Here is a 288,358-nt window from a genome sequence, read left to right as displayed (position 1 = left end):
AGAGGATTCAAAAAGATATAAATAAACTGGAGCAGTGGGCAGCAACTAACAGAGTGGTTTTTAACAGGGAAAAATGCGAAGTACTACATCTGGGCAATAAAAATGAAAAATGCATATACAGAATATGAGGAATAGGGCTAAGCAACAGCACATGTGAAAAAGACTTGGGTATACAAATAGATCACAGACTGAATATGAGTCAACAGTGTGATGCAGCAGCAAAAAAGGCAAATGCAATTCTAGGATGTATTAACAGAAGCATACAGTCTAGATCACGTGAAGTCATTATTGCCCTCTACTCCTCTTTGGTCAGACCTCATCTGGAATACTGTGTCCAGTTTTGGGCGCCACATTTTAAGAAAGACATCAACCAACTGGAGCAAGTTCAGAAGAGAGCGACCAGAATGGTGACCGCTCTGCAAACCCTGTCTTAAGAGGAAAGGTTGCAGGATTTTGGAATGTTTAGCTTACAAAAGAGAAGACTGAGAGGAGACTTAATAGCTGTCTACAAATATCTCAAGGGCGGTCACATTATAGAAGGATCATCTTTATTCTCATTTGCACAAGGAAAGACTAGAAGCAATGGGATGAAACTGAATGGGAGGAGACACAGATTAGATATTAGAAAAAAACTTTTTGACAGTTAGAGTGATCAATGAGTGGAACAGACTGCCAAGAGAGGTGGTGAGTTCTCCTTCAATAGAAGTCTTCAAACAGAGGCTGGACAGACATCTGTCTGGGATGATTTAGCGAATCCTGCTTTGAGCAGGGGGTTGGACCAGATGGCCCAGGAGGTCCGTTCCAACTCTACGATTCTATGATTCACACATGCGGCTCCTCTCCATACACCTCGTACACATGCGGTTAAGCTCCGCACACCCCGTGCACACACGGCTATGCTCCGTACACTTTTGTACACACAGGGCTCCATTCTGTACACCTCGTACACACACGGCTCTGCTCCATACACCTTGTACACACACGGCTCCGCTCCGTACACATCGCACACACATGGCTCTGCTCCGTACACCTTGTACACCTCTCCGCTCCATAAACCTCGCACACACAAGGCTCCACCTTGCACACCTCATACACATCTCTGCTCTGTACACCTCGTACACACGCGGCTCTGCTCTGTACACATCGTACACACGCTCCTCTGCTCCATACACCTTGTACAAACGCGGCTCCACTTTGCACATCTCGTACACACGGCTCCACTCCGCACACCCCGTACACACACGGCTCCGCTCTGTACACCTTGTACATACACGGCTCTGCTCCATGCACACACGGCTCTGCTCCATACACACACAGCTCTGCTACATCCACCCTGTGAACCCCTCCTGACCCCTCACATAAACTTCCCTCATCCAGCACCATGACGACCAGCACAGCAGAGTCCTGCATACACCGAGGCTCCTGATCATGTGACCCCTGACTCCTCCCCTCCTGTGACCTCATCACAGGTCCTCTACGCACAGAAGAGAACAGCCTAGCAACGTCATTGCAGGCTGTGTGGGGCTGCGGTGGGTCTCTGGGAGGGTGAGGATGGAGTGCATGGGGGCATGCGGTTTATCTCCTTGTAATGCGGGAAAAAGAGTCCCGGGCGGGACAGCAGGTGGGAGGGGCAAAAGCGGGACTGTCCCGCTGATTCCGGGATGGTTGGGAGCTATGAATTAAGGCTGCTCAAACCATTGGCAGCATGAATCAGAGACAGTTGCATGACTGCAGCCATGATGTGTTTTTCTGGTGTCTAGCGTTTCAGATAAACCTAGATTTTGAGATCTGGCTGGGGACAATAGGCAGAGGCGAGTCTAGACTAGCGTTGTCTCAGCTGGCTTTTTACAGTGGCATTCCAGATGACTGACAGGTCTCTCACACTGTGCACACATAGCTCAAACGTGTCAATCAACTAGGGTGATTCGGGGAGAAGCGGAGCAGTGGCAGTGCCAAACCAATCTTGCCTTTGCCTATAGTCCCTGTCCAGATTTATAAACTATATTTTCTCTGAATCATGGGAGAGCTACAGACAAAAACATACCTGGCTGCAGTCGTACAGCCATTCTCTGATTCATGCTGCCCATAATCTAAGTAGCACGAATCAGCTAAGAGGTTCTCTTTAATAATAATACATTTCTACAACACATGTGCTACTGTGAATTTTCACATTACTAAATTGATTAAAGAATGTTTCCATGTTTTAATATGGCAATTATGTTTCCTGATTACATTTCTGATAGAATCTACAGCCAGCAAATTTACCAAATATAATTTAAACATTTTTCTGTTCCAAGAACTCTAGTACTACATTAGTTGGCAGTATCACCAAGCATCCATTTGTTCCCTCATAGGATTTCATTTTTATTGATCGTCATTCAGTTGCATTTTTTGGAAAATAATTATTGAAATATAATCAGTAATTTGAAACACTTCCTCATAAAAAGATAAGATGTGAAACATATAACAGTTTCCATGTGATGTCTCCTTTCTATCTTTACTTTAACCCCATAACGACCGCCGATACGCCTTTTAACGGAGGTAGTTAAGGGTACTTAAACCACAGCGCCGTGAATTCACGGTGCTGTGGAAAAAGTGTATAGCACCCCCAGAGTCAGATTTTCCCCAGAGAACATGATTCGGGTCGGTTTTTACCGACCCTGTTTTTGCGATCGCTGTTATTAACCGTATAACGGCTACCGCAAATAAAAATGTCTGATGTGCAATTTGATTTCTCTGCTGATGTTATCGCACATCAAAGGAGAGAGAAATAGGGTCCCCAATCCCCCCAGTTCCTCCCGGTGCTCCTCAGCCCTCGTGCTTCCCCTCCATGGGCGCTGCCATCTTGTTCCAGGAAGAAAATGGTGGGCGCATGCGCAGTGCGCCCTCCAAGATCTGCCAGCCAGCACCCAGAAACAATAGGAAGATTTTTCCTATTGGTTCATTTTGGTCACTGTGATAACCCCCTTTATCACCCCCATGGTTAGGGAAAAATAATGACATAAAGAAAATATATTTATTTTCATTTTTCCATTAGGGTTAAAGTTAGGCTAAAGTTAAGGTTAGGGTTAGGGTTGGAACTAGGGTTAGGGTTGGAATAAGGATTAGAGGGGAGCGCCACTGATCACGGCTGGGTGTCAGCTGATTATCACAGCTGACACCCTGCACTATGTGTCAGGGGCGGTCACGGACTGCCCCTGGCACGTTATCCCCTGGCACACTGCGATCAAACATGATCGCAGTGTATCGGGGGATTAGAGAAGCATCGGCAAGGAGGGGGCTCCTTCTGTGCTTCCCTGAAACCACGGGAGCAGCGCGATGTGCTGCGCTGCTCTGATGGTCTCCTTCCCTGCAGGCCCCCGAATCCAAGGTGGCCGCAGCGGCTATCGCCTGTCGCTGAGCTGACAAAAAAATGTAAAAATAATTTATAAAAAATCGCTAAATAAAAAAAAAAAATCCCTAATAAATTAATTTTTTGGAAATAAAAAAAAGAATAAAAGTACACATATTTAGTATCGCCGCATCCGTAACGACCCACCCTATAAAACTGTCCCACTAGTTAACCCCTTTAGTGAGCCCCTTAATAAATAAAAATAAAAAACAAAGCAAAAAATAATGCTTTATCATCATACCGCCGAACAAACAGTGCAATAATATAAAAAAGACGGATATAAATAACCATGGAACCGCTGAAAACGTCATCTTGTCCCGCAAAAAAACGAGCCACCACACAACGTCATCAGCGAAAAAGTAAAAAAGCTATAGCTCGCTGAATGCAAAAATTATTTTTTTTTATATAAAATTGTTTTCATTGCATAAAAGCACCAAAACATAAAAAAACAAAAAAAAGACATAAATGAGGTATCGCTGTAATCGTACTGACCCGAAGAATAAAACTGCTTTATCAATTTTACCACAGGCGGAACTGTGTAAATGCACCACCCAAAAGAATTTCATGAAATGCTGGATTTTGTTCATTCTGCATCCCAAAAATCGGAATAAAACGCGATCAAAAAAGTCATGTGCCCAAAAATGGTACCAATAAAAACGTCAACTTGTCCGGCCAAAAATAAGACCTCACATGACTCGGTGGGTCAAAATATGAAAAAATTATAACTTTCAAAATGTGGAGACGCAAAAACTATTTTTACAATAAAAAGCGTCTTTTAGTGTGTGACAGCTGCCAAACATCAAAACCCGCTATAAATAGTAAATCAAACCCACTTTATCTCCCCTTTAGTTATGGAAAAATAATAAAATTAATAAAAAATGTATTTATTTCCATTTTCCCATTAGGGTTAGGGTTAGGGCTAGGGTTAGAGCTAGGGCTAGGGTTAGGGCTAGGGTTAGGGCTAGGGTTAGGGCTAGGGTTAGGGCTAGGGTTAGGGTTAGGGCTAGGGTTAGAGTTAGGGCTAGGGTTAGGGCTAGGATTAGGGCTAGGGTTAGGGCTAGCATTAGTGCTGAGATTAGGGTTAGGGGTTTGTTGGGGTTAGGGTTGTAGTTAGACTTGGGAAGTTTCCACTGTTTAGGCACATTAGGTGCTTTCCAAATGCAACATGGCTTCTGATCTCATGCTCTGCAATGCGCCCAAACAGTGGTTTACCCTCACATATGGGGTATCAGCCTACTCAGGACAAATTGCACAACTTTTGGGGTTCAATTTCTCTTGTTGCCCTTGGGAAAATAAAAAATTGTGGCAAAAATATCATTTTTGTGGAAAACAATGATTTTTTTATTTTTATGGCTCTACGTTATAAACTTCTGTGAAGCACTTGGGGGTTCAAAGTGCTCACCACACATCTAAAGGTCCTTGGGGGTACTAGTTTCCAAAATGGGGTCACATGTGGGGGTTTAAACACATCAGAGGCTCTCCAAACGTGACATGACACCTGCAGACCATACCATCAACGTCTGCATTCCAAAACGTCACTACTTCCCTTCCGAGCCCCGACATGTGTCCATACAGTATTTTTCTCCCACATATGGGATATCATCGTACTCGGGAAAAATTAGACTACAACTTTTATGGTCCAATGTCTCCTCTTACCCTTGGGAAAATAAAAAAATTGGGGACTAAAAGATCATGTTTGTGGAAAAAATATGATTTTTTTTGCTATTTTCACGCCCAGGCGTTGTAAACTTTTGTGAAGCACTTGGGGGTTCAAAGTGCTCACCACACATCTACATAAGTTCCTTGGGGTGTCTATTTTCCAAAATGGGGTCACTTGTGGGGGGTTTCCACAGTTTAGGCACATCAGAGGCTCTCCAAAGGCAACATGACACCCGCAAACCATTCCATCAAAGTCTGCATTCCAAAATGTCACTACTTCCCTTCTGAGCCCCGACGTGTGCCCATACAGTAGTTTTCTCGCACAAATGGGATATCAGCGTACTCAGGACAAATTGTGCAAAAACATTTGGGGTCCTGTTACCCTTGGAAAAATAAAAATTGGGGGTGAAAAGATTATTTTTGTGGAAAAAATATGATTTTTTAATTTTATGGCTGTATGTTATAAACTTCTGTGAAGCCCTTGGGGGTTCTAGTTTCCCATATGGTGTCATTTGTGGGGAGTTTACACTGATTTGGCACATCAGGGGCTTTCCTGACGCGATCTCAATTCCAGCCAAAAATGTCAAATGGGGCTGCTTCCCTTCCAAGCTCTGCCATGCTCCCAAAGAGTGGTTTGTCCCCACATGTGGGGTATCAGCGTACTCAGGACAAATTGCACAATAACTTTTGGGGTCCTATTACCCTTAGGAAAATAAAAATTGGCGGTGAAAAGATCATTTTTGTGAAAAAAAATATGATTTTTTAATTCTATGGCTGTACGTTATAAACTTCTGTGAAGCCCTTGGGGGTTCAAAGTGCTCACCACATATCTAGATAAGTTCCTTGGGGGAGTCTAGTTTACAAAATGGGGTCACTTCTGGGGGGTTTCCACTGTTTAGGCACAACAGGAGCTCTCCAAACATGACATGGCGTCCGATCTGAATTCCAGCCAATTTTGCAGTGAAAAAGTCAAACGGCGCTCCTTCCCTTCTGAGCTCTGCCATGCACCGAAACAGTGGTGCCCCCCACATTTCAGGTATCAGCATACTCAGGACAAATTTCACAATAACTTTGCAGTCCAATTTCTCCTGTTACCCTTGGTAAAATAAAAAAATTGGACTTGAAGTAATTTTTTTTGTGAAAAAAAAGTTAAATGTTCATTTTTTTAAACATTCAAAAAATTCCTGTGAAGCACCTGAAGGGTATGAATATGGTTTTGAGCAGGGGTACGGTTTTTAGAATGGTGTCATTTTTGGGCATTTTCTATCATATAGACCCCTCAAAGTGACTTCAAATGTGATGTGGTCCCTAAAAATAAAATGGTGTTGCAAAAATGAGAAATCACTGGTCAACTTTTAACCCTTATAACTTCCTAACAAAAAAAATTTTGGTTCCCAAATTCTGCTGATGTATAGTAAACGTGGGGGAAATGTTACTTATTACGTTTTTTGTGTGCCGTATCTGTGATTTAAGGGCATAAAAATTCAAAGTTGGAAAATTTTCACCAAATTTCCATTTTTTTCACAAATAAACGCAAGTTATATCAATGAAATTTTACCACTAACATGAAGTACAATATGTCACAAGAAAACCATGTCAAGACTCACCGGGATCCATGGAAGCGTTCCAGAGTTATTACCTCATAAAGGGACAGTGGTCAGAATTGTGAAAATTGGCCCGGTCATTAACGTGCAAACCACCCTTGGGGGTTAAGAGGTTAACCTGTGTTTTCCCCAATTCTAACTTCAACGGAATCTGAGAAGTGGATTCCTACACAGCCGGGGCAGCCCGATTCTCCGTGTTTGGTTTTGAATGAATGCCAGCGACAAGCTGGATAAGTTGATACTATGTGCGTTGCTACTCTAGGTACCCTCTGCAAGATATGACTGATATAAATTTTCAGAACCAAGTCTGTACTCTGAGAGAAGGAGAGGGCAGCATGACTCAGCCCATTTAGTGATGTCACAAGCCCAGATTTATAAGTCTGCAACTGAACCCCCCCAGATAGTTACTGCCTGGACACTGTTGTCTCAAGGCCCCTCAATGCATTGGGATATCTGGCTCCTCCCCTCAGCATAGTTCTGCCTAAGATGATCTAAGTAACATGTGAGTGCCTCTTTTCTTCTGTTAATCCTTTCTTTTATTTGTAATTGCATTGTACATACTTTTAATTGTCTCATTTTTGTTAAATCCTTTTTATAACTTCTGTAAACACTGCCTACCTTTTTTTGGAGTAAATATAAAATTTATTAGTTCCGTCTCCTTGCTCTGTGACGAATTCATACATGCCTGAAGATAATTACGCTACTAGTTTGGGTTGCCTTCGTACCCCTTTATTAATTTTAAATATTAATAGAGAGAACGGAAGCTGGTGGCAGCGAAGTGTGTTTTGGCTAGGTGGGTAGAGCTGGCAGTGACTGAGCGGGTTTTATAAGCTGGTTGTTTGGTTGCGGCCAAAGCATTTATAACTCCCTCACTGCAAGCGGGACAAATAGCCATTGCACAATGAGTAGCCCGTCCGGCGAAAAATTATGCTAGGTGCAGTTCTCTGACTGACCTGAGGGTAAGGGGGGGCGCCGGTGAACTGCGAGTTCAAAAGTGGAACTGGAAAGTGGGATATACATAAATCCCAGCAGATCGTGACATATTGTGGCAGCAGTGGGATATCTACAATAAAACCCTGCGATAAATTGTAGGGCAAGACTAGCTTGCTGTTTTCGTCACATTGTTGGAAGCGGTGGGACAACTAAGATAAGCCCCCCTGCACATGTGATAGCCGTGTGCGACCAAAGGTCATACAAAACCCCAATCTGTGACAGTTACCCTTTTGAAAATTAAAAATTGGGGGCTAAAAAATCATTTTTGTGGGAAAAAAAATATTTTTTATTTTCACGGCTCTGCGTCATAAACTTCTGTGAAGCACTTAGGGGTTCAAAATGCTCACCACACATCTAGATAAGCTCCATGGGGGGTCTAGTTTCCAAAATGGGGTCACATGTAGGGGTTTCTACTATTTAGGCACATCAAAGGCTCTGGAAATGCAACATGACGCCCGCAGACCATTCCATCAAAGTCTGCATTCCAAAACATCACTACTTCCCTTTCAAGCCCCGACGTCTGCCCAAACAGTGGTTCCCCCACATATGGGGTACCAGGGTATTTAGGACAAATTAGACAACAACTTTTGGGGTCTAATTTTTCCTGTTACCCTAGTGAAAATAAAAAATTGCGGTTAAAAAATCATTTTTGAGGAAAAAAATGAATTTTATTTTCACGACTCTGCGTTATAAACTTCTGTGAAGCACTTGGGGGTTCAAAGCGCTCACCACACATCTAGATAAGCTCCATGGGGGTCTACTTTCCAAAATAGGGTCACTTGGGGTTTCTACTGTTTAGGCATATCAGGGGCTCTCCAAATGCAACATGACGCCTGCAGACCATTCCCTCAAAGTCTGCATTCCAAAACGGTGTTCCTTCCCTTCCGAGCTCTGCCATGTGCCCAAACAGTGGTTTCCCCCACATATGGGGTATCAGCGTACTCAGGACAAATTGGACAACAACTTTTGTGGTCTAATTTCTCCTGTTACCCTTGTGAAAATAAAAAATAGTGGGCTATAAAATAATTTTTGAGGAAAAAAAAATATTTTTTATTTTCATGGCTCTGCGTTATAAACTTTTGTGAAGCACTTGGGGGTTCAAGTGCTCACCACACATCTAGATAAGTTCCCTAAGGGGTCTAGTTTCCAAAATCTTTTCATTTGTGGGGGGTTTTGCACTGTTTAGGCACATCATGGGCTCTCCAAATGCGACATAGTGTCCAATCTCAATTCCAGCTATTTCTGCATTGAAAAAGTCAAATGGCGCTCCTTCCCTTCCGAGCTCTGCCATGTGCCCAAACAGTGGTTTACACCCACATATTTGGTATCTGCCTACTCAGGACAAATTGCATAACATCTGTGGTAGTCTAATTTCTCCTGTTACTCTTGTGAAAATAAAAATTTGGAGGCATTTTTGTGGAAAAAATATGTTTTTTTTTTTATTTTTTTATTTTCACGGCTCTATGTAGTAAATTTCTGTGAAGCACTTGGAAGTTCAAAGTTCTCACCACAAATCTAGATAAGTTCCTTAAGGGGTCTAGTTTCCAAAATGGTTTCACTTGTTGAGGGTTTCCACTGTTTAGGCACATCAGGGGCTCTCCAAACTCGACGTGGCGTCCGATCTCAATTCCAGCCAATTCTGCATTAAAAAAGTCAAACGGCGCTCCTGTTCCAAGCCCTGCCGTTCACCCAAACAGTGGTTTACCCCACAAAATTTTGTGGTTCATTTTCTTTTTTTGCACTTGTGAACATAAAAAAAATTGGTTGTGAGTTAAAATGTTTGTTAAAAAAGTTAAATGTTAATTATTTCCTTCCACATTGTTTCAGTTCCTGTGAAGCACGTAAAGGGTTAATAAACTTCTTGAATGTGATTTTGAGCACCTTGAGGGGTGCAGTTTTTAGAATGGTGTCACTTTTGGGTATTTTCTGTCATATTGACCCTTCAAAGTGACTTCAAATGTGAGATGGTCCCTAAAAAAAATGGTTTTGTAAATTTTGTTGTAAAAATGATATCTCGCTGGTCAACTTTTAACCCTTATAAGTTCCTAACAAAAAAAATTTGTTTCCAAAATTGTGCTGATGTAAAGTAGACATGTGTGAAATGTTATTTATTAAGTATTTTGTGTGACATATCTCTCTGACTTAATGGCATAAAAATTAAAAGTTTGAAAATTGCAAAATGTAAAAAATTTTCGCCATATTTCCATTTTTTCATAAATAAACGCAAGTCATCTCGAAGAAATGTTACCACTTACATGAAGTAAAATATGTCACGAAAAAGCAATCTCAGAATCAGCGAGATCCGTTAATGCATTCCAGAGTTATAGCCTCTTTTTTCATTTTATTATTTTTCACTAACTAAGGCGGTGATAAAGAAAGAAAACATGGAATAATTTGTAATTTTCTCACAGCCCAATGGTAAGGAAATTGGTGTAATACTTATGGGGTAAAAATACTCATTACACCCTCTAGGTGAATTTACTGAGTGTTGTACATTCCAATGAGGTCGCTTTTTTGGATTTTCAGCTGTTCTGGCACTACAGGAGCTCTAAACATGGCATCCTAGCTGAATCAAATTTAAACTTAACAATGGAGATGAGTACTGGAAAATTTGTAATTTCTCGTGAGATAGAGGAGATAGACAACTCTGCTGATCATGGAAGCTTACACTTTATAGGAGAGAAAGAGGACCTGCTGATCATAAGAGCTTCCAATCTATGAGAGAGAGAAAACCCTGATGACCCTAAGTGCTTATAATCTACAAGAGAGTGAGAGGACCCCAAAGGTCATAATAGATTACACTCTACAGGAGAGAAAGAGACACTTGTATAGTAACTCTGAAGATGTAAAATGACTCTGCAGTACAAACTGTGTTCTACTGGGAACCGCTGATCAGTGATGGCCTAGGTACTGACCACCACTCTACCAGGTATGGTAATCCACTAGATATGACACCTGCAGGACATTATAGGGAGGTCCACGTGGCCATATAAAAAGATATTAGCCAACTCTCTGATGCTTCAGCAATATGGGAAATGGTGACTGGAAAAATTTGTTTCTTTTTAGCAAACATCAAAACTCAAAGCATTTGAAATCGTGAGAAACTGCAAATTTCAAGAAATTCTATTCAAACTTAATCCTTTGCAGACCAATACTCTTATCTCTATTCAATAAACCAAATAACACTTCTTCCTTTACAAGCACTGCCATGAGCCAAACAGTAGTTTTCTGTCACTCTATGAAGTATTACCTCACTTAGTATAAATTGTGTAACAAATTGCAGAGACTATTTTTGTCTTATACTCATTGTAAAAATAAAACAAAATTGTGCCAAACAAGTTTTAGGGGAAAATATGAATTTATTTATTTTTTTTATCTGCATTGCCCAATTTCATAAATTCTGTAAATAACCTCATCTATTAGGTAAAAATGCTCACTATACACAAAGATAAATTCCATGAGGGGTGTTATTTTCAGAATGAGCATGCAAAACACAAGCTGCAGAGACACCATCACATGTTTCTCAACGCAAGCAATGACTAGCCAGGTCTTTCCCCGGGAAGGAACAACCATGGGAAGGGCAGTCTCCATCCATCCACAGACAGCTGTTTCGGGGTATTGCCCCTCATCAGTGTGGAGTAGGAAACTGGCCAGTAGGAGCAATGCCTAGTAGAAGACTGTGAAAAATGAGGATGAATGAACTCATGGAGCTCAACATCCAACACTGCGGAGACACCATCACATGTTTCTCAACGCCGCGATTCTAGAGCAATGCCCCCATCCCTTATGGGAAATATGTGAAAACATGCAAAACACAAGCCGCGGAGACACCATCACATGTTTCTCAACTCAAGCAATGACTAGCCAGGTCTTTCCCCAGAAAGGAACAACCATGGGAAGGGCAGTCTCCAATAAAGGAAACCACCTATGCCAAAACATGGTATCCATCCACAGACAGCTGTTTTGGGGTATTGCCCCTCATCAGTGTGGAGTAGGAAACTGGCCAGTAGGAGCAATGCCTAGTAGAAGACTGTGAAAAATGAGGATGAATGAACTCATGGAGATCAACATCCAACACTTCGGAGACACCATCACATGTTTCTCAACGCAGTGATTCTAGAGCAATGCCCCCATCCCTTGTGTTTTGCATGTTTTTACATATTTCCCAAAAGGGATGGGGGCATTGCTCTAGAATCACTGCATTGAGAAACATGTGATGGTGTCTCCGCAGTGTTGGATGTTGATCTCCATGAGTTCATTCATCCTCATTTTTCACAATTTTCAGAATAAGGTCACTTTTGGAGGAGCTTTTACCATTCTGTGACTCTAAAGTAAAATATCTCTATTTCCATTCTGAGTCGCTGTGTCCAAACAGTAGTTTCTGGCCACATAGACATTCTCAGGGGAAATCGTGTTATACAGTTTTGGATCCTTTTTTCCTGTTGCCCATTGTGGAAAAGAAAAATTTGGAGGTAAAGCAACATTTTGAATACAAAAAAATGTAATTTTTCCTTGTTACAGTCCTAGATTAATTTCTTGAAAATGAAGCTTGCAAATTTGGGTTACTTTTGGGGGGTTTCTGCTGCTTCTGCGTCTCAAGGTCTCTGGCAATATAATCTCAAATGGTGCTCCTTATCTTCCTTGCCCTGCGGTATGGCCAAAGAATAGTTTCTTTAACCACATAAGGTATATTGTCATGTTTGGAGAAATTGTGCAACAGATTATTATGAGGTCAATTTTCTCCTACTATCAATAGTGAAACTGAAACTGAAACATTTGGTGATACTTAAACATTTTTGAATTTTTCATTTTTACAGGCCAATGTTTTAAAATTCAGTGAAGCACTTTTAGGATTAAAATGCTCATTACACTATTGAGTCATATAATTTACAAAATGTGGTAACTGTTGTGGGTTGTCTACTTTTTTGACAATTCAGATTCACCTAATGCAACATGATGTCAGTGACCTATTCCAGCCAAACTTGGGCTCCAGATATAAAATAACACTCCCTTCCTTCCCTGCTAATAAACAATTAGGCCTTTTTACATGCTAACATGATGGATAAAAATGATACCAAAGTAAACTGACATACTATTACGAGAATCTGTATAAGAAATCCAGAGGTATTATCACATAAAGTGACGTACTTGAGATTTGAGACATGAAAGGTCAAAACTGGCTTTAGTGATAAAAGGTTAAAAAACCTGCAACCATATATGTATGTGCACATGATAACTTTTTCAGGAAGGTCCGCTCTGAAATTCACATGGGAAAGTCCCCTAAAAATGCTCAAAAGAATGAACATACACTGCTCAAAAAATTAAAGGGAACACTTAAACAACAGAATATAACAGCAAGTAAATCAAACTTCTGTGAAATCAAACTGTCCACTTAGGAAGCAACACTGATTGACAATTTCACATGCTGTTGTGCAAATGGAATAGACAACAGATGGAAATTAATGGCAATTATCAAGTCTGTGAGCACAACCCCCATCTGTGGACATCGGGCCCTCAGGCCATCCTCATGGAGTCGGTTTCTAACTGTTTGTGCAGACACATGCACATTTGTGGCCTGCTGGAGGTCATTTTGCAGGGCTCTGGCAGTGCTCCTCCTGTTCCTTCTTGCACAAAGGTGGAGGTAGCGGTCCTGCTGCTGGTTTGCTTCCTTCCTACGGCCCCTTCCACGTCTCCTGGTGTACTGGCCTGTCTCCTGGTAGCGCCTCCAGCCTCTGGACACTACGCTTACAGACACAGCAAACCTTCTTGCCACAGCTCGCATTGATGTGTCATCCGGAATGAGCTACACTACCTGAGCCACTTGTGTGGGTTGTAGAGTCCGTCTCATGCTACCACGAAAGTGACCAAAACATCAGCCAGAAAGCATTGGTACTGAGATGTGGTCTGTGGTCCCCACCTGCAGAACCACTCCTTTATTGAGGGTGTCTTGGTAATTGCTAATAATTTCCATCTGTTGTCTATTCCATTTGCACAACAGCATGTGAAATTGATTGTCAATCAGTGTTGCTTCCTAAGTGGACAGTTTGATTTCACAGAAGTTTGATTTACTTGTTGTTATATTCTGTTGTTTAAGTGGTCCCTTTATTTTTTTTTGAGCAGTGTAGAATGGCATGTAAACATCTGGGCACCCCTGGTCAAACTTAACACTAATGTGAACACTTAACCCCTTCACCCCGAAGCCTGTTTTCACCTTCCTGACAGCCCAATTTTTACAATTCTGAACACTGTCACTTTATGAGGTCATAACTATGGAACGCTTCAATGGATCCCATTGATCCTGAGACTGTTTCCTCATGACATATTGTACTTTATGATAGTGGTAACATTTCTTTGATATGACTTGATTTTAATTGTGAAAAAGCAAGTTTGGTAAAATAATTTAAAATTTTGCAATTTTCAAACTTTACATTTTTATGCCCTTAAATCAGAGAGTCATATTGTGCAAAATAGTTAATAAATAATATTTCTCACAGGTATACTTTACATCAGAACAATTTCTGAAACATGATTTTTTTGTCTGGAAGTTATAAGGGTTATAATTTGACCAGCGATTTCCCCATGCTTGACCCCATTTTACCAATTAAACCTCTCAATGAATTCGTCTAGGGGTGAGTTAGGCATCAAGTTCCCGCCACTGCACAGGGGGAATCTCAAGCCATGTCTTCTGTGGTCTCACATTCTTCTTCAGCCGCAGAGGTTACAGCTCAGTAGAGACGTAGGTCCCAGCGTCTTGCTCAGGCTAATTCTATGCGTTTGGTTGCTGCTGCCACCCCAGGTTCAGCTATAGCACCCAGCATTAGTCAGCAGCGAGCAGATGCTCCTGGGACTAAGTCCTGCTTTTCGCCATCTGAGCATGCCCATGAGACGACCGCTCATTGGTGGTGGGAGGTCACATGCTCAGGTCCTCAAGCAGCTTGGATTGGGCCATCAGCAAGGTCTTGGAAGGCTGCGGTTATAAAAGGATTGCACGGCCGTGCGCTAGTATAGACCATGAAGAGTGAGAGTTGCATGCATGTATGAATGTCTCTGGTGAATGACTCATTATGAAACCCCTACCATTGGCACGCATGTGTTGTTCAGCCTTGCCAGTTAGTGCCTAGGCTGTTTGTTCAGGTAGGGGGCAGAGTCAGGGACTAGCTTCACTGCCAAGTAGTGGCTTTTCCTGTAGGCCACTGTGTACTTGGTCTGCACTCCACAGTAGCCAGCATCTATTAGTGGCATTTGCAAGTGTGACCCATTAGTGGGTCTAGAGAGGCTCTTACCCCGCATCCTTGGGGCAGAGTCTTGTGAACGTACACTAGCACTGACTCAGCTGTGCCCTGTGACAGTCAACAGGATACGGCATCTGTGTTCTGTGGTTCCGTGGCTCTATAAAGCAACAGAGCCCATTGCTACTACACACTTGGTGGCATTTAACCCATGTGTGTCCAGTGCGATACCGCCATTTTGTGTCCGCCATTACCGAGCAGCAGTTGACATCTCTGCACGGTGGACCCTGGGCTAAGAACGCACCATATTACCATCTTCTTATTATTTGGTGCGTTCTGCCAGCCCATAACAGGGTGCACTGAAGAAAAAACAATTTAAATTTTTTCCACCAAGATTGTGTGTTAGCCCCAAATTTTACATTTTCATACTGGCAAATGGTTAAAAATAGCACCAGAATTTGTCCCACAATTTCTGCTGAATGTAGAAATACCCCATATGTGGCTGTATAGTACTACTTAGCAGGGCTGTGGAGTCGGAGTCGGAGTCGTGGAGTCGGAGTCGGAGTCGGTGCTCATTTTGGTGGAGTCGGAGTCGGAGTTGGAGTCGGTATAAAATGGACCGACTCCGACTCCTAAAATATATAATAAATTGGGTACAGTAATTCAATGCAGGATGTGCTGAATATTTTTTCATAGGAGTTTGGGAAAGTTATGAAATGTCCTATAAATGGCTGTTATATTCCTGATCTAAGGCTATATTCACACACAGCATTTTTCCTGTGTTTTTTGAGGATACGTTTTTCAGCTGCAAAAGTTGATCATCTTTTTAAAAAACTGCATCACCTGAAAGGTTTTTGAGCTCATAGATAATGTTACTCAATAGCAAAAGCAGACTAGAAATCTGCTCTATCTATCCATTTATCCATATCTGTCTATCCATATCGTATCTGTACCAAAAAGAATGAAAACCGGGTAGTACACCAATATATATTCTGTTCTATCTAAATATCTTGATTATTGGATCATAAAAATGATTAAATGTCTGAGGTTCACATTGTACTACAATACATTTTTCACTTAAATATAAGCAATATGTGTGGGAGTCGGAGTCGTGGAGTCGGAGTTGGAGTCGGAGTCGGTGTAAGGGAAATTGAGGAGTCGGAGTCGGAGTCGCAGGTTTGGCTTACCGACTCCACAGCCCTGCTACTTAGCCATATGGAGAGACTCGTGAGGCAACGGTGTGCTATTTGCCTCCTGGAAAGAAGATTTTCCTTGATTAATTTGCGGATTTCATATGGAGCCAATAAGTGCTAGAAAAACAGATTCCCCCTCAATTGATCCCATTTTGGAAATTATAACCCTTTGGGAATTTATCTATAGATGTAGTAATGATTTTGACTCCATGGGTGTTTTCCAGAAACAATTAGCAGTGGATGCTGCTGAGTGAAAATTGCAAACTGCCATTGTAGTGACCAGTACATTGCAGTCACCAGTACATTATGCCCAGATCATGTTTATGGAGACATGCACCTGTAAATTAGGAGGCTCTCATCACTACAAAGATGCCAAACATGTGGGCGCTAACTTTAGTTTAGGCACACAGGTGCTCAGAAGGGAGGGGGGAATTTGGATTTGGGAAAAGAAAACTTGCTGAATTTCTATTGGAGGCGAGTAGCCATTTAGCTTTTCCAGAGCCTTGGTGCTACCAGTTACGTGGAAGCCTACAATATTTCCATTAACAGATGACAGACCTGAGTTGGGACTTGTTTTTTTGTGGATTGAGTTGAAGCTTTTATTGGGAACATTTCACATAATGTTTGGGATCACATTTATCCAGCTCTCTACGCTGAGTACTTTGGGGTTTCTATCTAAAACTCTGAATACCAAGACAGATGAAACCTCCGAGGGATCCATTCACTACAATGAGGAAGTAGAGTTACTCTGGACTCCATCTTGCCTCGGTTCATCTGTGTTTTTTTCAGAAGTTAAGAAACTGTGGCCAACGGCACTTTTATGTAATCCGTAAAAGATGGACACAGCCGGAAAACAAGTCCTATGGCATCCACAGGGGCTCCATCTGCCTCATTATAGGGAATCTAGCCAGATCACAGGTCCAATGGCATCCACAGGGCCTCCATCTGCCTCATTATAGGGAATCTTCCACCGAGGGTTTTGTCTGAATCACGTATTTCAGAGGTTTACACGAAAACCCCAGTGTAAGCACTCAGCTTAGAGCGCAGGATAAATGTGCACCAAGCCTTACTGCAATCTTTGGGAGGCAGAATGAATAAATCAACAGCATGTGAAGAATTTGTTTTATTTATTTTTTACACCATTCATAGCGCAGGAGTGGCTAATGAATACCCCCATCTGCCGCTCCTGCCCTCACTGTAATTAGCGTTTGTAGGTGTCGAATGATGAGATCAGTAGTCCCATCAGCTGACACTAGTGACCGGAGGTAAAGTTTATACCTCCAATCACAGCTGAGTGCTCCCGCTGCCTTTTGACAGTGTGGGAACTGCGGCTCTCTGACTGGCAGGAAGGATTTCCCCGCCAATTAGGAGCGGTGTCTGTGATGCACATGACAGTGCTGCAAACACTGGATGTTCGGGCTCCCCTTTCAAGTGAATGGGGTCTGGGTTTGGGTTCGGGTCCAGGTACTGTTCTGGTATCCGAACCCGAACTTTTGTAACTGTTCGGCCGAACCTTAACATCCAGGTGTCCTCCCAGCTCTAAAAATTAATCATCAAAACTATAAATTGCCTAATACTTGTGCACAGCTTAGTACATACCATGATACCAAACAGCACAATGCCTACATTTTACCTTTCAAATAGGCAGACTGACTAATTATAAGTTTGTAGACACCTGTGATGCTAATTACAGGACACACTTTAGTTTAACATGTACGTATAGTCAAACTATTTTCCATCTTTTTAGGGGTACCATCATTTTTTTATCACGGCCATTTTCATTAGTTTTTTGTGTTTTTTCTGCTGAGCCATAATTTAAAATAAGCGTTTGATTTTCTTTAGTTTATATTAAGTAAATTTTAATAGAAAATTACCTTAGTCAGTTTCAAGATATTTCACTGACCATTGTGGGTTTTTCTTACTTGAATAGAAGAGTAAAAATAATGTGTACCATATACTGCAATAAGATGGTATTGGGGCATATAAGAAAATCAGCATTACTTACCTACTGCTGCTCCAGTATCACCTCTCCGTTGCTTACCTGCTCTTTTTTGCTGACAGGCCTGAAGCAGCAAAGTCATGACTAGAGCATGTGCCGCTGCAGCCAATCATTGGGCTGAGTGATGATGCCAAGGTACGACAGCTCTTATTCCATCATGTCAACAAAGACAAGTCGGGAGCAGCAGTTGGGAAAAATTTACAAATATTTCAAGCTTACTGTAATCCTAAGTTGCTTGTGTTTTTATCCAGATGTGTCTTTACACTGGCGAGAATACAGTATGTAATTCTTCTATGTGGACCTTTGGATTGACAAAACTTAGGGGTGCTATTCTGTGGGCCCATTCCATAGGTGCTTTGTGGCCACTTGGTCAAATTTTTCAAGCACTTCCGAGACAAGAAAGTGAGCATCACATAGCAGTAATTCTGCACACAAGTCACGGTGCTGATTTTTACAGCAAATTGCAAACATCCGCGTTATATTCCTCCAGTCCTAAGTATACCTTTACTGCTCTATTTCCAGGAGGCCTCTTTGATGTTATTATTATCTGTCTAATATATAATTGTTATTAGTTTCAGTAATGCATAGTTAAAAGTTTTATTGCTCTTGAACATGAGCAGAAAAATTCAGATAGATAAAATCCAAACAATATAACACTAGCAAATGCAATTACATAGTGGGAAGTGCGATGTGTTAAGACAGGAGTAGAAATGGGTAAGAACATTAACAGTGTGACTTTAGAATTGATCCATTACTTATGAAAGACACATAAAGGCTGGAGACGACATGATGTTGATGCATGTATCTGATGGTTCATTATCATTACACTACATCGATCTCAGTTTGCTGTCTGTGCAAATTTGCCCGAAGCTGAAAAGAATACAACTGTCCTGTGTCAGTCATGTGCGCGATATCAGAAGACCTCTATCAATAAAAGATCAAGAAAAATAAACGTTCACATTAACATACAACACCGAAATGTAACTAGAACACCTACCATCAAAAACAGACCTAAAATATAACATTTGTCTATATACTATATCTACAGCAGGCTCTATACTTGGATTAAGCACTTTATGGGTGACGGTGATGGCTTGGCGATGGTCTTCCTTTAGGGTCAGATAGGGTTAGCAGACGTTTTGAGCGGGGGCACCTAACGCTTCCCCCTAGGGTGCCAACCTCCGCTGCCAGGTAGGGAGACAGAGTATTGTGGACCTGTTTCCCTAGATTATCTTACATTTGTGATATTATAACCTGGTCGTGTAATTTATCAGGCACTTGTATCTGACCTACTCACCATTTTATGTTTCAAATTTTCTTTTTTATGATATTATTAATAAAAGTTATATTTTAGGTCTGTTCTTGATGGTCGGTGTTTTAGTTGGTATATCATACCTTTATATTTACGGTAATTGGTTCGTCTTCAACACAGAAATGTAACCCTCCCCCAGACCAAAAATTGTTGCATTTTTGTCTTACGTTAGGAATTATTCATGGATTTTGATTAAATATTCATGATTCCACGGAAAGAAGTAAACTTATTAAAGGATAGGGCGCACGGTGGCTCAGTGGTTAGCCTTGCAGCGCTGGAGTCCTGGGTTCAAATCCCATCAAGGACAACATCTGCAAAGAGTTTGTATGTTCTCCCCGTGTTTGCGTGGGTTTCCTCCGGGTACTCCGGTTTCATCCCACACTCCAAAGACATACTGATAGGGAATTTAGATTGTGAGCTCCATCGGGGACAGCGATGATGTGTGTAAAGTGCTGCAGAATATGTTAGCGCTATATAAAAATAAAGATTATTATTAAAAATGCATTAACCCCTTCATGGCCTTTCTCCATTTTTTTTCTTTCTTTTTTTTTCCCCTTTTTTCCTCCCCTTCTTCCAAGAGCCATACACTTTTTTTTACTTTTTCCATCAATATAGCCATATGAGGGCTTGTTTTTTGCGAGAAGAGTTGTGCTTTTGAGAGACACCATTAATTTTACCACATAGTGGACTGAAAAATGGGTAAAAAAATTCAAAGTGCAAAAAGTTCAATTTCACAATTGTTTTTTTTTCTATTATTTACCATGTTCAATATATGGTAAGACTAACCTGACAATATGATTCTCCAGGTCAGTATGAGTACGCAGATACCAAACATGGATATTTTTTTTTATTTCAGTGGGGAAGAAAATTTGGAAGTTTGTAAGAAAAAAAACATTTTGCTTTTGCTACCATTTTCCAAGACCCATAACGTATATATTTTTCTCGATATGCTGATGTGGAAGGGCTTATTTTTTGCACCCTGAGGTGATGTTTTTACTGATACCATTTTGAGGTACACACAATGTTTTGATCGCCTCTTCTTGCATTTTATTACAATGTTGTGGTGGCAAAAGAACCCTAATTCTGGCATGTTGATTTATTTTTCATTGCACCATTTACCAGTCTGATTAATTTATTTTATATTTTGATAGATCAGACTTTTATTAATGCAGTGGTAGCAAATATGTGTATTTTTAATTTTCTTTCAGCACTGTGTAGCTAAAAAGTATACAGTGATGGCCAAAAGTGTTTTCGCACACTTGAAATTGCCCCAGAAAATGAAGTGTTTCTCCTGGAAAATTATTGCAATTACACATGTTTTGCTATTCATTTACTTTGTGTGTATTATAACAACACAAAAGAAACAGAGAAAGGCAAATTGGACATAATTTTCATTAAAAAAAAAGCAAAAATGGGCCAGACAAAATTGTTGGCAACCTCAACCTAATACTTGGTTGCACACACTTTGGAATAAAGAACTTCAATCAATTGATTCCTATAACAATCAATCAGCTTCTTGCACCTCTCAAATCGAATTTTGGACTACTCTTCTTTTGCAAATTGTTCCAGGTCTCTCATATTTGAAGGCACCTTCTCTCAACAGCAATTCTAAGATCTCTCCACAGGTGTTCAATGGGATTTAGATTCAGAATCATTGTTGGCCACTTCAGAACTGTGCTGATTAGTGGACCTCCAAGGGTGGACCCGCTGGACCGTGACAACGAACCTCCCCTGGACGCGTGGACCAGGTGGACCACCCCTTATACAGGGAGCATTAGGGGCAGGCCCGAGGGAGACTATAGCCACAGCAGCTGGTACCCGAGGAAGCACAAGACCTCAGCGAAGAACTAGGCGGACTGGCAGCAGACAGACAGGGCTACGACACTGGCACATGCAGGGAACGCAGACAGTGGCAGCTGGCAAGGGTGAAACACGGGAACCAGGCGACAGGAGGGCACGGCTGAGAGACAGGAAGACAAACAGGTGGACGTCACTGGCGGGAGGACACGGCTGGAACTCCAGGTACACAGACGGAGAGACTGTCAGGTAGACACGGGAACACGGGCTGGACACGGAGACACTAGGAGAAAGCACAAGGAGGAGTAAGAACAGAGGCAAGGCAGCAGGGATAGCAACAGGGAAGATCAGGTGCAAAAGTGGACGAGGGGCCAGAATCACTTGTAAAAACACAAATGACGGTCAGGCACAGCCCGGAGGAAGGGGCGGCCTGATAAGCAGAGTGCGCAGAGGACTTCCGGGTCAGGGACCTCCCGGCCATAGAGCAGGCTGGAGAGGGGCCGGGTTTGTTAGGAGGGGTTGCCTAGCAACGTAGTGCACGCGCGCGCGTCCCCGATGGAAGGCAGGAGTAGGAGCCAGAGCGGACCTGCGCCGGGACGCCGAGGCCCGGTAACTGTAGCGGGGTTCTGGGAGGAGCGGTGCGCCTTGCGGCAGGAAGGCAGGAGCAGGAGGCGGCGGCGTGACAGGAGGCAGCTGCAGCGGCTGCGTTACAGTACCCCCCTCCTTACGCGCCCCCCTCCGACGGCCGGAGAGAAATTTAGCCAGGATATGAGGAGCCTGGATGTTCTCTCGGGGCTCCCAAGATCTCTCTTCAGGGCCAAAACCCTTTTAATCAACCAGGAAAAAGGTTTTGCCTCTTCATTTTTTCATGGCGAGGATGTCTCTAACCTCAAAGACATCATCAGTGGAGACTGGCTGAGGCGAAAGGCGAAAGAGTGGTAGAAGCATGAAACTGATTGAGGATGACTGGTTTCAAAAGAGAAACATTAAATGAATTGGGGATGCGAGGCGGGTAGCCTTAACTTGTAAGAGACATCATTGATGCGAGCCAGGACCTCGAAGGGTCGATGTACCGGAGACCCAGCTTATGCGAAGGGATCTTTAGGCGGATGAATTTAGAAGACAGCCAGACCTTATCTCCCGGGTGATATAGTGGAGGGTCTAGGCGCCTCTTGTCTGCGTGTTTCTTCATTCTGTCCCGAGCTTGTTCGAGGGTGGTCCTGGTCTCCTGCCAGATCCTGGAGAACTCCCCGGACAGTAGATCAGCCGCAGGCACACCAGAGACAGGGGGCACTGGCAGGGGTACACCAGGATGTTGCCTGTGGATGACAAAGAAGGGTGACTTGGATGAAGATTCGCTGGCGTGATTGCTATATGCGAATTCAGCCCATGGGAGTAAGTCGGTCCAGTCGTTCTGATGGGCGTTAGAAAAATGTCGGAGATAGGTTACCAAAGTCTGGTTAGTGCACTCTACTTGCCCGTTGGTTTGTGGGTGGTAGGCCGAAGAGAAGTCAAGGGTGACGTTCATACTCTTGCAGAGAGCTCTCCAGAACCGTGAGGTAAACTGGACTCCCCTGTCTGAAACAATATGTTGTGGGAGGCTATGAGCACAAAAAACATGATGGACCAAGATCTTCACCAGCTCGGGTGCAGAGGGTAAACCTGGAAGCGAGATTAAATGAGCCATCTTGGAAAACCTGTCCACCACCACAAGGATGACTGTGCAGCCTGAAGAGTGAGGCAGATCCGTAATAAGGTCCATTGCAATGTGCTGCCAAGGAGCCGAAGGAACTGGGAGCGGGTGCAAAAGACCGGAGGGAAGCTGTCTAGGAACCTTGTTTTTGGCATACAATGGACAGAAGGCTATGAAGTCACGGACATCTTGGGGAAGGGTTGGCCACCAGTAGTAGCTGAACACGAGGCCGAGAGTTTTTCTGAGGCCTACATGGCCAGCCAGTTTGGAGGCATGGCCCCAGCGCAGGACTCGCCTTCTGTTGTTCACGGGAACAAAGGTCTTACCCGGCGGCAGCCTGATGAGAGCAAGCGTGATGACCTTGGAAGGGTCCAAGATGTGCGTGGGCTCCTCTTCTGTATCTACCAACATAAAGGACCTGGACAGTGCTTCAGCTTTGAGGTTTTTGTTGCCAGGGCGAAAGTGGAACTCAAAATCAAAGCGAGCGAAGAATAAGGCCCATCTTGCATGCCGGGGATTCAACCTCTGAGCCGACTGGATATATGCCAAGTTCTTATGGTCCGTAAAGATCTTAAAAGGATGTACGGACTCCTCCAGTAAGTACCTCCATTCTTGCAGTGCCAGCTTGATGGCCAGCAGCTCCCTGTCACCAGTGAAGTAGTTCCGATCCAAGGAGGAAAAGGATTTGGAGAAAAAACCACAGATGAGAAGCCGGCCGGTGGTAGACCTCTGGGAAAGAACCGCTCCGGCCCCAGTGGCTGAGGCATCTACCTCCAGGATGAAAGGTTTGTTGGCCTCAGGACGGTGGAGGACGGGTGCTGTGACGACGGCTTCCTTCAGAGATAAAAAGGCATTTTCGGCCTCTGATGGCCAGATGTGAGGATTGACCCCCTTGCGGATTAGGGCGGAGATGGAACCGGTCAGATAAGAAAAGTGAGGGATGAACTGTCGATAGTAATTCGTGAAGCCGAGAAATCGCTGAATCACATTAACACCATGAGGACGCGGCCAATTGAGCACGGCGGACACTTTATCCGGGTCCATGCGCAAGCTGGAGTCAGAAATGATGTACCCCAGGAACGGGAGAGAGGATTGCTCAAAGGTGAACTTTTCAAGCTTGGCATAGAGGCGATTTTCCCTCAGGTGCAGCAGTACCAGACGAACGTTCCTTCAATGGGTAAACAGGTCTGGGGAGAAGACTAAAATATTGTCCAGGTACACCACCACACAAGAGTACAACAGGTCTTGAAAGATATCGTTCACAAATTCCTGGAAGACTGCGGGGGCATTGCACAAGCCAAAGGGAATCACCAGATACTCGTAGTGGCCGTCCCGGGTGTTGAACGCGGTCTTCCATTCATCACCGGAATGGATACGGATGAGATTGTAGGCTCCACGGAGATCTAGTTTGGTAAAGATTCGTGCCCCCCGCAGCCGGTCGAACAACTCAGGAATGAGAGGGAGCAGCTACTTGTTCTTCACCGTAATAGCATTGAGACCCCGGTAGTCGATGCAGGGGCGAAGAGACCCATCTTTCTTCTTAACAAAAAAGAACCCCGCACGTGCGGGGGACGAGGACTTCCGAATAAAACCCTTGCCCAGATTATCCTGGATGTACTCGGACATGGCTTGGGATTCGAGAGGATTTAACGGGTAAATACGGCCTCTGGGCGGAGTGGAGCCTGGAAGCAGATCGATCGGGCAATCATATGGACGATGTGGGGGCAAAGTCTCCGCTTCCTTTTTATTGAAGACGTCAGCGAAGGACCAGTAAGGCAGAGTTAAATCTGTAGGTACCTTGGCGGATGGAGGAGACTTTAACGCCCGAACAGGAAGCAGGCACTTGGTTTGGCAAGATTGACCACAGCGTAGGATGTCACCAGATCGCCAATCAAGGATGGGTTCGTGAACTCTCAACCAAGGAACACCTAATAGTAACGTATGGGACAAGGGAAGCACGTACAAGGCTATGTCCTCGCAATGCAAGGCTCCGATCTGTAGCTCCACCTCCTCGGTGACCAGGGTGACCATCTCCCGCAAAGGCTTGCCGTCGACTGAAGCTATCTGCCAAGGAGTCTCCAAGGACCTAACAGGAATCCGGAGTCTTTGGACCGCCTCAAGCTGAATGAAGTTCCCTGCGGCCCTTGAATCAACATAGGCAACCTCGGAGAAATGACAAGAGCCCACATTCAATAGGACAGAGGATCAAGGGTAGAGAGGTATCCGTGACGCCTAGGGAGGCCTCTCTTACCTGGCCTAGGCGGAGGCATTTCCCGGCCTCTCAGGACAGGAACGGAGCAGGTGGGCAGCACTGCCACAGTAGAAGCAGAGACCCTGGAGGACTCTCTCTCTGCATCGCTGCTCTGCCGGCTTGAGGCGGTCCACCTGCTTGGGCTCGGGTGCCGAGGCGGGTGCGAGTCGCGAACGGGGAGGACTGCATGTGGCCAAGGATAGACGGGGAGGTCTCCTTTCCCTGGTGGCTTCACTACAAAAGAAAAACAAGGGAGGGGACGCAGACAACTCTGTACTGTAACCTGAAGAAGAGGTGCGGTTTTTCTCCTCAAAACAAGTAGTTTTTGTAGTACATTTAATAAAGAACTTGAAATATTTATATGGATTTCTGAAGAATTCGTGTCACTATACCAGCGCGGTAGCCCAGAAGTGCTTTTCTTGATCCTCAACTTGTGGTGGCTTCACGGGAGCGTTCCTGGAAACGCAAGTCAATGCGAGTTGCCAGGGAAATTAGGTCCTCCAAAGATGTTGGAATGTCCCGACCTGCCAGCTCATCCTTGATCTGGCCAGACAACCTGCACCAAAAAGCTCCCACCAGGCCTCGTTGTTCCATCCCAGCTCAGAGGAAAGGGTACGGAAGCGAATGGCATACTGGCCAACGGAGAGAGTGCCCTGGTGGAGATTAAAAAGGGACTCGGTGGTAGAGGCCATACGTCCAGGTTCGTCAAAGACTTTGCGAAAAGTCTCCAGAAATGTGGCGAGCTGGGAGACCAGAGGGTTGTCTCATTCCCAGAGGGGATTAACCCAAGCCAGAGCCTTGCCCTCCAGGAGGGACACTACGAAGGCCACCTTAGCGCAATCAGTGGGGTATTGTAGTGGCAGTAATTCAAAGTGCAACTGGCACTGATTGAGGAACCCCCGACATAACTTGGGATCTCCGCTATACCGCGGCGGTCTGGCCAGGCGGGGCGGTGGGTGTGACACAGGAGCCAGGGCAGGAATTGAGGTGGCGGACTGCAGGGATAGAAGGCAGTTATCCACGGACGCCATATAATTTAGGATGTGGGCCTGAGTGTCGCGTTGTTGGGCAAGTTCCTGCTGGAGTCTAGCCAGCTGGGACACGTTCCTTGGATCAGTGGGTTGTAAAGCTGAAATGCGGGACTCCATGGACTTCAAAAAAGCCATGATCTGAGCTTGGTTCTCCCATAGGAACAGCAGTTCCTTTTGGGTGGGAGTAGAGGTACCAGCGGAGTCCATGGCTTGACCGTACTGTGCTGATTAGTGGACCTCCAAGGGTGAACCTGCTGGACCGTGACAACGAACCTCCCCCGGACGAGCGGACCAGGTGGACCACCCCCTATACAGGGAGCGTTAGGGGCAGGCCCGAGGGAGACTATAGCTACGGCAGATGGTACCCGGGGAAGCACAAGACCTCAGCGAAGAACTAGGCGGACTGGCAGCAGACAGACAGGGCTGCGACAGTGGCACACGGAGGGAACGCAGACAGTGGCAGCTGGCAAGGGTGAGACACGGGAACCAGGCAGACAGGAGACACCGGTTATCAAGATCCAAGGTCATGCAACGAAAGAGCAACATACAGAACTTTAAGGCATAGAAGAAGCAAGCCACACTAGCTAAATGCACGTCAGGGAGAAACAGCTCAGTTAAGTAGCATGGCAACCACCTGGGATAATGAACACTTGGAGACAGCCAGTGCCTCCTAGTCTCAGATTGGATAGTGAAGCTGTCAATCAACACACTGACGGCCCTCAAGCTGCCGAATACACTGTAAGAGTTGCTGCTGCTCTGCCATCACTAGTCAGACCCTGGCGCTAGTATAATGCTAGGAACGGCGGAACGCACTAAATAAAAATAATAATAAAGTGCTTCGCCGCTTGGGGTCCACCGTGCAGTAGGTGATTTAACCGCTGCTAAGTGGTGGCAGGAGCAATATGGCGATTATGTGCACAGGGTTAAACGTCACCCGGGTGCGCAGAGCAATCTCTGTTAAGTCACAGAGATGCCAAATAAATAAAAATACACAGACTGAGCCTGTTGAGGTCACAGTACTCAGTATAAATACACGTGCGTTTTCAGGTCACAGGAGTAGCCCAAGAAGGCAGCACTACGTCTGTCTAGACCTACCGTGTGTGCGGCGTCGCAGCTGCGGACGCTAAAGAGAGCTGCTACTGCAGCGCGGTGTAGACACTGCCGCTAAACGACAAAGCTATGACACAAGCGCAATGCTGGCGCTGATTCTAACTCAGTCCCTAACCACATACGTAATATCAGAGGGAAGGGGTTTTATAATGAGCCATTCACCAGAATCATACATCTGTCCTCATACACACAGCAGCAAGTAAGTCTATACTAGCGCATGGTGGAACAGCCATGCGCGCCTTTTATAGCAGCCGGGACCTTCTGCAAGCCTCCAGATCTCTGGGATGGACCAATGAGATCTGGAGCAGGGCCTGAGCACATGACTCCCGATCTCCAATGGGAGATCGTCCCATGAGCATGCTCAGTAGGAGGGAAGAAGGACTTAGCCTCAGGAGAGATTTGCTGCAAGGCAATCTCCTCTGCAATCTCTTCTGCAGTAGATAAACAGCAGGAGACTGCAGAATGTGAAGGTCTGGATCCCTGCAGAGTAAACGCAGAAATCCGATGCCTAACACAAGTTTAAGACTGCTTAAGGACAATTAGTGACATACCAGTCATGTGACCATGATGTCACCAAAGGTTTTTTAACTGAGGGAGTCTAGAGGAACTGAAGAGGGGACTTGCTTTTATGCAAGACTGGTGTTAGTGAGTATGGAGATTAAACTGGGCAATTGCTCAGGTCCTCAGCATTTGTAATCTGAGGTTAATGTCGCTAATGAATCTTTCATGACATCAAATTCACATGAGCATGATGTCATCAAAGGTTCTTTAGCTGCTGGGTCTAGAGAAAGTGAAGAGTAGACAAGCTGGTATGCACCTTATGTGCAGTGTGTGTATACATGGGTATATGTGCAGTGTGTGAATATACAGTACATCCTCAAAAATCCCTCCCTTGATCCATCCAATGTGTCTAGATATCGCCCCCAAATCACTTCTTCACTATGCCGCAAAACTACTGGAACAACAGATCCATCTTGAACTGTCCTCCCATCTCTCTTCCTGCTCCCTCTTTGAACAAATACAATCTGACCTCCGATCGCATCAATCCACTGAAACTGCCATGACTAAATTCACCTAAGACTTACTAACTGCCAAATCCAAGCGACACTACTTTGTCCTCTTCCTCCTTGACCTGTACTCTGCCTTTGACACAGTGGACCATTCCCTCTTACTACAGAATATCTCATTTCTTTGCATCACAGACTTGGCCCTACCTTGGATCTCTTCATATCTAACAGACCGGACATTCAGTGTCTCCCACTCACACATCACCTTCTTATCTTGCCCCTTATCTGCTGGTGACATCCAAGGTAAATGTTTTAGTACCCCTGCTCTTCTCCATCTACACCTTTGGCCTGGTACAGCTAATAGCATCCCACAGCTTTCAGTATCATCTCTATGCTGATGACACAGATCTATTTCTCTGGACAGGGTATCACCTCCTTACTAATCAGAATCCCAGTATATCTGTCTGCTATTTTACCTTTCTTCTCTGCCAGATTTTTAAAACTTAAGATAGATAAAACAAAATTTATCATCTTTCACCCATCTCACTCAACCCCCCCAACAGACGTATCCATCAAAGTCAATGGCTGCTCACTCTCCTCAGTCCTGCAAGCTCGCTGCCTTGAGGTAACCATTGACTCTGATCTCTCCTTCAAACCACATATCCAAGTCCTTTCCACTTCTTGCTGACTCCAGCTCAATAATATTTCCTGGATACACACATTCCTTAACCAAGAATCTGCAAAAACACTAGTGCATGCCCTCATCATCTCCCGCTTTAACTACTACAACATCCTGCTTTGCGGCCTCCCCTCTAACACTCTCGCACCTCTCCAAATTATCCTAAATTCTGCTGCCCGACTAATGCACCTATTCCCCTGCTATTTCCAAGCCACTCCTCTTTGCTAATCCCTTCACTGGCTCCCCATTACCCAGAGACTCCAGTTCAAAACCCTCACCATGACATACAAAGCCATCCACAACTTGTCTCCTCCATACATCTGTAACCTAGTTTCCCGGTACTCACTGGCCCGCAACCTCCGATCCTCACAATATCTCCTTCTCTACTTCCCTCTTATCTCCTCTTCCTAAAATCACATACAAGATTTCTCCTGTGCATCCTCCATACTCTGGAACTCTCGACCCCAACATATCAGACTCTGGCCTAGCATGGAAACTTTAAAAAAGGAACCTGAAGACCCACCTCTTCTGACAAGCAAACAACCTGCAGTAACCCTTGTTCCACCATGACCAGCTTTCCACTATCCTACTGCATCCTCACCCATCCCTTGTAGATTGTGAGCCTGTGTGGGAAGAGTTCTCTCTCCTCCTTTACCAGTTGGTGACTCGTTTTGTTCAAGATTATTGTACTTTTTTGTATATATATATATATATACAGTGGGGAAAAAAAGTATTTAGTCAGTCAGCAATAGTGCAAGTTCCACCACTTAAAAAGATGAGAGGCGTCTGTAATTTACATCATAGGTAGACCTCAACTATGGGAGACAAACTGAGAAAAAAAAATCCAGAAAATCACATTGTCTGTTTTTTTTTCATTTTATTTGCATATTATGGTGGAAAATAAGTATTTGGTCAGAAACAAAATTTCATCTCAATACTTTGTGATATATCCTTTGTTGGCAATGACAGAGGTCAAACGTTTTCTGTAAGTCTTCACAAGGTTGCCACACACTGTTGTTGGTATGTTGGCTCATTCCTCCATGCAGATCTCCTCTAGAGCAGTGATGTTTTTGGCTTTTCGCTTGGCAACACGGACTTTCAACTCCCTCCAAAGGTTTTCTATAGGGTTGAGATCTGGAGACTGGCTAGGCCACTCCAGGACCTTGAAATGCTTCTTACGAAGCCACTCCTTCGTTGCCCTGGCGGTGTGCTTTGGATCATTGTCATGTTGAAAGACCCAGCCACGTTTCATCTTCAATGCCCTTGCTGATGGAAGGAGGTTTGCACTCAAAATCTCACGATACATGGCCCCATTCATTCTTTCATGTACCCGGATCAGTCGTCCTGGCCCCTTTGCAGAGAAACAGCCCCAAAGCATGATGTTTCCACCACCATGCTTTACAGTAGGTATGGTGTTTGATGGATGCAACTCAATATTCTTTTTCCTCCAAACACGACAAGTTGTGTTTCTACCAAACAGTTCCAGTTTGGTTTCATCAGACCATAGGACATTCTCCCAAAACTCCTCTGGATCATCCAAATGCTCTCTAGCAAACTTCAGACGGGCCCGGACATGTACAGGCTTAAGCAGTGGGACACGTCTGGCACTGCAGGATCTGAGTCCATGGTGGCGTAGTGTGTTACTTATGGTAGGCCTTGTTACATTGGTCCCAGCTCTCTGCAGTTCATTCACTAGGTCCCCCCGCATGGTTCTGGGATTTTTGCTCACCGTTCTTGTGATCATTCTGACCCCACGGGGTGGGATTTTGCATGGAGCACCAGATCGAGGGAGATTATCAGTGGTCTTGTATGTCTTCCATTTTCTAATTATTGCTCCCACAGTTGATTTCTTCACTCCAAGCTGGTTGGCTATTGCAGATTCAGTCTTCCCAGCCTGGTGCAGGGCTACAATTTTGTTTCTGGTGTCCTTTGACAGCTCTTTGGTCTTCACCATAGTGGAGTTTGGAGTCAGACTGTTTGAGGGTGTGCACAGGTGTCTTTTTATACTGATAACAAGTTTAAACAGGTGCCATTACTACAGGTAATGAGTGGAGGAAAGAGGAGACTCTTAAAGAAGAAGTTACAGGTCTGTGAGAGCCAGAAATCTTGATTGCTTGTTTCTGACCAAATACTTATTTTCCACCATAATATGCAAATAAAATGAAAAAAAAACAGACAATGTGATTTTCTGGATTTTTTTTTCTCAGTTTGTCTCCCATAGTTGAGGTCTACCTATGATGTAAATTACAGACGCCTCTCATCTTTTTAAGTGGTGGAACTTGCACTATTGCTGACTGACTAAATACTTTTTTTCCCCACTGTATATATACACTCACTGGCCACTTTATTAGGTACACCTGTCCAACTGTGTGTTAAGACTTAATTTCTAATCAGCCAATCACATGGCGGCAACTCAGTGCATTTAGGCATGTAGACATGGTCAAGACAATCTCCTGCAGTTCAAACCGAGCATCAGTATGGGGGAAGAAAGGTGATTTGAGTGCCTTTGAACGTGGCATGATTGTTGGTGCCAGAAGGGCTGGTCTGAGTATTTCAGAAACTGCTGATCTACTGGGATTTTCACGCACAACCATCTCTAGGGTTTACAGAGAATGGTCCGAAAAAGAAAAAAAATCCAGTGAGCGGCAGTTCTGTGGCCGGAAATGCCATGTTGATGCCAGAGGTCAGAGGAGAATGGGCAGACTGGTTTGAGCTGATAGAAAGGCAACAGTGACTCAAATTGCCACCCGTTACAACCAAGGTAGGCAGAAGAGCATCTCTGAACGCACAGTGCGTCGAACTTTGAGGCAGATGGGCTACAGCAGCAGAAGACCACACTGGGTACCACTCCTCTCAGCTAAGAACAGGAAACTGAGGCTACAATTTGCACAAGCTCATCGAAATTGGACAGTAGAAGATTGGAAAAACGTTGCCTGGTCTGATGAGTCTCGATTTCTGCTGCAACATTCGGATGGTAGGGTCAGAATTTGGCGTAAACAACATGAAAGCATGGATCCATCCTGCCTTGTATCAACGGTTCAGGCTGGTGGTGGTGGTGTCATGGTGTGGGGAATTTTTTCTGGGCACTCTTTGGGCCCCTTGGTACCAATTGAGCATCGTTGCAACGCCACAGCCTACCTGAGTATTGTTGCTGACCATGTCCATCCCTTTATGACCACAATGTACCCAACATCTGATGGCTACTTTCAGCAGGATAATGCGCCATGTCATAAAGCTCGAATCATCTCAGATTGGTTTCTTGAACATGACAATGAGTTTACTGTACTCAAATGGCCTCCTCAGTCACCAGATCTCAATCCAATAGAGCATCTTTGGGATGTGGTGGAACGGGAGATTCGCATCAGGGATGTGCAGCCGACAAATCTGCGCCAACTGTGTGATGCCATCATGTCAATATGGTCCAAAATCTCTGAGGAATGCTTCCAGCACCTTGTTGAATCTCTGCCACGAAGAATTGAGGCAGTTCTGAAGGCAAAAGGGGGTCCAACCCCTTACTAGCATGGTGTACCTAATAAAGTGGCCAGTGAGTGTATATATATATATATATATATATATCCCTTTTCACATGTAAAGTGCCATGGAATAAATGGTACTATAATAATAAATACAGTATTAATAATGTGTAGTGTGTATGTTCATGTGTGTGAATATTTGATTATATTTGAATAAATGTTGATTTTTTTTTGTTCAAAAATAAATGTAGATTATTGTTCATGAAAATAAATAAGACAACCCCTAAAAATAAGCCCTAACCCATCTTTCAAAGCAAAAAAGAATATAAGACCCTGTCTTATTTTTAGGGAAACACAGTAGCATGAAACTCCCTTCATTTTGGACAACCCCATTAAATTCAACTGTTTTATAAGCAAAGGACAATGAGAAGAGGAGAGGAAAATGTCTAATCTTCCAGTACCCACAGATATTTTTTGCAACTCAAAACTGAGAAATGGATTAAATATTTTATTTTATTATGTTTTTTTGCACAGAGGAGAGCTATCTGACAGTACTAAACAGGTAAGTGTAACAAACTGCATAGACATTATGGGGGTACTATAATGGTGACACTAATGCTAATACTATATTTAGAGTGTGACTGTCAGTTCTGTATAGATATTATTGTTAATTTTATATTGGGGGTACTATAGCTGGTTAAACTCAGACCTGTAAATTTCCTGAAGGAACCTTCTTATCCTGCTCCCTTCACCTAATCAACTTTTATCATATCCATATGTTTCTTTCTTAGAACCTCCATTCTTATAAGTATGTATGTCTTTAAAATACACTTATTAAATTATAATCTATCATATATTCAGCCCACATACTAATCTCTTCATTTTATTAAGTGTTTTATCTGTCCCTTCACTGGTAACTAACATGTTTCAAAATTCAAGAACTATTGAGATGGACATGTACTTTTAACAAACTTTGTAAAAAACAATAGTACAACTGAATATTAGAAACTTTGTAATATATCTTATTGGCAGGGGACAAAGAGGAGCAGCTGGGTCAGAAGTTGAAGAGGGGAATGATAAATGCAGGTAAAAGAGACTTTCTGTTTCGGCGTAGAGCAGTTTCTACTGGGTAGAAAGGCAAAATGAGCAATTGTAAGTACACAGTGCTTTAAAATATGATAAATGCAATATATTAAGAGGATAAAAACTTTGGTTGTAGGAGGGCTTCTATAAGCATTAATATGCCCATCGATTTTGTGACAGCTTCCCCATCCCCTTCATCTCCATCTATCGGCATATGGAAATATCACGGCAGTTCTGGCATTTCTGTAGATCTGAAACTCTATTTATAAACCAGTAGTTGGGAATGAACCCAGCTATGTGTCTTTTCAAGAAAATGAATCTCTGTAGACTCGTTAAAGATAAATAAAATGCGCTGCCCGTGTGAATGCCGTCTTCAAACCTTTCTACTGACTTTATAACTTTTTTGGTTTAAATTGATTTGCATACTACACTTTGTTTTCCATTTTGTTTAGAATTGGAAATGTCACTCGTTGCTAGATTCAGCTAAACACATATGTGGTGTTCAACAACAAGCCATCTGCTCATCAGCTCACATAATGTGGACTATCAAGCACAGAATCACGAAAACATCTTGATTTGTGCCAGATTTGTTCTGCAATACTCTGTAGTGCAGTAGTTGCTGGATACATATTTTAATTAAAATTCATCTATCATTAATATTTTTGGAATTATATATGCTATTTGATAAGTGAACTTCATTTCTTTAGCAGTTTTGCATACCGGCCATTCAAAATAACTAAGTTAGGTATTATTGTATGATCTAATTTTATAGGTTTTCTCATTGACATAATATTTATCCCAAAAACAAAAAAAGCCCAGCACACCTGTTAATATGCAGGTTCACATGTGCGCTGTTGCGTTAACCTTATGTGTTGAATGACAGAGGGTGGGTTTGTGCTCCAGGCCGTCTCTAATCTGCGTCACAGCAGCCAAGATTACTGTCACGATAAGACTCGTCCTCATTTTAAATGACACACAAAGTTCCCCAATAAAAATATAGAAAAAAAGTAAGTGTGGGAGTAGCTTGCGAAGTGCATATCGGACATTTGGAAATGAGCCTCTGAACGCAGGGCTGATAACGAATCCCAAATCTGCACACATCAGAGAGGGTAAGGTGATGAATGATGATTTGCACAGGACAGTAGCTGCCTCTTTAAGTAGTGTATGATGGTGGTGGTGGTTGTTCGTGCAGCTAATCTCCAATCATGAAGAAACAGTGTTAACTTGTAAAGAACAGTCTCTTTACTAATGATAGGGTAAATAACTATATACAAATAGTGGGTAATTGGTGGTCAAATTTACACATTTTTTGTTTCTAAATTAACTATAACCCACATTGTTAAGTAACATAGTTATTAAGGTTGAAGGAAGACTTTAAGTCCATCTAGTTCAACCCATACAGTATCCTATCCTAACCTGCACTAACATGTTGATCCAGAGGAAGGCAAAAAAAAACCATGTGGCAATCAGTAAGCTTCACATTGGGGAAAAAAATTCCTTCCCGACTCCACATACGGCAATCAGACTAGCTCCCTGGATCAACGCAATATCATGGAAACTAGTGTATATACCCTGTAATATACTTTTCAAGAAAGACATCCAGGCCGTTCTTAAATTTTAGTAAGGAATCTCTCATTACAGCATCATATGGCAGAGGGTTCCATAGTCTCACTGCTCTTACAGTAAAGAATCCGCGTCTGTGAGTATGCTTAAACCTTCTTTCCTCCAGACGTAGAGGTATGCCCCCTTGTCCCCGTCACAGGTCTAAGAGTAAATAGATTATTAGAAAGGTCTTTGTACTGTCCCCTCATATATTTATACATTGTAATACGATCACCCCTAAGCCTTTGATTCTCCAAACTAAATAACCTCAAGTGTAATAACCTCTCTTGGCATTGCAGAACCCCCAGTTCCCTAATAACCTTGGTCACTCTTCTCTGCACCCGCTCCAGTTCAGCTATGTCTTTCTTATACATCAGAGACCAGAACTGTACACAGCATTCTAAGTGTGGTCGCACTAGTGACTTGTATAGAGGTAAAATTATGTTCTCCTCATGAGCATCTATGCCTCTTTTAATGCATCCCATTATTTTATTTGCCTTTGCAGCAGCTGCTTGACACTGGCCACTAAATGTGAGTTTGTCATCCACCCATACACCCAGGTCTTTTTCAGTGACAGTTTTGCCCAGTGTTTTACAATTAAGGACATAATTATATATCTTGTTTGTTCTACCCAAGTGCATGACCTTACATTTATCCCCATTAAAGCTCATTTGCCATTTATCAGCCCAAGCTTCTAGTTTACATAAATCCTGCTGTAATATAAAATTGTCGTCCTCTGTATTGATTACCCTGCAGAGTTTAGTGTCATCTGCAAATATTGAAATTCTACTCCCTATGCCCCCTACAATGTCATTAATAAATATGTTAAAAAGAATCGGGCCCAATACTGACCCCTGTGGTACCCTGTTATGATTGGGTCACCGAGGAGGAAAACAAGACCAAGCTAAGCTACAGAAAACCAGAGAGGTTGGTAACTAAGCGGATTGCAGACCCCTGATCCTATCCACACAACTAGCAGTAGCCGTGGAGCGTGCCTTCGATGATTCTAGATGCCTCGACACAGCCAGAGAACTAAATAAGCCTAAAGCAAGAAAAGGGGAAATCTAAACTTCCCCAGAGCAGACCCCAAAGGAATAGACAGCCCCCAAACATATATTGTCAGTGAGAAAAGATGAAAACACAAACACAGGTAGGAAAATAGGCTGAGCAAACGATGGGGCCCACACTAACTAGAAAGGACAGGAAAGGAAAGACACTGTCTGCAATCACTCAAAAAACCCTGCAAAAATGTTCAACACTTCTGATAGCAAAAACTCTGAAGTCACTAGACTTCTCATACTATATCAGCACTCTGGCATATTCTGAAAGCAGAGCAAAAAGAGGCCAATCTAATAAGGGACAAAAAACAAACTGACAAAAACAGTAACATATGGATGGAAATTCAGCACAGCCCCAGCCGGGGCTGGCTGACCACACAAAACTGAATAGACAAAACCAAATCACATGCGAACAATAGCAAAGAACGCTTAGCTTGAGCATGCAGGGACTGAACTGGAAACTAAGACCTCAGGAGGCAGGAAAAATCACCAGCAGGGATAGAGGGAGTCAGCTGTCTTAAATCCAGTCAGAGACTCCAGATGTCCAATCGCCATCCTCATTATCAGGTGGCAGGCCTCTGTCAATTAGATCAGCTCCATTACCACCTGTACCCACTAGAGGGAGCCCGGAAAGAGAACTCGCATCTCCTCTGTCAATACAACCAGCTCCACTACCTTCACTAGCAACCAGAGGCAGGCCAGAAAGTGAATTCACAACAGTACCCCACTGCTAACCGTGACCCAGTCCGAGTGTGCTCCATTAATCCTTTGTTTCCTATCCCTGAGCCAGCTCTTAACCCACTTACACATATTTTCCCCTATCCCCATTGTTCTCATTTTATGTATCAACCTTTTGTGTGGCACCATATCAAAAGCTTTTGAAAAGTCCATGTACACCCTGTCAACTGCATTCCCTTTGTCCAGTTTGGAACTTACCTCTTCATAGAAGCTTATCAGATTAGTCTGACAGGAACGGTCCCTCGTAAATCCATGTTGATATTGGGTCATTAGGTTATTCTTCTTCAGATACTCCAGTATAGTATCTCTTAGAAAACCCACCAGGATTTTATCCACAGTAGAGGTTAAGCTCACTGGCCTATAATTTCCAAGTTCAGTTTTTGTCCCCTTTTTGAATATTGGCACCACATTTGCTATACGCCAGTCCTGTGGTACAGACCCTGTTATTATGGAATCTTTAAAGATTAAAAATAATGGTCTATCAATGACTGTACTTAATTCCTGCAGTACTCGGAGGTGTATCCCATCCGGGGCCGGGGATTTGTCAACTTTAGTGCTTTTTGGACGCCGCCGTACTTCCTGCTGAGTTAAGCAGGTGACATTTAATGGAGAATTTTTATCACTGATCATGTTATCCGTCATGGGATTTTCTTGTGTAAATACTGTTGAAAAAAAGTCATATTACACATTGGCTTTTTCCTAATCCACCATTTCACCCAGACTATTTTTAAGGTGACCAACACTATCATTTTTTAGTTTCTTACTATTTATGTAGTTAAAGAATATTTTGGGATTATTTTTACTTTCTCTGGCAACGAGTCTCTCTGTCTCAATCTTTGCTGCCTTGATTTGCTATTTACAGAATATATTTAATTTTCTGTATCTATTTAATGCCTCATCACTACCTACTTGCTTTAATTCTCTAAATGCCTTATTTTTGTCACTTATTGCTCCCCTTACAGCTCTATTTAGCCATAGTGGTTTCCTCCTGTTTCTAGTATGTTTATTCCCATACGGTATATTTTGTGCACAGGTCCTATTCAGGATGCTAATAAACGTCTCCCATTTTCTTTGTGTATTTTTATGTCTCAGGATATCATCTCAGTTAATTGCACCAAGATCATCTCTCATCCGTTGGAAATTTGACTTTCTGAAGTTTAGTGTCCTTGTAACCCCTCTACTACACATCTTATTAAAGGATACATGAAAACGTATTATTTTGTGATCACTATTACCCAAGTGACCCTCAACCCTTATATTTGATATGCAGTCTGGCCTGTTGGTTAATATTGTGAAAGGTAATTGTCTTTCATAGTTGTCAAAAACCTATTACCTTTGCTGGAACTGCAGGTTTCGGTTCCCCATTTAAGGGTAGTCCTCCATAATAATGACTTCTCCTTGAGTTGCAGCTTCATCTATTTGCTTTACGAGGATCTTCTCTGCTGCTTCCATTATTTTTGAAGACTTATAACAAACCCCTATCAGTAATATATTATTTTTTCCCCCTCCCCTTATCTGCACCCACAGAGACTCTACATTTTCATTAGATTCACATATATTATCACGCAGGATGGGTTTCAAGGATGATTTTACATATAAACACAGACTATAGCCCTGTAAATTAACCGCCCAGTCATGGCTCTCGTCCAGCCATGTCTCAGATATCCCCACCATGCTATAATTTTGTTCCAATAAAGTTAATTCCAATTCCTTCATTTTGTTGGCGAAGCTTCTGGCATTAGTATACATGCACTTTATGTATCTCTCTGTACCTCTATTCTTTCTTAAATTATTAACTATTCTAGCCCCACCCCCAATTTCATTATTTGTGCCCAGTAGTTCTGAAGCCACTCCTTTGTTATTTTAGCTGTGTGCCTAGGGTCATTGTCTTGTTAGAAGATGAACCTTCAGCCAAGTCTGAGGTCCAGAGCACTATGGAAGAGGTTTTCATCCAGGATATCTCTGTCCTTGGCCACATTCATGTTCCCTTCAATTGCAACCAGTCGTCCTGTCCCTGCAGCTGAAAAACACCCCCATAACATGATGCTGCCACCAGCATGTTTCACTGTTGGGATTGTATTGGGCAGGTGATGAGCAGTGCCTGGTTTTCTCCATACATACTGCTTAGAATTATCACCAAAAAGTTCTATCTTCGTCTCATCAGACCAGAGAATATTATTTCTCATAGTGTGGGAGTCCTTCATGTGTTTTTTAGCAAACTATATGCGGGCTTTTATATGTCTTTCACTGAGGAGAGGCTTCTGTTGGGCAACTCTTCCATAAAGGCCTGACTGGTGGAGGGCTGCAGTGATAGTAGACTTTGTGGAACTTTCTCCCATCGCCCTACTGTACTGCATTTGTGGAGCTCAGCCACAGTGATATTGGGGTTCTTCTTTACCTCTCTCACCAAGGCTCTTCTCCCACGATTGCTCAATTTGGCTGGACGGCCCGGTCTAGGAAGACTTGTGGTGTTCCCAAACTTCTTCCATTTATAGATTATGGAGGCCACTGTGCTCTTAGGAATCTTGAGTACTACAGAAATTCTTTGGCCAGATCTGTGCCTTGCCACAATTCTGTCTCTGAGCTCCTTGACCAGTTCCTTTGACCTCATGATTCTCATTTAGTCTGATATGCACTGTGAGCTGTGAGATCTTATATAGACAGGTGTGTGCTTTTCCAAATCAAGTCCTATCAGTTTAATTAAACACAGCTGGACTCCAATGAAGGAGTAGAACCATCTCACTGAGGATCACAAGGAAATGGACAGCATGTGACTTAAATATGAGTGTCTGAGCAGAGGATCTGAAAACTTATGTCCATGTGATATTTCAGTTTTTCTTTATTAATAAATTTGCAAAAAGTTCTACATTTCTGTTTTTTTTCAGTCAAGATGGGGTGCAGAGTGTACACTAATGAGAAAGAAATGAACTTTTTTGAATTTCCCAAATGGCTGCAATCAAACAAAGAGTGAAAAATTTAAATGGGTCTAAATACTTTCCGTACCCACTGTAACTGCTGTTTTAAATACCATCAAATGAATACTTCACAAATGGAGCAGTTATCATCTGGTATTATATGGTATTCAAAAAAATAGAAATTCAAGTACCTAGCAATGGGATAAATGCACTCAAAAGCAATTGATCTGCATTTATTATGTATTAAGTTTACAGAGACTCTCCTCGTTTTGTGTATGTGCCAAGTTTCTGACACGTCTGCTGAGCAAGATTTATTTCTAGTCTCCAGAAAAATAACTCAAGTGTTCTAATGGCTGAATTGAAGTTGACAAACATATTTATTTATTCACAACCTGATTTATTATAGGCCTGCTTTCAGATCATTGCGATATATTATTTACTGTTTCTGAATGTGTCAGTCACAAAATAATGTTAGAATCTGAGATGTCAGCCTTTTCTTCATACATAATAAGCTTACCAAAATGCTGGTTTTCCAAAACTAGCGAAAAACTAATACAGTATATTAATTTAAAGAGAATCTGTCAGCAGCTTTTTGGCACTTCATCTGAAAGCAGCATAAAATAGGGGCAGAGACCTTGAATCCAACAATGTATAACTTAACTTTACTGAGTGCAGCAGTTGTGTCACAATCAGAGTTTTAGATGTAGCAGAGCTCAGAAAGCTAACCCCACCCACTCCACAGCTTTCTATGTACATTATCTATTGACAGTGAGCTGCTTATTGGAGAAGGGGGTGAGGTCAGTATAGCAGACACAGGAAACCTACTCCAGCAGTAAAAATGGTGGAAAAACCTTCATTGTAAGCAAAAAACTGCACAGAGCCTTATAAGTGACACATCCCTGAATTGAGAATTTAACCCCTACATCATGCCACCCTCAGATTGCATAGCAAAAACCTGTCTACAGATTCCCTTTAAAGTTCATGTGTCAGCAGAAAATGACAATTTGTTTAAAGGCAACCTGTTTGAAACTGCCTGATGTATGAAGTGGGATCAGATGCTGATTCTGTTTCATATATCACCTGTGTTACATGACAAGCATCTGCCTGTAACAGGAGCATTTGGAACTAGCTCTGACCACTGCTGTTAATCATTTAAATGCGTTCATCAATTACTGACAGTGGCATTAACACGGCGGAGTCACAGGTGGGCTCCCAATGGCCCCCCGACAATGTGATCTCAAAATATAGCGACAAAACAAAAACATTTTTGTGCAGAATTCAGAATTTTTTTAACCAATAATATCATAAAAAAGAAACATTAATTTGGAATCTCAATAATTGTATGGATTTAAGAAAATTATATCGCTATGTCATGTTTACAACATAATGAATGCAGTAAAAAAAAAATGACAATATTGCATTTTTTTTTCCACCATTTCACCTTCCTTGGTATTTTTTTCCTGTTTTCTAATATATTATATAATAAAATGAATACTTCAGTTCAAAACTACAACTCGTTCTGGAAAAAACAAGCCCTCATATGGTTATGTTAATGGAAAAAATAAAATAAAATAAAAGGAGAGGAACAAAATAAAAGTGCAAAAATAAAAAATGTACGTGTCCTTAAAGGGGTTTCCCACAAGAAAAACAACATTTTAATTAATAGGTCTTGGAATTAAAAAAAAGTTCCACAGTTGAATGTAAAAAAAAGTTCCTGTGCTGAGATAATCTTATAAATGTGCCCCTGCTGAGTACTGTGTAATGGTTGTGTCTGACTGTGAAGAAAAATGGTCTGATCATAAACAGATCACAGCATACGATCACAAATTATTCCTTTTGTAAGGCAAAACATTTCACTGCCTGTTTTTAAGCAATGTTTTACCTCAAAGAAATAATCAACTGCGATTTAATAATGTGCCCTCTAGATGGTAAATCAAACCTGTAGAATATAATAATGCCATATGTAAGTGCCCTAGAAAACAGGGACCACAATTTGACCCCTAGAAATTTATAATGCCCTCTATGTACCCATTTGACAGACACAATAACCAGACTGCCCCTAAGCATCTAATAATGTTGTGAGTCTCCCACCTCTATATCTCTCCTCTACACAGTATAATGCATCCTGCCGATACAGTTGAACTTCTGATGACGGGTAGGGGGACCGATGCTGGCACCTGCTCAAGGGCCCCATAGTGGCCGGGTAGCAATGCAGGGAGATCAAGTCTCCCTGCTCTGCCACAGAAAATAAGTGTATGGACGTGCTGCACAAGGCGATACAGTTATGGTAGAGTAACTCCGGGGGGGCCCCTTAGAGCTCACCTGGAGAGTCCGCCCCCTCAGCCACGGCCATTACACAACACATGTACAAAATTATCTCAGGAACTTTTTTTTTAAACACATCCAATCATGGAACTTATTATTCAAAGATCCATTGATTAAAATGTTGATTGTAATTAAATTTGTGGGAAAACTCCTTTAAAGGGTGAAAGTGGTACTCAGTCTTTAAATAGATTGGAGGGGAAAAGAGGTAAAATTATTTGAAACTTTCCCTGCAAAACCAGGCTTTTATGTTAAATGTGTACATATTCTGTATGTTTTTATATATTATACATGTATATATATATACAGCATATATATATATATATATATATATATATATATATATATATACATATATATATATATAATATTGAATGTATGTGTGTATCACCAACCAATCACGAAGCATCTTTCATTTCACCAGAGCTGTTTAAAAGATGCTGAGCTGTGATTGGTTGCTATGAGCAACAGTTTTCCTTGTAACCAATCACTAAGCATCTTTCATTTCACCAGAGCTGTTTAAAAGAAGCTGAGCTGTGATTGGTTGCTATGAGCAACAGTTTTCCCACTCCACAACACCTCAGCAGACACTGACCAGGTGGGAGAAATCTAGCATCCCCGGGAACATAAGCTCCCAGCCATTGTCTGCCCCCCAGAAAGGAGCAGAGAGCACATGACAGAAATGAATCACCCCCTCCCATGCCCATATGACACACATCCTCCATCCCATAGGCAGATCTTCCCTATTAAATGGATCTCAGGTATGGAAGTAGGGCAAATCCCTCAGCGCTCTGATTCTGACCCCAGGCTTCTATTAAAGGGATCATTGGTATGGAAGTCAGGGCAAATCCATCCAGCGCTTTGGTTCTGACCCCAGGCCTCTCTTAAAGGGATCCCCGATATGGAAGTTAGGGCAATTCCGCTCAGCGCTCTAGTTCTGACCCCAGGCTCTCTTAAAGGGATCCCTGGTATGGAAGTCAGGGTAATTGCCTTCAACTGCTCTGGTACTGACCCCAGGCTCTCTTAAAGGGATCTCCTGCATGGAAGTGAGGGCAAATCCACTCTGCGCATTGGTACTGACCCCAGGCCTCTCTTAAAGGGATCTCTGGTATGGAAGTTAGGGTAAATCCCTCAGCACTCTGATTCTCACCCCAGGCTTCTATTAAAGGGATCATTGGTTTGGAAGTCAGGGCAAATCTACTCAGCGCTCTGATTCTGATGCCAGGCCTCTCTTAAAGGGATCCCCAGTAAGGAAGTTAGGACCGGTCCACTCAGCGCTCTGGTTCTGACCCCAGGCTGACGGGATGATATGGGATATTAGTGGTAGTAGTCCGGTGGCTCTGGCTGACGGGATGATGTGGGATATTATAGTGAATGTGGCTATGATGAGTGGCCGGGGCTCTTCACTCAGCTTTATATATAACGATATAATCATTATAATTTGTTATAACTAACCGTTGCTCTTCAGGTAGTATACAGTGGGGCAAAAAAGTATTTAGTCAGTCAGCAATAGTGCAAGTTCCACCACTTAAAAAGATGAGAGGCGTCTGTAATTTACATCATAGGTAGACCTCAACTATGGGAGACAAACTGAGAAAAAAAAATCCAGAAAATCACATTGTCTGTTTTTTTTTCCTTTTATTTGCATATTATGGTGGAAAATAAGTATTTGGTCAGAAACAAAATTTCATCTCAATACTTTGTGATATATCCTTTGTTGGCAATGACAGAGGTCAAACGTTTTCTGTAAGTCTTCACAAGGTTGCCACACACTGTTGTTGGTATGTTGGCCCATTCCTCCATGCAGATCTCCTCTAGAGCAGTGATGTTTTTGGCTTTTCGCTTGGCAACACGGACTTTCAACTCCCTCCAAAGGTTTTCTATAGGGTTGAGATCTGGAGACTGGCTAGGCCACTCCAGGACCTTGAAATGCTTCTTACGAAGCCACTCCTTCGTTGCCCTGGCGGTGTGCTTTGGATCATTGTCATGTTGAAAGACCCAGCCAAGTTTCATCTTCAATGCCCTTGCTGATGGAAGGAGGTTTGCACTCAAAATCTCACGATACATGGCCCCATTCATTCTTTCATGTACCCGGATCAGTCGTCCTGGCCCCTTTGCAGAGAAACAGCCCCAAAGCATGATGTTTCCACCACCATGCTTTACAGTAGGTATGGTGTTTGATGGATGCAACTCAGTATTCTTTTTCCTCCAAACACGACAAGTTGTGTTTCTACCAAACAGTTCCAGTTTGGTTTCATCAGACCATAGGACATTCTCCCAAAACTCCTCTGGATCATCCAAATGCTCTCTAGCAAACTTCAGATGGGCCTGGACATGTACAGGCTTAAGCATTGGGACACGTCTGGCACTGCAGGATCTGAGTCCATGGTGGTGTAGTGTGTTACTTATGGTAGGCCTTGTTACATTGGTCCCAGCTCTCTGCAGTTCATTCACTAGGCCCCCCGCGTGGTTCTGGGATTTTTGCTCACCGTTCTTGTGATCATTCTGACCCCACGGGGTGGGATTTTGCGTGGAGCACCAGATCGAGGGAGATTATCAGTGGTCTTGTATGTCTTCCATTTTCTAATTATTGCTCCCACAGTTGATTTCTTCACTCCAAGCTGGTTGGCTATTGCAGATTCAGTCTTCCCAGCCTGGTGCAGGGCTACAATTTTGTTTCTGGTGTCCTTTGACAGCTCTTTGGTCTTCACCATAGTGGAGTTTGGAGTCAGACTGTTTGAGGGTGTGCACAGGTGTCTTTTTATACTGATAACAAGTTTAAACAGGTGCCATTACTACAGGTAATGAGTGGAGGAAAGAGGAGACTCTTAAAGAAGAAGTTACAGGTCTGTGAGAGCCAGAAATCTTGATTGCTTGTTTCTGACCAAATACTTATTTTCCACCATAATATGCAAATAAAATGAAAAAAAAACAGACAATGTGATTTTCTGGATTTTTTTTTCTCAGTTTGTCTCCCATAGTTGAGGTCTACCTATGATATAAATTACAGACGCCTCTCATCTTTTTAAGTGGTGGAACTTGCACTATTGCTGACTGACTAAATACTTTTTTGCCCCACTGTATATATATATATATATATACTACATACAGCTCTGGCAGAAATGAAGAGACCACTGCAAAATTTTCAGTTTGTCTGATTTTTTATTAAAGGGATTCTATTAAAAGGATCACTGGTATGCAAGTCAGGGCAAATCCACTCAGCGCTCTGGTTCTGACACCAGTCTCTCTTAAAGGGATCATTGGTATGGAAGTTAGGGCAATTCCACTCAGCGCTCTGGTTCTGACCCCAGGCCCCTCTTAAAGGGATCCCCAGTATGGAAGTGAGGGCAAATCCACTCTGCGCTTTGGTACTGACCCCAGGCCTCTTTTAAAGGGATCTCCAGTATGGAAGTTAGGGTAAATCCCTCAGTGCTTTGACTCTCACCCCAGGCTTCTATTAAAGGGATCATTGGTATGGAAGTCAAGGCAAATCCACTCAGCGCTTTAGTTCTGATGCCAGGCCTCTCTTAAAGGGATCCCCAGCATGGAAGTTAGGACCGTTCCACTCAGCGCCCTGGTTCTGACCCCAATGTGGCTATGCGGAGTGGCCGGGGCTCTACACTCGGCTTTATATATATATAGATATAATCATTATAATTTGTTATAATTAACCCCATTTAGTTACTATGCCTGGGCAATGCCGACCTCGTCAGCCAGTATATATATATATATATATATATATATATATATATTACATACAGCTCTGGCAGAAATTAAGAGACCACTGCAAAATTTTCAGTTTGTCTGATTTTTCTCCTTATAGGTATATTTTTGAGTAAAATGTAAATTGCTCTTTTAGTCTATAAAATACTGACAACATGTCTTCAAATTTCCAAGCACTAAATTTTGCATTTATTTTCAGAAAATGAAAACAGTCCTCAGAGTTGGGGAACATTGCCAGAGCAGAAGGAATCAACTGTTTTTCCAGGATAACCTTGTATGTGTCTTGATTCATACGTCCTTCGTAAAGAATAACCTGCCCAATTCCGGCCTTGCTGAAGATCATCACCGATCCTCCACCAAATTTCACAGTGGGTGCAAGACACTGTGGCTTGTACACCTCTCCAGGTCTCTGTCTAACCATTAGATGACCAGGTGTTGTGCAAAGCTGAAAAATAGACACATCGGAGAAGATTGCCTTACTACAGTCCTCTATGGTCCAATCCTTATGGTCTTTGGCAAACGTCAGCCTGGCTCTCCTTTGCTTCTAATTGATGATAGGCTTTTTTCTAGCTTTACATGACTTGAGCCCTGCCTCTAGGAGCCTGTTACGAACTGTTCTTGCCGTGAACTTCACCCCAGCTGCCATTTGCCATTCATTTTGTAAGTCACTTGATGTCATCCTGCGGTTTCTGAGAGACATTCGAATAAGATGACGGTCATCCTGGTCAGTGGAGAGTCATTTTCATCCTCTGTCAGTCTGTAGCTTTGTTGTCCCTAACGTCTGCTGCTTGACCTTGTAGTAATGGACTGCTGTCTTAGAAATTTTAAGGATAGAGGCAACATGATGCTCACTGTATCCCTCTGCTATTAAAGCCAGAATTGAGCCCTCCTTTTCCTCACTCAAGATTTTTTTTCAACTCTTTTGGCATGGATAAAAGTTATTTTTTCATTCCTATTACTTTTGGGATATTACTAGCACTTGTTTTGCCATCCACGTTGTCCTATTGCAAGAGCATTGTGAACACCACAGCAAGGTTTTTTATACTTTCCTTAGTTAAATAAGATTTGGCTCAGGTGATCACCTAATCAGAAGCACATTAAGTAGAATGAGGTGTACTCTGGTTGGAATTCAACTGACACTGGAATGGAATAGCTGTCAGACATGTAGAAAAGAAAGTACACCGTATGTAAATTTCTACTGTCAACTGTATATGTGTGTATGTGTGTATATAAACATATACACATATATATATATATATACTGTGTATATATATATATATATATATACACACAGATCTGGGAAAAATTAAGCGACCACCACGTCAAAAGCCTGTCATGGCCAGCCCTTTCTCCAAACTTGAACCCTATTGCAAACATCTGGAACGTAATCAAGAGGAAGGATGATGGATTCTCACAAGCCATCAAACAAAGATGAACTGCTCAAATTTTTGCACCAGAAGCAGTGTGAAAGACTTGGTGGCAAGCAAGGCAAAGCAAAGACGCATGAAAGCTGTTTTTAAAAATCATGGTTATTCCACAAAATATTGATTTCTGAACTCTTCCTGAGTTAAAACATTAGTATTGTTGTTTCTAAGTGATTATGAACTTGTTTTCTTTGCATTATTTGAAGTCTGAAAGCACTGCGTTTTTTTTTATTTTGACCATTTCTCTTTTTCATTAAAAAAAATAAACAAAATGTATTGCTTGGAAAATAGGAGACATGTTTTCAGAAGTTTATAGACTAAAAGAACAATTTACATTTTACTCAAAAATCTAATATATAAAGCTCAATGTGTGTGTGTATGTATGTGTGTATGTCCGGGATTGGCATCTGCACCATCGCAGCTACAGCCACAACATTTTGCACAGTCACACGTCTGGACCCCGAGAGCGTCATAGGCTATGTTGTGAGGCAAAATTTTAACCCTGCGCGTTCCAATTCACCAAACAATTTTGCCCCTATGTACATAATGGGGAGAAAGTGTATGTACCGTATGTATGTGTGTATGTCCGGGATTGTCATCTGCACCGTTGCAGCTACAGCCACAAAATTTTGCACAGTCACACGTCTGGACCCCGAGAGCATCATAGGCAATGTTGTGAGGCGAAATTTTAACCCCGCACGTTCCAATTCACCAAACAATTTTGCCTATTATTCTTATCATTTCTATGGTGTTATCATCCTTCTGTAAAGCTGAAAATAACACAATTTATTACCGTGCCAACACAGACCACTCTCTGACACAGACTGCAGGGGGAGCCCAGTATCACACAGGATAGGATTAGATACACAGCTCAGCAGTCAGTATCACAGAGGATAGGATTAGATACACAGCTCAGCAGTCAGTATCACACAGGATAGGATTAGATACACAGCTCAGCAGTCAGTATCAGACACATGGCTCAGCAGTCAGTATCACAGAGGATAGGATTAGATACACAGCTCAGCAGTCAGTATCACACAGGATAGGAATAGATACACGGCTCAGCAGGCAGTATCACACAGGATAGGATTAGATACACAGCTGAGCAGTCAGTAACACACATGATAGGATTAGGTACACGGCTCAGCAGTCAGTATCACACAGGATAGGATTAGATACACGGCTGAGAAGTCAGTAACACACATGATAGGATTAGGTATACAGCTCAGTAGTCAGTATCACACAGGATAGGGTTAGATACACGGCTCAGCAGACGGTATCACACAGGATAGGATTAGATACACTGCTCAGCAGTCAGTAACACACAGGATAGAATTAGATACACTGCTCAGCAGTCAGTTTCACACAGGAGAGGATTAGACACATGGCTCAGCAGTCAGTATCACACAGGATAGGATTAGATACACAGCTCAGCAGTCAGTATCACACAGGATAGGATTGGATAAACAGCACAGCAGTCAGTATCACACAGGATAGGAATAGATAACGGCTCAGCAGACAGTATCACACAGGATAGGATTAGATACACAGCTCAGTACACAGTATCACACAGAATAGTATTAGATACACGGCTCAGCAGACAGAATCACACAGAATAGGATTAGATACATGTCTCAGCAGGCAGTATCACACAGGATTAGATACACGGCTGAGCAGTCAGTAACACACATGATAGGATTAGATACACAACTCAGCAGTCAGTAACACACGATAGGATTAGGTACACGGCTCAGCAGTCAGTATCACACAGGATAGGGTTAGATACACAGCTCAGCAGACGGTATGACACAGGATAGGATTAGATACACTCCTCAGCAATCAGTATCACATCGGATATAATTAGATACACAGCTGGGCAGTCAGTAACACACGATAGGATTAGATACACAGCTCAGCAGTCAGTAACACACAATAGGATTAGGTACACGGCTCAGCAGTCAGTATCACACAGGAAAGGGGTAGATACATGGCTCAGCAATCAGTATCACACCGGATATAATTAGATACACAGCTGAGCAGTCAGTTCACACTATAGGATTAGATACACAGCTCAGCAGTCAGTTCACACTATAGGATTAGATACACAGCTCAGCAGAAAGTATCACACAGGAGAGGATTAGGTACACAGCTCAGCAGACATTATCACACAGGATAGGGTTAGATACACAGATACACATGTTGTTTATCAAAAGGCTCTTGAATGAGTTGAAAATAAAATTCTATCAATACTTGGGTAGTGTTGAGCATTCCGATACCGCAAGTATCAAGTATCGGCTGATACTTGCTGTATCGAAATTCCGATACCGACTTCCGATATTTTTTCAATATCGGAAGTCGGCATCGGAATCGGAAGTTCAAAGTTGATTGACAGCCTGACGTCATCATGATGCGCGGTGTGTGCGCATCATGATGCGCCGTCATTTCGGGCCTTCCGGGGGTCTCTGCCGGCCTGCCGGGGGGCTGTGCCGGCCTGCCGGGGGGCTGTGTGGACTGCCCGGGGTCTGTACCGGCCTGCCGGGGGGCTGTGCCGGCCTGCCGGTGGTCTGTGCACCCTGTGGGGGTCTGTACCGGCCTGCCGGGGGGCTGTGCCGGCCTGCCGGTGGTCTGTGCACCCTGTGGGGGTCTGTGCCGGCCTGCCGGGGGGCTGTGCCGGCCTGCCGGGGGGCTGTGCTGATGTCCGGGGGTCTGTGCAAGCATCGTCCGATGGGACTACAAGTCCCATCTGGCGATGCCTGCTACCATGACAGTGATTGACACATTAGCCAATGATGGGACAGTAGTAGTCCCATCATCCGGCTAATGTGTTAAATGTTAAAAAATAAAAAATAAAAAAAAATACTACATACATACTACATACATACTACATGCATGCTACATACATACTACATGCTACATACATACTACATACATACTACATACATACCACATACATACCACATACATACCACATACATACTACATACATACTACATACATACTACATACATAACACATATATACTACATACATACTACATGCTACATACATACTACATACATACTACATACATACTACATGCTACATACATACTACATATATACTACATATATACTACATGCATGCTACATACATACTACATGCTACATACATACTACATATATACTACATACATACTACATACATACTACATGCATGCTACATACATACTACATGCTACATACATACTACATATATACTACATGCATGCTACATACATACTACATGCTACATACATACTACATATATACTACATACATACTACATACATGCTACATACATACTGCATGCTACATACATACTACATACATACTACATACATACTACATGCATGCTACATACATACCACATACATACTACATACATACTACATACATACTACATGCATGCTACATACATAACACATATATACTACATGCATGCTACATACATACTACATGCTACATACATACTACATACATACTACATACATACTACATGCATGCTACATACATACTACATGCTACATACATACTACATACATACTACATGCATGCTACATACATACTACATACATACCACACATATACTACATACATACTACATACAATACATTCATACAATACATACATAGACATACAGTACATATAACATAGAGTAACATACTTACCAATACTTGTCACATTGTTCCCCGAAGCCATTGTCTTTTACGGAATAAATATTAACATAACAAACCACAAAAATACTCACCCACGATCCGAAGCAGTCCACGAGTGTGTCCCACGACGATCTTGGGTAGAGAACTGCAGCATCAGCTGTTGCTGCCGTTCTCTACGGGCTGCAGGAATCCAATGACGGAAGGTAGGTATCCTTCCGCACTGTATTCCTCCACCACTTAAAAAAAAAAAAAGTCCCTAGTCTCACTTTATGCCATTGCTGCGTGGGAATTTCCCACACAGCAATGGCATAAAGTGAGACTAGGGACTTTATTTTTTTTTAAGTGGCGGAGGAATACAGTGCGGAAGGATACCTACCTTCCATCATTGGATTCCTGCAGCCCGTAGAGAACGGCAGCAACAGCTGATGCTGCAGTTCTCTACCCAAGATCGTCGTGGGACACACTCGTGGACTGCTTCGGATCGTGGGTGAGTATTTTTGTGGTTTGTTATGTTAATATTTATTCCGTAAAAGACAATGGCTTCGGGGAACAATGTGACAAGTATTGGTAAGTATGTTACTCTATGTTATATGTACTGTATGTCTATGTATGTATTGTATGAATGTATTGTATGTAGTATGTATGTAGTATATATGTGGTATGTATGTAGCATGTAGTATGTATGTAGTATGTATGTAGCATGCATGTAGCATGCAGTATGTATGTAGCATGCATGTAGTATATATGTAGTATGTATGTAGCATGTAGTATGTATGTAGTATATATGTGGTATGTATGTAGCATGTAGTATGTATGTAGCATGCATGTAGTATGTATGTAGCATGCATGTAGTATATATGTAGTATGTATGTAGCATGTAGTATGTATGTAGCATGCATGTAGTATATATGTAGTATGTATGTAGCATGTAGTATGTATGTAGTATGTATGTAGTATGTATGTGGTATGTATGTAGCATGTAGCATGCATGTAGTATGTATGTAGTATATATGTGGTATGTATGTAGCATGTAGTATGTATGTAGCATGCAATATGTATGTTGCATGTAGTATATATGAAGTATGTATGTAGCATATATGTAGTATGTATGTAGTATGTATGTAGCATGCAGTATGTATGTAGCATGCATGTAGTATATATGTAGTATGTATGTAGCATATATGTAGTATGTATGTAGCATATAGTATATATGTAGTATGCAAGTTGCATGCATGTAGTATATATGTAGTATGTATGTTGCATGTAGTATATATGTAGTATATATGTAGTATGTATGTAGCATATATGTAGTATGCATGTAGTATGTATGTTGCATGTAGTATATATGTAGTATGTATGTAGCATATATGTAGTATGTATGTAGCATGTAGTATATATGTAGTATGCATGTTGCATGTAGTATATATGTAGTATGTATGTTGCATGTAGTATATATGTAGTATGTATGTTGCATGTAGTATATATGTAGTATGAATGTAGCATGTAGTATGAATGTAGCATGTATGTAGTATGCATGTTGTATGTATGTAGCATGTAATTTTTTTTTTTTTTTTTTACATTCAACACATTAGCCGGATGATGGGACTACTACTGTCCCATCATTGGCTAATGTGTCAATCACTGTCATGGTAGCAGGCATCGCCCGATGGGACTTGTAGTCCCATCGGACGATGCCTGCACAGACCCCCGAAGCCTACACAGCCCCCCGGCAGGCCGGCACAGCCCCCCGGCAGGCCGGCACAGCCCACCGGAGCCTGCACAGCCCCCCGGCAGGCCGGCACAGACCACCGGAGCCTGCACAGCCCCCCGGCAGGTCGGCACAGCCCCCTGGCAGGCCGGCACAGCCCCCCGGCAGGACGGCACAGCCCACCGGAGCCTGCACAGACCCCCTGGCAGGCCGGCACAGCCCCCCGAAAGGCCCGTACAGACCCCAGAGAGGCTGTACAAGGGAAAAACAGGATTTTTCTTATTCCGATACCGGAAGTCCCATAGACTTGAATGGGACTTCCGGTATCGGAATCGGCGATACCGATACTTTTTTTTAAGATCGGCCGATCCATTCCGATCCGATACTTTGAAGTATCGGACGGTATCGCTCAACTCTATACTTGGGTAATCGTTAAGTTAATTTGTGTTGCAAATCTGTAGCGTTGAATATATGATGTGAAATGCTTTTATGTGCAATATAATCATTATTATAATTTGTTATAATCAACCACAGTTGGTTACTATGCCCAGGCAACGCCGGGCTCTTCAGCTAGTATACCTATAAAGAGAAGAACCAGACAAACTGAAAATTTGGACGTGGTCTCTTAATTTTGGCCAGAGTAGTATATGTATATGTGTGTGTATATATATATATATATATATATATATATATATATATATATATATATATATACACATTTATATATATACAGTACAGACCAAACGTTTGGACACACCTTCTTATTCAAAGAGTTTCCTTTATTTTCAAGACTATGAAAATTGTAGATTCACTCTGAAGGCATCAATGCTATGAATTAACACATGTGGAATTATATAATTAACAAAACAGTGTGAAACAACTGAAAATATGTCTTATATTCTAGGTTCTTCAAAGTAGCCACCTTTTGCTTTGATTACTGCTTTGCACACTCTTGGCATTCTCTTGATGAGCTTCAAGAGGTAGTCACCGGAAATGGTTTTCACTTCACAGGTGTGCCCTGTCAGGTTTAATAAGTGGGATTTCTTGCCTTATAAATGGGGTTGGGACCATCAGTTGTGTTGTGCAGAAGTCTGGTGGATACACAGCTGATAATCCGACTGAATAGAATTTGTATTATGACAAGAAAAAAGCAGCTAAGGCCTCTTTCACACATCCGATTTTAGTAATCCGGCACGATGCGGCAAAATTTTTCATAACCGGATCCAGCACCGGATCCGGTTTTGTCCCATAAGCTTTCATGGTCTCCGCATCGTGCCGGATGGTTATGCGTCGTGTCCGGTTGTTGCCGGACACGGCATAAATTAGCCGTCCGGCATCTGCAAAAAACATTCCCTGCAACGTTTTTTCTCAGCGCCGGACCGGCTTTTTCCACAGCGCATGCCCGGACTCTGTGAATGTTAACCCCACAAGTGCCCGGCGAGAGAGAGAGAGATCTCTCTCTGTCACCCGGACACTTGTGAGAGATCTCTCTCGCTGGGCACTTGTGGGGTTAACACTCACAGTGTCAGGGTGAGAGAGAGAGATCTGTCTGTGGGGTTAACCCCACAAGTGCCCGGCAAGAGAGAAATTCTCTCGCCTGGACACTAAGTGTTAACCCCCCATGTCTCTCTCTCTCCACCCCCCTCCCCTCCCCTCTCCTATCCTCTCCTCTCCTCCCTTCCCCTCACCTCCCTTTCAGCAGCTGTCTCTCATCGGCTGCCTCTGTCCACCTCGTCCTGCGGCTCATTTAAGTAATGTCTGAGCCGTATCTCTCGCCGCACACACATCCGGTGTCACGGCTGCAGGCCGGATCCGGCGGCCCGGCTTTTCGCCGCACACCGCCGGACCCCACACACCGGATGTGTGAAAGTAGCCTAAGTAAAGAAAAACGAGTGGCCATCATTACTTTAAGAAATGAAGGTCAGTCAGTCAGAAAAATTGGGAAAACTTTGAAAGTGTCCCCAAGTGCAGTGGCAAAAACCATCTAGCACTACAAAGAAACTGGCTCACATGAGGACCGCCCCAGGAAAGGAAGACCAAGAGTCACCTCTGCTGCGGAGGACAAGTTCATCCGAGTCACCAGCCTCAGAAATAGCAGGTTAACAGCAGCTCAGATTAGAGAACAGGTCAATGCCACACAGAGTTCTAGCAGCAGACACATCTCTACAACAACTGTTAAGAGGAGACTTTGTGCAGCAGGCCTTCATGGTAAAATAGCTGCTAGGAAACCACTGCTAAGGACAGGCAACAAGCAGAAGAGACTTGTTTGGGCTAAACAGCACAAGTAATGGACATTAGACCAGTGGAAATCTGTGCTTTGGTCTGATGAGTCCAAATTTGAGATCTTTGGTTCCAACCACTGTGTCTTTGTGCGATGCAGAAAAGGTGAACGGATGGACTCTACATGCCTGGTTCCCACCGTGAAGCATGGAGGAGGAGGTGTGATGGTGTGGGGTGCTTTGCTGGTGACACTGTTGGGGATTTATTCAAAATTGAAGGAATACTGAACCATCATGGCTACCACAGCATCTTGCATCGGCATGCTATTCCATCCGGTTTGTGTTTAGTTGGACTATCATTTATTTTTCAACAGGACAATGACCCCAAACACACCTCCAGGCTGTGTAAGGGCTATTTGACCAAGAAGGAGAGTGATAGGGTGCTACACCAGATGACCTGGCCTCCACAGTCACCAAACCTGAACCCAATTGAGATGGTTTGGGGTGAGGCTGGACCGCAGAGTGAAGGCAAAAGGGCCAACAAGTGCTAAGCATCTCTGGGAACTCCTTCAAGACTGTTGGAAGATCATTTCCAGTGACTACCTCTTGAAGCTCACCAAGAGAATGCCAAGAGTGTGCAAAGCAGTAATCAAAGCAAAAGGTGGCTACTTTGAAGAACCTAGAATATAAGACATATTTTCAGTTGTTTCACACTGTTTTGTTAATGATATAATTCCACATCTCAGAGTGAATCTACAATTTTCATAGTCATGAAAATAAAGAAAACTCTTTGAATAAGAAGGTGTGTCCAAACATTTGGTCTGTACTGTATATATATATATATATATATATATACTGCTCAAAAAATAAAGGGAACACTATTCCAGTTGCAACAGGTTGTTTGTGTTCCCTTTATTTCTTTGAGCAGTATATACATACTGTGATATCCGTATGTTTATATTTTATGTGTGTGATGTCCATGTACCATCCTTGTGTTTGTATTTTATGTTTGTGTGATATCCACATGTCCATATTTTATTTACGTGACATCCTGATTTATTCATCAACATGGATGTTTAAATAAAGTTTCCAAGGCAAATATTGACAATGTATCCATAAAAATCGAATGCTCTAACAAGCTTATTTAAGCAAGATTTTTCCAATAGTGATAAGAGAATAGCTCATGCATCAACTTTTATAAGCACAGACACCTGGTCCGGGAAAAAAAAAAACTTTCTTCTGATCAGCCCTATTGATTAACATTGGTAGCTGTGCTCTCCGATTTTTACTTGAACAGCAAACATCCAGATAATATGATCATCTGAACAAACTGTTACTTGATTTTTTTTTAATTAATTTAAACAGTGAAGAAAATTACTGGAGTAGAAAAATATGGAAATGTTAATCTGAAAGATTAATGTTTATCTGTCGTCAGATTTACAATATAAATTGCGTACATTAATAAATACTGTAGCTCTTAGACATGACAAAGCTGTTGTTTATCAGGGAGAGCCGTTCCAGCACCAAGCGTAATAAAATATTTTATTAATTTAAACATAATTTAAAAATATGGACCAGTGATCCTTGAGATCTTCGGCTTTTCAAGCAGGTACCGCTGTTAATTATAGCTTTTCTACAGATGACCAAGTACTCAAGTTTAATTTTGAAACAAGAATAAGGATCCTCCTGATGTATGCAGGGCCGGACTAGGACAAAGAAAAGCAGTCCTGCCACACAAACCCCACCAACCCACTTACTATAAGACGTTCCACACCCCCGATCAGTGGATTTTGCAATACTGTCTAGTTCCCCCTCAACACTGCTCTTAAAGAAGTTATTTGAAGAGCCATGTGTGAATGGCAACGTAGAGTGCATGATCGACCACAGGTCCATTTACATGGCTCTCTTTAGAGTGCCGCTTCTCGGGATCATGGGGTTCCCAGCCAGCAGTTGGACCCCAAGCAATTGGAAATAGGAGAATACTTGGGATAATTCAATTAAATGGATTTTTCTATACTGTATTTTTTCCCAAAGGAATACTGAAAATAATAAACCAATTTTGACCCTTCCAAAGTTCAATGTCGCCGCTCCGACAATAAGACAGGAGAAGTGGTACTGTTCAGTGTATATATATACAGGACAGGAGGAGTGGCAATATGCAGTATGTATAAGTTTTTCTCACTAAATTAGGACACCATCAAAAAGTTAATTTATTTCAGTTCTTCAAAACAAAAAGTGAAACTCATATATTATATAGAGTCATTACAAGTGGGTCCACTCTCCTGTTTGAGGTGCTGAGGAGCGGATCACTATGATTGATTAAGAGAGCATAATGTTCTCTGACGCTGGTACTGGCTAGCGTCAGACAAAGAGATGCATCCTGTGTGCGCTACGGCGGGCTTTTCAAACTTCTGACTGGGCCCGGTGTGTGTGCGCTCTTTTGCTTGCCCGCACTGACAAGGACCGCAACCACTCCCGCACGCACGAACGAGGGCCACAGCCGTGCTCCCACACTGATGCGGGCCGCCGCCGCGTTACATCCGAGTTACCAGAGCAGAGAAACTTCCTGTCATGCGCAGTGCATGTCAGGAAGTCTCTCAGGTTAGTGCATAGAAGCAGAAGTGCTGACAGCTTCTATAGCATGCACAATGTGTGCATGCTATGGAAGCGATCAGCCTGCACAAAATGAGTGTCCCATAGTGGGACAAGGTGTAAAAGTAAGAATGAAATAGAAAAAAATAAAATAATTGTAAAAATATTTTGGGAGACAGTGGAGAAGCGAGGCTGCAGAGACCGCGGCAGGACAGGTAAGTACAGCGATATTCACCTGTCCCCCGGTCCATTGCTGCTCACCGCTGTCTCTGCTGCATCCTGTGTCAGTGATGTTTAGGCAGCAGGGGGCGCGGTGACGTGGTTAGTGCACGCCGCCCCTCTGCTGGCTGAACAGTCACTGACACAAGAAGCGGCAGACAGCGGCGATGGACCCAGGAGAGGCGAGTATGGCCTTTTTTTTTTGCAGCATATGGGGGCATAATCTATGGGGCAGCATATGGGGGCATAGTCTATGGGGCAGCATATGGGGGCATATTCTATGGGGCAGCATATGGGGGCATTTTCTATGGGGCAGCATATGGGGGCATATTCTATGGAGCATCATATGGGGGCATAGTCTATGGAGCAGTATATGGGGGCATAGTCTATGGGGCAGCATATGGGGGGCATATTCTAAGGAGCAGTATATGGGGGCATATTCTATGGAGCAGCATATGGGGAATAGTCTATGGAGCAGTATATGGGGGCATAGTCTATGGGGCAGCATATGGGGGGCATATTCTAAGGAGCAGTATATGGGGGCATATTCTATGGAGCAGCATATGGGGGCATATTCTATGGAGCAACATATGGGGCATATTCTATAGGGCAGCATATGGGGGCATAGTCTATGGAGCAGTATATGGGGGCATAGTCTATGGGGCAGCATATGGGGGCATAAACTATGGAGCAGCAGATGGGGCATATTCTATGGGGCAGCATATGGGGGTATAGTCTATGGAGCAGCATATGGGGGCATATTCTATGAGGCAGCATATGAGGGCATAGTCTATGGGGCAGCATATGGGGGCATAGTCTATGGGGCAGCATATGGGCCATAGTCTATGGGGCAGCATATGGGGGCATATTCTATGGGGCAGCATATGGGGGCATATTCTATGGAGCAGTATATGGGGGCATATTCTATGGAGCAGCATATGGGGCATATTCTATGGGGCAGCATATGGGGGCATATTCTATGGGGCAGCATATGGGGCATAGGCTATGGAGCAGTATATGGGGGCATAGGCTATGGAGCAGTATATGGGGGCATCGTCTATGGAGCAGTATATGGGGGCATATTCTATGGAGCAGCATATGGGGCATATTCTATGGGGCAGTATATGGGGGCAAATTGTATGGGGCAGCATATGGGGGCATAGTCTATGGAGCAGTATATGGGGGCATAGTCTATGGGGCAGCATATGGGGGACATAAACTATGGAGAAGCATATGGGGGTATAATCTATGGAGCAGCATATGGGGGCATATTCTATGGAGCAGCATATTTCGGTGCATAAACTATGGAGAAGCATATGGGGGCAAAAAACTATGGAGCAGCATATGGGGGCATAGTCTATGGAGCAGCATATTTCAGTGCATAAACTATGGAGCAGCATATGGGGGCATAAACTATGGAGCAGCATATGGGGGCATAGTCTATGGATTCCACCCTCGGCTTATACACGAGTCAATACGTTTTCCCAGTTTTTTGTAGCAAAATTAGGGGGGTCGGCTTATACACGGGTTGGCTTATACACGAGTATATACGGTATGTTGATTTGTCATCTAGAATATGTTAATACTCAAGAAAAAAGAAGTGTGAACAAAAAATGGCCAGGATCAGCATGAATAAATTTCAAATATTAGAAACAATACATTTTATTAATGCATGATTACACAGGATCACATAAACGAGGAACAGACCACCTATTAAAAACAATTAAAAAAAAAACATTGAAGGTATAAACCATAACACCTGAAGGACCGGTTAGGTACCTTGCAGCTATCTCCACTGTGTGCACCAGACGTATCAAAAATAACGCAACATTGATCAAATGACAATCAGCCAATAGTCTAAATGAAGTAAATTACCCCAAAAACAGACAAAATATTCAAGTCTAGTGGCAAAAGCTGCACTGAGAGAACACCCAATAGAGCAAATGCAAAAGACCCTAAACAATGGGGTCAGTTGAGCTATAGGTTTAAATATAAGGACTATAGCACATGGTAAAAGCCATTTAGGAGTAAAAGAAGAAGGCAGCAACAAAGCCTGTAGGTGGATGCGGAGATACAAATACCCGGTCAGAGCATGGTGTGTGGAGAGAGGAACCCCACGTGTATCGCCTCTAAGCGTGGCTTCCTCGGGAAAGAGTCATTTAGAATATCCTACACATGCATACAGTAGACTGTCCATAACCACTATGGCTCACCCCTTATCAGCTTTAGAGATCATGATGTTTATAAAAAAAAATGCATATTCTGTTTTGGAATATAAGGAAATGGGAGACAGACAAGCGCACATAGTATGACACAGGGATAAAATGAGGGTGGGGAAGGAGATGTTGCTTCCCTGCTGGAGCTGTGAGTGTCAGAACCCTAATAAAAGCCAATAGGTAGAAGTTTCCTTTCTTCTGTATACAAATGGATAAAAGTCGACAATAGGTGTATAGAGATGGCCGTGCTGCTTGCAGAAGATGGAAGAATCCACACATTGTTATTGTCTTATTCTGAATTTTAAAAATATATTTATATTCATATACCATATTTTTCGGATTATAAGATTCTCCGGATTATAAGACGCACCCCAAATTTTGAGAAGAAAAATAGGAAAACATTTTTTTAATAAAATGGTGGTGCTTCTTATAATCCATGAGTCTTATTGCTTACCAGAGGTGGTGGCTATGGTGAGACAGAGTCCTAGGGTCATTGATGGAGGAGGCAGGAGTGGGGTGATGCTGCAGGCTGGGATGAGGGGGTGTCCCAATGTGCGGCGCGCTGCTGCGGGTGTCTGGTGCTGCTGCGGTGTCCAGTGCTGCTGCAAGTGTCCAGCGCTGTTGTAGTTGTCTGCCACTGCTGCAGTTGTCTACATTGCTGCGAATGCCCGGCGATGCTACAGGGGTATTCGGCGGTGCAACGGGGGTGTCTGGTCGGTGCTACTTGGTCCTGCAGCGGGTGTCTCTGGTGCTGCTGCGGGTGCCTGGTGGTGCTACGGGGGTGCCCGATGCTGCAGGGGTGTCGGGCGGTGCTGCCAGTGCTGCTTCAGTATCTCCATTGGTGCTGAGGCTCTCCCGATATTTTATGAAAGGCAAGAGCCCCAGCAGTTCCAAGGTTTCCTGTGAGGTGGACTGCAGGAAAATGGCCGCCGGGGGTGGTGCATGCGCAGATGGAGATCTCAGCACCAAGATCTCGGGAGATGAGATTTCAGTGCTGAGATCTAATCTCCCGAGATCTTGTTGCCGAGATCTCCATCTGCACATGCGCCGCCCCTGGTGGCCATTTTCCTGGAGTCCACCGCACAGGAAACTATGGAACTGCCAGGGCTCTGACCTTTCACAAAATGTCGGCAGAGCCCTGGCAGCACCGGAGACACCGCAGCAGCACCGGACAGCACTGCCTAACACCCCCCACAGCACCAGACACCCCCAAACCACTGCCAGACACCCACAGCATTGTTGGACACCCCATTATCCCATCCTTTGGGCTGCAGCAATGGTACCAGTAAGGTATATACGGATTATAAGACGCACCCCCATTTTCCCCCCAAATTTGCAGTGAGTACAAATTCATGATGACCTTTGACACTCTCAATGCAGGAATGAATGTGTCGCATGGATTTATGTCTTTTTACATCAATTAAGGAATTTGCTCCTAAGAGCAAGAACCAGACCCCAATCAGAGGACAATAAAACATCCAGACTCCTTATCTATGAACTGTTCCAATATTTATGTCTATCCCTCTCTACCATAATGATAATTCTGCTTCACTTCACTTGTCTTATCTATTGCATTATTTCTGTGCTGTGTATAAAAATGTGACTCTTCAGATGTTGTATTAGTCAATGCCTGATGAAGAGACCTGAGTAGTCTCGAAAGCTTGCAATGTGTTACCATCTTTTCAGTTAGCCATTGAAAAGTATCAACCACTGAGGACTCTCAATTCTGGAATTTAAATTAATGTTTCCAGTAACATTTCATCAAAATTCTGCGAATTTCCTAGATATACAGTACATCTAAAGGGAGCTACACAGCCAAATTTCTACAGCTATTTATAGAAAGCCTCAGGCAGGAAACACCGTACTGAAGGCAAACAGCTTCACACCCAAAACACATTATAAAATCCATACCAGCAGGTGAAGACACTCGCATCAGAAGAGCATTATCAGATAACGAATCTGTAACATATAACACACAGTGCAAAGAAAAGATCATACATTACAATGAAGAGTTTATAGAAATTGGATTCTCCGCAATGCTCACAGATTTTAATTTTCAAAATTGGTAGAACTCAAAATACAGCTAGAAATAAATAATTACAACAATATAATATTCACTATAATGTATAGTAATATAGTGAACAAATACTTATCAGTCCTCAATCAAGTTATAATACTGGAAAACTTAATAAAAATGTTTAACCAAAAGAGGGAAAGCAATTGGAATATTTTATCACCTAGTGTATATAGAGAAGATGCAGCTCAAAAACATGACTCAAGTTTTTGTTGTTGTTTTTTTTTAAAAAAAAAAGAGGTACTGCACGCACATCAAATTAATTTTTGAATTATGACGCATCACATATCAAATATATTAAAGAGTGTTCCTCCTGCAATCTGAAATATGTTGGTAGCATGACAGGAAAAATAAAAAAAAATATTGCAGAACACATATATAATAGCCTAAATAGAAAAACGTGAGTATCAGGAGATGCCAGACAGTAGTTTGAATTGTTTTTTATAGCACTGAACATGCAAATAATGCTTATAGAAGTGGCCTAAAGAACTACGACTTACAGAAGGACATTGTTTTCTTGTTTTAAATACAAGATGACCAAATGGTTTGAATTGGAGGAATGACCTATTGTATGATTGACTGATAAGAATGATATTGAGTCTATTAAAAGGGATGCTCCTGGAATGTAACAAAATTGCCTCCATTACATATTTCACACGGCAGCCTGTTCTAGCCACATGTCAGCTTTTGAGACCTGTGTCTCAACTGACAGGGGAGCTCTATTATGAGCACATGCTGGTGCTGCTGCTGAAAGAGAAATATATTTTCTCAGCTGACTAAGAATGGGGAACTGAGGAAGAAGACAAATTCCTTTAAGCTCATCAATCCAAGAATAAGATGCATTTCTTGTCCTGTCATACACTTATAGTGGTAAAACTACGTAGACAGCTGGGAGCTGTTATTAATAAGCTGGGAAGATCCATGGACAGTGGCCCCTTCCCAGAATGATAACACCAACCCCCAACTTTCTGCTTTCTCTCAGCTAAGTACATGTACATTAAACTGCACATGCACTGTACTAATTAAATATGTCACGGACATCTTTCTATCTATTCTATTTTATGTATCTATTCTATCTGTTCACTCTGTGAATTTACTGTACTTGGCTAATGAAATGTCAGGTTTCCTATGAGACAGGTGCATAAAAATTGGACGGCACACGCGTGGTCCGTGTCCTGTGTGATTTTTTTTTTTCTCACACTCATGGCGACTTGCAGAATGCTGAGATTTTTTTTCTCAGTCCGATCCAAGCTAAGAAAAAAAATCAAAGATGAACACGTAGCCATTCAATAATATTAGTCAGAGTGCAATCTCATTTTTTATCGGATTGCACTTGCCCAATTTTAAAGCAGATGAGTATAAGCTTTTATATTTGTCCTGTAGACAGAGTCTCCAACTTGAGCTGGGCATCTTTGCCAGATTTTTCTTTCATAATGCACCAATTTTTTTTTGATGGTGAAAGGTCTGGACTCCGGGCGACAAGTTCATCACCAAAGCTCTTCTTCAGTGAAGCCATTCTACTATGCTGGATACATTGCGTGGTTTAACGTTGTCTTACTGAAATATTCAACACCTTCACGGAAATAGAGGTTGTCTGAATTGGAGCATATGTTGTTCTAAAACCTCTGTATTAAGCCCCCGTTAAACACTGCGATATCGCTAGCAATATCGCTGTAAAATCACCGATTTTGTGACGTAGCAGCGATATTGCTAGCGATATCGCTACATGTGATACTTACCTGTGACCAGTTCCCCCGCTGGTTATCGCTGGTCGCGCGAGAAGGTCCTGGACCATTTCTTGTCGTCAGCTTCCTGCGGCGCTTCCTGCTGTGATGACGAGCGACATGTGGACGCAGGCGGGAGGACGTCAGGATCGCCGCGTCTGACAGGTAAGTAGCGACCCCCGACCCCTGCGATGTTGCTGGTGAGATCTGCCTGTGTGGCAGCTCACTAGTGACCACTTAGCGATGCACCAGCGATCCATTACTGTTACAGTTTCTGCCTCCACCTGACCTGTAGTCAGCGTGGAGAAGGGACCCATGGGGAGTATGCTCCAGCCGTGTCCCAGAAGAACCCTCTTTCTTTTTGGGAGCTTTCCTATAATCCAATCTGTCCAGCAGCCTCTAATCAGTAGAGCTGCAGCAGCCCCGTCCTCCTTCCCTCCCTCAGAGTAAATCTAACCTTGCTTTCTATCCTTCTCCCGCTCTCAAGCTACGCTCCACCCACCTCCCAGCACTCTTCGTGTTCCAAGCAGGGCTTATAAAGGGTGCTCTGCTACATTACTGGTGTGTGTGGGATGTGAGTGTTGGAGTCTGGTCGGGTGTCTCCTCCTTACCTGGTTGTGGGATACCACACCTCTGGGTGAGGTGCAGTACTCCAGAAAAAAAGAAAAAATTCCAGCTACTATAAGATCCATTTATTGAGTGAAAAGTAAGACAGAGTTCACATGATAGTCTCTATTACGCGTTTCGAACACCCAAACTGTGTTCTTTATCAAAAAGCTTTTTGATAAAGAACACAGTGTGGGTGTTCGAAACGCGTAATAGAGACTATCATGTGAACTCTGTCTTACTTTTCACTCAATAAATGGATCTTATAGTAGCTGGAATTTTTTCTTTTTTTCTGGAGTAACTACACGCTGGACGACGTGATTCCTTGCTCCCACACACCACAGGCTGTTTTCAAGTGAGCTGGTAAGCCCCTTTTTTTCTGAGGTGCAGTACCTCTGTGGCGACTGGACACTCAGGGGCACCACATTAGCAGCGCAGTTCTGGTGCTCACTCTTAATTCGGCAGATATTGAAGAAAACGAAGTCCACCAGAGCACAAAGTGACTCCATTGGGAAACACACTCCAATCCTATTTTTCAGGGTTTAGATGTAATCCCTGACAGAGCCACTGAAATGGGGCTAAAAGGTCGTGAACATAACCTAAGAGTGATCAGCAGACTCTGAGGTCCTAAAAGAGTTCACCCATAACTCAGTTTTTTCTATACATATTTATTTGTTCCTTTAGTTACAGTACTTTATCATCACTTTCATGCATCATTTACTTACATGAATATGCTTCAGTATAAGGAATGAGAAAAATGACTTAATATTCCAATATGCCGTGATAAATGATGTTCTTATCTAAACCTTATTTCCCTTTCAAAATTCAATTACTGTAACAAATTTTAACTTTGAGCTGCTCCCCAGCGATCGTAACCAGTCAGAACTAAAGCGAGCCCTGTAGCACTTCTTCCTAATATTTAGCTTGTCCCTATAATTTTTAACAGTCTTGATGTGTTGATAACTTGAAGTTAAAAACCTGTTTAACATGCAGATTTTCGCCCACAAGAGCAATTAAGAGTTTCCTTCATAAATATCAGTAAATGGCAGAGCAGCACAAACACCCACTGTCTTGCAGCTTCAGAATCTTCAGCGTGAGCACGGAAGGAAGATTGGATGCGATACTCTGCACAGTGGAATACGATGACTCATAGAACAGGTGTCCGGCTGTACTGCTCATGAAAGCCGCAAACATCCAAGGCACAAGCAGGCCAAGCAATTTGGGATCCATATACAGTATAGGTTATTCCTAAATTGTGCAATGCAATCAAAACAAATTTGTGAATTTCCATAAAGTTGTTTCTATATTCGGTGTAAAGTGCACATATAAGCCATGGATTTGTGACTTCATTTTCAAGTGCAATTAACTCATTAAAAAGTCCTTTATCAAAGAACAAACAATGTGCGGGTGACAAATGGTAGATTGTTCTTCTCTAATGTAAAGTTAGTATCGACTCCAGGGCACAACACCAACACTTTACATTAATTCACTGATCTTGTTTGGTTCCACAGTAGCAAACCATATACACTCCATATTGGGCCGTATGTTCCTAGGGTGTGCAAAATTAAATGCAAGGGGGTGTAATGCTGATGTTAAGGAGTATATTTGGAACTTCACTAGAAACAAAAAATGTACCTAAGCATTAACAGGCACATAATTACAGCTTACCTGCCTGTTGTGATTGGCATCTTTCTTCCCCGGCACAAATCAGTCTCAGACCACTCCTGCCAGGGATTCAGAAGCATATGCTGTCGACGTAGCCGGACTTCCGAGGTTATTCTGATTGATAGCCAGATCTCCACTGCCTAACTGGAGGAGCCGACTGTCAGTCAGAATGACGCCGAAAGTCCCACCCCGTCACGTCAGCAGAGGCAGCTGAATCCCTTGGAGAAGTGCTCTGTCATTGTTCTGTGCCAGGAAAGAATGGCAGAACATGCAGGTAAGTTACAATTGCCTGCCTATAGTGCTTAGATACATTTTTTTGTTTAGGATACCCCCTTTAAGAGTAAAAATGGGTGCCAAGGGGGAGAAATGCTGCTATAAAAGTAAAAGGGAAGTAACCTAAGGTTTAACCTCTTTTTGACATCAGACGTAATAATCCATCCCTGTGCCCTGGGCCTATTTGACCAGGGACGGATCGCCCATGTACACCGGGGCTGATTCTGTCAGCTGACACCCGTAACTTTAACCCCCAAAATGCTGTGATTGAATGAGATTGCAGCATTCTGGGAGCCGGCAGAGGACTGACAGCCCCTCTGTCTTTGAATCGGAGACCCTGCAGCGTGACACGGGGTCCCGATTGTTGCTGTGGTGACAAGATGTCGTCCGGGTCACCAGACCTAGAAAACTTGCTGATCATGCCCAGTGCATGATGAGCAAGTTTGTCTGTCAGTGCAGAACTGACAGTTTCCACAGCATGGAGATGTTGCTGTATCCCCATGCTGTAGAAGCGATCAGCCTGCAAAAAATGATTGTCCCATAGTGGGACAAAGTAAAAACGTTAGAAAAAAGTAAAAAAAAAATTAAATAAATTGTACAAATATTTATTTAAAAAAATCAAAAATAATAATAAAACAATCAAAATATATTGTATCTTATCTCTAAATAAATAAAATAAAATAAAAAATATAAACAATAAAAGTACACATATTTGGTATCTCTGCATCCGCAAACCCCCACTCCTAAAAATCGGAATAAAAAGTGATCACATGCCCGAAAATGGTACCAATAAAAATGTCAACCCATCCTGCAAAAAACAAGACCTCACATGACTCTGTGGGCCAAAATATGGAAAAATTATAGCTCTCAAAATATGGTGATGCAAAAACTATTTTTTGCAATAAAAAGCGTCTTTTAGTGTGTGACAGCAACAAAACATAAAAACACAATATAAATCTGGTATCCCTGTAATCACGCGAACCCGAAGAATAAAGTTGCCTAATCACTTATACCACATGAAGAACGGCGTAAAAATAAATAAAACCAATTCTTCACCTCCTGTTGAATTTTTCATTTTTCCATTCTGCCTCCCAAAGATCGGGAGACGATATCTATGCACCCAAGATCTCATTGCCGAGATCTCAACCTGAGCATGTGCCACTCCAGGCGGCAATTTTCCCAGAGGCCACCGCATCACATTAATGGATGTGATGTCCAGGGGGAGGGGCTTCAGGCTTTCACAAAATGCCGGTGGAGCCCCCAGCACCACAGAGCACTGCAGCCATTTTCAACCACAGCGGAACACCCCATCATCCCAGCTTGCGACCTGCAGCAACGTGCCACTCTTGCCTCCTCCAGCAGCGACCCTGGGACCCCACTTTACCGCTGCCACCACCCCTAGCAAGCAATAAGACGCATGGATTATAAGAGGCACCAGCATTTTATTAAAAAAAGTTTTTTTCCTATTTTTTCCTTAAAATTTGGGGTGCGTCTTATAATCCACAAAATACGGTATATCACCAAATATGATAATTACACGGATATTATAGATGCGATCATGCTACAGCACAGCACAGGCACTGCCGCCTGCCGAATGTGACTTTTTTTTTAAACATATTATATTCAGTATGTAGAATAGGGGGCAGGTCACTGAAGGATCAGTGACCTGTCATTAGCCATACAGATGCATATGTAATCAGAGCACCACATGAGGCCGCCCCGGAGCAAAAGAATCACATTAACTGAAAACTACACAAAAAGATTAACCCCTTACCTACATTGGACGTAACATTCCGTCCATGTGACCCTGGACCTAATTCCCATGGACGGAATATTACGTCACAGCGATCAGCAGCGCTCACGTGGTGAGCGCCGCTGATTGCGGCCGGGTGTCAGCTGATTATCACAGCTGACACCTGGCACAATGTGTCAGGGGCGGTCACGGACCACCCCTGACACGTTAACCCCTTGCACACCGCGATCAAACACGATCGCGGTTTACCGGGGGTTAAAGGGAAGCATCGGCAGGGAGGGGGCTCCCTCCGTGCTTCCCTGAGCCCCCCACAGCAGCGCAATGTGCAGCGCTGCTGCGGGGGTCTCTTTCCCTACAGGTCCCCGGATCCAAGATGGTGACGGGGACCTTCGGGGGCCTGTAGGGAGCTGACTTCCTCAGTGCCTGCAAAGCGCAGGCATGAGGAAGTCTGCGTCTATGCCTGTGACAGATTGCTGATCTGTCACAGTGATCTGTGATGTGACAACCTAATAAAGTTAAAAAAAAAGTGTAAAAATAATTTTAAAAAAATCGCTAAATAAATTAGAAAAAAAAAATATTCCCAAATAAATTCATTTTTTGGAAATAAAAAAAAAACAATAAAAGTACACATATTTGGTATCGCTGAGTCCATAACGACCTGCCCTATAAAACCATCCCATTAACCCCTTTAGCAAACCCCTTAAAAATTAAAAATAAAAAACGAAGCAAAAAATAATGATTTATTATCATACCGCCGAACAAAAAGTGCAATAACACGCGATCAAAAAGACGCATATAAATATCCATGGTACCGCTGAAAACGTAACATGTCCCGCAAAAAATGAGCCGCCATACAGCATCATCAGCGAAAAAATAAAAAAGTTATAGCTCGCAGAATAAAGCGATGCAAAAATAATTATTTTTTATATAAAATAGTTTTCATTGCATAAAACTGCCAAAACATAAAAAAACGACATAAATGAGGTATCGCTGTAACTGTACTGACCCGAAGAATAAAACCGATTTATCAATTTTACCGCACGCAGAACGGTGTAAACGCACCCCCCAAAAGAAATTCATGAAACGCTGGCTTTTGATCATTCTGCATCCCAAAAATCGGAATAAAAAGCGATCAAAATATGTCACGTGCCTGAAAATGATACCTAGAAAAATGTCAACTCGTCCCGCAAAAAATAAGACCTTACATGACTCAGTGGGTCAAAATACGGAAAAATTATAGCTCTCAATATGTGGTGATGCAAAAACTATGTTTACAATAAAAAGTGTCTTTTAGCGTGCGACAGCTGCCAAAAATAAAAACCTTAATAAATAGTAAATCAAACCCCCCGTTATCACCCCCTTAGTTAGGGAAAAATAATAACATTAAAAGAAAATGTATTTATTTCCATTTTCCCATTAGGGCTAGGGTTAGGGCTGAGATTAGGGTTAGGGGTGTGTTGGGGTTAGGGTTGGAGTTAGAATTGGGGGTTTACACTGTTTGGGCACATCAGGTGCTCTCCAAATGCAACATGGCGTCGGATCTCAATTCCAGCCAATTCTGCGTTGAAAAAGTCAAATAGTGCTCCTTCCCTTCCAAGCTCTGCCATGCGCCCAAACAGTGTTTTACCCCCACATATAGGGTATCAGCCTACTCAGGACAAATTGCAAAGCAACTTTTGAGGTCCAATTTCTCCTGTTACCCTTAGGAAAATAAAAAATTGGGGGCAAAAATATCATTTTTGTGGAAAAAAATGATTTTTTTATTTTCATGCCCGGGCATTATAAACTTCTGTGAAGCCCTTGGGAGTTAAAAGTGCTCTCCACACAACTAGATAAGTTCCTTAGGGGGTCCAGTTTCCAAAATGGGGTCACTTGTGGGGGATTTCCACTGTTTAGGTACATGAGGGGCCCTCCAAAAGCAACATGACACCCACAAACCATTCCATCAAAGTCTGCATTCCAAAACGTCACTACTTCCCTTCCGAGCCCCGACGTGTGCCCATACAGTAGTTTCCTCCCACATCTGAGGTATCAGCGTACTCAGGACAAATTGGACAACGACTTTTGGGGTCCAATTTCTCCTGGTACCATTGGGAAAATAAAAAAATTGGTGACTAAAAGATCATGTTTGTGGAAAAAATACGATTTTTTTATTTTCACGCCCAGGCATTATAAACTTCTGTGAAGCCCTTGGGGGTTCAAAGTTCTCACCACACATCTAGATAAGTTCCTTGGGGGGTTTAGTTTCCAAAATGGTGTCATTTGTGGGGGGTTTCCACTGTTTAGGTACATCAGGGGTTTTCCTATCGCGTAATGGTGTCCGATCTCAATTCCAGCCAAAAACGTCAAATAGCGCTGCTTCCCTTCCGAGCTCTGCCTTGCACCCAAATAGTGGTTTACCCCCACATGTAGGGTATCAGCGTACTCAGGACAAATTGCACAATAACTTTTAGGGTCCTGTTACCCTTGGGAAAATAAAAATTGGGGGTGAAAATAAGAATTGAGGGTGAAAAGATCATTTTTGTGGAAAAAATATGATTTTTTAATTGTACCGCTGTACGTTATAAACTTCTGTGAAGCCCTTGTGGGTTCAAAGTTCTCACAACATATTTAGATAAGGTCCTTGGGGGGTCTAGTTTCCAAAATGGGGTCACTTGTGGGGGGTTTCCACTGTTTAGGTACATCAGGGGCTCTCCAAACGCGACATGGCGTCCGATCTGAATTCCAGCCAATTTTGCATTGAAAAAGTCAAACGGCGCTCCTTCCCTTCTGAGCTCTGCCATGCGCCGAAACAGTGGTTCCCCCCACATATCAGGTATCAACGTACTCAAGACAAATTGCACAATAACTTTTGCAGTCCAATTTCTCCTGTTACCCTTGGTAAAATAAAAAAAATTTAACCTGTATTATTTTTTTTGTGAAAAAAAGTTAAATGTTCATTTATTTTTAAATATTCAAAAAATTCGCACCTAAAGGGTTAATAAACTTCTTGAATGTGGTTTTGAGCACCTTAAGGGGTGCAGTCTTTAGAATGGTGTCACTTTTGGGTATTTTCTATCATATTAACCCCTCAAAGTGGTTTCAAATGTGATGTGGTCCGTAAAAATAAAATGGTGTTGCAAAAATGAGAAATCGCTGGTCAATTTATAACTTCTTAACAAAAAAAAAATTTTGGTTCCAAAATTTTGCTGATGTAAACATATGGGAAATGTTACTTATCAAGTTTTTTGTGTGCCGTATCTCTGTGATTTAAGGGCATAAAAATTCAAAGTTGGAAAATTGCGAAATTTTAAAAATTTTCGCCAAATTTCCATTTTTTTCACAAATAAACGCAAGTTATTTGAATGAAATTTTACCACTAACATGAAGTACAATATGTTCCAAGAAAACAATGTCAGAATCACCGGGATCCATGGAAGCGCTTCAGAGTTATTACCTCATAAAGGGACAGTGTTCAGAATTGTAAAAATTGGCCTGGGAGTTAACGTGCAAACCACCCTTGGTAGTGAAGGGGTTAAACAACAACCACAATACGAATTTCATCAACCAAGGTATTATTTTAATCAGTGTAACAGGCCAATCTGACAGTGTCTGTAGGTTACTCAGCACAATCCTGCTGACAGGTTCCCTTTAACAAATACAGTATTTTGATTAGTTTAGAATGTGTATATTTACTCCTTGTTTCCATATGTGGCATTTTGCTGTTTTGCTGCCTCCAGTATGAATTTACAAAGTGCACGTTCTGATAAGTAGAAGAAAAACCAGTGCATGAACTTTTGAATTCATATAAATTTAGCAACCAGTAAATAAAATAAAAAAACAAATTTGTAGTATGGAAATAGTGAAAAAAACAATAGAACCATGGCCATTTGATTTTTAATTCTCAATTTTCTCTCCCAATACACATGAATATATACTAATTTAGATGAACCAAAAAACTACCATATTTTTCTGACATTTATAAGCACATTTTAGCAAGAAAAAATCTTGTGTGTCTTAAAGCCTGAAGGCAGCTGTCTCTGTGACAAGAGGGGCACTAATGTAACAATTTTTCTGAGAACTGGGAAAACTGTACAGTTGGCATAGTTCTCTCTCTACTCCTGCCTGACACTGATAAATCTGATCAGTGAAGGGCAGAAAAGGAAGATGAATCTACACATCACTGAACCTGAAAATCATAGAATCACAGAATGTTAATGTTGTAAGGGACCTCCTGGGCCATCTAGTCCAACCCCACACTCAATACAGGATTCATTAAACCATCTCAGACACATGTCTGTCCAGCCTCTGTTTGAAAACTTCCATTGAAGGAGAACTAACCACCTCTCGTGGCAGCCTGTTCCACTCATTAATCACCCTCACTGTCAAAACATTTTTTCTACTTTTTCTACTAATAACCTGTACAGTTCTCACTAAGCTACAGATCTGGAAACAGCACACCACTGAACATTGGAGCTGAAAGGCCTCCCAGGATATCACAGCCATGTAATCAGTCACATACCTTCAGAAAACTGGAATATATGAGGAATAGTGAAAAGATGCAGAAAACCAGTCTGGTGGCAGCGCTCCCGAAAATTATATCCTGTGATATATTGGTTTATTAGAAAAAGATTTTTATTCTAAATATACAAACTGAAAAGCTTTTTACCTTGTATATTTAGAATAGAAAACTTTTTTAATAAACCAGTATAGTACAGGATATAATTTTTGGGAGCGCCGGCACTAGACTGGTTTTCTGCATCATTTCACTTTCACCTGCGGACGATTGAGGATTGTCTCGTGGTCCAGAATTCGTGCAGCAGACTGAGTAACTAGGCCCTTGGTTGGGATTCTCCCTCAGGGCCAATAAGCTGTTTCTTCAACCTAAGTCTGGTGAGTGCATCAGCTCTGCACTTTTATTTGTGATATTCTTAATATCGCGCTTAGATCCTGCGCTGTGCTGTCTCTTTTATATTCCCTATCTTCAGGGTATTTTATGAAAATATGAGGAATAGTGTAATACAATGGCAACCGGGAGGTTAGTGACAGCCGACTCCATATGGAGTCTACTGGGCACACAGTCAGCGAGCACCCCCCCGGTGCCTTGTACATGTGACAGGGGATGGAATAGGCTTTTCCCCCAAACAAAGGTATCTTCTCTCCCTGGGTTAAGGCAGTCCAAAAATTACGGGAAGCATCCAGCAGTCCAGGAAATAAAGGATCCAGGAATGCACCAGCTTTCCAACTGGAAAAATAACTTTTATTGGATGGTGGTAAAATAGGAAGAAGACTCGAGTACAATACTGGTTTTCCTGCTCGGTCCCTGTCACACTCTCCAGCCGTACATATGCAGACCAGGTGTTAATGGTGGTTATCCTGCCATCCCAATGCACATTTCATATTGTAACTTTCTCAGCAGATGTGTGTGTTGGTGAGGGGGATCGAAGTTAAATAGACCCATGTGGCTTATCATGTGATTCAAAAGTGGAAGTGCGTATGCTTTTGCCCTGTGTGATTTTCCGAATGCTGCAATGTCAGAGTGACAATAATACACACAACTGACAGCACAATGGGCTGGAAAACAGTAACATCATATATAAATACTCATAAATACAAGTAGTAAAATAGGTAAGTGTTCCAGCTCATTGTAAACCAGTGCAGGACACACTGTAAATATACAATAACTCCAGAGAAAAAAACAGTGCATAGACGTCCAGAATATAATAAAAAAAAAACACAAATCTTTATTAAGGTCCCAAGTTAAAATGGCATTGTGGCGAAAAAGTGACACATGAAAGAACAAGGCAAGTAGTGAACAGCGCTCATCCAAAAAAAAATCATCAAAATACTTTAGCATAAAGCCTGGTAGTGCAATTAGTTATATATACCATATGGGCACAGGAAACAAGCCACCAAGGGCTAATAATAAGTAGATGGCCAGCATAAATAAATGAAGGGAAAAGTCCCCAGCTGATCAACTAGATGGACTGAGTAGTGAAACCATGCAACCACAGGAATAATCAAACACATACCAAGAGGAGAGACACTGGACACCATGCTCTGCAAAACCCCAATTTCTCCTGAGTGCACAGATACCTCATATGTGGTCATAAACCACTGTTTGGGCGCACGGCAGGGTCCGGAAGGGAAGGAGCGCTATTTGACTTTTTGAATGGAAAATTAGCTCCAATCGTTATCGGACACCATGTCGCATTTGGAGAGCCCCTGTGTGCCTAAACAGTGAAAAACCCCCACAAGTGACATCATTTTGGAAGCTAGACCACTTAAGGAACTTATCTAAATGTGTGGTGAGCACTTTGAACCTCCAAGTGCTTCAGAGAAGTTTAGAACGTAGAGCCGTGAAAATAAAAAATCATATTTTTTCCACAAAAATGATGTTTTCACCCCAAAATTTTTATTTTCACAAGGGTAACAAGAGAAATTAGATGATCAGAGTTGTTGTGCAATTTGTCCTGAGTACGTTGATACCCCATATGTGGGGGTAAACCACTGTTTGGGCGCACAGCAGAGCTCAGAAGGAAAGGAGCGCCGTTTGACTTTTTCAATGCAGAATTGGCTGGAATTGAGACCGGACACAATGTCGCACTTGGAGAGCCCCTGATGTGCCTAAACAGTAAAAAAACCCCACAAGTGACCCCATTTTGGAAACTAGACCCCCCAAGGAGCTTATCTAGATTTGTCGTGGGCACTTTGAAAGCCTAAGTGCTTCACAGAAGTTTATAATGCAGAGTCGTGAAAATAAAATCATTTTTTTCCAACAAAATGATAATTTAGCCCCCAATTTTTTATTTTCCCAAGAGTAATAGGAGAAATTAGACCCCCAAAGTTGGTGTGCAATTTGTCCTGAGTACGCTGATGCCCCACATGTTGGGCATGTTGGTCCTGAGTACGCTGATGCCCCACATGTTTGGGCACACGTCGGGGCTCAGAAGGGAGGGAGCACCGTTTGACTTTTTGAACGCAAAATTGGCTGGAATCAATGGTGGCGCCATGTCGCGTTTGGAGACCCCCTGATGTGCCTAAATAGTGGAAACCCCTCCATTCTAACTCAACCCTATCCCCAACACACCCACAACCCTAATCCCTGCCCTTACTCTAACCGCAAACCTAACCCCAACACACCCATAACACTAACACACCCCTAACCCTAATCCAAACCCTAACCATAACCCTAACCACAACCCTAACCCCACCTAATTCCAACCCTCACCCTAATTCCAACCCTAACCCTAATTCTAAACCTAACCCTAATTCCAACCCAAACTCTAATTCCAACCCTAATCCTAATTCCAACCCTTACCCTAACCCTAACGCCAACCCTAACCCTAGTGGAAAAATGAAAATAAATATATTTTCTTTATTTCATTATTTTTCACTAACTAAGGGGGTGATAAAGGGGGGTGTTGTGAGTTCATTTTCCCCTTCACCGTCGATGTCTGATGAACTCCCTCTTCTGGTGAAGGAAGGTAGTGAGGCTGATTACCAAACACCTGATCTTGTAGATGATGACTGGGTAACAGGAACTTCTGACTGGATATAAGGCAGCCGACGCCTTTCTGAGTCGCTGGTGATTTCTCTGCTGGATTCTTGAAGACGTCTGACTCCTGCTTCCCAAAGATAAGTTTTTGCTCTGCTTTTGAACTTATTAGTTTTGTTTTGTTTACCTTGTTTTTTGGAGTTCAGCCATCCCCGGTCGGGGGTGTGTTGAGTTCCATTTTTGTCTCTGATCAGTTTGTCTTTTTGCTCTGTCTTCAGAACTTACCTGAGTGCTGATATAGTCTTTTTGAAGTCTTAGCGACTTCAGGGCCTGTTTTTCCTATCAGACGGTTGGGACACTTTTTGGTAGGGTTTTTTACGGATTGCAGACAGCAGCTTTTCTATCCTGTCCTTTTTAGTTAGCTTGGGCCCCATCGTTTGCTCAACCTATCTTTCTATCTGTGTTAGTGTTTTCATCTTGCTTCACCGTCATTATATGTTGGGGGCTGCCTATTGCTTTGGGGTCTGCTCTGGGGCAGTTTAGATTTCCCCTTTCTTTCTTTAGGCCTATTTAGTTCTCCGGCTGTGATCGAGGGGTTTTCTGGACTTAGCTTGTATTTTTGTTTTTTCCTCCTTCGGTGACTCATTCATAACAGAATCACCAGCCATACCGCAGATCCTAGGGTACTCAATAGCAGGAAAGAATTGTAAAAAAAAAAAAGAGTTTGTCAGAATTTTTTTTTTTGTGTATATTTTTTCCTCTATGTCTCTGAGGCCGTAGGGGGAATTATTTTTTCTTTCTCAATGGAGATGAAGCAATTGTCTGATCGTGTGGAGCAGCTCACTGCTGAAGTGCGGGGAATTTCCGCCTATCTTGCTCATTCACATGCTGCTGAACCAAAGATCCCTACTCCTGATGTGTTTTTTGGGGATCGGTCTAAATTTTTGAATTTTAAGAATAATTGTAAATTATTTTTTGCCTTGAAGCCTAACTCATCGGGGAGCTCCGCGCAGCAGGTTAAAATTGTCATCTCTTTGCTGCGCGGCGATCCCCAGGATTGGGCGTTTTCTTTGAAACCTGATGATCCTATTCTTACTAATGTGGATGCATTTTTTCAATCCTTGGGGTTATTGTATGATGAACCTAATGCTATTGATCAGGCTGAAAAGGCCCTGTTGGCATTGAGCCAGGGTCGGGATTCTGCAGAGTTGTACTGTCAAAAATTCCAAAAGTGGGCGGTCCTTACCACCTGGAATGATGGTGCCTTGGCAGCTCTCTTTCGGAAGGGTTTGTCAGAAACCGTAAAAGATACTATGGTGGGATTTCCTGTTCCCTCTGGTCTTGACGATTCTATGTCATTAGCCATTCAGGTTGATTGGCGTTTGCGTGAACGCAAAACCGCACGAGAGGTGTTGCCACCTGTTGAACAAATGTCTGAACCTATGCAATGTGATAGACTTTTGTCTAGGGCGCAACGTCAGGAGATCAGAAGGCGTAATAAGCTGTGTTTCTTCTCTGGTGATGCCTCGCATATTATTTCTGTCTGCCCTAAACGAGAGAAACGTTTTGCACACACATTTCCTGTGGGTGGTGTTCAACCTAAGTTTCTTCTGGCAATTACTCTGATCTGCTCCCTGTCCACATTTTCTGCTAAGGCTTTTGTGGATTCGGGAGCAGCTCTGAACCTGATGGACTTGGATTTTGCTAAAAGTTGTGGATTTCCTATGACACCTCTGCGGACGCCTATCCCTTTGAGAGGTATTGATGCTACCCCTTTGGCAAAGAATAAACCTCAGTTTTGGACCCAGGTGGTAATGCGGGTCGCCCCAGACCATCAAGAGAATTGCAGATTTTTGGTGTTGCATAATTTGCATGATACCATTGTTCAGGGGTTTCCCTGGTTGCAATTCCATAATCCAGTTTTGGATTGGAAGTCTGTGTCTGTGGTGAGTTGGGGTTGTCGGTGTGCCCTTAGTGATGCTCCTGTTTTCTCCACCTCTCCCCAGTCGCATGATGCTCCTGACTATTTGGCTGATTTTTATGATGTATTTAGTGAGAATGAGTCTGCGTCTTTGCCTCCTCATAGGAGTTATGACTGTGCAATTGAGCTGAGCCCTGGGTGTAAATTTCCCAAGGGTCGACTTTTCAATCTATCTGTACCTGAGCACGAAGCTATGCGATCCTATATTAAGGAGTCATTGGAGAAGAGTCATATTAGACCATCCTCTTCACCCTTAGGTGCTGGGTTTTTTTTCGTGGCTAAGAAAGATGGGTCATTAAGGCCTTGCATTGACTATCGTTCCCTCAACAAAATTACTGTTAAATATCAGTATCCGATACCCCTGATTTCTGATCTATTCTCCAGAGTTAAAGGTGCTTGCTGGTTTACAAAGCTTGACCTCAGGGGGGGCGTATAATCTTATTCGCATTAAGCATGGGGATGAATGGAAGACGGCGTTTAATACTCCGGAGGGACATTTTGAGTACCTGGTGATGCCTTTTGGGCTCACTAATGCCCCTTCTGTTTTCCAGTGCTTCATGAATGATATTTTCCGAGACTTGGTGGATAAATTTTTGATCATCTATCTGGATGATATTTTGCTCTTTTCCAAGGATTGGGACTCTCATGTGGAACATGTTCGGACTGTGTTCCGGATTTTGAGGGAGAATTCCCTGTATGTCAAGGGATCGAAATATCTTTTTGGTGTACAGAGGATTTCATTTTTGGGATTTATTTTGTCTCCGTGAACTATTGAAATGGACCCGACCAAGGTACAAGCCATTTATGATTGGGTTCAGCCCACTTCTTTGAAGGTCCTCCAGAAGTTTTGGGTTTTGCTAATTTTTATCGTAAATTTATAGCTAATTTTTCTGGTATTGCCAAACCATTGACTGATTTGACTAAGAAGGGTGCTGATGTGCTGAATTGGTCTCCGGAGGCTTTTTCTTCCTTTCAGGAGCTGAAGCGAAGGTTCACTTCTGCTCCGGTTTTGCGGCAACCTGATGTCTCACTCCCGTTTCAGGTAGAGGTGGACGCTTCTGAGATTGGTGCAGGAGCTGTTTTGTCCCAAAAAGATCCTGTAACATCTAAAATGAATCCCTGTGCTTTCTTTTCCCGAAAGTTCCCCCATCCGAACGAAACTATGATGTGGGGAATCGGGAACTGTTAGCCATGAAATGGGCATTTGAGGAGTGGAGACATTGGTTGGAGGGAGCTAAACATCAAGTCGTGGTCCTTACTGACCACAAGAATTTGATTTACCTGGAGTCGGCCAAACGCTTGAACCCTAGACAGGCTAGGTGGGCCTTGTTTTTCACACGTTTTGATTTTGTGGTCTCTTTTCTTCCTGGCACTAAGAATGTCAAGGCAGACGCCCTCTCTAGGAGTTTCTTTGCTGATTCTCCTGTTGTGACCAAGCCTGCTACCATCTTAGGTGAGGGGGTAGTTCTTTCTGCCATCTCGCCCGATTTGAGACGTGCTCTGGAAGAGTTTCAGGAGGACAAACCTGAGCGTTGTCCTATTGGAAAATTGTATGTTCCTGACCAGTGGAGGCAGAGAGTGATGTCTGAAGTTCATTGCTCTGCATTGGCTGGTCATCCAGGTATTTTTGGTACTAGAGATTTGGTGAGTTGGTCTTTTTGGTGGCCTGCCTTGTCTCATGATGTCAGGAATTTTGTGCAGTCCTGTGGGACTTGCTCTCGGTCTAAACCTTGTTCTCGCTCTAGTGGGTTGTTGATGCCTTTGCCGGTGCCCAGGAGGCCATGGACCCATATTTCAATGGATTTTATCTCTGATATGCCTGTCTCTCAGAGAATGACTGTTATTTGGGTGATTTGTGATAGATTCTCTAAGATGGTCCATCTTGTACCACTCCCTAAGTTGCCATCTTCCTCTGAGTTGGTGCCCTTGTTTTTGCAACAGGTGGTTCGCTTGCACGGGATTCCTGAGAACATTGTATCTGACAGAGGAGTTCAGTTTGTGTCTAGATTTTGGAGGACTTTCTGTTCCAAGCTGGGAATTCAGTTGTCCTTCTCCTCTGCGTTTCACCCTCAGACCAATGGGCAGACGGAGAGAACAAACCAGACCTTGGAGTCGTATTTTAGATGTTTTATTTCTGCTGATCAGGATGATTGGGTTTCATTTTTGCCCTTGGTTGAATTTGCTTTAAATAATAGAGCTAGTTCTGCCACTTTGATGTCACCTTTTTTTTGCAACTTTGGGTTTCATCCCCTTTAAATTTATTTTTCTTCTCTTGCAGGTCGGACTGACATTACAGAATGCTGTAGAGAAGCCCCGAAAGGCAGTGGCCGCATCTTATAGCGGCAAAACGAGGTGACAGGTTCCCTCTACTGTGAATAGTGTTGTTGTAGTACCATACACAGCCTGTGGTCCAGGAGAAGCGCCCTCTAGCAGCCAGCCGTGTGCTCTGGAGTCCACATACTCGGTTCCATGGTGCACACATACACAGTAACTCCATGACAGGCATGTGCGCAGCATTCTCTGACACATCATATAGACACTGTAGCCGCGCCCCTTCTATAATAGACCTCGCCCCCTATACATTAAGGCCACGCCCCCGGCACGGAAACTTGTATGAAGGCTTCAAACCACGATAATATGGCGTCTGACAGTTCACTGCCTGCACCAAAACTCCCAGCAGCCACGTCCTGCACCCCACAGTCCCCCCGCTTGTGCCGCTCTCCCAGGGGCTTCTTTCCTGAGATGAAGAGACCACCTAGCTGGGCGTGTCGGCAGGGCTGGGTGTGGAGGAGCAGCCCCGCCCATGCCGCGGATTGGTTAGGCCGTTCCCCGCCCACTACTTCCTGCACCAGGTTGTGGGCGAACACAAACAAAGCGCAGGCGGCAGAAAGTGGGCGTTGCCTGCCGTGTATGACTGGACGTGGGCGTGTCACATGACCTAAGTGTGAGAAAGCGGTGTGAAATAGCGGCACTTGTGGGCGGGGCATGATGTGGGTGTGGCTTGAGGTGAAATGTCGAGAAAGGGCGTGGTCATTATTGGCTGTGTTTCACGTTGGGCGTGTCCTGCAGAAGAGTGACAGGTGCTGTGCGGGTCATTGTAGTTGTGTGGGCGGGCCTTACACGTATGATACAGCGCATTGCTAACCAATGGGAGGGTCAGGCAGAAGACTGGCTGAGCAGACACGTCCCGCGGCTTTCCTATACCGGGCGGGGCTAGCTACAAGCCCCGCCCTCCATGGGTGAATAAGCTGCAGTTTGAATCTGCAGGGAAGGGGAGGAGCCAGCAGCAATGTGCTGAAACGGACGTAGAAAGTGGCACAACCGCACTGCTACTACTGCCCGCACTACAAAGAGGAGCCGGGACCCGGGAGACAGCGGAGGGTGCGGAGCATTGTCTGCTGCACCGACTAGAGGCTGCCACCTGCAGACATCCGTGCTCCAGACACAATGACGGCGGCTGACAGGTCCGGGCTGATGACTGCCGGCAGCGCCACCTGCCCGCACCCGCGGCTCTAGTGCCGGTCCCAGCCCCGGGTCGGCTCCTGCCATCAGATGGTGCCGGCTGCCTGCACGCCTCTCCTGCACTGATCGCACACTCCTCGCATATCGCCCGACGAATCGCATCCGATGGAGGCAGCGGCCGCCGGCTCGGTGAAAGCCAGAAGTGCCAGCAAAGGGAGCAGTGACGGGGGAGTCTCCGGGACCGTCTGCGGGCACAGCTCGCCCCCCTGCCCCGAGCCCCAGCAGCAGTACAAGTTGGAGGACTTCGACACTGTGGCTACTGTGGGTGAGTGGTCAGGCTGCGATCCTGTCACTGGAGGTCCCGACCCCTCCGAGGTCGTGTCTGATAGACTGGGATCGCTCGCCATTGTGTCCTGTCCCTGTGCAGTGACCGGGGGAGGGTGGGAGAACCAGGTGCCACACACGGCGCCAGAAGTTCCTGCACTGCCTGGCATCAGTGTGGCATCTGGCAGAGGTGGGCAGGCCCTGGCAGACCAATCAGCTCCTCATCTGGGATTTATTTTTGGCTGCCAGGCAATTAGAAATCCATCTGCCCCCTGGGATTGTGCCGTTCATGTGAGCGCTCGATCAGTCTGTGGGCCCTGCCGACCATACACAGGCGCGTTACAGCCAGTGCACTGACCGGTGGCCACGCTGACTGGTGGTCTCAGGGCAGGGGGTTGATGGGGTACATGACCAGGAGCTGCTGCAGGTGGGATGTGGCCTACTTGTACAGCGTCACACCTGCAGTGTCCAGATGTTACAGCATGGTGGACGGGATGTGTGCAGAGACGGACATGTGGTGCAGACCGCAGCATGTCAACTTCTCTTGTGGAGACGCGAGTCTACGCAACGGAAACTACACCCATAGACTGGACGCCGTGAATCCACACGGGTCAGGGATCAGAGGATTCAATAGCTGGCAGCGCTAAGGACACCGCGAACATACACCGCATCCAAAGAGCTTCTAGTTGTGGCCCTCCTGGGCTGTCCCAGTATTTGGTGACTTTTTACCTCCGTATCTGTAAGGCTGGGCTCACATTGCGTTAGGGGAGTGCGTTTAATGCATCTGTTACATAGCGGCATTAACGCACCCATAGACAGCAATAATGTAGCGCATCATTAACGCGTGTCGTAATCGGCATGTGTTAGCGATGTGCCGTCATGCTGTGACAGACCCTCGGAGGCGGTCTTCAGTGTTCGAGGGTCAGTCACTGGAGCATCTGCGCTACCGCGATCATGGCAGGGAGTAGCGTTAACGCTATGCGTTGAACAGACTGCATTAACGCTATGTGAACCTGGCCAAAGCCAGGAGTGGGTGAGAAATACAGAAATGGTGACGTTCTATTATACTTTTCCTCTGATTGTTCCTCTCCTGGTTTCAACTTAAAAATACTGAGGTCAAATACTGACCGTAGCCTAAAGGCAGCTCCTGCAGCCATCGACAAACACATCCGCTATTTGTAGTCGTGAATGGCCCTATTTTCAGGGTGGCTGTGTGCACACGCTGCGGATTATGCTGCGGTTTTTGCTGCGGTGTACAGTACCATGATTCCCTATAGGAATCAAAAACTGCAATGCAGACGGTACGGAATTTTCCGTGCCGATTATCTGTGGTTTTCAATCCGCAGAAAGAATTGACATGTCAATTCTTTCTGCGGATTCCTCTGAGGTTTGCCATCTTCTCCATTGAGGAGATGAAAAACCTCAGGGCAAAACCGCAGAGCAATCCGCAGGTAAAACTGCAGGTCTTTTGACCTGCGGATTTTACAAACTCCGCTCTGATGAATCTGCACCTAATTCCACAGGGTGTGCACACAGCCTTAACCTCTACTTTGTCGATCTTCCATGACACACATTGTTCTGGGCATACCTCCTACCTGTCCCCTACTGTGGGAGGTCTATAGGGCATACCTCCTACCTGTCCCCTACTGTGGGAGGTCTATAGGGCATACCGCCTTAGGCCTCTTTCACACTTCATTTTTTTGCATCAGTTCAAATCCGCCAAAAAGTCAGAGAAGCGGGTCCGTTCTCAACTGATGTGAACGGATGGCACAGGAGCCGTTTTCAGACGGATCCTGAAAATGAGGAAATAAAGGAACTAGAGAGAGAGAGAGAGAGAGATATTGATTCTTGTTTTGTCCGGCACCCAGAAAGAAACTCGGGTTAAATTAGTGTCTGGAGGATCCGCCAGAAAAAAAAAAAACGTTGCAAGCTCCGTTGTGAAATCTTTGAGGATGTTGACGACAGCAACTTTTGGCGGATCCTCAAAAAAAAGGATGCAACGGACAGCAATCCGTCACAATCCGCCATTAATGCAAGTCAATGGGGAAAAAAAACGGATCCTCAAAAGAAAATTGAGGATCCGTTTTTTTCAAAACCTGGCGGATTGTGACTGATTGTAAAAAACTGAAGTGTGAAAGAGGCCTTACCTGTCCCCTACTGTGGGAGGTCCATAGGGCATACCGCCTTACCTGTCCCCTACTGTGGGAGGTCTATAGGGCATACCGCCTTACCTGTCCCCTACTGTGGGAGGTCTATAGGGCATACCGCCTTACCTGTCCCCTACTGTGGGAGGTCTATAGGGCATACCGCCTTACCTGTCCCCTACTGTGGGAGGTCTATAGGGCATACCGCCTTACCTGTCCCCTACTGTGGGAGGTCTATAGGGCATACCGCCTTACCTGTCCCCTACTGTGGGAGGTCTATAGGGCATACCGCCTTACCTGTCCCCTACTGTGGGAGGTCTATAGGGCATACCGCCTTACCTGTCCCCTACTGTGGGAGGTCTATAGGGCATACCGCCTTACCTGTCCCCTACTGTGGGAGGTCTATAGGGCATACCGCCTTACCTGTCCCCTACTGTGCGAGGTCTATAGGGTATACCTCCCTATGTACATCTCACATAAGATGACCGTCCACAAGCGGCTCCGAAAAGCTCTTTCTAAAATAGCCAGTTAGTTCAACCATGTGCATATCAATAGGAAGAAAAAGGGTCTCCAGGTGGATGGTTGTCCTTCCCTCGTGTACATTAGGTGGACTTACTGTGTGTGGTAGGTTGCGGTTCAGTATCTCATGGTTGTGGCTTCCCCTGGTGTAGGGGTTGTGTCTCCATAAACTATTTGTGCATTATTGTCTTTGTTGTGCGTCTCCCCAGGGCATGTAATGGGGTCAGTCTCCCATACACTTCATATTTAGTATTACTGCTTCGATCAGCATCGATCTTCTACATGCTGGTACTCGATTGTTCTTGCATCTCTGCCCGGGACGACTGAGCAGCCTGAACTGTCCAGTCCGGGTAGATTATACACAGCGTCCTACCCATGAGATGCTAAAGTCTCGTCTTTATTTCATTACTTCTTGATACCCAGTAAAGCTGCTAAGTTTTTGCTACAGTTTAGCTGAAATTATAGAAACTGCACATTTTTTGTCACCATTCCTGCAGTGTGAATTACAACCTAAGGCTTTATTCATATGTATATGTTGTATCTGTGGTTTTCACAGATAATTGTGGGCAGTGTCCTTTTTTACATAGTTACGTCCATATATATTTGGACAGACATTTTTCTAATTTTGGTTCTAGACATTACCACAATGAATTTTAAACAAAACAATTCAGATGCAGTTGAAGTTCAGACTTTCAGCTTTCATTTGAGGGTATCCACATTAAAACTGGATGAAGGGTTTAGGAGTTTCAGCTCCTTAACATGTGCCACCCTGTTTTTAAAGGGAACAAAAGTAATTGGACAGATTAAATAATTGTAAATTAAAATGTCCATTTCTAGTACTTGGTTGAAAACCCTTTTTTGGCAATGACTGCCTGAAGTCTTGAACTCATGGACACCACCAGACTGAGTTTCCTCCTTTTTGATGCTCTGCCAGGCCTTCACTGCGGTGGTTTTCAGTTGCTGTTTGTTTGTGGGCCTTTCTGTCTGAAGTTTAGTCTTTAACAAGTGAAATACAGTGGGGCAAAAAAGTCAGTCAGCAATAGTGCAAGTTCCACCACTTAAAAAGATGAGAGGCGTCTGTAATTTACATCATAGGTAGACCTCAACTATGGGAGACAAACTGAGAAAAAAAAATCCAGAAAATCACATTGTCTGTTTTTTTTTTTTTCCTTTTATTTGCATATTATGGTGGAAAATAAGTATTTGGTCAGAAACAAAATTTCATCTCAATACTTTGTGATATATCCTTTGTTGGCAATGACAGAGGTCAAACGTTTTCTGTAAGTCTTCACAAGGTTGCCACACACTGTTGTTGGTATGTTGGCCCATTCCTCCATGCAGATCTCCTCTAGAGCAGTGATGTTTTTGGCTTTTCGCTTGGCAACACGGACTTTCAACTCCCTCCAAAGGTTTTCTATAGGGTTGAGATCTGGAGACTGGCTAGGCCACTCCAGGACCTTGAAATGCTTCTTACGAAGCCACTCCTTCGTTGCCCTGGCGGTGTGCTTTGGATCATTGTCATGTTGAAAGACCCAGCCACGTTTCATCTTCAATGCCCTTGCTGATGGAAGAAGGTTTGCACTCTAAATCTCACGATACATGGCCCCATTCATTCTTTCATGTACCCGGATCAGTCGTCCTGGCCCCTTTGCAGAGAAACAGCCCCAAAGCATGATGTTTCCACCACCATGCTTTACAGTAGGTATGGTGTTTGATGGATGCAACTCAGTATTCTTTTTCCTCCAAACACGACAAGTTGTGTTTCTACCAAACAGTTCCAGTTTTGGTTTCATCAGACCATAGGACATTCTCCCAAAACTCCTCTGGATCATCCAAATGCTCTCTAGCAAACTTCAGACGGGCCCGGACATGTACAGGCTTAAGAAGTGGGACACGTCTGGCACTGCAGGATCTGAGTCCATGGTGGCGTAGTGTGTTACTTATGGTAGGCCTTGTTACATTGGTCCCAGCTCTCTGCAGTTCATTCACTAGGTCCCCCCGCGTGGTTCTGGGATTTTTGCTCACCGTTCTTGTGATCATTCTGACCCCACGGGGTGGGATTTTGCGTGGAGCACCAGATCGAGGGAGATTATCAGTGGTCTTGTATGTCTTCCACTTTCTAATTATTGCTCCCACAGTTGATTTCTTCACTCCAAGCTGGTTGGCTATTGCAGATTCAGTTTTCCCAGCCTGGTGCAGGGCTACAATTTTGTTTCTGGTGTCCTTTGACAGCTCTTTGGTCTTCACCATAGTGGAGTTTGGAGTCAGACTGTTTGAGGGTGTGCACAGGTGTCTTTTTATACTGATAACAAGTTTAAACAGGTGCCATTACTACAGGTAATGAGTGGAGGAAAGAGGAGACTCTTAAAGAAGAAGTTACAGGTCTGTGAGAGCCAGAAATCTTGATTGCTTGTTTCTGACCAAATACTTATTTTCCACCATAATATGCAAATAAAATGAAAAAAAAACAATGTGATTTTCTGGATTTTTTTTTCTCAGTTTGTCTCCCATAGTTGAGGTCTACCTATGATGTAAATTACAGACGCCTCTCATCTTTTTAAGTGGTGGAACTTGCACTATTGCTGACTGACTAAATACTTTTTTGCCCCACTGTACATGCTCAATTGGGTTGAGATCAGGTGACTGACTAGGCCATTCAAGAATATTCCACTTGTTTGCTTTAATAAACTCCTGGGTTGCTTTATGCTTTGAGTGATTGGTCGTCGTTTCATACTACAGATGGACAATCAGTTTGGCTGCATTTGGCTGGATCTGAGCACACAGTATGGCTCTGAATACCTCAGAATTCATTCGGGTGCTTCTGTCCTGTGTCACATCATCAATAAACACTAGTGACCCAGTGCAACTGGCAGCCATGCATGCCCAAGCCATCACACTGCCTCCGCCGTGTTTTACAGATGATGTGGTATGCTTTGGATCATGAGCTGTACCACGCCTTCACCATACTTTTCTCTTTCCATCATTCTAGTAGAGGTTGATCTTGGTTTCATCTGTCCAAAGAATGTTCTTCCAGAACTGTGCTGGCTTTTTTAGATGTTTTTTAGCAAACTCCAGTCTAGCCTTCTTATTCTTGATGCTTATGAGTGGCTTGCAGCGTGCAGTGAACCCTCTGTATTTTCTTTCATGCAGTCTTCTCTTTATGGTAGATTTGGATATTGATACGCCTACCTCCTGGAGAGTGTTGTTCACTTGGTTGGCTGTTGTGAAGGGGTTTCTCTTCACCATGGAGATTATTCTGCGATCATCCACCACTGTTGTCTTCCGTGGGTGCCCAGGTCTTTTTGCATTGATGAGTTCACCAGTGCTTTCTTTCTTTCTCAGGATGTACCAAACTGTAGATTTTGCCACTCCTAATGTTGTAGCAATTTCTCGGATGGGTTTTTTCTGTTTTTGCAGCTTAAAGGGAAGGTGCCATTTTTTTTTTTTCTTTTTTTTCATAATTCAATGTAAAAAAGAAAATAGTATAAAAAAAAATACTGTCCCCTAAGCTTGACTCAGTGGTGTGTATGGGTTTTTTTTTTTTTTTTTTTACTGTATTTATGCAGCCACTGGGGGCTGCCATCTTACCTTTCTGGCTGCTGAACGACACTTTCCATGCTCATTTACGGCAGTCTCTGGGTGGCACGGTGGCTCAGTGGTTAGCACTGCAGCCTTGCAGCGATGGAGTCCTGTGTTCGAATCCCACCAAGGACAACATCTGCAAGGAGTTTGTATGTTTGCATGTTTGTGTGGGTTTCCTCTCGGTACTCCGGTTTCCTCACACATTCCAAAGACATACTGATAGGGAATTTAAATTGTGAGCTCCATCGGGGTCAGTGACGATAATGTGTGCAAACTGTAAAGCGCTGTGGAATGTTAGCGCTATATAAAAATAAAGATTATTTATTATTATAAGAGACTAGTCGGCTCCCGACCCCTATCTGTATCATAGCAGCTGCATCAGCTATGAACTGGGCACGCCTCTGTGGGCAGCTCAATTCACAGCTGTAGGTGTGGCCCGGCGCCATTGTGCACACGCTGCGGTTTTTGCTGTGGATCCGCAGCAGTTCTGCAGTAGCATGTAAATCTGTGATTTACATTCTGCTGTGCACATACTGCGGAAAAGCTGCGGTTTTGAATCCGCAGAAAGAAATGACATGTCACTTCTTTTCTCCGGATTCTGCTGCGGTTTACCATCTGCTCCACTGTAAAGGTGATAAACTGCACAGAAAACCGCTGGTTTCGCAGATACAAATCCACAGCATGTGCACATAGCCTTAGGCTGAGTGCATACGTACTATTTGGCCCTGCGGATTTTTCCGCGCAGAATGGAAGAAATCCGCAGGTCAAATTCTTCCAGTTTTTGTGCGGTTTTCCACTGCGGTTTTCCCCCTGCGGATTTGGTGACAGGGGAGATTGAAAACTGCACAAAAGTGCTGCGGATTTTGTACCGCGAAAAATCTGCAGCGTCTGCACAGCGGTTTTTTATTTTCATTGATTTTAAGGCTACTGTACATCACAATGCGGATATGCAACGTTTCTGCGCGGTAAAATCCACTGCGGATCCGCTGCAAATCTGCATTGTGTGCACACAGCCTTAGAGCCCAGTGCTTTCCTTTTCGCTCCCTTTACACTCTATTGCAAGCCCTGGATGCTGTACTGTTCCAGCATAACAGGGCTTGGATGTTCACTCTGCACATACCAGCTGCAGGAGAGGATACAGGACGAGCTCCTGGAGACCGAGCTGCTCTTTCCAAAACACCCGACCAGCTGCAGCCCCTGCTCTTGCAAAACACAGGAGGAGCTGCTCCCTGCTCTTTCAAAACACTTGGCCATCTGCTGGACATCTAATCCTATCCTGTATGATACTGACTGCTGAGCCGTGTATCTAATCCTATCCTGTGTGATACTGACTGCTGAGCTGTGTATCTAATCCTATCCTGTGTGATACTGACTGCGGAGCCGTGTATCTAATCCTCTCCTGTGTGATACTGACTGCTGAGCTGTGTATCTAATCCTATCCTGTGTGATACTGCTCTCCTGAAATACTCTGTGCTGCTGGCACCCTGCTGGTTTTGTGTGTGGTCTACATGGTGGTATTGTGTGTGAATTATATGGCGGTATTATGTGAGAACCCTATGACAGTATTTGCTAAAAGGGGACCCATTCTAGGGTGGTTCTGGCTGAGCACCTGCAAACGGGTCAGGGGTAATAGTTAGGTGCAGTCAGGGGAGGGCTGGTGAGGCAGCTGAAGGTCTCATTTTTATCGTTACTGTATGGCTACATTTCTTCCCCCCCCCCCCCCCCCCCCCAATCTTGCTTCCCAGCGTCACCCCGGACTGTGCCTGTCGCCTCGCTTTCACACATTGCCAGGACAGGATCTGAGGAGGGGAATGGGGTGTTTGCATGCAAAGTCTGGATCAGAACAGGCCACGAATCAGCAGAAATGTTTCCTGGATTTCTGTGGTGCTGTCACCCTGCTCCTCCCCCATATATCTCCCTCTTTGCCCCCCATAGACCAGCACACTACTCTCCTGAAATACTCTGTGCTGCTGTCAGCCTGCTCCCAGAATCCTTGCTGCCTGCCATCCTCGGTGACCGAAGACCCCATTCCTCTCCTCAGATCCTGTCCTGGTGATGTGTGAAAGCGAGGTGACAGGGTCCTGATATATGGTGGAAGGAGCAGGGTGACAGCAGCACAGAGTATTTCAGGAGAGCAGTGTGCTGGTCTATGGGGGGCACCCTGTTCGGTGCCAGGGACTGTACATAGAGCGCTGTGTTTTATATACATGGATGGACCGTCTGCTTGTCTGCTCCACAGAAATCCAGGAAACATTTCTGCTGATTGATGACCTGTTCTGATCCAGACTTTGCATGCAAAGACAGTCAGTAACTTTGCAGGCCCCATCAAAATGGCTGCTCACTGTGTTCCTAAATGTCATCCTCTCTTTTCCCTTAGCAAACACCCAGAAGGGGAGGGTAGGAGTGACATCACACCCATGTCAGCAGATTCCGCCCATAATTACTGCAGGGCAGTAATGTGAGCTAGTTGTACACTAGGTTATTGTGCCAAATTTCAGTAGCTGCTCCCCCTAGTGTCAACAAGTGGAAATGCCAAACTTTTTAATATTTTTCATATTTTACACAATTAAAAACAAATGATAATATATTTTAAGAAAATGTAAACATTAATTCTTTATATTTTTTCAATTGCTGAAAAATTTTTTTTTGGGTGGCACTTTCCCTTTAAAGATGGCTTGTTTCACCTGCATGGAGAGCTCCTTTGACTGCATGTTTCCTTCACAGCAAAACCTTCCAAATGCAAGCACCACACCTCAAATCAACTCCAGGACTTTTATCTGCTTAATTGAGAATGACATAATGGAGGGATTGCCCACACCTGTCCATGAAATAGCCTTGGAGTCAATTGTCCAATTACTTTTGGTCCCTTTAAAAACAGGGTGACAGATGTTAAGGAGCTGAAACTCCTAAACCCTTCATCCAATTTTAATGTGGATACCCTCAAATGAAAGCTGAAAGTCTGAACTTCAACTGCATCTGAATTGTTTTGTTTAAAATTCATTGTGGTAATGTCTAGAACCAAAATTAGAAAAATGTTGTCTCTGTCCAAATGTATATGGACCTAACTGTATAAAAGTCTATGAATATTGTTAATATTGCTATGGATAGGTAAAATTGCAAACTTTTATTGCATAAAAAGAAATCTGTGCTGGAATTCTGAGTCCGTAGTCAGACCACCCGAGTATAATGGCTCGAGTAGAGGCTGTAGCAAGCGGACTAGTCCCTATTCTGCTAAACGTCACAGCCTCCTAGGCGGATATGAAGCTGTCAAGTTCAAGTCAGGAGTCCTGCAGCCGCTCAGTGCATCGTGGTCCATACTCTGTAACACATGGATATCTGAACGAGGTCTGATGGTAAAAACTGAGGCACTGATGACAAATCAGTCGGAGTGAGACCCTAGGCAGACTGGTGCAGATCATTGCAGAGGTCATTGGCTCCAGGTGGTCCTCCACACGGCAGATAGATATTTACATGCAGTAGTGTGAGCCGTAGCTCAGTTTACATGCAGTCTTTCACACACGGACGGAAAATACTCTTGTGTGAACTAAGTCTTAATTAACTTATTCAACTCAGTTTTTCGCTTTCCTTTTTTTGTTAACAAAACCTATTTTTGGATTAAAGTCTAGACCAGGAATGCACATCTTGTGGCCCATCCGCCATGTGGTTCCATGGCACACCAATTGTCAGGCCACAGACATCATTATCTGTGTCCAGATAGCTGTAGAAAGCAGCTACATGCGTCTACAGTCCTCATTAAACTGGTTGTCCCACAGTAAAATAGATATATATTTCTTTTATTGAAAATTAATGGAGGCATACCCGTCATGCACAGGTCATTCCAGGGGTCTTTGCCCAGTTCGGTAGTTGCGATTGTCTGCCACGTTGGAAAGTTGCAGCTCCTGAACTGACTGCTGCAGTCCATCACATGCTGCAGCTGTGCAGCGACTACCGAGCATGGTAGACATGCGGAGCGGACTGGGCTGGATCCACGAGGGTGCTGGAAGGTGACTATGCCTCCAATCGCTATTATTTAGTCAATCCATACCTACAAAAAGTTATATTGTCGGACAACCTCTTTAGGCCGTGGCTCCATTCACTGCACTGAATATAGAGCTCATTGTAGGTATTATAAGATACATGTGAGAAGCTATAATGTCTGATCATGTGTTCATATCAGGATAGAGGAATGGCGCCCACTATGGTGTCTGATCACGTGCTCTTCATATCAGAATACAGAGGAGTGGCGCTCATTATGGTGGCAGATCATGTATTCTGATATGAAGAACACAGGAGTGGTACTCTCTATGGTGGCTGATCATCTGTTCTTCATGTGCTGTCCCATCTAAAGTTATGACTATATGCTTTATATAGATTTGTGTTATTTTTCATGTTGTGTAGTCTTGCATTTGGTCTGCTGCCACCTGCTGTCCTTTTTCTGTATAGCAGACTGCAGCTAATTATTTCTTGTACATGCCTTCCACTTCCTGGTTAAGGTCACTGCTTCTCTTCCTGTTGGCTGCCATTATTAGTTTCATTTTCTCTTGGGAGAGACTTGCCTGTACGGGCTGTGAAAGGCATCAATTTTTTGACCACTTAATTGCTCACACAACTTGCTGAATCATCTTGCTGTACCACCTGGATTGTTACATATGCAGTACCAATCATACGCTGTCGCTGTATGTCCAGATTTCCAATAAACAAGTCTGGACTTCACAATATCTGGTGTGTATCATCTCTCCGGATGCATGAACAGCAAAACAGTAACAATTGTCCTGTCTGCTCTGTATTGAGGAAACGGAATGTAGGAATCTCTCCCAGCCCCAATCAGCTACACCTCCATTCGCCTCATGTGGGGACAGAACACTTCATATCAGAATACAGAGGAGTGGCGCCCACTATGGTGTCTGATCACGTTCTCCATATCAGAATACCGAGGAGTGGCGCTCATTATGGTGTCTGATCATGTGTTCTTCATATCAGAATACAGAGGAGTGGCGCTCTCTATGGTGGCTGATCATCTGTTCATATCCGAATACTGAGGAGTGGCGCCCACTATGGTGTCTGATCATGTGCTCTTCATAGCAGTGTACAGAGGAGTGGCGCTCACTGTTATCTGGTAACATGTTCTCCATATCAAAATACAGAGGAGTGGCGCCCACTATGGTGTCTGATCACGTTCTCCATATCAGAATACAGAGGAGTGGCGCTCATTATGGTGTCTGATCATGTGTTCATATCAGAATACAGAGGAGTTGTGCTCTCTATGGTGGCTGATCATCTGTTCTTCATATCAGAATACTGAGGAGTGGCGCCCACTATGGTGTCTGATCATGTGCTCTTCATAGCAGTGTACAGAGGAGTGGCGCTCACTGTTATCTGGTCACATGTTCTCCATATCAGAATACAGAGGAGTGGCGCCCATTATGGTGTCTGATCACGTGCTCTTCATAGCAGTATACAGAGGAGTGGGGCTCACTGGTGTCTCACATGCTCTTCATATCAGGGCTGTGGAGTCGGAGTCGTGGAGTCGGAGTCGGTGCTCATTTTGGTGGAGTTGGAGTCGGTATAAAATGGACCGACTCCGACTCCTAAAATATATAATAAATTGGGTACAGTAGTTCAATGCAGAATATGCTGAATATTTTTTCATAGGAGTTTGGGAAAGTTATGAAATGTCCTATAAATGGCTGTTATATTCCTGATCTAAGGCTACATTCACACACAGCGTTTTTCCTGTGTTTTTTGAGGATACGTTTTTCAGTTGCAAAAGCAGATCAGCTTTTTAAAAGACTGCATCACCTGAAAGGTTTTTGAGCTCATAGATAATGTTTTCAATAGCAAAAGCAGATTAGAAATCTGCTCTATCTATCCATTTATCCATATCTGTCTATCCATATCGTATCTGTACCAAAAAGAATGAAAACCGGGTAGTACACCAATATATATTCTGTTCTATATAAATATCTTGATTATTGGATCTTAAAAATGATTAAATGTCTGAGGTTCACATTGTACTACAATAAATTTTTCAATTAAATATAAGCAATATGTGTGGGAGTCGTGGAGTCGGTGTAAGGGAAATTGAGGAGTCGGAGTCGCAGGTTTGGCTTACCGACTCCACAGCCCTGCTTCATATCAGTATACAGAGGAAAGGCGCAGCCTGCGATCAGGCGCATAACCGGTAATGGTGCGCTGTGTGGCTGGCAGTAATGGCAATCACTGTGTGGTCGGTACCTGCAATGAACACTTGTTTGGAGCAGTGTAAGACTGTCCTTACGGGAGGTGCTGTGTAATGTCAGTGTTTGAGTTTCAGTGCGTAGATGGTTACCCTGCCATTTTTATGCAGCCTCACACTTTCATCAATGCGGACATGGTGTCATTACTGCGTTGGTTTCGTCACCATGTGTAATGATCAGGATGATATTGTTATGGCGCTGTTTGTTTCTTGTCAAATTTAAAGTCCACAGCTCAAAAAAAAAAAGTCTACTACAACAGGAGAGCGCAAGAGGCAGAACTCCAGCTTTTGTGCAACTACAACTCCCACCATGCCATCATAAGCCATGTCGGGGTATGCTGGGACTTGTAGTCTTACAACTGCTGGTACTCCCTAGTCTGCACCCCTGGCCTACAGTATATGGCCGTGAGGCTCGTCGGAGGATATGAGAATAATCATGTCCACATTCCTCACTTTAGGTTGTAGTAGTTTAGTTGGCATTGGTATGGCAAAGATATTCAACTCCCATCGTGAGAGCCTTGGCGGTGATTGAAGTAGGATGGCTGCGTATCTGTGCTGGAAATATACTCCAACAGTTGTCACTTCCCTTCACGCACTTCTAGTAGCGGGTCATACAGAGTGATCTGGGGTCACGACCAGGAAAATATTCACTACAGGTTATTGAATCGCTTCTTTTCAAACATATGGGGACTCATTAATGAAAACCATCTAAAAGAAGACCTGTCTTTGTTTCCCCTATTAGATCTCTGCTTTCTTTTTTTAAATGACTCTGAAAAAATAGAAGCTACACTGTGGTTGGTAAAAGCCCTTTTTAGACACGCCGATTATTGGGGCTACTGATTGTTGACTCGTGTAAACATGACGGCAATCACGAAGAAAGTTGATGTTGATCAGGTGAATGGATCATTTATGCCTTCATAACACTTTATGATCGGCAGCACATTGCCTCTTGTAAACAGGGGATGTGCTGTCGATAACATGCACTGTATGTGGGGGTAGAACGATCATCTCTTTGACAGTTCTGTCCTCTTCGTTGCTCGGTGGTCTGGCTGAACAGGCTGGTAATTATGCGCCCAAGATCCTGAATATAGTCGATCAGCGCTCGTTGCTGGCCTGACGTTGGCCTACGTAGATGACACAAATGACCGTTCTCCTAATACAGTTTTGCTAAATTTGCTCCTGTGACAGTGGTGGTCTTAATTTTCCAGTACCAAGCAGTCAGTGTTTATAAACCATCCCTAGGGCATTTCTTGTTGGCGTGCCATCTCACTGTGTGAACTGAGGTGTATAGAGAAGACACAGTGCTACATGTGTGGCATGAAGATTGCCTGGGGTGATATTAGGTAAGAACGTGTCCAAGACATTAGATCCAGTCAATGAGACTTGCAGGTAATGTAATCTTTATTGCCCTCTACTCAATACAAATTTTCCCAATCTAAAGCCGAAATCAGGCTTGTTGGGTTGTAATATGCATATTTGTCTTTTTGGAGATGAGTGCTTCTAGAGGTGTCTTGCTGTGGCTTGGTCCCCATTTTTATGGGTAATCCCCGTCAAAATGGTCTCCGGATGTGATCTACACTGTATGGCTAGAAAATATTGGTGAGGATTGTGACTTCTGCAATGGATCTGCTTTAAAATGCGTTCACACTTTTGATAGAATATCGTCAGCTTTTCAGGAACACTATGTAAACGTCCATTGACTTGAATGTCCCTTTGAAGTAACAGGAGTTTGAGCAATGCCTAAGGGGTTTAGCTGCCATTGTGGAAATGACATTGGTGAAGTTTGACCTCAAATCACCACTTGTCTTCTCCCAATGTCATGAACCATTTTGACTTGGTGTCCCTTTTCAAAACACATGATCATTTGAAGAATTGTTTTTCTGGCTTGACCGCATTGTGTTCTGTCACACACTTTGGTATGTCATAAAAAAAGATGCTAGTTCTAAGAAATAGGTTTTTGCTGTCTTCTGTTGTGTTGTCATTCCTACAAAGGACCTGTTGTAGGCCATTCACTAATATTTTTAAAGGTATTGTTCTGCTCCCTATATCTTCCCGCTGGTCTTTCTTCCTTTTCCAGTGATTAGCATCATGTTTACACTGCAGTCATTCTTTGGCCACCCGACCCAGAAGAGATGCCCTCTCTTCTGACTTTGATATAAGGTGACCAATGCGGTCACTGATATGGTGGCTTCTTCTATCAGAACTGAAACCAAAGACACTGGCGGGGAACACAGTCAGCATTGCTAAAGAGTGACAGCTACTAGTACGTTCGTATATCCTCTTTAACGTTTTATTTTTCGGACAACCATGGGCCTATTTTTAAAATAAGTGGTCAAAAACCACTTAACGCTCACCAGTGTTGCCAAACTTGGCGAGACCAACCTGAACATGCGGTGTGGAGGGATGTCCCTGCTCGTTCACAAAGCAAGTTGAGCAACCATGTGTATCGGGGTCAAAGGGAAAAGCTGATATCCAAATAAGTGTTCAGCTGACGGCTAAGTGTAGGGTATGGCGTTCTCATCAATGAGTCTACAGTCTCCATCAGATGTGTAAGGAGTGATACCATTCAAAGGCATATGTCCAATTCGGCATGTGATGGATCACTTTCATATGTTATTGATGTTAAATATGTTGCTTATAATATATTGCTATTTAGTGTGTAAGTTATACCCTCACTTTATACTTTTTACACTGTCAGTTGCCACTGTATATCACTGTGTACAGTAGCATACGTTATAGACTTCTGTTGAGAAATATGGTGCAGGCAAAATAAAAATTTTTTTAAGGGTATTGCAGTTTCTGCCATTCCTAGCTGAGAGGGAAATCAAGGCAGGAGGTGGCTGAGATTATGGGAATCCCAAAATACAACCACATACAGTAGCATAATTTCCCCCTCCACCAAACTATACAGTTGGCTCATTGCAGTCATGTAAGGAACATTCTATGATTCTTCAAACCTAGTCTCGCCCATCAGATACCAGATAGATGAGGGTGATTCATCACTCCACAGAACAGGTTTCCACTGCTGTAGAGTTTAGCTGTGGTGTTTATTTCTTAACGGCTTTCAGCTCTATCTTGAGCCATGGCGACTTGACGGATGAACGCGCTCTGTAGGTGGGTCGATCTTGTGCAAGCCTAGGTAGATCCACCAGGGTCTTCTCTGCTGTTATCGTGATGGTATCAAGCCATTGGGTTGCTGGTATTCCTCTTCGCCTTGTTTGTTCTGTTCTTCCGACCATCACGCCCATCTCCAGTGATTGCTCTTCTCGTATCATGTGTCTCAAATTAGGCATGTCGTACCTCGGTGATCCTTGCGTCGAATGACATGGCTGGCTTGATATGTTCCAAAATTTCTTTGTTTTTTTTCTTGCCATCCATGGTATTAATAACCACTCCATCTGACACTTCATATTGTGCTTCAGTGATATAAGGCCTGCCTGCAGCTGCTCGCCAATGAAAACCCATGCAATGAAGCTCGCGTTGCACAGTTGGTATGACTAAGACTTTAAGTCGAAACGTGTCAACACCGGAACATTGTCCTGTTTGTAACCTGATTTTAATGAAAGTATAATAAAGCTGCTAAGACTTTATCGGACACGCCGGGATTTTTGTTTTTATATTGGATTTTCGTGCCTTGGCTGAGGATCTCCGAAACCTATGTGCTGGTGGATACCTACAGTGTTGAGCTCATCTAGTTTCATAGGTTTTATGATCTCTCATGTGTGCTAGTAAGATTGTCTGGGGCATATCTTTAGGTTATTACACTATGGACAACCCCCCTTTGCTAAATACCAAAAAATTATCTAAAATGAACCTATCTGCAGGATTTTGCTCAGTAACCTACAGACAATATCAGGATGGCGCCATTATACTGATTAAAATGATGCTTTGGTTGATGAAATCTGTCTTGTGGTTGTTTATTCTTTATTTTTAGTTTTGCGTTAATGAGATTCTTGTGCTCCGGGGCAGCCTTTGGAGGGGGGGGGGGGGGTCTTTATGTGGTGCTCTGATTAGTTATTCATCTGTATGGCTTATCCCCACCAAACTATATGACTAAGTGATAATAAATGCATTTAGCCACATTAGCCATTGTATCATTCTACAGCGCAGGCGCCGCTTGCTTGATGAATATTTTTATTTTTATTTTAATTTTTTTCACTTTTTTTTCTTTTCACACAATATCAGTCACCTGTCGTAAGCCATACAGATGAATATATAAGCAGACCACCACATGAAGCCCCCCCCCATTAACTGAAAACTACAAACTAAAGAACAACCACAAGACGAATTTCATCATTTTAATCAGTATAACGGCGCTGACCTGACACTGTCTGTAAATTACTGTGCACAATCCTGCTGACAGGTTTGCTTTAAAGATAATTGCCAGATCTGTGGCAAAAAAATGGTAGATTTAATAAAGAAAAAAGAAGGGAAACAGATTGGAGCAGTAGAAATAAGAGCACTATCTGGCCAGGTGACAAGTCCTCGTTACGGTTTATCACCACAAACCTTTATGACATCTTGTTAGAATAGGCTATAAACATTTGATCTGTGATTGTTTAACCACTAGAAACCCCACAGATGCAAAGAACTTAAGGGCCTGTCACACTAAGCGATATCGCTATAACGTCACTGGTTTTGTGACGTTATAGCGATAATGCTAGCGATATCGCTGTGTCTGATACTTACCTCCGACCGCTCCCCCCTGGTTATCGCTGATCGCGTGAGAACGTCCTGGGCCGTTTCTCGTCGTCAGCTTCCTGCTGTGGACGTGGGCGGGCGGACGTCAGGATCGCCTGGTCTGACAGTTAAGTAGCGACCCCCGACCCCCTGCGATGTCGCTGGTGAGATCTGCCTGTGTGGCAGCTCACTAGCGACCACTTAGTGATGCACCAGCGATCCTGACCGCGTCATATCGCTGGTCTGGATCGCTGGTGCATCGCTAAGTGTGACAGTACCTTTACAGTGCGGAAAATACTGTACGTATTTGGTGCATTGCCGACTTCGCAAGTTTTCCCACCTACAGAGAATGGAGGGGTCTGTAATTTTTATCATAGGTACACTTCAACTATGGGAGACATAATCTTTATGTAAAAATCTCACAATGTGAGGTTTTTTTTTATTTCATGTAATAGAAATTGTTTTTCTATTGTATCAAATACTTAACTTAATATTTTTAGTACAGAAAGCTTTGTTTGCAATTATAGGAGTCAGATATTTCATCACCAAGTTTGCGCACACAGCAGCAGGTATTTTGGCCCACTTCTTCGTACAGATCTCCAGATCTTTCAGGTTTTGGGGCTGCTGCTGGGCAACAATGATTTTCATCTCCCTCCAAAGATTTTCTATTGGGTTCAGGTCTGGAGATTGGCTAGGACACTCCAGGACCTTGAAGTGCTGCTTAGAGCCACTCCTTAGTTGCACTGGCTGTGTATTTTGGGTCATTGTCATGCTGGAAGACCCAGCCACAATCCATCTTCAATATTCTTACTGAGGGAAGGAAGTTGTTGGCCAGAATCTTGCAATATATGACCCCATTCATCCTCCCTTCAATACGGAGAAGTAGTCCTGTCCCCTTTGCAGAAGAGCACCCCCAAAGTATGATGTTTCCCCCACCATGCTTCACGGTTGGGACTGTGTCCTTGGGGTTGTACTTGTCCTTCTTCCTCTAAACACAGTGAGTGGAGTTGATACTGAAATGTTCTATTTTGGTCTCTTATGACCACATGACCTTCTCGCATGCCTCCTCTGGTTCATCTAGCCGGTCATTGGTGAGCTTCAAATGGGCCTGGGCATGTGCTGACATGTGCAGGGTGACCTTGCGTGCCCTGCAGGATTTTAATCCATGACATTGTAGTCTGTTACTACTGGTAATGTTTGAAACTGTGGTTCCTGCTCTCTTCAGGTCATTAACCACGTCTTCCAATGTAGTTCTGGGCTGATACTTGACCTTTTTCAGAATCCTCCTCACCCCACAAGGCGAGACTTTGCATGGAGCCCCAGACTTGGGAACATTGAAAGTTATCTTGTGTTTCTTCCGTTTTCTAATTGTGCAACAGTTGTTGACTTCTCACCAAGCTGTGTGTCTAATGTTCTGTAGCACATCCCAGCCTCGTTTAAGGTCTAAAATTTTGTCACTGGTGTCCCTTGACAGCTCTTTGGCTTTGGTCATTGTGGAGGGGTTGGATTGTGATTGATTGAATGAACAAGTGTCTTTGATACAGGTGATCAGATCAAACAGGTGCAATTAATACAGGTAATGAGTGCACAGTAGGAGGGCTTCTTAAAGAAAAACAAATAGGTCTGTGAGAGCCACTACTTAATTTGACACAGCAACCAAGAATAGTACGGTGTGTTGTATGAGCCGGTGTAAATGATTGAGACCTGCTTACAGGAGTGATGTTTTTTTCTAGCAACTGAACAGTGGGGTTGGCAAGAGTTTGATCTTTACCAATTTAATATTTATGGCCTTTCCTAAGAAAAGGTTGTCAAATGTTAATAAAATGATCACCCCTTTGAGGCCAAAATACCTAAATCTTGAGTAAATAGCGGGAAGCTTGGGCTAAAGTTGCTAAATAATCCTGTGTTTCCATCTAGCTGATGAGTTTGAGCTTTTTAAAACTGACGGCACAGTCCAACAGCCCTCAGTGGCCAGGAAAGTGCCAACATTTTCACATTACAATAATTATCATTGCTCTGTATCACAAAGCAATATGCTTAAATATCTCTTGCCCTCAAAACTTGGCCTGCGAATGACTCATGAGGACTGGATTTGGAGAACAGACATGTAACACATCATCTAGTGTTTAAACAGCAGATGCTGATCCTTATCTTTGTGTGCCATGTACCAGAACGTTGAACCTTGCATAGTGCTGGATATTGTCAGCCAGTATGCAAATTGCCTCTTCAGAAAGAAAGAGGACTTTTACTCTACAGCGCCACCTATTGGTAGTAGCGATCCTACAAGTCACAATCAACCCTTTAACGAGTCTTGTAATATGACTTGGGATACAAGCCAAATCAGAATCTCAGCCAGTATTCACTTCCCATACAGTTCTACACAATGTTAATATTTGTATGATACCAGTACCTACAATGTGGAGTACATTATTTGTAAATTTCCTAAAAATTATGTTCAAAATTATAGGATATTACTATCTTTTTTAAAGTTGCAGTTATACAAAGAGAGGATTTAATCGAAAGCCAAAGTCTTCTAGACTAGAAACCTTAGACGACGCTCTTGGTTGTCTAGCGTTTCTCAACTCCAGGCCTCAAATCTGCCCCTCCCACACATCTCCAACAGGTCATAGTTTTCAGATATTCCATAGAGAGAACCTATGGCAATTTCTGATGCCTTGCCAATAATTTCATCACTTGTACAATACCAAGGAAATCCTGAAAACATGACCTCTTGGGTGACGTGAAGAAGCACTTGTAGAACATGAAACTGCACCAATATATCAACATGGTTTTTAGGGAAGGTCTCATGAAGTCAGCTGCTAGGCAAATTGCCCTGTTAAATCATGTGGTTCCCCTGTGAGCCGGAAGTTCTTGTTAGATGGGCCTTGACTGTCCATTTTTACACAGGCCATATATCTGGCTTGTAGAACACTGGAGGTGACTGTTTTATGCACACCACCTATTGTTTCGGGACATGAAAGGGATTGTCCACTAGGAATCTCCATAAATAGAAAAACAATCTATACTAATTATTTCCTGGACCAATTCCAGTGTCTTGATTGATGTAACCTTCCTTGATGCCTTGCCTTCACAACTATACATGTGATTGTGTGTCATGAGACATAAGACTGAGAGAGGGTGGATAGGTGTGTATGTATGTGTAATATATTATATTTTATGTATTATATTTTGTATTCATCCAGCTCCCTGGAGCCATTAATTGGGGGTTGTCCAATAGTGGAAACTAGTTTCACCACCTTTTTATAATTGTTCTAAAAGGCTTTTCCTCCATCTTCACAGATGAATATTGAGGAAGTGTCCTGACAATCTGACAATATGGGAATAACCTTTTTAAAGGGGTTTTCCATTTTTAACAAACTGAACTGTAAACCTTGCTTGTGATGTAAAATGGCAATATCAGACAGTACTCTCCCGCCCTGTGTGCGATGTTTTCCCTCTGCTCCAGTCTCAGTGTTTTAGCTGCAACAATGACGTCCCCTAAATAGCTCACATCACCGCTGCAGCCGATCACTGAGCTCGGCTCAGGCAAGGTAGACTGTATTTATAACAGCGATGTCATTGTGAACTTGTGACTGAAAGTTCCAAAAGATAATGAAGAAATGTGTTTGTGTCCAATTCGTAGACCACAGCCATACATGACAGTGGTAACAAAGTAACCATGAAATGTACTTGCTGTACTGGAATGACTTTTATCCACAAAATATCGTTTTGCTCGGGTTTTTGCTTTCCATTTTATGCCGCGCTGAATTCTGTCAATTACATTTCTTGGCTTGAAGATTATACTGTATATAGATTGATTAATGGACGGATGCAAATTTCTGCCCAACTAGGAGTTCATTTACCTGAAGTTTCGGCATCAAAGGAATCTGTTTTTACTTCAGGATATTATACATTCATTCTTCCCATAATCTGCATCTTTAAAGCGGCATTAACCCTCCTAAGGGTCTATAAGAGCATGCAAGAATAGAGGGTTGAACACTGGTAATGCCCCCTTTCATTTAGAAAAATCTCTGGAGGCAGATGCTTCTTAACTCATTTGCATGAAAGAAAAACCTGAATATCTCTGGAATAATAAATCAGATCACTTGATGTCGGTGATGATTTTATTCATCTATGACCTGTGTGCCCATATTGACTTGCCCTATAGATATTTTATACTAGAACACTATTCTGACTCTTTCAGAGTAAAAATAAAGGTAGACCTCTCTAAGAATTTCCAATTGTGTAGCTTTTTGTGCAGATACAGTGGGGCAAAAAAGTATTTAGTCAGTCAGCAATAGTGCAAGTTCCACCACTTAAAAAGATGAGAGGCGTCTGTAATTTACATCATAGGTAGACCTCAACTATGGGAGACAAACTGAGAAAAAAAAATCCAGAAAATCACATTGTCTGTTTTTTTTTCATTTTATTTGCATATTATGGTGGAAAATAAGTATTTGGTCAGAAACAAGCAATCAAGATTTCTGGCTCTCACAGACCTGTAACTTCTTCTTTAAGAGTCTCCTCTTTCCTCCACTCATTACCTGTAGTAATGGCACCTGTTTAAACTTGTTATCAGTATAAAAAGACACCTGTGCACACCCTCAAACAGTCTGACTCCAAACTCCACTATGGTGAAGACCAAAGAGCTGTCAAAGGACACCAGAAACAAACTTGTAGCCCTGCACCAGGCTGGGAAGACTGAATCTGCAATAGCCAACCAGCTTGGAGTGAAGAAATCAACTGTGGGAGCAATAATTAGAAAATGGAAGACATACAAGACCACTGATAATCTCCCTCGATCTGGTGCTCCACGCAAAATCCCACCCCGTGGGGTCAGAATGATCACAAGAACGGTGAACAAAAATCCCAGAACCACGCGGGGGGACCTAGTGAATGAACTGCAGAGAGCTGGGACCAATGTAACAAGGCCTACCATAAGTAACACACTACGCCACCATGGACTCAGATCCTGCAGTGCCAGACGTGTCCCACTGCTTAAGCCTGTACATGTCCGGGCCTGTCTGAAGTTTGCTAGAGAGCATTTGGATGATCCAGAGGAGTTTTGGGAGAATGTCCTATGGTCTGATGAAACCAAACTGGAACTGTTTGGTAGAAACACAACTTGTCGTGTTTGGAGGAAAAAGAATACTGAGTTGCATCCATCAAACACCATACCTACTGTAAAGCATGGTGGTGGAAACATCATGCTTTGGGGCTGTTTCTCTGCAAAGGGGCCAGGACGACTGATCCGGGTACATGACAGAATGAATGGGGCCATGTATCGTGAGATTTTGAGTGCAAACCTCCTTCCATCAGCAAGGGCATTGAAGATGAAACGTGGCTGGGTCTTTCAACATGACAATGATCCAAAGCACACCGCCAGGGCAACGAAGGAGTGGCTTCGTAAGAAGCATTTCAAGGTCCTGGAGTGGCCTAGCCAGTCTCCAGATCTCAACCCTATAGAAAACCTTTGGAGGGAGTTGAAAGTCCGTGTTGCCAAGCGAAAAGCCAAAAACTTCACTGCTCTAGAGGAGATCTGCATGGAGGAATGGGCCAACATACCAACAACAGTGTGTGGCAACCTTGTGAAGACTTACAGAAAACGTTTGACCTCTGTCATTGCCAACAAAGGATATATCACAAAGTATTGAGATGAAATTTTGTTTTTGACCAAATACTTATTTTCCACCATAATATGCAAATAAAATGAAAAAAAAAAAAACAGACAATGTGATTTTTCTGGATTTTTTTTCTCAGTTTGTCTCCCATAGTTGAGGTCTACCTATGATGTAAATTACAGACGCCTCTCATCTTTTTAAGTGGTGGAACTTGCACTATTGCTGACTGACTAAATACTTTTTTTCCCCACTGTATAGTACTCGAAGTGGTCGGATATTCTTATCTGCCATATGAGACAGCTGGTGCATCAGAAACTAGAAGCAACAACTGTGCCATTCAAGCTGGCACATGAGCATACCCTTCTACTCCAGCCAAGTGCAATGTTTGGCTGACCCCAATCCACCCATGAGACTTGCACACGGTCAGGATTTGCAGCGGAAGATTCTGATGCAAGTCCTGATGTATTGGCAGGAGAAATACTGCTTAAAACACTTTTTTGTGTTTTTTACATGCGTTTTTGTGGCAGTTTTTCCCCACTCATCAGTGTGGGTGAGATCTGCAGCAAAAATGCTGGAAGGATTGACCTCCTGCACTAAATCCGCAAGTCATAAAGTGACATGTGCACTAGACTTCAGGAATCTTTCACTTTGCTGGCATCATGAAACCCTTTCAGGTTTTGTCACAAAACTGTGCAGGAAGAAAAGCGACACATGCAGCATGTTCATGCCCTTGTAAGGGTATGTGCTCACACTGCGGATTTGTGAGCAGATTCGCTAGTGATGTACAGTACTATGTTATCCTATGGAGAGGAAAAAAAGCCCGCTGTGCACATTCTGCGGAAAAATCCACTCGGAAATGCAGAGGCTTATTTTCCGCAGCGTGTCAATTTTGTGCTGTTTCCGCAGCGTTTATACACCCGTTCCATTATAGGAATCCGCAGGTGTAAAAACATATGCCAAATCCGCAGTAAAAATGCGGGCATTCTGACCTGCAGATTCCGTGCGGAAAAATCCGCACACGAATCCGCAACGTGTGCACATACCCTTAAAAGGGTTTTTAATTTATCTCCTAAGGCCGGGGTCACACTTGGAAGAAACTCGCACGAGTCCCTCATCTTAATATCTGGCACTGCTGCCGACTCTCGGGAGTGGAGAGCTCCGCTGCGTAGAAATACATGCAGCCGCACGCTCCGGCGACAGTGCAGGATATTAAGATGAGGGACTCGTGCGAGTTTCTCGCAAGTCTGATCCCGGCTTAAAGATAAATTACTGATCACTGGAACCATAATTACTCCCTGCGAGCCCAGAATGGGGCTGTGTAGAGTGCTGCCAGAGAGGAGCAGGGGTCCGGCATATGCACCTCTTTATTCAGTACATCAAGTATTCCCTGCTTGGAATACTTGGGGTGTCCCAGCGCTCAGAGACCCCCTATCACACATCTCTAAGTTATGCCTTATCTTATTAATAAGTGATAACTTAAATATTTGGTATAATCTCTTGAAATACAGGGGTTGCACGTATGCTCTTCGGTGAGAGGCGATCATACATTTATCAAAAGACTCTTCAAAACTGCCCTATTGCCTTTTACTTTACTAGTGAGTCTAGCTTTAGATTTCTCAGAGCACAAATGCCAGTAACTGCGCCTTTACTTGCTATTCTTCATTCCCAGATTTATATGTTCTATAAACAAGAAGCGTCAGCGGTGCCGGACCCTCATTGTCTGCCAATGTTATCAGGATCCCTGGGAATCAGACCCCCTGAGGCCATGTTTACCTGTAAATAACCCAGTCTTGCAGAGGCACATCTAAGGGAGCGGTCAAAATCATTTCACTTCTTTTTTAGGCTGGGATCACACATGAAAGAATCTCAGACGAGTCACGCACGTTAATACCCGGCACTGCCGCCTGCACTCGGGAACGGAGCGTGCGGCTGCATAGAAATACCTGCAGCTGAACGCTCCCGCTACCAAGTGCCGGCGGCAGTTCGGGTATTGACGTGCGTGACTCGTCTGAGATTCTTTCATGTGTGATCCCAGCCTTAAGGAGAAACTTGGCATTTAAAAGCCATTGTTCTGAATGCATGACTGTTGCAGTATTGTCAAGGCCCCCCCCATATTACGTATTATGGCTCTTTACATTGTTTTTGCACTAATCCTGTGTTCACACAAAAATTCATCATTGTTTCACAAGGAACAAAATGCCAGTTTTTCCGTGTGATTGGATTCTATTTTTCACTGAACAATTGTTTTGAATGGGACAGATTTATCCGAGAATAGAGCCACAGTATTGAATGCTGCGCTCCTCTCTGCACGTACCGATGACGCACCAATGGGGAAGATCACAAATCTGAATTGACTTTAAAGGGGTTGTCCCCTTTTCTGAAAACGGTCTGCTATAAGCTGCATTAGTTTTTAAAAACAAATAAAAAAAATCCCATCTGGCCCTTCCTGGGGCCGGTGCCTGTTCTTCGCTGCAGCACTGACATCACATTGACGGCGCTGCAGCCAACTACTAAACTGCACCAGCTGCGGAGCTCACTGCAAACAGTCGAAGCTGCTGAGAGCCAGTGTTAGACCGGGGGAAAGTAAGGTGGTTTTTTTTTTTTTTTTTTTTTTTTTTTACATCTGTATAGCAGGAAGTTTTCTGAAAGGGCATTAATTGTTTAGCACTTGTATGTGACCTTTGTCCCTTGTGATTATTTTACTACTTACAATTGTGGAAGACAAATTCTACACTTCGATATCAGTGGTTGATAAGGTAAAGTGCTGCTCTTTGTGTGAATTTTTTTATTTTATTATTCTACATACTGTCCGGTCGATTATACCTTGTCAGTTTCCATCTTTGCTGTCCGACCTGGTTATCAAAGCTCAAGGCTAAGACGCCTGTCAAGTCCTGAATCTGGTGGCATTACGAGATTTTCCAGTTTACTGAAGCAGATCAGCCAGCAAATAAATAATTCTCCTCGCTGTTCATCATTGTACATAGAAGAAAGTTGTTCTCCATTATCAGAGTGAAAGCTCTTTAAAAAATGTGTTTAGCATCCTGAAGAAAGCTGCTTAAACTCCTTGAATAATCGGAAATGGTAGTGGAAATCGGGCCAAACACATTAACAACTGTCAGGTTGGCGTACAGCCCCTGCTGTCTCCTTGTGTTGCCATTGAGAAAACAAGAATTTGTCATTCTCCTATTATCCAATAGATAAGATTTAGGATAGAGTAAAAGGACCCTTCTCCAGCAGCCATGGTGTGTTTCCTTGACTGCCAGGCCAGAGCCCTGCCAACCTCCTATCTCCTGGCATCAATTGGCCTTTTCCATTAGTAGGCTACTGCAATGTCATTACTTTGTGGAGTGATGTACCCATCCTATCTCGCCATGCCTTCTAATCTACTAAGAGGAGCTAGGGATGCCGGCAGGTAGGAAGAGGTTCGTAGACCTTTGGTCCATCCGCTTTGGGCTACCATCAAGGTCACTGGACTAGAACCCTGTGGATAATTGTGCACAACTCTAAGTGGCCGTCATGTGTCTGCTTGCGTTTGACTGCCCCAACAACATAAATGAGTGTTCATGTTTCCAGTAGGGATTATGGTGATAACCGCTGGCAGAAATCTCTGGCAGTGGCCCTTTCCCGTTTGAAAACAAATGGGTATGACGTTGAAATTTTACAGCCCCATCCCTATTTACACAGCTTCTGAGAATGAAGCTAGAGCTACTTGTAAAAGGGTCGACTTCTCCTGCCAAGAGTAAATGAGGCCTCAATCCTGTAATAAATATGTGCCTAAGGGCTTGCTCACCTGAGTGTATAACACGGCCGATGTTTTACCGGATAGCACTGGGCCCAATGTTGTAATATGGCGCAGTGCAGATCTACAATTTTCTCATTCCAAATCGGCATAGGAAAACAATTGCAGCATGCCGTGATTGCATCCAATAACCAGATCACACTTACCCATTCAAGTCTATGGGTACGTGGGAAACATTGTACTGCAGTCTTTCATCTGAGTGCAGGCCGATGTATGCGCACAGAGACGGTGGAGGAATTAAGTTCTCAATGTTCTCAGCACCTGTGATAGGAGTCTCTCTCTCATGCAAGAGAAGCGCAGCACAGTAAGATTACACTCAGCTCAAACTTTGACAGTTTGAACCATTTGTCATTCTCATGATCAGCCCTATTATCTCGTATGAGAGAATCGATGGCTGTGACCCCGGCCTAAGGCTAGCCATACACACTAGATATACTGAACTTGTCTGTTAGGACTAGAAGTTCATCTAATGTGTATGGAAGCTGCTGGAATGGAAGATGCCAGTGGAGTTGAAGGGGTTGTCACTTTTGTGAATGCAGACTTGTACATTCTCACATCACGCACACTGCGCGCTGTGAGAATTGTCCTGTGCCGTATGCAATATGCATACTCCCGGCCACATTCCGACTAGGTGCCTCAGCCTAGCCCAGTGCAGGTGAATTGAGGAAGGCTGGAAACAGTCTAGTTGGAATATGGCTGGAGTATGCGTATCGTGTACTTGCGATCTCGTGACTGCCGTTCCCAACTCCGTAGAATCCTCAAAGCACGCAGTGCATGCAATGTGAGAAGCTACAAATCTGCAGTCACTGTATGTGAATCAAGACCGCACAACTCTTTTAACCTTCAGTCAAAATCCTGACACTACTATTAGCGCGCACCTCAGTGTGGCACATGTAGTCAATGCCACTTCTCGCAGTGGGGTGCCTGACTTTTAAAGCTACCGAAATGGATGGTTACCTACCTTCTGTACTGGTGAAATAAAACAAACTCTCTTTGTGTCCAATGGACACCACGCAACTAATTAAAGGTTCAGGATCATGCAGTTGAATGTCTACAGCCCAAACCTTTTGCGTAATCTGGTGCCAAAGGAATCTTTTAGCAGCTTACACCCCTCTTCCTTTTTAGAACACATGCAAGCTTGGCTTGAGGGGGAGATGGGGGAGAGCGCTTTAGACCAAAGCCCCCGTTACACACTGCGATATCGCTAGCAATATCGCTGTAAAGTCACCGATTTTGTGACGTAGCAGCGATATTGCTAGCCATATCGCTGTGTGTGATACTTACCTCCGACCGGCTCCCCCGCTGGTTATCGCTGATCGCGCGAGAAGCTGCTGGATCATTTCTCGTCGCTCACTTCCTGCGGCGCTTCCTGCTGTGACGATGAGCGACGTGTGGAGCCGGGCGGGAGGACGCAGGATCACCGCGTCTGACAGGTAAGTAGTGATCCCTCCCCAGCGATGTCGCTGGTGAGATCTGCCTGTGTGGCAGCTCACTAGCGACCACCTAGCGATGTACCAGCGATCCTGACCGCGTCATATCGCTGGTCGGGATCGCTGGTGCATCGCTAGGTGTAACGGTACCCCAACAGTTGTGTATAACAAGCTTCAGCTGATCTTCCACAAGATATTTGGGGGGAGATTGCTTTGCGCTAAGGGAAAGTTGAAGGCAAGCTTGATTGGGTTGCATTATCTTGACAACCCTTTTGAAAAAATGTGGATGATATCCCTCCATAAGGGTATGTTCCCATGGTCAGTAAACGCTGCGGGTTGGACACTCCTTACCTCTACTGCATCAAACCCGCAGCGGCCAGATGTTATAGCATAGTAGATGGGATTTCAAGATATCCCATGCCCACTATGTGTGCACAACATGCAAAACAGCTGTATGTGGATGGATACCATGTTTTGGCATGGGTGGTTTCCTTCATTGGAGACTGCCCTTCCCGTGGTTGTTCCTTCCCGGACAAAGACCTGGCTGGTCATTGCTTGCGTTGAGAAACATGTGATGGTGTCTCCGCGGCTTCTGTTTTGCATGTTTTGCATATTTCCCATAAGGGATGGGGGCAGTGCTCTAGAATCACTGCGTTGAGAAACACGTGATGGTGTCTCCGCAGTGTCGGATGTTGATCTCCATGAGTTCATTCATCCTCCTCTTCATAGTCTTTTTACTAGGCATTGCTCCTACCAGCCAGTTTCCTACTCCACACTGATGAGGGGCAATACCCCGAAACAGCTGTATGTGGATGGATACCATGTTTTGGCATAGGTGGTTTCCTTCATTGGAGACTGCCCTTCCCGTGGTTGTTCCTTCCCGGACAAAGACCTGGCTGGTCATTGCTTGCGTTGAGAAACATGTGATGGTGTCTCCGCGGCTTCTGTTTTGCATATTTCCCATAAGGGATGGGGGCAGTGCTCTAGAATCACTGCGTTGAGAAACACGTGATGGTGTCTCCGCAGTGTCGGATGTTGATCTCCATGAGTTCATTCATCCTCCTCTTCACTATGTGTGCACAGACCCCCGCGGTGATGCACATGCGGCGTGTCTTCACAGACCGCAGCATGTCGCGTCTCCGCAAGATAAATATCACCAGTGCAATGTATAGGACGCAGTGATTCCGCACGGTTCAATGAACACATGCGGAATCGCATCGTCCAAAGCGCTGCTGGCTTTTGAACGCGAGTGGACATTGCTGTGTTCAAAGCGCTGCCGGTTACTGACCGTGGGGACGTAGCCTTAGTTATCTCCAGCACGCAATGTGACCATTTGTAAGTGTGTGCTGTGAAGTCCTACACTGTAAAAACACAGAGCCATGTTATTCTTGTGTATCCAAGTCAACAATACTGTCCTCCCTCAATGGGTTCAATAGCTGAGGACATGTATTTGGGATCCGCGGAATGTACTGACAGTGCATGAATCACCGGGAATGACAGATGGAAACTTTAGTGAAGAGAGATTTCTATTATTGTATTTAGTCATATTCAACTTTAGGAAAACAAGGAAAACCTAGAGCTTTACAATGTGTGACAGCAGCTTTGATGTTGCAATGGTTTGCATGTTTTCACAACTGTTGCATCTGTACATCTGATTCATGAAGGAAGTGTGACAGGTTGTGATGAAAGCCCATGATAAGGGGTTTGAGCAGCTGCGCTACTTCCTCACTCTGTTTTAGTGAAGCAGATCCTGTATTTTCTAACAGGTTTGCCATGTTTCCGTGGGTTAATGCACAGGTATCACACTTGTTATATGGTTTAGGAAACTATTAACTTAATTATAACGTTGTCAGTTGTTTTTTTGCAACGTGAGAGAAGTTTCCTCCCGTAATTTAATGTACCAAGAAATCTGCAGTAGGTGTGCGCTTACGTAGGAACGTTTCAGAGCAGAGTTCAATGGCACTTGTAATGCTTAAAGAACACTACCAACACTAGCAGGTGCTTCATGGTAAATAAAAATAAATGCGTGGTCTTTTGGGGTCCAGTCACTGGTTCTCCTACTGATAACTGGAACAGGGGTTGTGTTGGCCTATTGCTGATTTAAAGCCAGAGAGCATGTGCCAAAGACGCTCCAAACCTCTCTTGTCCAAGGTAATCTGGGTTCACAAGATCGACCGACATTCTTGAGATGGAAGTTCCAGCGGTCAAGCCACCACAGATTAGTGGACGTTCTACAGTATCAATTTATTTCACTGAAATGAAGGTGAACTATATTTTCAAATAACTTTTTAGAATAAGCTGTTCTCTGTGCATGAGGAATAACTATTTCTGGTCACTATATAACTTGGAGCTTGCAGAGAGAAAAATTGCAGGATACATTTCTAATATGCAGTTGACTCTGACCTAGTGGATATATGCAGTTGACTCTGACCTAGTGGATATATGCAGTTGACTCTGTCCTAGTGGATGGAGACTAGATGTTATGCTGTCTTCCATACACTAAACATGTAACAAGAAGGAATATAGAGCACACATCGGGTCTTATCCGAGATAAAGGGAATATTTGTGAGAGATAATACAAATTCACTCACCTATTATGATTGTGTGAGACACAACCAGTGCACTTAGGGTAAGTGCACACGTAGTTTTTTAGTTGTGCGGATTTTGTTGGAAAATCTGCAGGTAAATCCGCAGGACAAAAGTCCTGTGGTTTTGCCCTTCGGTTTCACACCTGATATTAAGGTGTGAAACCACACAAAGAATTGACATTCTGCGGATTGTAAACCGTGTGGAAAAATCCGCAGCATGTGCACTGCGTTTCTTTTTTTCAGAGGAAATAAAGGTACTGTACAACACAGCAGAATCTGCTGCGGACCCGCAGAGCCAAAACCGCTGCGGATCCGCAGCAGAATCCGCAGCGTGTGCACATACCCTTAGCATTGGGGGCTGCTGCAAGCCCCTGATGTGATGATCCTTTGCTAGATGAAGAGAATGGGACATCAGACTGCGCTGCTGTACCAGAGAAGTCCAAGTAGATGTAATAAAGAATAGACTTTATTTCTACGAGTTTCGTGGTGATCACACCACTTCCTCAGGACAGTCTATATATTGTCTTTTGCTATGTTAAAGAGAACCTGTAACCAGAAAAAACGCTGTTAACCTGCATTGCCCCCAGCAGCATTACCAGTTTCAGTCACAGTTCCTGACTGACAGCTGGTCCCAGTGCAGAGTCGGAGTGCCCATAGAAGGGAGGAAGACATACGGATTATGGAGGGGAGTGCAGGGCGCAGGCGCGGGATTCCAGATCAGACGTGCATGGGAGGGGGCTAGTGTTATAGTGAAGATGGGAGGCAGGAATTTCTTGCAGGCATCGTAGGCCCCAGAGCCTGGACGAAATCATTATCATATGGAATGAATATAAGATTTCTCAACAATAATACCACTAGTATGAAGCATACAGTATGACTAGTTTAACAATTCTATCACCTGTATGCCCATATTAATAGATCATATATGTCCCAGGGGGTTACAGATTCCCTTTCATAACTGTTACCCTGCAAATTAACTCCATAAGTGCAGGTTAATAGGGTTTTGTTTGGTGATCGGTTCCCTTTAAACCCATACACCACATGGATGCCATCAGTGTGCTGTACATGTTTTTCACGGACCCATAGATTCGTACTGGCCCTTATTATCCGTGACATTTCCATGTGTTTTGCACAGGCACACCATCCGTGCAAAAAAAATGGACCTAATGGGTACATGTGGTATTCATTAAATAAATGGATACCACACATACTGGAAAAAACGGACGTTTGACGGAGGCCTAAGGGTACGTGCACACGCTGCGGATTCCGCTGGGTTTCCGCAGCGGTTTTGGCCGCTGCGGACCCGCAGCAGCTTTAGCTGCGGTGTACAGTACCATTCAAATGAATGGGAAAAAAAAACCACTGTGCCGACGCTGCGGAAAAATCCGCGCGGATTTGCTGCGGTTTTGAATCCACAGAAAGAATTGCATGTCAATTCTTTCTGTGGAAACCGCTGCGGGTTCCTATCTCCACCATTGTGGAGATAGTGAATCCGCAGGACCAAACTGCACGCAAAACCGCAGATAATCCGCAGGTCTTTGGACCTGCGGATTATCTGCGGTTTTTGCAAAATCCGTGCGGATTAATCCGCAGCGGAATCCGCAGCGTGTGCACATACCCTTAGGGACATCATGGTCCTTTTTTGCTCCTAAGTTTATTGAAAGATTTGATATCCTTCAAGAATCCTGCTTTGTAGGAAGCTATGAGTGACTAATTACATGCTAAATAGATAATTTATCATGAATTTATGATGTCCTCACTATATCTGAGACTGAACCTGTCAAAGACTGAACTCCTTGTGTTTCCTCCCTCTACTAATTTACCTATACCCGACATTGCCATTTCCGTATGTGGTTCCACCATTACTCCCCAGCAACATGCCCGCTGTCTTGGGGTCATACTTAACTCCGAGCTTCCCTTTGCCCCCCTCGCTCTTGTTATCTGCACCTCAAAAACATTTCTAGAATTCGACCTTTTCTTACTTTTGACTCCGCAAAAACGCTTACTGTTTCTCTGTATTCATTCTCGTCTGGACTATTGTAACTCTTCTGATCGGTCTCCCTCTTACCAAACTCTCCCCCCTCCAATCTGTCTTGAATGCTGCAGCCAGGATCATATTCCTTGCCAATCGTTACACCGACGCCTCTACCTTGTGCCAGTCCTTACACTGGCTACCCATCCACTCCAGAATCCAGTATTAACTTATTACCCTCACCCACAAAGCTCTCCATGGCTCAGCACCACCCTACATCTCCTCCCTCGTTTCAGTCTACCACACTACCCGCGCCCTCCATTCTGCTGATGACCTGAGGTTAGCATCCTCAATAATCAGAACCTCCCACTCCCGTCTCCAAGACCATACACCTGCTGCGCCAATTCTTTGGAATGCACTTCCCAGGTCAATACGATTAGTCCCCAATCCCCACAATTTTAAGCCTGCCCTGAAAACGCATCTATTCAGACTGGCCTACCGCCTCAGCACATTAACCTAATCTATCCCTGGGTGGCACAGCCAAAAGTTTTTACCATAACCAGGTTCCCCGCATCATGTTCCCAAATGCTTTATGTATCCATTAGCCCTCTGTGTCTGTATTGTTACACACTTAACATTATGGTTGGTCCATACAATCAGGGCAATTGTTACCACCCACCTTTCGTGTCTCCCCTTTTTTTTTTTTTTTCCTCCTAGATTGTAAGCTTGCGAGCAGGGCCCTCAGTCCTCTTGGTATCTGTTATGATCTATGTGATTACTGTTATGCTGTAATGTCTATTGTCTGTACAAGTCCCCTCTGAAATGTAAAGTGCTGCGGAATGTCAGCGCTATAGAAATAAAATGTATTATTAATTGTCTAAAGTACTCTGTCACTGTGCTAAGGTCAGTCAGTTGTCTCATAAATGCAATGTAGAGCGAGGGGAGACTTGTTCTGAGCTATGAGGACTTGGGATGACTGTATCTATATATCCTTTATAGAGTTAGTCATTTTATAACCGATGTTGTTTTTAAGGTAAAACTATAAGTGTTAATTGTCTATGCATGTCTATCTCTCTACTGCACCAGATCACTAATATGTGGCCAGACAATTTTGTTTAACTCCATCATACTAGCTTAGTGTCTAGTGCACAGACCACACTAAAGACCCGATATTACACCAGGAAGTAATTTATATTTTACCTCCGATCCCATTAGAATTATAAATGTAGTTCTGGACTGAACTATAGACTTTAAAGCACCACTCTAGTGTTTTTTTTTTTTTTTTGCCTCTGCTGGAGTGGTGCTTAAAATCCAAGTCCCCTGCCTCCTATCTGATTCTCGCCTTTCGGGGTTTTCTCCGTTGCTCCAGTTTGTGATCTCTAGGCTGTCCCAGTGTTTCACGGAGAGAGTTGGAGGTCACTCATCAATGTAAGTCTGAGAGCCTTGATTAGGCTCTCATAGACTTGCATTGAGAGCTTGCGATGTAGCTTTTGAGTTCCGGCCAGTCAGAAGCTGCGCTCACAAGATGGCACCGTGGGACTGGAGCTGCACCAAAAAAAGTTAAAACACCGGAGGGTGATTATATGGCAGGGGGCAGAGGACTTGCGTTTAAAGCCGTGAAAAAAAAAATGCTGGAGTGATGCTTTGGCTTAAAGTGAACCTGTCATCATGGCCTGATTGTTAGGAACCTAATCTGTCGTTCTCTCTCGCTGTATTCTATAAGCCCCTGTACACATTTGACTTCTATTGGCCAAACCCAACATAATTGTTGTGTTTGGCCCAAGTCTAATGTTATGGACGCCTGCCGAATGATGGTAGGGGGAGATGCCAGTGGCGATATCTGCCTGACAATTGCATTGTTCTCCCTGAGATAAGCTACCAGCCAACTTACACTAACAAGCACAAGGGTAACCATGTTTTGAACTTTTTGACTATGAAGCTCACCATCCACTGCTGCTTCAAACGAGACTACCATCATTTTATAGATTATCATCTTGGCTATCTCCTACATAAATTTGACTTGCAACTATTTAGCATATTAGTTATGCAGATTCTTGTCATGTCACTGCATGGTTACTGTTTTGCTCCTAAAAATCTAAATATTAATAGTATGTTGTAAATCCATATTTTTGGCTTTCAGCACTGCCTGAATCCTTCTGGGCATGCTCTCAATCAGATTCATGGTTGTCTCGACCAAGATCTAAACCCAGGTCTCTTCTGCACATTTCCAAAGTTGGTGCACACTGGTCAACTCATTTCGGGATGTATCCAGTTTTCTTCTTCGACTCTACCCACAAGTGTGTGTTTTTGGTTGAGGTTTGGGGACTGTGGGAGACAATCCAGCATCTCTGCTTCATTGTCATTGAACCATTTCTTCATCAACCTTGACATATACTTCAGATTATTGTCCTGCTGGAACACTGTCGTCCTTTTCCTACCCATAGTACTGTAGTGTACGATACTCGTATAGCTCAGCATTGAGACCACCATCAATCATTGTCAAGTATCCAATGGCTTTGGCTGTGAAACAACCCCATATCATCAGGCTTCCTCCACCGAACATGACAATTCCTTCAATTTATCTATCCGTTAGGCTCTTTTCCCTTGTTTCTTCCAGCCATTTGCACCCATCAGAGCCTAGTCTATTGACTTTCATCTCATAACTCCAAATCACCCATCGCCAATCTACTGTCCACAGTTTTGCAAGCTCGACTCTTTATGACGATATTGAAGCAGAGGCTTCTTCATCTTTTTTTTTCAGGCTACCATTCGAGACTTTTGTAATATGCGTTGCACGGTGATTGTATGGAGATCTGTGATTGTATGGAGATCTGTGATCTCACTATTGCGAAGCATGAGTCACCTCCACTGCAGTGTTTGAAAGAGAAACTGGGTCTGAGCAGAAAAAGTAAATCCATCCTGTCTGGCCTATACTATTACTGGTGGTTCAGTCCCTCTGTCCTTGTTCACATTTAAGTCACTTGACAAGTGGAAAGGTTTTAAATACAAGAGTTAGGACTGTCCCACAAGGGTTGCCGTGACGTGGCGGGATGGCTTCTACATTATTTTGATCAAAATTATGTTAACTAAATACCCTTATTATTACTATTATTACTACCTTCATGCAATTTTTGCAATATTTTTTTACTTTTTTATTCCAGGATATTTGTCTTGTGTTTTGCTTTTGGTTTTCTCTGTGTAAAGGTCATGTGTTCATATGCAATTACATTTTGCATGCACATTAATTTACTTTTTCTGCTCAGACCCAGTTTCTCATTTGTTTCATTGTGCATTCTGTGCATATAAGGGTGTGACCGCCCTGTTTCTGAGTTGGAAAATCCATCCTGTCTGGCCTATACTATTACTGGTGGTTCAGTCCCTCTGTCCTTGTTCACATTTAAGTCACTTGACAAGTGGAAAGGTTTTAAATACAAGAGTTAGGACTGTCCCACAAGGGTTGCCGTGACGTGGCGGGATGGCTTCTACATTATTTTGATCAAAATTATGTTAACTAAATACCCTTATTATTACTATTATTACTACCTTCATGCAATTTTTGCAATATTTTTTTACTTTTTTATTCCAGGATATTTGTCTTGTGTTTTGCTTTTGGTTTTCTCTGTGTAAAGGTCATGTGTTCATATGCAATTACATTTTGCATGCACATTAATTTACTTTTTCTGCTCAGACCCAGTTTCTCATTTGTTTCATTGTGCATTCTGTGCATATAAGGGTGTGACCGCCCTGTTTCTGAGTTGGAAAATCCATCCTGTCTGGCCTATACTATTACTGGTGGTTCAGTCCCTCTGTCCTTGTTCACATTTAAGTCACTTGACAAGTGGAAAGGTTTTAAATACAAGAGTTAGGACTGTCCCACAAGGGTTGCCGTGACGTGGCGGGATGGCTTCTACATTATTTTGATCAAAATTATGTTAACTAAATACCCTTATTATTACTATTATTACTACCTTCATGCAATTTTTGCAATATTTTTTTACTTTTTTATTCCAGGATATTTGTCTTGTGTTTTGCTTTTGGTTTTCTCTGTGTAAAGGTCATGTGTTCATATGCAATTACATTTTGCATGCACATTAATTTACTTTTTCTGCTCAGACCCAGTTTCTCATTTGTTTCATTGTGCATTCTGTGCATATAAGGGTGTGACCGCCCTGTTTCTGAGTTGGAAAATCCATCCTGTCTGGCCTATACTATTACTGGTGGTTCAGTCCCTCTGTCCTTGTTCACATTTAAGTCACTTGACAAGTGGAAAGGTTTTAAATACAAGAGTTAGGACTGTCCCACAAGGGTTGCCGTGACGTGGCGGGATGGCTTCTACATTATTTTGATCAAAATTATGTTAACTAAATACCCTTATTATTACTATTATTACTACCTTCATGCAATTTTTGCAATATTTTTTTACTTTTTTATTCCAGGATATTTGTCTTGTGTTTTGCTTTTGGTTTTCTCTGTGTAAAGGTCATGTGTTCATATGCAATTACATTTTGCATGCACATTAATTTACTTTTTCTGCTCAGACCCAGTTTCTCATTTGTTTCATTGTGCATTCTGTGCATATAAGGGTGTGACCGCCCTGTTTCTGAGTTGGAAAATCCATCCTGTCTGGCCTATACTATTACTGGTGGTTCAGTCCCTCTGTCCTTGTTCACATTTAAGTCACTTGACAAGTGGAAAGGTTTTAAATACAAGAGTTAGGACTGTCCCACAAGGGTTGCCGTGACGTGGCGGGATGGCTTCTACATTATTTTGATCAAAATTATGTTAACTAAATACCCTTATTATTACTATTATTACTACCTTCATGCAATTTTTGCAATATTTTTTTACTTTTTTATTCCAGGATATTTGTCTTGTGTTTTGCTTTTGGTTTTCTCTGTGTAAAGGTCATGTGTTCATATGCAATTACATTTTGCATGCACATTAATTTACTTTTTCTGCTCAGACCCAGTTTCTCATTTGTTTCATTGTGCATTCTGTGCATATAAGGGTGTGACCGCCCTGTTTCTGAGTTGGAAAATCCATCCTGTCTGGCCTATACTATTACTGGTGGTTCAGTCCCTCTGTCCTTGTTCACATTTAAGTCACTTGACAAGTGGAAAGGTTTTAAATACAAGAGTTAGGACTGTCCCACAAGGGTTGCCGTGACGTGGCGGGATGGCTTCTACATTATTTTGATCAAAATTATGTTAACTAAATACCCTTATTATTACTATTATTACTACCTTCATGCAATTTTTGCAATATTTTTTTACTTTTTTATTCCAGGATATTTGTCTTGTGTTTTGCTTTTGGTTTTCTCTGTGTAAAGGTCATGTGTTCATATGCAATTACATTTTGCATGCACATTAATTTACTTTTTCTGCTCAGACCCAGTTTCTCATTTGTTTCATTGTGCATTCTGTGCATATAAGGGTGTGACCGCCCTGTTTCTGAGTTGGAAAATCCATCCTGTCTGGCCTATACTATTACTGGTGGTTCAGTCCCTCTGTCCTTGTTCACATTTAAGTCACTTGACAAGTGGAAAGGTTTTAAATACAAGAGTTAGGACTGTCCCACAAGGGTTGCCGTGACGTGGCGGGATGGCTTCTACATTATTTTGATCAAAATTATGTTAACTAAATACCCTTATTATTACTATTATTACTACCTTCATGCAATTTTTGCAATATTTTTTTACTTTTTTATTCCAGGATATTTGTCTTGTGTTTTGCTTTTGGTTTTCTCTGTGTAAAGGTCATGTGTTCATATGCAATTACATTTTGCATGCACATTAATTTACTTTTTCTGCTCAGACCCAGTTTCTCATTTGTTTCATTGTGCATTCTGTGCATATAAGGGTGTGACCGCCCTGTTTCTGAGTTGGAAAATCCATCCTGTCTGGCCTATACTATTACTGGTGGTTCAGTCCCTCTGTCCTTGTTCACATTTAAGTCACTTGACAAGTGGAAAGGTTTTAAATACAAGAGTTAGGACTGTCCCACAAGGGTTGCCGTGACGTGGCGGGATGGCTTCTACATTATTTTGATCAAAATTATGTTAACTAAATACCCTTATTACTATTATTACTACCTTCATGCAATTTTTGCAATATTTTTTTACTTTTTTATTCCAGGATATTTGTCTTGTGTTTTGCTTTTGGTTTTCTCTGTGTAAAGGTCATGTGTTCATATGCAATTACATTTTGCATGCACATTAATTTACTTTTTCTGCTCAGACCCAGTTTCTCATTTGTTTCATTGTGCATTCTGTGCATATAAGGGTGTGACCGCCCTGTTTCTGAGTTGGAAAATCCATCCTGTCTGGCCTATACTATTACTGGTGGTTCAGTCCCTCTGTCCTTGTTCACATTTAAGTCACTTGACAAGTGGAAAGGTTTTAAATACAAGAGTTAGGACTGTCCCACAAGGGTTGCCGTGACGTGGCGGGATGGCTTCTACATTATTTTGATCAAAATTATGTTAACTAAATACCCTTATTATTACTATTATTACTACCTTCATGCAATTTTTGCAATATTTTTTTACTTTTTTATTCCAGGATATTTGTCTTGTGTTTTGCTTTTGGTTTTCTCAGTGTTTGAAAGAGAACTGATAGACCTTGTGATGATCAACTTGTTGACTTCGATATTTTGCCTAGACGTCCACCTCTTGGCTTTTGGATGGACAAACTTCATTTCATATTCTTCCAACTGTCATGGCACTCACATGGTACAATTTTGTCAATTTTCTTGGCCAAGAGACAGCTATCGAGCTGTATAATGCGGTTTGTCTTTCCTTAAGAAGTATTTTTCATGGCTGCACTTCACTTTGTATCAGTGACCCATTCGCTTGGGAAGAAACCTAATAACACGCTAAGCTACTATGGAATGTGAGAACAGATTGTAACTTGTAGTTGTCACGGGTTTACCGCAATGGAGAGGTGCCAGAAGACCGCAGCGTCTGATTTCTCCTACTCCTGCACTGATTAGAAGCACTTCACCTTCATGTTTAATGTTGCAGGTTTCTTTTAACTGCAGGGGTTAATATGCTCGGTTGAGAGCTGTTTGAAGCTCTCCTGCATTAAGGCTATCAGCTCCTCCTGTTAGCCTCTCCCCTCTCCTATATATTCTGAGCCCTGGCAAGCACTTGTTGCTAGAGTTGGCTTCATGCTGCATGGTTTAGGGGATGGTGGTTTGTTATTAAGACTGGGAGGTTTTGGTGGTGTGCTAATCCCTTTCTTCTCCTACTTTTTGGCTTTTCCTCATCCTCCACTCCTGGGTGTTTACCTTTATTTGTGGGAGTATATTTGTATGATTGGTATTTTTTCCTTTCATCCCTGTTTGTATTACCTTGTTGTTCTGGTTGGTGTACTATGGTACACTACTACACCCCTCTTCCATGACTGGGGGAAGGGTACAGACTTAGGGCAGTTTCAGGAGCTAAGGCCAGGTATGTGGCCCCAGCCTTTTCACCATCAGAAGTAATCTGGGGCACAGGGCAAGCTAGGACGCCCCTAGTGGTAGGGACAGGGAAGGGGTCCCTGGACACTTGTCAACAGTCATGACAGTAGCATACTGGAAGAAAAATATTTTTTTCTCTACCAGGAGCAAAATGGTGACAATTCAGTGACCTGACAATCTGCATAACTAATATCTTAAATGGTTGCAAGTCAAATTTATATATGAGATGACCAAGATGATGTCTAAAAAATCATGGTAGTCTCACAATCAAATCAGTAGTAGATGTTGAGCTGTGAAGCCTGAAAATCAAAATTTCAAAACATTGTTACCCTTTTATTTATCAGCAGTGTATGTGCCATACTGTGTGATGAGCAGTATTTTTTTTTTTTTTTTTTTTTTTTTTTTTTCGCTCAGGTTCTGGACAATATACTGGACAAAGCTGGTGATAGAAAGAAGGGATTTCCTTGTTTGTCCATCCCAGTATATAAAAGGTCCCTTTGGAGAAGTTACAGCTAGATATGACCTACCAGGGACCAAGAGAAATGGGAGTACAAACGAGGAAAAAACAGATGATTCATGTTTGGGGGTTCCCCTTCAGAGTCAATTTCCCAGTTAGTAGGAAGGCCTTCCATCTCTGTCTACCTGCTATATTTATGTTGGGAGGCATTATCCATGGCCCTTACCAGCCTGAGAATAAAAGCCCTCAGTTGTCTGCTTTAGCTTGGCTGGTTGTCAAAAATGGGGGGGATCCTCATACCATTTTTAAATTTATTTAACTTAAAAAAAAATGGCATGGGGACCCCTATATTCTTGATAACCAGCCATGATAAAGCTGATGGCTAAGGGTTGAGGCCCACAGCTGTCAGTTTTGCCATGCTAGTTATCAAAAATAGAGTGGAACCAATGTCTTTTTTTTTTTTTTTTTTTTTTTTTTTTTTTTTTTTAAATTTTTAACTATATTGAAGGAGACTGTCTGATTTAGTCCCATCAGCAGGCGTCTGCCCCCTGCTTTTATTAGCGACAACAGGTGTAGGCTGGTGGGAGTTGTAGTCACATCATCCGACGCCTGTGACCGGAGGTAAACAATTTACCTCTGGTCACAGCTGTTGGCTCACACTGTCATCTTAACAGCGTGGGAGCCGCAATGCTCTGACCGGCGATAATGATCAGAGCAGATGACAGCATGGCAAACAATGGATGTTTGTGTCCCACATTCATGTGAATGTGGTCTGGGTTCAGGTACTGTTCTGGGACGCAAACAAAACTTTTTATTTATTTATTTTTGTTTTTTCCTTTCTATAAGGAGGACTTCCCTACACTCACTTTAATGGTAGAGCCAGACCAGAAATCCCTTTTAACCATTTGAGATTTGACAGCAATTTATCTTTTTTTTTTTTTTCATGAAATTTGTAAATGTATCTTTTAAATGTAACTTGGGAAATAATCTTCAGTAACTCAGTCTTATAAATCCTTTTCACGTTATGCTATGTGGAATATAACAGACCATGGTTCAAGGTAGCGTTTTCTTTACATCTTATTCAAAGGGGATATCCCCTATCACCTAGTCTGTGCAGACAACTATTATGTGAACTCATCCAGTATTTATGAGATTCTACATTATCAGGTCTTGAAGAACCAGTATCTTCGGAAAAGGAATCAGACGTAATGAGTATTAGATGGTGCATTAGCAATATCACTGTCAGGAGATGGACTACAGCTGGCGATATGGTTGGCTGAAGGCAGATGGGATGCCTCATCTTAATTAAATGTCTATGCAGGCTTTTTTAGTTTGAATTTACGGTGTCCACCTACAAATACATTTCTCTGATGTTTATTGATCTGAATGTAAAAAGGCCTGGGATTGCCTAGAAGCCCGATCTGGATGGCGTGGATAATAGCCTGCTGATGAGATCATGGGGTCACTGTATACACAGCCCAGTAAGTACCATTAGTGGTCATGTAGGGAGGAGGACCCCCATAGGTTGTCTGGGCCGGAACCAAGGGAACCGCCATCTGGGTTCCTAGGGAAACAGTACCCGGGGAACAAAGGAGGAGAGCAGATGACTGGGCAGCAAGGGGAGCGGCGAGTATAAAAGGAGCAGGGGGCGCGCAGGGGAGACAGTTGGTGGCATGCCAGACACTGAATCAGAGGAGGTACCGAACTTATTGACCAGAGACTGTCTCCCCCCTCCCCGCCAAGTCGGGGACACGACCTGCCCACGATCGTCCGCAGCCGGTACCGCTGTACTCCAGCCCGTTGCGGCCTGTCCGCTGTCTCCCGCGGCCGCTGCTGCTTCAATCCTGCCCGCAGTGGCGGCCCGCCCGCTGCCGCCCCACTACAGTCCGCAGTTGCGGCCTGTGCATCACTGCCCAGGGCTGCCATTACCCCGCTACAGTTGGCAGTTGGAGACTGCTCCTCGCCTACGGAGAGACTCTTTGCACAGGCCCAGTCTGTGCGTGTGGCCTACTAACCCCCACTCTTCCAGACTACGTCACTACCCTGCTTGGGGGGACTGGAGTCCCCGTGGGTGGACTCGCTAATGAGCGGGACCATGCTGTGGCTACAGGGGGTTACCACAACGAAAGACTCCCTTAGGGCCTGTTGTGCCCCAACTTCTCCTGGGTGCTGGACACCTGAAGACTACGACCGTTCCTCAACAGCTGGGCCCAGCGGCTGCAACATCAAAGCGGCCAAACCAGCGACACCGAGGGACGTCAGGAAGGATAAGTTGACTTTAGGAAATAAGAACCCGTAGTTGGCCGTTTCGTGGCCCCATAATAGCTGGCTTTGCTGGGCCAGTCACATTCTCGTTAACGAAAAGTGTTGTTATTGTTAAATCCCTGCGAGGACAATTAGTGTTACCCCTTTTTGGTTGCTCAGTATAGCCCTAGCGGCTCCAGTTCATAAACGTTATTTTCACTGCATCCTGCGAACCTGCTGTTACCTACAGTCACTTTTGGAAAAAATTGAAAAAGTCATGCAATATAATCTCATGTAGACGTTCTCCAGTATTCAAAAGCTGTCACACTTTTTTATTGGTTACTAATAGTCAATACTTAAATACCCTATTTATCTAATGGGTTAAGTCTATTATGGTATTCATATGATTGAAACAACTTCCATTATTTTTAGAAAAAAATGCAAGCAGATTCCAAGATCCACCTACATCCCCTTGGAGAAACGGCCTCTAATTTTCCTCATTCCTACCTTGGAGGTCATAGAATTAGGACTACTTGCGCACACAAGGATGTTTTAGTAGTTTGCATGTGTCCTTAACTACAGCTTTTTCTCATTCTTTCCCTAAAGGAAAAGAACAGTTCACTACTGGGAATATCGCTTTGGCTTTGATGCCAGAGTATCCTCATTAGGGAGTAATGCAATGATGCCAGTACTGTTCGCTGAAGCAGCGGAGGCATTGGGAGCAATTATCCCAGCGCTGTAGAATATTTGCAGTGGTGACCTCTTAGTTTGTTTAGATTTTAAACATCATGTGAAACCAGCAGCTGCTCTCAACAACAAGGGCTGATCCAAGGAAGCTCTAAATGGCTTGCGTGATTGGAGACCCCTTCAAGGTGACATCTTACCAGTCACAAAGAGCCTTGCCTCACACTCCTGTGTAAAGGTACTGTCACACTTAGCGATGTACCAGCGATCCCGACCAGCGATATGACGCTGTCAGGATCTCTGGTACATCGCTAAGTGGTCGCTAGTGAGCTGCCACACAGGCAGATCTCACCAGTGACATCGCTGGGGACAGGGGTTGCTACTTGCCTATCACACTAGGCGATCCTGCGTCCTCCCGCCCGGCTCTACGCTCGTCTCTCCACAGGAAGCGCCGCAGGAAGCTGACGACAAGAAACGGTCCTGTACGTTCTCGCGCAATCAGAGATAACCAGCGGGGGAGCAGGTCGTAGGTAAGTATCAGACACAGCGATATCGCTAGCAATATCGCTATAACGTCACAAGTTATAGCGATATTGCTAGCGATATCGCTAAGTGTGACAGTACCTTAAGGCTGTCGTGTGCCTGAAACATATAGAATTGTTTCTTCTCCTTCCAAATTGTTGGAGACTGTGTTGCATGGCTTAAATATGGTGTGTATATATAATATTTCTCCATCCAAAACTCTGCTTTTTACATCATGAGCTGTAGTTTTGAATTGGAAAATGTTGGTGAAGCACAGTGGTCATTCACTAATTAGACACCCTCCTCGCGATCACTATATTTCCCACATATAAAATGAAGACCGCTATACTCGCCTTTCACCTGAACAAGTGAAAGCTGTTACTGCTCTCTGACGTTCTCCGGCCGTCTGCTTTGTCTGAAAGAAGTGCGAGTGACTGCTGCCACTGGCTGCAGGGCTTTCATGACATAGCAAAGTCATGCGAGCCCTGGGAGACTAGTCACTGATGTCGCTGGAACGATGCCTGCATCTGAGGGGAGTGTAGGCTGTTATTTTACATGGGAGAAATATAGCTATTGGGAAGTAGAAAATGTTTTTAACATTTTCCCTTTATTTTTGTAGCCTTGAATCCACAATCAGTATTGCTGTATATAGTAAAATTGATAATCTCCTAATTGGCCATCGTAGGTGGATCAAGGTGGCAGAACCGGGGCCCTGTGATTGTTACCTTTTGTACATCAACTGAACTAAATGCTGCTGTAAGTGATTGTCAGTGGCAACTAAATTGTTAAAAGGATTATGTCAGCAGATAAACTTACAATTGTTGCTTCTCATGAAGATCAGATCTTTTTTTTATTTTATTCTGTTGAATTTATATCTTCCTATAATCAAGTTCTAATTATGGTGATGTGCATAAGTATTTCAAGAGCACCTAACAGATCTAATGTCTGTTTTAGATCGTGCTTATTTTCCCATCTAATTCTGAAACCTCTTTCAAGTCTTTCTTGTAAGATTCTCCTGTTACTTCTCATTGTAATTTTATGATTCTAGTTGACAACTGGGTGTCATAGGAGTGTGCTGTCACACAATATGACACTGGCAGTACTGATGGACCATGGGGATGAGTATAGACACTCCCACCCCATCCAGCCAATTGGCAGCACTGATGGACCATGGGGATCAGTGTGGAGACACTCATCACCACCACCCTCAGCCAGCTGACAGCACTGATGGACTATGGGTACCAGTGTAGAGACACACCCTCCCCACCCAGCCAACTACAGCAATGATGGGCCATGGGGACCAGTGTGGACACTATCCCTCCCCCCTCAGTCAGCTGTCAGCACTTGCTTAACAATTTATTTATAATTTTTTTAGAAGAATACAAGAGGACCACATGGGGGCACTGTTGCTTCGCAGCGCTGGGGTCCTGTATTCAAATCCCACCAAGAGGCACCATCTGTTAGGCGTTTGCATAGGTTTCCTCCCACTCCAAAGAGATTCTGATGAGGAATTTAGATGGTACTGAAATCCAAATTTGCTGCTGATCTGTCCAATTTGGGTTGTGTAGAGAAAGAGAAGAGGGCCCAGGCCTGAACCCTGAGGGACCCCAATAATGGGGTACAGTGATGATGGCACTATATAAGTGAGTAAAATGATAATGAAAATGTTAGCAGAACACTTTAAACAAAAATGTTGCTTATTTTATTGTACCTTTTTTCTACCCTTTTACAAGTCTGCGTTATGGGAATTCATGTTGAAGCGCCCTGCACCCAGAAGAATAAAATCCTCAGAATGGAGTTAATCACTGACATATCTGAGCTGCTGGGAGGATTTTTAGATATAAAGTTTTACTGTGAGAATTGGATTTGTGACTAATTTCTAAAAGTGTTGTGTGTTGAGTGAAGGCTGTGGTGTTATGGCAGCTATTTGGAATGGGTTTTCCAACGTGGCCTCCTACTGGCCAAATCCACTCCATCACATGTTCAATGATTACAAGCTAAAATTAGTCACTTTCTGGTGAAGGCAAGTTTTGAAGTGTCCACTTCTGTCAGTTAAATATGCAATGACTATTCGTAGCATCAGGTATGTGAAGAATGCATTTTGGCCACACTCCCATGAATTCTCAAAAAAAAAAAAAAAAATTGAAACTGCCTCATGAGCTGTACAGCTGCTCTGATCCTGCAGAGTATATCTGGTGGGGGAGTACAAATGTCCTAAAATGTGATGAGACCTGGCGCATTAGCTTGTAAACAGAAATTTGTTCATATATGTCACCAGAGAAATTTATTGTGGGTCATTATTCCAAATGCTAAACTGTGCTCATACCAGACAATGTCTACCAATGTGTGAGAATATTGCACACATGAAGAACATTCCACTCTATCCAGAAATTATATACAGGGGGTATAAGAAGTCTGCACATCTGTTTAAAATGCCAGTTTCAAAGCCAAACTTTTGTGGTTTGGAGCTATGTTAGGGTCTCTGGCATGCTGAAAAGTGAAATCCTTCTGCTTTTTAGCAGATGCCTGAAAATTTTGCTCCACAGTTGATGTATGAAACTGTTTATAATTCCCCAACCCCTCAGTTACAGCTGCTGAAGAACCGCAAAGCATAATGCTGCCTTCACCATGCTTCACTGTGGGTATGGTCTTTTGGTGATGTGCAGTGTTGGCTTTGTGCCAAATGTTTCTTTGGAATAATGGCTAGAAAGCTCAACCTTGGTCTCCTCAGACCATGACACATTTTCTCACTTTCAAGCTTTAAGTATGCCAAAAGAATGTCTATTTCTTTGTAAGAAAAGGCTTCTGTCTTTTACCCCTACCCCATGAGCCAGATGTGAAGAATGCAGGAGATTGTTGTCACGTGCAGTCCACAACCAGTTCCTGATATAAATTCCTGCAGCTCTCTTAATATTTATTTAGTGCTCTTGGCAGCCTCCTGGGCCAATTTTCTTGTCATTTCATCAATTTTTGAGGGACGTTTTGTTCTAGGCAACTTCCCTGTTATGCCAAATTTAAGTCCGTTCTTGATGACTGACTCCAGTGTTCCAAGGTATATCTAATGCCTTGGAAAACTTTTTGTACCCTTTTAATCACTAATGACTTTTAAAGAACACTGCGCAACAAATTTCGGGGAATTTCTTGTCCCCTAAAAAAATGTTATTGTATCTCTTTCTGAACATGAATATGTGCTCCAAAAATCTGTTTCACGTAAGATTTTTAAGAAACCGTTTATAGTCTACATTATGACTTCTGAGACACGACATACATGTGTATCGATGTCCGTTCCAAAAGCAATTGTTCAAAAGTGTTTTGCAGACTTTCATTTATAATCCGTGTCAGATGCTTCTCGAGTAAGATTCCAACAATAGTCAGTCAGCATTGACGTATTCCACTTTCCCTGCCTGGTACTTATTCTTGAATTTCTGTCGCAAGTAAGAAAAGACTTCCAATTCTTTCTTCACTGCTTTGACAAAATTCTTCATAAGCCCAAGTTTAATATGTAAAGAAGGGAGAAATATCTTTGCTAGATCAACGAGAGGATTATGTTTAACGTTCTTCTGTCCAGCAACCAGGTTTTCACGGAGTGGCCAGTCCTTTCTGAAATAGTGCATTTCTCGTGCACAACTGTCCCACTCACAAATAAAACAACAATACTTGGTATATCCAAGCTACAGTCCAAGAAGAAGTGCAACAACTTATAGATCACCACATATGTTCCAGTTATAATGTCTATAATTAATGTGGGTCAACAGTAACTCCATATTGTCATACGTTTCTTTCATGTGTACGGCATGTCTAATAGGTATAGAAGGATAGATATTTCCGTTGTGTAGTAAAACAGCCTTCAGACTTAAAACTGACGAGTCCATGAACAGTCGCCATTCTTCGTGTCATGTTTGCATCCAAGAGCACCAAACAACCCCAAGACGTTGCAAAAGGTTAAACTGTCGACATGGTTGAAAAATTGATTAAGGTCGTCTTCATGACTGCGAAAAACAAACTATTGTTCCTGGTAATAAGAGATTCTGTTCTTGTAGCTTTGATCCCAATAATTCTGCCTGCCTCTTTGACAATTTCAAATCTCTGACCAAGTCACTCAGATCAGCTTGACTTGACAGATGTGGATTAGATGTAGAAGGCTGAAAGTCTTGGTCTGCAGCAGTTTCATTTTCCACTGACCTTGTTAGTTCATCTTCGTCGTCCTCCATTGTCCATACTTTGGGCGGCTTTGGAACGCGAAGACTTTCATCGTGTGGCACTGGTCTTATGGCGGAAGGAAGATTAGGATATTCTATTGACTTCTTGTTCTTTGCTGAATATCCTGTTGAATTTGTAAGGCAGAAGTAGCATTTTATGAGGTAAATAATGTTTAAAAACAGTCAGTGAGATATTTTAACTCACAAAATGAATCCACTGTGAACTCCTGCTGTAATGTTAATATTGTCTTTTGATTCCTCCCCTGCCCAGGAGATGTGGTATGCTCCGTACACGGTCAGCTGAATGATTCACTGCGCCTGTGCAGAATTCGCGTAATAGGTGCTTGCATGTGTGTAGATGAGTGACTTATGTTATTTCAGTGGAAAATTCAGAATATACTGTTTCAGAAAAAGCTCATGAGTTTTTAGAATTATAGCAGAATATTATAATGTTTTGTATCCTTTCTCAAAAACTTTACGTGAGAAGAACAGTCTGAAGTCATTTCTGAAATCGGGATGAAAAAATCTATCAGGAACACTCAAAATTGTCCGAGGGAGAAAACCTTGGTAACAGTGTAATGAGATCCCTTTGCTGTATTGTAAGCTTGTTATGGACAAGGCATTTGTTGGAAAATGTCAAGAACATCTACAGGGTGGGCCATTTATATGGATACACCTAAAGAAAATGGGAATGGTGACCGTTTTCTTACTTTTGAGGTGTCTTGCTTTGAAATCTACAATGACCCGGATACTGCATTCACCAGATATCAACACACTTTCTATCCACTCCTCACGTGTTCATCGTTGCGACATGTCAATGGCTGTAAACCAAGAGAAACTTGTAAATAACTCATGAAAGAATAAAGGTACATTAAAACCAAGCGCACCATTGTTTTTCTTGTGAAATTGTCAATAAGTTTGTGTCACATGACCCTCTTCCCATTGGAAAAAATAGTTGGATCCAAAATGGCCGACTTCAAAATGGCCACCATGGTCACCACCCATCTTGCAAAGTTTCCCCCCCTCCCCATATACTAATGTGTCACAAACAGGAAGTTGATATCACAATCATTCCCATTTTATTTAGGTGTATCCATATACATGGCCCACCCTGTACTGTAAACTTTATATGGGGTCAATCATCTGCTATAAATGATGGCGGCTGTGTACTGACTACTACGTAACATTTGTTTATATGTGATTGGCTAATTATGAACACAAGCACCTCTATATTTACGAAAGGGTGTCCACAGTAATGCAACCACATGATTTTTGTTCTGTAATTTTTAGCATTCCTATCAAAATTATTTCAGTTTCCCAATAGATTTGTAAAGCTTTTTGGGTGACAATCCACGGATAGCACGTATCACACTGCATGATTTTAGTCATGTATTTTTGACTCTGAAATCTACGGAGTTTCAGAGAAGGACACACTTTAAAATTGTCCGGCTACCAAGCCTCACTAGAGACTAGTCACAGGCGGATCCCTGCACAGAGTTCCAAATGTTTTCAACTTTTGTTGGTTTTTCTCTGGCAGAAATTGCGACTTGTCTACCAATTGAGATCTACATATATTATTTTACAGCACAATCGCAGCTCTACAATAGGCGGGCAAACAAGTTGCATAAATGTTCTTGGGTGCTGGACTGTTGGGGGGGAATTGCTGCGGCTCTGCACATGTTGCTATGTAGTTCCACCTTTAGGCTGTGTGCCCACGTAGCGTTTTACGCTTTTTTGATGCGTTTTTCGGGGTCAAACCGTATCAAAAACGCTTAAAAGAAGCATCCCATTCATTTATATGCATTTTGGACTTTTTGTGCCAATGGATGCTTTTTTTTACCGCTAAGGAAACGCTTAGCAGTAAAAAACGCAGCATGTTCATTAATTTCCGCTTTGGTCCGCGTTTTTGGCTATTTCCTATAGTCCAAAAGACGCGCGGAAAAAACGCATCAAAATGCACGTTTTTGCGCAAAAAACTCGTGGAAAAAACTTGCGTTTTCTTGGAAGGAGAACCCGTCTCCTGAGCGTTTAAAAAAAAAACGCTACGTAGGCACATAGCCTTAAAGTGGACCTTTCACTACTCCAAAATTGATGTGAATGGGTAAAATGACCTTTTAACCCCCAGTCGAATATATATTTACAAAAAAAGACAGCATCTCTACTAGGTATCCATATGTTATTTACATGTATTGATACTGTCTACTTACTACAGGGTATTGGCTTATTTTGCTTTTATCTTGACTGCGGGGGGGGGGGGGTTGTGGAGCCAAGAACATTTAACATTGGGGAACGCTGAGAAAGGGTTGGAGGAAACATTATGCACTGGATTGATGGCTGCCTAGAATGGCATCAAAGATTTTATTCAGCAGGAAAGCTACATATTGTTGGGCTAGAGGCTTGAGTTTTACAAAATTTCTCTCAAGCATTTTTTGAAATTATTATACAGGGTTATAATTCTCGATTCTTTAATCTCTGAAATACAAAGAGCCGTAATAGTACGGTATTATCTAGAATTTATGACGAAAGAGAGCGTAGTGTGGGGAATGGGTTAAATAAACAGGAGGCAAGTACAGATTCATATAGTGTGTGTGTGTGTATGTATGTATGTATGTACATTTATAAACCCATAGAATCACCTTTTGACTTTAATTGGAAAAAAAGCCCTACAGAATGCTTTATACCATTTCCTGAGACGGGCTCGTTATACTGATAACATATGGAGTTGTACAAAGTTCTGCGCTTACGAAGTACTCCAGATTCTCTTCCCCCTCCTCCGCATCAGTGTATGAAGCAGACGAGGTCTAATAGACTTGGCTTTCACAATAAAGGGGAAAGTGATAAGTCTTGGTGGGAGTAAGATATTTTCTTAATTCTGAAAAGGTCAACAGCTGTCCTTATATTTCACAACAATAATTACAATGTAATCTGTCATACTAAATGCACTGAAAGTGGCGTGGGGGTAAAAGGGAATATGTAATGCATTTTAGACTAGGCAGAAATGGGAAAGTATTATCCAAAGTCATATAGTGCATGTATAACCATATACTCTATATTGTAGAACTGGTGGCACATTTTAGCTCTCTTACCATTAGATACTGGATAGACAAATTAGTATTTGTATGCCGGCCAGTTAGGAGTCTACGATGCCTAATACATTGGGTGGATCCTGAAATTGCATTTAGCCTTTCAGAAAATCGCTTCAGTCTGCTTTGATCTGGATTGCTTTGATGCATTTTACAACAGTCTTGTCATTTAATTTTACTTGGCATCATTTAAAGTGGCCCTTTAACCACTCCTGACACATCTATTTTTTTTTTTTTTAAGTGAATACTTTTATTCCTCATCAAGAAAAGATGCTCCACCATTTTAACTATAAGGCTGGGTACAGTCTTGTGTATGCACCGTGATGCTTGCGCTGGCCGCGAGTCATCGAACACGAACTTGACAGTCTTGTATATTCACCTTTTTATTTTTTTTTTCTTAATTAAAAGTTAAAATGTTATTTAAATTTTTAATAAAAAAAAAATATATATCTGATAAATAAAATGCCTAATCCTCCTCTAGACACTGACCTCTTTGTGCCGTTCAGTCCTCTTTTTGTCCAGTCTTGCGCTGCCTCTTCACTATAGGCCAGGGTTTCTGGGCGCACCATCATTCAAACTTTAAGACATGCAAGCATGAATGGAGAGCAGTGCAGTGGCCAAATAGTTGAGTATTGGTTAAAAAGAGAAAAAAACAAACAAAAAAAGCCTAAGGCTGTGTGCACACGCTGCGGATTCCGCTGCAGATTAATCCGCACGGATTTTGCAAAAACCGCAGATAATCCGCAGGTCCATAGACCTGCGGATTATCTGCGGTTTTGCCTGCGGTTTGGTCCTGCGGATTCACTATCTCCACAATGGTGGAGATAGGAACCCGCAGCGGTTTCCGCAGAAAGAATTGACATGCAATTCTTTCTGCGGATTCAAAACCGCAGCAAATCCGCGCGGTTTTTTCCGCAGCGTCGGCACAGCGTTTTTTGTTTTTCCATTCAAATGAATGGTACTGTACACCGCAGCTAAAACTGCTGCGTGTCCGCAGCGGCCAAAACCGCTGCGGAAACGCAGCGGAATCCGCAGCGTGTGCACACAGCCTAAGGGCTGGTTCACATTGCGTTATGGCAGTCTGCTTAATGGATTGCGTTACAAAGCGGCATTAACGCCCTGTGAGCACCGTGAGAATAAGAGCACAGCAAAAACTGGACATATCTCACCTGGTGACACGTCCTCTTTAAAAGGGTTTTACAGGATTGGAAAGTCATGGCTGCCAACATCGTCGGCACTCTTGGCTGCCAGTTGTGTTCGGTCTTGTAGCGCTATAATTCAGGACTGTGACTAGGACTGAGCAGTAAAACCATGCAAAACGTGGGGAAAAGCAGGGTGTTTTTCCTAATGTCGACGGGTCTATGTGGGACAACATTTAAAGTCATCCTTGTTGGTGATGGGAAGATCTGAATATAATTTGGTTATTTAAGCGACTATCTTTGCACAGCAGGGGTTAACAGAATAGACTTGTGAATTATGTCACTGAAATAATTGCAATCCTCCTGTAATTCCCCTGAGAATTGAATCTAAAATTGGAATACCCAGTCTAGAGCACCGTATCCAGGGCCTACTCGTTTTATCACTTTCTAATTTGCCCGTAGGAAATTTATACTGGTGTGCCGGTGCTCCCTCCCAACATGTAGGCGACAGGAGTAAAAAAGGAAAGCAATACAATATACGGTAGGTAATACTATACAGGGACATAAGAAGTTCGGGGTAAGAATGGAATGTCATAAAGATCACAAAGCAGGAGAGCAGGTTTAGTTTTGTCTTTTTTAGAACTTGTACTAACATTTATTTTTTTTTTTTTCGCTAGAACAAAAACTTAAATATACTAATAGTACAAGTGATATACTGAATAATGATGACACCAGGTATAGTGAAGAGCTGGATAGGATGAGCGCAGCTGACTTTCCATACGCAGTGCCAGTGGAACAAGTGAGAAAATGACCATCCCTGTTGCATATCCGCATTTTAGTTCTGTTATACACAAGTGTGAATGAGGCCAAATAACATGGGGAACCCTATACAATTCTCCCTCAGCAGGTCCATGTGACTAGGGAGCCAGGTGGCAACCAGAGCACAATCTTAAGTGCTATTCCCCAGGGCGCTGAGGTGTTGAGGTGCCAAGTGTCAACAATGTTCACATAGTAGTGAGACAATGGCTGTCAATCATGGAAACCGAGGCCCTGCACCGCCTAAATAGTGAACCACAGCCACGGTTGCGCTCATCTGAGTATAGTCAACCTGTCGCCACAGCAGAACAGTAGCAAGTTTAACCCCTTCACCCCAAGGGTGGTTTGCACGTTAACTCCCGGGCCAATTTTTACAATTCTGACCACTGTCCCTTTATGAGGTAATAACTCTGAAACGCTTCCATGGATCTCGGTGATTCTGACATTGTTTTCTCATGACATATTGTACTTCATGTTAGTGGTAAAATTTCATTCAAATAACTTGTTTATTTGTGAAAAAAACAGAAATTTGGCGAAAATTTTGAAAATTTTGCAATTTTCCAACTTTGAATTTTTATGCCCTTAAATCACAGAGATACGGCACACAAAAAACTTGATAAGTAACATTTCCCATATGTTTACTTTTACATCAGCACAATTTTGGAACCAAAATTTTTTTTTTGTTAGGAAGTTATAAGGGTTAAAAGTTGACAAGCGATTTCTCATTTTTGCAACACCATTTTATTTTTACGGACTACATCACATTTGAAGCCACTTTGAGGGGTCTATATGATAGAGAATACCCAAAAGTGACACCATTCTAAAAACTGCACCCCTTAAGGTGCTCAAAACCACATTCAAGAAGTTTATTAACCATTCAGGTGCTTCACAGGAATTTTTTAATATTTAGAAAAAATGAACATTTAACTTTTTTTCACAAAAAAATACTTCAGGTTCAATTTTTTTTTTTTATTTTACCAAGGGTAACAGGAGATATCGGACTGTAAAAGTTATTGTGCAATTTGTCCTGAGTACGCTGATACCTGATATGTGGGGGGGGGGGGGGGGGACCACTGTTTCGGTGCATGGCAGAGCTTAGAAGGGAAGGAGCGCCGTTTGACTTTTTCAATGCAAAATTGGCTGGAATTCAGATCGGACGCCATGTCACGTTTGGAGAGCCCCTGATGTACCTAAACAGTGGAAATCCCCCACACGTGACCCCATTTTGGAAACTAGACCCCCAAGGAACTTATCTAGATATGTGGTGAGAACTTTGAACCCACAAGGGCTTCACAGAAGTTTATAACGTACAGCAGTACAATTAAAAAATCATATTTTTTTCCACAAAAATGATCTTTTTACCCCCAATTTTTATTTTCCCAAAGGTAACAGGACCCTAAAAGTTATTGCGCAATTTGTCCAAATTTTGTTTAAATGCAGATTGCACATTTTCTATTAGCACAATAAACCTCATTTGAATCCAGAAATATAACTTAGTCCATCAGTTATTAGATATATGAAACTGAAATAGCTGTTGCAAAAACCTAAATTGTTATAAAGAAAAAAGGTTAACATTAATAGGGGTGCCCAGACTTTAACATATGACTGTATTTTTGCCCCCAATTTTTTATTTTCCTAAGGGTAGCAGGAGAAATTGGACCCCTAAAGTTGTTTTGCAATTTGTTCTGAGTAGGCTGATACCCCATATGTAGGGGTAAAACACTGTCTGGGCGCATGGCAGAGTTTGGAAGGGAAGGAGCACCATTTGACTTTTTCAACGCAGAATTGGCTGGAATTGAGATCAGATGCCATGTTGCGTTTGGAGAGCACCTGATGTGCTCGAACAGTGGAAACCCCCCAACACACCCCTAACCCTAATCTCAGCCCTAACCCTAGCCCTAACCCTAATGGGAAAATGGAAATAAATACATTTTTTTAATTAATATTTTTCCCTAACTAAGGGGGTGATAACGGGGGGTTTGATTTACTATTTATAGCGTTTTTTTTCTATTTGGCGGCTGTCGCATGCTAAAAGACGCTTTTTATTGTAAAAATAGTTTCTGCATCACCACATATTGAGAGCTATAATTTTTCCATATTTTGACCCACCGAGTCATGTGAGGTCTTTTTTTTTTATTTTTTATTTTTTTTTTTTTTGCGGGACGAGTTGACGTTTTTATTGGTATCATTTTCGGGCACGTGACATCTTTTGATCGCTTTTTATTCCGATTTTTGGGACGCTGAATGAACAAAAACCAGCGTTTCATGAATTTCTTTTGGGGGGTGCGTTTACACCGTTCCGCCTGCGGTAAAATTGATAAAGCGGTATTATTCTTCGGGTCAGTACGGTTACAGCGATACCTCATTTAGGTCTTTTTTTTTTTTTTTTTTTTTTTTATGCAATGAAAACCATTTTATATAAAAAATTATTTTTCCATCGCTTTATTCTGCGAGCTATAACTTTTATTTTTTCGCTGATGACTCTGTATGACGGCTCATTTTTTGCGGGACAAGATGACGTTTTCAGCGGTACCATGGATATTTGAGAGTCTTCTTGATCGTGCGTTATTGCAATTTTTGTTCGGCGGTATGATAATAAATCATTATTTTTTGCTTCTTTTTTTTTATTTTTTAAGAGGTTCGCTAAAGGGGTTAACTAATGGGACAGTTTTATAGGGCGGGTCGTTACGAACGCGGCGATACCAAATATGTGTAAAATATGTGTACTTTTGTTGTGTGTTAATTATTTTTTTTTTTTTTTTTTTTTTTCCAAAAAATGATTAGGGAATATATATATTGCTTTAATTAGCGATTTTTTTTTTTTTTTTTTTTTTTTTTTTTTTTTTTTTTTTTACATTGTCCCCGGTTGGTCATTGCTGATCTGTCACATCACAGATCACTGTGACAGATCAGCAATCTGTCACCCGCTGACACCCGGCCGCGATCAGCGGCACTCGCCACGTGGGTGCCGCTGATCGCCATGATGTAATAATCCATCCATGGGACTTAGGTCCCAGGTCACATGGACGGAATATTACGTCCATTGTAGGAAAGGGGTTAATAACAATTGGAGATAGATCAAATGTGTCTTGTGCAGAGATGGCGCTACCTTTTATACAGCAGGGTAAAAATATTCCTCTTTGCATTCATGAGGATTAAGTTTAGCCAAACAGAAATACCCAATTTTCAGTACCTTATATTTTGGAATACACGGGTATACCTAGTGGCAATCAAAATGAGAGAACACCATTATAAACGCATCCCCGATATGTGAGACATCTAATGGAAGTGTGTGCCCGCTGTGAGACTGCCAGAAAGAAGACATTTTTCACCTATCCAGTTTTTGGGCAATATGTCATTAGTGGCACAAGTTATACATTTCAAAGCTTTGTACACTACTAGACAACCTCTGTAGAACGTCCCAAACTCGCTTCATAAAATAGAAAAGCATACGCATCTCCCAGACCAGCGCTGCTCCTCTGCTGTGGTTGCCGATTCCGCTGACGATGTCGTGATAATGTTAATGTCACTTGAGCGCGGCAGCTTTCAGTTTCACCAGAGAAGTCTGCTTTCTGTGGGTACGGGAGCTTTATTACAGTCTCTCGCACAATCGCTACTCAACAGGGGTTAATAAGTAATAAAAAGTCGTTTGGTACCGTGTTAGCCAGTAGAAAAAAAAAATATAAAGTGCTCTCAATGAGAGAAACAAAATAGGAATCTTGTTGGTATGATACCTTTTAATGGCTAACAAATAATAGTGAATGTTGTTACAAAGCAAGCTTTCCGGACTGCTTATGTCCCTTCATCAGGCTGATATGACAAAATATTTGAAGAAACCTTATATACATTTTAAAGCACATCATTTCAATAAACAATGAGCTTGGAGAGAGAATCTTTAATTAGGTAAGATTAGATAGGTAGTGTGAAAAGTTCTATGAGATCAAAGGGCTACTTGGAGGACATAGCTCAGATATGGTAATGGATCCTTCTGACAAATTGAGTCCTGTGTGAATAGAATCAAAGATTGTAATGAATTTATGCTCCCACACTCTCCGATGTGTCTGATTTCAAATTGCCTTTTAAAATGACAACTTTCATATTGCCTATGTTGTGTCCTGGACCACAGAAATGTTTAGCCACAGGTAAAGTTTTTTTTTTTTTGTCTGTAATTGTAGGACGATGAGACCTCATCCTTGCTCTGTCTCTGTCCTGTTTCTCCAATATAGAGGCCACCCACAGGACATATATTGCATAGAATTAAATACACCACATTGGAAGAGGAACATGTTAATGTCCCTGGGATCTTATAGTCCTGCTGTGTGTTGGGAATTTGGATTTTGTCTTTGGTCTCTATATGAATGCAGGTTTTGCATCTTCTCCCAATGCAAGGATATGTTCTCCCTTGCATTGGGAGAAGATGCAAAACCTGCATTCATATAGAGACCAAAGACAAAATCCAAATTCCCAACACACAGCAGGACTATAAGATCCCAGGGACATTAACATGCTCCTCTTCCAATGTGGTGTATTTAATTCTATGCAATATATGTCCTGTGGGTGGCCTCTATGTTGGAGAAACAGGACAGAGACTGAGAGCAAGGATGAGGTCTCATCATCCTACAATTACAGACAAAAAAAAAAACCTTTTCCTGTGGCTAAACATTTCTGTGGTCCAGGACACAACATAGGCAATATGAAAGTTGTCATTTTAAAAGGCAATTTGAAATCAGACACAACGGAGAGTGTGGGAGCTCAAATTCATTACAATCTTTGATTCTATTCACACAGGACTCAATTTGTCAGAAGGACCCATTACCATATCTGAGCTATCTCCTCCAAGTAGCCCTTTGATCTCACAGAACTTTTCACACTACCTATCTAATCTTACCTAATTAAAGATTCTCTCTCCAAGCTCATTGTTTATTGAAATGTTGTGCTTTAAAATGTATATAAATAAGGTTTCTTCAAATATTTTGTCATATTGGCCTGATGAAGGGACGTAAGCAGTCCGGAAAGCTTGCTTTGTAACAACATTCACTATTTGTCAGCCATTAAAAGGCATCATACCAACAAGACTCCTATTTTGTTTCTCTCACTGAGAGCACTTTAAATTTTTTTTAAGTAATAAAAGGCATGGACGTTAGTGTAATATCAGATCATCAACCTCCCCCATCGTATCCAACATATTATCCACCTGTATCATCCAGTATATTATGTCCCCTCACTTGTACCCTCTGAAATATCATCCCCTCTCCAACTTAGCTTTCAGTATAACAGCATCGACATCCCTCCTGTACATTACAACAACTGCATTCTCCTTTAGGCCAGGGCAAGATGGCAACTTTGGCAGCAACGTTGGTCACACAACCAAACATTGGCATGTGAAACTGACATCACATCGTAATGCAGATGAAGGTGATCACATATCAACCCCATAGAAGACTGCAACAAACAAGAGGCAGAAAGTAGGAACCAATTGGATGTTTTTTTTAACCTGCTTTTTGGGGTACTCTAGGGGTTGCAATCTGACCACATTCACTTTTAAATATGCTGAAAAGTTTCATCTAGGCACTGTGATTTTTGGATACACACATCCATTTTATAGTGACTCAAAATAATCAGGCAGCACATATAGAATTCATAAAGGAAAAAAAAAAATGAAATAATAAAATTACTCACCTCACCACTATGCTGCTTGCATCTGATCCTTTTATTTCCATTGACCCGAGCCGCATCGCTCGCCTCTTCACTACAGACCAGGACTTCTAGTCCCATCCAGGTCTCGGAGGTTCCTGTGCTTCATGCGGACGTGATGTCAAAACCATGACCTTATGACTCGTATTGATCTCTGGAAGTCTTGGAGATGCAGCACACAGCGGCCAAAAGAAGAGGACCAGATGACAAGCAGCAAGGTGGAGCATTAGGCTAGGTTCACATTGCGTTAGAGCGGTCCGTTCAACGCATGCGTTAAACAGACTACCCTAACATTTAATAAAGGCCATATTTTTCAGACTGTATGGATTTCCAAAAAAAAAATCATAACCTGGAAATGAAGTATTCCTTGAGTACTTCATTTCCAGGTTTTTCCAGGAAGCATGTGGGGGGAAAATGAGAGCAAAAATTTGACCCAGACACAGGTTCTGCTAAGTTCTGTAATTAAAGAAGTGCGCCTCCCATCAAAGTTTGTATCTTAATATATTGCAGTCATCATATTACATAGCACTGTGCACTTACAATTGCTCATTTTGCCTTTCTACCCAGTAAATTCTTCTTTTTTTCTATTAGGTCTATGACATCACTAGATTAAAAATGGACTAGCTGAATCTTTCTACGTTCTATGTAGAAACAGAAGGTTAATTGTCTCTGCACCAGTCATGAGTCGCTGCAAAAGTGTATGGCAGCGGGAGGGAGCAGCTAGGTCAGGAGCTGAAGAGGGGGATAATGAATGCAAGGGCAAGAGACGTCCTGTTTCTACATAGAATTAGAAATGCAAAATGAGCAAATGTAAGTACACAGGGCCTTATAATATGGTTGCTATATACGGTATACTAGGAGAGTTAACATTTTTGATGCGAGTGCTTCTATAACAAGCACGTTTTCAGCTGATGGAGTATTTCTGGTGCTGATTCCTAAAAGGCTCATGACAAGACTGATTCTTCTTTACAGAGCCATGGTTGTAAAGTTCAAAGCAATGGTGCCTCCCATACTCTGTGGGGTTGAATACATGGCAGTACTATGCACTTTGTGTTCTCCTGAAGGGCTTGTGTGGCAGGAGAATTTCTCCCGCCAGTTTTCTACATGTCTGAGGTAACTTGCGGTTAGACAGTAGTGGGTAGGTTATATAGCCAATCCGATGACTGTCGCAGGGGAAGATTAGAACCTCTTCCTTGGTGACAGTCTGTGATTGGTAGGGTAATATTTGTAAACACAGCTGGCCCCAGGTTAAATGGTGGCAGCGCTGAGGGTCTGTCAGACCTTCGTCATGCCTACCTGAGAACTGCCCTGCTCTCCTTCAGCGTCATTTTGTCACGGTCTTTGGGATTAGTCATTCGGATAATTGCGTGGTCAGCGCTTTCTGGTTAACAGGCTTTTGCCAGCTGTGACTGTTGCTGTATGTGTATAGATGTGGACGGATCTTGCGTTATGTTGGTGCGTTTGTGTTAAAATTTTAATAAAGGCCATGGCCAATTTTTATCCACCAGTCAGTGTCATTTTACCTCAATTTGATTAGTCTAATCGTTCCTTATGTCAGCACAAAATGACTGTTCAAACCAAGCACGTGCCTGGTGCACCTGTGGTGTGGCCACAACCGTTCATGGCACCTTCCCACCAACTTGTTTTCCAACTATCTCTGCCCTCTTAGGCTGGTTTCACACTAGCGTTTTTTAGCGCAGCGCATCGTGTGCGTCCATGCGCATGTCATGCTCCCCTATGTTTAACACGGGGGGCGCATGGTCTAGCGTTTGCACGCGTTTGTATGCGTTTTCATGCGCATGCGTTTTTTTGTAGTGTGCGCCTAGGCGCGCTGAACGCAACCTATTGCATTTTTGGACCGTCCAACCTGTGTCAAAAAAACGCATGCGCACGGAATGCGCCAAAAAAAAAAATCACATTACAGTCTATGGGAACGCAGGCGTGTGCATGGACTTGCGCATGCCTGCGTTTAAAATTGCATGTGTTTTAAGAGTTAACGTGGCTAGAAACTGGTTAAAACGCATGCGCCTAAAAAAGCAAACACATGATGCGTTTCTATTGCACGTGAAGCGCATCGCTAAAAAAAACGCTAATGTGAAACTAGCCTTAACCTGGTAAAGTCAGAGCTGTCAGTGAAGGAAGGGAAGAGCTGAGATAGATGCAAAACAGCAGGTTGGATGGTGCCCAGGGTTGTTTGCCATTGCAAGGGAATATGCACACTGAGCTTTTTGAGGACCTTTTTGGGGAGGAACTCTCCAAATCTTCCTGACATCTGTTGATAGCCGGGTTGGTGCGACATTGTGTGTGCATCACATCGCACTGAAGACGTCGCTGCAGCCAAGGTCATCAGGAGGAAAGCAGCGGCTCAGATTACTGTCCTGGCCGATGGCATGGCGTCATGCTTGTCTAGTGGTCACACATGCTCAGTCACATCACCTAGACCACCTTGTGCTGTGCAGCAGAATTATTCTTACTGTTGTGCAGGCCAGACAGTAAGGGTATGTGCAGACAATAGGTAAACGTCGCGGGTTGGACACTGCCTACTTGTGCAGCGTCCAACCAGCAGCATCCAAATGTTACAGCATTGTTTCAGCCATTGGGTGGTGTGAGCAGTGTCTTACCGACTTGTTCACACTTGTGCATGTCACATGTTTTTAATCCGTTTTTTTCCGTGCTCAGCATGGTTTGGGAGACCGCACCCCTCTCCTGTGTGACATGCACATAAATGAGCTGTCTTGCACCACAAGCCCATATGCTAGGAGGCGCCTGTCTGTATCCTGTTCATTTAGACACTGTTCACATGATCAGGTTTTAAATACATTAGATAGGGACTGCTTCGTGAAGGGTTACCGTGAAGTGGCTTGGTATACATTTTTTTGCAAAAAAAGTATCGACTAAATACCCTGTATTCGTTATACAGCACTTGCTGATTACTGTCATGTTTTATTACAGAGTATTTTTGCAAATTTGTCATTTTCTGTTCTCTTGTTGTGTTTCAGCATAGTGGATGGGATTTCAAGAAATCCCATGTCCACAATGCGTCCAGACACCAGCGGCTCACCTGCGGAGACGGACACGCTGCGCGTCTCTCCAGGCTTCAGCATGTCCATTCCTCTTGCTGTTACGCCAGTCTCCGCAAGAGAAATTTCACCAATAGAATGTATTGGATGCGGTGAATCTACACGGTTCTGTGAACACATGTGGAATTGCCTTCGTTCAGTAGACGGCAGCGCTTTGGACGCAGCGAACATACACTGTGTCCATGGCGCTGCCACTTCCAGATGGTGTGCACCTGGCCTAACACAAGCAGTGGACACCTTGGCGCTCTCTGCAGAAAACAGCAGGGGAAGCCTAAAAATACCTGTAATCCCTATATAGATAAGGATAACTTTTATTTCCCCTTCAACATAGATGAAGGGCTTGTTTTTTGCAGTACGGCACCATTTATTTGCGACACATAATATATTGAAAAAGCATGAAAAAGAAATTCCAAGTTTGATGAAATGGTAAACTGCACTTCCTCCCTTTTTGGGGGTGTTTTTTTTTTTTTTTTTTTTTTTTTTTTTTTGTGTTTTTGCATTGTGCAGTAAAATTGATCTTGGAAACCTCGACTGTCCATGTCGGTCAGATTACATCAATGCCAAATATGTCTAGATTTTTTTTTTTCTACTGAAGTGGTAAAAAAAGTGCTGTGTCTCATTTTCTGAGACCGTATGATTTTTATTAGTCTGATAGGGATTCCTGAGGGCTTGTTTTTTTTTTTTTTTTCACATTGAGCTGATGTTTTTAATGAGACCAAATTCAATTAATAATGATATCCATTCAATAATGCATGATGTGAATTTCACCGTTGGCGTTCATATCTATGATATTTTATGGGGTTATGGACCGAGCGGTCCTAAGCTCAAAATCAGACATGTCTCGGATATTTTCCAAGGGTCGGATAAAAACCGGAAATTCAAGTCAATCGGTCTTTTTTTCCTAATGTCTCCACGTACGGAAAAAAATGGGTGAGACTCGGACCACGCTCTGTTGAAGCTCTGATCAGAATAATCAGTCCGTTTTTCTGGAAAAATGAGAGATGTGTATGAGACCTTAGACTTGCCCTTCTAGTAGAGGCATTGACTGTGTAAAATTATTAGGACTTTTCCGGAAGGATTTTTTTTTTAGCAGTGTAGCTTTCTTACCTGCTTACTTCTGTTCTTTGTCGCGGCTGGTGGGCTTGACGTAATCTCACGCCTGTTAGGGTATGTGCACACGTAAGTGTTTTCGCATTTTTTTTAAGCGTTTTTACCAAAACAAACTCTTAAAAGAAGCATCCCATTCATTTTAATGAATTCCGCACTTTTTGTGCATATTGATGCGTTTTTTTTCCGAGAAAAAAACGCATCGTGGTAAAAAAACGCAGCATGCGCATTAATTTCGCAGAAAAATCCGCATTGCTAGCTATGTCCTATGAGACTGGGGCCGCTTCGGAAAAAAAAACGCATAACACGCGTTTTTGCGCAAAAAACTCGCAGAAAACGCACAGGAAAAATGCGTATTTTCTGGGAAGGAGTCTGGTTTTCAGTCACTACTACTACTATCTATTGTACACGAAGTCCGAAATACCTGAATGAGCTATACTGGATTTTTCCAATCGTCTAGCGTGAGTGAGACCTTATCCTTACACTCCCTTAGTGCTTAAGGCTACTTTCACACATCAGGTTTTTTCTGACGGGCAGGATCCGGCTATTTTTAGAAAAACCGGATCCAGCGTAAATTTTGGAGAACTGAAGAAACGGATCAGTTTTTCTGCTGGATCCGTCTAGCAGGTTTATATCTGTTTCCTGGGAGCTGGCCAATTGGATCTGAGCATGCGCAGACTTGAAAAACCGGATCCGGAAAAAGACTGATCCGGCGCATTGTGGTGCCCATAGGCTTCCATTATAGCAAAAAAAAAAAAAACGGAAGCACTGGATCCGACGCTGTCCGGTTTTTCGCCGCAGGCAAAAAAATGTTACTAGAGACGTTTTTCCCAGACGCCGGAATGAAACATTTAGCCGGATCCGGCGAAAACCGGAAGAAATGGAATGCCATGCGGCACGATCCGGCGCTAATACAATTCAATGAGAGAAAACTGGATCCGGCGGCAGCTTTCGCCGGATCCGTTTTTTTAACAAATAGCTATAGTCATTATTTCCTATAGAATATACAAAGATTGAAACCCAGTTGGTGACGGTATTAACCTGGGGAAAGACGAAACTCCTATTGCACTTGTTTGTCACATTGAGCTGCTCTTTTTTTGCTTTCTTTAGTATTTACAGCCGTGAAATCTTCATTCACCTATTTTAGAAATTTCCTGAACTGTCATGGCGGCTTTTATTATGACACATGAGTGCGGGACCTGTCTGCTTTATGGCTTGTGTTTGCTGATACTAGCGGGAATATCGTCCCGTTTTTGAAGCAGAGACTTGAAGGCTCATATTACTTTGTCGTCACCGGCTTGCTAATGTACGTCATAGTGTGATTTACTAGGTCTAAAATTGTCAATCTCTTGATTGGACGCTTAAATTATTATGGATTTTATCAGATAACCGAGGCCTTTGACAAAACGTCACTGAAGAGCGGTACACAGAGAATCTCTCCCCTTTTGACAGATTACTGCCTGTAATAAGGGGCGTTTAGTACTAAAAATTCCAGGTGTCCTATGGTCCTATATCATTGGTGCCAACATGTTAAAGTAGTTAAGAATACACATTCCTTTCAAATAAAAACATTGTTGTAGATTTATTACCATTTTAGTAGGATACTCTTATTTATTTGCTTCATTTTAAAATGTGTGCTACCGATAATCGAGCTCAATAAGTTCAGGCTCGCTCACAATGTCATGTAACACGGGCGAGTGCTGTCCGATAGCACTTGGCCCAATGTTGTACTATGGGGCGGTGCTGATCAGTCATTATTTTCTCCGTGCCGTTTTGGCATAAGAAAACAATTGCAACATACTGCGAGCGCATCCGAGACTTGGATCGCACACACCCATACAAGGCTAATGGGTTTGTGTGAAACTTCGGACTGCAGTCGGATGTCATCCTAGTGCAGTGCAATTACCATGGACGCTGGAGGAGATAGAGAAATGTAATTTCTCTGTCTCCTCCGCACCTGTGTTGCAGTTCTCTCATGAGCGGGAATCGATGTGTAGTGCACTGACGCTCGGCTCAAACGCTGACAGTGTTTGAGACAAGTGTCATTTGTACAATCTGCCCGATTCTCTTAAGTGAATCGACGGCTGTGTGAGTGAGCCCTCAGGGAGACAAAAAACCAGCACTGCATACACCCAGAATATAAAGGAGCTATAACCCACTGTGAGAACGCTTACAAGATTCTTGAACACCTGTGTATAAAACATTCACAGACGATGCCCAAATGGTTTCGCCTTCTGGCTTTCTCAAGGGTGCAAGGTCTGTGACTACAACTTACTAGAAAAAGGGTCCATTTTAGCAATATATTCTAAATGAAGAACAATTTCTTTCCTGTTCTCTTTTCTACAATATATTGCTCTGTACTGGCATGTACTTATCTGTCTGCGTTCTATGGCTGATTCTCTCTAAGTGTTAGTGATGCCTTGTTACAGGGTAATGCATGTTCAAAGTTTCTGTCCACCTAAGGCCGGGGTCACACTTGTGAGTGCAATGCGAGAAATTCGCGCCTCAATACCCGCCACTGCCGCTGGCACTCGGGACCGGAGTGTGAGGCTGCATGTCTTTCTATGCAGCTGAACGCTCTGGTCCAAACCGCCGGCGACAGTGCCGGGTATTGAGGCGAGATACTCGCACGTGCGACCCCGGCCTGACAAAGATCAGTGTTACTGTCCAGCCAATTGGGGGTTGGGGGGGTTATTGGACCAAAAACAGAGTAAGTTTTGCAAGCTCCAAGCTTGCTTCCCTGGTTTGCTTATTGGATTTTTTTTAATTAGATGTGTTTGACCCTATCCTTCCTTAAGTATTCTAAGGACTATCCCCAAGATGCCCACTCTCAATTTTTCCTATCCTGCATGCTCTTTTGGACTCAGGCTCTGCTATCCCTGACTGCATATTTGGACTTGAAGAGCGGTTTCACTTGACAGATTGTTACACATGGCTTTTAAAGTAATATCTAGATCAGGGCTTCGGAGACTTTTTTTTTTAATTATTTTTTATTTTTTTATTTTTTTTTTTGCTTTGGCCTCACAAATAGTAAAACAGTATGACATTACTATAAGCACTAAGTTAAATCTGAGAGACTAGTTTCTGATTGGTTCTATCAAAACTGCTTCTACAGCTGTGCCAACAATGTGCGGGTGCCTTACGGTTGGAAGAGCAGTGATCTAGTGCAACTATAAGAGCGCTCAATGGCCGACAGCTGTTGCTCTCCAGGTCTCAGCCTGGGATTGATCAATATACAGAAGATGGCCTTTTCTGAAAGAAGAATAAGAAAGGGTTACAAAAGTAACCTACGTTCTTGGCATGTCAGTGCATAATGTCCTCAATACAGAGCAGATACTTAAAGCTGTGTGCACACGTTGCATTTTTTTGCTTTTTTTTTTTTGCTTTTTTTTTTTTCAGTGTAGATTTGTTACAAAAGCTGAAGGGTTTATTGATGCCAGAAAAGTGAATGTTAATTCTCAAGTCTCCAGCATATATGGATACTAATAGATTATGCAGACATTTAATTATAGTTTATTGTAGCATTTGGAGAATTCAAGATGGTCATTATGCAAAGTTATTTCTATTAGTACGTTGTTGGAGCAGGGTTTTATTTAAAGGGAACCTGACAGCGGTTAGTTTGTGCCCGCTCCACAGCCACACGTCAGACACGGGCTGTATTTCAGTAGGGATTTCAAAGAAAAAACGCTCTATAAAACTTGGCTACAGACCAAAACCGCACGTGTGGGTAGTTGGAGAGGCCGGTCACGCAGGCTTCTCTCTGCCAGTGACGGACAGGTCTGTTGTGAATTTGCTTTCTGGCCTACCTCTGGTTGCTGGTGGTGCTGGTTGTATTGACGGGGGGGGGGGGGGTCGCGGGTTCTTTTTCTGGGCTCCCTTTGGTGGATACTGGAGGTAATGGAGCTGATCTGATTCACAGAGGCTTGCCACCTGATAATGAGAACGATTGGAGATCTGGAGTTTCTGACTGGATTTAAGACAGCCGACTCCCTCTATCCCTGCTGGTGATTTTTTACTGCCTCCTGAGGTCTTAGCTGAGCATGCAGAGACTGAGCTGGAAACTAAGTGTTCTTTTGCTATTGTTCTCATTTGATCTGGTTTTGTCTATTCAGTTTTGTGTGGTCAGCCAGCCCCGGCAGGGACTGTGCTGAATCTCCATCCATATGTTACTGCTTGTGCCAGTTTGTTTTTGTCCCTTATTAGATTGGCCTCTTTTTGCTCTGCTTTCAGAATATACCAAAGTGCTGATATAGTGGGCGAAGTCGTGCGACTTCACTATTTTTCTATCAGACGTTTTGGACATTTTTTGCAGGTTTTTTTTGCGTGATTGCAGACAGTGTCTTTCCTTTCCTGTCCTGCCTAGTTAGTGTGGGCCCCATCGTTTGCTAAGTCTATTTTCCTACCTGCGTTTGTGTTTTTATCCTGTCTCACCGACAATATATGTTTGGGGGCTATCTATTCCTTTGGGGTCTGCTCTGGGGCAGTTTAGATTTCCTCTTTCTTGCTTTAGGCTTATTTAGCTCTCCGGCTGTGTCGAGGCATCTAGGATCATTGTAGGTACGCTCCACGGCTACTGCTAGTTGTGTGGATAGGATCAGGGGTCTGCAATCCGCTTAGTTACCAGCCTCCCTGGTTTTCTGTGGCTTAGCTTGGTCTTGCTCTCCTCCTCGGTGACCCAATCATAACACAGGTACGCATGCTGGAGCCTTCTGTGATTCAAGGACCGACCTTTTTTATTAAGCCGTGTACCTTGGTCCCTGTTTGGATCTTAAAGTGTTTTTTTTTTTTTTTTTTTTTTTTTTTTTCTCTGAAACGCTGTGCTGCTGCCTTGGACGAATCCCTGGACAAAGTAGTAATAAGTCATTGTTATTCTGATATATAACACGTTTCAGCTCCTCTACTATGCTGAACGCGTCCTGTGCATGCCCAATAAATAAAAAAATAAAACCTACTGTTAACTGCCCATGTAACGGATGCATTCAACCATTGTTAAAGTGGAGGATGACTCAAGACCACTGTCATTGTTTGTTGTATGGATGAGGAGAATGTCTGTCTCCAAAGTTTACAGGAAGTGGACAGAAAGCCGCAAACTATTTTTTTTTTTTAAATTTATATCTTTGAAACTCATGAATTTAATGTCGTTTCAGAACCTTAATGGCATGATAACAAAAATGTCAATAGGAGACTAAGGTCCTTCGTTGAGTATGCATGCTGCGCTTTTTACCCTTTATTGTGATACATCACGCTTTAATAGTTTAGAAATAACTGTTTTTAACACCTCTGAACTAAGGTGAAAAAAAGGAAGCATCGAACAGCCCAGGGAAAGCTCCGCGCAAAGCAAATGCTGCTGGAGAATTCACGCTCATCCCCTGATTTCCAATTTAAATTCGACAGGTGTCCACTCATTCGAGCAGCTGCAAAGACTCCCCGTCGACTGCCGCCAGTGTATCCCTTCCCTTTAAGCTACCGCTTGGCAAGTTCAGGTGAAAGTGAGACTTTGCATTGAAGAAAGCTGTCTGCATTTTACACGAACATCACCACCTTGGCAATGGCAGCTTCTAAATCTACATGGAAGAAGCTACTTGTTCAGCTGTAGTTAAATGAAAAATGATTAAAAACCATGTTTAGTTATTGCTTGGAGCATTTCTATCCTACAGGCTTAATAAGTGACAGAAAACGACACCAGTACTGGAATTAAAATGTAGGTGGAAAACGCCAACTACCAGCATAAAAAAAACCCCATCTTCCTGGAGAAAGCAGCTGGCTCTTTCTCAGCAAGAAATCCCAGCATAATCTTGAGAATTAGCAGTTTATTTACTTCTAATCAGCTGCTTGCTCACATTAGTAGGGAAACTGCATTTTCATAAAAATGACTTTTTCATTGAGTAACTTTTTTTTCTAATTATTGATCAGCATTTGCAAAGTTTAATATACCTTATTTTGCTTCCTTCTCTCTAAAACCACATTCTGAAAGTGCAGTTTTACTACTTCAGGCTCTTTTAGATTCTGCTTTGAACTGCTGCCCTAGCAAGAATCTGTACTCGCACACGTTTACAAACCCCTCTTTCTAGAACAGACATTCAGGCAGCTTTTAGAAAGCGCATGAACCGGACAAGTAAAACGTCACAATCAGCATGCATGATTTTTGAGAGCGAAGGAATCAAAATAAAGTAATGAAGTATATCACAAAGAGGCTTTTTAAGCTGCACTGTTCACAGCCTACCCCATACCATTGCAGAATTGTATTATATTCAGTGTTTGCAATGCAGAAATTTTCCTTATTCTGAGATTTATTTTTCAGGAGGGCTGGTCATCGGAATAGCTGTTTGTCATAGACCTATCGCGTAAGAGCTAGAAATTAAAGCTTTTGCTTGTTTAAAGTGTAATTTATGAGGGCAAGTCAAAGAGGAAGGAATTTAATGTGATTGTATGTGAAACTTTACTCGTATGCCAGCCTACTTCCCTTAAATAAAGAAAATGACTCCATACATTAACATTTTTACTTTAATCACCTGGAAGCAAGAGGTTTGTTGTATTTTTTTTTTTTTTTTACTGTATTAAAGCAAAAATTCTCTTCTGTGGCTTAAAAGTAGGGACTGCAGTAGGCAAAACTCTTTGGTTGTAAGCGAATCTATGAAAATATGGAAGATCTCTCGTGGTAATGACCGAACAGGGAAGTGTTGCACATAGGCTGCTGACAGGCACACCTAGGGGAACTTCTCGAATATTTCTTAATCTCTATCCCATTATATTTAAAAGGGTATTTACTTTTTATAGAGTGGTGGAAAATAACGTGGCTCCTCTTGACAATGATTAATGGGGGTCCAACCTTTGGACCTTCCACCAATCCTGAGACTCAAGCGGCTGCAGCGCTGATCTAGCTTTGTGCTCTTTACTGATTTTCCCTGCAAAGGAAGTGGTCTGGGTGGAGCAGCACAATAAAATCAGAATTGTTGGAGTCTCCATTTCTGAAGAAGCAAATGGTTCCAACTGCGTGTAAAATTCTTCCTCCTTTATTCAAAAAAGTGTTAAAATACACATGTGCTCCCCAAGAAAGTGCTAATGCAGACAGAGGCTACGCGTTTTGACCTAGATCGGTCTTTAACCTGGCTTGGTTAAAGACCGATCTAGGTCGAAACGCGTAGCCTCTGTATTAGCACTTTCTTGGAGAGCACATATGTGTATTTTAACACTTTTTTTGAATAAAGAAGGAAGAATTTTACACGCAGCTGGAACCATTTGCTTCAGTATTGCTAGCCCCACGTTTGTCCATACGGGGTTCCGAGGACCTGCGCAGGTGGCTGGTGAGCTGGCATACTTTTGAGTCTCCATTTCTGCCATATTCTAGGAATAAGCGATAGAACTCCTTTAGTAGGAGCGTTTTAAATATGCATGCAGTTAGCTCTTCCTAGGGGTTGCTACGGGAGGGGGAAGTAGAAGAGTAAAGAAAGTATTGTGGTGTCCTATTATGTTTGCTTGCTCTTATGGTATTCAAAATGGCTTCCTTGCCTAGATTGGTTCAGAAAGCTGATCTCTACAGTAACAAGTTCTATATTTCTCAAAGGTAAAAATATACCTAACAGGCGATGGATGATGTATCATTGCGTGAAGTTATGCCTAATGGGGAGATGTACCATTGGGTAAAGGTTACATAGACTGCATTCTTGTGTAGGTGGATGAGGTGACTAAGTAGAGTTCCAACCCGTGTGTTTAGTAGTAGAAGTAAAACTTGGCAATCAAAGGGGTATGTGGCGAAAAGCTGTGTCTATTGCTACAGTCCTTCAGTGCAGACATACATGCAATTATCACTGGCCACAGTGAGTCCTACATACTCGCGCTCCATTACAACAAGGAACAGCATTGATCTGGTGAAGGTCCATAAGTGACCGAAACGTCATCTCCACCGGCTGCTTCCTACAGACTAACTTATTGTAAATAAGTTCAAAACTTTTTGCCATGTACCCCCGTGAGTGCCGAGTTTTACCTCTACCAGTACCGTTGGGTAAAGGTATACCGGGTGAGCGATGTACCATCGTGGGGCAGAATTTATAATTCCTCCAGGCGACCCAATAATATAGAAGAAATTGAAATATTGCACACAAAGTTTAACTGCAGTGTCCTCTGAATCAAACTTCTAATGTTTAGATACAAAATATTATGATTTCTTGGAAAAAAAGTCAAGAATAAAGAATTGCTTATTCCTGAGGTTCCTCATCCTAGTACCCTCCCTTCTGAATGAGACAAAGCCCGTGTCCTCCAGAAATCAGGCTGCGGAGCTAGTAAAATTTTAATAGCGTCATGGCGTTCACCTCTGTACAGTGAAAACAATGTTGTTTACAGGCTTAGTCTTGTTGGGCTTCGCCGCTCAGGGATTTTATCACATGATTCTTTTCTCCAGGGATCTCACTAGTTTTAAATACCAAAGGAATGAAAAAAATCTCCTCTATCCCAACTTTCCAAAACCAACACTATTATTCTGAAGTCACCATTTATTTCTGTCCTTTTGCCATTTATAGAAATAATGATCTTAAACTTGGAAGTTATATATAAAAAGGGTTAAGGTCTTGGGTTGTCCCCTGAGCTTGTTTGTAGGAATTTTGTATGGTCAGGCAGCATGATTTTTGGCCTTCTATGTAATTACCTACTGTATAATGTGTCATTCTTCTATTCCCATGGCCATTGTTACTAGGCTGTGCCACCTTCTGTGAGCAGGTTGGTTACACATGGAAAATATAGATGTGGGTAACACTTTGAACACATTTCCTTTTTAATAAAAAAAAAAAAAACAAACCTCGTTTTTCCTTTCATTTGCAAATATATGTGCTGTGTTGCCACCAGTAGGGAGCAGATGCGTATGCGTCTTCTCCATATACAATCTGCCGGCTGTGGATGATGCACCTTGGGTTACTAGTCCAAGGCCAATTTCTGCCACCTTCTCCCCGCTTCGCTCACCAGGACTGTCTTCTCTCCAGGTGTGTGTATTTAGGAAAAGACCAGTGAGTTGAGGAAAGAAAGGAGGGGGGAAGACAGCTATTAGCAGCATGTTTTCGCTGAATTGCCAAGTACAACATGCCTCACTGCAATAATGAAGCCGGTCAGTGATACGGGCTGCTCTAACCACGGACGGCATCAATCAGGTGTTGACTTCCCCGGTTTCGTCACTACAATGTGGGCATGTAATTGGTGATGGGGAAAACGCGGTTGTTGGGAATTTTTCTTGCTGTGAAAGGAACATGTAGTCTTTTTGTGGGTTTTTTTTCCTGATAGTTCCTCAACCGAGTTGTATGCTTTTTTTTTTTTTTTTAAGATCTATGTTTCCCTAGCATTTTTAGGGTGATTTGTGAGCATAGTCGAGTGCTAATAACTTGGCGTAAAACACAAGCATTTATTTGGGTGCTAACGCTGTTTAGTTGTTTTTTGTCCTCATTCACTTCTGTTGTTAATTGTGATTCCTCTTTCCAGTGTAAAACTCCCGCTAAATGGTCCACACACTTATTTTAACTACTTGGCCTTTTTGGAAAGCTATAGTGGTTGAAACACACACTCATACGGCTAAACGATTCATCCAGGTTTTTATGGGAAAAAAGCGTAAATGTATTGAAAAGTCGCAAAATTTTGGCACAACTCCACTTTGCTTTTTGGTATTTTCACACAAGTTTCGAATTCATGACAAACTGTGGCCAAGAATCTAACTCCAGTCCCTGAGAAGAGTACCATTTCTGTGTAGCTCGTGGAGGTACACGTCAGTCGTCAGACGCTCCAGATTTAGGAAGAGGCGTGCTCCCTTTCATGAATCCGAAACTTCTGACTTCACTGTTCCCCCTCATCAAGCTTTCCATCCATCTACTAGCCCACTTGTACTTTTGCTCAGTTGTGTCTCCTCTCATATCTTCTTGCTCTTGTCTGCAGGCCTTCTTCCATGCGACATGTAGCCTGTGGAACTTTTTGGCAAAGAGGCCTGTAAGCATATTCCGAGGCCTGCACACAATCTAACGTAGACCTATCTCCATCCTTCCTCAATTAGTATCCATTGTCCATCACTTTGTACTATATATCCATACAGACTGAGTGACAACTGCAGAGATATTCCCATTGCTAGAAAATGAGACTGGTGACATGGACAAAAATTATCACCTTGTATGTATTGTCCCTGCTCCCATTCCCACTTATGGGCAGAGAGGCTTCTATTCTTGTCCCTTGTTGATTACTCACTTTGCTTGTTTAGTCGATTGTTTCCCAGTTGTAAACTGCTGTGGAATATGCTTGCTCCGTATAAATATTTGTTCGAGGACAATACTCCTTCATACCACATGGGATAAGTTCTGCCAAAATTCTTATTTCTTACACATTTTCTTATGAGCTGTGATGGGGGAGGGGGGGGGAAGCTATGCAACAAAATTGGAGACCCGTTAGGTATAACCTCAAATTTAATTGCGTTCATATTTAGAATTCGTGTCAAACAGATTATGGATAGGGCCATGTACTTAGGTCTTTATTGGCCAAATCAAACTCTGTACCGGTCTTCTGTGCGGGCACTGGTGACCGCAAGGTAAATATTCTTAGCAACCCTTAATTCATCAAATTAACATTTTTAAACATCATTTTTGGACTCGTTTTCTATTGGATGCTCCTTTAAGGGTCACTTCATTGACCCTTCTTTGTGCCACTGTTTATCTAAAAAATCAGTGTGGGACAGCAAGGCTGAGTGGAGTACTAGAAATAAGTGAAGGTGGTCCCTTCTGGAGGCTGGGGGAGCTACGGATGGGAAGTTGCCAAACTTAGCCTAAGGCTATATTCACACGTTCAGTATTTGGTCAATGTTTTACCTCCGTGTTTGTAAGCCCAAAACCAGGAGTGGGTGAAAAATGCAGAAGTGGTGATGTGTTTCTATGATACTTTGATTGTTCTACTTCTGATTTTGGCTTACAAATACTGGTGTAAAATACTGACTGAGTAGTGAATATGTGAACTATGGCCTAAGTGCTATGCTTCACCACAGCCTGCCACTACCTGAGGACAAAGGAGCCATTGTTTGGTGGACTACTAGTTAGCTGTTTGGCTGCTATATCATTTAACCAATGTTAGGAGCGCCTAAGGATCATGTGATTCATGATGGAGAATGAGGTATTATAATAGATAAGTACAAGAACACAGGAGTTATTCTGAAGACTGGGAAGGAGACCAGAGCCATGTTGGGACCTGAGACGGAGATGAAAACTATGCAAGGAGATGAGCAGCAGAGCGAGGCTATGCCGAGGACTGGAATTGATTGAGACCATGCCAGGAGCTGGTCATATTGGAAGCTTGGAATCAGAGCGAGACCCAGTGGCGTAATTAGTCGAATGGGCCCTGGTGCAAGATTTGGACCGGACCCAACCTGCATCCTGAATAAAATTATACCCTCATACTGGTTTAAATATCACCCATTCTCGTATATATCCCCTGTTCTGCTGCCATTCTTTAATGTATAGAAGAAAATAAGCCATTACACTCACATAGAAGTCATACTTTGTAGCAAAGTATAATGTATCCCCCCCCGAGTCTTCCATATATTGTAATACAGCCCATCTTCCGCCATATAATTTACTGCACAGGCCATAAGTCATGTATGTAGTAAAAAGCACAGCCCATAGTCATCCATAAAGTATAATGAACCCCATAGTCCTCTATAAAATATAATACACCACCGTAGACCTCTATAAAGTATAATGCACAGCCCATAGTCATCCATAAATACTCGTATGGCCACTGATTTAAAAAAAATGAATAATAACCTTCTCTTAGACCCCGTGCATGTGCGTCCTCTGCTGAAGCCGGCAGCTGACTTTGGTGAGCGATGGGAGCGCATGACGTCACCATCATGCGTTTTATCACGTCCTCGCCGAGATCAGCTGCTTGGTCGACAGTGCGTATTGTCACGCACAGACCCAATGGGTCTGTATACCGCAATACATAAGGACACATATCCAATTGAAGCTTTTGCTGGTGTCGGCGAGGCCATGCCGCGGGGGCTTGGAATGAGAGCAAGGCCATGCCAGGGGGAGGGGGAAGTCTGGGTATTAGATCGAGCCCACATAGCGGGGTAGCGGGGAATGAGAATGAGGTCATGCCAGGGGGACTGGGAATGAAAGCGAGGCCATGCTGGGGGGGGGGACTGGGAATGAGTGGAGCCATGTCGGGGGGGGACTGGGAATGAGTGGAGCCATGTCGGGGGGGGGACTGGGAATGAGTGGAGCCATGTCGGGGGGGGGGGAGGGACTGGGAATGAGTGGAGCCATGTCGGGGGGGGGGACTGGGAATGAGTGGAGCCATGTCGGGGGGGGGGGGGGGACTGGGAATGAGTGGAGCCATGTCGGGGGGGGGGGACTGGGAATGAGTGGAGCCATGTCGGGGGGGGGGGGGGGGGGACTGGGAATGAGTGGAGCCATGTCGGGGGGGGGGGGGACTGGGAATGAGTGGAGCCATGTCGGGGGGGGGGGGGGACTGGGAATGAGTGGAGCCATGTCGGGGCGGGGGGACTGGGAATGAGTGGAGCCATGGTGGGGGGGGGGGGGGCTGGGAAAGAGAGTGAAGCCATGTCAGCGAGGGGGGGCTGGGAATGAGAGCTATTTCATGATGGGGAGCTGGGAGTGAGAGCGAGGCCAATCGGGAGGGTGGAGGTGCTTGGAGGGAGAGCGAGGCCATGCCAGGGGGTGATTGCTCTTGGAGTGAAAACATGCCGGGAGCAGAGAGGTAGAAGGGATCCATGTTGGGCCTGCAGGTTATGTCCCTGATAAAATGCTTATTGAACTGTTTCATCATTTAACCAGTTTTATTCCTGTATCCTGCATGTTTGCCAACTACAATAAACAATAGGTATTCCTATCTTTGGAAGTGATGGTGCCTTGCTAAGAGCTGTTCTTCCTCTGAAGGATAAAGGGCCACTTTGCTGCTTCCTCTTTGCAGGGTCTCTGGACACCTTGAAAATATATAAATAAACTGAGGGCACAGCAAAAATGTAAGAATAAGGGGTTTACGAATGATATACTCATTATGTCATATCATTAATGTCTGATTGTGACATGATTGCATCGATTTGTATCATTTAAATGTTTTTAATGTTTTGCTGTGTTGTATATGTGTCATTTACTTTGTAAGCAATAAAGAGCAACCTTTTTTATATATATTGTGGCGTTCCCAAACTTAGATATACTGCTTTACTTCTCTTTGTTCCAAGTGTCTGGACACCCACTGCAACTTAGCTGCAAGCGGGGCGTCTATTCCCTGCGCGACGGTGTGACCACATACTGTATGTCCACAAACTGCAACTACTGGCTTTACTAACATTGTATTATTATTATTATTATTATTATTATTATTATTATAGCGCCGGGCCAGATATAGATCACTTCTAACCATCCCGCTTTCTGTCTACATGACATTATTGTAACCATTTTGCACTTTAGGGTACCGTTACACTTAGCGATGCACCAGCGATCCCGACGACGATATGGTTCGCCGGTGCATCGCTAAGTGGTCGCTAGTGAGCTGCAACACAGGCAGATCTCACCAGCGACATTGCGGGGGTCGCTACTTACCTGTCAGACGCGGCGATCCAGACGTCCTCCCACCCGCGTCCACTCGTCGGCGCCGCAGGAAGCGCCCGACGAGAAATGATCCAGGACGTTGTCGCACGACCAGCGATGAGCAGCAGGGGAGCCGGTCGGAGGTAAGTATCAGACATAGCGATATCGCTAGCAATATCGCTGCTACGTCACAAAATTGGTGATGTTACAGCGATGTTGCTAGCGATATCGCGATGTGTAATGGGGGCTTTAGGATGAGCAGCACTTTCTCAATGTTGTTAATTTGCTTTTCTTCCACTGTCCAGCTGAGTTTCTTTCTGCTTAAAAGGCTTACATGTCTCCACCCAGAGACTGAGCCTTGCGTATAAAGGACTTTATTATTCCAGGCTGTAATTAGGCAACAAATATTTGCACAAAGCATTTAGTGATACAATGGGAGATGGGAAAACTACCTTAATTCATCATACGCCTGCCTTTCATTTTACACTGTGCGGCCATATGATTCATAATTGTAGACTTTTCTGTCAAGTACATCGTTTCTGTCATGATGGACCTTTTCTCATGAAAGTGTGGGTGTATCTTAGACCTACACAAGGGCTAGATTTACACTTGCTGTTACATTTTTTTAAAGCATTATACAGTATACACTGCTCAAAAAATAAAGGGAACACTTAAACAACAGAATATAACTCTAAGTAAATCAAACTTCTGTGAAATCAAACTGTCCACTGAGCAAGCAACACTGAATGACAATCATTTTCACATGCTGTTGTGCAAATGGAATACACAACAGATGGAAATTATTGGCAATTATCAAGACCCCCTCAATAAAGGAGTGGTTCTGCAGGTGGGGACCACAGACCACATCTCAGTACCAATACTTTCTGGCTGATGTTTTAGTCACTTTTGAGTGTTGGTTGTGCTTTCACACTCGTGGTAGCATGAGACGGACTCTACAACCCACACAAGTGCCTCAGGTTGTGTAGCTCATCCAGGATGGCACATCAATGTGTACTGTGGCAAGAAGGTTTGCTGTGTCTGTCAGCGTAGTGCCCAGATGCTGGAGACCCTACCAGGAGACAGGCCAGTACACCAGAAGATGTGGAGGGGGCGGTAGAAGGGCAACAACTCAGCAGCAGGACCGCTACCTCAGCCTTTGTGCAAGAAGGAACAGGAGGAGCACTGCCAGAGCCCTGCAAAATGACCTCCAGCAGGCCACAAATGTGCATGTGTCTGCACAAAAGGTTAGAAACCAACTCCATGAGGATGGTTTGAGTGCCCGACGTCCACAGATGGGGGTTGTGCTCACAGCCCAACACTGTGCAGGATGATTGGCATTTGCCACAGAACAGTGTTTGGCAGATTTGACATTGACTCCCTGTGCTCTTCACAGATGAGAGCAGGTTCACAATGAGCACTTGAGATAGACATGACAGAGTCTGGAGACACCACAGAGAATGTTCTGCCTGCAATATCCTCCCGCATGACTGGTTTGACAGTGGGTCAGTAATGGTGTGAGGAGGCATTTCTTTGAAGGGCACCACACCCCTCCATGTGCTAGCCAGAGGTACCCTGGCTGCATTAGGTAGCAGGATGAGATCTTCAGACCCATTTTGAAGCCACATGCAGGTGCACTGGGCTCTGGGTTCCTTCTGATGCATGACAATGCTAAACCTCATGTGGCTGAAGTGTGTCAGCAGTTCCTGCATGATGAAGGCATTGATGCAATGGACAGGCCTGCCCTTTCCCCAGACCTGAATCCAATCGAGCACATCTGGGACATCATGACTCGTTCCATCCACCAACGCCACTGTGCACCACAGACTGTCCAGGAGTTGTCTGTAGCTTTAATCCAGGTCTGGGAGAAGATCCATAAGGAGAACATCCGCTGCCTCATCAGGACCATGCCCAGGCATTGAAAGGAGGTCGTACACAGGCATGTGGAGGCCACACACACTAGTGAGCATCGTTTCCTTGTCTTGAGGCATTTCCACTGAAGTTGGATCAGCCTGAAATTTTATTTTCCACTTTGATTTTGAGTATCATTCCAAATCCAGACCTCCATGGAATTTTAATTTTGATTTACATTGATCATTTTTATGTTTTATAGGTCTCAATGCATTCCACTATGTAATGAATAAAGATTTATAACTGGAATATTTCATTCAGTGACATCTAGGATGTGGTATTTTAGTGTTCCCTTTATTTTTTTGAGCAGTGTGTATAATATATATCTATCAGTGTGTGTGTGTGTATGTGTATGTATGTGTGTAATATATATAATCTGAACCAATCCCAGTATTTCCCAAATCCGTCCTCACGGCCCCCAACACATCATGATTTCAGGATTCCCTTATAATGACACAGGTGAGATGACCTATAACAGTTTCTGCTGCCTTAATAATAGCCCCACTATACTAAGGAAATCCTAAAAACGTGACGTTTTGGGGGCTGTGAAAACAGCATAAATGGTTATTCCATAATTTACTGATCACACAGAATGATACAATGTCCTAAAGCATAGGTAGCCATCTTGCATAGAAATATTCTGCTGGCCAATTACTTAGAGTTGTTTTTTACGGAAAACAAGGGAAGTTTTATTGTCTAATGATTGAGTCTAGCATGTCCCTCCTAAAGTCCACGCCAGCTGCAGAAGTCTTCAAGAGGAACAAGAAAACCCATTAATATGTTGCAAGTCACCTATATTAGTTTTTAGATGGAAGCTATCATAAGAAATTGATCAACGATTTAAATCGGGTTTTTATGTCACTTTTTTATTACAATCTTTTTTTTTTTTTTTTTTTTTTTTTTTTTTTTTTTTTTAGTATTAGTAATACATATTTGTTAATTATTAATACCCTAATTATTAATACTCTAATATTATATTAGTAATCTTGAAATCTCCACATTGACCATTGGGGCTTTATTAGTGTCATTCTCCCTGTCCTTTTGGGAAGAGTTTTCAGAAGTTTTATCATCAGAGGCAGGATTATACTGCTGATAACACAGGCTCCAACAAGCACAATAGACAATGTCACAGTTGACCCTCCTCCTGCTTCGTTCACAATGACTTTTGTATATGCTCATTAGATACTTCAGTGTAAAAGTTAGGGTCGGGATCTGACCATTGGGGTTAAAAGTGTTGTCCCGTCCAAACCGATAAGTTTGCAGTCACTCTGTGTGACTGCAGACTTTTGCCCCCCCCCCCCCCCCCCCATCGCAAGCACTTGGCTGTAACTGCCAATCCGTTGGGATCAGTCAACCATCTGAGTACGGGGCCTCCTGACTCTCCTCCAATGGATAATGTCTGGGGAGTGAACAATCAGGCAACTGGAATTTTAATGGCGGATCCTTCGACTTTCAGGGGCGATTAGCTGCGGGGATGAGTCAATCAGCGGCGTTCTTCTCTCCCAGTTGACCACACATGAATGCTCAATTGAGTTGAGCACTTGTGGTGGAGTCGGGAGAGATGGCTGTCTGCCCGCACAAACACTGTCCCTTGTGAATGTCCTCCTTTTAGCCTATAGACTCCATTCAATTTAGACTAAAGTTTATGAAAATTATCGACTACATCCAAAACTGATCAATCATCTGGTAAAAAGTAAAGAATGAGCAAGTATGAGATTGTAATGCTAGTTTACGCTGCAGATAAGAGCTGCGTTCAACCAATTCATGCAGAGAGTGGACAGTGTGGCTGTCCCACTTTTCAATGACAGCGGAAGCGGTAATTGCGTGCATGATATTGTTCCATCATCTGTACCATCCTCCTTCAGACTCTTTGATCTGTTACTATTGTGTTCTCCAACCGGGAGCAGTAATGAAGAAAGTCCTGAAAAATGTCTGCCTCGTGATCACTTCTTGAGGATTTCCTAAAAGATGAACTTAAATTCCTCAAAATTCCTATAATCCTGTATCAATCCATAAAGTTTTATAATTCGGTATCTGTTTTCACCATGAAACAACCAATATGCAGAGGACCATATGGCTGCAAAAGTCCCGTGATTGAAAAGTAAATGTCAGGTAGCCGACTGTGCTGACGTTTTTTACGATATTTTAGGATTTCTTCCTGAGAAGTGAGTTTTATCCACTTTCCAGTATTTTTAATGACCTTCAGATCACATTTTCCACAAATATGTCCATGATGCTTCATCCTGCTGCAATATATCCAAATGGTGCAACTCCATACTTCTGCTTGCTGTCTGTCTTCTGCTGCTTTACCATTTTGCTGCATATTTTAATGTGCTTGCTAAAGCTTTGGTATAATTCATTTGTTGCACTGTATGTAATACTTACTGCTTTAAGGGCCCGTTACAGATAGTGATATCGCTAGAAATATCGCTAGCAATATCGCTGTAACGTCACTGGTTTTGTGACGTAGCAGCGATATTGCTAGCGATATCGCTACATGTGATACTTACCTCCGACCGGCTCCCCCGCTGTCTGTAGCTGATCGCGCGAGAACGTCCTGGACCATTTCTCGTCTGACACTTCCTGCTGGGCTTCCTTTGGCGCCGACGAGCGACGCGTGCGGAGGACGTCAGGATCGCCGCGTCTGACGGGTAAGTAGCGACCCCCGACCGCTGCTATGTCGCTGGTGAGATTTGCCTGTGTTGCAGCTCACTAGCGACCACTTAGCGATGCACCAGCAATCCATATAGTTGTCGAGATCGCTGGTGCATCGCTAAGTGTAACGGCACCTGTTATGAATGGGTCACCGAGGAGGAAAAAACCTAAACATGCTAAGCCCAGAAAAACCAGAGAGGTTGGTAACTATGCAGATTGCAGATCCCTGATCCTAACCACACAACTAGCAGCAGCCGTAGAGCGTACCTACGATGAACCTAGACGCCTCGTCACGGCCGGAGGACTAAATAAGCCTAAAGCAAGAAAAGGGGGGAAAACTAACTGCCCCAGAGCAGACCCCAAAGGAATAGACAGCCCCCACTGTTATGAATGAGTCACCGAGGAGGAAAAAACAAAAAGCAAGCTAAGCCCAGAAAACCGGAGAGGTTGGTAACTAGCGGATTGCAGACCCGTGATCCTATCCACAACAACTAGCAGTAGCTGTGGAGCGTGCCTACGGTGGTCCTAGACGCCTCGTCACGGCCGGAGAACTAAATAAGCCTAAAGAAAGAAAGGGAAAATCTAAACTGCCCCAGAGCAGACCCCAAACATGTATTGTCGGTGAAACAAGATGAAAACACAGACACAGAAAGATAGGCTGAGCAAACGATGGGGCCCTCGCTAACTAGAAAGGACAGGAAAGAAAAGCTGCTGTCTGCAATCACGCAAAAAACCCTGCTAAAAAAATGTACAACATGTCTGACAGCACTATATCAGCACTTGGGTATATTCTGAAGACAGAGCAAAAGAGATCAACTGATCAGAGACAAAATGGGGATTCAGCCCAGTCCCAGCCAGTAAACCAGACAAAAACTCATATGAACAATAGCAGAGAAAACTTAGCTTTAGGAAGGCAGGAACCAAACTGAAAACCAGGAGCCACAGTCAGGAAAAATCACCAGCAAGAAACTAGGGAGTCAGCTGCCTTAAATCCAATCAGAAACTCCTGATGTCCAATCGCAGTCCTCTTCCTCAGGTGGCCGGTCTCTGCCTTTTTTAGATCAGCTTCATTACCCCCCTTCACCAACAGAGGGAGTTCAGATAGAGAACTCACTACTCCTCTGTCAGCACAGCCAGCTCCATAACCCTCACCAGAAGCCAGAGGCAAACCCGAAAATGAGCTCACAACATGCCACACATGTATTGACGGTGAAACAAGATGAAAACACAGGCAGGAAAATAGGCTGAGCAAACGATGGGGCCCAAACTAGAAAGGAGAGGAAAGGAAAGACACTGTCTGCAATCTGCCAAAAACCCTACAAAATAATGTCCAACACTTCTGATAACAAAATTGACCCTGAAGTCACTAGACTTCTCCCACTATATCAGCACTGAAATATTCTGAGACAGAGCAAAAAGAGGCCAATCTAATAAAGGACAAACAGCAAATTGGCAAATACAGATAAATAAGAGTGGAAATTCAGCACAGGCCCAGCCGGGGCTGGCTGACCACACAAAAAAAATCAAGTGTGAACATTAGCAGAGAAACTTAGCTTGAGCTGACTGGAACAGAGCTGAGAACCAAGACCTGACAAGCAGAAGGAATCACCAGCACCAGAGTAGGGCGTCGGCTTTCTTAAATCCAATCTGAGATTCCTGAGATACAATCGTTATCCTCATTATCAGGTGGCAGATTAAATCAGCCTCACTACCTCCTGTTACCACCAAAGGGAGCCTGGAAGGAGAACTCAATGAACTCACAACAGGTACCCTTAGATCCGTGACTGGGGCCTCTCTAGATCTTATCAGGTGGAAGGTGCTATAACATATTGACACAGCCTGGTCTAGTGCCTTTGATCATCTAACCATCCCCTGGTGTGCTGGCCCCAGCTGCCAAATTATACCCAACCAGCTCCCACAATCCCTCTCTCCTGACCCTGTAGTGTGGCCTATATATGTAGTAGTTCCTAAGGGGAAGCACGAGGGTGTGGGGTGCAGCACGCAAGCATCTCATAAGCAAAGCATCACAGAAGCTAAGCATCAGGAAAACAGCAGTTATACATGGCAGTTAGTCAGGGCAGGAGTCAGGTAACCCACACTTTGCTCTCCCTTTTAACCATGTGCTTTATTTTTATCCTCCTGTGTTCCCTTGCCATCCACATTCACCACCCTATCCCCCCACCATCACGACTCATACACATCAGCCCCTTTATACTTCCCTTTCCCATGTACAGCTCCCATGCACTCCTCACCTTCCTGAGAAACCTCAGCCCATCTTGCCCAAACACATCACAGAAAAAAACTACTTACAATTCCAATAACTATTTGCTCTTTATCTTCCTACCCCTAGTGATATCAGGGGACATCTCCCCCAACCCTGGTCCACTATCCTCCAACCTCAACCCCTACCTCACCTCATGTCGAAACCATAATAATCTTATTAATATTACTTGCACTCCCTCTTCTCCATCTTTTAATTGTGCCCTCTGGAATCCACGGTCTGCTTGTAACAAGCTTCCTTTCCTACACAACTACTTTCTGAACAACGCTCTTAATCTGTTGGCCCTCACTGAAACCTGGATTCAGGATTCTGACACTGTCTCTCCTGCTGCCATTTCTTACGGTGGCTTACAATTCTCACTCCCCGAGACCCACAAACAGACATGGTGGTGGAGTCGGCATACTCCTGTCCCCACAATGCACGTTCCAGGTCATCCCCCTAGTTTCATCACTCTCATTTCCTTCTTTTGAGGTTCACACCATCAGGCTCTTCCGTCCCCTCTCCCTCAGAGTAGCGGTCATATACTGGCCCCCAAGCTCACCCACCCACTTCCTTGACCACTTTTCAGCCTGGCTGCTGCATTTCATGTCCTCAGAACGTCCAACCCTTATCCTGGGAGACTTCATCATCCCCATTAACAGCCCTACTTCCACATCTGCATCCCAGCTTCTACCACTAACCACCTCTCTAGGCCTCTCGCAGCTTTCAACCTCTGAGACACACAAGGACGGTAACACCCTTGATCTGGTCTTCGGCCGGTTCTGTTCAATCTCCCACCTAAATAACTCACCGCTTCCACTCTGACCACAACATTCTCTCCTTCACGCTCACAAATCCACTCCCACCCCAGCTCACTCCTACCTACCACACAGTCAGAAATCTACAAGCCATTAACCCTCAGACACTTTCAGATTCCCTACACTCATCACTGTCCCCATTCTCTTTTTCCTGTCCTAATCTGGCTGTTCATCACTACAATGACACTCTTAGAAGCACCCTTGACCAAGTAGCTCCCCTCACCCTCAGAACCTCCAAGCACAGAGTAAAACAGCCCTGGCTCACATCGCAAACTCAACTTCTCCAGCGATGCTCTAGGAGTGCTGAACGCCTATGGAGAAAAGCCCGCACACCAGAAGACTTCATCCACTTCAAATTTATGTTAAGAACCTATAACGCTGCCCTTCACCTCGCCAAACAGACCTACTTCACCACCTTGATCTCACTAGCCAACATCCCCAAGAAACTTTTTGACACTTTTCACTCCCTCCTCAGGCCAAAAGCACAAGCCCCTATCACAGACATTTGTGCTGATGACATGGCCTCCCCCTTTACAGGAAAAATAGATAATATCCGTCAGGAAATCTGCTTCCAACCGCCAAGTGCTGTGACTCCCATCCCTTCCTGCATCTCCCCTGGCTCATTTTCCACATTTGATCCCATCACAGAAGAAGAAGTCTCCAGACTCCTCTCTTCTTCTCGTCCGACTACATGCACTACCGACCCCATTCCCTCACATCTCCTCCAGTCTCTCTCTCCAGTCTTCACAACCCACCTAACTACAATCTTTAATCTCTCCCTCTCCTCTGGCATTTTCCCATCCTCCTTCAAACACGCCATCGTTACTCCATTACTAAAGAAACCCGCTCTCGACCCATCCTGCACAAACAACTACAGACCAGTCTCCAATCTCCCCTTCATCTCTAAACTTTTGGAGTGCCTAGTTTACTCCCACCTTACTCGTTACTTCTCCACTCGCTCCCTTCTAGACCCTTCACAGTCCGGCTTCCGCCCCCTACATTCGACTGAAACTGCACTCATCAAAGTGACCAATGACCTTCTGACAGCAAAACGTAACGGTGACCACTCTCTGCTCATTCTTCTTGACCTATCTGCAGCTTTCGATACTGTTGACCACCATCTCCTACACTCTAGACTCCAGTCACTAGGCATTAAGGACACTGCTCTCTCCTGGTTCTCTTCCTATCTCTCTGACCGCTCCTTCAGTGTTTTGTTCTCTGGCTGCACGTCATCTCCTCTTCCTCTTGCTGTCGGGGTACCTCAGGGCTCAGTCCTTGGTCCCCTTCTTTTCTCTCTCTACACGGCCCCAATTGGACATTCCATCAGCAGATTTGGCTTTCGGTACCATCTTTATGCTGATGACGCACAACTATATACGTCTTCCCCCGACCTTACCCCCGCTGTACTACAGAACGCCAGTGACTGTCTGTCCGCAGACTCCAATATCATGTCCACTCTCTATCTGAAACTCAACCTCTCCAAAACTGAACAACATCTGCTCCCGCCATCTTCTAACCTCCCTAAATATGCCATTTCCCTCTCCGTAGGTGGTACCACAATAACACCCCGGCAGCAGGTGTGCTGTCTGGGTGTTATGTCTGACACCAATCTCTCCTTCACATCCCATATACAATCTCTTGCCCGCTCTTGCTGCTTACACCTAAAGAACATCTCTAGAATCTGCCCTTTTCTCACCATGGAAATAACAAAAGCCCTCACTGTAGCATTGATCCACTCCTGCCTGGATTACTGCAGCGCTCTATTAATTGGCCTCCCCATCACTCGACTATCCCATCTCCAGTCCAGTCCATACTTAATGCAGCAGCCAGGGTCGTCCATCTGGCTAATCCTTACTCGGACACGTTCTCTCTTCGTCAGTCATTACACTGGCTGCACATTCATTATAGGATCCAATTCAAAGTACTTGTTCTCACCCACAAAGCTCTCCACAGTGCAGCACCCCCCTACATCTCCTCCCTCATTTCTGTCTATCGGCCTAGCCGATCACTGCGCTCTGCAAATGACTTTCGACTAACCTCTGCACTAATCCGTACCGCCCACTCCCGACTCCAAGACTTCTCCCGTGCTGTTCCTATCCTCTGGAATGCTCTACCCCAAGAAATTAAGACTAACCACAATTTGCATAGTTTTAGGCGCTCCCTCAAAACACATTTGTTCAGAGCGGCCTATCATGTTCACTAAACAAAGTCATTCTATGTGTAAGTGTGCGTGTGTAGCCCATTCACTATCTCCATCCATCCTTCACTCCCTCAATATGGCTGGACCTTCATTGTAAATACATCATTGTAAATACACACCTGTACTTTGTATCTCCCCCATCTCATTGTAGATTGTAAGCGCTCATGAGCAGGGTCATCTTATTTCGTCTTATTTTGTTTTAATTATTGTATTGTTAACGATGTTACTTATGACTTATGTTTGAAACTGTTAAACTGTAAAGCGCTGCGGAATATGTTGGCGCTGTATAAAGATTATTATTATTATCCTTTTAGCAAAACTAAAGTAGGTCATGCTGAGGTCTGCTGACTCTGTGTACAAGCGTGCTCGCAGGCAAGATACTATTCCAAGATAATGTTATACAATAGAGGCTGTGGAAGGTGCCAGGCATAGTGGGAATCTGGTCCGCAGGTCTCCATTTGTACAAACATAATCTCTGTTATCCAAGCTAGGCCAAGTGCCAGGGCTATGAGACATCTAAGGACTAGCTACTATTACAGAAAAAAATGGCCACACAGTGAATTTCAACTCAAGCATTAATATTTTAAATGTGATATTTTATTTTGGAGCAGAATCATAATGAGGACACAATGTTATGATTGTATTTCCTTAAAGGGCAACCTGTCACTAAATTCACACTACCCAAAGCACAGGTAGCACGAATCAAATCCTGAGTGCACGACTGCTGCCAGGCATGCCTTATCCTGAAATGCCACAATATTTCTAAGGCTAGTTTCACACTAGCGTATGGAGGAGTTGTGGAGGGATGCGGACTTCCTCCTTGAAGCTCTGCCCACGACCGCACCTCCTCCTGTCATCTCCCCCTCCGTCGGCATGTGGCCTGCGTACCCTATCTTTAGCATTAGGTACGCAGGCCGTGCTGATGTATGCGGATGCCTCTGCAAGCGTCGTTTTGACGATGCGGCGACCTGCGCCCAATGCAACATGTTGAATTTTGGTGCGGTCGCCGCACCGTCAGAACGACGCATGCGGAGGCATCCGCATACATCAGCACGGCCTGCGTACCTAATGCTAAAGATAGGGTACGCATGCCGACGGAGGAAGAGATGACCGGAGGAGGTGCGGCAGTGGGGGGAACTTCATGGGGGAAGTCCGCAGCTCCTCCATATGCTAGTGTGAAACTAGGCGAAGAAAACAAAAGTTTTGGGGCCATAGGAGAGAGCCATGACACGTCAAGCCTTCTCGCTCTGCTGCAGTTGATTGACAGGTCTATCCTATGTATATACATGTGCTTCTCACAAAACTAGAATATCATCAAAAAGTTAATTTATTTCAGTTCTTCAATACAAAAAGTGAAACTTATACATTATATGAAGTCATTACAAACAGAGTGATCTATTTCAAGTGTTTATTTCTGTTAATGTTGATGATTATGGCTTACAGCCAATGAAAACCCAAAAGTCATTATCTCAGTAAATTAGAATTAACAAAAAACACCTGCAAAGGCTTCCTAAGCGTTTAAAAACGTCCCTTTAGTCTGTTTCAGTAGCTCAACAATCATGAGGAAGATTGCTGACTTGACAGCTGTCCAGAAGGCAGTCATTGAACACATTCCACAAGGAGGGTAAGCCACAAAAGGTCATTGCTAAAGAAGCTGGCAGTTCACAGAGTGCTGTATCCAAGCATATTAATGGAAAGTTGAGTGGAAGGAAAAAGTGTGGTAGAAAAAGGCGCACAAGTAACCAGGATAACCGCAGCCTTGAAAGGATTGTTAAGAAAAGGCCATTCAAAAATATGGGGGAGATTCACAAGGAGTGGACTGCTGCTGGAGTCATTGCTTCAAGAGCCACCACACAGACGTATCCAGGACATGGGCTACAAGTGTCGCATTCCTTGTGTCAAGCCTCTCATGACCAATAGACGCCAGAAAAGTCTTACCTGGACCAAGGTGAAAAAGAACTGGACTGTTGCATAGTGGTCCAAGGTGTTGTTTTCAGATGAAAGTAAATTTTGCATTTAATTTGGAAATCAAAGTCCCTGAGTCTGGAGGAAGAGTGAAGACGCACACAATCCAAGCTGCTTGAGGTCTAGTGTGAAGTTTCTACAATCAGAGATGGTTTGGGGAGCCATGTCATCTGCTGGTGTAGGTCCACTGTGACCAAGACCAAAGTCAGCGCAGCCATCTACCAGGAAATTTTAGAGCACTTCATGCTTCTCTCTGCCGACAAGCTTTTTGGAGATGGTAATTTCATTCTCCAGCAGGACTTGGCACCTGTCCACACTGCCAAAAGTACCAATACCTGGTTTAAAAACAACAGCAGCAGCACTGTGCTTGATTGGCCAGCAAACTCGCCTGACCTTATCCCCCTAGACTATGGGGTATTTTCAAGAAGAAGATGAGAGACACCAGACCCCATAATGCAGACGAGCTGAACACTGCTATCAAAGCAACCTGGGCTTCTATAACACCTCAGCAGTGCCACAAGCTGATCACCTCCATGACACGCCGCATTGATGCATTAATTGATGCAAAAGAAGCCCCAACCAGCATACATTTACTGAACATACATTTCAGTAGGCCAACATTTCGGATTTTAAAATCATTTGTCAAGCTGATGTAATAAAGTATTCTAATTTACTGAAATAATGACTTTTGGGTTTTCATTTGCTGTAAGCCATAATCATCAACATAAACAGAAATAAACACTTGAAATAGATCCCTCTGTCTGTAATGACTCTATATAATATACGAGTTTCACTTTTCGTATTGAATATCTGAAATAAATGAACTTTTTGATGATTTTCTAATTGTGTGGAGATGCACCTGTATATATGACGCTCGTGTCTGCTGTTGGGTTAATAAACTTATTTTTGTTGATCCCCTTTTATGACCATTAGGAATTACTGTATATCCAGTTAATGTACACACAAATGTAGGTTTCTCAAAGATTCGCCTGCGAGATTGTTATAGACTTATGTGCCCGCGTTTCCCCTGGACTGGTAAAGGGCTCCTGTTGGCAGTACTGTGTGCCAATTCCATAGATTTGTGTTTGCTAATCACTGCTTTATCTTCTTAGGCGCGGCATTTTTGTTTCTTTTGTGTTGATGCTAAAATAGGCACCGCTCTAACCCCGCTGGCTGGACACTTGCCTAATCTGCTTGGTAAATGACTGACTGATTTCAGCAGGACCTTCGGTATAAGTAGCTGTGAGGTTCCTATCATTCTCTGAATTATTTGTGCCCAGGGACAGCAGCATAAAGTTTATTGTCTGATTTAATTAAAAGTGTCACTTCCGTACACCGCTCTCTGTTGGCTAAAGGATAGACTGTTATCGCTCTCCACTCCAGCGCTTAATGGGGTTCACCGTGCAGTGATTTTGCGCTAAAAATTATTTTTGCAATTGGCTTTATGTGCAAATATTGCACCATTTTGCTTTTACTGGCTCTTTTTGTTTTTAGGCGCTTTCAACTTAAATGTAGTCTGTGGCCATAAATCAGCTGAGAGAATATCCGAAAAAGACTGATAAGAGTTGCAGTGGGGAAAATTAGTACCGTATTTGATACACTGACAATTTTGCAAGTTTTCCCCCCTACAAAGAAGGGAGAGGTCTGTAGTTTTTTCATAGACACTTCAACTGTGAGAGACAGAATCTAAAAATAAAAACCATAAAATCTCATTTTATTATTTTTACATACCGTATATAGTTGAGTATAAGCTGACCCGAGTATAAGCCAGGGCTCCTAATTTTTCCATGAAAAACTGGGAAAATTTATTGATTCGAGTATAAGCCGGGTATGCATGGTCTCCTCATCCCCATCCTGGTATGCACGGCCTCCTCATCCCCATCCTGGTATGCACGGCCTCCTCATCCCCATCCTGGTATGCACGGCCTGCTCATCCCTATCCTGGTATATGCACGGCCTGCTCATCCCTATCCTGGTATATGCACGGCCTGCTCATCCCCATCCTGGTATGCACGGCCGGCTCATCCCCATCCTGGTATGCACGGCCGGCTCATCCCCATCCTGGTATGCACGGCCTGCTCATCCCCATCCTGGTATGCACCGCTTACTCATCCCCATCCTGGTATGCACCGCTTACTCATCCCCTTCCTGGTATGCACCGCTTACTCATCCATATCCTGGTATGGATGGCCTCATCCCTACCCTGGTATGCATAGCAGCCTCATCTCTGTCCTTGTATGCATGGCTACCTCATTCCTATCTTGGTATGTTTGGCTCCTTATCCTTGTATGCATGGCCCCCATCAGAAAATTATAAAAACAACAAACCAACATCCTACTTACCGTCCCTGCGCTCCCTTGCAGCGTTTTGTTCCAGTGCCAGCACCTACAGCGGCTGGGCGATCACGTGTCCCTGCTACTTAAGGGAATGAATTTTCACTGCTCTCCACACCTATGGGAGTGGAGAGAGGTGAATATTCATTTCTTTTAAGTAGAGGGCACACGTGACCGCCTGGCTGCTGCTGGCTAGCGCAGTGAATATTCATTTTTTTCTCTTTAGCAGTGGGTACAGGAGTTAGCCGCAGCAGCCAGTTCCTGCCTCCTGTGACCCACTGTTCCAGCTCCCCCTCCATCTTCTTGTCTTCTGGGACAATGACTAGAGTATAAGCAGAGGGGGTGTTCTCAACAAAAAAAAGTGCTAAAAAACTCAGCCTATACTCAAGTATATACGTTAATTGATTTGCATTTTATTGCATGAAATAAGTATTTGATACAATAGAAAAAAACAGAACTTAATATTTGGAACAGAAACCTTTGTTTGCAATTACAGAGGTCAGACGTTTCCTGTAGTTCTTGACCAAGTTTGCACACACTGCAGCAGGGATTTTGGCCCACTCCTACATACAGATCTTCTCCACATATTTCAGGTTTCGGTGCTGTCCCTGGACAACATTGATTTTCAGCTCCCTCCAAAGATTTTCTATTGGGTTCAGGTCTGGAGATTATCTAGGCCACTCCAGGACCTTGAAATGCTTCTTACAGTGCCACTCCTTAGTTGAACTGGCTGTGTGTTTCAGATCATTGTCATGCTGGAAGACCCAGCCTTGACCTTACTGTAATGCTCTTACTGAAGGAAGGAGGTTGTTGGCCAAAATCTCGCAATACTTGACCCCATTCATCATCCCTTCAATACGGTGCAGTCATCTAGTCCCTTTTGCAGAAAAGCACCCCTAAAGCATGATATTTCCTCCACCATGCTACATGGTTGGGACGGTGTTCTTAGGGGTGTACTCGTCCTTCTTCCTCCAAACACATCTTGTGGAGTTGTTTGAGACTGTTGTCCCATCTCTCTTCAGGTCACTGACAAGGTCCTCCCCATGTAGTTCTCGGCTGATTCCTGACCTTTCTCACAGTCATCCTTACCCCATGAGCCAAGATCTTGCATGTGACCCCAGACCAAGGAAAATTGACAGTCCTCTTGCATCTCTTCCATTTTCTAGTAATTGGGCCAACAGCTGTTGCCTTCAGACCAAGCTGCGTGCCAATTGTCCTGTGTCACGGATGTGGTTTGTGGAACCACTGTGCCACGGACTGCAGAGAGCCTGGAGGGGCGTGACTAAGCGAGCATCGGACTGTTCACTAGAGCCTCTGGTGGTGAGGTTAGACTTGGCTCCCGATGCACGCCAGGTGTCACTCCAGGACACACCAATGGATCCATAGCAACTGGACCCAGTAGGACACATTGGATGGTGCAGCAGGCAGAGTGCATATCCAAGTGCAGCAGGCAGGATAAGCAGCAGAGTGCAGCAGGGACTGGTACGCAACCTTACACAACTAGACTGCAGAACAAGAAGTTTGCTCAGGCATCTTCCCAGTGAGGAGGAAGCAATATTTACATAATGTCCCACAGCCATTGGCTGGGGAGGAAATAGCAAGTGCACGTGCTGGCCCTTTAAGACGGCGGGAACGTGCGCGTGCTTTAAGGACATGGATGGAAGCATGCAGAGCATGGGGAAGGGAAGAACCGACCGCAGCGCGGGTGAGTGATGTGTCACGCCGGAGACCCTGCCTGTCAGGGCAGGGATCCGGGCGTGATGCTAACATCCTGTAGCTCATCCCAGCCTTGTGCACGTCTGCAATTTTGTCCCTGGTGTCCTTAACAGCCCTTTGATCTTGGCTGTGGTGGAGAGGTTGGAGTGTGATTGAGTGCGTGGATAGGTGTCTTTTATACAGGTAATGAGTCCAAACAGGAGCAGTTAATCCAGGTAATGAGCGCAGAGTAGGAGGGTTTCTTAAAGATGAACTAAAAGGTCTGTGAGAGCCTGAATTCTTGCTGGTTAGTAAGTGATCAAATACTTATTTCATGCAATAAAATGCAATGTAATTATTTAGAAATCATGCAATGTGAATTTCTGTTTTTTATTTTTAGATTCCGTCTCACAGTTGAATTGTACCTACGATAAAAATCACAGACGTCTCCATTCTTTGGAGGTGGGGAAACATACAAAATCGGCAGGGTATCAAATACTTATTTTCCTCACTGAACATACAGTCAGTCATGTGTCAGAATAAGCTCACTGACAGATTCTCAGGGAAAGAGGACATCCACTTTCAACGTGTCTGCAGCTTTCCTCACACACTGACCAGTACTTCTGACCATACAATGGCTGCTGATGGGAGCAGTGACAAGATCTGTCCCTCAGAATCCTCGAATAGGAAAGTAGCGTTCCCATGTGAGGTGTTTTACACATAGACTTGTCCATAAGTCTCCTCTGTTCACCAGCCATCGTATGGACAGACGTGCTGCTGGTCAGTCTGTGAGGAAAGCTGCACATGTGTCCTCTGAGAGATCTGATGGCAGACTGCTCCTCCGGCGGTTTATCTCCCGGAGAATGAAAGTCACCTGTTGGAAGACCAACAGGTCAGATCCTTCTCTCGACTGCCATCATCTGTCAGCATCTGTCCGGGAAGAGTCTGGAGGCCCCATACACAATGTACGGTGGCCTTTAGAAAATAAGTGCAGATAAAATATATTTTTTGTATGTGTAATCAGTTGAGGCAGACATTTTTATCTTTTCACAAGAGACAAAATGTCTGTCTTTTTTTCTGTGTGCAGCTCCTATGCAGGCCAATTTATCTCCATGAATAGAGACTATAAAAAATCATCTGATGGTGCAGGCATATATTATTTTTTTATCTGACCCATTTTTTTTTGATCCTTTTAGAAGTGGGAGAGGTGGAGTTTTCATTACTGCTGGATTTGGCTGCATATTTTGTAACTATGCACGTAGGTGTGAATATACAGTGGCTTGCAAAAGTATTCACTCCGTGGCTTTATACCTATTTTGTTACATTACGACCTGTGTTTACATATTTTTGTAATCCGATTTGTGCGTGATGTGAAGGGAGGGAGAAAAATATAGGCATAAATTACATGTGCATATGTATTCACCCCTTATGTTTCTGGTGCAAGCAATTACCTTCATAAGTTACATGTTTAGTAAAACGAAGTCCACTTGTGTGTAATCGAAGTGTCACATGGTCTGTCATTGTGTGTGTGTGTAATATATACCTATTCTGAAAGGCCACAGAGGCTGCAACACCATTAAGCAAGAGGCACCCCTAACCAAACAACAGCACCATCAAATCCATTACCATCAAGTGGAAAGAATATGGAACCACAACAAATCTGCCAAGAGAGGGCCGCCCACCAAAACTCTCAGCCCGGGCAAGGAGGGCATTAATCAGAGAGGCACTACAGAGACCAAAAGGTAAACACTGAAAGATCTGCATAGTTCCCAAGGAGAGACTGGAGTATCTCTCCATACGACCACAATAAGCCATACACTCCGTAGAGGTGGCCTTTATGGAAGAGTGGGCAGAAAAAAAGCTTTATTTGCACAAAAGTTGTAAGGCTTATTTTGAGTTTGTCAAAAGACATGTAGGAGACTCCCCAAATGTATGGAGGAAGGTTGCACTTTTTGACCACCAAGGTAAACGCTATGTCTGGCGCCAAACCAACACAGCTATCACCCCAAGAACACCATCCCCACAGTGAAACATAGTGGTGGCAGCATCATGCTATAGGAATGCTTTTTGGCAGCAGGAACAGGGTAAGGCTAAGTTGACACTTGCGTATGGCTGTGTACATCCTTAAGCTCCGCCTACTTCCGCATGCATCCTGTGTACTTATCTTTAACATTGGGTACGCAGGGATATGCGTTGTATGCGGGTGCATCTGCATGTGGCGTTTTGACGTGCCCGCTGACCTCACGGGAACGCAACATGTTGCATTTCTGTGCGTTCGTCGGGCACGTCAAAATGCTGCATGCGGACGCATCCGCATACAACGCATGTCCCTGCGTACCCAATGTTAAAGATAGGTACGCAGGACGCATGTGGAAGCAGGTGGAGTGTAGGCGGAGCTTAAGGGAGGACGTACACAACCATATGCAGACCAGCCATCGCAAGTGTGAACTTAGCATAAATGCTGCGAGTCGAGAGGAAGATGATGGTGCAAAATACAGAAATATTCTTGAGCAAAACCTGCTTCAGTCTGTCAGGGATTTGAGACTGGGATGGAGGTTCACCTTCCACCAAGACAATGACCCAAAACATACTGCTAAAACACTCGAGTGGTTTTAGGGAAAACGTAAAAGTTTTGGAGTGGCCTAGTCAAAGCCTAGATCTTAATCCAGTTGAGAATCGGTGGTCAGACCTGAAGATCACTGTTCACCAGAGGAAACCATCTAACTTGAAGGAGCTGAAGCAGTTTGTCCATGAGGAATGGGCAAAAATCCTAATGGCAAGATGTGGAAAGCTCATAGAGACTTATCCAAAGTGACTTTCAGCTGTAATTGCCACAAAATGAGGCTCTACAAAGTACTGACTTTAGGGTGGTGAATAGTTTTGCACACTGAAGTTTTCATTCATATTGTCCTATTTGTTGTTCGCTTCACAATAAAAAGAAAACCAAATGTTCACAGTTGTAGGCATGTCCTTTACATGAACTGATGCAAACCCTTAAAAACGCCAATAAAACTCCAGGTTGTGAGGTAGAAAATCTCAAAAAATGCCAAAGGGGTGAATACTTTTGCAAGCCACTCTTGGTAACATGCATGAAATGGTAAAATGTCTGCTGCTCTTTTTTTTTATCAAGAGTACAATAATTTATCAGCACTGACATTTCTGTCCTGGAAGCAAGTGTCTGACCACATTTTCTAGATTATTAGTTTCTGGATTAAAGCTGCAGGCAATGACAAACAGATAAAATAAATGTAGGTGGTCCCTACTCAGGACGTCAGCCAATGAGGCAGATCAGAGTGGCTCCCATTCTGGAGGCTCGAGCCATTCTTGTCTTAGATCCCTGTCAGATGTGCATAATTTTTCACGTACACTAAAAACTGTCTAAGTTTTATCATTGAAACTTAGCGTAAATACCAAGTTTTTGATGAGTTTTGAGGGTTTTTTTTAGAAGAGCTTTGAGATTTTCCACTGAGTTTATGCTCCCAAAAGCTCCTCAATAAACTCAGTGTGAACATACCCTTTCATTTTTTATCATTAGTGATTTTCACCTATGAATAAATTGGAAAGCTTCTCGTATACATTACAAATATTAATAACGGAGAGAGCACTGATGCAATTCGTGTACTGTCTGTCATTTTCATGGGGTGACTTACATCTGTGACACCAATAAAAAATCGGGCTCCTCTGATGGTTTTTTTCGGATGTATGGTCAGTAATAAAACATAAACTTGTGAATAGCACCATAGACTTTAATGAGTTCGTATTCTAGCCATCAAAAACATGGATAGAACATGGACGTCTGAATGAGACCTTGCAGTGATGGCCATTCATTTCAATGGCTGCCCTGTAATTGCACATTTACACTACAGACGCTATTGCAAGGGAAACACCAGACTGGTAGCGACTGGAAACACCGGGTGCCAACACCGATTGCCAGTGTAAGGGAGGTCCAGGACTGTAGTCATGGCTGAGCACTCCGGTGTATCTGAGCCCTGGCCTCTTACATGAAAACAACATTCTTTCACCAGCATACCTGTGTCTTTTCTCATTGCTCCATCAGGTATACCACTGTGGTGCTGAAGCCTTTCTGCAATTGGTTTCGCAAGTATTGAGACAGTCCGGTTCAAATACAACAATTGAAACTTTACTTGAACAACTTGGCAGCACATTCTTGTCAGTTACAACATCAACAGCAAGTTCCATGCAGTTCTCATTCTGTTCTTTCCCTGCACTTAGTTCCATGTCCTCCAGTACATTACGGGGTAATAGTGCTTTAGGCGGTACCACAGCATTCTCCCTGTTCCGACTTCCTGTGCTTAGGGATTCTCTGGCATGTTTCGCCCTGGTCCTGAGAGCATCGGCCCATGCAACTATCTGCCACATGTTGAACAATCTGCGCCCTGTACTTTCCCAGACCGCTTCCTTTCTCCAGCTATGAACTGCTGCAATCCTGCTGCTTGACACCATACTTATGTCCTATAGACTCTGAATGGCTAAGCTTCCCTTCTTAAATGTTGCGTGACTGCTTTGGCTTCCTGGGCCTAGAGCCCATGTGGACTATTCGGGCACCCACGCCCTCCTGCCTACCTAAGGGAACATTCCTAGCTTACCACACAGCAGCCCCTTCTATAGTTAACCCTCTCCTATACTATTCACTAGCTGAAAGCTCTGTACACTATAATGGCCCCATCTAGGCCAATTCCATAACTACACTTACCCTATAAACTATACATAGCAGCATTACAACGGTATAACATACATACATATATACATTCAGCAAGACACGGTAATACACATAAGTGTAGCAGTACCATTGTATAGACATGGTAATACATTTAATCGTGTAGCAGTACCATAATGTATTAACAAATATACATACACTGAGCACCGGAACAAGAGAGTAAGGCAAGGGCATTACTGTAATATATCATACCCCCTACACCAACACCGCTGGAACAGTGTCCAGGGCTGTGATACGGTGGAATGATATTTATCTCAATGCGGGCATTATTGTCTCCACCTTCGGACAAACTGAACATGAAGAGGAAGTCCAGGCTGCGGCTGGTCCATGGCTTCCTCTTCATGTTGAGTCTGTCCAAAGGCGGAGGCAGTGACGCCAGCGCTGATTGGGTATCTGACATCAGGTGTCATTCGACCGCATTACAGCCCCTCGGAGAGTGAGTGCCGACGCTGGGAACGGCGTTGGTACGGGAGGGGAGTATAGACATTATTATTTTATCGGGGCCAAACATTTAGTCTAAGAAGGGCTTGTCCTAGTAGTGGATAACCCCTTAATGGTGTAATAATTTTTGGAGCGTGCCATCTGCAATAAGTGCTCTAAGCCTATCACATTCAGCTTTCTGTGTCACTTATACCAAGACAGTTGGACAATACATTGCAGCCACAAGGCAAATATTGTTACATAGTGTTAGAATTTCATCTTTGGGTCCTGCAAATATGGAAAAAGAAAAATATTCTGTGCATGAGAAAAGATTCACTGTGGCTGAGTATTGGTTGGCGAGGGAAGGAAGATTGCACGGGAGGCATTAGGTATCTGTGGTAACAAATGACATTCGGAGGCCACCAGATTGTAGCACATGAATATGACAAATGTCTGTGCCTTCCACACGCACTGGGGTCTCTGACCTCTGTTAGAAGTTTGTCATTAAATCTTCCTCGGATATTTTAGAAGAATCCATTCCCTGTATGACCTCCTCATGTGTACTGCAGGGCAGCTGTAAATGGCCTTGACTCACATTTTACCTACTTATCCGAGACCCTCCAATTATTCAATAAATATGGACATGAAATATACTTGTGTGACTGAGCCCTTTAAGTAATTTATAATACTAAGCTACAATACAACAGGATGGGTGTGTATAAGCGGTATAGATATAAGTATGCGAGGCACATCCATTTGTCCAATTTTTCGGTAACCCAATCACTCTACACCACAACAATTGCCTATCCCACGTGTCCGCAGTGTCACGTTCCCTCAGCCATACTCACAGTGCTTATAGGAATGTTTCTACTTCCTCTGTCCTTCAAAAACATTTATTCCTGTAATATTTAATATCCCATTTCATCTGCCTTCCTGAAGTTTGGGCCAGTCCACCATGTTTTACCATACATGCATAGTTAAAGGGGGGTTTCCTCAACTTCAACAACCACTTTTTTAAATACCATATTCTACAACAAAAAAATAAAAAAGCACCATATACTCTCCTCTGATGCCTGTGCCGAGTCTCCCGAGCCTCACTTGACAAGCGGTCTAACAATCAGCTGTCGCTAATGGGCTGTTGTGGTCTCGCTTCATTCGGATATCTGAACCGGCTTTTCTCCTCTGCTTCTGTCTCAGTGTTTTGGCTGCAGCGGTTACAGCTCACATCATGGCTGCAGCCAATCAGTGAGCTTAGCAGCTCTGCTGATATATTGCACAAGCCACTGCGTTCAATGATTGGCTGCAGTGGTGATGTAGGTTATGGAACTGATGTAACTTCTTCCGCCTAAACACCGACACAGAAGCCGCAGCGGAGAGCCACCGCTGGACTCAAGGTGTTATCTGATTTTGATCTTTCAAAAATAAGTGGTCCTCAAATGATTGAACTCTTGTAAAAGTGGAAAACTCTACTAATCATCTCTCCATAGTATGTATGGTATATACATGAGTGCTGTGGGGACCCCCAGTCGCTAGAATCCAGTCCTAGTCTGTAGGGGGGGCAGCTGTGAAGTGTCCACTCTACTGGTCCATTCAGGGTGTAAGAGACTAACAAGGCATGACACTGATGGATCTCTCACCTCTTCTGGAGTCACTTCTTCCTGACGTGTTCTGGGACTTAAGCCAATGGCCAAACAGATTGGGATATAGCAGATTTTTACCTAAGGAACTTCATGATGGCATTGATGTTCCATCAAACTCCCCATTGACCAAGGTTGCGAACCGTCCAGAAATTCCACAACAGTCCGTAAAAATTGGGCTCTTTTTTGGCTTGATTTTGACTGTAATTATCATCAATTTACAGGTCATGGTGCATGACGCTGTTGTCTTCATATCAGAATTATGAGACCTGTATCGCCTATAATCACAATAAAAATTATTCTGTCTGTGATTTTTTTTTTTAATAAGCTGTCCAGAAAAAACCCCGTAAAATTGTCACCCTTGCCATAGACATGTATGATGGGCTCGGGAGGAGGGTTATTAGCCGTGTGGCCAATCTGCCCTCAGACCTGAAGGCTATCTAACATGCCTCTGACATCTGTTGGTGGAGATTCGGGACGCCCCTTACACATTAGATGGTCTATTGGTCCAGTGAACCTGTTTAATGATTTCTTGGGATCGTTGTAGCTCCTTCCATGGGTCCAATAAACATTTGTACGTTTAAAAAAAATGTACATGAAACCTGTTCTCCCTGGTGAAGTTGCTTTCTTGTGGTTTTCCTCTCACAAGAGCCGTGGTTAAGTAGTCATCACAGTAGCTGACTGTCTCGTGTGATTGAATACATGTGCTTCAGACGTGGCCCTGGTGATCGGGGGGGGGGGTTAAACAATACTACAATCTCGAGGAGCCAGGGCTAAGTTTCGTGAGCATTGTTCGCTAAGTATTATGTTCACAGTTGAGTTTTAATATCCATGAGTTGAATAACGGCTCCATACACAGCTGCCACTGAGGTATGTATGTTATATGTAGGCCTAAAGGAGTTGATTGGCGGGAGTCCTACTGCTAAGACCACCACTTTCTGGCGGTGCGCACTCACGGCTGCACAGATCCTCACTGTATGCTACTCTGCCTATAAAATAGTTAATTGAGGCAGAATTTTGGCCTTTCCTTTTTGTTAGGTATGGACACCTTACTGACACACAAAGCTAATGTAGTGCCATTATGAGCACTAGGAGAAACATCGCATGTGCCAAGCGTATGTTATCTACAGCCCTGAAGCATGGAGCAGGTTCTTCTATTTGCTCATCAGGTCTGTACCGTGCCATAATAAATTGGGGGTCCCGGCTAAAGCTTTTATGTAGCCTTTATATGTAGGGGTGGGCTTCTCACCCATTTTCACATATATTTGACAGAATTCTGGTGTTAGACGCACAATTCAATTTTATTACATTTTTCAATGCAAAAGAAAGTGTTTTATGGCGCATTTGATGCTTCTGAAAAGTGTTTAGAAAGAAAAGAGGTACAGTTTTGCCTACTTGCGAAACGTGCCAAGTTTATTAATAACTTCTGCCTCTTTTTTGTGAAAAATATGGGCTTAAAGGGAAGCTGTCACCAAGTAGTCAAGTATATTCATGAGCTCTACATAACCCCGCCCCTACCACAGTTTTCTGTGTGCGCTGCACATAGGCAGGAAGCTGCCAATCAGTGGGGTGGGCGGGGTTATACAGGGCTCAGCATTCAGAGATCGGCAGCAGATAAAAACTTTTGATTTTATTGAAATAATATCAAGCAGCTCGGTAAGCGACACAGCACTGGAATCAGTCTCTGCCCTTATATTATTTGGCCTCCAGATGAGGTGTCAAAAAGCTAATGACAGATTCCACCCAAAAGATGGTATGAAAAAGGCAAGAGTGCGTAAAGTACCCCAAAGATGTGCCAAATCTCTAACCCGGCATCCGCCGGTGATCTAGTTGGTGCTTCTGGCTGCCTCTTCTACATTTCTACAGTCTAGATGATGGCAGGAATAATACATTTCTCATTGCTGTCTATTATAGAAGGTGACAATGAAGGAAGCCTTGGTCAGAGTTCCAAGATGTGGGAAATTGCTAATTTCTGCATCTATGCTCTCATGTTCTGAGAGTAAGAGGTGAGTTCTGACGATGATTACAGCTCTCCGGAGATCCAAGGCCATCTACTTGGAAGCAGAATAGGTGTACGTTCCCCCAACGTTCAGCAGAACCCGTTCTACCTTGTTGTGATGTGATCATTATCTCTGGTAGTCAGGCCTGACATTGATGACTCTTCCTCAGCCCTACAGTCTTGCACTTTCTCACTAAGCGCCTCGGTGTTATTTCCTAAGCCAGATGAGAGCTCGGCCGGGGCACGGAGTGATGTCTGTCCTCCATAACAAGCAGGTGAGTGTGCCGTATCACGGATGACTTGAGAGATTGTTTTTTGAGGGCTTAAGGGTAATCAGAATGTAAAAACATCTCACTGGAGTAGAATGATGTTGAAAGCTTGTTGATGTAATCCATCTGACCTCGGTTCAGGAGTTTGCATGGTTTACTTTCTCAGAAAGTCAAATGTGTCACAAAGTTACAGCAGGTTTGAATAAAAATGTAATGTCTGAATGGAATAGAAATGTGTGCTGTGCAGGGGAGCGAGGCGGCAGAAAGCGGGGCTGTTCAGGTGGAGTTTGTCTTTTTGGATAATTTCTTATTCGCACAGTCATAACGCTATTCGTGTCATTGGGATCACATGTTTGTCATTTGGACTCATCGCATATGTATAGCAGTCACGCCATGGGTGATGTATGTTAAAGGCTGAATACCAGACCAGTGTCTATTAGGCGAGGGTCAGACGAAAATATGTTCTCTCATCCGAGAGAATTGGGATCAGGGTTGGACTGGCCTGGCGGGGTATCGGGGAAATCCCCGGTGGGCCCTTGCAGTGGACCAGGAAGATGATGGTGGGAAGAAGGAGAGAAGAGAGGAAGAAAAAAAAAAGTCTGCAGTTTTTAGGGGCACGGATTTGGGATGATTACACAAATCACACTTTAATCAAAGTCCAAATCAGAGTGTGATCAGATTCTCTCGGATGAGAAAAAGATGGAGAAAAAAAAAGTCACCATCTTTTCCATTGTGTCACTCCGTGAAAAATGGACTGGGCTCACATGGCATCCTAATGCAGTCTGATGTTTTTCTCAAACTCTTTCAGTTTCATGGCCGAGTGCGATCCAAATATCGGATCAAACTCAGACGTACTACGATTTTTTTTTTTCCCCGGACTGGCTCTCTCCAAGGAAAAAAATCAGACATATGCACGGACCCATAGCATAACATTGGTCAGAGTGCGATCCGATATCTTGTTGGACCGCATTTGGAACGATAATACGAGAACGACATTTTAACACTTCTCTATGCATTCTTTTGCCAAACAGATTAAACGCTTAAAGGAGTGGTCTGGAAATAAAATATTAATGAGCTACCTTTAGGGTATGGCCTTTGGATAGCTGATCTGCAGGACCTGGCAGCAGACACTACATATTGTGCTATTCCAGCCGCTAGTTAAAAAATCCTATCATCGGTCCTTTTTATTTAATAAAAGAGTGGGGATCCTTAGACTGGTGATTTATTCTGATATATCGTGTATTAACAAAAGTGATCACAAAAGTCCTTCATGCTTCTCTAAAAAGACCCAAAGTTCTAGCAAAAGTAGTGTTTGAACTTCAGGGTTGTAAAAGAGAAAGCTCTCGTGTTATTACTAGAACTAGCAAACCTGCTGCCATGTAGTCCTCCATATTCATAGCCCTGTATAACCACCAGCTTTCTATGTGCACTGTGCATATGCAGAAAGCTACCAATCAGTGGTGTGCATGGGGTTATACAGGGCTCTGCATTCAGATACTGTAACTGGTAGATCTGCAGAAGATAGAACAAGAGATTTTATCCAAACTATAGCAAGCAGCCCAGTAAGTGACACATTGCTGGAATCAGCGTCTCTGCTCCTACATCATTCTTCTTCCTGATGGGGTAGAAAATACCTGGTGGCAGATTCCCTTTGAAGAGGATCTGTTACCATGAAAATGTAATTTTTTTTTTTTATCTGGTGTAAATGCCTCTGTTCTGAATCTGGTGGCAGTTTTATTTTGTCCCTGCCCCTGTCCATTTACCTGTATGCAAATGTAGTCATGTTCTCCAAGTGGGCGTGGACCTCCGCTATTATTTGTGGTCCTCTTCATGAGGACCACACATGGAGAACAAGGCTAGATTTGCATACAACTAAGGTCACGGTCAGTATTTGACCTCAGTATTTGTAAGCCAAATCCAGGAGAGGAACAATCAGAGGAAAAGTATAATAGAACGTCACCATTTCTGCATTTCTCACCCACTCCTGGCTTTAGCTTACAGATACTGAGCGTGTGAATGTGGCCTTAAGGGCCTTTCACACATAGCGAGATCGCTAGCGATATCGCTAAAGCGTCACCGATTTTGTGATGCAACAGCGATATCGCTATCGATCGCGCTATGGGTGACACGTACCTGCGACAGCCCCCCCGGATATCGCTGATCGTGCTCGAATGTCCCAGGCCGTTTTCTGATCGTTGGCGTCCCGCTGGCCTGCGCGCATTGCTGTGTTCGGCGCCGACGAGCGACGCATGGACGCAGGCGGAAGTCGTCATCATCGCTGTGGTGTGAAAGGTAACAGCGACCGCCGACGTATCGCTTATTGCTGCTGCATCGCTGTGAGGTCTGCCTGTTTGGTAGCTTACTAGCGACCATTTAGCGATGCACCAGCGATCCTGACCGGGTCGCATCGTTATCGGGATCACTGGTGCATCGCTAAATGTAACGGGACCCTTACAGGGGGTCACATCTGTGGAATGGAGGGGGATCAGGTAGAAAGCAAAAACGATGCCAGATTCAGGAGAACATTTGTATTTTGTAAGAAAAAAATCCACCTTTGGTGACCAGAATAAGCAGCATTGTTTCCAGCCACTGACAGTAAGCAGCAGAGATGAAGCAATGTATCTGAGCAATGGAGTAACGTTTTGTTCCGCAATAATGTATTCGGCTGTGATTACATGAAGCTGGAGGCCCCTATAAATTACCCTCCGAGAATCTGAAATCATCCGCTGTAATATACAGTGCTCGGGAGAGACGTGGCACGTTTTATTTAGCGGTGACTCTAAGGGTTACTGACAGCATTTGTAGATATAGTCAGACATTTTTCTATTAATAGTGTAACATCGCATCAAAATGTGTCTTCCCCCCCCCCCCCCAGGGAGCGCTTCTGGTTAGCCTGACCTCACAGTCCTCTCTGAGATGTGCGGAGAAGATACAGAATACTGTTCTGCAGACATATTCCAGTCCTGAACATGTAGTTACAGTGAATCCATCCTACATCTCACCCCTTATTACACTACACTCTGATATTTCTACTTGGTCTCATCTGAAAAATGGCATTAAAGGGAATCGGTCAGCAGGTTTTTCCTTTTTAAAGGGAATCTGTCACCCCCTGGGACTCTTTTAAGCCATTCTTTCATGTGAATTAGTCCTGCCGTGTGATGAGCAGTTGTGGAGCCGGAATCCCGCGCCTGGGCCCTGCACTCGCGTGATTATGCGCACCTTTCCCATCCTATGAGCATTGGCTTCATTGTTCTTCTGTGCAGGCAGTGACTCTACGACACCTGCACAGAACAATGAAGCCAGTGCCCATAGCAGGGTGGAAAAGGCGAGTTATAATAGTGCAGAGCGCAGGCGCGGGATTCCGGCTCCACAACTGCTCGTCACATGGCACTATGACGCTGACAGGAGGGGGGTGGGACACAAATTAACACCAGAGGCAGAGTTTTCTTCAAGGCACTGCACGCCCAGAGCCAGGAAGAACTAATTAACATAAAAGATTACGTCTATTTCCCAGAAACAAGACAGCAGCTATGAGGCATACAGGTGAGAATATTTTAACCATGCTGTTACGTGTATGCCCATAGTAATATATTAATAGCGTCCCAGGGAGTGACAGATTACCTTTAATCTGAGAGCAGTATATAGTAGGGGCAGGGAGCCTGATTGCAGGGATGTATCTTTTATTAGGCTGTGTGCTGTAGTTTTATTAAAATCAGTGTTTTATGGACAGGAGATTATCATTAAAGGACTAAGGTATCTCATGCATGGAAGTCAGGCCACTGATTGGCTGCTTGCTGACAGTATACAGTGTGCACGAAAAGATAAAAATCAGTGGTGTAGGTGGATTTATACAGAGTATAAATACACTCACAGTATTGAGCGGTGCTGTGAGCAGTGACTGCAGCCGCTCCATGCATACCCACATGAAAGCTGGTGACCACCGTGAGGAAATAAGTTAATTCTCCCGGTAGCCACACTGTAAGTAGGGTGGTCGGACAACATTGCAATGCTGGTTACCTGCAGATTAACTTTATATCTACAATTAAATAGCTTTTTCTGAGCTGACAGGTTGCGTTTAACACCTTTCCCTCCTTGGGGGGGGTAAAGGGGTTAAATGAAAATCCATGCTAGAATAACTATGTCTTCCTGATATTAACATTTTGTATTTTATGTGTCCAGTTAGAGTGAGAGTGTCCTGGTGTATTAATTCCCCGAAAACCTAACTTGACGGATAGCTGAAGCTTGCACTGATCCGTGAGAGATCTCAGCAGCAGCCGGGAGGGGAGGATGGACAACAAAGTTGGGTCAATCAGTCTATGTGCGCCTATTTGGAATTAGAGTTTGCTTTGTGGAATCTGGAGACAGAGCCACATTATGGCCCTTGTAAGAGTGTTTATTAAGAACACTGGTTCCTGGTCATTATCCCATGTAATCATTGCTGCCCTAAGCCGCTTGTTTGTTGGCTGATCACTTTTTATGTAGGTTTGTAAATGAGGAATGAGCTGCAGACAATACGCAAAGTGCATGGGGGTGAACAATCAGTGATCAACTGGGCTAAATCATCGATCAGCACTTGTTAGTGCCAGGAATCCACCCGAGTAACCCTGCCTATAGTTATAGTCATGTACTGGGAAATTGGTTGGTTTCCATTATGTCCACCAGTACAGCTTCACATGTGTGGCCCCTGGCTACCTATAGTTTGTAGTGACAAAGATGTCCTGAATAGTTGATGGATCATAACACGACAGCGTTTTGAGGGTTGTTAGACCTGTGGGAGCTTCTGTGGAGGACATTTTGGTTGTTGCCCATCTCGTCTAGAAACTAACTTTAGTCCCCCCAGTACAGATAAAATGCTATAGTAGCAAACGGCAGTATGAAGGAAAGGGATAAAGCTGGAGAACCTTCTTATAACACGTGTGTCCTCAACCATTTATGATCCTAATTCCTCTGTTTTACTTTTTTACAGGGACAGGAACATTTGGAAGGGTTCATTTAGTAAAAGAGAAAACGGCCAAGCACTATTTTGCACTAAAGGTCATGAGCATTCCCGATGTCATTCGCCTAAAACAAGAGCAGCATGTACACAATGAGAAATCTGTCTTGAAGGAAGTGAACCATCCATTCTTAGTCAGACTGTAAGTATTCCTATTCAGATCTACTTTTACTATGGAAAATGTCAGTTTTCAGAATTGTGCCTGGTGGGGAACGAGAATCTGTGTTGTGAATATTATAAAGCCCTCATACACCTTAGATAGCTTTCTGCTGAAACAGGGGAGGGATTCAATTTTTTAACAACAGGTTGCCTGTTTGTGTTGAGAAGCCATCCACACCCATTTTCACGAAAACATTCTTGACCTACAAATTACAAGTCATAGGAGCTAAAAGTAAAAGCACTTTCCCCTTTTTGCCCCACCTCTAGTTAGTCTCATTGCCTCCTGTCTTGTGCATGTGGTTCCACTCGCTGTCAGTCACTTCTTACTATAGTGAATAGTTTTAAAGGATTTCCTACGAGTTCTTAAACTTAATACTAAAAGAACACTGCTCAAATAGGAAATGACAAGCACACATCTGTCTGTCACCTCAACTTTCTACTGCTCCTATTTTTCTGACCTCTGTAGTCACAAGTCCAAATAATGTATGTGCGAAATACCACCACACCGTGACCAGACCACATATTATTACCACATAGCGACCGAGTAATACCACATACAAGGGACCAAATGCCACCACACCATGACCAGACCACATATTACCCACACATAGTGACCGAATAATACCACATACAGGGGACAAACACTGCCACACCATGACTAGACCACATATTACCACCACACAGTGATTAAATAATACCACATACAAGGAACAAATACTACCATAGCGTGAACAGATAGCATATTACCACCACATAGTGACTGAATAATACCACATACAAGGGACAAGTACTGTCACACCATGGCCAGACCACATATTACCATCACATAGTAGCCAAATAATACAACAGATAATCTGTGACATTATACACTGGAGTGCTGTATATAGTGTTTGTGTAAAGGTAATACAGAGATCACCATTATGCACAGGAGCTCCCTATATATAGTGTACAATGTACAGGTAATACAGTTATCACCAGTGACATTATACACTGGAGCTCTGTATATAGTGTCAGTGTAAATGTACTGTAATACAGAGATCACCATTATGAACAGGAGCTTTGTATATAGCATATAATGTACAAGTAATACAGGTATCACCTGTGATGTTATACACAGGAGCTCTGTGCATAGTGTACAGGTAATAGTAATACAGTGATCACTGTTGAAATTATGCACAGGAGCTCTGCATATAGTGTACAGGTAATACATTGATCAGCAGTAACATACACAGTAGCTCTGTATATACTATAAAGTGAAGCGTGTACAGGTAATACAGGTATCAGCAGTGACCTTATACATAGGAGCTCTGTAAATACTATATAGTGTATACTATATAATGTGTAGTATTAGTGTACATGTAATAGAGTGACTTACCATTGACCTCTGTAGTTATTCATCTTCACTATTCTTAATTCGACACAAACCGCTATCACTTCTTCCAGCCAGGGCTCTGCAGAAAATAACAGTTATCTAGACCTGATCTCTTCTAGAGTACATTAACCACTTTTTTCCCTGACTTCTACACTGCGCCAGATGAAGAAAAAAACAAGATAGTGCCGCCATGCACAGTATCAGCACCTCCCTTTTGTTGCCCCCATGTAATTAAGTTGCCCACTTGCCACCATAAATCCATAATCTATGTTACTCAATCTGGCCCCCATACAGTAATTGTCACCCATCCTGGCCCCTTGCTATAATAGTGTCCCCCATCCTGTAATAATTAATTTTGTCTTGGCCTCCTAATACTGGCCTCCTAATACTGGCCTGCTTCATTGGTGGCGCTAACGGGCCTCTGTTAGGCCGGTGGCTACCTGCACCCTAATATATGTCAACTGAATGTGCGTCTGAGGACGCACACTCAATTGGAATCAGAGGCCACCAGAACTGGAATGGGACACTGCTTCCTGCCGGTTTGGGGATCCGGCTGCAATTTTAACAATAAGTTCCCCCGAACTGGAGGGAACCTGCTGAATCTCACCCCTGTGTTGAACGATGGGTCAGACGGCAGCTGTCTCAGCCCTCTCTCCCATACACAGGAGCACCCACTCGTCCGAGCTGTCCTGTATTCTCTGATAGCTGCTGGTAGACTCCTGCTTATCTCATGGAGAACAAAAGTCACACCAAATCTTTAACTTCCCCGACACTCAACTGTTGTGGGCCCTTCAAGTGGCACTTTTTCTGATTGATTAAAGGGGTTCACTGCCTCAGTATAAAAGAATGACAATCCAGCTCAGATGCCCAGGGAGAGTTGCTGCAAAGAGCGGCATTCCCGATGAGGAAAACAGGACATCCATGCATTACACTAAGGACTCCTTGATTTCTGTGGGCGCTGTGTAAAGCACCACTTCAGGGATAATGGAGTTGTCTTCAAGAGATTCTCCAGGAAAATTTGAAAAAAAAAAATGCCATTATGAAAAAAAAATCTCAATTTTTTTTAAAGTAATCTTTAAAGAAGCAGATCACATAAATTTTGTCTGAGTAGGTAATCATTCTATAAAATGTAAAGGGCTGCATTGATGTTGCAGTGACAGAAATGTGAGAGAGATTGGTGCCTGTGAGCACGTGCAGCAGGAAGCTTCGCTGCTGTGACCTGGAGATAACTTGTGCCATGTACTGTTGAGCTGTCTCCCGGCCACGGCAGTGAAGCTTCCTGCTCCACGTGTTCACAGGCACCCGACCTGTCCATACAATAAAGGACATGTATGTGTACCAAGACTGCAGCCGTTTCATGTACTGCAGCGATTAGACAAAATGTAAGTGACTTGGTAATTAGTTATTTAGTAATTTATCCTGTCTATCTTTTATATTATTTTTATCGCCTTTAATTGGTGATATCAGCTGATGACTTAAGGGCATGTCACACTAAGAGATATCGCTAGCAATATCGCTATAACTTGTGACGTTATAGCGATATTGCTAGCGATATCGCTGTGTGTGATACTTGCCTACGTCCGGCTCCCCCGCTGGTTATCGCTGATCGCACGAGAACGTTCAGGACTGTTTCTCGTCGTCAGCTTCCTGCGGCGCTTCCTGCTGTGACGACGAGCGACGCGTGGAGCCGGGCGGGAGGACGCAGGATCGCCTGGTGTGACAGGTAAGTAGCGACCCCCGTCCCCAGCGATGTCGCTAGTGAGATCTGCCTGTGTGGCAGCTCACTAGCGACCACTTAGCGATGTACCAGCGATCCTGACAGTGTCATATCGCTGGTCGGGATCGCTGGTACATCGCTAAGTTTGACTGTACCCTTAGGGTCTGATGTGTAGGACCACTATAATCAGGACAGTGATGGGGGGGCCCGTCATATGGATAGAGGTCGTCCAATGTTGGACCATTTCATGCAATGTTTTGTATTCCATACAATATGTTTAGAGGCGGTATTATAAAGCTACCGTACGTAACGGCCTGTCCTGTGTGACCGTGCTGTAGCACGCGATGTTTCCTCAATAGCAGACTATTTCATTCAGTGCCGAATTCATCACTGAGCAGCTTGTCACAGAGCTTTTGGCCAGTGGCACGAGTGTCATACGTTTGACCTTTTGTGTTGCCAGCAGCAGTGAATACGGCAGGTTTACAAGATAATTAATCCGGTAGATTACGGCACTCTGTGTAATAAAGGCCTACACAGCGCTTTTCCAGGAGAGGACACTGAGAGACGGAAAAAAAGAAATATTATTCAGGTCTTGTCCAGACCTCACATTACTTCACTGCCAACTGATCTATGCAAAACGTAGTCTAAAAGCCATATAGACCTCAGAAACATAGTCTATGGGGCTTTGCTTCTGTTTCTAAATTCCATCCAACCTGGAAGAAACAATCTTCTGATTCAGATAGAATGTGAAGGCTGCAGCCGATCAGGGGCAGCTGATTGACTGTGGCGGTCATCTGCGCTCCTGTGGTTTGGCCAAACAGTGCTGGCCCGGTTGGTGGTTAAGTATTTAACCACCAGACCAGCCCCATAAAAAGTGTTGGACAACCCCTTCACATTCACCGATGCTCCACTGCCTTTCTTCAGTAGCTCTTTGGACTGATGGCATGCTGTTCTGTAGCAGCACGTGATGGCTGCAGTCAGTCATGTGAGTGTTGTATATTAATTGATATCTCACATTACAGAAGCTATAATTATACTAATATTTGTGATCTTTCGACTGGTTCGCGTTACTAGTATTAAGTACGATTGTATGTTAGGGAGAAGGAGATGTGCTCCTCGGTGGCACTGCCCCATTGCGGTACTTATGGAAATACTTTAAGCTGAGCACCCAGGTCAGGCCGCCATGAAATGTTCTTTAGAAGTTTTATTATGGAAAGTTCTTGCTGACCCTTTATCTGTATTTCTTCCTATAGGTTTTGGACCTCACACGATGATCGCTTTTTATATATGCTGATGGAGTATGTACCCGGAGGAGAACTTTTTAGCTACTTGCGAAACATGGGCCGCTTTAACAACAGCTCGGGACTGTTTTACTCCACGGAGATTATATGTGCGATCGAATACCTGCACTCCAAAGAAATAGTTTACAGAGACTTGAAGCCTGAAAATATTTTGCTGGATCGGGAGGGTCACATCAAACTTACAGATTTTGGATTTGCAAAAAAGCTTTCAGACAGGTATCACTTACGTTCTGAACATTTCAGCTGCTCCATTACTTTCCCTGCTGGGGATTTGGCTTTTAGTTCAGTAGTTCATCTAGTGCGGGCAAAGCTATTTTCATGCCAATATAATGGCGGTAATTGGAATATGCCTAACAGTGCAATAATCCATTTGTTGTTGGTTTTTCTTCTCCGTAATTGCTGAAAAATAGGGGTTGTCAGCTACAGTGACTGGTGACAATAATGTGCTTGCATGTGGAGAAGTGTCTGGTGTTTGAAGGCCACAACCAAAATGTAAGACGCTGTGGTACGGATCTGTCATGTAGAACATTATCCCAAAATACTCAGTGTATATTTATTTACACTAGATTTTATAGTATATATTATTTATATATTGTATAAATTGCCCACCATATGTACCCCCTAATGACTGCCAGTGCACCATTTTACAGTGGCCAATATTGGATTCTTTTCTAGAGTGCCGTAAAAATCGAGCAACGTTGTGCTCAGAGACAACCAGGCACTTCCAAGGGAAGACAGAAGCGGTGTTTTACCGTTTCTGCCCTCCTGATCTTCCTATACACCGTGCTCATGTATGAGTGCTGTGTATGTAGTAGAGGCAGCGGTATTACCCCTACTTCTATTGATCCCAGCGTTGGTATGATCCCCAGGTGACTGGTTGCGTCTATGACCATGCTGTTGGGTCCACACAGCCTGCCATTGACAGTTTTAACTTGTGAAGGTTGTTTTGCCCTATATCTGCCATAGCAGCTCCTGTTATAGGGGATATAATATGAGTGCTATCTGTGGTTTTCATGGATGGTACTGTTCCCCATGATAGTCAGTAGGGTTGTGCACATGGCCGATTTTGATCTGAGTTTCAGATCAATATTGGCAACGTAAACTTATAGGCCCGTGAAAATCATCAGACCACATTCGGACTGACAAAATAAGGTAGAGAAACTTTTTTTTTTCGACTCCACCTCCAAGAAAAACTGATGCCACTCTAATCAAACACTGATCAGATCTGATCGTTTTTCTTGCATGGAAAGAAAACGGTTGTGTGCACCTGCCCATAGGGAAAGCAGCAGAGAAGGTGAAGTGGATCATACACAGATCTGCAGTGGAGAGAGGAGAAAGTATCTCAGGGAGGGCAGAGTGTTGTGAATTCACTTTCTGGCCTGCCTCTGGTTGCTAGTGAAGGTAGTGGAGCTGGTTGTATTGACAGAGGAGTCGCGAGTTCTCTTTCCGGGCTCCCTCTGGTGGTTACAGGAGGTAATGGAGCTGATCTAATTGACAGAGGCCTGCCACATGATAATGAGGACGACGATTGGACATCTGGAGTCTCTGAATGGATTTAAGACAGCCGACTCCCTCTATCCCTGCTGGTGATTTTTCCTGCCTCCGGAGGTCTTAGTTTCCAGTTCTGTCCCTGCATGATCAAGCTAAGTGTTCTTTGCTATTGTTCACATTTGATTTAGTTTTGTCTATTCAGTTTTGTGTGGTCAGCCAGCCCCGACTGGGGCTGTGCTGAATATCCATCCTTATGTTACTGTTTGTGACAGTTTGTTTTTTGTCCCTTATTAGATTGGCCTCTTTTTGCTCTGCTTTCAGAATATGCCAGAGTGCTGATATAGTGGGAGAAGTCTAGTGACTTCAGAGTTTTTGTTATCAGACGTGTTGGACATTTTTGCAGGGTTTTTTGCGTGATTGCAGACAGTGTCTTTCCTTTCCTGTCCTTTCTAGTTAGTGTGGGCCCCATCGTTTGCTCAGCCTATTTTCCTACCTGTGTTTGTGGTTTCATCTCGTCTCACCGACAATATATGTTTGGGGGCTGTCTATTCCTTTGGGGTCTGCTCTGGGGCAGTTTAGATTTCCCCTTTTCTTGCTTTAGGCTTATTTAGTTCTCCGGCTGTGTCGAGGCGTCTAGAATCATTGTAGGCACGCTCCACGGCTACTGCTAGTTGTGTGGATAGGATCAGGGGTCTGCAATCCGCTTAGTTACCAACCTCTGGTTTTCTGTAGCTTAGAGCATGAAGAGAAAATACGTTCTGGATAGAAGCTGTTCTGTTCATGAGCTAATGTAGAAAAGGGATATATGGCACTCCTGGTTGGGCGATTCTGGTGCCTAAGTAGATTCCAACCCGCAATGCAATTGTCACGGGGTTAGCACAACAGAAAAGAGCCTGAAATCCGCAGTGTCTGATTGCTCCTACTCCTGTGCTGAGAAGAAGCACTTCTCCTTAGTTTTAATGGTGTATATTTCTTTTGGCAGATCAGGGGTTAATTGGCCATGTTGGAAACTCTGAGCTTTCAGTTGAGCCCAGTTAGCCACTCCCATCCTCTTTATAATCTGGGTCCTGAGTCAAATCCATCTCAGAGCTAGCGTTTGCTGCATGGCTTAGGAGGATACGTGTTCATATGAGAAGGAGTTTTGGAGGAGTTATCTGTGACTGTTGTGTGGTAATTCCCTTCCCTCCTCTACTTTGGTTTTACCCCATCCTCCACTCCCCGGTGCATTCCTCTGTTATATGTGAGTGAATATTTGTATGCTTGCTATTTTCAGTTATCCTTGTTTGTGAAGCCTTGTTTGTTGGGTTGGTGTACTGCGGTGCTCAGTAGCGCCACTCTTTCCTGGGTAGGGGAAGATAAACAGAGGGCTAACTCAGGAGATAAGGCAAGGGTGAAGGCCTCAGCATCTTTACCTTCAGAAGTAACCAAGGGATAGGGCAAGCTAGGGCGTCCCCTAATGGTAGGGACAGGGAAGGAGCCCCTGGTCCTGGGTTACCCGAAAGCTGAGTCGTGACACCAATAGTAGCAATAAACCTGGCACTCAGGATACTTTGAACATATAACAGATTTATCTGGCAATACACAAATTAACGTTTAGATCTTCATGGACTAATGCTCACAGCTGTGCTTTGGTTACACCATCTCACGTCTAGCCTATATTACTGAGAGAGACACTCCTATAATACAAAAACCAATAACTTAGATTAGGCTGCAAACTGAATATAAGGGGGGTCTGAAAATGAGCAAAACAATGAAGATTGCACTCTGAAAGCTAGATCAATTCTGTTAAACACTAACGTAAGTAGAAAAAAATCCATGGCAAATGACTCCACGGCTTTTGGATGATCTACTACAATTTCTCTAAGAAAATATTAAAGAATGTTTTCTCTCTCTTAGAAAAGAAAAGTGAGGATCTTCTGAACTTAAAGAGGTTGTCCACTACTTTACCATCCTTAGGGGATAGGTCATCAATGTCTGATCGGTGGGGGTGTGACACCAGGCACCCCCGCCGATCAGCTGCTATCAGTGCCAGCGGCGGCCGGAAGGGCTCAGTTACAGAGCTGCTCCGTCTATTGATAGTGGCCGTGGCTACGTACTATAGATAGGGATAGGTCATCAATATTAAAGTGGTGAACAACCTCTTCAATTTTTAAATGGGTCTTACCTTACTATATCTCTGCCATGAGGAGACCCTTCATTCCTGCCTCCTCCTGTTAGTGTCAGACACAGTCCTGACTTCTATACATTTGATCTTGCGTTGTCTCGTATGCGGTACATTTTTGTATTCTCAGATTTTTATACTATATAAGACCTCCAGCCAAGTAAGGTATTGTAAGTTGTGAAGGATCAATTCTGACCCTGAAGATTTGGAAATAATCTTTTATATTAATTTACAAGAAGCAGAACCTCAAAAACTGAAATGGTAGTCATCATGTGTGTTGCTTGTGGTGCTCCCTATGTAAGGTGGTGTCTTCATGATGACTTTTTGGTGAATGTCCATGAGGTGTCACTGGCAGACATGAGGCTACACAGCTTGCTACGTTACTTAACTTGCCGGCAGTGGGGTTCCCTTTGTCCTATGGTGATGTTGTACATATGTGACTAGACATGGCATTCTTCTGGAGCTTGCACTATCCAGTTACCATGACAGTTTTAGATTTCACCCCTTTGTTCTGTTAGTGTCTCTCTGTCTGTAGTTTCACATCCGATTACTTATTTATAGATCAGCTAGCTTCCTGGAGAAACAGATTATTAGTTGTTGCCTAGTAAAGGGTTGCAATTACATGATGGCAAAACCTAAAATGAACTTTCAGTCCTGAACGTCTTACTCCTCTATACCTCTCCAAAGGATCTGTGTAGCAGGGTCCGAAATATATAGTATTTGTTCACCAATTTACTCCCTATGAAATGAACATAGAGGTTTATGAAGATCTTTCAAGTAATATTAGTGATCTTTATCTTGTATTATAAGGTTACATTGACTATAAAAATGAGTTTTTATCCAGATGTATAAACTATGGTTCTAAGCCCACTGTATGTTTAGCTGCTAGAATTAAAGACTAAAAATCTAACTAAATAGATTTCTTAGACTTAATAAAGATGTATTTAAATAGAAAATCCTTGTCACAATGGCTGTGTAATCCTTTATGAAGGATCCTCAATGACCCTCCTTCCTGCTGCTAAGAGCTCACACTGCTCAGTACAAGCTGCAGCTGTCAGGCTGGTTGTGTGATGACTGAATGCATGTGGACCCACAAGCTCCCATACTATTGTCAGACTCATACAGACGATCTGATATGGATTTTCTTTTTAAAGGGTTTTTTTCCACGCTGTAATGTCTGAATATTCTTTTTCTTCCTCCCCTGCCCAAGAGCTGTGGTATGATCAGACCATGTCCCTGTATGGTCAGACACAGCCATTACACAGCACACAGCAGGGGCACACTTATAAGATTTTCTCAACACAGGAACATTTTATTTAAACACATCCATTTGTGGAAATTATTATTATTCCAAGATCTATTGATTAATATGAAATTTTGTTTGTGGGATTTATTAGACATTAAAGGACCACACATGTCTTTACTTAGGGGTTTAATATCCTGATGACCACTATAGTTTTAGGTTTTTGCTCACGGGATCCCCGTTTCCTGGGAAAGGTAAGCTTTTTAGACTCTCCAAAAAATATGATCCACAGTAGGCAACTTACGGAGGTAAGTGCACCTCGCTGCAACCAATTTTATTTGATGCTCATTTTGCAGTTCAGGAGCAACTAAAATTTAAAATAAAGAAAATATAAAAATATAGAAAAGAAAATCCTAGGCTGCCTGGCTGCTAACTATTCATGTGAATGCACCTCTCAAGGGAGCAAGGCCTAATTCACAGCATCCCAAAGGGACAGTACGGTTGCATTACTCACGGCAATTTTATCTTTCTTTGTAAAGGAAATATTAGTGATATTGCAGTAATTGTACTTTATTGCAGTATTATTGCCAGTTCATTTTTTGGCATGTGTAACCCTGTAAGTAGGAATGCCCTCCACCTCTGCCCCCCCTTTCCAAAAATAAGAGGTAATGTAGATGATTTTGGGGGGAATTTTTTTTCCCTCTTTTCACAATATGTTCTATGGATATATCAGGGGCAGATGCTGACAGCTCGGGGCCACTGTGCAAGAAATGTGTTTGGGCCCCCTCCTTTTGTGGCAACCAAGCTACGAATATATATATATAAAGTATGTGTCTGTATATGTGTGTATGTGTGTATATATATATATATATATATTAGTTTCATCTCATTATAAGTATTGCTGTTGTCCCCCATTACATAGTCCCCTCTCTTATGTGAAGCGCTGTTCCTAATGTATCTCTTGTTATTTTAGTTATTTATAGCCCCTGTTCTTTATTACATACCGTCCGGTCTTGTTAGATATAAACTGAACTGACGGCTGATGGGGCATGGGAAAGCTTCTTTTCTGATGGAGGAGAGTGATGGACTGGTCTTCTGGTCAGGTGCTGCTTCATCAGCAGTCATTTTACATCTAATAAGAAAGGACTCTATGCAAAAAAAAATTACTGTGATGAACAAAAATAACAAGAATGCGCTATTTAAGAGACGATGCTATATTAAGAAAAGATCATGCCATGCACTAATGGGACAGCACTATACATAACAGGTGACACTATGTAATAAGGGTCCACCCCATACATAACTAGAGGATGGTACATAATAAAGAAAGCCCCTTCCAGTAATAATATCCCCCATACTGAGCCTATTCCTGGGATAATGTTTCCCAACTTGGCCTCCTCCTTGGTATAATGTCCACCATCCTAGTCCGCTTCCTGGTATAATGTCCTCTTCCTGGTGTACTGTGCCCCATCCTCATCCCCTTCTTGGGATAATGTTCCCCATCCTGGACTCATTCCTTGGATAATGTGTCCCATCCTGGTCCATTTCCAGGTATAGTATGCCACATTCTGGTCCCCTTCCAGAATGTGGCATACTCCACCCTGGTATAATATGCACCATCCTGGTGCCCTTTCTTTGATAATGTGTCCCATCCTGGTCTATTTCCAGGTATCCTATTCCCTATTACATTAAATAAAACCATACTACTCGCCACCAGCTGACTTCTGTGTCCCTGTCATGACGCCTGACTTCGCTGTCATGTGCCCTTAGTTACGGGCATGCCGACGTCTGCTGCAGGCCACTGATTGGCCGGTGGCAAGTTTTGCAGTGCAGGGAGCCGGCGGGTCCCCTGCACTGCAATACATTTCAGCTGACTGTGCGTCCTCGGCTGCAGTAGTGATATCTCCGCCCCTGGGTTACGCGAATGGTTTCATTAACGTATACAACTCATTCCATGAAAAAATAAGCCTTCACGCGGCTATGTTGACTCAAAAGGAAAAATAGGAAAAAAACGTAAAGCCCAAATTATTATTATTATTATTATTATTATTATTATTATTTATTGTTATAGCGCCATTTATTCCATGGCGCTTTACATGTGAGGGGGGTATACATAAAAACAAGTACAATAATCTTAAACAATACAAGTCATAACTGGTACAGGAGGAGAGAGGACCCTGCCCGCGAGGGCTCACAATCTTCAAGGGATGGGTGATAATACAGTAGGCGAGGGTAGAGCTGGTCGTGCAGCGGTTTGGTCGATCGGTGGTTACTGCAGGTTATAGGCTTGTCGGAAGAGGTGGGTCTTCAGGCTCTTTTTGAAGGTTTCGATGGTAGGTGAGAGTCTGATATGTTGTGGTAGAGAGTTCCAGAGTAGGGGTGATGCGCGAGAGAAATCTTGTATGCGATTGTGGGAAGAGGAGATAAGAGGGGAGTAGAGAAGGAGATCTTGTGAGGATCGGAGGTTGCGTGCAGGAAAGTACCGGGAGACGAGGTCACAGATGTATGGAGGAGACAAGTTATGGATGGCTTTGTATGTCATGGTTAGGGTTTTGTAATGGAGTCTCTGGGCAATTGGGAGCCAGTGAAGGGATTGACAGAGGGGAGAAGCTGGGGAATAGCGGGGGGACAGGTAGATTAGTCGGGCAGCAGAGTTTAGAATAGATTGGAGGGGTGCGAGAGTGTTTGAGGGGAGGCCGCAGAGCATGAGGTTGCAGTAGTCAAGGCGAGAGATGATGAGGGCATGGACTAGGGTTTTTGCAGATTCTTGGGTGAGGAATGAACGGATGCGTGAAATATTTTTGAGTTGAAGTCGGCAGGAAGTGGAAAGGGTTTGGATATGTGGTTTGAAGGAGAGATCAGCATCAAGGATTACGCCGAGGCAGCGAGCTTGTGGGACTGGGGAGAGTGGGCAGTCATTTACTGTAATTGATAGGTTCGTAGGGGGGGTCACGTGGGATGGGGGAAAGATGATGAATTCTGTTTTGTCCATGTTGAGTTTCAGATATCTAGTGGAGAAGAAGGATGAAATAGTGGACAGACATTGAGGGATTCTGGTTAGTAGGGAGGTGATATCTGGTCCAGAGATGTAGATCTGTGTGTCATCAGCATAAAGATGATACTGAAAGCCATGAGATTCTATGAGCTGTCCCAGGCCAAAGGTGTAAATAGAGAACAGCAGGGGCCCTAGGACTGAACCTTGTGGGACTCCGACAGATAGGGGGCGAGGTGAGGAGGTGGTGTGTGAGTGGGAGACGCTGAATGTCCGGTCTGTTAGGTATGATGAGATCCAGGAGAGGGCCAAGTCTGTGATGCCGAGGGATGAGAGGGTCTGTAATAATAGGGAATGGTCCACTGTGTCAAAGGCAGCCGACAGGTCCAGGAGGAGGAGGACAGAGTAGTGTCGCTTGCTCTTGGCAGTTAAGAGGTCATTGGTGACCTTAGTAAGGGCAGTTTCAGTGGAGTGGTGTGACCGGAAGCCAGATTGTAAGCGGTCGAAGAGGGAGCAAGAAGAGAGATGGGAGGACAGTTCAAGGTAGACGTGTTGTTCCAGTAGCTTGGAGGCGTATGGGAGAAGTGATATAGGGCGATAGCTAGATACAGAGGATGGGTCAAGAGAGGGCTTTTTGAGGATAGGTGTGATGGAGGCATGTTTAAAGCTTGAGGGGAAAACACCAGTTGTTAGTGATAGGTTGAAGAGATGGGTTAGGGTTGGGATGAAGACTGTGGTGAGGTTTGGGATGAAGTGGGATGGGATCGGGTCGAGTGCACAGGTGGTGAGATGTGATCTTGAGAGTAGAGTGGAGAGTCGATCTTCTGTAATGGTGGAGAAGTTGGTTTTGAAGGTGGAGGGCTGGGAAGTCGGGAGGAAGGGCTCTGGGGGTTGTTGACCAAAACTGTCCCTGATGTTATCAATTTTCTGCTTGAAAAATGAGGCAAAGTCTTCAGCTGAGATGAGTGGGGAGGGAGGAGGTGCTGGGGGGCGGAGGAGAGAATTGAAGGTGTTGAATAACTGTTTAGGGTTGTGAGACAGGGAGGATATGAGAGATGAGAAGTAGGTTTGTTTAGCTGTGGCGAGTGTGGTCTTGAAAGTAGTGAGGGACTGTTTGAATGCGATGAAATGCTCGTTGGAGTGGGATCTTCACTCTTCCCACTTCACAGTGGGAGTTCACAAATGTGAACATTTGTGCGGTCATGAAGGAGTTAATAGTTTATTGGTTAGTAGATAATCTTTTTTATGAGGTTGGAAAGTAAGATTGAGAAAAAAGACACAAGTCCATCTATGTCCTTGTATCGTTTTTTCTTTTCAATTTTCTTTGTATTAAAGTTTTATGTTTTGGCAAGAGTTCGAATAAAGGCCCGAGGTGCAGCAAATCGTAGCAGACATGGAATATACCGAAACATCGGGTCGTATGGCCCGGGTAGAAGCCACCTATGAAAACTGCATGTACTTGAGTTGGTGGAGATGAACACAGATTAATGGAAGATGATCTCCAGGGCCACCAGGTTTTTGTGGCAAGACTAAAATTGTCAAGAAGAAAGTGTCTCCGTGTGTAAGCTGTGCTTGGTGTGTTGGAGTCATCGAGCAATGTAGGCTGTTGTCACAGGACAATTTACTCAAGTGGGTTAAAACTACGAGGTTTTTAAGTGGAAACTGAGATGCCGTGGATTTTTTTCTTAGTATATTTTGATAATTTCCTGAGGTTTTTCTTTTTTTTTTTTTTTAAAAAAGATCTTGGTCATCTGCATTTTTTTTTCCCAGAGTGTTTGTGACCTCTTGTGTAGTTTCAGTGTCCTTCCATTTTTTCACTTCATTCAACAATGAAGAAACAGCTAGGTTTCAAGCAAAAAACTTGGCAAAACCCTTAAAATGATGCCTGGGTGTCCTTCAGGAACGTCTTCAAAAGGAAAATGCCAGAAGAATGGACATATGATCTCATCTTTTAACCTCTTGGTATTTTTGGAAACTTGAAGTTGTTAAAAGACGTTCAAAAGTCTGAACACAAGAAGAAGAAGTAGTTGTTTTTACAAAGAAATGAATACTGTATGTCCACTCTTGGGACCATTATCAGAGTTCTTTTTTTGGAGATTTTTGGCACAGACTTCCAAATCCGCCTTTAAAAAGATTCGGTGTGAACATAGCCTAATGGGGGTCTTGGCTGCTGATTAGAAGGAATTGTGAAGTTTTGATGATCGTGTGTAGCTAGCTAATAATCTGAGGGGTATGATCCCTGACTTTTATAAAGTCCCAGATACCCCCTTTAAAGAGGCTGGCCACTACTTTATCATTGATGACCTATCATCAATAGGAGGCCAGCTCCCCAAGTGAGTACTTCTGGCCGGTGGACACCGATAACACCTGACCTGCTGGGGTGCCGGGTGTCAGACCCTGACAGATCAGACATTGATGACCATAAGTGCTAAAGTAGTGGACAACCTCTTATCTTTTGCAAATACATATGGCGGAATCCTCTGTAAAACTGTGTAACTCATTTGGATGTTTGCCGCCACTGACTTAAAGTGGTTTTACGGGTACAAGCTTTATATTAAGGCATTGTAAAGCCTAAGTGAAACAAAGAAACGTCATAATTTACTTGCCGTTATGATTCTGCCCTGTTTCTGAGCAGTCACATGATGTGATCCACCCAAATCCTTAATGATGTGATCCACCCAGCTCCTTAATGATGTGATCCACCCAGCTCCTTAATGATGTGGTCTACCCAGCTCCTTGATGATGTTGTCCACCCAGCTTCTTAACTTCCTGCTACAATCCTTCAAAGCACAGAGTACAGAGATTTCCTTCAAAGCCTATGAGTCCAGCACAGTCCTCATGCATGGGGTGGGATGCAGTCAGCAGTTCTCAGAGCAGCATGTCATGCATGCGGTGGCCAGTGATCCTCACCCAGTAGGTTAGATAGCAGAACCCATAGAAGCAGTGCAAGCACATCAGGGAGTAAGTAATCCTATCAATTTGTGACTTTGGCCTGATGGCCTGGTGCAGGGTATTCCAGAGTGCCAGACTACATTTTCTGACTCCTTGCTCTCCTGCTGTGCACTGCCTTGATTTTGTGCCAGTGTCAGCACATATAACCTTATAGACTGCATCAGAGTCTCGGGATATACACATAAAGAAGTTCTAGGAGTGAGGAACTAAAGGCAGTGATTTAACCCTCATGAGACTGCACAGGAGTCTCAGCATGGTGCTTTGTAGGCAGGCACAGGAGGTGCCTATGAGTGAGCTGCGGGACAGATGCAGCTCTGGCACAGAAGCAATGCCTCTTGGAAAATTATTATACATTTTTATTATTATACATTTTTTTTTTTATAGTGCCATTTATTCCATGGTGCTTTACATGTGAAAAGGGGCGAATAGACAAGTACAATAAACAGGAGCAATACAAGAGACACACAAGTACAGAAGGAGAGAGGACCCTGCCCGCAAGGGCTCGCAGTCTACAGGGGATGGGCGAGGATACACTAGTCAAGAGGCACAGTGGGAGAGCTAGCAGGGAGTTGAGACTGGAAATAATTACAAACCACAAGAACAACTGAAGGCTAGCTAAGAAAATAAAGCTAACAGGAATTTGAAGTCTCCTTACAGGGACAACCCAATCTTTAGGGGGGGGTTTGTGCTCAGAAAAGCCTTTTAATGCAGATTTATTGTGAAATCTATGACAGAACATGTCCAGACTCCCCCCAAACGGGAAGGAAAAGGAATTCTTTAAAAATGAAGAGAAAATAATAACAATATAGCTTAAAAATATGAAATTATTCTTTTTGTATAAAATTCATTTTAATGAGATGCCGCCATATATGTACCAGGAAATGAGGCCTAAAAATTATATGACGTGTCCTTCCAAAACTCTGGTGGAGCTTACCACCCATTGCTCCACACTTACACACTATCTAGGGCAAATCTTCAAAAATATCCGATTGGTGGCAGTCGGACGGTCGAGCAGCTGTACTTGGTCTTCCAGCTTTGTCACTTCAAACAACTGATCAGTGCGGATGTCAAGACCCAGATCCTCATCAATTGAAAATTCATGTTGTGGAAAGAAACACTTGTGGCAAAGTCCAATGCAATAACTATTATTGATACATCACTAGTGTATGTTACAGGATGGAAGAAATGTACAAAATGAGAAATATTAAGATCAAATCAGCAATCTGCCCAAAGAGGCTGACCTAATACTACAAGAGGGGCGAAACCATGGGGCGCTCCTTAGGGAAATGGCATTAGATTACAAGGGAGGGAAGGGAGCAGACGTTTAAGTCTGTGCTCACCATGTGACCTGTGCACACATGCATTCTTATTGGCTGCTGCCGGCTCCGCGTCCGGCCTCCCAGGTTCCTGAACTGTAGTTATAGCTGATGCGTCCCGCCAAAAGTGTGAGGCTCTATCAAGCACTGTCATCTATTATTAATAGGATGAGCAGAGCTCGATTCTTTCTCAGGTTAGCTAATTTATTAGTTAAAAAAGTAAAACAAAAGAATCCAATAAAATATAAAGTATTAATAGTGGTAAAACACTGTAGCTAAGCCAGCGTTAGAAAGAATCGAGCGAGCTGTACACATCCTATTAATTCAAGCTGGCAGCGCCTGGTAGAACCTCATTCTTCTTATTTGGGAACTAATCTAAATATAGTGGTAACGTGTTTTGAAAAGTGAATTCTCAAACGCCTAAAATGTTCATTCAGACCAAAAACTTGCAGAAAGGATTATACAGCCGTTCCGAACGTGGAATTTTTTTAAGTGAGCACATCAGTCTCATCAGGTCTAAGGGGTATTTTTATTAATAAGGTACGAATTTGGTATTGTGAAATGGTGTCAGATCCTTGGTTTCTGTAATCCACATTACAATATTATCTTCTACCCCCATCTAGTGGTCAAAGAGGTGTACTACAATTAGTGGATTATCTGCATTTTGTCTTTGTAGTCAGCCATAAAAATAACATTTTGTATACTGAATTTATGTTTATTTTTTGTATAAATTTAAAGGCATAGACCATGTAAAAAGGAGAGGAGTGCCAGTTTTTGGCGATAAAACTATATTTCAGTTACCGTATTACAAAAAACATGTAATCTTATTTAATTCCTCTGACTAATAGACCCCACTAATCCATAGGCTTCTATAGAATCACCTAGAGGGGCTCCTATTTCTGCTATGACGGGGTGACCAACACCTGCACTCTTTTCTGTATGCAGGGTTTCTGATAACGTGGCTTATAGTCACATCCATACGTCGGGCCATTCTGTATGTTTGCCTTTTTCACATCATACACAGAAAACTGTGAACATCTGGCTCCAGTGTATACAGTGTCGGACTGGGGTGCCAAGAGCCCATCAGTAACATTGACTTTGGGGGCCCACTTTTCACCTGTATACAAATATTACATGACCCTGGTTCACATATTTACCCATATCTCTATATAATAAACTGGGTAGTTTGGTTAATGAATGCGATGCTGCTTTTTTCTGTACAGAGAGAATAAAGTGAATTATGACCACCAATACTGCCCATACATTAAGGTTGGGGGAATAGATTTGCACATGGGCCCACCGGAGATTCCCCTGTTACCCTATGGGCCAGTCCGAGCCTGAGTGTATAAGTGTCATTGTGTCGCATATCGATCTATTTAGTTATTTACAGTGAGCGCCGCACATAGAATCCACTCGCTGACTATTCTAAAACAGCATGTATGTACCTGGTACTGTATTATCTCTGCCAACATCCTGACATTCCGGCATACAGTTTCTGTGCTGTGTCTTTTTACACGTTTCTCTTTCTGATACTTAGTATTTCCATGTGAACTAAATATTTAAAACATATCTGTATTTAAAGGGGTTGACTCTTCTTAAATGGGGAAAATGGGGAAGTGCTTCTAAATATTTAATTCTATAGTTTACCGCTCGTTGCCTAGGTAACCAGCAACTGCTGCAATGTATCAGAGGTGGTCGGTCTCCTATGTAAGGAGTGCAGCTTTTACAAGCTCTTGTGTAAAGAGTTTGCAAGCCTCCACTCTGAAGATGGCCAGATCCAGCAATCTTGCACCTTTGCTGCATGGGCAAAACTGCTTCTACTAGCAGCATCGGAGAGTGCTGAGCTCGGGCCCCTTGTAGACCGCTGCTGGTCCAGTCTGTCAATCAGGAGCACACTTCCCTGACAACCAGGAAACTGGGACAAAGAAGATGTGACAACACCTTAAACTTCAGTTTTATAGACGTTGAAACATCTGCCATTGACATTGGGTAGCTGCTGACCTTCCATAGCTTAGGTGGACATTTGGTTTCTGATAGGATGTCCCCTTTCAGAATGCTGCCCCTTAGACGTTCAGTTGATCACTCCTGGTCCCCCTCCTAATACCCATTTGCTGGGGTAAACCACCTTGTCCAGCCTTGTGACCACTTTTCTTCAGCCACGTGTTCAGTGTACGGTCATGTTGTCAGTGGTTTGTAAAACATAAGGGTTTACAGTGCAAAATGTCATTCTTCATTTTTCTTCCATTTAGGACATGGACACTGTGCGGCACCCCTGAATACCTGGCACCAGAAGTCATTCAGAGCAAAGGGCACGGGAGAGCGGTGGACTGGTGGGCACTGGGCATCTTAATTTTTGAAATGCTGTCTGGGTAAGAGTGATTATTTCTAATATATTTGTAGCTTTTGCCATACAGTTATAACCTTATAAAGAAATGCTGTAGTCAAATTCCTTTTAATCTGTCCTCTGTGCAGATTTTTAGACCACTAGTGTCAGATCAGCATGCTGGCTCAGTGGTTAGCACTGTTGCTGTGCAACACTGGGGTCCTTGGTTCAAGTTCCACCAAGGACAACATCTGCAAGGAGTTTGTATGTTCTCTCTGTGTTTGTGTGGGTTTCCTCCGGTTTCTTCCCACACTCCAAAGGCATACTGATAGGGAATCTAGAATGTGAGCCCCATCGGGGGACAGTGATTATAATGTATAGAAAGCGCTGCAGAATTAATGGCGGTATAAGCAAAGCATAATAGGAGAGGAGAGTGGGAACAAGAGGAGAGGAGAGAGAGAATATTAGGAGAGGAAAGAGGGAATAATAGGGGAGGAGAGATGGAATTATAGAGAGGGAATATTAGGAGAGGGAATAATAGGGGAGGAGAGAGGGAATAATAGGAGAGGAGAGGGAATATTAGGAGAGGAAAGGGAATAATAGGGGAGGAGAGATGGAATTATAGAGAGGGAATATTAGGAGAGGGAATAATAGGAGAGGAGAGAGGGAATAATAAGGGAGGGAATAATAGGAGAAGAGAGAGGGAATAATAGGGGAGGAGAGAGGGAATAATAGGAGAGGAGAGAGGGAATATTAGGAGAGGGAATAATAGGAGAGGGAATAATAGGAGAGGAGAGGGGGAATAATAGGAGAAGAGAGAGGGAATAATAGGAGAAGAGAGAGGGAATAATGGGGGAGGAGAGAGGGAATAATGGGGGAGGAGAGAGGGAATAATGGGGGAGGAGAGAGAGGGAATAATGGGGGAGGAGAGAGAGGGAATAATGGGGGAGGAGAGAGAGGGAATAATGGGGGAGGAGAGAGAGGGAATAATGGGGGAGGAGAGAGAGGGAATAATGGGGGAGGAGAGAGAGGGAATAATGGGGGAGGAGAGAGAGGGAATAATGGGGGAGGAGAGAGAGGGAATAATGGGGGAGGAGAGAGAGGGAATAATGGGGGAGGAGAGAGAGGGAATAATAGGAGAGGAGAGAGGGAATAATAGGGGAGGAGAATAATTAGGGAATAATAGGAGAGGATAAGAGGGAATATTAGGAGAGGGAATAATAGGAGAAGAGAGAGGGAATAATAGGGGAAGAGAGAGGGAATAATAGGGGAGGAGAGGGAATAATAGGAGAGGATAGAGGGAATATTAGGAGAGGGAATAATAGGAGAGGAGAGAGGGAATATTAGGAGAGGGAATAATAGGAGAAGAGAGAGGGAATAATAGGGGAGGAGAGAGGGAATAATAGGAGAGGAGAGAGGGAATATTAGGAGAGGGACTAATAGGGGAGGAGAGATGGAGTTATAGAGAGGGAATAATAGGAGAGGAGAGAGGGAATATTAGGAGAGGAGAGACAGAATATTAGAGGAGAGAGGTAATATTAGGAGAGGGAATAATAGGAGGAGAGACGGAATAATAGGGGAGGAGAGGGAATAATGGGAGAGGATAGAGGGAATATTAGGAGAGGGAATAATAGGGGAGGAGAGAGGGAATAATAGAGGAGGAGAGAAGGAATATAGCGTGTGCTGGATACTGTGCTGTGACGTGCGGTGAAACACTGCCCACAGCCTGGTCAATCAGGGAGTGTGTGAGACTGGATCCCGCATCGGTGGTGCAAGGTCAACTTCCAGCAGGGTGGATAAAAATCAATTTTTTTTAAAAAAAAATCAAACAAATCGGATTTTTTTTATTTAAATCGGATTTTTTTCAATAAACTGCTTTTTGAGGAAATTATTTTACCATCCAAAGGTTCTTCCATCATGAGATAAAGCTGAGTTGTTTAACTCAGTAGAATAAAGGCTGTATATGTGTAACATTCACAATGCCATGCTCTTCCAGAGGTTTCTGTAGGATTAGTGGGCAGTTTCTCTCCTATATTATCACAGACGCTCGCTTTACTTACGCAGTTCTCAAAACTGAATTTGACTCCGCAGAGGTCCCAGCCTCTTCTTCATGGCAAAAATGTTACAACATGAACAGAGTTGAGAAAAAGACCTTAATCCTATTGTTCTACAAACCTATGAATACAGAATCAACCCCTTCAGTGCCAAGTCCAAGAAGTTAGACAATATGTTTCTGATTGTTTGGAGTGGAATAGATCTGCACAACACAAGAAGAATGTGAATCTAAGTGTGAGGAGGAGGAAGGGCAAGCAGACAAGAAAATGAAAGTGAAACTTTGAGCACAATACTGCAGCATAGCCACAGACAGACAAGTCTGTATCTGTTTGTGTGTACGATCTGAGGTTTATTACATTCTTTCCTTATAATGGCAGCAGGCCGTAAAAGAGACCCAGTTTGGGAATATTTTAATGAAGCTCCTTCGCCTATCGGTAAGGCAGGCATGCGTGCAAAATGCAAACGATGCAACAAAGAGATGCAAGGCCTGGTGGCGCGAATGAGGCAACATCATGAGAAGTGCGGTGATGAAGATGACCAAAGAAACACTTCTGAACAGACAGGATCTTCAGGTTGGTAAACATTTTTATTGAATCCTATTTCTAAAGACTGAACTGTCATGTGTGAGAAAAATTATATTTCTTATTATTACTGCATGTTACTGTCATTTGGTACAGTTATGAAGAAAAACAAATATTCCTTTTGGGGCAGGGGCAGTGATGTGTTGTGTACAATAAGCAGAAATTGTATAAACAATAAAATAACAGCATTGACTTTTTTTGTTTAGGGGAATTCATGGATTCTGGAAACTATCCACCTCCAAGATCACCATCATTCTGTTCTACAGTTTCAGAGTTATCCATCCAGGATAGTGCTTCATTAGCAGCAGCAGCAGCATCATCATCAGACACCCACAGCCACATATCACCATCACCCAAAAGGAAGAAAAAACCTTTACCTCCTGGAACCACCATAGATAGGTTTGTGATAAGAACTAGCAGATTAGAAAAAGAGTTGATTGATGAAAAAATTGCCCAGTTTATTTATGCAACGAACTCTTTCCGTCTGACTGAGAACCCACATTTCATTAATATGGTTCAGTCACTGAGACCAGGATACAGTCCACCCAGCAGAGCTGATGTTGCAGGGAAACTGCTGGATCAAGTGTATGACAGAGAAATGGAGCAATGTGCAACAGCTCTGGAGGGTAAAATTGTTAACCTAAGTATTGATGGGTGGAGTAATGTCCACAATGATCCTATTGTATGTGCTTGTATAACAACAGAAGAAGGTAAAGTCTTCCTTGCACAAACAACTGATACGTCAGGAAATGCACACACAGCAGAATACTTACAAGAAGTGGCAGTAAAAGCTATAACGACATGTGAACAAAAATTCAAATGTCTAGTACGCAGTTTGGTCACTGACAATGCTGCAAACGTATCCAAGATGAGAAGAGATTTAGAAGAGCAGGGAGGGAATACAAAGCTGCTAATAACATATGGTTGCAGTGCTCATTTGCTGCACCTTTTAGCCAAAGACTTAAGTGTTCCAGAAATAAAGGCTAATGTTGTTGAAATTGCTAAATACTTCCGTAATAATCATTTTGCTGCAGCAGCTCTGAAAAGGATGGGTGGAACCAAGCTAACGCTCCCACAAGATGTTAGATGGAACTCTGTGGTGGACTGTTTTGAGCAGTATATCAAAAACTGGCCTATTCTGATGACACTTTGTGAAGAAAATCGAGATAAAATAGATGGCACTGTCACGGCCAAAATCCTCAACATTGGGCTTAAGAGAAATGTTGAACATATGCTGAGCTTCCTGAAACCCATCTCTCAAACTTTAAACAAAATACAGAAAAATAGCTGTTTTATTGCGGATGCTGTTGAAATTTGGAAGGAACTGAGTGAACACTTAAAAACAGAACTACACATGGACAGAATTAAATTACAAGCAGTAAACAAACGAATGGGACAAGCACTGACTCCAGCTCATTTTTTGGCAAATATTGTCAATATCCAATATCAGGGTCAAAACCTAAGTGCTGAGGAAGAGGAGTTAGCTATGACATGGGTATCCAGCAATCATCCATCTTTAATGCCAACTATAATAAACTTCAGAGCTAAGGGGGAACCATTCAAGAAATATATGTTTGCTGAAGATATTTTAAGGAAGGTCACACCAGTAAACTGGTGGAAGTCACTTAAGCGCTTGGATTTAGAGACTGTTCAAGTAATGATTTCACTTTTAACAGCAGTAGCTTCTTCTGCAGGCGTTGAAAGAATATTCTCTTCCTTTGGACTCATTCATTCTAAATTGAGAAATCGGTTGGGACCCAATAAAGCAGGAAAGCTTGTTTTTCTTTTCCAGATTATGAATAGGAACAAAGAAGAAGATGATGATGAAGATGACGACAAGTGAGCTACAGAGGACAGCAGGGACAGTAGTATTTAAGTTTTTCATGTGTCGGCTGAGCTGACAGTCTAAGTTTCTTAAAATATATATATATTTTGTTTAGCCAAATTAGTTAACAAACATGGATGTTTGTTTAAGCAAATAACTTATGTTGTTATTGTTTCAGTTGAATAAATCTATTTAAATTGTTATTAAGGTCAGGATTATTTTTCTCCTTCCTAAGTACAACAGAACAGTGGTGTCCAAATATGAATGATTAACCCATTAAACTGGGGAGAAAAAAGTAATATAAAAAGTGATTCTAAAAATCTTCATCTACTTGCATGTTAAAGTAGCAAGAACTAGTTTAGGTAGAAACTTTGATTTAAATCACTGATTTAAATCAAGCCTTACTGACTAGTGATTTAAATCGTGATTTAAATCAGTTAGATTTAAATCAAATCCACCCTGACTTCCAGAGTCCAAAAGTTGACAAGACATCACCGGGTGTCAGTGGCAGCTGCAACCAGGGTTGACGTGATCAGGACTGAGCGAGCAGCTATAGCGCCGTTCGGAGGCAAGTATGTCAACATAAGGTATTGGCAAAAAGACTTATTTAAAATGGTTAAATGGATGTGCACAACATACGTTGTAGTGGGCCACCTCTTTATATGTGGCTTTGAGCCCGGTTGGCAGGTAACGTTAAGCTTTTAGGTAAAATATTGTATCATTAGATGCACATTGCCTTCCGATCACACTAATGTATTACAGCCGGGGTGGTAGTTTCTTCCGGTCACTGCGTGCTTCCATGTATATGGAGCACAGCCACAATCAGTGATTGGACTGACAGGATACATGATTTCTTATAATGCTTGTTAAACACTGGAAAACAGCAATTTAAAGAACAGATGTCTTGATTTTGAGAAAAGGCAAAATGTTAAAGCTGCACTCATACATATTCCCAAGTCTGACGTCAGCTTGTATTTAAGTGTAGTACGGGCTCATCTCCTCGCTAGGTTACATGTTCTTTTACATTTTTAGTTTTTCCTTCCTAGCAAAGTGAAGCAGAGATTTGTGTGTGCTGGGTGTGTGGACTTCTTTCAGCTACAAAGTTATTGTAATGATAGTTATTATGTTATAGTTATATTAGTGAGCAGAGTCTTTAAGAATATGTTTCGGAGTTTTGCTGACTACTTTGGCACTAGGAAGCTTCAGCCGTCTGCTTCTGCCTAGCACAAAGTTCCCATACACTGTAATGTGATTTTTTTTTTGCACATTCCGTGCGCATGCATTTTTTTTGACACAGGTTGGACTGACCAAAAATGCAACAGGTTGCGTCCGGCGCGCCTAGGCGCACACTACAAAAACGCATGCGCACGAAAACGCATACAAACACGTGCAAACGCTAGACCATGCACCCCCATGTTAAACATAGGGGAGCATGACGCATGCGAATGGACACGCACGATGCACTGCGCTAAAAAACGCTAGTGTGAAACCAGCCTAAGCGAGATAGTCATTGGCGAGCTGCTGTTTCTGCTCCCTACAAAAAAATTGCGTCCAAGTAGCCGTGTGCTGCTGTGTGTGGGGTGCATCACACTTACTTGTGGCCAGTAGTCCTCCACTGGCTCCAGGCTCTACTCTTCCAGAACCTTTGCATCACACAATCCAGGGGACACTGAGGACATTAAAACAGTCAAACTTTTACTTGGCAGTTTATGGTCATTACAATGAAGCATGTAGGATAGTGCACAACAGGTCACAGTCTCTCCCACAGGTACCGGATATAACTTCAGCCCTAGTTCTTGGCATGGGTAGAGCATTCCTCTTGCTAACTCCTCCAGCACTAGGATTTTTTCTCCACCACAAGCAGTGCACCTGGACTCCCTTGCCTCCATCCTCTGAGAGTTTGAGTCCATCTTTCCCTGCAGCTCCGCAGGCTTAGTGCTCCCAAATGCCACCACGTCCATTTTGAGGTCCTCAGGCTAACAGATTGGCACGGAAGGGTTCCATGGCAATCCACTGCCCCGAGTCTATGATCACTGCTATCACTTCACCACACTTTCTTGAACTCCACTGGACACTTCCTAAACTTGACACTATCTCTTAGTTCCCCCACCCCAATCTGGGCCGGTCGTTACAGTCTAGGCTATACTGCACCCCAGTGTGTGTTGCTTTCAGATAATTTAAATTACTATCAGAATACATTTAAAGGGAATCTGTCACCTATTTTTAGCCCTATCAGCTGCCGGTACCGCCATCAGGGGCTTATCTACAGCATTCTGTAATGCTGTAGATAAGCCCCCGATGAAACCTGAAAGATAAGAAAAACAAGTCATATTCTACTCACCGGGGGGCGGTGGGTGTCGCAGTCCAGTCCGGCGCCTCCCATCTTCTAGAGATGATGTCCTCCTTCTTACTTCTGCCGCGGCTCCTGTACAGGCGCACTTTATCTGCCCTGTTGAGTGCAGAGTAAAGTACTGCAGTGCACAGGCACCGGGAAAGGTCAGAGAGGTCCAGCGCCTGCACACTGCAGTACTTTACTCTGCTCTCAACAGGGCAGATAAAGTACGCCTGCGCAGGAGCCGCGGCAGAAGTAAGGAAGAGGGACGGCATCGTATGAAGATAGGAGACGCCGGATTGGACCGGACACCAGGGTGAGTATAATCTAACTTGTTTTTCTTATCTTTCAGGTTTCATCGGGGGCTTATCTACAGCATTACAGAATGCTATAGATAAGCCTCTGATGGCGGTGGCCGCAGCTGATGGGACTAAAATGGGGTGACAGATTCCCTTTAACCACTTGGGGTGTCAGAAAGTAGAACATCATCTCCACCACTCCTACAGTTCCAAGTCAACTGAGGTGTGTGAGATGACACTTTTTTACACCATAATATCCCAGCTGTGTTAAAGGGAACCTGTCAGCAGTTTTGGCCGATATAAGATACGGCTACCGCCTTTCAGGGCATATCTGTAGCATTCTATAATGCTGTAGATAAGCCCTCGATCCGACCTACAAGAGAAGAAAAATAAGTTTTATTATACTCACCCGGGGGGCTGTCCGGTCCAATGGGTGTCGCGGGTCTGGGTCTGGCGCCTCCCATCTACTTGCGAGGCCGCCCTCCTGTTGCTCCATGGCTCCCCAGCATCGCGCTACTGCGCAGGCTTACTTATCTGCCCTGTTGAGGGCAGACCAAAGTACTGCAGTGCGCAGGTGCAGGTAAAGATCAGAGAGGCCCAGCGCCTGCGCACTGCAGTATTTTTCTCTGCCCTCAACAGGGCAGATAAGTACGCCTGCGCAGGTGCGCAATGCCGGGGAGCCATGAAGCAACAGGAGGGCACCATCGCAAGAAGGTGGGAGGCACCGGACCTGGACCTGCAGCACCAATCCGACCGGACCGCCGCCCCGGGTGAGTATAATAAAACTTATTTTTCTCATCTTTCAGGTTGAATCAAGGGCTTATCTACAGATTATAGAATGCTGTAGATCAGGGTTCCCCAACTCCAGTCCTCAAGGCCCACCAACAGATCATGTTTTCAGGATTTCTTTTGTATTGCACAGGTGATGCAATTATCACCTGTGCAATACTAAGGAAATCCTGAAAACATGATCTGTTGGTGGGCCTTGAGGACTGGAGTTGGGGAACCCTGCTGTAGATAAGCCCCAAAAGGCAGTGGCCGCATGTTATAGTGGTCAAACCTGGTGACAGGTTGTTTTTAAGGTAAACTTGGCTACATCTGTGTGTGTATATAGATAGGTGTAATGCAGGGGTGGTATACCAGTGGTGCAGTCGCACAGAGGCCAAAGAGGTAAGGGTGCCCATTTCCAAAGCAGGTGAAATTGTACATTATGATGAGCTTTTGGACTGCATAGGGCTTATACTGTTCTTGTACAGGGGCCCTCTTCTGACTGTATATGGCACTGATGATTATATATTTTGCATGTGAAACCTTGTTTATTTTGTTCATTATGGTCTTCACATTTGTAGGACTTTTAATGGGGTTGTCCGGAAACGCGAGGATTCACAAGTCTACAGTCACATAGAGTTATTAGTGACTTTTGTGAAAAACCTAAATATCCCCTTTAAGGGTCCATTCATTTCTGTCGTAGCCTACTGTTGTTCAGCAATATTGGCAAAATTGGTGAAATGTCCATAAAATCTAATATATAAAGCTCAAAGTGTGTATGTGTGTATGTATGTGTGTGTGTGTATGTTTGTTTGTATGTCCGGGATAGGCATTCGCACCGTCGCAGCTACAGCCACAAAATTTGGCACAGTCACACGTCTGGACCCCGAGAGCGTCCTAAGCTATGTTGTGAGGCGAAATTTTAACCCCGCGCGTTCCAATTCACCAAACAATTTTGCCCCTATCTACATACTGGGGGAAAAAGTGTGTGCGCGTCAAGCCCTGCCCCTCATTATGATGTCACACTGGTTGCCATGGCGACGCTGATGTCATCAAAGGTTGCAAGCCCCGCCGCCGCTCATTATGATGTCATAATGGTTGACTATGAGATGGAGGATGTGTGATGAGTATATGGGCACCGGACTATGGGATGGAGGATATGTATGATGGGTATATGGGAACGGCACTATGGGATGGAGGATATGTATATGGGCACGGGACTATGGGATGGAGGATATGTATGATGGGTATATGGGAACGGGACTATGGGATGGAGGATGTGTGATGGGTATATGGGCACTGGACTATGGGATGGAGGATATGTATGACGGGTATATGGGCACGGGACTATGGGATGGCGGATATGTATATGGGTACGGGACTATGGGATGGAAGATGTGTGATGGGTATATGGGCACTGGACTATGGAATAGAGGATATGTTTTACGGGTATATGGGCACGGGACTATGGGATGGTGGATATGTATATGGGCACGGGATTATGGGATGGAGGATGTGTGATGGGTATACGGGCACTGGACTATAGGATGGAGGATATGTATGACGGGTATATGGGCACGGGACTATGAGATGGCGGATATGTATGATGGGTATATGGGCACTCGACTATGGGATGGAGGATATGTATGATGGGTATATGGGCACGGGACTATGAGATGAAGGATGTGTGATGGGTATATGGGCACTCGACTATGGGATGGCGAATATGTATGATGGGTATATGGGCATGGGACTATGGGATGGAGAATATGTATGATGGGTATATGGGCATGGGACTATGGAATGGAGAATATGTATGATGGGTATATGGGCATGGGCCTATGGGATGGAGGATGTGTGATGGGTATATGGGCACGGGCCTAAGGGATCGTGGATATGTATGATGGGTATATGGGCACGGGACTATGGGATGGCGGATATGTATGATGGGTATATGGGCACGGCACTATGGGATGGTGGATATGTATATGGGCACGGGATTATGGGATGGAGGATGTGTGATGGGTATACGGGCACTGGACTATAGGATGGAGGATATGTATGACGGGTATATGGGCACGGGACTATGAGATGGCGGATATGTATGATGGGTATATGGGCACTCGACTATGGGATGGAGGATATGTATGATGGGTATATGGGCACGGGACTATGAGATGAAGGATGTGTGATGGGTATATGGGCACTCGACTATGGGATGGCGAATATGTATGATGGGTATATGGGCATGGGACTATGGGATGGAGAATATGTATGATGGGTATATGGGCATGGGACTATGGGATGGAGAATATGTATGATGGGTATATGGGCATGGGCCTATGGGATGGAGGATGTGTGATGGGTATATGGGCACTCGACTTTGGGATGGAGGATATGTATGATGGGTATATGGGCACGGGCCTAAGGGATCGTGGATATGTATGATGGGTATATGGGCACGGGACTATGGTATGGAGGATAATTATAATTTTCTATAACTAACCACAGTTAGTTACTATGCCCGGGCAGTGTCGGGCTCTTCAGCTAGTAAAGTATAAATTTCATCGGTGGGGGTCAGACTCTCAGCACCACCACCACCGATCATGTGACCAAAAGGGTTTTCCATTCTTTGTTTTCAAGTAATTTTTCATTATTGATGTTTTGTGATAAGATTTTTACAAAACTGTTTTGTTGTGTTTTCACAGATTCCCCCCATTTTTCGACGACAATCCCTTTGGAATATATCAGAAAATTCTGGCTGGCAAAATAGATTTTCCAAGACATTTAGATTTATATGTGAAGTAAGTTTTGTCAGCGGACCAATATGTTAAGTTTACTAATACAATGGATGCGGATGGATTTTTTTGTACAGAAAACAAGTGTAACATATTTTTCTCTCGCTCTCCAGAGACATTTTGCAATCAAAATGTGCCATATTTTTCCCAAAATCTAGAGCAAGGATTGCAATGGGTTGTGGTGCAGTCAGGTTGCCCCTCTCCATAGATTAACCACCGATCCTGCTGAAATTGCCAAGTTTGACTTCCATTTACCTAATGCGTATGACCGGCTTAAAATGATAACTATTTGTTCTGATCAGACTAATGTTTCAAACTACTCTGTCTTCATATCTTTTTCTGATATTTGCAGACTTGACTAGATCTGACAATTGGCACCTGATATCCTTGGCCATTTTTATGCTTAGGCTGGTCACACACACACAAAAGATTGGGGATATTTAAAACCAATATGTCATCTCTTATTTTCCTAAAATCTGCTGTTGTGGGACAGTTAGGAGGCCCTGTTACATATAAAATTGTCACCCAAGGGGATTGTTTCGGACTACTATCAGTATGAGAACTTTCTCTTAGAGTAGCTAAACTTTTAAAAAAAACTTTTGACATATTAAATCAAAATGTCTATATCATTTGTAGGTTCCAAGACCTTCACCATCACTGAAATGTAGGGTCAGAGGCACTCAGATATTCAGAATACGAGCAGATCAGTGTATGGACCAGTAGACTTTCTTTTGAGTCCGTACACCGCTCTGCATGCGCTCGGCGGATCATCTGATCACATTTGCCCCTTTATTTCAAATTCAGCATGTGTTTTGGTCAAAGCTTCTCTGTTGTCACTAGGTTTTTTTTTTATGTTTAGTCACCCTTTGAGCTCTTTGAAGGTTAACTTCTGGCTTTCACATAGTTACCTAGTTTCCTAATTGTAGCATAATAATTACAAGCCGCGTCAATATACTTTTAAGCAAGTTATTAGAGGATGATTTTAAAGGGAACCTGTCAGCTGTTTTGGACGCTATAAGATGTGGCCACTGGTTTTCAGGGCTTATCTACAGCATTCTGTAATCCTTGTGTATATATTGCTAGCATAGGCAATAAGCCAACCAAAGGGAGAATCCAGATCTTAAAGGGAACCTGTTACCTCGTTTTGCCGCTGCAAGATGCGGCCCTGCCTTTCAGGGCTTATCTACAGCATTCTATAGTGCTGTAGATAAGCCCCCGATCTGACCTGCAAAAAATTAAGTTTTATTATACTCACCCGGTGGGGGGGCGGTCTGGTCCGATGGGTGTCGCAGGTCCGGGTCTGGAACCTCCCATCTTCTTGTGATGCCACCCTCCTGCTTGCTTCATCACTCCCCGGCATCGCACTTCTGCGCAGGTGTACTTCTCTGCCCTGTTGAGGGCAGAATAAAGTACTGCAGTGCGCAGGCGCCGAGAAAGGTCAGCGAGGCCCAGCGTCTGCGCACTGCAGTACTTTGCTCTGCTCTCAACAGGGCAGAGAAGTGCGCCTGCACAGGAACGCGATGTCGGGGTGTGATGAAACAACAGAAGGGCGACATCGCAAGAAGATGGAAGGCACCGGACTGGGACCTGCGTCACCCATCGGACCGGACCGCCCCCCGGGTGAATATAATAAAAGTTATTTTTCTTATGTTGCAGATCGGATCGGGGGCTTATCTACAGCATTACAGAATGTTGTAGAGAAGCCCTGAAAGGCGGTGGCCGTATCTTATAGTGGCCAAAACAGGTAACAGGTTCCTTATAAGATCCGGATTCTCCCTTTGGTTGGCTTATTGCCTATGCTATCAATATATACACACGGCTCCATGTTCCCACTGCCACACTTACCGGTACTTTATAGTATCTGGTTTTGGAGCTCATGGACATTACTGAGATATTTGTGTGCAGTCTTTGCTCATCCCGTCTACTGTATGTAACCGCTTTCCAGGAAAGAGAAATCTGTGAATTGTGCCGAAGAGATTAGTACTCTCTATAGAGAATGGAAATCAGTGGTGATTAGAAATCACGACCCTGAAACCTCAGAAGGTCATTTTGATTATTTCCCTTTAAGATGTAGAGTATGGAGTATGTGGGCCCAATGTATTGAGTCTCTTGATGTTTCAGTGCCTCTGCTTGGATATTGTGCACACGGCTCTTTGGTATTTTGCCCTGTTCCTGCCTATGACCCGAATATGAATTGCCAAATATGAATTGCCATTTTTTGTACTTTACCGTTCACATAAACATTATGTTATTACGTGACATGGAGCGTTTCTATGCTATTGCCAGAAGAGTTACTGAACCAGAAAAAAAAAGTTCAGCGCATTACTGTAGATCAAGACCTGGAAGACTGGAAATCAATACCAGCATTTACGCTGAATATCTGGTTTGGATTTTGTTTTTCCATCTAATGATTTAAGTGATGTCTCATGAGAGGCTTTTAGGAATTAATGAGAAACATTATAGCGCCGGGCACTGAATGACATCATGTGTTCCCCGGTCCGTCCTGCCCCTCAGTGAGTCCGTGGTTCAGCTGCTCATCATCGTGGGTCACTGGGTGCTTTGGGTGCAGATGAATCTCCTCTCCTGCTATTAGCATTTGTCTTTGCTGATTGGCGTTGATATACGACATACATATCATTATACAGGCATTTTCCTAGAGTGGCTAAGCAATCATGGAAGTATGCCTGCATGATGCCTGCTGAGAACACTTATCCCTACATCTGTGCAGGGAGGCTTCCCGGCCCATGGGAACCGGAGGGATTCAAGTATTTTATTCCCTAAGGACATACAAACACTAAACGTGCTAGTGTAGAGAAGATGTGGGACATGTACTTACATGTACTTATTAATCCCTAGGAATTTGTGCTTATGGTGATTTACACTGTTAAAGAGGTCGTAGAGGGTAGAAAAATACAGGAATTAAATCGGGTGGGTGTTACTACCTTTATGTATTTTACACTCTAAACCCTTCTAAAAATTATTTAGCCCCTCGATCTGTTGGTAAGTATCAAACTTAGCTCTATTTGTCCTCTGCCCTGTACAGACAGAAGATAATGGAAGCACGTCAAATTCTGATATACAGCTTATGGCATGTTCCCCAACCACAGGGAATGTGTAAAAAGGGCTTACATTGCATGGACATGGCTGCACACCCACATGCTCTTTATAAGAAACTAGATGGAGGCCTGATGCTATCGCATTGGGAGGGCAGTAATGTCACCATGGGAGCAGGCTTTGCAGCGTTGAGAATCTCTCCCCCCATGTGCTCAACCATCTATCCACTCTCTCCCCATGTGCTGACTTCCCCCGTCTGCTCTCTTCTTTGACCTCTCCTTCCTTTGCTGTGCTCTCCCTTCATGTGCTGTCCCGTTTGAGCTGTCTCCCCCTGTGCTGTGTCTCTCTCACCCCTGTGTCTGACCGTGTACAGAACATACCACAGCTCCTGGGCAGGGGAGGAAGCAAAAGACAATACTGACTTTACAGCAGATCTCAGAGGATACATTTTGTGAGGGGAAAAAATATTGTTTAAAAACAGACTGTGAAATATTTTACCTCACAAAATGAATCCTCTGTGATCCCCTGCTGTTATGTCAGTATTGTCATTTGCTTCCTCCCCTGCCCAGCAGATATGATATGCTCCGTTCACAGTCAGACACAGACAATTTTTAAAATGAACTTTCGATCGTGGGAAAACCCCTTTAGGCTGTGTGCCCACGATGCGATTTTTAAGCGTTTTTGCTGCGATTTTCGGCGCGAAAACGTTTAAAAATCTTGTACAGAACGCACCCCGTGCATTCCTATGGCATTCCGCACATGCTGTGCTAATGCTGCGCTTTTTTCCATGGCGGAATCGCATCGCGGAAAAAATCGCAGCATGCTCATTCTTTTGTGCAAAATCCCAAAGAATTGCCACGATTCCGCACCCATAGGAATGCATGAGAATCGCTTACTTCCCGCATGTGGCTATGCCCACCATGCGGGAAGTTAAGCATCTCATGTGCGGTTGGTACCCACGGTGTGGAGGAGAGGAGACTGTCCTCCAGGCCCTGGGTACCATACCCCTGTAAAAAAAGGAATAAAAAAAAAAAAATCGGGGTATGTTTAACTTCCGACGTCCCGCGCTGCCATCCCGGGCCTCAGCGTTCCCAGTAATGCCTTGCGGCAAGGTCCTGTGATGACGTAGTCTCACGTGACTCTAGCGGTCTCGTGAGATCGCTATAGCAACGCGAGACCAACGTCATCACAGGTCTCGCAAGGCATTACTGGGAACGCTGAGGCCCGGGATGGCAGCGCGGGACGTCGGAAGGTAAACATACCCCGATTTTTTAATTATTTTTTACATTCTTTCTTTTACTATTGATGCCGCATAGGCAGCCTCAAAAGTAAAAACCTGGTCACACCTGTCAAACACTATGTCTGACGAGTGTGACCACCCTGTCAATCACTTTCCAAGCGATGCTTCAGATCGCTTGGAAAGTGCTTGACTATCGCACGCGAATATCGCGAACATAATCGCGGGAAAATCGCGCGGGAAAAAACCACGCGATTTCTGGGAAGGAGTCCGGTTTTCAGTGTCCGGATTTAAACGCTACGTGGGCACATAGCCTTAATGTGACCAGCTTTCTCTGCCTGAAGACACTTTGCGCATCTGCTGCCGGGAACAGCCGAATGATTCACTGTGCCTGTGCGGAATTCACGCAGGCGCAGTGCGATGGTGTTCCGCTGGTGGTACCGCGCAAGAGGCTATGTTAGTGTGTGTGAGTATGAGTGTGAGTGTGTGTGCGACGGTGTTTCGCTGGTGGTACCGCGCAATAGGTTGGTACCAGCAGCAGTTTCCATATTGAGACACATCACTTGGGTGTCCCAATATGGCAGTCGGTGAACTTCCTCCGCTTGGAATTCTGGGATTCGGTGACATCTGGACAGAACAGGAAATGAAAAAATTGCAAGGCAATTATATAAATAGATCCTTCAGAAAAGTCACAATTAACAGTTGGAGCCTTAAAAACAGTGCTAGTCCTAATAAATTACATAGGTTTAAGAGATCTGGATGTGACCACTCTTCTTTACCTCTGGGCTAACATCAGTGCACCTGGAGACCCCCCTATAATAATAATAAAAATAACTTACACTCACCTCCTGCGCCGTTCCAGCTATGATGGCACAGTGTTTCCTGGGGCTTTCCTGACATTGTCATGTGAGTCCTAGCGCCGTTGAGCTGCTGCGCTCTGATTTCCCTCTGACAAGCAGAATGTTGGCGCAATAGCCCAATAGGTGGCTGCTGATTGGTCGTAGGGCTCACACATAGCATAATATTGGCACGTGAGCCACGAAAGACCGAGCAGCGACATATCTGAAACTTCACCTGTGTAGGCGATGAGTATCTGTTACTTTTATCATACAACCCCACCCACACATTGGGTTTTTCTTCTTGACTGAATTGGAAAACTGCTGCGTTTTTAAAAACTGCAAGGTGTCACTTTTTTCAGCGTTTTTGCACAGTTTTTTTATTGATGGAAAGCAATGAATAAGTGCAAAACCGGTTTTGCTGCTTTTTGGTGCAGAACACTCAGGGACAACAGGCACTAAACTGTATGCGCATGCACTGGAGACAAATGTACCTGAAAAACAAAGCAAGATAAAACCCGGCAATACCTGCTTTTTGTAAGCAGCTTTTTTTTACTGCCAACAGAGCAGGTTTTGCCTGCATATGAAAAAAACCACAACATGTGAACATAGCCTTACACCAGAGACAAGGTTGCTCCCTTCAAGTCACCTAGCTTGTTCCATACTACCTGGAAGGACTCCTGGGGGCCGCGGCGCAGAGAACCAGCCATAGGGTGTCACCTCAACTAGGGAGCACTGGCTGAAAGACTACAGCAAAGCAGCCGGTAGTATAGACGTGAATGATCATTGCAGTGTCGCCTTGGATTAAACTATACCACAGATATTACAGATTAAAATAGAGCATTTCTATAAATATTCGCCTGAAAATGCCCAGGATACCACTAAACACCTGTGCAGAACAGATTGTCCATAGACTGTTTCCTATATAGCCCGCAGGACACAATGAGCACAAACCATCTTCGTATAAAAAAATGCACAATTCTGCCGGTGCCTAAAAATAATGGAAACTTCATCAAAATCTTATCCAAGATGAATTCCTCCTCTTAAGGGTATGTGCACACACTGCAGATTCACCTGCGGGTTTTTTCCTGCGGAACCGCAGGTAAAGTGACCTGCGGTTTGGCCTGCGGTTTGACACCTGGACAATGGAATAGGTGGCAATCCGCAGCAGAATCCGCAGAAACAATTGACATGCTGCGGAAAAAAAAAACGCAGCTTTTCCGCAGGTAAAAAACCGCAGCGTGAGCACTGCGGTTTTTAAAACCCATAGGCTAACATGGTAAAGTACCATGTCTGCGGAAATGCTGCAGTTCTGCAGGGCCAAAACCGCAGCGTGTGCACATACCCTAATTGTAAACCCTGGTATCTCAAGTATTGATTTAACATTCTTAGAACTAACAAAAATGATGTGGTTTAGGTGTGACCTATTTCCAATGCAATCACAGTCGTCAGAAAAACTAAGTACACTCCCTCTCAATTATATAGTTTTTATGTATCAGGACATTACTTAGACAAAAAAACCATGGTTGTTAGGCTGGGGTCACACTGCGTTTAGGCAGTTCGTTTAACGGTTGTGTTACACTGCGGCATAACGCAATCCGTTAACATTGCCATTAACCCCCATTATCGGGCACATCGCCAATGCATGCCATTATCGGCATGTGCTAGCGATGTGCCGTCATTCTGGGACGGACCTTCGGGTGCGGTCTGCAGCGTCCGAAGGTCCGTCACTGCTAGCGCAGATTCTTCATCGCGATCGTGTTATGCTATAGCGTTAACGCAGCCCGTCAAAGCTATGCTTTGAATGGGCTGCTTTAATGCAGTATGAACCTAGCCTTAGAAGAGCCCTGCTGCTTACAAGAGTTCTCCTGGCAACCTCCGGCTTTAAGTTATGGGCGTGTAAGGGAGGTCCAGGACTGTTATCAAGGCTGAGCACTCTGGTGCATTTGTGCCCATTTGCTCCTCTTACATGAAAGCGGCAATCTTTCACCAGCATTCCTGTGTCTTCTCCCACCGCGAAATTAGGGATATCACTGTGGTGCTGAAGCCTTTCTGTAATTGGTTTCTCAAGAATTGAGACGCAGTCCGGTTCAAATGCAACAAGTGAAACTTTACTTGAATAACTTGGCAGCACATTCTTGTCAGTTACAACATCAATAGCAAGTTCCATGCAGTTCTCATTCTGTTCTTTCCCTGTACTCAGTTCCACGTCCTCCAGTACATTACGGGGTAATAGCGCCTTATGCCGTACCGTTCAGACTTCTGTACTTGGGGATTCTCTGGCCCATTTCACCTCGGTCCTGAGAGCATCGGCCCATGCAACTATCTGCCACATGTTGAATATTCTGCACCCTGTACTTTCCCGAACCGCTTCCTTTCTCCAGCTATGAACTGCTGCAATCCTGCTTGACACCATACTTCTGTCCTATAGACTCCGAATGGCTAAGCTCCTCTTCTTCAATGTTACGTGACTGCTGTGGTGTCCAGGGCCTAGAGGCCATGTGGACTATTCGGGCGCCCACGCCCTCCTTCCTACCTAAGGAAACATTCCTAGCTTACCACACAGCAGCCCCTCCTACAGTTTAACTCTTTCATACACTATACTGTAGCTGAAAGCTCTGTACACTATAATGCCCCCATCTAGTGCCCAATCCAATAACAACACTTACCCTCTACACTATACTTAGCAGCATTACAAGAGTACAACATTATACACATATATACTTGTACATTAAGCAGGATACGGTGATACATATAACAGTGAAGCAGTACCATTGTATAGACATGGTAATACACTTAATCGTGTAGCAGTACCGTTCTGTATTAACAAATATACATACAGTGATAATATATGGCATCGGGAGAAGAGAGAAAGGCAAAGGTATAACCGTAATATATCATACCCCCTACAGGCGCACGGCTGTCGTGGCTTCAGTCACCGTTCAGTACTCAGTGGGGGCGGCTGTAACCATGTTCGGCACTGATTGACCGCCGGCTCTGTGCTGATGCACTGCTGAGCCGGCTGTTAGTCTGTGCCTGGCGTGGATACAGCTGCCCCTCATTGAGCGGTGACTGAAGCCACGCCAGCCGTGCGTCCATGACTGGAAGCCCAAGGTTTCTGGGTCACATTAGCTGGAAATCGTGACAAAACCATCAATCCCAATAATAATTATGTGCTAACTGGGTAATGTTCCATTAGACCATCACAACTGTGTATATCTGTATCAAAATCAGTGTGTGCTGAGAGTATGACAAAAGATTCCTGATAACAGACAGCCAAAAATCAACCTGCACTAGGTGTAAATACAGATAAACCTGAAATTCATGTTCTGCTCATTCACCCCTCATTTGGGGAGGAGGTGGAAGCAGCTGCAGAAGAATTCCCTTAAAGGTGTTATCCGGTCTAGAATGACAAGTCTGCAGACACTCTGGCTGCAGACTTGTAACTCCTCCAAGTGTGCACACTATGTGCTATGAGGATTCGCCGGTTTCTGCGCTGGGACCAGCAGTCAAGAATGCTATATTCATACTCCCACCCAAAACCCATCTAGTGGGTACAGTCTCGCTCAATATACTTGTATGGAGCAGTCGCTCCCACTAGATTAGATGGAATTCGCTTAATACAAGTTTATAGAGCGAGGCAGCCCCATTATATGGGTTTTGGCTGAGAGTACGCATATCACATACTTGACCGTGTTCCCGGAGCAGATATCGGCGAATTTTCACAGTGCACGCACTATGAGCATTCACAAGTCTGCAGTCACACAGAGTGACTGCAGACTTGTCATTCTAGACCCGATAACCCCTTTAAAGGGATTATTCAGTCCAAACCTAGAAGTCTGCAGTCTCTCTGTGTGACTGCATACTTATGAATTCCCCCAGCGAATGCACTGTGATTCGCTGGTTTCTGACTTGGGACCGGAGGTCATGTATGAGTTATACATATTCCTGGTCAGTGGGCGCAACCTTGCTTCCATATACTTGTGTTGAGCGATGTCGCGCCCCGTCTAGTGATGCGGCCGACTAGTGACTAGAGGGCGTAGCCTCGCTCCATACAAGTGTATGGAAGAGAAGCTGCACCCACTGGCTGGCAGTATGTATAACGCATACTTAACCTCCGGTACAGGGTCAGAAACCGGTGAATCCTCACAGTGCGTGCGCTGGGGGATTCATAAGTCTGCAGTCACACAGAGGGACTGCAGACTTATTGGTTGGGACCAGACGACCTCTTTAACTTTCACCCCTAAAACACACAGTAATGGTAATTCCAACACAACAAGTTTCCTGCGTCTCCTATAATGGGTCATCCTGCGAGATTAGCTGCTGCTCATACATTGGAGATTACCAATAATATACATTAAAGAGAAAGGATGGTGTAAAAGTTAATCTTTTCTATTGAAACATTACTTAGTAGTGTATCTACATGAATGTGACTAATGGAGATTTTTTTTCAGAGACCTGATAAAGAAATTGCTGGTTGTGGACCGCACTAGACGTCTAGGTAACATGAAGGTAAGTAAAAGAAGTGTTTTCTCTATACATTAGATCCAGGATGTTAAAGGAGTTGTCGTTAAAAGGGATTTTTAATTTCCTTGTTTACTGCTCGTTGTCTAGGCTACCAGACACCTCTGCAGTCTATCATCGGCGGCCGGTCTCATAAGCAACAGCATAGCGCTTGTAAGCCCTGCTGAGGCTGGTTGGATCACTGGAATTAGTCAACTTTGACTTTAAGGCTGTGTGCCCACGATGCGATTTTTAAGCGTTTTTGCCGTGATTTTCGGTGTGAAAACGCTGCGAAAACGTTTAAAAATCTTGTACAGAACACCCCCCATGCATTCCTATGGCATTCCGCACATGCTGTGCTAATGCTGCGCTTTTTTCCGCGGCGGAATCGCATTGCGGAAATAATCACAGCATGCCCATTCTTTTGTGCGGAATCGCAAAGAATTGCCGCGATTCCGCACCCATAGGAATGCATGAGAATCGCTTACTTCCCGCATGTGGCTATGCCCACCATGTGCGAAGTTAAGCGTCTCATGTGCGGTTGGTACCCATGGTGTGGAGGAGAGGAGACTGTCCTCCAGGCCCTGGGTACCATACCCCTGTAAAAAAAAAATAATAAAAAAAAAAATCGGGGTATATTTACCTTCCGACGTCCCGCGCTGCCATCCCGGGCCTCAGCGTTCCCAGTAATGCCTTGCGGCAAGGTCCTGTGCTGACGTAGTCTCGCGTGACTCTAGCGGTCTCGTGAGATCAGTTTAGCAACGTGAGACCAACGTCATCACAGGTCTCGCAAGGCATTACTGGGAACGTTGAGGCCCAGGATGGCAGTGCGGGATGTCGGAAGGTAAATATACCCCGATTTTTTAATTATTTTTACATTCTTTCTTTTACTATTCAATAGTAAAAACCTGGTCACACTTATCAAACACTGTTTGACGAGTGTGACCAACCTGTCAATCACTTTCCAAGCGATGCTTGAATATCGCACGTGAAAATCACGGCAAAATCGCGAACATAATCGCGGTAAAATCGCGCGAAAAAAAGCGCGATTTCTGGGAAGGAGTCCGGTTTTCAGTGTCCGGATTTAAACGCTACGTGGGCACATAGCCTAAAGCTTTGGAAAAGTGCTGCAACACTGAAGTTTTCTTCTTGGCGCAGCATTAGAGTATGCGCCACTCAGGCTGGCGGGGGTGACTATGCGGCTGGTCTGAACTGCAGCATTGTCCCAGCAAGTAGGAAGCCATGAGGCAGAGAGAAGAGCCCAATGTACCACACCTGCATCTGACCATACGATGCACCACAGCTTTACACAACAGAACGCAGAGAAAGCATTTTAGAGTAATTAACATTTCACCAGGTCTAAGCACATTAAGGGGTTAATGTTACTAACAGTGGGGCTCTATGGATGAGACCCTAAAACTGATCATTGGGCAAAATCATCCCAAACATGCTACTGTGGGCTAGGTACTGAGACATTCAGGGCTCCAGAGTAGTGGTGGGCCTCCTGGTCTGTCTGCTGGGTGGGGGTATATTGTGTTAGTGCAGCCGAGACTGATGGTCTACACACAGGGGGCCAAACAAAGAGTGGGCACAGAAAATGGCAGGCAGTATCTGGCGATTGAGGGGGAGAGTCTGCTGTGGTGGGTGAAGTGTATGATGGCAATGCAGACAGTGAGATAGTGAGTGAATGTCCCAGTGTTGTGAGGAGAATTCAACAAACCACTGTGTGATTCTGAGACGTACAATAATGGTGGCGACATGTGCAGGGCTAAGTGTCCACATATGGCAACCCCCGCTCACGTTGTAGATACAGTGACTGTCTGTCCCGGTAGTGTAGTGGGACGGTGTGTACCTCAGACACACCATAAGTGCGCAGGCAGACGGCCATGTAACACAGACGAGGATCGCATCACAATGCTCAGACTAGCTGCATAGAAATACCTGCTACCACACTCAGGTCGGGAGAGTCGCCGGCCAGTCCGAGCATTGCAGTGCGATCCTCATCCGTATTATACGGCCGTCTGTCTGCGCCCTTATGAGCCTTATACCAGAATATTCAACTGGGTTAAATTATATCCTCATTCTGCAGCTACATCACGGTATGATTACAAACAAGACCTCATCATGGGATGAAGGCATTCAGGCGGAGGGCCAGATCTGGTTCTGGCAGAGGACATGGTGGAAATCTCCGCTCCCTGTTACTGGCTTAACGCGGTTGCCAGTGTGGACTTCCTGACACTGGAGAAAGCAGAGGCGGCTGTGACTGTGCAGGCAGCTGCTGGGATCATCCAGCACAGCATTTTATAAGCACTTTACCCGATCATTAAAGGGTTACTCCCAAAAAAAACAAGTTACTTGCTTATCTGTGGGGTCCAACATCAGGGCTCTGGAACCCTATGAACAAGGCCATGCAGCCCCGTCTTAAATGGAGTGAAGGTGCGCACGTCCTGCCTCTACTCCAATCATTGTCTATGGGATTGCTCAGTACAGCTTTCTGCTTTCTCCAGAAGTCCCATAGATTATGAATGAAGCCGAGGCTGAACATGTGCACCTCCATTCAATTTCCGGACAGGGCTGAAGAACGCCTTTCTTGGAGTTCTAAAGCCCAGATCTTTGGATCTCTGGGTGCCCCAGCTGTGTGACTCTCACTGATCACCTGGGTATACCCACTTCCGTAAATAAGGGATAACTTTATTTTTGGTAAGAAACCTTTAAGGAAGCATTCAGAGGTGTCTAGCGCTACTGGACCCCCCTGACTTTGCACTATAAGACAGGAACATTTTATCACGATGATGAACATGTATGTTTATCTTTACAGAACGGAGCAGAAGATGTCAAACGTCACAGGTGGTTTAGATCTATAGACTGGGATGCTGTGCCGCAACGGAAATTAAAGGTACAAAGATATAAACTGTACGGTCAGATGTGTTCACATTGGGTTTACGCGCCACTTTTGGCTTAGACGTGGGGGACGATCCACTCAGCCTATGACAGAGTGTACTGTTGGCATTTCTGTTCTGTCTATGGTGTAGAGCAGTAGTTATGTTTGTTCTGTCTACTCTTCTGTATGCTCTTCTTTTCATACTGTGAAATCCACTTTGCGACATATAACGCTGTATACCTATATGGTGATGTGTTGCAACCGTCCATTAGAGGTATACACCAAGAAATCCTCCTGTCATACATCCTACCGCCCAGAGCTCGGCTGTAACTAGGCTTCAGCATTATGACCCACACGCTTTAAGCTTGCAGGTCTTTTTGCTTTCCTTAAAGGGGTCCAGATTGATAAGTCTGCAGTGCCTCTGTGTGACTGCAGACTTAGGAATCACCCCAGCACACATACTGTGCACTGCGGGGATTCGCCAGTTTCTGAGCCAGGACTTATGAGTTATATATATGTATACCGGCCAATGGGCAAGACACAGCTTCATATCAGGGTTTCCAACTTATTATTCAATTTTTCCTGGACAACTGGACCAAAAATTCACAGACGGTCCAAATGTTTTACAGACATTTGCTACGGCTTTAATAAAGCCATACCCCTTAAAACCACTGTCAAAGTTTGAGCCTAGTGTCATTCTACTGATCCGATTCTCTAGCATGAGAGAATAGAAGCACTGGTTCGAAAAAGACGAAGAAAGTAATTTCTCCATCTTCTCTATTGCCTGCGTTCTCAGTAATCGGACTGCTTTCAGGAACCTTGAGTACTGCAGAAATTCTTTTGTAACCTTGGCCAGATCTGTGCCTTGCCACAATTCTGTCTCTGAGCTCCTTGGCCAGTTCCTTTGACGTCATGATTCTCATTTGGTCTGACTTGCACTGTGAGGTTGTGACGAGAGTCAGCTTACGCTGAGTCGTTTCTTCTTTGAATGAGTGGACCCTCTGGGCCGTGGCACCCACCCACCTAGGGCGAGCTAACCTAGTAAGAACCACCCCCTATACAGGGAGTGTCAGGGGCAAGACCAACGGGGTGAGCCACCACGGCAGCTGGACCAGACGGCCGGCTCAGGGAAACAAGATAAGGCGAGACGAGACGTTAGTTCAAAGAAACTTCGTTTAAGGAAGGCTTCAGGGATAACATCAGGTACAAACATAACCAGAACAGGGACAACATAGCAAAGTGCGTGCAAGGGCACGCCAAAGTCCAAGCATGGTACGTGCAGAAGGTAGGCGGAGGTACGATGACATCAGACTCCGGACAGCAAGCGAAGATCAACCGGGACATCAGGTTCTGAGGCTCTATAGGCAATCACCAGGATCCGGACATCCGAAAGTCAGCCAGGGTTCCATGCAAGGAAACAAGACAGGGTTAACAACATGATGCGTGTCAACGGACACGCCAGGTTCGGGTTCTCAGGACGGAGGCCTGCACATGCCAAGGGGCATGCCAGGGGCGGGTACAAGGACAGAGACCTGCGCGTGCGAGGGCACGCCAGGGACGGGTTCAGTGGCATCGGAATCCAGGGTTCTGGCATCGACCAACAGGGTCCAGGAATCAGGCTACGAACATCAGCTCCGGACATCAGGCCGCAGTCATCTAGGTCTGGACCTCTGGCAGGTTACGGAATCCGGCGGGCAAACTAGGGTTCAGAGCAGAGCAAAGAGAGCAAAAGACTTTGTGCAAGAGTAGCACGAAAAGGCACAGTGCGAGAACCAGCATGCGTGCAAGGGAGCACGGAGACCACAGCTGGGAGCACCGGCAGGTGGTACCGACGATGGCATAAGCAAGCGGGCACGACTAGAGGCGGCACCGCTGCGGCCACGCAGCCGGTAACCACTATAGCACTGGACAGGGGCACGGCTGAGGCACACAGGCGAGCACGGCTAGAGGCGGCACGGCTGAGGCACAACAGACAGGCACAGGCGACCAGGCACGTGCGCGGAGGCACGTAGCCACAAGGCAGGGCTAGGCAAAGATACAGGACAGAGACGCATGCAGAGAGCACGGCAAAGCCTAGTACGAAAAGTGCAAGAGCGCACAAAGTATCAGAGGCAAGGCATAGAGTAGTAGACAGGCCCCTGAGCATACAGACATGCCAGGGTTAGGAACAAGGCGAGGCCTGCGCGTACCATGGGGCACGCCAGGGACAGGGCACAGAGCGGAGGCCTGCACGTGTAAACAAACATCAGGGACAGAGTCTAGCAGCGGAGCGTAGGCTGAAGCCCAGAGCCGGGCCAAGGGAGAACCTTGGGACTAGACAGGGTACAGAGAGGAGGCCTGCATGTGCAGAGAGGCACGCCAGGGACAGGGTACAGAGACTAGGCTTGCACGTGTAGGGAGACACGTCAGGGACAGGATGCAGAGAGGGGTACCTGAAGCCACAAAGCAAAGCGAGACAGGAAACATTGGAAGAAACACGGAACAGAATCAGAGCAAACAAGGACTACAAGGCAAAGCAGGGCAAAGACAAAACATAACACGAAGGACAAACACTAGACAAGGCATGAGACAAGAGACGGAATACGAGCATGGAGCGTGTGCAGAGACGCACTACAGAGCAGAGTGCAAGGGCACAGAATAGAGGGAGCAACCCCACAGACCAAACAGCCATGCAGAGAAGCAACACAATACTCAGGCCCTGAGCATAGGAAAGAGCGGTCTGATATAGGGCCTAGCACCACCACATCCGGGTTAGGACCAGGGAAGAGCTTGCAGTTCAGATCCTCCAGGATCACAGAGCGCAGTCACTTGATCAGGACTCCAGACATGCAGGGATGACTGCAGAACCAGGCAGCGCAGGATCCTAGGAAAGGTCACATGATCAGGGTTTCAGACATGGAGAGACGATTGCAGAATCGGACATTGCAGGATCCTAGGAAAGGTCACATGATCAGGGTTTCAGACATGCAGAAACAATTGCAGAACTGGACAGTGCAGGATCCTAGGAAAGGTCGCATGATCAGGGTTTCAGACCTGCAGAGACGATTGCAGAACTGGACAGTGCAGGATCCTAGGAAAGGTCACATGATCAGGGTTTCAGACATGCAGAAACGATTGCAGAACCGGACAGTGCAGGATCCTAGGAAGGTCACATGATCAGGGTTTCAGACGTGCAGAGACGAATGCAGAACCAGCCTATGCTGGAACATAGGAAGGACACATGATCAGGGATTCTAGACATGACAAGATGATCACAGAAGGCAGAGCAGAAACGCAGGCATCCTGCAGCTCAACAGACATGAGGTGAGTGTGCACACTGCTCTAGGGAACATGCAGGATAGCAGACACGAGATGCGCGTGCACACCACTCCAGGGGTTCTTGAGGCAAAACAGACATAACAGACATGGCGGACATGACAGAGGTCTTATATGGACAGGTGTGTGCCTTTACAAATCAAGTCTGTGGTGTGACGGGTGGTCATCTCTATTAAAAAACGTGATGGATGATGGGTATCTACAAAAGGGGTCAGTAGCAGGGCCTGACTTTGACAGACGGTTTGACTAGCAGAGACGATAGAACGTGCCAAGCCCCACAACTTTAGGCAGAGGGGAGGGATATGTGGTGTGACGGGTGGTCACGTGGTTAATGGGAGGTATATGTCACATGGATGGATGCTCCCTGCTATGCAAACCAGAGTATTTTGTCTCTAGTGTACATGAGCACTAAAGATGTCATTTAATGCACTGGGTCCGGGTTGCGGGTAGCTATGAGAGATGGGAGGGTCTGGCTACCCATAGTACCTCACCTCTGGGTGAGGGTTCTGACTGTACCCCCTGTTTTCCTTCAGGACCTGCCGTGAGGTCATGCCCATGTGATCCATACCTCACCTATATATGTGGTTACAGCCCACATAATGGAGCCTGTACATGAGTGTTTGGGAGTCTGGGAGTGTGCACAGACTTCCATGTGTCCAGGTGGGACATTACAGAGTGGTCTCTGTGCATGAAGGAGAAGCCCTCCTGTGTGCACGGCTCAAGTCGGAGCCTCCGGGCTGGACATTGCCCCGGCCTGCGTGTGCACAGGGCCTAAGGGAACCAAGCCCAGCTAAGGACTGTTTATGTTGCTTTTGACTGCTGTGAAGGCTGGAAACCGTGTTTTGTTGCTGTGAGGTTTATGGAGCAAATAAACCGAATGGACTGGTTTTTTAACCCTGAGTGTGCCAGTGTTTACCTCCAAGACTGGCAACGTGCGTAATCCCCATCCACAGACAGTGTGGAATGTTACATGTTCTATCAGTTTAATTAAACACAGCTGGACTCCAATGAAGGAGTAGGACCATCTCAAGGAGGATTACAAGGAAATGGACAGCATGTGACTTAAGTTTGAGTGTGTGAGCAAAAGGGTGTGAATACTTATGTCCATGTGATATTTCAATTTTTCATTTTTAATAAATTTGCAAAAAATTCTACATTTCTGTTTTTTTTCGGGGCACACACTGTGGCTGTATATATGGCACATAGGGCACACACTGTGGCTGTATATAGGGCACATAGGGCACACACTGCAGCTGTATATATTGAACTTTGAGTACACACTGCAGCTGTATATATGGCATATAGAGCACACAGCCAGAGTGTGCCTCATGTGCCATATATACAGTGTCTGTGTGTGCCCCATGTGCCATATATACAGCTGCAGTGTGTGCTATATATACAGCTGCAGTGTTTCCCCAGTGTGCCATATATACAGGCCCAGTGTGTGCCCTATACACACTCTGTGTGTGCCCTACGTGCCACCACTAGCGTTGGGCGAACCATCTGTATGACAGCGCGAGAAACACCAGTTCTGATCGTTGGTACGTTCATTAGCACTGGCTAGCAAAAATAGAGGGGTTCCACGCAGGGCTGTGGAGTCGGTAAGCCAAACCTGCGACTCCGACTCCTCAATTTCCCTTACACCGACTCCACGACTCCGACTCCCACACTTATTGCTTATATTTAAGTGAAAAATTTATTGTAGTACAATGTGAACATCAGACATTTAATCATTTCTGTGATCCAATAATCAAGATATTTAGAACATAATATCTATTTATTGGAATACAACTTTAGAACACAAAAAACTGTAATAAATTGTAAATATGTAATAACTGTATACATGTACATGTATACGGTACAGACCAAAGTTTGAACACGCCTTCTCATTCAAAGAGTTTTCTTTATTTTCATGACTATGAAAATTGTAGATTCATTCTGAAGGCATCAAAACAATGAATTAACACATGTGGAATTATATAATTAAAGTGTGAAACAACTGAAAATATGTCTTATATTCTAGATTCTTCAAAGTAGCCACCTTTTGCTTTGATTACTGCTTTGCACACTCTTGGCATTCTCTTGATGAGCTTCAAGTGGTAGTCACCAGAAATGGTCTTCCAACAGTCTTGAAGGACTTCCCAGAGATGCTTAGCACTTGTTGGCCCTTTTGCCTTCACTCTGCGGTCCAGCTCACCCCAAACCATCTCGATTGGGTTCAGGTCTGGTGACTGTGGAGGCCAGGTCATCTGGCGTAGCACCCCATCACTCTCCTTCTTGGTCAAATAGCCCTTACACAGCCTGGAGGTGTGTTTGAGGCCATTGTCCTGTTGAAAAATAAATGATGGTCCAACTAAACACAAACCGGATGGAATAGCATGCCGCTGCTGGTTCAGTATGCCTTCAATTTTGAATAAATCCCCAACAGTGTCACCAGCAAAGCACCCTCACACCATCACACCTCCTCCTCCATGCTTCACGGTGGGAACCAGGCATGTAGAGTCCATCTGTTCACCTTTTCTGCGTCGCACAAAGACATGGTGGTTGGAACCAAAGATCTCAATTTTGGACTCATCAGACCAAAGCACAGATTTCCACTGGTCTAATGTCCATTCCTTGTGTTCTCTAGCCCAAACAAGTCTCTTCTGCTTGTTGCCTGTCCTTAGCAGTGGTTTCCTAGCAGCTATTTTACCATGAAGGCCTGCTGCACTAAGTCTCCTCTTAACAGTTGTAGAGATGTGTCTGCTGCTAGAACTCTGTGTGGTATTGACCTCTTCTCTAATCTGAGCTGCTGTTAACCTGCTATTTCTGAGGCTGGTGACTTGGATGAACTTATCCTCCGCAGCAGAGGTGACTCTTGGTCTTCCTTTCCTGGGGCAGTCCTCATGTGAGCTAGTTTCTTTGTAGCGCTTGATGGTTTTTGCCAATGCACTTGGGGACACTTTCAAAGTTTTCCCAATTTTTCGGACTGACTAACCTTCATTTCTTAAAGTAATGATGGCCACTCGTTTTTCTTTACTCAGCTGCTTTTTTCTTGCCATAATACAAATTCTACTTGTCTATTCAGTAGGACTATCAGCTGTGTATCCACCAGACTTCTGCACAACACAACCGATGGTCCCAACCTCATTTATAAGGCAAGAAATCCCACTTATTAAACCTGACAGGGCACACCTGTGAAGTGAAAACCATTTCCGGTGACTACTTCTTGAAGCTCTTCAAGAGAATGCCAAGAGTGTGCAAAGCAGAAATCAAAGCAAAAGGTGGCTACTTTGAAGAAACTAGAATATAAGATATACAGTATTTTCAGTTGTTTCACACTTTTTTGTTAATTATATAATTTAATTCCACATGTGTTAATTCATAGTTTTGATGCCTTCAGAGTGAATCTACAATTTTCATAGTCATGAAAATAAAGAAAACGCTTTGATTGAGAAGGTGTGTCCAAACTTTCGGTCTGTACTGTGTGTGTGTGTGTGTGTGTGTGTGTATATATGTATGTGTGTGTGTGTGTATATATATATATATATATATATATATATATATATATATATATATATATATACATACACACGCACACACTATGACTTATCTCGGCCAAGATAAAGCCTAGATCCTCAGGCTACATTCACACTATGGGCGTAGCCAGGATCAAACCTGGGGGGGGGGGGGCAGAATCTCATACTGTTCCGCAGAATTTCATACTGCACACCTCAGCTGCTGCAGAGCCTCATACTTCACACCCCTACACTTGAAAATAAAGCCTGCACCTTAAGAAGATGTGGTGATGAATGCAGTCTATTTATTCCAACTATCAGTTGATGTTGATGTTACTGAAGACGCGCAATGCCTGTCCTGGGCGTCCTTTTGGGCAGCTATGAGGTGTCCCTGACTGGTGCTAAAAAAAGAGTATTAGTCTGTGTGCTATCCGGCTTTCATTCTTTTTGGTACAGATATGATATGGATAGACAGATATGGATAAATGGATATATAGATAGATAGAGCAGATTTCTAATCTGCTTTTGCTATTGAAAACATTATCTATGAGCTCAAAAACCTTTCAGGTGATGCGGTTTTTTAAAAAGCTGATCTGCTTTTGCAACTGAAAAAGTATCCTCAAAAAACGCAGGAAAAACGCTGTGTGTGAATGTAGCCTTAGATCAGGAATAGAACAGTCATTTATAGGACATTTCATAACTTTCCCAAATTCCTATGAAATAAATATTCTGCATTGAACTACTGTACCCAATTTATTATATATTTTAGGAGTCGGAGTCAGACCATTTTATACCGACTCCAACTCCACAAAAATGAGCTCCGACTCCACAACTCCAACTCCACAGCCCTGGTTCCACGCCATTTTTTTCTTTTATTTATTTATTGCACAGGCGCCGGCTGGTGAATACTCTCATCATCGTACACCTGCCCTCCCTGCTATCGGCGAGACCAGTTCCACGATAATGAGATTAGTACTCTCATCAGCCGACGCCTGTGATCGGCAATAACCTTTTTATCGCCGGTCAGAGCTGCTGGCTCACAGGCTGTCATCTGTGTGACCGTGTGGGAACCAGAGCTCTCTGAGCGGCGGTAACAAACTTTCCTCTGATCAGAACCGGTGTTTTTCACGCTGTCACAAGACGACAGTGTGGGAAGCACCGGATTTTCGGGAACCATGGGGTCTGGGTTAGTGTTCCGATACCGTCCTGGTACCCGATCCCGATCCAAACTTTTTTGAAATGTTCGGATGAACTCGAACATCCCTGAGTCCGCCCATCACTATCCATCACAAGAAAAAAATACACCTCTCTTCACAAAGGGGAGAATAATTATGGGTCTCAGATTATTGAGATGCAAAAGCAAATTATTTTTTTTTTAGGTTGTTTTTTTTATGGGAAGACACTGAAGAGTAGGTGTAGTTCTAATTTAGTCTTTTTGTTACCTATCTTGCTCTCATCAGCCTCCCTTAATGCCAAAAGTATCCCATGAAGGCGACACATCAAACTTTGAAGCTTATCCTGAGGACGATTGGAACAAAGCGCCCCCTGTACCCCCAAAGGATTTGGAAATGTTTCAAAACTTTTAAAAAGGTAAAAATGTGTAAAATTCACATACGAACTGCCAGAAATACAACACAGTGACATTCCTCATATTCAGCCCTTTTTGACAATTTGCACTTTAAAATAGATGAGAAAAGTCACAAATTAATTGACTAATGGGTTACAATTGAAAATGTCCCACTTTGTGTGTTTAATCCTCACCAATTTTAAGATATTGGTTTTTGTGGTTGAATGAGGAAACTATCTGACTGTAATCCAAGAGGCTGGAACAGAAGAATTTCGTCAGAGACACGTCCGATAATACATATCGGACAACCTTTTTAAAGGGAATGAGGTTTTAGCTACCCCATCTAAGAACAGCCTTATGTAAGAACAGGGACCCTAATTCCATCGATTTGTCACTTTCTAGGCTGCTTGCTGTAGTTTTCATAAAATCACTGATCTAACGGCTGCCAATCTAGCAGTTCTCTTATTGCTGAGCTCTGTATAACCCCGCCCACACCACAGATTGGCAGCTTTAGGTGTGCTCTGTGCATAGGCAAAAAACTGCCAATCAGTGATGGGGGCGGGGTTATGCAGAGGCCATGAATATAGAGGACTACATGGCAGCAGGTTTACTAGTCCTCTAGTGATAATCTGTTGCTGGTAAAACAGTGACTTTTATCAAAACTACAGCAAGAAGCTTAGTAAGTAGGGCTATCACATTGCTGGAATCACAGGGTTTGTTTGCACATTATTCTGTTCTCAGACTAGGTGGCAACAACTAGTAGACAGAATATATTTAAGGGTATTTGCACACAATGTCTTTTAGATTCAGACCTTCCCGCCATAGTTTTCCTAGGTGGATCCTCTTCAGGAAATTAGAGGGGTCTTCTTCCTCCAGCAGCTTCACTGGTGGTTTTGCTGTTGTTTTTGCTTTTTTCAGTAATTAAATTCTAGGGTGTGTGCACACACTGCGGATTGTCCTGCGGATTTTTCCACGCGGATTTGTCAAAAACCACAGGTAAGGTTTATCTGCAGTTTTTCTGCGGTTTGAAACCTGCCATGGAGCAGGTGCAAAACTGCAGCGGAATCCGCACAAAGAATTGTCATGCTGCGGTTTTGAAACCGCAGCAAATCCGCGTGGAAAAATCCGCACTGTCTGCACTGGGGTTTTCATTTTTCATTGATTTTAATGGTACTGTACACCACAGCAGAAACTGCTGTGGACCTGCAGGACCAAAACCGCTGCGGATCCCCAGCGTGTGCACACACCCTGAATAGTGAGCGGCTTCCCGGCAGAAAACGAATGCGTTACTTGTTTGAACCATTTCATGGTCTCCGTGTGCTGGTTAAGAAAAGTTAAAAAAAAAAAAGCCTGTACATTGTGCACAGCAACGTCGTTTTTACTTTGCTGTTCATGATGTTCATTTTTGTGGCACTTTTTCAGGTTTCGGATAGAATCTGCATGAAAAAGACGTCATGTGCACAGACCCTAAGCCTTATTTCTATAACCCCGGGACGTCTCCTTAAGAGTAAATGTAATTGTTTTTGGCCTGTAGCTGAGAACTGCACTGTACACAGGGAATTGTGAATGTGCGACATTCATAGGTCAAACCTGTACATTACCTATACTGACACATGGGCAAAGCTATGGCAAATAGTAATGAAACTGTATGCAGGTTATGCCATAGGATCTCTGCTGCTGAGTAGCAATTCTGTTTAGAGGACCGGTCTCTTGTCTTAAAGGGGTATTCCCATCTCCAAGATCCTATCCCAATATGTAGTAGGTGTGATAATATTACCAAATACCTCCAATTAGAAATGTAGTATAGTTTTGTTTACTTCACTATATATATATATTTCCTCTTGTGCGGGTATTGCAGGACCTTAGGTATCCATGGTTATGACCACTGATATAATAACAGCTAGTTGGTAGTGGCCGTAACCATGGCTACATAAGGTCCTGCAATGCCTGCACATGAGGAAATGGATATAGTGAAGTAAACAAAACTATACTACATTTATAATTGGAGGTATTTGGTGATATTATTATTACACCTACTACGTATTGGGATAGGATCATGGCGATGTGGTTACCCCTTTAAATCTGTGATGTATTCTCCTGGTGTGAATGCTGCTGGTCTCCTGAATCTGGCGGTGGTAGCTTTTTGTTCCTGTTCCTTTCCCTTTCTGAGTTACTGTTTGGCCTCCACTGTCTTGATTGTAAATGTAGAATTTTTTTTGCCAACTGGGCGTGATCCTCAATATGACTCCCATAGAGGAGAGTTGAAAGAAAGTCGAACTTCTATACTGGGAGAGGTGGCCCATACCTCAGGAACGATGAGGTACATTAACAAAAAGTCATCAATGCTGGATTTGTGAGAACAATGTCTTTTTTGCATCACGTAAAATATGTGACATGTTTATGGCAAGGGCGCACAAGTGGCATCTGGCTGTGCGGCCTAAGCTCTGGCCATCTGCAGCAGGCCGATGGCTGCACGTTTATGAGACAAATTCCAGCACCAATTTGCTATCGGGGGGTCGGAGTTTCTGACGTGTGCCGCCAGCCGTCACTTGGGGTCTTATTCTGGGTGACCCACTGTAATGATCCAATTAATCTGCATTGTTGAATCGCTACTACGTCATCACCGGTCAGGAATTCTGGCCGTGCACCAGGGAGCTCAGGATGACTAGCGATTCACGTTACATTAAAACAGCCACAGCAGAATTTGTAGAGAAGCTGTCTTATTAATTTCCCAATTAACAGATTTTTTTTCTTTTCCTTTTTTTTCTAGAAAAACTATATAAAACGAGTGGTGACGAGCTGTTGAAAATGGATACACATGGGCACCTGTAAAGGCCCGAAGCCTCTGTACAAAGAGAAGATACCTCTGGTAGACCTGCTCATGTGAGCACAACGACAAGCCATTGACTTTCTAATAGCGAAAGTGGAGACTCTGCCCAATTTAAAGGATTTCCCATGCCTGGAACATTCCAGCACCCAGAATCTTTAGCACTATGGTGTGTGACATTGACATGAGCCTGAGCGCCAACCATAGTGCCAGACCGGATCCCATCGGCGGGTGAACAATGCACAGTGGTCGTGGACCGCGTGGACTGCTTTATCATGTCACACCGCTGCAAAACCCTGCTACTACAGCTTTATTAGTAGATCGGACATTAATTACCTTGTTTTCTTATTAGGTGCTAAAAGGGAATGTGTTTTCACCCAGGTATAGCCCTAGTTTGTGTAATAGGCAGATCATAAGTTTTCTACTTGTAAAATATATTATTGGTTTATCGGCCGCCCCCTTCAATTCTCTCTAAAATAAGGCAACATGAAGAGGCACAAAGTTAAGGAGTTCAAGCACACTTTGGAAGAGTAGGTGGACCATTAATCTATAGCATTAAGGAGCTTAAGGGCCTTGGCACATTGTGTAATTAAAGGGAACCTGTTTCCAGGTTTTGGTACCTAATCTGAGTGCAGCATAATGTAGGGGCAGAGACCCTGATTCAGCTACTTGTTATAGTTTTGATAAAATCACCGTTTTATCAGCAGGAGATTATCACTAGAGGACTAGACAACCTGCTGCCATCTAGTCCTCCATATTTATGAGCTTGTATCATCTTTCCCCATCACTGGCAGATTTCTGCCTATGCACAGTATACACAGAAAGCTGCCAGTCAGTGGTGTGGGTGGGGCTATACAGATCTCACCAGTCAGAGAACTTAATACAACTGTGGTTTAGTCAAAACTGCAGCAAGTAGCCCCATGTGATACATTGCTGGAGTCAGGGTCTCTTCCCCTACATTATGCTGCTCTCGGACGGGGGGAGCAAGAACCTGGTGAAAGATTCACTTTAAATAGATTTCATCTAGGCAAGTTTAGTGCCAGCCGCACATACTGTAGACAGTTCCTGTAAGAAGCTTGGCAAATGTTAATGATGTGACTGATTTGTGGAAACGGGATAATTGCTCTAAAATATGTCCGTATAGACATAGTGCCATTTTTTCAGGGTACCATTATGTTCCAAGTGATCAGCATGATGCACATTATACAGTACGAGGTAGTGGGGTCCACCTTTGTATTGGCCCATTATTACTGAAGACTACTGGGTGCCACAAGAAGTGTAAGTGTATGCAGATACAGTAGCTCCATACTGAGCAAGCGCTCCCATCTTAGCGAGTGCACAGAGCGGTATACGGATACAGTAGAGTCACAGGATTTCTATTCCATCTGTACTCCATCATGCGTGCTCGCTCGCGAAGGAGTGTGAGCTCCTGTCTCCGGAGCTGGACATTTCTCAGCAATGTTTTGAATGATTGGTGGGGTCTTATGACCCACCCACCGATTTACCGACAATTGGGCTATGGTCCCACGTATCATATGTAATGTGTTTTTTTATTCACAAAACCTGCAGCGTTTAACTTCCCAAAATGGATGTGATTTCGTGATCATTGTTGCCCACCGTGCATCTAAAGACGCTGTTTGTACCGTGCACTATTCTCCATAGACTTCTATGAGAAGCCTGATAAAAATGCATGGAAAAAAAGGCACCAATTGCAGAATTCGGCTTCACAGCTTGGTAGAAGTAAAATCCAAAATAGTATTTACCCCGCCATAAAATGTTCACACGGTGCATTGGATAAAACAACAGCGATCCATCCAGTGTGTTTCACTCTTATGGCCTTAAAACGCGTCGGTTGGATCTGTGGGGTTTTCTTCTAGCTGTGCAGCTGGATTTGTGCAATTGGTGAATCTCCTTTAGCGCTGCTGTGCTGTGTCTTGTGTTCCAACCACGTTCTGAATAAATGGATTTCAGAACTAGTCAGTTAATCTAAGTAGATGACTGGCAAAAAAAATGCACTTGCTTTTTTAAGTGCAGAAGAACCAAAGCTTGTCTGTAGCAAAAAAATGGTAAAACACTGCTTCCCATAAGGATATGTGTTATAAGGATTTGCGGGTAGACATTTTAACATCAAAGGCGTGTCTTTTGGTAGGAAAAAAAGTATGCAGCGCGTAGTCTTTATGCTTTTTCTTCCCATTTGTTTGAAGGGTACAGATTTGAAAAAGCCTCAAATCTGCAAGCAAAAAATCTGCAGTATATTCATGTGAATTTAAGAAATCTCAGTTTGCTGGTACAGTAAAAACTCTTTTTTTCTCACAATGAAATAAGTTGCTGGAAAAACACAGCAAATATACATCGTGTGAATAAGCTTTAAAAGCGAAAACACATACAAAGTAACAACAAAAATAGAGATGATTATTATTATTATTGCATCTGCAGAGATAATGTGGATAAAAACCAGCAGAAAAAAAACGCTGTACGTTTGCTTACTCTTTAAACGGAATATATAAGCAGTTTTTTGCTGTGAATCCTGAAGACAGCATGTAGGGGTTAAAGCACAGATTTCAGTGATGCCTTTCTTATCAAGATCGGAGGTCTTGTTTGATTATAATGTTTTAGCACCAGGAGCTTATCATTGCAGGGACACAGCAGCTCATGCATGCTGGTCCGACACGCCCCCTTCCTGTGATAGGCACTTCACTGTCTATAGACTCTTGGTTTGGGCGGGGTTAGCTTCCTCAGCTGTGCTGCATGCTAAATTGAAAAACTCTGTGTCAGAACAGCTGCACCCAATAATCTAAGTGATACATTGTTGGATTCAGCTTCTCTTTACCTACATCAGGCTGCTCTCAGATGAGGTAGCAAAAAACCTTCTGACAGATTCCCTTTAAGGAGACCCTGTGAACAGCAGGCCCATCATGGGCTGTCTTATGTGTATTCACTTGTATTAGTCCACTTCTATCTATTATAAGGGAGAGCTGAAGGTACATGACACTGTTCAGGATTTTACTTCGGTGACTGTGTATCCTGGGAATGTTGTCTGAACACAGGCCAATTGCCAGCTAGAGCCCAGCCCTCCAGCAATGTAGATATAAGACGTAACCTGTCCGATGTCACTCATTGTCATCTGATGTGTCCTACAGACCGAAAAATACAGGGATTATTATTCTGTTTCCATAATGTCACATTTCTCAATACATCCATTAAGCACAAAGCCGGACCTTTCCCTAGTGTGAAATAAGAGTGTGCGGGGAAGGCTTTTCTCTTTCCATTTTGGTTTCATTTTGGAAAGCACACAGTATCTGTATATAAAAGAATATTATACGACCATGAGCACAAAACCGGTGCGAAGATGTAAATGTTTCTACTTTACAAAGTCTGAGTTTTATTTTTTAAATATTTGCTTTCAAGCCTTTGGTCAGGGACGGGCTATGATGCAGCTTTTTTTTTTATTTGTACACATTGTTTTATGCCTGTACATATATATAGTTTATAAATAAGTGTGCCTGATCAACTTTAAAGGGCTTGTCTGGAATATCAAAAAGAAAAGAGGTCTGCTTGTCCGTGAGCTGTAGCTGGTATTGCAGATTAGCCTTATTTACTTGAATGGGAAAGAGTTGCAATACCGGACACGGCCATAGAAAAAAGTGGCGCTGTTTCATAAAAAATAAACTCTTTTCTAATCCCGAACTATCCCTTCTAAAGTGAATTATTAGAGCTAAGAAGAATCAAGACAAGGCACTTTACAGTTAACGCATTACAGAAATTTCTGGTTTTATTACGGTACTTTTACAGTGAGACATCCTCGTGATACGTCACTGTGCTTTTAAGTTGACTTTTATTCAAGTTAAAGACCGTTAAAGTGAGATTACGATCCAGATACTTGCATTGTCAAGTTTAGTAGCTACTTTGTATCAATTGATTTAATAAAGTTGGTTAAACTTGTGATATTTCCGACATCTGTGTGCATAAACCAAGTCTTGTCTTCAGTTTGCTGCGTGTATTCCACAACATAGTGTTACGGATGATTTCCAGTGTATTTTCCTCTGCCAGAATGCTCATCACTTTCAGCCATTTGATTGTTAATTTTTTCCTCTCCATTATTTATTAAAATGTATAAATGATCATCAATATAACGAGGTGAAACATTCTCCCTGTGCTGATTGTTTTCATCATTAGTAACTAGAAGGTATTTAGTTGCAATAAATGTTACACTTCTCATTACGGCTCCATGTTAGAAAATACAAATAATGGAGAGATCTCTATGTACAGGTGCTTCTCACAAAAATATCATCAAAAAGTTAATTTATTTCAGTTCTTCAGTACAAAAAAGTGAAACTCGTATATTGTATAGAGTCATTACAAACAGAGTGATCTATTTCAAGTGTTTATTTCTGTTAATGTTGATGATTATGGCTTACAGCCAATGAAAACCCAGAAGTCATTATCTCAGTAAATTAGAATACTTTATAACACCAGCTGGAAAAATGACTTTAAAATCCGAAATGTTGGCCTACTGAAATGTATATTCAATAAATGCATTAAATACTTGGTCGGGGCTCCTTTTGCATCAGTTACTACATCAATGCAGTGTGGCATGGAGGTGATCAGCCTGTGGCACTGCTGAGGTGTTATGGAAGCCCAGGTTGCTTTGATAGCATCCTTCAGCTCGTCTGCATTGTTGGGTCTGGTGTTTTTCATCTTCTTGACAATACCCCATAGATTCTCTATGGGGTTAAGGTCAGGCGAGTTTGCTGCCAGTCAAGCACAGTGATACTGTTGTTTTTAAGCCAGGTATTGGTACTTTTGGCAGTGTGGACAGGTGCCAAGTCCTGCTGGAAAATGAAATTTTCATCTCTCAAAAAGCTTGTCGGCAGAGGGAAGCATGAAATGCTGTACAATTTCCTGGTAGACGGCTGTGCTGACTTTGGTCTTGGTAAAGCACAGTGGACCTACAGCAGCAGATGACATGGCTCCCCAAACCATCACTGATTGTGGAAACTTCACACTAGACCTCAAGCAGCTTGGATTGTGGCCTCTCCACTCTTCCTCCAGACTCTGGGACGTTGATTTCCAAATTAAATGCAAAAATTACTTTCATCTGAAAACAACACCTTGGACCACTGAGCAACAGTCCAGTTCTTTTTCTCCTTGGCCCAAGTAAGACTTTTCTGGCGTCTATTGGTCATGAGTGGCTTGAAACAAGGAATGCGACACTTGTAGCCCATGTTCTGTATACGTCTGTGTGTTTGGTGACTCTTGAAGCAATGACTCCAGCAGCAATCCACTCCTTGTGAATCTCCCCCAAATTTTTGAATGGCCTTTTCTTAACAATCCTTTCAAGACTGCGGTTATCCTGGTTACTTGTGCGCCTTTTTCTACCACACTTTTTCCTTCCACACAACTTTCCATTAATATGCTTGGATACAGCACTCTGTGAACTGCCAGCTTCTTTAGCAGTAACCTTTTGTGGCTTACCCTCCTTGTGGAGTGTGCCAATGACTGCCTTCTGGACATCTGTCAAGTCAGCAATCTTCCCCATTATTGTGGAGCTACTGAAACAGACTAAGGGACCTTTTTAAACACTTAGGCAGTCTTTGCAGGGGTTTTTTGTTAATTATTCTAATTTACTGAGCTAATTACTTTTGGGTTTCATTGGCTGTAAGCCATAATCATCAACATTAACAGAAATAAACACTTGAAATAGATCACTGTTTGTAATGACTCTGTATAATGAGTTTCACTTTTATTGAAGAACTGAAATAAATTAACTTTTTAATGATATTCTAATTTTGTGAGAAGCACCTGTACTGTATTCTCAGCTTGTCGATGCTAAAGGGTACCTGTTACCAGGATTTTCTCATATGAGAAAAAGCCAATGTGGAGACACGGGAGGGGGGTCGTCGGTTGCCCCGGTCCGCTAGCCGAAACCACGTGGACCAGGGATCGTCCCGTCGAATGCCCGCTCACCCTTTAATGTGGGCATAACACTACTCAGACAACACAAGGTAAGGGTAAACAGTATGGCAATGCTTTACTGAACCACAAAACAGGCAGATAATGCATAGAACAGTCCCAGCACAGTACCCAAGATGGTGCACATTACAGGTTGCTACCCACCTGTGGCACACACACAGGAGGTAACGACTAGCGTAGGAAGAAGACAGTCCATACAAGGCCAGGTGACCCGAGAGTCACAACCTGCCTTCATATTTTTGGGTTGATTACTCCACCTGTGGCATGCACACAGTGAGGCGGTAACGACAAGCGTAGCACAGTCCATTGAGGTACAAGGCCAGTTGGCCAAAGAGTCACAACCTGGCTTCTCCAAATATATCCATTGTTCAGCAATGGTCAATGGAGCAGATATGTATTCCAACTGGGGCTGAGGTCCAATAGGTTTTTCCCTGTAGAATGACAGATCCGTGTCCCTCGTGATGGAACCATGATGTAGTGCTGCTGTCCGGTCTCTGGTCCTTTGGATGTATGGATGTCTTGGCACAATCTCAGACTGTCTCTCTGTCTCTATACAGAGGCATGTAACCTAGTTTTAAACTTAACAAGTGTCCCTCATTCAGTATTTATATAAAGGGTAAGAATGGAGATGTGCTTAAGTAGCATTACTTGATTATTTAAACTATTTGCATAGATTTTCGTACACTGTTTAAAATGCAAACAAACTGGCAGACAAGGACAATGCGTCTAATCGACATATCAGCAAACAATTGTTCAGGTGCCATGCATTACTGTTTTGCAAACATACCAGAAAATAAACTATGAGATAATTAGAGGTAAATATTCGCCCTACAAAAAGAGTCAACATAGAGATAACATTCTATTCTTGTTAAAATTAGTCGTCTGATTATCTAAAGCGAACCTGTCAGCAGTTTTGGCCCATATAAGATGCGGCCACTGCCTTTCAGGGGCTTATCTACAGTACATCATTCTGTAATGCTGTAGATAAGTCCCCGGTCAGACTGGAAAGATAATAAAAATAAGTGTTATTATACTCACCTGGGGGGGGGGGGTCCGGCACGGTCCGGTCTGATAAGTGTCGCCTCCCATTTTCTTGTGATGCCGCCCTCCTGTTGTTACATCACTCCCCGGCATCATGCTCATGCGTACTTGTCTGTCCTGTTGAGGGCAGACCAAAGTACTGCAGTGCGCAGGCACTAGGAAAGGTCACACTCACCTATGGGGTGGTCCGGTCCGATGGGCGTCGCTTTTAGAATGCTGTCTACAGGTACTGGCTGTATCATATGGGACATACCTGGTGACAAAAAAATGGGGAAAGATTCTGGCACAACCATCCAGGGATAAAACGGATTCTTTATTCAAACGTGGTTAAAACATTAAAAGGAGAGGCCTCGCATGTTTGAATAAAGAATCTGTTTTATCCCTGGATGGTTGTGTCAGAATCTTTTCCCATTTTTTCATCTACCTTCCTGTGATCACCAGTGGAAACATCACCCTCAGGACGAACTCCGGGCTACATTTCCAGGTACACTTTCTCAGCATGGTAAGCTCCTTCGTTCATCTCACTGCATCTCAACAGACCTGGTGACAGGTTTCCTTGAAACAAAAGAAGGCATTTTTTGCAATTGGTAGTTCTGTAGCTCATGTGAAGAATCAAAATTCTTCAATCACCCTTGCAATATCTTTCGACTCAGAGATTTAGCCAGAAAAATGGGCCGATTTTTTTCCTCACTTGTCATCTGTTAACCATTTACAGTTTGCCGTTACAGAATTGCAATGTATCTGTATCACACATAAAAAGACTTTATGAAAGAAATTAGTGCACACTGCCACTTTTTTGCAGATTCCTTCATTGAAAAAAATCGCTCACCTGCACTGCCCTATGAATAACATTGGTCTGAGGACTGTCCGTTTTTTTTCACTGATATTACGGTCATGTCACTGTGCCTTTAGATACTTGGTCTAGTTAACAACATTTTACACGGCCTGATGATCAGCACAATAAACGGTCATAGGATCACTCGATCATTTCCCATGCCAATCAAATGGCCGACGATCAAGCAGCAGTTGTTTATTATCAGATGATGTTTTATGCTGGCATAAAATAATCTATTGTCGTAAGACGATTTTCCCACCTAAATGGGGGATGTACTGCCAACTACAATGCTAATTGTATGGGGACAAATGACTGTCGTAAATAAATTACATGATCCGTGATTATCTCATATAAAGATTCTAAAAAAGCGCTAATAGACTTGCTATATCACTAGTACTATCATCAGAAAGAAGACCTGTATAATAATGCTTACAGAGCTAGAACCATCTTGACCGACCCCCACTCCAACTCCTCACATTTATGGTTTTGCACTATACCAACTCCATAAAGATTTTGGAATAATAATTTCAAGATTTGGATGTGTTTAAATAAAATGTTCCTGTGATGAGATAATCTTATAAATGTGCCCCTGCTGTGTACTATGTAATGGCTGTGTCTGGCCATACAGGAGCGTGGTCTGATCATACCACATCTCCTGGCCCGGGGAGGAAGCCAAAGAGTGAGTATGCAGACATTAAAGCATGGGATCACAGCTTATTCTTTTAGTTAGGTAAAACATTTCTGTGATGGAGTCAGCTATCGCTGAGTCGTTTTCTAGAGTGGACCCTCTGGGTCGTGGCACCCACCAAGGGCGTGCTGACCTTGTGAGGAACCACCCTCTATACAGGGTGTGTCAGGGGCAAGACCCAAGGGGGTTAGCCACCACGACTGCTGGAACAAGACGGCCGGCTCAGGTAGACACAATGTGTGTGTCTGACGACAAGGGACGTGCAGGAAACAAGACAAGGCGAGGTTTCAAGGTATCTTCATTAAGACGAACTCAGGATGACATCAGGTGCAAGACGTGATAACAGGGAAAACAGCAAGGTGCGTGGGCACGCCAAGGTCCATGGCATGGTACATGCTAGGTGGCACGCCTGGGTACAGGCAAGGGCTCAATGGCATCGGACTCCGAACAGCTGGCAACGATCAACAGGATCAGGGCATCAGGCTGCGGACATCAGCTCCGGACATCAGGCCGCAGTCGTCAGGCTTACGATCTCTGGCAGCGATCAGCAGTTTCCGGGCATACAGCAGGCAAACTAGGGTTCAGGCAAGAAGGGACGGCAGAGCTCCAGACATGGTGCATGTTAGGGAACATGCCAAGGTCGAAGGCAAAATTCAAGGCAGGGTGCATGCTAGGGGCACACCAGGGTGCAAGGCAGGGTGCGTGCTAGGAACATGCCAGGGTCCAAGGCAAGGTGCAAGGCAGGGTGAGTGCTAGAGACATGTCAGGGTCCAAGACAGGGTTCAACACACAAGGCATGGTGCATGTTTAGGGGACACACCAGGGTTCAAGGTCTTGGGCGCGTTAGAGAAGACGATTCAAGGTCCTGCGCATGCTAGAGGCACGCCAGGGGCACGATACGAAGAATGGTCCTGGCCGTGCTAGGGGGCATGCCAGGGTACATGGTTAACAGCAGGTCCCACACGTGCTAGGGAACACGTTGGGCTTTGAGATTCAGGACATCGTCCTGCACATGCAGAGGGGCACGCCGAGGTTGGGGTTCTAGGCAGAGTCCTGCGCGTGCAGAGGGGAACGCCAGGGTCAGGGTTCAAGGCCAAGAGCGGAAAGTAGGCAGTAGCACAGAGCCAGGTACAGGAAAGAGAAGCAGAGCGTATGCTAGAGCCGGGTACAGAAACTAAGTCATAGTACAGGACAAGACAGAGAGCCCAAGGTTCAGGACAGAGCAAGGATAGCAAAAGACTTGTGCTAAAGTAGCACGAAAACGCACAGTGCGAGCAACAGCATGCGTGCAAGGGAGCACGGAAAACACGACTGAGGCACCGGCAGGCGGTACCGGCTGAGGCACAGGCAGGCAGGCATGACTAGAAGCGGCACAGCTGAGGCACAGACAGGCGGAGACCACTAAAGCACTGGCCGGTGGGCACGGCTGAGGCACAGACAGGCGGGCATGTATAGAGTGGCACGGCTGAGGCACAAACAGGCGGGCACAGGCATGACCAGGCGCGTGCAAGGGGCACGCAGCTACAAGGCAGGGCTAGGCAAAGGTACAGCACTAAGACGTGTGCAATACTGCATGGCGAAGCCTGGTACGAAAGGTGCAAGTGAGCACGAAAAAAACGGAACTAGACACAGAGTTCAAGACATGGGCCTGCGCGTGCAAAGGAGCACGCCAGGGTAGCGTTTCAAGGCAGAGAGAGTATAGAGCTAGCAGCGGAACGTAGACCGAAGCCCAGAGCTTCGTCAAGGCAGAACCTTGAGACTAGCCAAGGAATGTGCTAGAGAGCACTATAGGACAAAGTAAGGAAAAACCAGGCAAAGACAGGGAATGTGGGAAGTACTACAAGGCTAAGAATAGCAAAGGCAGGACATGGCGAAACAGGCAAAGGCAGAGAACATAGGAAGTACTACAAGGCAAAGAATAGCAAGGACAAGACATGGCACAAAAGACAACACAAAACATGGCATGGGACAAGGGGCAGAATACAAGCACAGAGCGTGTGCAGAGAAGCACAACAGAGCAGAGTGCAGGGGCAAAGAATACAGGGAGCGACCCAGCAGGACCATGCAGGGAAGCAACACGATACTCAGGCCCTGACCATAGGAAGGGGCGGTCTGATATAGGGCATTAGCACCTGAACTTACGGGTCAGGACCAGGAGAGGACTTCCGGTTCAGATCCTCCAGGATCATAGAGAGGATAGCTGGATCAGACTGTGCTGGACCATAGAGAGGGTCACATGGTCAGGCCCCCCACGACCATAGAGAGGATTGCTGGATCAGATTCTCCTGGACCATAGAGACGATCACAGCAGGCAGAGCAGAGACAGGCGCGCACACAGCAACGGCATGCAGCTATGAGGTGAGGTGCCCATGCACACTGCTCCAGGAGTGACGCAGCACAACAGTCATGAGCTGCACGTGCATACTGCTCCAGGGATCATGCAGCATAATAGTCATGAGGTGCGTGTGCACACTGCTCCAGGGGTCATGCAGGATAACGGACATGACAGATATAACAGTGAGGTGCGCGTGCACACTGCTCCAGCGGTCATGCGGCATATCAGTCATGGCGGGCATGACAAGTTCCCTGCCTGTTTTTAAACAATGTTTTACCTCAAAGAATAATTTGCGATCCTGTGCTGTAATGTCTGTATACTTTTTTTTTCTCCCAACCTGCCCAGGAGATGTATGATCAGACCTTGTCCCTGCTCGGTCAGACACAGCCATTGCACAGGGGCACATTTATAAGATTATCTCAGCACAAGAACATTTTATGTAAATACATCCAATTGTGGAAATTATTATTATATTATTATTATTATTCTGATTAAAATGAACTTTTAATCATGGGAAAACCCCTTTAACGGTTATTCTCTTCATCACTAATGGTTAAAATTGCAAAGTTCTTGTAAAAACAACAGAATCCTAGTTGTGGAGCGCAGCACTTACAAGCTCTCTCCAATAGTGATTTTAACCCCTTAGCGACCGCCGATACGCCTTTTAACGGTGGTATTTAAGTGTACTAAAACCACAGCGCCGTTAATTCATGACGTTGTGGAGAAAGTGAATAGCGCCCCCCAGTGTCGGATTTTCTCCGGGGTCTCGGCTGCCGGGGGTAGCCGAGACCCCAGAGAACATGAATCGGTCGTTTTTTACCGACCCCGCTTTTGCGATCGCCGTTATTAACCCTATAACGGCGACCGCAAAAAAAAGCTGCGATTGTGCATTAAATTTTTCTTTCCTCTGATGTGATCGCACATCTGAGGTGAGAGAACTAGGGTCCCCGATCCCCCCTCGGTACCTCTCCATGGTCCAGGGTCTCCTCCCGGTGGTCCCGCGTCCCGCCAGCATCCTCCAGTGGGCGCCGCCATCTTGAATCCGGAGAAAATGGCGGGCGCATGTGCAGTGCGCCCGCCGGGAATCTGCAGGCTCCGGCTGACAGATTCCATTCATTCATTTTGATCACGATGATAAACTATCATCGTGATCAAAATAAACAAAATAGTACATAATCCCCCCGTTTATCACCCCCTTAGTTAGGCCAACATAACGAAATAAAGAAAATATTTTTTTTTCAGTTTTCCATTAGGGTTAGGGTTGGGCTAGGGTTAGGGTTGGACTAGGGTTAGGGCTAGGATTAGGGCTAGGGTTAGGGCTAGGATTAGAATTAGGGTTAGGGCGAACTAGGATTAGGGTTAGGATTAGGGATTAGGGTTAGGGTTGGGATTAGGGTTAGGGGTGTTTTGGGGTTAGGGTTGGAGCAAGAATTGAGGGGTTTCCACTATTTACCAACTTTGGGGGTCTAAAAATTGGGTCTAAAAAATCACTTTTGTGGAAATAAAAAAGTCTTTTTATTTTCACGGCTCTGCGTTTATCAACTTCTGTGAAGCGCTTGGGGGTTGAAAGTGCTCACCACACATCTAGATAAGTTCCTTAGGGGGTCTAATTTCCAAAATGGGGTCACTTGTGGGGGGTTTCCACTGTTTAGGCCCATCAGGGGCTCTGCAAATGCAACATGACGCCCGCAGACCATTCCATCAAAGTCTGCATTCCAAAATGGCACTCCTTTACTTCCGAGCTCTCCCATGCGCCCAAACAGTGGTTCCCCCCCACATATGGGGTATCGGCGTACTCAGGACAAATCACACAACTGTGGGGGTATGATTTCTCCTGTTACCCTTGTAAAAATAAAAATTTGGGGGCGAACAGATCATTTTTGTGGAAAAAAAATGGATTTCTTATTTTCACGGCTCTACGTTATAAACTTCTGTGAAGCACTTGAAGGTTCAAAGTGCTCACCACACATCTAGATAAGTTCCTTAATGGGTCTAGTTTCCAAAATGGGGTCACTTGTTGGAGGTTTCCACTGTTTAGGCACATTAAGGGCTCTCCGAATGCAACATGGCATCTGATCTCAATTCCAGCCAATTCTGCGTTGAAAAAGTCAAATGGCGCTCCATCCCTTGCGAGCTCTGCTGTGTGCTGAAAAAGTGGTTTACCCCCAAATATGGGGTATCAGCGTATTCAGGAGAAATTGTACAACACATTTTGTGGTTGATTTTCTCTTTTAACACGTGAAAATAAAAAAAATTGGTTCTGAAGTAAATTTTTTGCAATTTTTAATTTTTTCTTTTAATTTTTTCCTTCCACATTGCTTTGGTTCCTGTGAAGCACTTAAAGGGTTAATAAACTTCTAGAATGTGGTTTTGAGCACCTTGACGGGTCTAGTTTTTAGAATGGTACCACTTTGAGGTATTTTCTGTCATTTTCTGTACACCCCTCAAAATGACTTTAAATATGATGTGGTCCCTAAAAAAAATGGTTTTGTAAATTTTGTTGTAAAAATGAGAAATCGCTCGTCAACTTTTAACCCTTATAACTTCCTAACAAAAAAAAATTTGCTTCCAAAATTGTGGTGATGTAAAGTAGACATGTGGGAAATGTTATTTATTAAGAAATTTGTGTGACACATCTCTCTGATTTAAGGGTATAAAAATTTAAAATTTTAAAATTGCTAAATTTTCAAACTTTTCGCCATATTTCCGTTTTTTTCATAAATAAACACAAGACTTATCGAATAAATTTTACCACTAGCATGAAGTACAATATGTCATGAAAAAACAGTCTCAGAATCAGCGGGATCCATTAAAGTGTTCCAGAGTTATAACCTCATAAAGGGACAGTGGTCAGAATTGTAAAAATTGGCCTGGTCATTAAGCTGCAAACTGGCTCTGTCGCTAACGGGTTAAGCGCTGCTCTGCTGCTGTCCAGACACAATTATGTCTCTGTGTTCCTCCTGATGTTGCAGCTTGGAGCATCAGAGACTTTGATCCAGAGGTATAATGATGTTGGTCGTCAAAAATGTAAATCAAGCAGGAGCGCAACTAGCAGGAAGCCAGGAGGCTGAGTGGTGCACACCTGAAGATCAACCCTTTTAGGAGGATCATCTGGAACTGCAATATATTGTATTTATATAGAGAAATAGGCGTGAAATGCAACCTCCAAGCTCGGATGCTTAGATATTCTGATACACAAAACTACAGTGGTGCCAGTCTTACAGAAGACAATCCTAAGAGGTAGACGAATGGGTCCTCCAGCAGCATCTTGTTTCATGGCCCCATTTCCCCTGAGGAACTTCTGAACCACAGATGTGAAAAATACTGGAAGTAATGACCCCCTCAGAAAGTCACTCTTTCACACTTTTCTTTATTTTGTGCATTCTAGATATGGGCTGTCATCTGTAGTACTGCAGCATGCTCTGATACCCTACTATTTGGAAGACTGTGTAGAGTCCCAAGATTGATGTGTTATATAGCCTGTACCACTAATAATTGCTTGTATATTGTTGCACCTTATAGATACTAGGGTGAACTACTTTATACAGTAGATCTAGATTCTGATATCAATAAGTCAATTTATCACTACATTTTATTGTATGAGTTACTGTAGTCATCTGGAATATTGGTGATTAATATTTTAGCAATGGTTTCAATGGGTTTTCCATCACCATTTGACACCTTTCATATGTCTGATCCACTCCTGAGCAAAGTATTCAGATGGATTAAGAAGAGTGCATCACTCTGCTCCTGATGGGGGCCGAGATGCCTTTTAGAAGGATCACCTGGAACAGTATGTCATTTTTTTTAAAAAGATTTTTATACGGAAATGTCTTTGTGAAATTCAGTCCCTGAGCGCTGATATTTTCAATCATGGGTAAGAGGCCGTACTGTTTGTTTATATATAATGGCATGTCAAGGTTTGGGCACCCCTTGTCATAATTACTATTAATATGAACCATTAAGCAATTTGAAGATTAAATGAGCTCTAAAAGACCTCAAGTTAAAGATAACACATTTTCCTTTGTATTTTAGGCAAAACATATATTGTAATTTTTTACATTTTAAAAATGACAAAAAAGAAAATGGTCCTATGCAAAAGTTTGGGCGCGCTTGATTTGTGTGCTCAGATATCTTTGACCAAGGTTTCAGGCCTTAATTAGCCTTTTAGGGTTATTGCTTTTTCACTAATACAGCAAAAAATGCAGAGATGCTTACCTGCCAATGCCTCCAAACAAATGCTCTATCAGGATGTAGTGGACCCATATAGTTAAGATGGCGGCAACACAGGTGCAAGAATACCGATGAGACAACCGCTCACATCCTACCAATCCATGCATGGGGTGGCTGCTTGGTATATAAATGCACAATGAAGACTTGTATGTGGTGCTGTTCACACTACGGCAATGCACAGCATCCAGGTTAACAACCTATTAGTTATGCCCTTCTATTAGATCAGGCGGACTGCCCAGCGCTATCAAGATGCATCCCATGTGAACAGACACCACAGTTTACAAGACCAAATGGCCCCAACTGCATCCCGAATAAAAAAGCTCAAAAAACACATTAAAAAAATGTGAGTTATTAGTTCATATTTTGGTCAAAATACGTAAGCTCGTAATCCTCGTCACAGATCCTCACGTTTACGAGTCCCTAACACTAAACAGCAATAGCACAAAAAGAGGACATGAAAAATCCTCCAAAAATTCAAAAATACAGCTAAAAAGGCAGAGATGCTTACCTGCCAAGGCCTCCAAACAAATGCAGTCGACCCATATAGTTAAGAAGACGGCAACACAGGTGCAAGAATAACAATGAGACAACCGCTCACATCCTACCAATCCATGTATTGGTAGGATGCATCCTACGTCCACTGCATCCTGATAGTGCATTTGTTTGGAGGCCTTGGCAGGTAAGCATCTCTGCCTTTTTTGCTGTATTTTTAAATTTTTGGAGGATTTTCAAGTCACCTTTTTGTGCTATTGCTGTTTTATGGCTTTTTCACTATTATCTTTAGGAAAAGCCAGGTGATGCAAATTTTCCTGCTTTATAAAAACCCAGCCTCTTCTTACCTTGTGCCAAAAAACAGCAACCTTGGGTTCTTCTAAGCAGCTGCCTGGCACTCTGAAAATGAAAATGGTGGAAGCTCACAAAGCAGGAGAAGGCTGTAAGAAGATTGCAAAGTGTTTTTGGGTTACACTTTCCTCAGTTGAAAATTTAATTAAGAAATGGCAATTAACAGGAACAGTGGAGGTCAAGATAAGGTCTGGAAGACCAGACAAAATTTAAGTGAGAACTTCTCGTAGGATTGCTAGAGAGGCAAATCAGAACCCTCGCTTGACTGCAAAAGATCTTCAGAAAGATTTAGCAGACTGTTCAGTGACACCTGCGCAAATTTGGCCTTCATGGAAGAGTCATCAGAAGAAAACTTCTTCTGCTTCCTCACCATAAAATTCAGAAGTATACAAAAGAACTTCTAAGCAAGCCTGATGTATTTTGGAAACAAGTGCTGTCAACCAATGAGGTTAAAATAGAACTTTTAGGTCACAATGATCAAAGGTATGTGTGGAGAAAAAAAGGAACAGAATTTCAGGAAAAAATATCTTGCCAACCATTAAGCATTAGGGTGAATCAGTCATGCTTTGGGTTGTGCTGCAACTAATGGCACAGGGAACATTTTAAAATCCACAATAGACTACATCAAACGGCGCAAGCTGAAGGTTATACAATGGCTCTCACAGTCCCATGAGCTGTACATCAGTGAAAATCTGTGGCTAAACCTCAAAGTGGCAGTGCATGAAAGACAACCAAGGAATCTCACAGAACTGGAAGAATTTTCCAATGAAAAATGAAAGAAAATCACTCAAACAAGAATTTAAAGACTCAGCTGGCTTCCAAAACTGTTTACAAGCTGTGATACTTGCAAAAGGAGGTGCTACTAGGTACTAACCATGCAGGGTGCCCAAACTTTTGCATCAAACCATTTTCCTTTTTGTACATTTTAAAATGTAAAAAATGACATATATACATATATATATATATATTTTTTTTTATTTTTTTTTTGCCTAAAATACAAAGGAAATGTAATGTAATCTTTAACTTTATCCCTTTTAGAAATCATTCCATCTTTGACTTACTTAACTGTCCACAATAACAGTAATTTTTACCAGGAGTACCCAAACTTTTACACGTCACTGTGCATTCATGGACCAGGGAAGCCCACTTAGGAATCTGCAGAATAATCTTTCACTACTGGACAAAATAGACAAAACTAACTGCTGATTAGGGTTAATAATATGTAACATTTCCATTTTCTGGGGTCTATGAGTTTTGTCCTGGGCTCTTATACTGCAGCCTCTTCTTAAAGGGTTTGCAGTGATCACGGCGAACTAATCAGAATCTTGTAAGTTTGCTCTTCAGTTTCTAAAGATAAAACAACTCAAAGCCTTGAGTGATTTCAGTACAGGGTAAAGCGGACTGTGACGTAATAATTAGACACATTCTGGGACCATTCGCTCTGCCAGGGTTTAGCAGACTATAGTGATGTAGACGGACCTCATCTGCCAAGTGGGGACTGGTGATACATGAATGTCTGAGGAGGACCATATAAGGCTACATTTCCCTTCGAGAGAGTTCTCAGCTTGGGGTGTGGAGTTATTGAGATTCTTTTTAAACTCTTTTTTTTCAGTAAAATTACATATAGGATATTTTTCCTCACTTAAGTATAAAATCCAGTGATTGCAAAAGGAAATGGAAACTACATTTCTAAGGCTGGATTCTAAATGCCTTTTTATTATTGGCATCCATCATTTAAGCAGAAATCCACGTATATGGAGCTAATGGCCCGATGTCAGTATATGCTGCAGCTGGTTGGTCTGCAGTGATAACTCAAAATGGTGTGGACTCGACCAGGTAAGATGGAATAAGCCACTTGCCAAATGGATTGGCGTTATTTTTAGTGAGTGGGTTATTCACTATTACCTTGGCATCTCCACATCATTTTGCACTAGCACGACCAATCAAAGGCAGAATATGTTGACATGAGCTTGTTCACACTATATAAGTGATAAGCAACAAAAAAAAGTCAGACATGTATCTGTCACACCACCTTTTCCCCCTCATCCTCCCATTGAAAAATAAATGAAGAAGTACACATGGAAATTATGTAAAAACATGTAGAACCCTTGACAATAATTGTAGAATCACCCCACTTAGAATATGTTCTGTTCACCAGATCAAAAACATCATACAAATCGATATTTTAAGGGGCATTTTACCCCATGGCAAACTTTAAAGGGATTGCCTAGTCAAAACCAATAAGTCTGTATGACTGTAAACTTATCAATCACCCCACTGTGCGATGTGGGGATTCATCAGTTTCAGACCCTGGAATGGAGGGAATGTACAGGTGCATCTCATCAAAAAGTTAGTTTATTTCAGGTCTTCAATACAAAAAGTGAAACTCATATATTATATAGAGTCATTACAGAGTGATCTATTTCACATGTTTATTTCTGTTAATGTTGATGATTATGGCTTACAGCCAATGAAAACCCAAAAGTCATTATCTCAGTAAATTAGAATACTTTATAACACCAGCTTTAGAAATTATTTTAAAATCCAAAATGTTGGCCTACTGAAATGTATATTCAGTAAATGCACTCAATCTTGGTCGGGGCTCCTTTTGCATCAATTACTGCATCAATGTGGTGTGGCATGAAGGCGATCAGCCTGTGGCACTGCTGAGGTGTTATGGAAGCCCAGGTTGCTTTGAGAGCAGCCTTCATCTCATCTGCATTGTTTGGTCTGGTGTCTTTCATCTTCCTCTTGACAATACCCCATAGATTCTCTATGGGGGATAAGGTCAGGTGAGTTTGCTGGCACGGTGACACTGTTGTTTTTAAACCAGGTATTGGTACTTTTGGCAGTGTGGACAGGTGCCAAGTCCTGCTGGAGAATGAAATTTCCATCTCCAAAAAGCTTGTCGGCAGAGGGAAGCATGACTTAAGTGATCTAAAATTTCCTTGTAGACGGCTGTGCTGACTTTGTTCTTGATAAAACGCAGTGGACCTACATCAGCAGATGACATGGATCCCCAAACCATCAATGACTGTGGAAACTTCACACTAGACCTCAAGCAGCTTGGGTTGTGTGCCTCTCCACTCTTCCTCCAGACTCTGGGACCTTGATTTCCAAATTAAATGCAAAATTTACTTTCATCTGAAAACAACATTTTGGCCCACTGAGCAAAAGCCTAGTTCTTTTTCTCCTTGGCTCAAGTAAGACGCTTCTTGCTTCTTTCATTGCCTTTTGGTCATGAGAGGCTTGACACAAGGAATGCGACACTTATAGTCAGTCAGGGCAGCACGGTGGCTCAGTGGATAGCATTGCAGCCTTGCAGCGCTGGAGTCCATCTGCAAGGAGTTTGTATGTTCTCCGTGGGTTTCCTCCGGGTACTCCGGTTTCCTCCCACACTCCAAAGACATAATGATAGGGAATTTAGATTGTGAGCCCCATCAGGTACAGCGATGATAATGTGTGCAAACTGTAAAGCGCTGCGGAATATGTTAGCGCTATATAAAAATAAAGATTATTTATTATTATTATTATTATAGTCTATGTCCTGGATAAGTCTGTGTGTTGTGGCTCTTGAAGCAATGACTCCAGCAGCAGACCACTCTTTGTGAATCTCCCCCAAATTTTTGAATGGCGTTTTCTTAGCAATCCTAAGGTTGCTTGCGCACTGTTTCTACCACACTTTTTCCTTCCACTCAACTTTCCATTAATATGATTGGATACAGCACTCTGTGAACAGCCAGCTTTAGCAATGACCTTTTGTGGCTTACCCTCCTTGTGGAGTGTGTCAATGACTGCCTTTTGGACAGCTGTCAAGTCAGCAGTCTTCCCCATGATTGTGGAGCTACTGAAACAGACTAAAGGGACCTTTTTAAACACTTAGGAAGCCTTTGCAGGTGTTTTTGTTAATTATTCTAATTTACTGAGATAATGACTTTTGGGTTTTCATTGGCTGTAAGCCATAATCATCAACATTAACAGAAATAAACACTTGAAATAGATCACTCTGTTTGTAATGACTTCATATAATGTGTAGGTTTCACTTTTTGTATTGAAGAACTGAAATAAATTAACTTTTTGATGATATTCTAATTTTGTGAGAAGCACCTGTATGAGTTATACACTCCACCGGCCACGGCCTCGCTCTCCATACACTTGTACACCCTTTAGTCGGACATGTCCACTGGCCGTCCGCATCACTGGTAGGATGCGACCTTGCTTTATATAAGTGTATGGAGCGTGAGGCTGCACCCACTGGCCATGTATAACTCATACTGGTTATACATACATATGAATACTTATGACCATGTGATATTTCAGTTTTTCTTTTTTAATACATTTGAAAAAATTTCTACTTTTCTGTTTTTTTCAATCAAGATGGGGTGCAGAGTGTAAATTAATGAGAAAGAAATGACCTTTTTTGAATTTATCAAATGGCTGCAATGAAACAAAGATTGAAAAATTTTAAGGGATCTGAATACTTTCTGTACCCACTGTAGGTCTTTTCTCTGTCATAAGATGCATTATCATCCTACAACATGACTTCATCATCATCAAACGGCAGCACGGTGGCTGGGGTCCTGGGTTAGAATCCCACCAAGGACAACATCTGCAAGGAGTTTGTATGTTCTCCCCGTGTTTGCGTGGGTTTCCTCCAGGCACTCCGGTTTCCTCCCACACTCCAAAGACATACTGATAGGGAATTTAGATTGTGAGCCCCATCGGGGACAGTGATGAAAATGTGTGCAAACTGTAAAGCGCTGTGGAATATGTTAGCGCTATATAAAAATAAAGATTATTATTATTATCAAACCTATGAGTATTTACTAAAGAAAGGGAAAATATGCAAAGCGCCTAGGTATTGACTGCCATCTCTCGTCTTTGCCTCTCTTCTCTGTTTGGGTGAACCAGGGGGGTCACCAGATACTACAGAGGGGCTAGCTGGAATGTGTAATTCCACTGGCACTGCATTTTAATGTCATGGTAGCTGAAGTGGGTCAATGGACCCCCAAACATTTCCCTCGTGTCCACAATAATTGTCAATAACAGACCCCCCCGAGGGCACTCCTGTAGAGATGGTGTCTGGGTGTAGGTGTTCGAGATGTCGTGTTAAGCAGCCAGACACATGGGTGAACGTGTAAATGTAACACTTTACTGATGGAGAAAACAGGGTACAGTCTCTCTCATTTAAAGGCAAAGTGGTGATAGTTCCCAGTATAGGTTACACTGCATATTGTGCATATGAAAGAAGGTGTCTTCACCTTGTGAAGCAAGAAAATTCAGGGACTTTCAGAGGCTGGAGCACAGTTCTTTTCATTAACTATTTGGAGGAAATATTATGTGCAGTCCAGGTAATGCTACACTAATGGAGGGACCTTCACTGGTTGGCTCCCTGTGGCAACACTCTAATAGTGTGGAAGCACCCACAGTTTAGGCCCTACCGTTCCCTATTGCAGGTGGTAGGACCGACAAAGTTTGTGGCTTGGGAGACAGGTGGAACTGGTTCTCACTGGAGCACATAGAAAAAAAACAGTATGCAGGAAAAGACTTATTCAGCCTTATTTTCCTCACTGAGGCTTCCTTCCTCTGTGAAGGCGATTATGTGGAGGGTGATGTCCCCTCAGCGTAGACTAGAATGCAATCAGGAAGCAGTGGAGCTTCCTTTCTCTGCCCTGACTAGAGAGGACTAGACTAAAATGGTTTGTGCCAGCTCATAGGAAGTGTGTGCACTGAGTTGGGAGGTTCCTCCCAGCCGTTTCTATAACCGCTTGTTTTGAGGAAATTAATCACCTATGCTTCATACGCATTCATTTACCAGTAGATGGCAGCAAAGTGCAAATTGCAATGCACATTAATGACTGTTCAGTGTATGCACATGCAATGTATTACATCTTCGAAATCACAGGGCCCAAAGTAGTTCTAGTACTCTGGAACAAATCTACTGCCACATGACAACTGTCTCACTCAGCAGCACACTGCCACACTGTTACCTTGTTTTCTTCTGGCACTGGATTTTCTTTGCCACTTCTATGTGAAAATCCATTTTCATCACACAACTGTTTACAGTGCGGCCTCAAACATTGACTACGATCTCCACTAGAGTTAAACAAAAAGATGCTGAGGACCCTGGTCCAGTGGCCATATTGGTAGTCTGTGGCCGCTGGACCAGAAGATTGTAAACCACCTAGTATCTGTGACATCCCTAGCGTCTCTACTGTTTAGAAGACGACATTACACAGCAGTGACCTAGTATGGAAAGAGGTACCGAGGATGTTGCAGGTAGGAGATTCGGACTGCTCTGGTCAAAGACTACACACTACCATAACGGCCAATGAATCAGGGTCCTGTGAATCTTTTTGCTCAACTCAAGTTTCCACCCATTTGTTTTTCACTTCTTGCGCATTTTCCATTTTCGGTGCGTATTGATTTTTCTTATACTTCAACGCTGCATGTTTTTATTTTAGAAACTTCCCTTGTGTCATACACTTGCACCAAATCTTACACTCAGTTCCCTGGAAACAGCCAAAATCTTTATCCTCACTGTTGGATTTTCATCTTTTCTAATCACTTTCACTGTTGGATTTGACAATTCTCAAGTAGGAGCCGTGTTTTGTTTCAATTAGCGAAGCCAAACAGAGCGTTTAGATCTCTAGGCGCTATCATTTTTTATCACTTAACCACAGACAAATTTATAATTTTGGACTTGTAATTGTAATCGTGTGTTGTAATGATTCCATCATTTTTTCTTAGCATTAAGAGATTCCATTTTTCCTATGCTTAGTCTGGATCAGCATGCTAATGATTACAATGTCTTATCTATGATTTGTGTATGTGCTATGGAATGGGGAAAAAAATGGGTGGACCCCCCAAGGATATGTGAACACCTTGAATTTTTGCAGTTTTTTCCGAGCATCATTTATGCAGCGTTTTACAGTACCAGCAAATGGAATGAGATTTCTGAAATCACAGTAACATACATCTTACTTTTTCCTTGCAAATTTATATCTGCAGCATGTCAATATATTCTTTCAGCATTTTTGCAGCGTTTTTCACCCATTGTAATAAATAGGAATTAAAATGTGATTATTTTTTGCAGTGTTTTTTCCTACCAACACATCAGAATTTCCAGAAGATTTCTCTGCTACAAATACTGCATGTGTGTACATATCATGCATGTGGAAATCCCATTTTCCCATGGGGCTATAGAACCACATTCTTTTTTTTTCTTCATTATTCTGCAGTTTATTTTGGTTTCCACCAGATGGCACCTATACAGCTTGTCAATTTCCTTATGCAACCAAATATTTACATAAGGAACAAGAGACTGTGATATAAGAATAAATTCCCTTTTCCTGTCTCAACATTATATTCTTCACTCCCATAGGTTTTGATGGGCAATATGATTTGTTTTAAATAAAAAAATGAAATCCGCCCTTGTATAGACATACCTTAAAGGAAAACACAGTTTTATTTTTTAAGCTTTGGGTCTCGTTTAAGTGCCACTACTTTTTACATGATTCGTAAAATTTAAGAAAAGCAGGTAAAATGTAAATATGCTCCACATTGGTCCTCTTATTACTTCTGCCACTAGATGGCACCATGTTGACATATAAAGTCAGAGGAAAGTCATCACATGTAGAGGCTTTATTTTTACCATTTGGACTTATTAATGTTTAATCTTCATTAAAACATTAAGTGATGTTACTGTACAAAACAACAATACAGGGGTTCTCCAAGAAATGTAATAAAATAAATCAATACAATCAAACATCCACATTTCAATATTAGATAGTTCACTAAATACCTCTTAGGCCCCCTTCACATGTCCGTTTTTTTGTGTCCATATGAGATCCATTTTTTAATTGTATTCAATGGTGATGTGCACATGTCAGGTTTTTCACACAGACACACTGTCGCATCATGCACTCCAGTTCATTTGTTAAAATGAGATTTCACAGAGATGGATTACGGCATGGGACATTATGGATTATCTTCACGTCAGACAGGCTAGGGATATGGTTGCTTATTATTTTTGCTTTTTATCAGGGGACATGGGTATCAGACTATTATCTTCACATCTGACAAGTGAGGGATATGATTGTTTATTATTTTATTTTTTTTACAGGGGACATGGACTTCAATGGATTAGGAAAAAGGGTGAGTATTAGTTTGCTTTTTTATTTTTAAATAAATGTGTAAAACAGAGTGTTTTGTTTTATTTCAAATAAAGGATTTTATTCTTACTGTGTGATTATTTCAAAACTTACTATGGGGTTAGTAATGGGGGCAATTTTTTAGACGCCGCTCCATTACTAACCCCGGGGCTTGATGTCAGCTGACGATACAAAGCTGACATCAACCCCACAAATATTGGTTTGAATTTATAGAGGGGCCCTACATCATTTTTTTTCTTGGGTTCCCCGTAAATTCACCAGTAAAGGCTAAGCAACTAGCTGAGAGCTGTTATTAACAGCATAGGAACATTTTGGGATATTGTTCCATTTCAAAGATTATTAACATCGGCCCCCAGCCACCGGCATTCTCTCTGCTAGTTATGAAAACTACACAGGAGCCCACAGCATTTTTATAATATAATTCTTAATTTTACACAGAATGTGCACAGCGGGTGTTTAATACAACTACCATTGTCGCCTCATCGCACTGATATTAGGGAGACCAAATGGCAATAATGGCGCCTGGGATCAGCTTGAACTATACTGCTTTTCCCAGGTGCCATTACATGTCACACAGATGACACACTGATGGCACACAGGTATGACACACAGACAGCAAATTGATACACTGATGTCACATATGTACATATGGATTACACGCAGACTACGGATATCACCAATACTGGTTTTTCCTGTACAGGAATCACCAGGACGTGTGAAGGAGGCCTAACCTAGCAAAGAGGTGTGCTTTATCTATTGCAGTCGGTCCGGATTTTAAACATGGCAACTGCCCGGACAGGCAGTAGGACGGACTACATGACACACAGCATGGTTGAGAACTACTGCTCTCAGATTAGGTGGCGAAAACCTGGAGACAGATACCATTTAACTCATGGGTGTTCTTCCATGTGATAAGCCGCAAACAGGGTTTACAGTACATAAAGCATCTACTATATAATCGTCTAACTAATTCTGTCTGTCTATCTCTCTGTTTGTAACGGAAATCCTGCGTCGCTGATTGGTCGCGACTAATCAGCGACAGGCGCAGTCCGGCCGCGAATCCTGCGTCGCTGATTGGTCGCGCCCGGCCATGAATTGGCGTGGAATTCAAACGACGCACGCCACGCCTCCCCTACCATCGGGAGATCTGCGGCGCTAGGAGGTCAGCGGCGACGCAGCCGGGAGATGACCGGCGCCAGTCTGATTGTTTGCGGCCAGCCGGGCGCGACCAATCAGCGACAGGTGCCGCGACAGGTGCCGCCCGCCCGCGAACTACATACATATTCTAGAATACCTGATGCGTTAGAATCGGGCCACCATCTATTGTAGCATAAGAAGTAAAATAAACATTGCTAAATGAATGGCAAATTGATATGTAGAAATGAAGGACTCTTCATGATGCCTTACAATCTGCCAGTGACGGAGATGTAGCTCTGTGCCCCACTTTCTGAATATTGATGCTAGTAGGGCAGTTTTAAGCTTGATGGACATAACTGCTGTGGTGATAAGACACGTAATATGTGAGAACAGTGAATCTTCAGAATTTTCTGCTTGTCACTCTTCTTTGTTCACCAGTTGTCAGCAATACTTGGTGTGATATTATATATCATTGATCAGCTTCCAGATTAATTAGCTGAGGCTGGAAATATGAAATGAACAGTCGGAAATTCCAGCGCTGACTCTACGTTTCATTGGTACTCAATACCTTGAAGTTCATAAAGCCGAGCCAAACGTGTCATTAATTTACATTATTTGCTAGGTGCCATAAAAGCCGTGCATCCAGTCATACTCTGCACACATAAGAAACTGTGATTTCAATATGTGGAAAGTCTGTAAAAATGTAAATACTGGGAGATGTAAAATCCATAGGTAGCCCTGAGAACAGGAATTATACAAACCATACACATTCCTCCTTCAAAGGATCCTTGGAGAGATAATAATGGACACTGGAAAGTTGAGATACATTTTTTGCATTTACAAAATTAGTGTTTTTACTTTACAAATACAGTATGTTTACTATACTGGTATGAATGGGTCACCGAGGAGAAAAAAAAAATAAAACAAGCTAAGCCACAGAAAACCAGAGAAGTTGGTAACTATGCAGATTGCAGATCCCTGATCTTACCACACAACTAGCAGTAGCTGTGGAGCGTGCCTACGATGTTCCTAGACGACTCGTCACGGCCGGAGGACTACATAAGCCTAAATCAAGAAAAGGGAAAATTAACTGCCCCAGAGCAGACCCCAAAGGAATAGATAGCCCCCACACATGTATTGACGGTGAAACAAGATGAAGACACAAACACAGGCAGGAAAATAGGCTGAGAAAATGATGGGGCCCAAACTAACTAGACAGGAAAGGAAAGGCAAGTCACTGTCTGCAACCTGCAAAAAACCCTACAAAAATAATGTCCAACACTTCTCATAGCAAAATTAACCCTGAAGTCACTAGACTTCTCCCACTATATCAGCACTCTGGAATATTCTGAGACAGAGCAAAAAGAGACCGAACTAGTAAGGGGCAAAAAGCCAATTGGCAAAATACTGATAAAGAAGAGTGGAAATTCAGCTCAGCCCCCAGCCGTGGCTGGCAGACCACACAAAAAACTGAATAGACCAACAAAATCAAGTGTGAACATTAGCAGAACAACTTAGCTTTAGATGACTGGAACAGAGCTGGAAACCAAGAGCTGACAAGCCAGAAGGAATCATCAGCAACTGAATAGGGCGTCTTAAATCCAATCTGAGAATCCTGAGATCCAATCATCATCCTCATTCTCAGGTGGCAGATCTCCACCGATCAAACCTGCTGCACCACCTCCCATCACCACCAGAGGGAGTCCAGAAGGGGAACTCACAACTGGTGAGAATGAACTCACATCACAACACTGTACCTTTATTACTCCTTACAGCTCAGGGCATCCAACCAAGCCATGCGAAAAAGAAACATTATCTTAGATTGTATGAGTGGCTAAGGTGGAGGCATTGGGTTCAACCAGTGCTGTAGAATGCTCTTTCTAGCTGCGGAGGCCCACAGTATCAGTGTGGCCTTTATATGTTTTGGGAGCTTGTCTGACCTTTGACCGAGTATGTTGAAGAGCGCCCATTGAGGAGTGAGTTCGAACGTTATTCCGTCCATCTGCTGAACTTCTGCATGAATGCACTCCCATAGTTTATGGATCTTTGTGCATCCCCACATATGGTGCAATATGTCCGTGTTGCCCATGCCACACTTGGTATAAGCGAACGTGCCCTGGGGTGACATCTTGGATTTAGTATATGGGGTGACATAGGCTCTATGAAGGAGCAAAAGGGCCATGTCTGTATAACTACTAAATGAAACATCCTGTCTCTGTATGTTGGTGGCTTCCAAAATATCGCCAACCGTTATATCATGTATGTCCCCTGCCCATCTCGCCGGACCCGTGGTTCTACTCTCCCATGACCATCTGTTACATATCAGAGTGTAGATACTGCTAATTGATGCGGTTTGTGTCTTAGTGTTCCTTAGAAAGTTGTTCATTTTGGTGCTCCCCTTCCCCTGTTGACCATCTCTCAAGCTCTTTTGGGCTAGACTTCATGCCTGAAGGAAGAGGAAAGGCCTATTAGCAAATATAGGGAATCAATGCACCGCGTTACTAAACGTAAGTAAGGAAAACCTATCGTCCAGCAAGTCCAGTGCCGTCGCACACCCCTGTTTGGCCAGAGGTACATAAAGTAAGGGTGGTTTGCCGTGTCAAAATCTGGGGTTGCCCAAAAAAGGCATGAAAGGTGAAGAATCAGTGTGCATATGACATATTTTCCTACATTTTCACCGTACCCGTATAGTCTGCAAAATGGTTGGGTGTTGATCCACGTCGGTAGGAAGGCTGTCGTTTCTTGAGTGTAACAAGGCAGAGAGCCCAATGTGTGGGTAGAACTGCTGATCCAGATCCACATTAGCAAAGTGAGAAGTTCCCTGCAACCAATCAATATCATATCGTAAATTTGCAGCCAAATTATACCGCCCGATTTCTGGAAAGTTGATACCTTCCTCTTCCTTGGGGGCTTTTAATTATGGCAGACCAATTCTAGTCCTCTTCCCCGCTCCCCAGATGAATGAACGGAATGCCTTATTCAGCAGATGCAAGTCCGCGCTAAATAATAATAAAGGCAAGGTCTGAAATAAATACATGAGGTTTGGAAATATAACCATTTTGATCAGATGGCATAGTCCGGAGCAGGACAGAGTGTAATGTTTCCAGGAGGTTCAAAGACCAAGTATCGAGGCAATCAGTGGTTTTATATTTGTTTGGTATAAGTCAGCTAAATCAGCCGGAAGATGGATTCCTAAATATTTTATAGAGGACGTGCACCATCTGAAAGGAAAGGATGGGATCGATCTTCCTTGTTTGAACAAGGCCAATGCCTCGGATTTAGTAAAGTTAATCCTAAAACCAGAACAGTGGCTAAAGGTTTTGAGAGCGTCCATTATTATGGGAAGTGCCTTGGCTGGGTTGGAAATAAATAATAGGATATCATTGGCAAACGCCGCAATTTTAACTGTAGCGTTCCCTACGGTCATTCCCTCATACTCCGACATACCCTGCAAAGTCCTAATCAATGGATCCAAGGCTATGTCAAATAATAGGGGTGATAAGGGGCAACCTTGATGGGTACCCCTCTGAATCCCGAATCCGATGATAATGACCCATTTATGGCCAGCCTGGACACTGGTTCATGATATATCATAGTGATGGCCTTACAGAGCCATGACCCAAAGCCTCTAAGTGCCAAGACATCATGGAGATAGTCCCAAGCGACCCTGTCAAATGCCTTGGCATCCAGGCTGACCACAATAGCCCCCAAATCTCCACTCACCCTCCCATAAGAATTAGCCCCCAGAGCCATGCGTATATTATACGTTATTGATTTCCCATGGATAAAGTCAATCTGTTGGGGTGATATTAATTGGGGAATTAGTTGTTGGACTCTGTTTGCTAATATTTTCATGAAAATTATGAAATCTGAGTTCAGCAGCGAGATCGGACGGTATCCGTCCACTCGCAATGGGTCCCTGCCCGGTTTGGGAAGTACAATTATATCTGCATCAGTAAACCCGTTGGGTAGCCGTCCCATTTGGAAAATTTGATTAAAAATCGCACACAAGTGAGGGCCCAGTGCTCCCCCCAGTATTCTGTAGTACTCGTTACTATATCCGTCGGGGCCAGGGGACTTAGATATTTTTAAGTTACTTATGGTTTGGACGACCTCCGCTATGGATATCGGAGCATTCAGGATTTCTCTGTGCGCCTCTGTCAATTTAGGCAGTACATCCGGCTTCAAAAACTCAGATTCACCATTCCCCGCCTTTGGCTCTGACCTATAAAGAGACTCAAAAAAGGCTCTAAACTCTTCAATAATTTCCTCATTGCCAGTCCGGACGATGCCATGCTTGTTTTTAATTTTGTGAATTCTTGTGGCTTTACGGTATGGTCTAGCAAGTGACGCGAGCAGTTTGCCAGGTTTGTTGCCCCACTTGAAATATTTTTGTTTTTGGTAGTCAAGATTATAGACTGCTCTCTCATGGGCCAGAACATCCGCCGTTCTCTTCGCTTCTAGGTATTGGCTTTTTGTGAGGGGCGTGTTATTGGCTTTAAATCTTTTGTATGCAAGAGTCAATGCTGTTTGTGATTTTAAAGTTAAGTGTAATAGGTTTATTTTATTGCTCACAAAGGATATTATTTGTCCTCGCATAACTGCTTTGGAGGTGTCCCAAAACAGATGTGGTGTTTCAATGTGTTCTGAGTTGTCTGCTTTAAATGTGTTCCAAGCAAAATTTAGATGTTTCTTAAAGTCATCCGACTGATATAAATATGAGGTAAATCTCCATCTCCTATTATAATGAACAGGCTGTTTTAGTTTGAGGTGGAAGGTGATTGGTGCGTGGTCTGAGATGTAAATATCTAATATTTTTGTCTGTTGAATGAGAGACAAAAGTGTAGTGCTCAACAACCAATAGTCAATTCTGGCGTGGGAGTCCTGTGCATGTGAATAATGGGAAAAATCCTTTTCCAGCGGATGCTGTAACCTCCATACTTCCACTAGATCTAGATGATCAGAGAGAGATTGTATGAAGCTCCCCGAGGTCCATATAGGTGGCGCTTGGTGTTTAGATTTATCCATGTCTACATCATATACCTCGTTAAAATCCCCGCCCACTATGAGAGGATTCGTATCCCAACCTGCAATGTATTCCAACACAGAGGCCTGAAACTGGAGATCGGGTGCTTTTGGTGCATAAATGTTAACCACATTGTAAGTCGTCCCCTCAATATTGAGTTTAGCGCAGACAAATCTGCCCGCAGGGTCCTCCACCGTGTCCACTACCTCATATTTAATATTGTTGTTAATCAGTATGGCCACCCCTCGTTGCTTTTTAGAGTATGATGCCTCTACACAAAGAGAGAACTTTTTGCTTCTAAGCATTGGGTGGTTACCCTTTATCCAATGGGTCTCCTGGAGGAGGACCACATGGAAGTTCTTCTGATGCAAATAATTAAGAATTTTTTTCCTTTTTACCGGGGAGTTTAGACCATTAACGTTCCAGGAACACCAGTGAAGAGACACCAGGTCCAACCCTGCATTGTTAGAAGCCGCTGCCATTTAACCTATTACTGTACGTGTTATCCAGATGAAAAAGATGAGTAAAAATGAATGGGACCCCCACCCATCCCAGCGAGTAGGCCTCGGAGTCCCAGTAAGATGAGATTCTTCCAACCAGAAGCAGAGATTTTCCCCAACCAATCCCCCTCCCGCAAACCCCCCCTTGTCAACGGGAAGATAGACCCCAAATCTCTATTTCCTTCCTGTGGCAAAAAACATTGTACAGTATGTATGCCAAATAACAACATAAACAAAAAGAACAGTTGCATCATATACATATAAATGCAGAACCTGCTACAACATCACCTCAATCAGTATACTGAAGTGTCCTCAGCCAAATTGTATGCAATTACCATCACGGCGGTTTTGTGGCTTGCTGGATACATTTTAGGGCCTTTGCCGGGTCATCGAAAACCCAATTTTTCCCCGACCATGTAAAACGCAATACCCCACGTATTGTAAGCCAAATCTCACATTGTTGTCTATCAACATTCGGCATGCCGGCTGGAATGGTCTGCGTTTGGCCGCCACCGGCGTTGAGTAATCCTGGAACATCAAAATGTTATGGTTTTCATAAAGAAGTTGAGGTCTCTTTCTACATGTCGTTAATAGAAGAATTTTATCCTAGTAGTCCAGAACTTTAAACAAAACTGGCCTCGGCTCGGCTTTCTCTCTCTCCCTAGGCGGACCCACTCTGTGCGCTCTCTCAATAGTGATCCGTCCAGACTAGGGCCCGCGGCAGCCACTGGGATGTTAGATTTAGTAGCTCCGCAGGGTGAATGGACTACGGCAGTCCCACCAATTTCAAATTGTTGCATCTGGATCTGTTCTCTAGGTCACCCATTTTGCTCTGCAGATCAGGGATGATCCTCTCTTTGCCCTCCAGGCGCTTCTCCATTGTTTTAGCGGCGTCTTCCAGATTTGAAATATGCTGCTCCGCCTCCACTATTCTAGTGCCCTGAACCGCCATCTGTGAGAGTATAGTTTAAATTGATGCCTGGAAGGTAGTGAATCTGGAGTCAATTTCAGGCATCAGGCGTTCTAGTATGATGTCTGCTATGGAGTGGGAGTTGTCACCACCGGTAGCCTGAATCGAGTTGGGTGACGGGGGACCTGGCTGATTCCGGGAGGATGTACGACCCCCTTTGTTCTGTTTGCCCTTAAACTTCTCCATTATGATGGACACTGGTAATGCTGCTGGAAAGGTTGGTGATGTCTACATTAACAGGTAGCTACATTAATGTTTGTCACTTGTCCGTATTCAGCATAGGGTAGTAATGTTTACTGTTCCCTGAAAGAGACTGCTCCCCAGGGGCCCATTCAGGTATAATGACACGTTATATGATCAATAGAAAGGGCCTTTAGTGCACTGGACATAAACATTAGTCGCTTGGTAGCAGTACTGTAGGGGTTAATTGGCTTTTCAAGTGCAGAAAGAAAAAGTCTGACAGGCTCTGCTGGCAATATGCAGCTTTTAGGTAGCGCTTTTAAAAATGCATGTGTCTGTTGTCTCTAGGCTTCTGAGACGATGTGGAAGGGTCTACTGTGCTGCCCCTCACCCCGGGCAAGACGGCACTGAGTTTAATGAGCCCGCCTCCTTCTTACTCACCGCTACTCGACCGCTGCCGTCACAGACCGGTGCTCCGGTACCGTCCTTCTTCATCTCACGCTGCTTATGTGCTGCCTCCGGGTCTCCTGTTCTCCTGTGCCTCTCACCGCCGGCTTTTATCTAGGCCTCCTCAGAGACCGCCGCGTGTCTCCTCTGCTGCTAATCATGCGGCGCCAGCCATGAGGGCCTCAGCTGCACACACACCGGGACCTCCGGGGAAGCTGGGCAGCCAGATCGCTCCCTCTGGTCTCGCCCTGTCGGTCTCCTCTCTTGATTAGGCGACGGCGGCCCGTCGCCATCGCGATGGCCCTGGATGGCTCTGGGCTGATGAGGAGCTCAAGAAGAAGCAGCCATTCCCAAGGACCGCCTCCCAGAAGTCCCCATTGTGAGTTTTTCTGTCATTAAACAAGGGGTACCAACAATTTTAACCACATGTGTAAGTAAAAGCAATAGTGTACTGCATATACATAACAAGGGGGACTTAGTAAACACCATTTTTTATGTTAAAGAAAAGAGTAAAATCAAGGTGTACCCAAATCGGGATGGTCCTAACCTCTAGAATTAAAATTTGTTACCATTTGTCAAAGTGATATCAATAGGAATAAGGGCCAAGCAGGACAGTAGTAGCAATTTATGTTTAGACAGAATTTACACAACACAATGATTGAGCTTATCACTACTTTTTAATAATCTCAGCATGGAGAATCAACCGTCTAAACCAGGGGTGGGGAATCTTTTTTCTGCCAAGGGCCATTTGGAAATTTATACCATCCTTCAGGGGCCGTACAAACTCTGCCCACAAAGTACATCCTAACTCTGGCACTGGTGTCAGGACTTAAATCTTTCATTGCATGCCTTTCAGTGTTAAGTAGTGAACACTGCATGTGTGCTTTCAGAGCAAGAAGAAATTAATTAGCTGGTGGCAATCAAAATACAGCTCCCTGTCAAAGCACTGCGGTCCCTGAGAATCTGCCTGGGGGCTGGATAAAAGATCATTGAGGGCTGTAAATGGCCCTGGGGCCTGAGGTTCCCCACCCCTGTCTAAACCATGTATAGAACAATGTCATATTTTTAGGGAACTGTAGAGGATTAAGTTAACATTTGCAAACATGGGAGAACATACAAACTACACACAGATGTCGTCATGCTTGGATGCAAATTCAAGTCTCCATCCGTACAGTGCGCCAGTGCTAACTAAAGTTTCCTCTGTAGACTCCACCAGGTGCTCAATCAAGGTCTTCCCAATGTTTATTATAATAAATATAAATTATAAAATATTACATACTTGAATTAACTTCCACAAAGGGGCATTATGTTGAATGTATGGGCCAGAAGCTGGAATCCAGATCTGTACAGATCAGTGTACTTTACACATAGGAATGAAACAATATGAAACATCTGGTCCGGATTGTGAACATGTGTGACTCGGTTTATCACCTCCTATTAATATTGAAACATGTTATCTTTTACAGGTTTTTAAATGAATGTTTTTCTTATCTGATGAAGGATTCTTTGAGAGTTGGAATTTTTACATTTGACTGAATAATTGTTGTTTTGGTAGTCTTTTTTGGTCTTACAGCCAGCAAAAATTTAAAATGGACAAAGAAAATCCTAGTGATAGAACAAAATGGGGGGCATTTTCTCGAGGATCCACCTACTCGAGTAAAATAATAATATGAAAGCTTTGATGGACTAAGAGACCATGTGGATGCTTAATGTAAACGATAATGTGGCTGCTGACACTTTCTTCTTACTAGAACCCCTAGTATTGGTTTTAAAAGACTAGCATGCACTCAAGTCCATTTTCCTCAACCAAAGCTCAGCTGACCCAGGATTCTTGAGGGACCATCCTCTCACTTTTTTCTTGGCTTTTATCTGTGCAAATATGTTATTCTGAGTTTTCTTCCTTTAATGACTCAGCAGCAGGGCTGGACTGGCCATCTGGCAATTCTGGCAAATGCCAGAAGGGCCTTTCTGGTCAAGGGCTGCCTTGTCAACTATGTTGCTAGCAGAATCGGTGTTCTCAAGACACCCATACAGCTAAGAGTTATGAAGGAGCACAAAGTCACTGACTTTGTTACTTACCCCAGCAGGTCACAGGTCTTGTAGTAAATCTTGCTTTCCTCCATCCAGGGTAATATTAGTAATATATCCTATCTGGTGCTTGGGGACGGGGACTGGGCCTGTGTGATTTCAAATGCCACGGCTGAATTTCATCCCCAGTCTGTACCTGCTCAGCAGTATCCCGATTATGGTTCTTGTCAGCTGTTTACCTTATTGAGCAAACTCTGACTGCCCTGACCTCCTGTTTTTTTTTTACTGTATTAAGAAAACTGTACCACCTCTAACCCTCTTATGGACTACCATGTGAAGTTAATTTTACCTGCCCTGGCACTTGCTTGTCCAATTATGCTTCATGGATCTTTTGATGGATGTAATTCATTAAAAGGCTTGTGGTTCTTACTGAGATGCCAGGCTTTAGGGTCTCTTAAAGGATTATCGTGCATTCATGTCCATCCTCCTCAACCAAAACTCAACTAACCTAGAATTCTTAATGGACCATCCTCTCATCATGTTTTGACTGATCAATAAGATTCTTTGGTTTCTATTTGTGCAAAGATGTTCTTTTTGATTGCCTTCCATTACTGACTCAGCTCCTTACTATGGTTGATGCTATCTGATCACCCTGACCTCTAGCTAGCTTATTGAGCAAACTCTCAATGCTCTGATTTTTTTTTTACTGTATTGAGTAAACTCTACCTGCCCTAAATTAATGTGGCTCATCTTAAGCAGAGCGCAATGTTCATCAAGACTGGCATTTTTATTATTAACCCCTTCCTGACATGAGACGTACTATCCTGTCCATGGGACCTGGGCCCCTATGCCCATGGACGGGATAGTACGTCTAGCGCGATCAGCGGCGCCCACGTGGTGAGCGCCGCTGATCGCGGCCGGGTGTCAGCTGATTATCACAGCTGACACCCGGCACAATGTGTCAGGGGCGGTCACGGACTGCCCCCGACACGTTAACCCCTTGCACACCGCGATCAAACATGATCGCGGTGTACTGGGGGTTAAAGGGAAGCATCGGCAGGGAGGGGGCTCCCTCCGTGCTTCCCTGAGCCCCCCACGGCAGCGCAATGTGCAGCGCTGCTGCGGGGGGCTCCTTTCCTCCAGGCCCCCGAATCCAAGATGGCGACGGGGGCCTTCGGGGGCCTGAGGAAGCTGGCTTCCTCAGTGCCTGCAAAGCGCAGGCATGAGGAAGCCTTCTGCAGTGCCTGTGACAGATCGCTGATCTGTCACAGTGATCTGTGATGTGACAGATCAGCGATCTGTCACAGGACAGTGATGTCCCACCTGGGACTATTTAATAAAGTAAAAAAAAAAATAAAAAAAAGTGTTAAAATAATTTAAAAAAAATCGCCAAATAAATTAGAAAAAAAAAAAAAATATTCCCCCAATAAATCCATTTTTTGGAAATAATAAAAAAAAAAACAATAAAAGTACACATATTAGGTATCGCCGCGTCCGTAATGACCCGCCCTATAAAACTGTCCCATTAGTTAACCCCTTTAGCGAACCCCTTAAAAAATAAAAATAAAAAACGAAGCAAAAAATAATGATTTATTATCATACCGCCAAACAAAAAGTATAATAACGCGCGATCAAAAAGACGCATATAAATATCCATGGTACCACTGAAAACGTCATCTTGTCCCGCAAAAAACGAGCCACCACTCAGCATCATCAGCGAAAAAATAAAAAAGTTATAGCTCGCAGAATAAAGCGATGCAAAAATAATTATTTTTTATATAAAATAGTTTTCATTGCATAAAACCGACAAAAACATAAAAAAATGACATAAATGAGGTATCGCTGTAACCGTACTGACCCGAAGAATAAAGCCGCTTTATCAATTTTACCGCACGCGGAACGGTGTAAACGCACCCCCCCAAAAGAAATTCATGAAACGCTGGTTTTTGTTCATTCTGTGTCCCAAAAATAGGAATAAAAAGCGATCAAAAAATGTCACGTGCCCGAAAATGGTACCAATAAAAATGTCAACTCGTCCCGCATAAAATAAGACCTCGCATGACTTGGTGGGTCAAAATACGGAAAAATTATAGCTCTCAATATGTGGTGATGCAAAAACTATTTTTACAATAAAAAGCGTCTTTTAGCGTGCGACAGCTGCCAAATATAAAAACCGCCATAAATAGTAAATCAAACCCCCCGTCATCACCCCCTTAGTTAGGGAAAAAATAATAAAATTAAAAAAAAAGTATTTATCTCCATTTTCCCATTAGGGTTAGGGTTAGGGATAGGGTTAGGGCTAGGGTTAGGGCTAGGGTTAGGGCTAGGGTTAGGGCTCAGATTAGGGTTAGGGGTGTGTTGGGGTTAGGGTTGGAGTTATAATTGGGGGGTTTCCACTGTTTGGGCACATCAGGGGCTCTCCAAATGCAACATGGCGTCTGATCTCAATTCCAGCCAATTCTGAGTTGAAAAAGTCAAATGTTGCTCCTTCCCTTCCAAGCTCTGCCATGCGCCCAAACAGTGTTTTACCCCACATGTAGGGTATCAACCTACTCAGGACAAATTGCAAAACAATTTTTGGGGTCCAATTTCTCCTGTTACCCTTAGGAAAATAAAAAATTGGGGGCAAAAATATCATTTTTGTGGAAAAAAATGATTTTTTTATTTTCACGTCCGAGTGTTATAAACTTCTGTGAAGCACTTGGGGGTTAAAAGTGCTCACCACACATCTAGATAAGTTCCGTGGGGGGTCTAGTGTCCAAAATGGGGTCACTTGTGGGGAGTTTCAATAGTTTAGGTACATCAGGGGCTCTCCAAACGCACATGACACCCGCAGACCATTCCATCAAAGTCTGCATTCCAAAACGTCACTGCTTCCCTTCCGAGCCCCGACGTGTGTCCATACAGTAGTTTTCTCCCACATATGGGGTGTCAGCGTACTCAGGCCAAATTGGACAACAACTTTTGGGGGTCCAATTTCTCCTGTTACCCTTGGGAAAATGAAAAAATTGGGGACTAATTGATCATGTTTCTGGAAAAAATACGATTTTTTTATTTTCATGCCCTGGCATTATAAACTTCTGTGAAGCTCTTGGGGGTTCAAAGTGCTCACCTCACATCTAGATAAGTTCCTTAGTGGGTCTAGTTTTCAAAATGGGGTCATTTGTGGAGGGTTTCCACTGTTTAGGTACATTAGGGGCTCTCCAAAGGCAACATGACACCCGCAGACCATTCCATCAAAGTCTGCATTCCAAAACGTCACTACTTCCCTTCCGAGCCCCGACGTGTGCCCATACAGTAGTTTTCTCCCACATATGGGGTATCAGCATACTCAGGACAAATTGGACAACAACTTTTGGGGTCCAATTTCTCCTGGTACCCTTGGGAAAATAAAAAAATGGTGACTAAAAGATCATGTTTGTGGAAAAAATACGAATTTTTTATTTTCACGCCCGGGCGTTATAAACTTCTGTGAAGCACTGGGGGGTTCAAAGTGCTCACCACACATCTAGATAAGTTCCTTGGGGGGTCTAGTTTACAAAATGGTGTCATTTGTGGGGGGTTTCCACTGTTTAGGTACATTAGGGGCTCTCCAAAGGCAACATGACACCCGCAGACCATTCCATCAAAGTCTGCATTCCAAAACATCACTACTTCCCTTCCGAGCCCCGACGTGTGCCCATACAGTAGTTTTCTCCCACATATGGGGTATCAGCATACTCAGGACAAATTGGTCAACAACTTTTGGGGTCCAATTTCTCCTGGTACCCTTGGGAAAATAAAAAAATGGTGACTAAAAGATCATGTTTGTGGAAAAAATACGAATTTTTTATTTTCACGCCCGGGCGTTATAAACGTCTGTGAAGCACTGGGGGGTTCAAAATGCTCACCACACATCTAGATAAGTTCCTTGGGGGGTCTAGTTTACAAAATGGTGTCATTTGTGGGGGGTTTCCACTGTTTAGGTACATTAGGGGCTCTCCAAAGGCAACATGACACCCGCAGACCATTCCATCAAAGTCTGCATTCCAAAACGTCACTACTTCCCTTCCGAGCCCCGACGTGTGCCCATACAGTAGTTTTCTCCCACATATGGGGTATCAGCATACTCAGGACAAATTGGACAACAACTTTTGGGGTCCAATTTTTCCTGGTACCCTTGGGAAAATAAAAAAATGGTGACTAAAAGATCATGTTTGTGGAAAAAATACAAATTTTTTATTTTCACGCCCGGGCATTATAAACTTCTGTGAAGCACTGGGGGGGTCAAAGTGCTCACCACACATCTAGATAAGTTCCTTAGGGGGTCTAGTTTCCAAAATGGTGTCATTTGTGGGGGGTTTCCACTGTTTTGGTACATCAGGAGTTTTCCAAACGCGACATGGTGTCCGATCTCAATTCCAGCCAAAAACGTCAAATGGCGCTGCTTCCCTTCCGAGCTCTGCCATGCGCCCAAATAGTGGTTTACCCCCACATGTGGGGTATCAGCGTACTCAGGACAAATTGCACAATAACTTTTACGGTCCTGTTACCCTTGGAAAAATAAGAATTGAGGGTGAAAAGATCATTTTTGTGGAAAAAATATGATTTTTTAATTGTATGGCTTTATGTTATAAACTTCTGTGAAGCCCATGGGGGTTCAAAGTTCTCACCACACATCTAGATAAGTTCCTTAGGGGGTCTAGTTTCCAAAATGGTGTCATTTGTGGGGGGTTTCCACTGTTTTGGTACATCAGGGGTTTTCCAAACGCGACATGGTGTCCGATCTCAATTCCAGCCAAAAACGTCAAATGGCGCTGCTTCCCTTCCGAGCTCTGCCATGCACCCAAATAGTGGTTTACCCCCACATGTGGGGTATCAGCGTACTCAGGACAAATTGCACAATAACTTTTAGGGTCCTGTTACCCTTGGGAAAATAAAAATTGGGGTGAAAAGATCATTTTTGTGGAAAAAATATGATTTTTTAATTGTACCACTGTACGTTATAAACTTCTGTAAAGCCCTTGTGGGTTCAAAGTTCTCACCACATATCTAGATAAGTTCCTTAGGGGGTCTAGTTTCCAAAATGGGGTCACTTGTAGGGGGTTTCCACTGTTTAGGTACATCAGGGACTCTCCAAACGTGACATGGCGTCCAATCTGAATTCCAGCCAATTTTGCATTGAAAAAGTCAAACGGCGCTCCTTCCATTCTGAGCTCTGCCATGCACCGAAACAGTGGTTCCCCCCACATATCAGGTATCTGCGTACTCAGGACAAATTGCACAATAACTTTTGCAGTCCAATTTCTCCTGTTACCCTTGGTAAAATAAAAAAAATTGAACCTGAAGTATTTTTTTTTGAAGAAAAGTTAGATGTTCATTTTTTTTAAATATTCAAAAAAATTCCTGTGACGCACCTAAAGGGTTAATAAACTTCTTGAATGTGGTTTTGAGCACTTTAAGGGGTGCAGTTTTTAGAATGGTGTCACTTTTGGGTATTTTCTATCATATAGACCCCTCAAAGTGGCTTCAAATGTGATGTGGTCCTAAAAATAAAATGGTGTTGTAAAAATGAGAAATCGCTGGTCAACTTTTAACCCTTATAACTTCCTAACAAAAAAAAATTTTGGTTCCAAAATTGTGCTGATGTAAAGTAAACATGTGGGAAATGTTAGTTATCAAGTTTTTTGTGTGCCGTATCTCTGTGATTTAAGGGCATAAAAATTCAAAGTTGGAAAATTGTGAAATTTTCAAAATGTTCGCCAAATTTCCGTTTTTCTCACAAATAAACGCAAGTTATTTGAATGAAATTTTACCACTAACATGAAGTACAATATGTCAAGAGAAAACAATGTCAGAATCACCGGGATCCATGGAAGCGTTCCAGAGTTATGACCTCATAAAGGTACAGTGGTCAGAATTGTAAAAATTGGCCCGGTCATGAACGTGCAAACCACCCTTGGTGGTGAAGGGGTTAAGAGAAGGCTAGACTCTACTACTCCAAGACCAAATAAATGGGTTAGAAGATGACCCTAGCAAATTGCGCTGTGGAAAATTTAAACTCTGAAATCTGGTACTATGAAGTGATTGCTGTATGGTAATAAATATATTTTTGTAAAAACAATATAATAAATACAATGAAGATAAGCATCTACTGGTTGTTGTATTTCCTTACTCGCTGTATGCATCCTTGTTGTTTCCTTTAACCCCTTCCTGACATCCGACGTACTATCCCGTCCACGGTACCCGGGCCCGTATGACCGTTGACGGGATAGTACGTCGGGCCCTTTAATGCGATACCGCGAGGTGATCGCATTAAAATTTCGACGCCATCTCACCTTACAAAAGATGGCGTCCTGCGATCCCGCCCCCCCGGCATCCAGAGCGCTGTGATTGACTGTTCAATTCTGAACAGCCAATCGCAGCGTTTCTCATTGTTTCAGCCAATCAGCTTGGCTGAAACAATGATGTCCTAGGCTGGGATCGAGTACGCCAGGCACCGGCAAAAAGCACCCGGATAGGCGCGATCGCCGATCTGATCGATCGCGCCAATCGCAGTGCACAGCGGCGCTATATCGCCGCTGTGCCCTGCCAGTACCGGCCAGGATCGGTGCTATATTAGCACCGATCGTGCTGGAGCCTGATGCAGGCCCAGCAGGGCCTGCAGGAGTTGGCTGGCGCGATCGATTAGATCGGCGATCGCGCCAACCACAGGGCACAGCTGCGGTCACCATGTGACCGCTCTGTGCCCTGCTGGTGACCTGGGCATGACCTGCCTAGTAATCGGAGCTGTGAGCTCCGATTCTAGACAGTTGCCATGGTCACCAGGCAGATCAGGGATTGGTGGGATCGATGTAATCATTCGATCCCACCAATGACAGGTCACAGCAGCGATGTGACCGCTCTGTGACCTGCCCCCTGACCTGCCTCTGACCTGTCTGACCTGTCTGCAGGGGTCCTCGCTCTAGCTGAGGATTCCTGCAGAGAGGTCGGACGCAGCAAGAGCTCCTGTGCTGGGTATTGTGGTGCCACAGCTTGTAGCATCACAATCCCTGCAGAAGAAAGAAGAAGAAGAAAGAAAACTACAATTGTAAGTGTTAATTGATCCCTGATCCCCTGCCCAATCTATCTTCATGCCCCAATCTATCTTCATCCCCCCATCCCCCTCCACCCCCCTCTTACCCCCCTTCGCCCCCTTTCACCCCCCTCCACCCCACTTTTGCGCCACCTCCGTGCGCAGCCGCCGAGCGTTGATTGGTGACGCAGTTCACCGATCAACACTTGAGCTCGCTTTTTTTTCTTAGCCCCCTTTGCGCCACTTCGTACACACATCCCGCAGCCGCAAAAGTTGGATAAGTGACACACGTCACTTATCCAAGCTTGTGCCTGCCGTTTTTCATTTTTTTCACCCCCCTTTGTGCCACCTAACTACAACCCTAACTGTTGATCCCTGCCCAATCTCTCTTCATCCACCCCAATCCCCCCATCCTCCTTCCCCCTATTTTTACCCCCCTCCACCCCACTTTTGCGCCACCTCCGTGCGCAGCCGCCGAGCGTTGATTGGTGATGCAGTTCACCGATCAACACTCGAGCTCGCTTTTTTTTCCTTAGCCCCTCCGTACACACATCCCACAGCTGCGAAACTTGGATAAGTGACACAGTTCACTTATCAGAGTTTGCCGTTTTCGTTTTTTTTTCCACCCCCCCCTTGCGCCACCCCGTGCGCACATCCAGCAGCCTAGTTTTGATAAGTGACACTTATCAGCTAGGGCCTGCTGTTTTAGACTTTTTTCCACAGCTTTTTCTTTACAGAAAGTTTACACCAATCACTCCCCCCCTCACGTACACATACAGTTTTCAATAAAGTGTACACCCAAGCACCATATTTACACAAAAATGTCATCAAATTCATCCCAACAGCGCTATACAATGGAGGAGGCATATGCTATACTTGCCTCCGACACTGATAGCGATTTGGATGACGATCCGACTTTTCTTTAATTTTTGGATTCTTCATCCTCTTCTTCTTCCTCTTCCCCCTCCTCATCTTCCTCCTCGGGTCCTGCAGACGCTCCAGGACAGAAGATGAGGCAGCGCCCACCATGCCCGCAGCTGACCCAGTGCTCCCCGTATGGACCTCGCCCCCCGAAAATTACGAGCCACTGATTCCTGATTTTGTGGCAGAATCAGGAATCAAGTTTGACACCACCGGCCTCACAGAAATTGACTTTTTCAAAGTCTTTTTCTCTGAGGATTTTGTTAACCTCATGGTGGAGCAAACTAATTTGTACGCTCGTCAATTTTTGGAGCAAAACCCGCGTTCAACATTTTCAAACTGGTCTCCTGTAGACGCAGTTGAAATGACGCAGTTTTGGGGCCTGGTCCTCCATATGGGGATACTGAAGAAGCCGGAAATTCGGCAATATTGGAGTGTTGATATTTTATACAACACTCCAGTGTTCCGAATGGTCATGGCCCGGACGCGTTTTGAGGCCATCCACAAGTTTCTGCATTATACTGATAATGCAGAGTGTCCCGCACAAGATGACCCCAACTTTGACCGTCTGTTCAAAGTTCGGCCGGTCATCGAACACTTCAACAAAAAGTTTGCTGAAGTGTACGTGCCCCAAAGGGACATCTGCGTGGATGAGTCCTTGGTTCACTTCAAGGGAAGGCTGCGATTCCGTCAATACCTGCCCAGTAAGAGGGCCAGGTACGGAATCAAACTCTATAAGTTGTGTGAGAGTACCTCAGGGTACACCCACAGGTTTAGAGTTTACGAAGGGAAGGACACCCGGATTGAACCCCCTGAGTGTCCTCCTTTCCTGGGAGTGAGTGGGAAAATTGTGTGGGATTTGGTGCACCCACTGCTGGATAAAGGTTATCACCTCTACACTGATAACTTTTATACCAGCATCCCACTCTACAAATCCCTCTCTGAGCGACGTACCGCAGCCTGCGGTACTGTCCGCAAAAATCAGAGCGGCCTCCCAAAGACGCTACTTGGGCAGATGCTCCGAAAAGGTGAGAGCAGAGCCCAATGTAGCGACCACCTGCTGGTGGTCAAGTACAAGGACAAGAGAGATGTCCATCTCTTGACCACCATACACGGTGATGGCAGTACCCTCTGCACTGTACAGGGTACCTCTACACAGGTCCTCAAACCGACATGTGTAGTGGGGTACAACAAAAAAATGGGGGGCGTTGATCTCTCCGATCAACTCCTCCAACCGTACAATGCATTGAGGAAGGCCAAGGTGTGGTACAAAAAGCTGGCTGTGCACATCGTCCAAATGGCAATGCTCAACGCATTCCTGCTGTCACAATGTGCATGCCCCAGCGATACGACGTACCTTCAGTTCCAGGAGGTAGTGGTTAAGGCCATGATGTTTGGCGCTCAGGAAGGAGCGGGCCCCAGTACTTCAGGAACTGAAGGTGCTCGTATTGTCCCAGGTCAGCATTTTCCGGGGGTGGTCCCGCCAACCCCAAGAAAAGGTAAGCCGCAGAAAAGGTGTCGAGTGTGTTACAAAAAAGGAATACACAGGGACACCACTTATCAATGCGACACCTGCCCCGAAAAACGTGGCCTGTGCATGAAGGATTGCTTCAAATTGTACCACACCTCCATGCACTACTAATTTACATTAGATTAGTTGGGGGCACATCTAGATTTGTTCTTTGGGGGTCTAGTATCCAAAATGATGTCATATGTGGGTTTCTTTCCTGTTTAGGCACATCAGGGACTCTGCAAATGGAACATGATGCCAGCAGACCATCAAAGTCTGCATTCCAAAACAACACTACTTCCCTTTCGAGCCCCAACGTGTGCCTAAACAGTTTTTTCCCACATGTGGGGTACCAGAGTACCGAGGACAAATTGGACAACGACTTTTGGGGTCCAATTTCTCCTGTTACTCTTGGGAAAATTAAAAATTGAGGACTAAATGATCATTTAAGTGGGAACAAAACAGGATTTTATATTTTCACGCCTGGGCATTATAATCTTTAGTGAAACACTTGGGGGTTCAAAGTGGTCACCACACATCTCGAATAAGTTCCTTAGGGGGTCTAGTTTCCAAAATGGGGTCACTTATGGGGGGGTTTCTACTGTTTAGGAACATCAAGGGCTCTGCAAATGGAACATGACGCCCACAGACCATTCCATCAAAGTCTGCTTTCCAAAACGTCATTACTTCCCTTTCGAGCCTTGACGTGTGCCCAAACAGTAGTTTTCTCCTACATGTGGGGTATCAGGGGACTCAGGACAAATTGGACAACAACTTTTGGGGTCCAATTTCTCCTGTTACTCTTGGGAAAATTAAAAATTGAGGACTAAATGATCATTTATGTGGGAACAAAACAGGATTTTATATTTTCACGCCTGGGCATTATAATCTTTAGTGAAACACTTGGGGGTTCAAAGTGGTCACCACACATCTAGATAAGTTCCTTAGGGGGTCTAGTTTCCAAAATGGGGTCACTTATGGGGGGGTTTCTACTGTTTAGGAACATCAAGGGCTCTGCAAATGGAACATGACGCCCACAGACCATTCCATCAAAGTCTGCTTTCCAAAACGTCATTACTTCCCTTTCGAGCCTTGACGTGTGCCCAAACAGTAGTTTTCTCCTACATGTGGGGTATCAGGGGACTCAGGACAAATTGGACAACAACTTTTGGGGTCCAATTTCTCCTGTTACTCTTGGGAAAATTAAAAATTGGGGACTAAATGATCATTTATGTGGGAACAAAACAGGATTTTATATTTTCACGCCTGGGCATTATAATCTTTAGTGAAACACTTGGGGGTTCAAAGTGGTCACCACACATCTAGATAAGTTCCTTAGGGGGTCTAGTTTCCAAAATGGGGTCACTTGTGGGGGGTTTCCACTGTTTAGGCACATCAGACGCTCGTCAAACGTGACATGGCGTCCGATCTCAATTCCAGCCAATTTTAGGTTGAAAAAGTCAAACGGGGCTCCTTCCCTTCTGAGCCCTGCCATGTGCCTAAACAGTGGTTCCCCCCCACATATTGGGTATCAGCGTACTCAGGACAAATTTGACAACAACCTTTGGAGTCCAATTTCTCCTGTTACCCTTGGGAAAACAAAATATTGGGGACTAAATTATCATGTTTGTGGAAAAAATATGATTTTTTATTTTCAAGCCCGGGTGTTATAAACTTCTGTGAAGCCCTTGGGGGTTCAAAGTGGTCACCACACATCTAGATAAGTTCCTTAGGGGGTCTAGTTTCCAAAATGGGGTCACTTGTGGGGGGTTTCCACTGTTTAGGCACATCAGACGCTCGTCAAACGTGACATGGCGTCCGATCTCAATTCCAGCCAATTTTAGGTTGAAAAAGTCAAACGGGGCTCCTTCCCTTCTGAGCCCTGCCATGTGCCTAAACAGTGGTTCCCCCCACATATTGGGTATCAGCGTACTCAGGACAAATTCAACAACGACCTTTGGGGTCCAATTTCTCCTGTTACCCTTGGGAAAACAAAATATTGGTGACTAAATTATCATGTTTGTGGAAAAAATATGATTTTTTATTTTCACGCCCGGGTGTTATAAACTTCTGTGAAGCCCTTGGGGGTTCAAAGTGGTCACCACACATCTAGATAAGTTCCTTAGGGGGTCTAGTTTCCAAAATGGGGTCACTTGTGGGGGGTTTCCACTGTTTAGGCACATCAGACGCTCGTCAAACGTGACATGGCGTCTGATCTCAATTCCAGCCAATTTTAGGGTGAAAAAGTCAAACGGGGCTCCTTCCCTTCTGAGCCCTGCCATGTGCCTAAACAGTGGTTCCCCCCCACATATTGGGTATCAGCGTACTCAGGACAAATTTGACAACAACCTTTGGGGTCCAATTTCTCCTGTTACCCTTGGGAAAACAAAATATTGGGGACTAAATTATCATGTTTGTGGAAAAAATGATTTTTTATTTTCACGCCCGGGTGTTATAAACTTCTGTGAAGCCCTTGGGGGTTCAAAGTGGTCACCACACATCTAGATAAGTTCCTTAGGGGGTATAGTTTCCAAAATGGGGTCACTTGTGGGGGGTTTCCACTGTTTAGGCACATCAGACGTTCGTCAAACGTGACATGCGTCCGATCTCAATTCCAGCCAATTTTAGGTTGAAAAAGTCAAACGGGGCTCCTTCCCTTCTGAGCCCTGCCATGTGCCTAAACAGTGGTTCCCCCCCACATATTGGGTATCAGCGTACTCAGGACAAATTTGACAACAACCTTTGGAGTCCAATTTCTCCTGTTACCCTTGGGAAAACAAAATATTGGGGACTAAATTATCATGTTTGTGGAAAAAATATGATTTTTTATTTTCACGCCCGGGTGTTATAAACTTCTGTGAAGCCCTTGGGGGTTCAAAGTGGTCACCACACATCTAGATAAGTTCCTTAGGGGGTCTAGTTTCCAAAATGGGGTCACTTGTGGGGGGTTTCCACTGTTTAGGCACATCAGACACTCGACAAACGCGACATGGCGTCTGATCTCAATTCCAGCCAATTTTAGGTTGAAAAAGTCAAACGGGGCTCCTTCCCTTCTGAGCCCTGCCATGTGCCCAAACAGTGGTTTCCCCCCCATATATTGGGTATCAGCGTACTCAGGACAAATTTGACAACAACTTTTGGGGTCCAATTTCTCCTGTTACCCTTGGGAAAATAAAAAAATTGTTGCTAAAATATTATTTTTGTGACTAAAAAGTTAAATGTTCATTTTTTCCTTCCACGTTGCTTCTGCTCCTGTGAAGCACCTGAAGGGTTAATAATCTTCTTGAATGTAGTTTTGAG

General features: G+C 43.6%; 1 protein-coding gene across 1 annotated transcript; it reads left to right on the top strand.

Moving 5' to 3' along the window:
• Positions 1–80,723: 80,723 nt before the first annotated feature.
• PRKX (protein kinase cAMP-dependent X-linked catalytic subunit) lies at positions 80,724–245,117 on the top strand. The gene is made up of 9 exons (XM_073565959.1): positions 80,724–81,253; positions 187,735–187,903; positions 192,263–192,526; positions 206,715–206,834; positions 217,357–217,452; positions 227,028–227,085; positions 229,895–229,972; positions 238,230–238,359; positions 241,107–245,117. The coding sequence occupies exons 1-8, from the start codon at positions 81,094–81,096 to the stop codon at positions 238,353–238,355; spliced, it is 1,071 nt and encodes a 356-aa protein (XP_073422060.1). The 5' UTR covers positions 80,724–81,093; the 3' UTR covers positions 238,356–238,359; positions 241,107–245,117.
• The last annotated feature ends 43,241 nt before the right edge of the window (positions 245,118–288,358 follow it).

The sequence above is a fragment of the Dendrobates tinctorius genome, unplaced genomic scaffold, assembly GCF_039654945.1.
Source record: "Dendrobates tinctorius isolate UK_male_01 unplaced genomic scaffold, ASM3965494v1 ptg000016l, whole genome shotgun sequence".
NCBI classification, from domain to species: Eukaryota; Metazoa; Chordata; class Amphibia; order Anura; family Dendrobatidae; genus Dendrobates; species Dendrobates tinctorius.
The sequence above is the reverse complement of the archived record's forward strand: the minus strand, read 5'-3'. Positions and strand labels throughout refer to the sequence as shown.

What these genes read in the sequence shown, in the direction of transcription:
- PRKX (XM_073565959.1), top strand. Translation starts at nt 81,094, where the DNA reads ATGGAGGCAGCGGCCGCCGGCTCGGTGAAAGCCAGAAGTGCCAGCAAA. An exon ending in CGACACTGTGGCTACTGTGG is followed by an intron (nt 81,254 to 187,734) that starts GTGAGTGGTCAG and finishes ACTTTTTTACAG; the next exon opens with GGACAGGAACATTTGGAAGG. An exon ending in GCAAAAAAGCTTTCAGACAG is followed by an intron (nt 192,527 to 206,714) that starts GTATCACTTACG and finishes TCTTCCATTTAG; the next exon opens with GACATGGACACTGTGCGGCA.